This window comes from Cryptomeria japonica, chromosome 8 (genome assembly GCF_030272615.1).
Source record: "Cryptomeria japonica chromosome 8, Sugi_1.0, whole genome shotgun sequence".
Taxonomy (NCBI): Eukaryota; Viridiplantae; Streptophyta; class Pinopsida; order Cupressales; family Cupressaceae; genus Cryptomeria; species Cryptomeria japonica.
The window spans coordinates 10,486,123-10,774,480 of record NC_081412.1 but is presented as its reverse complement, the minus strand read 5'-3'; the positions used below and the strand labels follow the sequence as shown (position 1 = coordinate 10,774,480).

Sequence of the window (288,358 nt, the reverse complement as noted above, 5' to 3'; positions counted from 1 at the left end):
CTCAAAATAATCTTGTCATAAGACTTATCTTCCTCCTTGTTGGGCTTCTCAATCTATTCTTTAATCAGATCTTCAATCTTCTATACTCGGTAATCACCTCTGCAGTATCATTGCTCTTCTATTTGCCTGCATCCTTTATTCATCAACTTTTCCTTATTTATAAGCAATTCCTAACCGCTTAATCTCCTTAATCACATTTCCCATGATTAATCTTAGCCATCAGATCATCAAACTTGACTAGGTTAATTGAATACTTCGAACTAAAAAACGTTTTATCTTGCCTTGAAACATGTATTCCTTCCTTGGTACTTTTGCTCAATTTTGACCGTTCAATCTGTGTTGTAGATCTAACTCTTGAATTTTCATTGCCGTTGATTCTTAACAAACTTCTTGCATGACATTCCAATCTTCTATAAATCTCCACCTCATTGGCATCCTTCATTTAATAATGTATTTATTCATCCAATGCATTTTGTTGCTGCTCGGTTGATACTTGGTTAATATTGAACTTTACTCGGTAGTTTTGCTTGTTGACAACACTCGGTGACTTCTTCCTTCTTTAACCGATATTGATAACCTTGGTGTTTACCGACTAGATCCTTGCTTGGTAAAATAGAACAATATCAAACCTTTACTCATTCTGTTACATGAAATCTTTTCTCCTTCTTATTCAGTCTTCAAAACAATCAAAATAACATAATCTCATCATTGTCTAACTCGGTAATAGTTGCCCATTGAATAACTTATTACTCCCCTTCATTTTCACATTCTTTCTATGTCACTTACCGACATCTTTATACTCATCAAAACATACTCTTTAAGATATGGCAATATCATACTGAATCAGAAAATCAATTGCTTGACATCAATGACAAAATAATATTATTAAGACAATAATTATCCTTTATCAATTATATCATCAATCTCCAACAACCTTCTCAATATCCTCATACCAACAAACTTATTGTAATGCCAACAATATCATACTATGAGAATCTAAAACACTTTATTTAAATTTTGCAAGTTAGTACCCCAAATATTTGATTTTTTGCTAGCACAGTCAATTTCATAAATCTACTTCTCTCATTCCCTTACATATAATGTAAAAGAAGTAAAAGAATAATAACTAAATGGGTCTTTTTTATTTTCTAATTGGTGCTTACCATGTCCAATTTGGGATAGCTTATATATGCCTTGATGATATAGCTACTTTCATCCTTGGACAATCAAAAAAAAATTTCTCCCTTGTGAAGTAAGTGCTCTTAAGATAAAATGACTTCCAAAAATAGTTTATCAAATGGGAAAATGATATTACACATATTTCCATCTTATTAGCATTACCATATTAATAGATAGTTTTAATTTACAATATTGCTCTCTTATTTCTACCACATTATCACCCATACTAATGATTGGATATTTTAAAGTTTGTATACAAAGCCTTTTAACAAGCTCATTTCAAACCAAACTAGATGTGAATTGATCTCAAAAGGAGCATTTTCCTTTGTATTTTTAATTACAATATCAAGTCAGAAAACCTTGGCTATTTCTTTTGTTTCTTGCTTATTTGTTACTCTGGAAGTGATGTAACCCAACTTATCATCTACCTTGAAATTGTCCTTTACCTCGACCACTTGTTTTCCTTCAACAAAAAGTGTCAAGGACTTCTAGAAGCCCCATTTTGTGTGGGTCTTTGGATGCACTTGGTATTCAACCTTTGTGTTAAAATGTGCATCCTTAAAACATTAACAATGATCATGTAATTCTCAAACATAGAAAGATATGACATTTTTCTTTCACTACTATAAGTGGAATTTAAATGGTTGATTTTACTCTTCATGTTTTTTTTTGGAATCTCTAGCACCTTGTTTCATGCAATATAATTCACTTGCACAATAAATTTGTCAAGGTGTTGTGGTTTTCTTAGTAGTACTTGACTTTTATACCATGCTATAGACACCCAAGGTATTTTATCAACATTCATGTCCAAACTTACTTGCACAACTTGTCTTTACCAATAACATTCCATAAATATTTCTATTTCATTTGTTAATTGATCGTATGTTTGATTATATTATAAAAAAATCAGTTGTTCATATAATCATCTTATTTAAGAACCATAGGCTTCTTTTTCCTTTTCAAGGACCCTTAAACTAGGGCATGACCCTATATTTTGACACAAACAAAATAAATAACCTAGATGCATCACTAACTTCAAGTACCATGAAGTACGTTTCAATTTTCTTCTACCATTTATCAATCATTCAACATATACTTTCCTTAACAAGCTTTGATTCCTTTAATTTTTTTAATTTGAAAGAGAAATGATCAAATTTCTTTGCCTTAGTTTTACCCTTATGATGCTTGGTTTGCTACCTTCATCAAAAAGTTTTGTCGTCACATCGTATCTCTTCATTCAACCATTCATTTTTTGTCCTCTTTCTTCTTATGGTTGTTCTCTTCCAAGTTTCCTTAGAAAGTGTATTGTTGGATGGAGGATACAAATTTATTTCTTGGTCTCAAAAGACCAGCTATGAGCCAAAAAATCAAAAAATAAAATACAACATCATGCAATGGAGCATTCTCTCAATGAACACAAATGAAGAACAAAACAAAATAAACAAAATAAATGCATTCATAAGCTATCTAACTCCATTGTTCCTCTATCAACCAAGATCTTGCCTTTGCTCTCATATTTTTAAGCAATTTGCACAAGAGGCTATGGAAGAACGAGATAGAGTAAGTATACTGAAATCAAAATGATAGTATATTGCCTAAACTTCAAGAAGCGACAGAGAGAGAGGGCCAAATGAGAGGGAAAAGAAAATTTATAAATATCCTCATAGGAAAATAATTCAAGCGATGAATGTGGGATAAAGGAGGTAGTTATGGATGAGCATTATCCCACATTCATTAAGTGAATGCAATTTGTGGAAGAAGAAACAGATAAATAGAGTGAGTTAGGAATGGATTAAGAATTTAATTATGATAAGACGAGTTTTAATGATTCAATTAAATGAAATGAACTATTGGAGGAAATAATTAATGATTTTGATTAAATAGACAATGATATCCATAGAAGAGTTATGATTAATATATGAGGACAAAGGATGAAAAATTGAAAAATTTATGTACGTCTACATGTACAAACCATCATTTCCATGGAAGCTTAGCACTTGGTCATTTTCCCATATTCCTTGCTTACATTTTCTTGAGATTTATGTATGTAATAAAGAATTGATTCCTTCATGCTAACTCCATTGTAAACTCCATGGAAGGTTTGACCTTCTCTATTTATCATCCTTTGTAATTCCTTTTTCTGTTAATTGTTAATTAGAAGGTTGCAACTCTTCTTAGTTAAACATAATGATTGAGGAGCATCCTAAGGGTCATCCAAAAATATTTGTCTATCTTTATTTTGTTTTAGTTGTCAACACAATATGTTAACATTATAATTGTCTTTGCATGCGTAATTTACTTGTTTTGATATGTGGTTTTGTGTAGGTGTATATTGAAGCCTAAGGAATCTATTATGGTAATACAAATACTAGTGGTAGAGGCAATAGTATTGCATGTAGAACCATAGAACCATGGTGATGCCATGTAGAATCTAAACCACACCTTGGAAAGTAGATACATGAGAAAGTCATTCAAAGGTTGATATGAGTAAAATGACACTATTGATTGTATGTTAGATAATACAAAATGTAAATCATATGTGAGATACATATAAAAGAATTCCAAAAGCAACTAGGGTATAAACAAGCATGAAGACAAAATTTGAAGTATCATGAGATTTTGGATCTTTAGTTATAAAGAAGTGACACAAAAAAGATTCAATTCATGCAGCTATGATAAGGTCAAAAAACATTGGGTTAACTTTAAGAGGGCCACTTTCCTTGTGTATGTATAGGAGTTGAGAAAATACAACACCACAGGAGCCCAAATAATCTCTGCAAGCTGAAAAACCTATTACAAGGAGAAGCAAGGAAGCAAATATAGAAAAACAAATACACAGAGAATATGCTCAAAAAGAGAGAGCTCAATATTCACAAAAATATGTAATGTGATTCTTACAATGAAAAGAAAGAACTCAACCTTTAATAGGTCAAGAAACCCTAAAAAGGGAAAACCTAGGTTTGCACATAATAATTAATTAAAATAATTAATTATATGCACCTAAAGTTATCTTAAGTGTAAAAGAGATAAAGAGAACTTAAATAATTAAACAAATATTGTTTAATTAATCAAGTAAATACCCGAATACTCTAACACCCCCCCTTAAGCCAGACTTAGGGAGAAGCTAAAACCTAGAACAACTACTGAAAGCAATAAAGATGGGTCCCAGCAACAAGGGCTGATCAGGTACCCAAATACAATGAAATCTCTATGAACTAGAGGAATAGAGAAAACCACGTGGGAACAAAACTCTACTCCAAAAAGAGATGAAAAAGAATACCACTGAAGCATGAAGAACCTACAAACTCTGTCGAAGAATAACTACTGATCTGGAGAACCTCCACTGAAATAGAACATGACCAGGTAGAGAAGACTATAATCTGTATGAGTGCCCTCAAATGACACTACTCGAATCAGAAGGCAAATAAGGCAAACAACTAAAATCGAAGATACAAATGGCATGAAAACACCAAAGCCTGAAGAGCTAATCAATCGAACCATGGAAGCATTAGAACCAACAGGACAAACCTCCCCATAATGCGGAAGAGGGAGAGGGACAAGAACACTAAAAATAATAGCCAAGAAGAACTGCATGACAAAGAACCAGGAACATCAAAGGTGCTGAGAAAAGTACATGGTGTTGTGGAAGGAACACTCACTTGACACACATCATGAGGTGAATGTCATGGAAGGAACACTCACTGGACAAAGGTAGATGGCAAACAAAAGGCAAACATCAACCCTCTCATGGCACTTGATCAATAGTGCATGTACAACAAGGCACAAGATGTGCAAGATCCCAAGTAAACAATGCATGATGGCACTTTATCTCAGTGCATTTGCATAAATAGAAGCTACAATGATAAGAAGACTGGAAATAGAAATGTCAACCAAAATAGAGACATCCTACTTAGAGAAGAGATCCCAGGACCTGAAACAACCACGATATCCACCAAAGTGTTGAAAAGAAAAAAACTGAATAAAATATGCATGGAGCAGAATCTGGAAATAAAACTTAGATGGCTGGAAAGTACACAACACATGCTTTTCGAAAATATAAAGTTTTCAAAAAATGGAGGTTGGATGCTCATTCTATGGCTCCCGGAGTTCAAAAACTAGACCTCACTTTGACTGGAAAAAAACATAGTCAAATAGAAAAGTTGGAAAAAAATACCAACACCATGAGGTCCGGCTCGGAACCAGCTTTCCGATGCCTATTCGTTTTCAAAAAAATGACTCCGTATGCCCAAGATAGAGCCAAAAAACCAAACCCCCCCCTAAAAGAGGCAAAAATGAGTGTATGGTGGCTGGGCGGTGCTCCGGTGGCCAGTGGGTGGCGGCCGGGTGGCGCCCCGGTGGCTGGGCAGAGGTCGGCCAGAAAAAGAGGCCAGGTGGGGGTCGCTGGGGCAACGGGTTGTAGGTGGCGGCCGGGAGCGGAGAGGCAGTCGGGGAGCAGGCGGAGGTCTGGCCAGCGGCCAGGTGGGGGCCGCTGGGGCGGCGGGTTGTAGGCGGCGGCCGGGAGCGGAGCAGCGGCCGAGGAGCATGTGGAGGCCGGGCCGACAGGGGGCCAGACTGGCGGGGGCCAAGAGGCCGGCGCCGGTAGGGGGCCGACAGTCGGATAGAGCCAAAGGATAGCGATGCGGGGCTCGAGGTAGGAGCAGCATCAGGGTTCCGTATAGACAGCTGCAGGGGCCCCATAGTACCCTGCATACCGTGGGAACCCCCAAAATTTTTCCAAACAATTTTTTTTTAAATAAAAAAAACCTAATTGCCTTTTGTTTTTGATGATTTTTTTTTAAAATAATCAAAATCCGGCCTGCATGCCGTAAAAAGGCAAAATATTTTTTTTTTGAATTTTTTTATCGATATGCGTGTCAGGGCCCTACGGCCTAGATCTGGAGAAAAAATACTCCCAGAGGCTCAGGAACCAAAATAGGTCAAATTTTATATGACCATAGGGGTTTTTGGGCCTTCTAAGCATGATGGTGAGGTTCGTTTAGGCCCAAAGTGCTTAGAAAAAAGGTCAAACCCTAGGTACATAAAAAATTCCTAAAACCCCAGATCTGCTTCCAAAGCAAAAATTCTCAAAACAAGAACAGGTAGCTATAGATCTGAAGCTCTGATACTATATAGGAGTTGAGAAAATACAACACCACAGGAGCCCAAATAATCTCTGCAAGTTGAAAAACCTATTACAAGGAGAAGCAAGGAAGCAAATACAAAAAAACAAATACATAGATAATATGCTCAAAAAGAGAGAGCTCAATATTCACAAAAATATGTAATGTGATTCTTACAATGAAAAGAAAGAACTCAACCTTTAATAGGTCAAGAAACCCTAAAAAGGGAAAACCTAGGTTTGCACATAATAATTAATTATATGCACCTAAAGTTAGCTTAAGTATAAAAGAGACAAAGGGAACTTAAATAATTAAACAAATATTGTTTAATTAATCAAGTAAATACCCGAATACTCTAATAGTATGGACTATTTAAGTTTGGGTTAAAGTAAATAAGTATTTCTTGGAGTCGAAATTAAAGGCAAGGACAAACAAGTTTAGTAGTAGGCATAGTTAGGCTTAAAATAGGGGTTATATTGTAACAAAATATTTGTCAATAGACTAAACGTTTGTTGGACATATAGAATAGGTTGTTTGGGTTCTATGCATTTTGGAGTGTCATAAGGCGTGTAAATTATTTTGCATGTGAATGTGATGGTGGGAAAATGATGAGTGATATATCAAGAGGAAAACTAACCCTTTCCTTCAAAGAGAGATGAGAGTTTCACTATTGATTATCCTTCAAGCACTTTTCATCATTACATTAGGGAGATAAGGGACAATTCACTAGATCAATTCTCCACACAAAGATGATAGATTGAATTCTGAAAGAATCAAGGATGTTATGATGATCCCCTTATTCCCTTTTGTTTGATTTGAAATGGAAATTGATTGAATTTTGTAGTGCAAAAGTGACAAAGAATTGATTATAACTTGAGATCTAAGTATGGGATGAAGCTATGCACATGGATTTGGCAGTAAAATGTCAAGACGAAGTCGCCTTGCAAATTTGATGAGAAAATTTGATGAAAAGTTATCCGGACCATGGTGGGAATGTACATGGCCCTCCGAAAAATCTGTGAAATGAAAAAAGGGTTTTTCCGCCTCTGCAAATGAATCCCAATCCGAAAGTACAGTTGTGCACCTGCAACCTACACACATAAAAGAGAGGTAAATGTGTTAGGATTGGGGGTTTGCCTTTAGGTCAAACCCCAGTTTTGGAATTAACCAAGTAATGAAAGAAAGTACTTGCAAGTAGATGTAAATGAAAGACTGAATTATAAATCACCTCAAGAGAGGTTGTCGTAGCAATGTTGATAGAAATTCTTGCATGGAATTGTATGTTGAAATCAATCTCCTCTTCAATGGTTGAATCCTTGACTTGAATGCAACACCTAGCCTTGAAGGGAGACTTGAGAATGCTCAATGCTGGAAACGAATGCTTGAATGCTTGATCGCTTGAACACATCCAACTTCGACGTATCCAAATTTATTGAACTTATCCAAATGAGAGGACAAATGCCCCTTAAATACATGTTTCAAGGATTTTAATTTTGTCATGGGCCGACATTGGGGAGATTTCCCGCTCACTGCACAACCCACAATGCTTGTACTAGAAAGGTCCTACCCCAAAATAGGGCAGGGATAGGAGCACCATGCCCCTGTCCTACCCCTATCTCCAGGGTAGAGTGTAGACAAAGTGATGCGGAGGCCAAGGAAGAAGTAATTTTCACAAGCTGAGCACTCTTCGGTCTCCGATCAGGCAAGAGGATTCGAGTTCGCATGCGTGAGGACCCTAATACAATTGTAAATTGCTAGGGTCACAATTTTATGACTCTACATTTAGCCCCCACTTTAGTGGGAGTATAAGTGTATGCCAATACTGTCGGTAAAGTACAAGGAAACAAGATTGAAAGACTTTCACCACGTCAAGGAGGCAAGATGCACCAAGCCCCCCGATGGACTTAGGACCTTACGACTTCGATTGACAAAGTAAAAGGGAAGATCGAGAAGGGGAGAACCATGACTACAAGTAGCAAAGTTCCCTTCACTATGAGTCATGGAAGCAAGGATACAAAGATTACAAATCAAGACAAATTTCACTAAGTAATTCTAAGTATCACAAGAAGGAAAGTATGAGTAGAGTGTATGCTCCCACGTTAAATCGATTGCATGCGCCTTATCGAGAGTGATTACTTTAAGGTAGGATACACCCAAGAGAGAGAAGGAGATAGGGAGCATGTTATTGCAAGGATTTAGCCCCCAATCGAGTAATAAACCCAAGGATAATGAACACAAAACACAAGGTAGTGTCGCTTTCCTTGGGGTCAGTATGTTGCATGATAACTCATGTATATCATATATGTATGTGCATATAAATCTTCATTCCCAAAGAAGGATACTACCTTAGAAGAAAGGGAAGAGAGGATGTCTTTTGAGTCAACATGAAAGAGACCAAGGGAAGATCTCAATGCTTTGCATCGTCCCCAAGTAGACAATAAGGGAACAATAGAAGAACATGGATACATATAGAAGAATGGTCACAAAAGAGAAAGAAAAGAGAGAGAGAGAAGATCTGCAGTGCTAGTATCGCTAATCTAGCTTGACATTCACCTCCCGATCTTGCTAATCACTATTTGGGGAAGGCAAGTAACATGCTAGAGGAGCGATATTGAGCATAACATATGGAGCTATCACAAGATCCAAACAAGGACTATGCTCATGTTCTATGTCACTTTGTATGAGTCTAGGAGATAGGATTAAAGTTTGTGAAAACTCATCTGATAAATGTTTATCCACATCAATATATTCATTCTCACTATTAGAAGCATTAGGAGTTGTATTACCATTATGACTAACATTTTCACTCATTTTTGCATCAAAGTTTAAAGCAAGAGGAGCAATAACATGAATAGGAGTAAAACCATCACATTATGCAAATTATGATTTGGAGATGTTGGTTGAACATATTGCTTAGGAGAAAAGGGAATCATGTCAACTGTTGGAGTCTGAGGAGATTGAGTATTTCTAGGGATAGCTTCATGAGATCAAACCTGATGTCTTCATCGACGTTCTCTCGCACAACAATTTCATCGAGTCTTAGTGGAAGGCTGACAAGGAGGAGGAACACTTGAAGAAGTAGGAATGGTGTTCCCCTTAATAGTGGAAGGTTTAGGTTGAGCTCTTTTTGGTTGAACAATAGGAGAGGTAGGCCTCTTCTCTCTATAAGAGGAAGGAGGTAGAACTGTGCCATAGAAAGGAGGAATATTAGGTGTAGGAAGGAGACCAAGTCCATCATGAGGGGGAGGTATAGGTCTAACCTTAGGAAGAATATTGTTGTTCTCCTTAAGAGAAGGTAAAGTCATATCCATAGGAATAGGTGGACAATTTTATTAGGAGGGTGATTAGTTCTGCTTGAGAGAGGAAGAACCTCATCTTGAAGAATAATATGAATGTCAAGTGCTGGTGATATAGGTTTACTTAAGGATAAGATCATATCATTCTTCCATTTTTCATATGATTGAAAAAGAGCACCGCTCCTTGATGGAAGAGATTGAAATTGTTTAGGCCAAAAGAGATCAATAGGAACACCAGGGCTTCTTTCGGGTGGATGAAATAAGCTATGGTTCATGGTTATGATTTCTCCATTGTGAGGAAATTTAAGACAAACGTGGATTGGAGAAGCAATAGCCTTCATTGAAGATAGCCAAGGATAGCCCAACTTCACATGGAATTGATCAGAGGAAGGTATGATAACAAAGTCAACATCCATGGATTTAGCATGGACTTCAACAAGGGTGATAGAACCAATGGTAGGACAAGAGAAGCCATCATTAGAAGCATCATATAATGTTTTATGCAATAGTAAAGTAAAAAGATACTCTTCAGTTATGACATTAACCATGCAAGAGGGATCAATCAGGATACCACAGAAATGGATATCCTTAACCTTTGCAGCTATGTATAAAGGGCCATCGGGTGCTCTAATCATTTCACTAGGGTCAAATGTAATACAAGGATCCTTAGGTGAATCTTATATTTCTACCATATTAACCAAGTTTGGAGCCATACAAATGAGTGTTTCCGAAGAGAGAGAACTAGGTGCAATCTCAATAACATTAGAGGTATGAGATGGCAAGGGATCAGTGAAAAGCTTAAGATTTTAATTAGGAGGAGCAACTGATTTATTCCCTTTATCATTCACACCTTCCACAGATATAGTATTATTATCAATCAAGTCTTGAACCTTATGTTTCAATGCAAAACATTTCTCAGTATCATGACTGGGTTGACGATGAAATTGGCAAAAGGAATTGTTATCAAAATGAGGAAATGCAAGTTTGGAAGGATCAACTTGTTTTATAGGAGGAAGTTTGATAACATTTCTATACAATATCTGAGACATAATACTATGCAAAGATTCATTCAAAGGAGTAAATTGTCTTTCTCTTTGGAAAAATTTAGAAATAGGAGGCATACCTATTGTAGCATTCACATGGTTGTTGTTGATTGGATCATTGAAATTGATGAAGCTTTTTGTTGGGTTTAACTTCACAAATGGTTGTTGAACACTCTCCCCCTTATCACTTAGAGCCATAGGAGTGGATCGCTCCATTTGACTCACAACCAGTTGATAATTGTGGAGTGTTGCACACAACTGCGGAAAGGAAGTAAACTCAGACAAAAGAAGCTTTTCCCTATTACCATTTTGTAAATTAAAAATGAAAATCATTTGAATATCATTATCAGGCACATGAAAAGAAATTTGAGCACAGAAATTTGAGCACACAAATTCTTATATCTACCAATGAAATCAGACACTTTCTCTTTAACACCTTGTTTACAATGCATTAAATCAGTCAAAGTGATTTTAGGACCAATGTTGTTTTGAAATTTGTGGATGAAAGAATTTGCTGGTTGTTGAAAGGAAGTAATAGAATTTAAGAAGGCAAAGAGCAATACCATTGTAAGGCCTTATCTCTTAGTGTTCTTGTAAACAATTTTACAAGCAATTGTTGATCATAAGCAAAATCAGTACACAAGGTTTGAAATGTTTTGACATGCGTAAGAGGATCACCTTTTCCATTATAGAGTTCCAATTGAGGGATCTCAACATGTTTAGGTGGCACGACTTTAACAATATCAAGAGAAAGTGGGCTCACAACATCAAAGGTGGGCACACTAAAGTTGGATTGACTCATGGAAGCAATTTGTTGTTGTAACGAAGACACAACTTGAGCAAGATTGTTAATTGTCATCTCTGTAGAAGAATTGATGTTAGACATAGGTGATTGAGAAGGTGGTGTGATGTTGTTTGAAGAAGGCATGGACTGGGAATAAGGTGGTGGGACACTATGATAAGTAGGCACTGGTGATGATTGGGTAGGAAAAGGGACACTTAAAGGAGGAATAAAGTTGTTGAAGGAATTGCCCCCTTGTGTCACACTGATTGGTTGAGGAATAGTAGGAACACTTATGGAAGACATAGGTAATGATGGAGGATTAAATGAAGAAGAGGGATTTCCCCCATGACCTATGGTTGTAGGAATGCCATTTTGAGTTGAAGTAGCCATGATGTTAGATGTAAAAGTAGGAATACTAGTCATAGGATTGGTCAAACGAATAGAGGAATTGACTTGTGTTGAAGGTTGTGAGTAACCTAGGGTTTCAACACAACTCTTGATAGGCATGCCATTAGAATCAACAAAATGAGAAATACCACACAATTTACCAATTCCATTCTTATCACTTTGAATCATGCGCTTAAGACCTTCAATTAATGGAAGAGCTTTACTATTAGGGTATTCTTGGGACATCCAGTGTTGAAAGCTATCAAATTGATTGTCCAATGTGGAAAGTTGATCTAAAGAAACCCTAGTTAAAGCTTCTTCTTCATCATGAGATCCATCAATGGGGTAAATAGGCACATGATTAGGATGAGAAGAGTTAGCATGATCCTTATTAAATAAGTCACCCAAATTAGGCTCCATCTCCTCAGTAATTAAACCTTGGGAGGCCTTAATTCTAATGCCTCATCTAACAGGGATAGAATAGGTAGACTAATAGTGGTAAAACTCATGCACTAGAGGAAAAAATAGAATTTTGAATTGTAGGACAAAGCTTGCAAAAATTGAGTAATGCAAAATTTGAAGAAAATAATGATTACACAATTTGAACTTTGTTGGAGGAGGGGAATGACACAATTTCCAAAGATGAAAGGAAATTGCAAATTTAAAATTAGGGCCAAGGGAATACCACTTAATTTTAAGATCAGAATTTTTAAAACCAGGGCAAACAATAATTAACCTCTTGATTTAAAAAAATTTCTTGAAAGTTGAAATGTTGGATTTTGAAGGTATTTCTTGATGCTCTGCAAAAAGGGAAGGTTAGTCAATGATAACAAAACACAAACAAGAAGAAAAGCCAAACTGTTAGTGTCAGAAATCACAAACAAAATACTTTCCTACACAAGCATATCAAAAGAAATATCAAAAGCATGACAAAATATCTAACTAAGAAGGTAAATATGATGAGACATCTCCAAATGCCTCCTAACATGCTCTTGGTTTCTTCTCCCTTGTTCCTCTCCTCTCCAAGTTTCAAAATAGTGTAGCTCCCAGCAAATTTTTGCACTATGGATGCTTATGGAGGTTTGAAATTGAAGTATTTGCTCTAAATGTGAATAAAAAGCTAATACTATGTATTGATACTAAAATGATTTATTTTATCCAAAATGACAAGATATTAGTTGATTATGCTAAAATGCTCTCTTAAAATGCCTATAGCTTAAATGCATACAAGTTTTCAGGATCCGGATTATGAAAAAATGGGCTCTATTTATAGGAAAAATGGAGCAATGGATGGTTGAGATTGAGTAATCTCAACAAGGGTTAGGATTGAATGGTTCATGATCCATGTGAGGGCTTTCAACCCAATCCCAGGATGACAAGTGTCAACATGAGAGAGGTTGAAAGGAGATGGAAGAAGCATTAAATGCTTGACATGACCTGAGGGTTAACCTGGGAGGTAAGGTTAAGGTTAGGTTAGAGTTATCCATTGGATAAAGCTTTTATCCAAGGGGTAAACTCTTGTGCAAGGGTTAAAGGGATAACCATGGTCAAAGCAATAAATGCTTGAGGAGACACATGGGTTACATGAGGGTTAAGTTAGGGGTCAAAGTCCTTAACCATGGGTGCAAGTGGAATTAACCATTAATGGTCATGTAAGAGCCATAAGTGGTTTGGAAGACTTTAGAGGTTGATTTGTTGAACACACAATGCATTAATTGTTTTTCAAAGACTTTGGAGTCTTTGAGAAGTGACTCCAATTTGCCTAGGAATGTGACAATATTTAGGGGATGAATTAGGTTAATTAGAAAGGGTTTAGAAGAATCTAGAAGGGGGTTAGGTTTGCAAGTGGATTTGGTGGGTGAGGGAAAATAGGATTTTAATTAAAATAAAATTAGTTTATTTCAACTTGTGGTTGCAACTTGCATTTGTAGGAAAATGCAAGTGGGGGGATTTATGTTTTTAAATAAATGTTTTATTTAATTTATTTAAAAGAGGAAAGGGGATTAAATTGAATAAATATGATTTATTCATTTAATTGAGTGTGAATTTGGTTTAATGAATGAATTAAAATAAATTGAATAATTTATTTAATTAATAGGAGAATGTTTTGAAGATGAATTAATTAAATATTAATTTAATTAACTGATGGCTAGTGGATTTTTAATTAAATAAATAGCAAATATTCATTTAATTAGAATGGACAGATTTATGTGACTACATTTGCCCCTCTTTAAAACGGTGCGGTTTATCACATCGTTTCAAAGAAACAAAAATTAGGGGTGAAGAAATGCCCCATAAATGTTAATTTAATGGGTGGTATGCCCCCTCGAGAGATGGGCCAATTTTTTTTGAAAAATCAGGCGATCTCTCGAAAAATAATGAAAATTGGCAGGGTGGTAGAAGAGAAGAAGTTAGCAATGCTGGTGAAAGAATGGGAGAAAACGGAGTGAAATAGAGAAACATCAAGCCAGTGACTACCCTTAGGTCATGCGGGAGATACAGTGAAAATGTGGTGGTTGTGCTTTCAAGTGATGCTATATAATTGATCAAAATTGGTTGAGCAATTTGGTACAATTGGTTTAATTGCCCTGGGCGAGTCAAAGCATGACAGTTGATGTCAGTTGTTTGCTTGGACAAGATAAAGTCTGAGTAAGTGAATCAAAGTGACCTGATGAGACTTAGACAATTGATGTAATTGCCCGATGAAGTCAAGGTATATGAAGAAAAATACTCGTTGAGACTTAGACAATTGATGTAATTGTCTGTTGGATTGTGTTTGATTGGTTGATCAATTGATAGTGTGTGCGTGGGATGGATGATTGTGGTGAATCATAGCAGCCCTGTTGAGACTAGGTCATTATGATAAATGCCTGTTGTAGTCTAGGTTTTCCATAATCAATTACCTATTGAGACCCAAAGATACTTGATCAGAGTATCTTTTGATAGTCTAGGTTTGTGGAAGTCGATGTATCTGTGTAGACAGAGTAACTTGCTTGGCTTATATGATGAATTAGGAAAGGAAACACATCCCCTCCTATTTAGAGATGGATGGTGATGAACGTGGCTTGATTGATTTTGATGGGACATGATGTAGGGTATGTGATGTTGATTATTGAGATGGGGAGGGTGGGGGGGGGTGTGTTCAATGTTAGATAGAAGAAATGGACCTATGACTCATTCTTATGGAAGAAGAGGAAAATAGAGAATGCACCCATTGTCATTACTATGTATGAATGATATACAACTATTTATGAATGTATGGATGGATGGAATGCAATATATACAGATGAGATGAAATGATGATTCATAGTGCTTTATTTTTCATCATTGAGCTTTAAAATGTTGTAAGAAAATACAAGCAAGTTGACATAATGATTCAAGATGACCTGAGTATTCCTTACATGGATTTTGATATAGCAAGTTAATACAAACAACGTGATATAATGGATCAAGTTGACCTAAGTATTGCTTGTGGAACAGACAAGGATCATCTCCGTTCATGCATGACTTGGATCATCCTCCTTAATCTTGGGCTGATCATATCCTGAGACAAGTTCATACCTTAATAAGAGACAAAAACCTTTATCCAAATTGGATGAGGTAGGAGGAACCAAAGAAGGAGCATTGTTCTTGTAAGCAAACAGTATATACATAAATAATAAAGAATATGGATCCTTGGTAATGGTTCATGCTCATATGGTCGAGGTATACGCTGTAGTCAGCAAGCCGTAGTGATCTATGACTGCATGTTGCATAAGATCATGTAGCTTAGTGAACTTCCCACGTAGACACCATTAGTACATGCCCTAGAACTTCATCGGAATAATGCACGAAAGATACACAAACAATGCTATAAGAACCTGATACATATAAACAAATGAATTACTTCACTAATCAACCAAGTATTTGATAGCTTAACACAATTTTCTTGTCAAAGAAAATGTCATTTTGTCTTTGTTTTGGTAAGGAAGGATGCATCCTTGTTGAAGACAGTTTGATTGTTGATGTGGATTGTTTTGGTCAATTTTGAGAAGTGATCATCGTGCAAGGATTTTGTTCAATGTTTGCTTGGTATCTGCATAGATGAGTATGTACAAGGTGTTGCAATGTTTTTGTGTGATTTTCGATGTTTTCTGATGTTTTTGGATTTTGAATTGTTTTGAATTTTTTTGGATTTTGATGCTTGTTTTGAATGTTTTTGGATTTTGATGCTTGTTTTGAATGTTTTTGGCTTTTGTGAGATAGTTTTGAATGTTTTTGGTATTTTGTGAGATAGTTTTGAATGTAGAACTTTAATGAATCATAAGACAATGTAGAATCCAATTCCATCAATAGGTTAAGGGCATTGCTCCCAGTTTAGTCATGACTATGAAAAAGCGGGATGCAAGACACATGCAGTACTTTCTTAATTGTAGATTTATAACAAGCCATGGTGGTGGATGGATGGATGTATGCATGAAGTGAATGTGATTGCAACAAGTCTGAAAGACAATGGAGCCATAGCCTTTTACGAGTGGCACCTGTTTGCTAGGTTTTCACCATCACACTTACCCAAGGTGCCACCATAGTGGTTGTTCACCATTTGGATGCATGATTTTTCTTTACTATTTTGATGTTTTTGTATTTTCTTCAAGACATTTATCTGAATGTTTTTGGTATTTTTGTAGTACATATGGGAGCCTGATGCTCTATGCAGCTTATGTGTAAAACCATTTGAGGTGCATGCTCTTGATCGGATCTGCTAGTGGTTCTCCTTCTGATGTAGCCAACTGATATGCCCCAGACCCAAATACAACAGTGACAACATATGGACCCAGCCAATTTGATTCAAACTTTCCTTGATGATATCGGTTGGGTTGGTTAAGAGGATTTTCTCGAAGAACAAGATCACCTACCTTGAATGTACGAGGCTTAACTCGATGATTATAACTTCTCCTCATGCGTTGTTGATAGGCTTTGAGGTGGTTGTATGCAGCTTGTCACTTTTCATCAAGTAGCTCTAAGTCTTGGAGACGGGATACTCTGTATGCTTCATCATCTATGAGATTGTGCAAGGAAACCCGTAGGGATGGGATCTTGAATTCAATAGGTAAAATAGCTTCTGCAAGATAGACCAATGAGTATGGAGTTGCACCTGTAGTGGTTTGAATGCTATTTCGATATGCCCATAGTGCTGGATTCAATTGAACATGCCAATCACGACCGGCATCATTGACTGTCTTCTTGAGGATTCTTAATATGTTCTTGTTTGACGCTTCAGTCTGACCATTGCCTTGTGGGTAATAGGGAGTGGAAAAGCGGTGTTGGATGTGAAATTTCTCATAGAGTTCATAGACATCTTGATTTTTGAAAGGAAGACCGTTATCTATGATGATGGACATGGGTACACCATACCGACAGATGATGTAATTGAGGATGAATGAGGTGATCTGCTTGCCAGTAACTTGGGTAAGTGGAACAACTTCAATCCACTTTGTGAAGTATTCGGTGGTGGTAATAATGAATTTATGGCCATTGGATGAAGATGGATGGATTTTACCCACAAGGTCAAGGCCCCATTGACAAAAAGGCCATGGTGTCATGATTGGTTGCAATTCCCGTGCTGGTGCATGTATCAGGTCTCCATGAACTAGGCATTTCTTGCACTTCCTGACAAAGTAGTAGGAGTCTTTTTCCATAGATGGCCAATAGTATCCATTACGCAGGAGTTTCTTGGCTAGTGACGGACCGCTTGCATGCATTCCACAAATTCATTCATGTACCTCTTCCAAGGCCTTTGTTATCTCATCTTGTTCCAGACATCAAAGGAGAGTACCATCAAGACTGCGTCAGTATAGGGTTTCAGCAATAACGGTATATCGAGCGGTTTGGCAAATGAAGGTTTTACGTTGGTTATTCGATTGGTTAGGAGGAAGGGTGTGATCATGGAGATAGGTGTAGAACTCTCCATACCATGGGGATTCGGAACCGATAAGGTGACATATCATCTCAGATTTGGGGATATCATAAGTAGGGATCCAAAGCTGTTCAACCAAGAACTCGTAGCGTGTTGAATTTTGTGGAAGATCTAGGAGAGATGCAATAGTAGCCATAGCATCAGCAACTCGATTCTGATCTCTGGGCATTTGCTCAAAGGTGATAGTAGTAAATGATGCCTTTAGACTGTCCACCATTTGCTTGTATGGCATGAGTTTATCATCCTTGGTTTGATATTCATCTGTTTCTTGTCGAATGACCAGTTGTGAGTTGCCATAGACTTGTAGTTATTGTAATTTCCATTGTACAGATAGCCTGAGTCCTGTGATCAAGGCCTCATACTTTGCTATGTTGTTTGTCCATGGAAATGTGAGCCTGTAAGACTTCGGGATGCTATCACCTTGAGGTGTGATAAACAGAATGCCTGCCCCTGTGCCATGCCTAGTGTATGAACCATCAAAGTATAGTTTCCATGGTTGTGCTGTTGTGGTCATGAATATCTCTTCATCTGGAAAATTGGAAATGAGAGGATGATCGCCTATGAGTGGTGCTTTGGCCAACTGATCTGCAATAACTTGCCCTTTGATAGATTTACGGTCTACATACTCGAAGTCAAATTCACTTAGAATCATCACCCATTTGGCCAAGCGGTTTGTCAATGCTGCTTTGCTAAGTAAATACTTGAGTGGATCAATCTTTGCAATGAGCTATACCTTGTGTGTTAACAGATAGTGCCTTAGTTTAGTGGCTACCAAGATTACTTCTAGGCAAGCTCGCTCAATAGGCATGTAATTGAGTTCATAGCCCACCAGTGTACGAGAGATGTAGTAAACAACACACTCTTTCCCTTCTATATTGTGTTGTGCCAATAGTACACCCAATGCTGTACTTGTTGCTGATATATAGAGTAGTAGAGGCCGACTTGGATCTGGTGGGATCAACAATGGTGTATTCATGAGATAGTCTTTGAGCATCTGGAATGCTTGCTGGCATCTGGCATCCCATTAAAAGTGGATGTTTTTGTGTAGCAGATGTGTAAAGGGGGGACACTTATCTGCCAATTGTGAAATGAATCTTTGGATGGATTGTAGGCATCCTTGTAATGTCCTTAGCTGACTAATAATCTTTGGTGGCGGCATGTCCATGATTGCTTTGACCTTTACTGGGTCGACCTCAATACCTTTGCTTGAGACAATGTATCCGAGAAGCTTCCCAGAGGTTACTCCAAAGACACATTTCTTTGGGTTGAGTTGAACATGGTATTGTTCCAGTCTATCAAAGATTTTATCTAATATGTTGAGATGTCCTTCTCTGGTGAGTGATTTTGCTAGTAAGTCATCAACATAATCTTCCATCATAGTATGCATCATGTCATGGAACATGGTGGTCATTTCTCATTGATAGGTTGCTCCTGCATTCTTTAGACCGAAATGCATTACATTCTAGCAGTATGTGCCACATGGACATGTGAAGGTTGTCTTATGTTGATCCTCTGGTGTGATCTTTATTTGATTATACCCTGAAAAGCATCCATGAGTGAAAGCATGGCATGTCCTACTGTCAGATCTACTATGATGTCGATATTTGGTAGGGGAAAGTCATCCTTAGGACATGCCTTATTCAAATCTCTGAAGTCAGTACAAATGCGGATGTCCCCTTTTGGTTTGCCGATAGGGACAATCTTGGAGATCCAATCTGCATAATCAATTGGTCTAATGAAACCAACATCTAGGAGTTTCTTGAGTTTTGTTTTGACTAGTACTACAATCTGAGGATGCATCTTACGAAGCTTCTGCTTGACAGGCTTGGCTCCTTCCACTACGATGAGGTGATGCATGGCTAAATCTGGATCAAGACCAGGCATGTCTGCATATGACCATGCAAAGTTAATTTGGCGCTTCTGGAAGAATTCGACAAACTTGGGTTGTTCCTTTGGAGTTAGAAGAGTTGCCAGATGTATGAGGTGAGGAGTTTCAGGAGTCCCCACATTGTATTCTTTGGTTTCTTCAATGAGAATCGTTGATCATTTCCGCTGTGTGCTACAGGGAAGGATGTCAAACCTTTCATCCTCAGGCACCTCAGAGAGGTTTTCACCGTTGGATACGCTCTTTCTTTTTACTTTTTTTGAATCAAACAGTGCCACGGTGTGGTTTTCACTAGAAGATCCATGTTTTATTGTGATATTTTTGCAGCTGAAAGGTTTGGAATCCACCCCGAAGTATGTTGCGCTATTAAGTTCTATGGCGAATCCAGCTTTGTGATCCCCGCTTGGCAGGTTATCCCTTAATTCCAAAAATTCAATGATGGCCTCGTCGTTTTGGAAGAGGTCAAGACATGGGGGATTTGGTTGGTTCCATTTGATGAGTTCAGGATGGATAATGGGCATTACTTCATCGATTAGGTTAAGTTCATTAGATGTATCAGTGAGGGTTAAGATGTTATGGTGAAGGTCATTGATGGTACTCTCCCTATCAGAATTAGGCATAGGATGAGACGTAGGGTCTGTGGAAGAAGTTTCCAGCTCAGGAACCCAAGAGGTCTTTATCTGTGCTTCTCTGTAAACAGGGATGTCTTTGCGGGGTGGAGGTAGTGATGTGTCTTCCTCATCTGAAGTGTTTAGCTGTATGGAATCAAATTCCCATTCATGTGAGTCAGTCTCTGAATCATTTTCCAGCATCCGATTACTATACCATACTGGGATGTCCTTTGTGTTAAACAATGCGGGTGTGATCGGTTGATGTACCTTCGTAGTTGAAGTGATCGGTGCTACAGGAAGGATGATGGGGATTAATGAATCTAATACGGGGAGTATCAGTAGTGTTGACTTGGTTGCTTGTGCTGGAACTGCTGGTGTTGTAGATGCTGCTGTGGGTTCTGATATAGTTGCTGCTGCTAATGGTGTTATTGATGGTATTACTGCTGCTGATGGGATTACTGGTTTGATTGGTGGGATGACTGGCATTGTAGATGGTTGTGTTGGGATTTTGAGCCTCAGTGGGGCAGTTGTGATGGTGTTTGATACTGCTTTGATAGTGAAAGGTGTCCTCTTTGTAATAGGTTGATATAGTGGTTTGCTAGGTTTTCCTTTGAATGGGAGCTTAGGAAAGATCTCCTTTTCAAAGCCTAGGCCTGCATTACCTTTGGGCTTTAATTCCAGCAGCAGTGGTTCATGTCTTCCTTGTTTGCAAGATCCCAAAGTACTTTGACCATCATACCCTATTCTTTGCATAATGAGGAGGCCTTTACCATATTGATTCATGGGAAGTGTAGCTTGCGGTATATCAGTGGTGATGGGATCTTTATAGATCCATTTCGCAAAGTCCTCATCTTGGGTTTCTTCTTCTTGATTCTTTCCAAGGATGAAAGGCGTCAAAGCACATGCTGGCGTGATTAGTGGTTGCTGAAGCAACTGCTGCGGTTTGCCATGTGTTCTAGGAGAAGTGGGCATTTGTCCCACACAAAAGAGTTGACTTAAGTTGTATTCCCCAGGACCTTCCTCTGCTATTTTCATCTTGAGCTTTTCTTGCTTGGGTATAGTGGTGTTCAAACTGGCAAAAGAGGCTGGACTTATATATGATGTGGAGGAAATGGCTTCTCTATTGTTAGGAACGGTAATCTCTGGTTGATGGCTGATATTATGACAATATGCAAAGGGATTTGCATCACCCAGGATTGTGATCTCTACACCGTTATGTGGAAACTTGATACATTGATGGTAGGTAGATGGAACGACTTGCATGGCATGTATCCAAGATCTTCCTAACAATAGATTGTATGGCAGAGCAAGGTCCAGAACCTGATAGATGATGTGCTTTACCATAGGGCCCACTCGGATTGGTAGTACCACAGCTCATTTGGATGAATGCTCTGCATCGTCATAGGCTTTGATTGTGATCTTCTTACGGGGATCCACTGATTCTATGACATATCCCAATGCTGTGACCAACTATAGTGTACAAATATTCAGGCCTGCTCCATTATCGATCAAGACTCGCTTGATCCTATGTTGGTTGATAAAGCCTTTAATGTGTAGCGAAGCATTATGAGGTTGCTGGAAGGAAGAGTTGTCACTTTCAGAAAAAGTGAGACAAGGTGATGACTTTAGACTTCCAACCATGGCTTGAAATTGGTTTGTATTCAGGTTAGTAGGGACTAACGCTTCTTGGAGAGCTTGATCCAAGATTGTTTTATGAGATGGAGATAGGCGCAATAGCTCTAAAATGGATATAAGCGCAGGTGTTTTGTCTAAGTGTTCCACAAGATTGTACTACTTTGGTATGGAGATGGTGCCTTGTGGAGCTGCCTTTATGGTAACCTTGCTGCGACGTGTAACAACATTGCAATTGGAGTTGGGATTCTTGATGGTTATAGTTGCAATTTGTTCACTGGCATCATACAGGTGATTTACAGTATAATTATACGCAACCTGCTTATAATCAGTGGTATCAGTGCCTCTCCTGGAAGTGGAAGGACCCCTTTGATCTTGTGATGGAAGTGGATTTTTGAACATTAGATGATCATTGTTTGTTGTTTTTGGGTCATGCCCTTCAATTTCAATTTCACCTTGATCAATAAGATCTTGAATAAGATCTTTTAATCTGTGACAATTACTTGTCTTGTGTCCTCTCCCTTGATGGAAATCACAATGTTTAGTATCCCTCCACCATGCAGGTTTGACCTGAGGTTCATAGTTTGATGTTTTTGGTAGAGTTACCAAATTTTGAGAAACCAGTTGTCGCAATATTGTTTCGATGGGTTCCCCTAAGGGAGTGTATGTTTGTTTTTGTTTTTGTTGACAAGGTCTGGGTTCGTCATGAGATGTGATGCGACCTTGATTTGGAGGAACAATTGTGTTATTCTGAGGTGGGGGATTATGTCCTGCAAATCGAACCACAGTTTGTGCACTTTTGATAGTTCTGGCATCCACAACCCCATCGTTGACGATATTCTTGTTTTTGTTCTAGAAGCTTGGTTTGTCACTATTGAAGCATGGGCGAGGACCATCCTTTGGTTCATTATAGATTTTGATTAGTCCTTTCTTGATGAGGGCCCGCTCACATTTCAAACCCTTGGTGATCATGTCATTAAAAGAGTCTGTGTCTTTGACATCCAAGTGAAACTCCATTTCTTCGTTTAAGTTGGAAATGAATATTTCCACTAGTTCTCATTCAGGTAACTGAAGAAAATATCTGCTAGACATTTGACGCCATCATTGCAGGAATACTAAGAATAGTTCACCTGGTTTTTGCTTAGTGTTGCACAGATCAGCCATGGTGATGTCGCGTTCAATGTTATGACAGTAATGTGCCAAGAACTTCTGAATTAGTTCTTCAAAGGTCCTAATGCTACCTGGTAGCCGGGAAAACCATGATGTGGTTGTTCCTCCCAAGCTTTGGGGAAAAAGTCGCATTAGGTATGTGTCTTCATATGCCACTTCGAGGCAAGCGGAATGAAATTCTCTGACATGATCGCGAGGATCTCCCTTTCCTCTATATTTTTTGAATTTGGGTGTTTCAAATCCTCGTGGAAAGGGTGGCATATAAATATTCCTATCAAAGGGATAGGGACAGATGTCATTGAGTGAGAATTGGTTAGTCTTTACACCACTATGAAGTTGTTGGGTGAGATTTTCAACTTGTTGCCACAACATCTCCATTTCATTTGGAGGAGGAGGTGGTGGGTTACCTCGAGGAATGTTATATCTGATGGGATCTCTACCTCTTTCTTCTTCATGGCAACTTTGTCGTTATGATGCTTGTCTTAATTGGGCAAGATCAAAGTCAGAGGGGAGTTTGGCTCCTTCTCGAGCGAGCTTTAAAAAGTGAGCATCTGCATTGCTCCTGAGTATTTCATCAAAAAGTTTGTTAAAGAGAGGGTTATGCTGGGCCCTTTCTATTGTTGCAGGAGTAGGAGTACTTGGGTTTTCGTCATTTGCATTTCCTCCAAATGCTTCTTGAAATTCATTGATATATTCCTCCTCTTCTTCTTCAATTTCTGCTTCTCGTTGCCTTGAGTGTGATCGGGTGTAAGCCATTTTGTTTACAAGTTTTTGTTGAAGTTGAGCGAAAATGATGATGAGTTGTTGATGAAATGAGAGATTGATGGTTGGTGAATTGTGTTGCATGTGGATCTCTAGCACTTTTAAGGTAGATGTAACAAAAATTCCTTCTTTGAATTGCTTGTTTGTTTGATAAGGTTTGATGTGATAAGGTGTAGAAAGATCTGAGATGTGTTACAGATTTAACTACCTAGTAATGAGAGGATTCACTCATGAACTAGTTTTAACCTGCATAGATGTGTTTCTTAGGATGAGCTTATCCTAGATGTAGAAACAATCTAAAAAGTGATGTGATGCATTTGATTCAAGCAATATCTAAAAGAGAACTTAGGATAAGAACCTCTTAATGTTTTGAGAGTTGGAACGGATTGATGATGAAGTGATGATGTATGAATGAGATGATGGATGAAATGTTTTAACTTCAATAAAAGCTTTGTGTCACAAATGGAACAAATTCTACCTCTTCCCTTTCGGGCGTTGGTGGCGTTTCTCGAGTTATGTTGTATGTGATACAAACATTTGGGAAGAAGTTGGGATTAATCTTGCCTCCTTGGTTTTTGTGATAACTCAAAGCTCTATATTGCATAAAAGCTTTGCAGTTTAATGATTTTGAATCAAATTCGTTTGTTTTGCCTTGAAGGTAGAGACACATGTGACGTAGAAAAACTCTATGAGAGACAAAGATTTGTCTATTTAGATAGAAGAATTTCCTCCTTTTGATCAAAGCCTTTGAGCTCAATGGTCTTCTTTTTAAGTTGATGTTCTGATGACGATTCTTCTTTCGCAAGATGTGAAGAATGGTCATAAAGTTTGATACTTTGTTGTTTGCACTTTGTTTTTGATATTTTTGGTTGTTTTGAAAGATGTTTGGTTGGATGAATACTTGTTTTGGAATTGATTTTTTATTCTTCTTTGACAAGAAAACAAAGCAAGCACACAAACACAAGAATGTTGCCTTAAAAGGCACAAATGAGTATGGGTCTAGATCAACCCAATCTTTGGACTTTTTATGACCCTTTCCTTTAAGTGTATTTTAGGTGCTTTTCTTTCCAAAGCCTGAAGTCGGCTCAATTTGTACTTGGTCTTGACTAAAACAAAGACACCTCAAACACTTTGTATCCCTAAGGTCAAATGGCCAGTTGTGATAAATTCAGCCCACATCTTGATATTTCTTCAACTTTGGTACTACATACCTTATGAATCCCGCCGTGGCAGGTAAGGATGTGATATACTAAGTCTTGTGCGAGTACAACAAATAGATGATCCCTATGATGGGGGAGTCACCACTTTTATCAAGCCACAAGTGACTTTTCAAAAAGCTATGTTTCTACCCAAGGAAATATGTATGGTGAGTATCTTGGGAGCAAAACCATCTATGCTCTTGCACTGAATTATATCTCAAATATTCTCAATCAATAGAACGAGTGGGCAACTACTTAAAGGTGTTTAGTCATTTCAATGTCTTTGGACATAAGTTCATTCTGCAGTGACTCACTTAAGAGCCTTGTAACTTGTGGTGGGGCCCATTTTTCCTTTCGGCAAGTTACACTGTAGGAACAGCTATACCCAAGGCTACAACTTTCACTCTCACCTGATTTCTATAGCGGCTCGAAGGATTTACCATGCGAGGTTGTTCCCAAGAGTGATGTGTCTCTTGGAAGGCCTCTCTTAAAAAGATAAAAATTTGAGTGTTACTAACACTTTTCTCTTGCACTTAGGACCACGAAAGTCAAGGGAGAGGATAGTGTGTGTTAGAAGTAGGACCACTTGACCAACTTTTTGCACAAGTGTGCCAAGCATGAAAACACTTGTTCTTTTTAACTTGTCATCACAATGTGTTCTAACTATTTAGAGATGTTGCTCCAGCAATCATGGTGTTCTTTTTAACCTCAAATGCAAAATTTTAAGTAAACTAGAACTTTGAAAATCCTGGTCAACTTAATTTGAAGCACGTATGAAGGAAAAATCGCTTTGCAAAATTTTTGAAACAAGTGGATTGTAAGTTTTAATTGCACCAAAAATTGAAGTGTGGACTGTAAATTTTTGCTTAAGTTTGATGCTAGAAATGGATTTGTTTTGTTGATTTTAAGCACCAAATGAAAAGTTAAGCCTAAACTTGCAATAAACAAAAGTTGTTTTGTTCAATTTTAGAGCACCAAACACAAATTTTGATCCTAAGCTTGCAAGAAAGCAAATTTTGTGTTGTTCAATTTTAATACACCAAAAGGAAGTTTTTATTTTTATTTTTAAAGAGGTTGGTTTTTAGACCTGCACAAGAGACAAATATTTAGTAAAAATCAAACCTATGGTGGGCTTCCACAAGCCTAAGAAATTTTCTTTTTTCAGTTACAGGGTCATTTTTACAACGTTCTGTTACAATAGCGCTACTATGTGTTTAAATAGAAGTGCTATTTAACACAAACGCGCTAAAAGAAGAAAAATGATAGGGAAGGTAAAAGCACTCAAACATGCTCAATAGTTCCAAAACAAGGTCAAAAGAGCTCAAACAATGTCAATAGCGCTACACTTGGTACAATAGCGCTATTGTAAGAACAATAGCGCTAGAACAACAAGTTGCAATAGCGCTACAATGTGATCAATAGCGCTAAAGCGCAACCTGTGTGTCAAGTTCAACATTCAAACATGTTAATTGTCAAATTTTTTTTTTTTTTTGAGGTGTTTGGATTCACGTCGGGTTCACCAAATGATGCTCTGCAAAAAGGGAAGGTTAGTCAATGATAACAAAACACAAACAAGAAGAAAAGGCAAACTGTTAGTGTCAAAAATCACAAACAAAATAATTTCCTACACAAGCATATCAAAAAAGATATCAAAAGCATGACAAAATATCTAACTAAGAAGGTAAATATGATGAGGCGTCTCCAAATGCCTCCTAACATGCTCTTGGTTTCTTCTCCCTTGTTCCTCTCCTCTCCAAGTTCCAAAATAGTGTATCTCTCAGTATCTTTTTGCACTATAGATGCTTATGGAGGTTTGAGATTGAAGTATTTGCTCTAAAAGTGAATAAAAAGCTAATACTATGCTATTGATACTAAAATGATTTATTTTATCCAAAATGACAAGATATTAGTTGATTATGCTAAAATGCTCTCTTAAAATGCCTATATCTTAAATGCATACAAGTTTTCAAGATCTGGATTATGAAGAAATGGGCTCTATTTATAGGAAAAATGGATCAATGGATAGTTGAGATTGAGTAATCTCAACAAGGGTCAGGATTGAATGGTTCATGATCCATGTGAGGGCTTTCAACCCAATCCCAAGATGACAAGTGTCAACATGAGAGAGGTTGAGAGGAGATGGAAGAAGCATTAAATGCTTGACATGACCTGACGGTTAACCTGGGAGGTAAAGTTAAGGTTAGGTTAGAGTTATCCATTGGATAAAGCTTTTATCCAAGGGGTAAACTCTTGTGCAAGGGTTAAAGGGATAACCATGGTCAAAGAAATAAATTCTTGAGGAGACACATGGGTTACATGAGGGTTAAGTTAGGGGTCAAAGTCCTTAACCATGGGTGCAAGTGGAATTAACCATTAATGGTCATGTAAGAGCCATAAGTGGTTTGAAAGACTTTAGAGGTTAATTTGTTGAACACACAAATCATTAATTGCTTTTCAAAGACTTTGGAGTCTTTGAGAAGTGACTCCAATTTGCTTAGGAATGTGACAATATTTAGGGGATGAATTAGATTAATTAGGAAGGGTTTAGAAGAATCTAGAAGGGCGTTAGGTTTGCAAGTGGATTTGGTGGGTGAGGGAAAATAGGATTTTAATTAAAATAAAATTAGTTTATTTCAACTTGTGGTTGCAACTTGCATTTGTAGGAAAATGCAAGTGGGGGATTTATGTTTTTAAATAAATGTTTTATTTAATTTATTTAAAAGAGGAAAGGGGATTAAATTGAATAAATATGATTTATTCATTTAATTGAGTGTGAAATTGGTTTAATGAATTAATTAAAATAAATTGAATAATTTATTTAATTAATAGGAGAGTGTTTTGAAGATGAATTAATTAAATATTAATTTAATTAACTGATGGATAGTGGATTTTTAATTAAATAAATAGCAAATATTCATTTAATTAGAATGGACAGATTTATGTGACTACATTTCTAATTCTAGAGGGTTCAAAAATCGATAAAATCAGCCAATTTTTCAAATTTAGGCTAATAAATATAGTCATAATATTCTCCCGAAATTTCGGGAAAAAAGCCAAGAACTGTGGCGAGAACGCGTATGGTCCGACCAACTTTTTTCAAAAATTTCAACGATGGATATTACGATGATTTTAAAGCTAACCCCAAACGATTGATGAATTTTACTATCTCTAGATGGGCGAAATGAAGACACAAATGTGAAAATAGGACCCTATCAGGGTTTTGAAGAAAAAGAGGAATTGAGTTGCAATTTTGAAAAGGGTCAAACCTAATGGATAGGGACACCTTGGAAAATGTTCAAGAATCTGAATGTAACTGAAATTGATTTCAAATTCACACAAAATCCAATTAATTTTAAAAATTAGGGTTTGATGACCTAACCACTTAATTTTGAAATTTGAATTTTGGGAAAAAGGGGGAAATTGAAAATTTGAATTGTGGGATTGAAGATAAATCTGAGAATAATCAGAAATATGAAAATTAAGTTGAAATCCAATTTTTGCACAAGCTCAATATGATTTTTGCAAATTAGAGTTTTAACAAGTAACCTCTTAATTTTGTAAATTTTAATTGCAAATTGAACAAGATAATGAGGAAATTGAATTTGACAAACACAACAATTTTGAAATCTAAGACAAACACAAGCAATTTTTACAAATCACAGGTTCAATTTTAATTTTAAAAACTAGGGTTTTTAATGAATTAACCACTAAGTTTGCCGAAAGTTGAAACTTGTAAATGAAAAATATGCAATGTTGTTCAAAGGATAGCATGCAAGATGTCAGGTTCACCAAAATGTGATGGTGGGAAAATGATGACTAATATATCAAGAGGAAAACTAACCCTTTCCCTCAAAGAGAGATGAGAGTTTCACTATTGATTATCCTTCGAGCACTTTTCACCATTACATTAGGGAGATAAGGGGTAATTCACTAGATCCAATCTCCACACAAAGATGATAGATTGAATTCTGAATGAATCAAGGATGTTATGATGATCCCCTTATTCCCTTTTGTTTGATTTGAAATGGAAATTGGTTGAATTATGTAGTGCAAAAGTGACAAAGAATCGATTATAACTTGAGATCTGAGTATGGGATGAAGTTGTGCACTTGGATTTGGTAGTAAAAAGTCGAGATGAAGCTGCCCTGCAAATTTGATGAAAAGTTGTCCGGACCGTGGTGGGAATGTACATGATCCTCCGAAAAATCTATGAAACGAAAAGGGTTTTTCTGCCTCTACAAATGAAGCCCGAATTCGAAAGTACAATTGCACACTTGCAACCTACACATAGAAAAGAGAGGGAAATGTGTTGGGATTGGGGGTTTTCCTTTAGGTCAAACCCCAGTTTTGGAATTAACCAAGTAATGAAAGAAATTACTTGCAAGTAGATGTAAATGAAAGACCGAATTGTAAATCACCTCAAGAGAGGTTGCAGTAGCAATGTTGATAGAAATTATTGCATGTAATTGTATGTTGAAATCAATCTCCTCTTCAATGGTTGAATCGTTGACTTGAATGCAACACCTAGCCTTGAAGGGAGACTTGAGAATGCTCAATGCTGGAAAAGAATGAGTGAATGCTTGATCACTTGAACACATCCAACTTCGATCTATCCAACTTTATTGATCTTATCCAATTGAAAGGACAAATGCCCCTTAAATACATGTTTGAAGGATTTGAATTTTGTCACGAGCCGACATCGGGGAGATTTCCCGCTCACTGCACAACCCACAATGGTTGCACTAGAAAGGTCGTGCCCCAAAATAAGGCAGGGACAAGGGCACCACACCCCTGTCCAAGGGGGGATAGGGGTGCCACACCCCTTTCCTACCCCTATCTTTAGGGCAGAGTGTGGATAAAGTGATGCAAAGGCCAAGGAAGAAGCAGTTTTCACAAGCTGGGCACTCTCTGACCTCCGATCAGGCTAGAGGATTCGAGTTTGCATGCATGAGGACCCTAATGCAGTCGTAAAATGCTAGGGTCACATCTTTATGACACTACAATGAATATAGGAGCATTTTCTAGATTCTTCATTGTTCTTCTTTGTAGTTTTGTTGTGTAAATCTACACAATTGTGATTCAATTGTTCATTTAATCTACGTAGCATTTTCATCTCATAGTTTTCACTATACAATCTAATGACCTTCAATAGTTCCCAAAATATTAAACTACTACTCCAAAATCTTGCCTCCAATGATTATGTGGAATAAGTATGAAACAAACAATTTAATAATTCTAATTACACTTGTCTCAACTCCTTGGCAACTCTTCCACTTCCTATGATGCAATCAAACTCACTCATTCATACACACATCTCTTAGCCCATACCTAATCTCTTATGCAAATATTAAAGGCATCCCTTAGTGCCCATACCTAATACATATATTTATAGAATTGCAAAAGTTTCTAATGGTTTATTTCTTTTGCTAAAAAAAGATAGGATTGATGTTCTTGTGTAAGCCACCAATGTCAATTTCATGATCACAAATATATCATCCACAACCACAAATAAAATATAAGAACACTTCCATGAATTAGAGGACATAATATAAGAGAATAAGATAGAGAAGTCCAGGACTATTATCTCTCTAAATTAACCGATGCATGTATCCCCTACATTAATTAAAGAGTACATAACAAAGAATAATAGGAAAAATGAAGAAGAGCCTATGACAATGCTCAATTAAATTAAAATAAAATATCTAGTACCTAAGTGAATCTTTACCTCTCTCAGCTTGCAACATGGCTTAGGTTTGGTAAACCATTAGTATTTTATTTAGCAAGACATGATGAGTAAACCCTACTCACTTATTCCAATGGCTTACTAACCTACAATGTATTAACATATTGTGAAAAAAGATTTAAAGGAAGTCATGAAGTGTTGAATTATTATTTGGAATAGAATAAATATATTTAGTCGATAGGCTATTATTTGTGAGAAGCTTTCCGCTGAAATGTAATGTCTCACACTGGGAAATTGTCTCACTTCTTTACCATTATTTTTATGTTTGTCAATCTAAGTCAAATCTTGTGCTACTATATTTTTGTTGATGCCCCACTTGGCGGTTATTTTTGATGAATACTAAGAGGGGGTTGGGGGGGGGGGTGAATTAGTATACCAAAAATTAGTGAACTTAAACTCTTAAACAGTTTAGCAGTTAACCAGTATAACAATTTTACTAGCAAACCGGTTAAGACAAATGCAAACCAAACAACAAATAAGGCATTCACCCATAAGAGCACAATCACCATAACACAAGAGGTTTTGACATGGAAACCCAAATGGGAAAAACCACGGTGAGCTGAAACTCACAAGTAACTATCTGCAGAATAGTGACCAGACCGGTTAAGGTCATACAATGTTCTTCACTAGAACAGATCCTGTTAGGAATCTATATCTCTGTTAGGAGATAAGTTTTGTTAAAGACTACCTTGTGAGAGGATTTCAGATTCATAGTTGTGAACCACCTTCTTAGAGGATTTACAAAGGCTTTTCCAGGCTTACCCGGTTAAGGGTTTCAAACTTGTCACAATATGCTTGGTTAGATCCTTGATACTTCATTGTTAATGTACATTTTGCATTACTTCAGTCTTCAGTATCTCCACACTCTGTTTCTTCACACAAACCTAATCTTCTCTTCTACAATCGCACATACAAAAACCCTCAACAACAACTCATACATCACACACACAAACCCTAGACATGATGTCCTTATAAAGGAATTTGATTTCATGTCGGTCCAATAGGATTTGACTACAAGTGCATTTGGACGCATTTGGTAACATGACACAAAATCACTGCCAAAGTGTCGGTGGAGATAACTCATCACAGAAATACCGATTGGTAACTCATCACAAAGTAATACCGGTTCATACAATTCACCAATTACCGGTTGTCAAAATGAAGACTAGTAAATCAAAGTTTTAACTACTGCTTGGGTCTTCATACCGCTTGGGTCTTCATACAATCTGAGACCGGTAACCATTTTCTACAAAACACTAATAGTCTAAAGACTATAATACATAATACTGGTTGAAACAATTACCGGTTGAGCATAACTCATACATCAACAAAGTGTACACAAAGCAAGTGTGTGTCCATCAATGACATTCATAACAACATAAAAAATGCCAACAATCTCCCCCCTTGACATTGATGACAACACTTAGGGAAATTTTGACATCTAAGTGTTTTACAACAAAAATTGACATAATCAAAATTACTCCCCCTAAGCATATACACTATCCCTTTTGCTGAAATGACAATGTATACTACTTCCTTAAAAAGTAACATGAAAGTATACATAACATTCACCAAAATTTTAAGTACTACTCCCCCTTTGCCAACAATGACAAAGCACTGCAGAATAACCTGTTTCTCATTATCATTAAGAAAAGTAAATGTTTATGACAGTAAGGAATGAAATTTATCAAAAACAGATTTAAAGTCTTGCATAAAAGTCTTCATGGCTAATGACCATGACTCAATTAATGAGGTAGCAACCTCACTTTACGTTTGCATTTGAGAGATTTGTTCTTCCACGACATCAATTGTGCTCATCTCTTGAGTGGATGTTAATGATTCTAGATTAAGAAAGCACTTCTGAAGAATTTGCAATCTGGGTAATAAAACTAGTTGAAGCTCTTGCAAATCTCTTGCTTGGTTGCTAATCTCCACTTCTATTCTGGCAGACTGAAGTTGATACTGGTGAACAGTTTGCCCATATGTAGTAAAATAATCATAGGGCGTCATAAAAGTTCTTATGTATGCCTACAAATCAGATCACAGTTTATCCTTTTGTGCAAGGACATCATCACAAAATAGATGGGGTTGGTTGATTTTGCTTAACAGTAGCTTGCCCTCATCCATAGCATCTCTTATGTTCTTTTGCTATTTCAGAAGTTCAGACCGGAGCTCGTTCAGTTTCTTCACTAAGGCAGTGTTTAGTGTCTTTTGATGCTTCTTCAGTGCATTAGCTTCAACAACCTCTTCTAGACATTGTACCTGGTCCTCCACAACTGTACATAAAAGTTTCAGTTTGCCCAGAGAGGAATCGATACCGGTGAGGTTGGTACTAGGAATTAGACTAGTAAGAGTGTCAATCACAGTTTGAATGACATCTTGTTCCTTTTTCCTCCTTAATGTTTCCAGTCTCTCCTGAGCTAGCTTTATGCTTTGCAGTAACTCTGATTCATCTGCAGATTGGAGGTCAATAGGACTGGTGATGTCAGCAGGTTAAGCTTGACCACCGGTTGCCTTTGGGGTCTCCACTTGTGTGCTCTTTGTTGCTTCCCTCTTCTCTTCGGATCTTTGCTTTTCCTCTTCTGCCTTCTTTTGCTCCTCTTCTTCTTTCTTTTTTTTCTCTTCTTCCTTCTTCTTTTTGCTTCTCCTCGTCTTGTTTCCTCTTCTCCTCTTCTTTCCGCTTCTCTTCTTCTTTCTTTTTCTCTTCCTCTTTCTTCTTCTCATCTTCCTTCCTTTTCTCTTCTTCTTTCCTTTTCTCTTCTTCTTTCCTTTTCTCTTCCTCTTTCTTCTTCTCCTCCTCTTTCTTCTTTTCTTCTTTCCTCTTTTCCTCTTCTTTTCTCCTCTCTTCTACTTATTTCCACTTCTTTTCCTCTTGTTTCCTCTTCTCTTCCTCTTTCTCTTTGTCAGCTTTCTCCTTCTCCCGTTTCTCCTTGTCTGTGTCCAGAGTGATATCATCACCATCCAATGCATCCACATCAATAGTGTCCACCTGTTCTGTAGCTTGTTCTTCCTCATCATCAAATGCCTCAACCGGGTTTCTGGTTTCCGGTTCCTGTTCAGCCTTTCTATTGGCTTCAGCTACTTGGTGCATTTTTAGAGCAGCTTTGGCATGGGAGTGTGTATCTTTCACCACTTCAGAGACTTTGCCTTCCAGTAACAAGAGTCTTCTTCTTCTCATGAAGAAGAGGCCTTTGTACCAGTTCACGATTTCAAACAATTCAGAGTTAGAAGCATCAGGGAAGTATTCTGCAAAAATCTTCTCTCTGATCTCCTGTTCTTTCTCAATGGAAATGTGCCATTTATTATCTAAAGAATTGTATAAAGAATCTGGTGTCTCAGATCTAATGTCTGATGGCGATCGGTCATAAACACATAAATAATTGATGATTTCCTGCTCTACTTCTTCTCTCTCACTATCACTAAAATCATCAAAATATTCTTTCAAATCACTAAGAAATTTTCTTTTAATGTTCTTAATAGTCCTCTGACAATGTGTCATCGGCTTATAAGAAGAAATATCAATATTTACAAATGTTGATGAGGCAGGTGTATTACCGGCAGTTTTTGCTTTCTTGCTTGTCTGCCTAGTCTTTTTAGCCTGTACTTTTGGTTCTGTATCCTCAAATTCTGGTGAGTTGCTCTTGATCTTCCACTTCCTTTCAAAAACTTTAGCAGGAGCAAATTTTGGTTTCTTTTTGGCTGGTGACCGCTTGGTCACTTTAGGGCTAGCTGAGGTAACCGGTGTTGATACCGTCGATGCTGCCTTGCCCTTTTTCTCTTCAGGGTTCTCAACTGGAGGTGTTATCCTCTCTAAGTAGGTACCAGTGCGCTTTTCCTTAGTATCAAGCGGTGAGGCAAGCAGGGTAGAGGCATTCCCGTCTAACATGTCATACATGACCTCATATCCCATAGGTTCTACTTCTTCTTGTCTTGGCTCTACTGCCTCCATTATGCACTCATCTACTTTAATGGTAAAGCAGATGTCCTCTTCATATTTCTTAACAATGTCTCCAGATATCCTCATCCTTTGGCTCATCTTCCACCTGAATTCATCAAAATATGTATTCAAGACCTCGAGATATCCGGTTCCCACCGCTTGGAGACTTTCCCTAATTTGTTTGGTGACCGGTTAGTCAGTAGACCATTGAATATCACCAACTCCTGGGAAATAGCCTTGGAAGTAGAAAAATAGGTTGACTAAAAGTTGTCCAAATTTGAACCTTAGGGCACTACCCTGTTTGATGGACTTCAAGTTTTGTAGAAGTTGCTTATGCATATAGGTACATAGATCAAATGAAGCATCTTCCTTGATCATCCTGTAGGCAACATTTACCACAGCAACAGAGACAAAGTTTATCCTGCTGGCATAAAATGTCCGGTATCCAATCACCATGCAAGCATACTTGACCAAGTCGTCTTTGATGGTGTTGACAATCATTTCCCGTTGGTCGCTTAGAGAACCAGTGAGCTTAGTCATTTCATTCTTAATGATCTTCCTTAGGATTGACACCTCACCTCTGTTGCAGAAACTGATGACGACATGAACTTCTTCAGGAGTAATGTCATGCGTCCTTTCAAGATACATCTTGTCGCCATGCACTCTACTCAGAATGATGTGTATGTGCTCTTCAGTGAATTCTTCAAGGAAATAAACTGCATTATGAAGTTTCTTCCTCTCCAAGATGTTGTATTCCGGTTTGATCTTCTTGTCATCCCCACATAATAGACCTAGCTGAGAGTGAATTGCTAGAGATCCTAGGTCTTCTAGTTTGCAGTCAATGTACCCTGAAATATCCCCTTCAACAATGACTCCGATGGGTATTTGAGACAGGGCGTTGTATTTCATTTTCCTTTGGATAAATTCAACAGAATCACTAGAACTGAAGTATGATGCAGAATCCATGATTAACTGATAAACAAGAATTTCGAGAAATACCTTCACAATTTCAAAATTTAGGGTTTGACAAATGCAGCTCCCACCACACCACTTTGGTTGCTTGACTAGCGCTTGGTGTTCTTCACTTGATTGATTGTAAATATCTTCAGATTTTTCTGCAAGATTTAAAATCTCTCCAAATCGCAAGTCGAATTGCCTTTCATCGCTCTGCTCTTGGAAATTTTTTTCTTGTAAACTGATAAGTGAAAATGACTTGAAAATCCCTTTTAACTGAATTCTTCACCTACCATAATAAATGCTCCACCACTAGGGCATAAACCCTAATTTGCCTTTTACCGCTTCATAATCTTCTGCTGATTGATAGGCAACGTATACCGGTTAAGGTCTTTTACCGGTATAGACCTGGGGTTCGAAACATTTCACCGATTTGTTCCCCCTAAGCTTTTCTGAAGCTTAGTTTGTTAGTTTAGCAACTTCCACACTAGGTGCAAAAGCCAGTTGATCTTGTGACATTTCTTCAGGTTTCTTTTTCCATTTTTTATTCATTCCTTCTTGAACGGTTTCAACATCAATCTTCCCTTCTGGAGTGACCGGTATGTCATTTGATAGGTTCTTTCTCATTCTGCAGGTTCTGGTAGGGTGTCCCGGTTTGTTGCAATGATAGCATACCATTCCAGGTGTTCTCCATGGTCCATTCTTCATTCTACCATTCTTCCTCTTGCATGTTGCAGCAGTGTGACCACTACCATGGCAAATCAAACAGGTTGCTCTCCAACCGGTTGCCGCTGGATAGCTACCACCACCTGACTGATGGTCATAGGGATTATACCAGTTTGGATTCTGGTTCATAGATGATTCAGGAAAAACTCCTTGAGTCCTTTGAGGATATCTCCCAGTGTTGTGTATAACAGACTTGCATTCAAATGCTCTATGCCCAAACTTGTTGCATGCATAACAATTACCATTGAATCTATTGGATCTAGGCTTATTGTTTAGAAAATAAGGAAAATTATTGTAGGCCTTATTTCTACACATATTAGCAGTATGTCCTTCCTTGAGACAATGAAAGCAAACAAGTTTAAACTTTTTCTTACCTTTATCCTTTGGTGTCGGTTGCTTCTTTGGTGCTCCATCTTTTGTTCCAGAGGTCTCACCTTCCTCATAACCAGAAAAACCAAGTCCAGTGGTATTCTTTACTAGTTTTGCTGATTCAAGCTTTTGTTCTAGCTTAAAGTGCTCTTATTTAATTTGGCAAGTATTTCCTTTGACTCAATGAGTTCCTTGGAAATAGCAACATTGGATTCCTTCAAGGTTGCAATCTCAGAAGTAGCCATGTTTAGTTCACCTTGCATTTCTTCTTTTTCCACTTTACTCTCTTGGAGATGAGCAGTAAGGGTACTGATTTCTTGCTTCAGCTTGGAGATCTCATGATCTTTGTCTTTTACCAGGTCTTCAGCTTTCCTCTGGTTCTCAAGCTCTTGACACATTCTGATAGTTAGTCCTTCCAGTTCCCTTCTTAGGTTAGCATTAGATTCATTCAGTTTTTCAACTTCTTCAACTAGGGCTTCCATGTCAGTTTCATCAAAAGAACTATTTTCAGTAAGCTCCATCAATTTTTCAGCATGTTCTCTTCTCTTTGCTAGAGAGGCTTTATATTTGACTTTAAGTTCATCAAAGGCTTTCTCAGTCTGAGTGAGACGATAAGTAAGCTCCCTCACAGTGTATTCCCCCATATCTCCTTCCAAGTGGTTAAACTTATAGAAAGGTTGGCTCTGATACCAATTGATGAATACTAAGAGGGGGGTGAATTAGTATACCAAAAATTAGTGAACTTAAACTCTTAAACAGTTTAGCAGTTAACCAGTATAACAGTTTTACTAGCAAACCGGTTAAGACAAATGCAAACCAAACAACAAATAAGGCATTCACCCATAAGAGCACAATCACCATAACACGAGGTTTTGACGTGGAAACCCAAATGGGAAAAACCACGGTGAGCTGAAACTCACAAGTAACTATCTGCAGAATAGTGACCAGACCGGTTAAGGTCATACAATGTTCTTCACCAGAACAGATCCTGTTAGGAATCTAGATCTCTGTTAGGAGATAAGTCTTGTTAAAGACTACCTTGTGAGAGGATTTCAGATCACAGTTGTGAACCACCTTGTTAGAGGATTTACAAAGGCTTTGCCAGGCCTACCTGGTTAAGGGTTTCAGATTTGTCGAAGATGTGAGTAATCAACAAGTGAGTGATCTAGATACTAGCACAGTATGCTTGGTTAGATCCTTGATACTTCATTGTTAATGCACATTTTGCATTACTTCAGTCTTCAGTATCTCCACACTCTGTTTCTTCACACAGACCTAATCTTCTCTTCTATGATCGCACATACAAAAACCCTCAACAACAACTCATACATCACACACACAAACCCTAGACATGATGTCCTTATAAAGGAATCTAATTTCATGTCGGTCCAATAGGATTTGACTACAAGTTCCTAGGTTCAGTGCATCTAGACATATTTGGTAACACAACACAAAATCACCACCAAAGTGTCGGTGGAAGATAACTCATCACAGAGTAATATCGGTTCATACAATTTACCGATTACTGGTTTTCAAAATGAAGACTGGTAAATCAAAGTGTTAACTACCGCTTGGGTCTTCATACCGCTTGGGTCTTCATACAATCTGAGACCGGTAATCATCTTCTGCAAACACTGATAGTCTAAAGACTATAATACATATTACCGGTTGAAACAGTTACCGGTTGAGCATAACTCATACATCAACAAAGTGTACACAAAGCAAGTGTGTGTCCATCAATGACAATCATAACAACATAAAAAATGCCAACAATTTTATTGGAGGCTTTATTTTTTTTTCTAATTTGTTGACTAGGGAGAGTAATTAACAATGATTGTGATGTCATAAAATGTTTCCAATCAGCTAAAGAAGCCTTTCACATTATAGTAAAAAATATATGTAAAAGAAATGTCTATCACAATTTAAACTAACAAAAATTATATTTTAAAAATTGGAATATCATATGTGATGTCATTTGCCCAACCTATGTTGTCTGTGGTGTTGCCATATGCAGATGGGGCATTGCAGTTTGCAGTTGTTGACAGGGTTTTGTTGCCTTCTACGACTAATTTGGGTGCCACGACAACTGCTTCCGCCCAGTGAAAACTTTAAGAAACCCCCTCTAAAAAAAATCATAAATCTTGGCGAATATTTAATTTTTTTAAAACAAAATAATAATTTTTATTGGCGAATCTTTCCTTTTTTTAATAAAAAATATTAATTATATTGGCGATTTTTTATATCATTTTCTTTTGTAGAAAATATTGGCAAATACTGGAAAATAATAATAGTATGCATTAATTACTATACCAAATCCTTTCATTAAAAAAAATACTTTTTTAATAGAAAAGTAGAGGCCTAAACGTGGAAATAATTAATGAGTTTAAGGGGTACACTCTACTTTATTTAGTTTCTACCGTTAATTTAAAATAATCTAATATCCCTCTTTGTCTTTTGTGAGATAAAATGTACCAACAATTTGTAACACTCATGGGGCCAAAAATTGCTTTAAGACCATTGATTTTCATTGAGGTCAACAATTCAAAAGAAATTTCAACTCCCACGAGCATTACAACTTGTAGGTACAATTTACCTCATGGAATACAATGAAGGTTACTCGATTATATTTTAAATCAATGATGGCAACTAAAGATTGTTTTTTTTTTTGATCGGCAATTGGTCGAAGCCTGAATAGATTTTGACTGGAGCTATATGAACTAGTGGGGACACAGTAGGCCCCCCCATTCCCATTACATATCTTTGAATTATTATTATTATTATGTTTGATTAGATTGACCCCAAGACCTTCCCCATCCTATGGAAGGCCAAGAGTCATAGCTTAGAATTTCACTTCAAATGTCCCTATTGGGAATTGAACTTGGGTCTCCACAGTGAGAACCCAATGTTTTAACCAGTTAAGCTCAACCCCTTGGATGACAACTAAAGATTGTTGATATAACTCTAAAGCAACTAATAATTATGATATATTATTAGCGAATCTTTGAGTTAAAAAAAATTAATAAAATAAATTCTTTGGCAATTTAAATGACACTAAAATAAAAATTTGTTAAAAAGTGGGATTCGAGTCACCTTAAAAGTTGAACCTATTAGCCAGATTTTGATTCCAAAATTTTAAAAAGTAGTCAATCTGCGAATATTAGCCACTAAAAAATTCACTGCTTCCGCCACTAGGGTTGGAATCTGGTGCAAAGGTGAATGCTTCCGCTGCTAGGGTTGGTTCTGGTGTGAAGATGTCTGTTGTTGTTGGCTCTAGTGGACAAATTAGGGTTCTGAGGGCTTGTTTTCAACAAGGGTTGAAGAGACCGAATGTTGATAGAGAGTTTATACCTATTTCAAATGCCATCTCCATTAAGTTGAAAGTGGAGACGGAAGAGGAAATTTGATTACAATGTTTCAATTTTTTTCACACAAGAACTCATCTGTCGATTTAGGGGTTTTTGGGCTAGCCTCCCTTAGCTACACTCCTGGATCTTAGAACATTGGGAGCCACTCATTACTAGTAATGTTCATATTTATCCCATGGCTAAAGGATTTTTCACTACAAAATTTGAGAATGCTCAGGACAGAAATATAATATTATGTGATCATTATTTTAGTTGGGAGGACAAATTTATGCTGATGATTAAACCTTGGCACTCAGATTTGAATCCTTCTTTTGAAACTTTTAACAAGATCCTGATTTGGGTTCGGCTTCCTAATCTTCCCCTTCATCTTTGGGTTGATCCTCTTTTAGAGGAAGTGGGTGAAGCCCTTGGTGATTTTTTGATGGTGGATGATGAATCTTCTGATATTCTTCACTCCACCTTTGCTCGTATTTCGGTTGAAATGTATGTTTCAAAAGGGCTGCCTGCTGAGATATTTCTCAAATCTTCTAAGGGTTGCTAGGTTCAATCTTTGGACTATGAAGGGATACCTTTTCGGTGTAGAAGATGTTTTAAAACAGGTCATGCGGCTGCACAATGTGGATTAGAGAAAAAGCCAATGTCGGCTTCGTGGTGGAAAGGGGCTTCTGAACAACATTATATGGTTGAGAAAAAATCTAAGCAACATAGGAGTTTTTCTTAGGTGGTTGCGATGGAATCACAAGGTTTTGCAACTTCCCCTCTGGATGCCACACTATTGTATGTGACTCCAAATGTTGATGAATGTTTTTCGGATTACCGACGAAACACCCATACAATTTTCGTTGCAATTTTTTCGTTGCTTTTTCGATGAAATTTATATACGTCAAAATTTTGACGAATTATCGTCGAACAGTGGAATGGTCATTGGAACTGATTTTTGTCGGTAAATCGATGAAAAGTTCATCCAAAATAATCACAAAACATTGTACAATGTCTCTTTATTCATTGATTGTTGTTAACTAGTCATTTATTTAGTGATTGATTATTGTTAACTGGTCATTTATTTAGTCATTGATTGTTGTTAACTGATCATTTATTTAATTTAAATAAATTCGAACTTAAACTATTGAAATTTAACATAATAAATTTGACTTTAATTTCTTTTTTATTGAAACAATGCAATTACAAGAATAAAGCTACCATCAAGGCTGAAATAAGAAAATATCAAAAATTGCATATATATATATATATATTTATTTATTTATTTAAAAAAATAAAAAAATAATAATTATTTTCCTAAATTAAAAAATTTTGGAGCTACGACCTCCATGGAGGCCGCAAGTCCTCATGGCAAGGTTGAAAGGGAGGGGGATTTCAAACCCCTTCCCTTGAAAAAAATCAATAAAAAGAAATATAAATCCTGCAAATTGAAAGGAAACAAAAACCCTATAATATTTTCATGGTTGACACTCTTTTCCAGTCCACACCTATGAGATATATGCAAAAGCAAAGAAAATATGCAAAAAAATAGATCTAGGGTTTCACCGAGAAAACAAGAGGGAAAGAAAAAAAATCTCAAAATAAAATTGGTGCGAACCCAAAACAAATAAAATGGAGATTTTGATCTCCCACAAATGCCTATGGCTGCCACTCCTTCCCAACTTGAAAATTTGCAAACAATATAAGAGAAAAATTACATCAGATCTAGGGTTTTAAAAATACTATAAGAATTGATTGGGTGAAATCTTTGATCTCCATAACTTATTTGATGAAGCCAAAGCACCTTTGAGAAACTTGCAACAATGGCTTCCATGGATGAGGCTAAGGTTAGAAAGCTTGAGAAAATGTTCAAATGAGAGAATAGGGTTACTTTCCATCATAATAGATGTTAGGGTTTTCCATTCAAGCCCTAAGATCCAATGGTAGAGATTAAAACAATCTAATGGATGAGATTCTTTGTACAACCCATTAGGATTGTGGCTGGAAGTTTTTTATGGAAATTAAAATAATTAATTATGAATAGCATCATGGTGTGGGACCATGATGTTAGGTACCCATAACTTGGTGTAACTTAAAAATATACTATATTAAATATATATATATATTTATATATACACACATATACATATATATACACCTATAAAAATATAATATATATTTATTTATATTAAAAATATATATTTTATATTTATTAATATAAATAAATATATAAATATATATATCTTATATATATTTATATACACACACATATATATATATATACATATAAGATGTGTGTGTGTGTGTGTGTGTGTGTGTGTGTACATACATACATACATATAGCTGTTGTCCAAACATAAATCTAATGTTTAGTTGTGTATTTTATCTGATGATCAAATTAGTCATTTATAAATCATCGAGCTCACTTTTATTTATTAAAAAAACATTCATACAAATTCTGACGAACTTTCATCGAAAATTTTCGTCGAAATTCCGTCGAATGTCGGGCATAAATTTTAATTATTCGACGAAACATCTAATTATGCATCTTTCGTCGAAAATTTTCGTCGGATTTTGCATTCAAATGAGTTAGTGCCACAAATGGTGGGAACATTGATACGACATCCTGTTTGAATGTCACAAATGGAGGGAATGTTGATGTTGTGCTGGTTGTTCACGTTGATTCTCCTAATGAGAGTGGGAATGGGCCTCAGGGTGTAAAGTCTTGTGATACCATTATGGCTGTCAAATCTAGTAGCTCTTCTGACATTGTCATGTTTGTAAGGAGGAATATTGATGATGAAATGATGGATGCTCTTTCTATTGGTACTCATTCTCAGAAGAAGGTGGATTTTCTCTGGCTTGGCACAGTAAGGCAGCACATGTGGAAGAGGGTTGGATTACTGTTAAGGGTAAGAAAGGTAAGCTTTCTAAACCCTCTTTTGACAAGACTCTCCATTCCCACAAGAGTAGTGCAAAGTGTAAATCTTGATGGTTTTAGGTTGGGAGAGCCTTAGCTGGATTTTTTCTGGTCTTTCTCTAGTGTTGTTTTAGGTTGTGGGAGACTACTTTTAAAAAACCCATGTATTTGGTTTTGAGAGTTTCAAATCCCTGTTTGTCTGGTTATTTCATGTTCCTTCTTTATGCCAGCTGTTTGTTTGAGGGTTGGTTGTTTCTCTACCCCATTGATGTAATATTGAATATGTTTTCTATGGGGCTGATTAGTTGTAGTGATATGTTTTGGCTTAATGTCTTGTCAAGTCCAAAGTGATCTTTTTTTGTAAAGGGTTTTGGGTCCCTTCAAAACCTGTTTTTGCTTTAATCAAAACAAAAATTATATTTTATTTAAAAGTATTTTAAAGTTGAAGGACAAGACTTATAAATGATATTTAGTTTGGGTTGTATTTTTATTTATATATTTTGATTTGAATTTATATTAATCAATATTGTTATTTATCATGAAATTAAGTTAATAAAATACTTTTTAAAAACTACTATAAATCAAGAATTGGTTTAATATAACTTCATGGAGCGTGAGCTAGGGTTTTGAAGGGATGACAAATGTCAACCAGTTTGGCAATATAGAGGTCAGTGGATTGGATGATATCATAACAATGCATGGCGGCCACCATTTCGAGCATGGAAGGATCAGACAAACAAGGATAAGGTTGATTTGAGACCGTGGAATAAGGGTTTTACACATGGATGAGATCAAGGTCGCAATAAATTGGGATATGCAGTGATTCATTCTAGCCCCAGAGTCGATTTTAAGACCATTGAGAGGAAATTATGGAAACCCAAACAATATGAGGTCGAACTGTAGGCGAATAAGGTATGTACAGGGTTTGACCATTCCCGTGTTGTTTCTCTACTCATACAAAATGATGAATGGAAAGAGTCGGTTCAAATGTTTAAAAAGAGGGCTTTTTTCATGATATGGAATGGGGATTGGCCAACATTTTCAAGGCTTTGAAATTGGTGTGACGAAAATTAGGGACAATCTTGTGTGCTAAAAAACCCTTCCAAATGGTTTTTACCTAGTTATTTGCCCTTGTGAAAATGATACAGAATCTTAAAAAAGACTAGGTTCCAAATTTTGACCTCAAGAAGACATAAATGGAAGAAGTTCTACTATGGATTAGGCTATACAACCTTCCCCATGAATATTAGGATGTTGAAACCCTCAAAATGATTGCTAATAAACTAGGGTTTTTTTTAAAGGTGAACGAAGCTTTGGAGGCAAAGGAGTATAGTATGTATGCTTAAATATGTATTTTGTGGCAATCTATTCATCCTCTTCTACAGATAGTACATTTGAAGTCTAGGGAGGGAATATGGAGACAAGCGATTGAAGTAGAGGACTTGTTGGATATTTTCTTGTTCTTTAAAGAAAAAGGGCATATAGGAGGTGAATGCTTAAAGGACTTGAAAAGTAAAGGATTGGCACAAATTACCGTACAAGACGAGCGAAGGGGATTGAGAGGAGATTGAAAAAGAGAAAGGAAAATATTTGAAGCAAGGAGTTGTTATGGATAAAAGTTTAACCCATGCGAGAGTTGTCACCTCTGAAGAGCAAGGCGGTTTGTAAAACGGGACCAATAAATCTACTAATGAATATAGTGCTAACTTAATTTCTACATTTGAGAATGAAAACCCCATTATCAACATGGTTGAGGAGGGATCTATGTAAGACAACCAAAGACTAGAGGGAAAGAATTTTGAGATGCCCAACCAAGAGATTGACACAGACTACCAAGAAAGGGAGCATGTACATGACGAAACAGTGGAAGGTGGTAGTAGTCATTGTGGTAAGAGAAACGCTGAGGGCAAAATATTGAAGCCTACATCTACTAAAACAACAGAAGTTGGTGATGCACAATTGAATTTGGAGTTTGAAGGTGAGGATTTAGATTTTTCAGATCATGATTTATTTAAAGACATTCAGATTTCTCCCATTAGAACTCTTAACTTCATGGAAAAAGAAGTGAAGGAGTTGGATACTCCGAGAAAGAAAAATTCAGAATCTCAAGAAACAAAGGAGGAAGATAAGGAGTTGGGTGATTTGGGCATTCAAGCTGAATTAGGGATTACAAAAAAGAAGTCTCTAAATCAGTCAAATTATGTTCAGGAGAAGGTAAAGATTGGTGAAAAGAAACCAAAAGAACCGAAGCCAAATAAGGTTCAACATGAGATTGCAAGTAGTGCCAAAGGGAAAACAAAATTGAGATGAATGCCAAGGGCTACAATGCCCCTGACAAACGATGCTTGATCAAAATATGTCTTGATCTGTCACCCCTGAACATTCTTTTAATGCAAGAGACTAAGTTAAAAGGTGAAGAAATTAACTCTTTCCAAGCAAGATTTTCTATCTGGGGGAGCTTTTTCATGGAGGTGGAAGGTACTTCAAGAGGTCTTGGTATTATGTGGAATGAATCTACAGTTAGTGTACAAATGATAAGACAAGAGAAGAATTGGCAATGGGTGCAGGTATTTTAAAAAACTTTACATAAAGTTTTTGGGTTGTTCAATATTTATGGGCCTACAAACACAATTTGTAAAAGGAATATTTGGCGTCCAATTTCCAACTTGTTGGCAGATTTAGAAGGGGAAGTGTGTGTGTGTGTGTGTTGGGAGGGGATTTTAATGCCACTTTAAGCCCAACAGAGAAAAGAGGGGGTATAAAATGGTTTAGTCAAGTACAAAAAGATTTCAATGACTTTGTCACTCAGAATGATTTCATGGAGGTAAAATTTAAAACAAGTGTCTTTACTTGGACAAATAGGTGTTTGAGATTCTCAAACATTGCAGAAAAAACAGATCGTTTTTTCTTGGCTAGCAACTAGGTATAACAACCTTGGGTTGTTGAAGCTGATATTTTGCCCTTACATGGGTCTGATCATTATCCAATCAGTCTTATTATACACGATGATTTTGTGCCATCTAGGTGCCCCTTCAAATTTAAAATGATGTGTTTGAGGGAAAAAGCTTTCAAAGAATTGGTAGAAGGGTGGTGGAAAAATGCTCCAATACAGTTTGGGAACGAGGCTTTTATTCTCTTTAAGAAGCTGAATTAGATGTCTCGAAGAGTTTCAATTTACAACAATGAATACTTGTAGATCTATCCTCCTCTAGTTTGTTGTCAATTATATCCAGTGTGTTGTCAAACAAATTAGTTGTTTTATAGGAAGATCTTTGAGCCTTCAACAGCTATAAATATGTAATATTGTTTGATGAATAGATAAGTAATTCAGTCTTTTTTGTTATATTTTCAGATGATTTATTTTTGTAGTCTAATTTTCTAATTCTGATGAAGCATGTTTTGCTAGAAGCATTAGCATATATCTTAGTTAAATTCTTGTAGGTTGTATTCTTTCCTCTTTAAAGCACAATATCTCAATAGAGTTCACACCATCAACACCCTAAGTACAAATTCCTTAGTTTTTAAACTCATAAAATGCCAAGAAAATGTGATTTGGAATTTAGTGTATGGACAAAAACTAAATTTCATAAGTACATAGAAGAGGTTGAAAACAACAACTAAAATGGGCAACTCATATGACCCTATCACCTCACAAGATTTGAATCAGTTACCTTGCATCTCTAAGATATTTTGACAATCATATTTTATTCATTTAAAGAGATTTAGGGCGAGTAATCTTAAAATTAGTACACACTTCTAGTGTTGTATTGATGTTTAAATAAAGTACATAAAAATTAAACTATAGACCTCCTATCAAATTTGTTGATGCATGGACATATTGGTGCAATATCATCGCAAAAGACAATGCAAGCGAATTAAAGAAATCAATCCTACTTTTCTAGCACATGCTTCAAAGTTTCAGGGGACATTGATCACTATCACTGTGGATGATCATATGCTAGAATATGGCATAGAAGGGTTGCCTATCAATTATCTTCACATGTCAAATTCAATTTACTTACTTATATTGTACACAATTAGTCCTAACAAAGGCAATTTTCATTTTCTATGACCTATCAACCCTCAAAAAAAATCATCCAAACTATATTTGTCTACCAGCATAACTATTGCACCTTGTAAGAGTGCAAGTGCTAGTAATAATCAATTATTGATACTGTAAACACTTATTTATTTGTGTAAAACTTAAAAAAAATCTTATTGAAACATCAAGACCTAGGAGCTTGCTTTGATGATAATGGAACATGTAATCATTTGACAAATCTTATAGGCACCCAGGACCGAAAAGCTTCACCTTGATCTCTGTCTGAAAACACTTCCAAATTTGTTACCATCTTTTTCAATACTGTTGACTAAAATTATTATGAAAGCATAAAGGTAAACCCTGTTTTGTTGTTTTCGGTCAGAGACCAAATAATGAATCCCCCTAGAAAAACTTTCAATTATTTATCCAAATAATGTTAAAAACACTTGATTTTGCCTACCTACACATAGATCTAGTGTACACAATTTTTTCCCAACAATTTAAAGCTCTTATCAAGTAATCATCATTTCTTCTATAGCATAAATTCATTTATGAAGCTTCGTCATTCTTTAATTGCAATCATGATCAATTCACATTAATAAATTGAGGACATGTTAACATGTTTTTGATGCCAAGTGCAATGTTTTTGAAAAGTACTGAACAAAGAAGCGCCAAATGTTTTTGAGCTATAGTCTATCATGGCAATGAAAGACAAAATTTCATGGTGTTTCCACTCCACAACCTTCTTTGGCACATCAACCTCAACCAAGACATGTATTTATTGCACTTGCTCCCTCTCCTGGAGCAACAACCTAAAGTAGGTTGGGGGTTACAAAACTAATCGAGCTAATTAATCCTTTTATAAACAAGACTAATTACTCATTTTATAAACAAAAAATCATGTCCTGTCTTTTCATTAGATGCATTAAACTATTTTTTTTTTTTTACCAAATACACGATCTTCTTTTGAAGCTTCCAAATCTGCATTTGAAATTTCACTAGATAATTATGTTGGCATCCCTTCAATATCTGAAGAATTTGCAAGACACTTAGGACAGGTACCCATACAAGTACTTAATTTATTTAGGCTAGTAGCTACTACTCAACTGAACTGGCGGTGGCCCTATGAATGCTTAATTTTTCTGCTTATTTTAATTTTTTTATTGATAGTATTAAAAACAATTGTCATCAAATTTGCCACATCTCTTCCAAAGCAGAAAGGACGCCGCCTTAAGGACACGGATTGGGTGAGTTGTCATGGCAGCATGATATCAAATATCGAGTTCTTTATTTCTCTTCCCTGGAAGACTGCATCTTGCCACCTTCCTTACTGGAACTACTCATTTCAAGGTACTTTGCATTAAAGGCGGCAAGAAGTGGCAAGAATATAGGGAAGTTATTAAAACCTTTCTAGTGCTTCACTATTGTCATTCAATCCATTCTTCTAGCTCCTTCAACAACTATTTTCCAAATTGTTCATCTTACTCCTCATTTTTCATCTAACGATCGCTGCAGAAGAACCCTTCGGATTCATCATAGGAGCCTTTATGTGCCCAATTTCCTATTTTGGGGCTGATACTCCAATTTCCCTTTCCTCTGAGAGCCGACAAGTCTCTTTCAGAGAGATCACATACTTAAGGCTCAAAAGGATTCTTATCCTAGAGCCGTTAATAATCCTAGCAGTTAAGCTAATTTTAGGAAGCGGGCATCTGAGAAGGAATGAATATCCGAGGGATAACACTTTCATTTCCTCAAGGTTTGTGGCATCTCTCCTGGATAACCAAGTAGCTAAAGAGGAGCTTTTCTCAATGACGAGCATTATTCAACCAAGATGTCCTAGGAGGCTTGGAAATTGTCCTCAATTGAGCACTTCTTGATTCTGGTATCCCACGCCCAAGAGATATGATTCTCTTCTCTGTCCTCGGGGAAAGAATCAATTATTACCCATTTCTTCTGGACCTCAAAGGTCCTGCTTTAAGGCAACACAAGGCATTTACAGCTATGGCAATTAGGTTTTTAAATTGGAGGCTCTTATCAGATGAACTTGACAATAAATATAGGGAGGAAGAATTTGAGGATTTTGCAAGATTGAATGGATTTCTTCTGCCAAAAATTGAATAGGATTAGCGAGTGAATGTTGCAGATGGTAGTAATGGTTGTTGTAGGGTCCATGATCTTGGGAGGCAGGGCGTGCCAAGGAGAAGCATGGGTCGACCGTGTGGCAGCGAACATACTCAGGTTGCAACTCCATCTTAGGGTTGGTCAATTCCATCTCACAAATAGGAATTTTTTGTTTAATTGCTAAATGTTTTGTTTTTTTTGGAAATTATAGGCCAAAAATATGTAAATTTGTACATTTGAAGATGTTAGATGGAGAATGGCCTTTAGTAGTAGACTACAAGAGAATGGCCTTTAGTAGACTACAAGAGAATGGCCTTTAGTAGACTACAAAGACTATTAGAAGTCTCTTCTTCATATTTTCATGAAAGTCTTGTTCGTCTTTCTTGAAGCAGAATACAGTTTCTTAAAGGGATTCTGTTTTTTTTTTAAGCATGGATAAATATTGAACTCTTGCTATGTATTTTGGACAAATTTTAATATAATATATCTTGCAAGGTGGCCATATTCGAGACTTTCAAGGAGATATCAATCTGATCTTAATCGGATCTTCCTTCAGGTGGTTAGGCTTTATAGAAGGAAACCTGACTCTGATACCAGGTTCATTTTGTGGATCAGAATTAACATTTATCTTGTTCTATGTATTATCTATCACTGAATTGTTGTATAAATCTGATTGTCTTCTTTTATGTTGCAGGAGAGGAGTATTTTTTTTTACAATGTCCATTCTCACACATTTCATTTGGTATATGTAATGGGCTGGGTACGGTCAAGTGATGTCTTGATCGGCCATGTCTTTTGGACATGGCCAATCAAGACATCACTTGATCATGCCCCCTCACGATAATATATCAATTGAATAATCAATATGATAAATGTTTGAATGAGAGACTTCATTTATCTCTCATTCAATCATTTATCTTACCGAAGCTAATCATGCATTAACAATAGCCACTCCATTAAAATGGGGAAATATTCCAAATTATGCTTTTCCCATAATTGAAAATTTGAAGCAAAGTGCTCCAGCCATTTAAATTTAAGCAGAGAACACACTTCAGCAGCCTCATGGGGACATGGAGTTAGAACCATACAACTCATCAATATACCAAGCTTGGTAAGTGTATTATGTTCTCTCACAATTCCAAAAATTCCTTTTTGAAAAAAAAAATCATTTACCATCAACTAAGTAGCCACAACGGTCAAGTGATGCCTTGATTGGCCATGTCTTTTGGACATGGCCGATCAAGACATCACTTGATCGTGCCCCCTCACGATAATATATCAATTGAATAATCGATATGATAAATGTTTGAATGAGAGACTTCATTTATCAGACATGGCAGATCAAGACATCACTTGATCGTGCCCCCTCACGATAATATATCAATTGAATAATCGATATGATAAATGTTTGAATGAGAGACTTCATTTATCAGACATGGCAGATCAAGACATCACTTGATGGTGCCCCCTCACGATAATATATCAATTGAATAATCGATATGATAAATGTTTGAATGAGAGACTTCATTTATCTCTCATTCAATCATTTATCTTACCGAAGCTAATCATGCATTAACAATAGCCACTCCATTAAAATGGGGAAATATTCCAAATTATGCTTTTCCCATAATTGAAAATTTGAAGCAAAGTGCTCCAGCCATTTAAATTTAAGCAGAGAACACACTTCAGCAGCCTCATGGGGACATGGAGTTAGAACCATACAACTCATCAATATACCAAGCTTGGTAAGTGTATTATGTTCTCTCACAATTCCAAAAATTCCTTCTTGAAAAAAAAAATCATTTACCATCAACTAAGTAGCCACAACGGAAGAAAATCATAGCTCCAGTCAAAAGTGTTTATCATAATCAAAAACTACAGCAGAAGAAAACCATTATGCAGAAATCCACACGACTCAAATAATACTAAACCCATCACCGGCTGAAAAAGAACTGAAAAAGAACTGAAAAAGAATATCAAAGTTCAGAACCTTGCCATTGTACACTCCGCTAATTTAAACAATGTATTTTCTAAATATTTTAGGTAGTATTGTAGGAAAAAAGATAAGATATAAAATCCAAGAATAAATGAATGTTTGCAACTGAAAAATAGGACAAAAAAAACTATGTTCTCACGGAAGGTATTCAATCCACCCCCCGCCATGAACATCGAAAAATTCTTACAATGTCTTGTTCTCCAAATGATACAATATCCCAAAACTACAGGATATAAGAGGGTAATTCCCTTGAATGGGAACAAATAATTTGAATTTCAAACTCCACTTACGCTACAAAAGTGTACAAATATGGTACAAGAATTTCTCATTTAGTTTCTTTATATGTCATTGGTTTGAAGTACAGCTGTTCTGTTTAAGTAGTTTGTTTGTCAACTGGTCAGATCACAAGTATACAACTCTGAAATTTAGCATTGTTCCTGCAATACAGTATGGAAGTTGTCTCCAGTGCTATCATTCAACAGGTGGGAGCTCAAATGGACCCTGATATAGGGCTGATGTACCATGCAATCAAATTCTCAGCAACTTAGCAGTGTATGTTTCCCTTTCCAAGGATTGAAAGAATGGAACACAATGCAGCTAGAATAAAATTGTGGGAGTAGAAGAACTCTTCAATCACCATACAGTACAGGTACATCAATAGAAATCTCCAATTGAAAAAGAATGTACTCTTTTCATGATTATGCTATAACCAAATGGCTCATGCTTCCAAAGTTTCCATATGTCTCTCACGGCACATGCAATCTGGTGCAGGAAAGGTATATACTGAAGCGTTAACTTTTCTTATTTCAATTCCCTTAACATCGCTATGATGTCGCATGGCTTGCATTTGTTGCTTAAAAGTCTTCCAACTGCAGCAGACACCACCAATAATGTGACAATATAGATGTGAAAAACAGTAGAAATGCTACTGGACTGATAATAAAATCAAATGTACAGCTCATTGAAGACCTCAAGGTTTACATTATATTTATTCTTTTAATTATATAATTAAGTAAATCTAGCTTTTAATTGATGAATGTAACAGCAAGATCTTCAGTGTCTTCGTAAATTTCTTTTTCGCAAAGGAAAATCAGGGGAGAGCCAATTTTTAGTTTAGGCTAAATAAGTCCGACAAAATAAAGATATAAACAAAGGTTAGAATAACCTTAAAGGTGACGATTATACTGCCTCCATTAAGCTCTCTAAAGCAACCTACTCCTTTAAGGCCTCATGTAGTACACGGTCTAGCTTATTTAGTTCCATTTATCAGAAGGTTGTAGCCATAGTAGTAAGTTAGTAACACATGCTTTTGCAAGAGAATCAAAATTTCCTCTCATCTCATTCCCTTGCAAGGTCCACCAGAATGGGCTGCCCAATGGCAGCATACCTCTACAAAATTGTAACTGATGCTCTTCAAGATTTGTTAAAAAGGCAGTTTGTGTGAAAGAACAGATAGAATCTTCTTACTAGGTAGCTGTGTGCATATTTTGTGGATGACTCAACAGTTTTTTAAGGCAACATACAATGATTGGACTCCTTTCTTGAAGCATCTGAGGCAGTCGTACCTCTTATCCTTGCATAATCATTTTTACCAATAGAATTTAGCCCTCTTGAAAGTCAATCTTTAGATGCTTAACATTTTGCTTGTTAATCATCTTTCCCAGGGAAATATTTACATGAATGGATCACGTCAGTTTAAAAATTGACATTCAGAATATAATCTAATCATGATTAAATAATCTATGCAAGTGAACATCTATACCAAGTATACTGACCTTATCTTTGGATTGTCTAATAGCAATGCCAACTTTCTTTTGTCAGGTTTGATTGTCTTGCTGTGTCCTCCATATAAGTATCTTCGGTGTCCCATCAGAAAATGAGGAAAGTTTCCCCCTTGAGTTGTGACAAAAACTTCACTGTGTAGGCAAACAGAATAGTCTAGCGCAGCCATTCTTGATGAGTAATTCTACAAGAAATACAAAGCCAAGGTAACTAACAATATTGTAAAATAGCACATTAAATATTGAAATATTAAACTGACAACAGCAACCACAAAAAACATTTATGGATGGTAGAACAATGCCTACAACCCGTGATCTGCGTTGGAACACAAGGTACCTTGAAAGGAGTAAGTTCATCAGCTGTGGCAAGTGACTCTTTGGTCTGTAATAGAGGAAACATTTGCTTGAGGGGCAACATGTTCTTCTCTGCCTTATATATTTTCCCAGCTGCTAAATAAATTGATGTGTTGTTATCAAATCCCATTCCCCTAAGCATCATACCAACCTGTATCATTATCAAATTTCAAATGATCAATTTCACAGACCATTATAATAACTATATTCTCACGCCAACAGACAAGATCAAATGATTTAGTAAATTCTGTGCATCTTTTCTTATCTACATAAAAAGAAACCCTGAGAATGCTTTAGCCTTCAGTTTCAGCCTTTCAGGAACTCTACATGTCTACATTAAATTATTTTACCAATATACAACACTGCTTAAATTTCCACTCTACAGTATGGCATCAAAGACTAAGATGTCTGTTTGTTCAAGGCATCCTTTAATTCATAAATTTTGCTTGTATGTTAGTTTTCTGAATGTTTAGCTAGGCTGATGTTCTCCTTCTGTAGGGCACAGAAATCAGCAGCTTTGTTTTTCTATTTGCTTTTTTAATTTTTATTATCCTTTGCTGAGCACAGACCTTCTATTTAACAAAAGTCCTATATTTAGAGGGGTTCTAAGATTAGCTGCAGTTCTTATTTCTTGAACAAGGTGTTTTCTATCTTCTGCTTTGTTCACTTTCTGCTCAAGGACAAAGCTTAATTTCCCAAACTTGGTGCTCCACTGAAAAGGATGTTTGTAAAAGCTTATTAGATGATTCTCCTATCCTCTGAAAGAAGCCCACGGCACATAAACGGGTGCAGAGCAGAAAAGATAGAGAGAAAACAGTTTTGAATGCAGTGTAATTGGTTTCAGTCAATAGGAGACACATTTTTTATTGCTGTTTGTATTTTCAGCAGTGCGTCTGTGCAAGTTATCATACTCAGATCTCCTGTTTCAATTGAAGATATAATTTAAAGTTAAGATTAGTATTCCGAGTGCAATCTGCTGGTCAGAAATTTTAACAATGTTGACCATTTAAGAAAAAAGGTTCAGATTCTAAAACGCTTCAAATAAGTATCACTCTGTTCCTTATATCTTACAATGCCAGCTAGTCACTGAGCTCAAACTAGAAGCTTTAAATTGAGGTTAGGACCAAGTTTTACATCATCCCATTTACAAGTTCACACGCTGAATGTTTAAAGTCCATTCCTACAACCAATAAGCTTTATAAGTTGCAATAAAAAAGATGTCCTGTGAAATTGGATTTTCAAAGACACCATAATATGAAAATGTAAAGAATAAGATGGTCCAAATCATAAAAAAATACCTCCAAGGGAGTTAAGGGACATTTCCCATTCATCCTGATTTGCCCAGGTCTAATGACACGGCCTGTTCTATTGAACTTGCCCCTCCAGCCTTTTTCCCGGGCAACATCCAATTCCTCCTTTTCTTCCTTGCCCCCATCATATACACAACACGAAAATGCTACCATATCCTGCAAATCAAACAAGCAGCATATATAGGATGATCCAGCATAACTACAATTGGATTAACCACCAATAAAATTGGATTTAAATAAGAGCAAAAGAGGTAAAACAAAATGTGAACACCTCTTCAAATCGAAGATGGACAGCAATATATTTTCCATTGCTTGTGGAGCTATGCTGAATCATGCGTTGTACTAACTGGTCTGCAAGAGCACCAATCGGATCAACAAACCTTAGTGCTTCATAATTTGCCAAACATCTCATACGCTGAATTGAGGGTGGAACCTCTTGTGACAATCGATTGGCAAATGGAGAAATCCGTATCACACTGCACCATGAAAAATGCAGCATTAGAAAAATCAGAACCCACAAACTTTTTGCCATACTGTAAATAGAAAACAACACCAACCATAACAAAGATTCCTATTGCACAACTAGGAGAAAAATATAATAAATGTCTTCATTTTGCAGTGTTTATTTTGTCAATTTAAGGAACTTGTCTTTTCTCATTGTCGGGGAGCTTCCAAGATGGCAGTGGATTTTCTAGCTAGCTGCAGGGTAGACCAAGAACCCCTTATGGCTCTTTACAGAAAGCTTTCTACATCTTGGATAGGGTTACAAAAAAGATACTTGTTAAAAACCCTTAAATGTAAAGTCCCTGACAGGACTGTTGGCACAAATTCACCAAATTTGCCACTCTTAGGGGTTATTCTGAGGAGGCCAAGATGCATAGGGAAACTATGGCACAAAGGGCCCAATTTTGTGATGGACTATACATGGACTGACTTCTTTAACTACCTCTCTAGCGATTCATTTTCTATCTCAGGTTTCTTGTTCTTCTACTGAGAGGAATTGGTCTACTTATAGCTTCATCCACTCCCTTGAGAAGAACAGGCTTAGCTCTAGGAGAGCAAAGTTGTACATAGTGCTTTGCGTCTTATTGCCTGCAAGACACTTTTTGTACAAATAGAGTCCAACATTGCAGTGGGGTGTAGAGCCAAAGGAACCACCACAAATTGATGAGAATGCTACACAAACATGGCTGGTTGGTATTAGTTCGGAGGAGCTTGACCATGTGGAGTCTGGCAGTCCTAGTAATGGAGATGATTAAAGGCCTCACTTCACTCCATTTTGTTATTTTGAACATTTGTCATTGTAATCCTCATTATGAAATCTTGAATATAATATAAATTTCAAATTCGACATTTTCGTTGTTCAATGTTAAGTTGTATATGTTCACTTCAAAGTTTAGTAGTTTCTATGTTTTACTAGTTTGCCAAAGTTTCATTTGTAAGCCATACATCTTTTTATAACTATTTTATATATATATATTTCAGTGCCACCCACTGCTGCCTCCAAACTTAGGCCCTTGGTTCACCCGTCCCCCAAACTCATCCCTACGTCCCCCCACCCTTCATCAAGAAACTCCGTGGAACTATGGTCATAGCACACCCAAACTGGGGCTATTTATAAGCTTGTTCACCCAATAGATAGTCATTCAATGGATAAGGGAGAAGATCAACCTCAACTGCTCTATCTATGTTGTGACCCCTAAAACAACAATCCAAAAAATAGAAAGGTAATCATTCCCTAGTAAAGTACCAACCAATAAGTCGAATGGTTCATAATTACATGCAATACAAATGCAACAACGTCCTTCCTTAATTGGTAGAGTGTAAATGGCCTCATTGTATCAGCGAAGTGCTCTCCCAAAGATCATTATAAATTTAATGCTCTCCGTTCTCATCCTATTGGTTACTATTTGTTGTGACCATTTCACACATCGCCCCATTAGAATGGAGACCCCCTCTTTTTCTTAGGGTTTTGCTTTCCCTTAGTTAGGTTTTCTCTCTGCTTGCTAAGTTTGGAGTGAGTGAGTGGTCGCCTGGGCTGGGTAGATTAGGGTTTCTCTCTGAGAGCTCGTCTTAGGGTTTCTTCCAAGCTGAGTCTAGCCTGGTTTTGGGAGGTCATTAGTTGTCTGCTTGGAACCCTAGGTTTGCCTTAGTGGAGCTTTTCCTTTCCGGGGAATGAAGATGGATAGATTGAGTGATAGAGATGGTAGGTCTCAGGTTAGGGTAGGTCTGGAATGATGGTTTTCTTATTGGAGTCTTGTTTCCTCCAGGTCAGAGTCGATTAAGTGGGGTTAGTGGTCAGGGAGAGATGGAAGTGGCGATTTCAAAAGCAAATGAGCAAATGCACTTGATGATGATTGAAGGAGTTTTGAAAGGATATCCAAGGTTTGAAGTATCAAAATAATGGAAGTTTAGCCTGGAAGAGGAAATTAGCTCCCGACCCTTCCAAAGGGTCCAGAGCGAAATCCTCACCTGACCCCCAATTTTGGCCTAAGGCATACAAAATGAAGTTTTTTGAGTCAAGTGGACGGCAAGTAGACATGATGGCACTATGGAGAGATGAAGTTGATCAAGTTTGGATTGAGAAGGAGTGGAATTGAGTGTGAAATCAACCTAAAATAGGGATTTCGCTCTGGACCCTTTGGAACCTTTTCTCCACTTTGCTCAAGGATTTGACCAAAATTGTAGACTTTTGAGGCATAATTGAGAAGGTTTGATACATGTTTGCCTTGGAGAAGAATTTTAGACTATGAGATGATGAAAGCTAGCATGGGAGGAGAATTTCGCACCTGACCCTTCCAAAGGGTCCAAAGCGAAATCTTCCATTTAGCCTTCTCTTGGCCTTAAAAACCTAGTTTGACCTTGCCTAGACCTAGTTGGATGATGGATTGTTTGGATTGCGATAGAAGGAAGTTGAATTGATCAAGTTTGGAGGAGAATGAGATGAAAGGAAGTGAAAAACTAGCCTAGAAGGTGATTTTCGCTCCTGACCCTTCCAAAGGGTCTAGAGTGAAAATCCTTGAAGACCTCAATTTCTTCCTTGTCTAGGCCAATTTTTTAGTTTCTAAGGCATGTTTGGAGGCGTTTTTGAATGTTCTAACCTTAGGAAGTGAGTAAAGGTGGAAAAAATGAAGGATTCTAGCCTAAAGGGTGAATTTCGCTCCTGACCCTTCCAAAGGGTCCAGAGCGAAATTCTTGAAAACACTCATTTTTCCTTTAGCCAAAGTCAGGACCAAGGTGGAAATGAAAGGAGAGCGATCTATGTTTGCCTCCCAAAGAAGATTAGAGTTGGAAAAATCAAGAATCAAGCTCAAAACATGATTTTCGCTCCTGTCCCTTCCAAAGGGTCCACAGCGAAAATCCTTATAGCTCTTATTTTCTTCCTTGTTTTAGCTAGGCATTGGCATGATGGAGAATAAATTCGTATGTTCTTGCCTTGAAAGGGAGTTGGACACTTTAAAACATGTAGATTTTAGCCCAAATCATGATTTTCACTCCTGACCCTTCCAAAGGGTCCAGAGCGAAATTCATTATAAACCTCATTTGCTACCTTGTTTGGGCTTGAAACCTTGTTCCTTAGGTGGAAAACGATCTATGTTTGCCTCCAAGAGAAGATAGAAGTTGGAAAAGTGAGCAATCAAACCCAAATCATGATTTTCGCTCCTGATCCTTCCAAAGGGTTCAGAGCGAAAATCTACCTAGGACTCATTTCCTCCCTAGTTTGACCATATCTTGATGTCCAAGGCATGTTGAAAGGGAGAATGGACATGTTGTTGCCTTTGGGAATGTTTGAAAGCGTTGAAGAGTGAGGGTTTTAGCCAAGAAAGGAAATTTCGCTCCTGACCCTTCCAAAGGGTCTAGAGCGAAATTCCTTGCAAACCTATTCTTTTAACCTTGCTTGAGCTTAAGACTTTGTTCCTTAGGTGAGAAATGATGAAATTTATCTTGTAAAGGAGAATGAGATTGAAAAGATGAAAAATCAAGACTAGAAAGGGAAATTCGCTCCTAACCCTTCCAAAGGGTCCAGGGCGAAATTGTGCAAAACCTATCTTTTCCCTTAATTTTATGCCAAGTCTAGTGTGGATCAAGATTAAAGAAGTCCTTAGGAATGACTTCAAATTGCCAATGATTATCAAATTTGAAGGAATTGAGCCAAATAGTGAAAATAGCTCCTGACCCTTCCAAAGGGTTCAGAGTGAAAATTTTTCAATCACCTATTTTTCCTTGCAAAATCAAGTCAAACTTGGGTTTTTATAGCTTGAATGAGTGAGGAGAAGTGTTTTCTTACCTTTTGAGGTGGATTCAAGTTGAAATGATGGAGGAATAAGCTCAAAACAAGATTTTCGCTCCTGACCCTTCCAAAGGGTCCAAAGCGAAAACCCTAAAAACCACCTTTTTCTCCAAAATTTGAGTGAAGTCAGGCCTAGACAAGGGTGAGAGAAGCCATTTGGATTGCCTTGGAAAGACACTTGATCACCAAAGATGCAAATTTTGAGCTAAAACTTGAATTTTGCTCCTGACCCTTCCAAAGGGTCCAAAGCGAGATTTTGGATAGGTTGTGTCCCTGGCTAGGTTTTTGAGCGAATTTTACTTTTTTGGCCTTGTGAAGATCAAACAAATGTTGCCAAGTTGAGAGGTGGATTCAAAATGAGGAGTCAAGATGAGTTGAAGTGAAGGAGATTAAAAATTAAGCCTAAAAGGTGAATTTCGCTCCTGACCCTTCCAAAGGGTCTAGAGCGAAATTCATAAAAAGTCATGTTTTCCTCCAAGATAACGTTGAGCCAAGCCAGTGATCAAGGTGAATGGATCTTAGAGATTGCCTTAGAGAAGGTTGTCAATCAAGCAAAGGTAAGTTTTGACCTAAAGAAGGAATTTCGCTCCTGACCCTTCCAAAGGGTCCAGAGCGAAATTCTCATTATCACCTAATTTGCCCTTGATGGAAGCTAAAAGGTTGAATTCCTAGGCTTTGTTGAGCTAAAACAAGCATATGCACACCTTTAAGAGGATTTTGGAGTTAAAAAAGAGACAATTGAGGCTTAATCAAGAAAATCGCTCCTGGCCCTTGCAAAGGGTCCAGGGTGAAATCCTTGAGGAAGCCTATTCTTCACCTTGTTTGGACTTTGACAAAGGCAAGTTGTAAAGAAATGATGACAAGGTTGTGAAGATGTTGATCAATGGAGTAAAATAACTAAGTGAGAATAGTTAAACAAGCCTCCTTGGAGTGACCTAAACCATGGACATTCTAGTGTCTAAGAGAAGCATCTTCTAAATTTACCTTGTCTCTTCAAACAATTCACAAGCGAATCTCTTCAAGACACTTTTTTTTCCCTATTTCAAATCATTTACTAAGTCTTATCCTTGATAAATAGTGCAAATATACCTTGATTAAGCAATTCCTAAAATTGGCAAATAAAAAAAAAAAATCAACCTTTAGGTGTTGAAACTATCCTAAATTTAAAAAATCCACACTTTGGCGCTTAAAGCATTTTATTTTTTGCTTTTTAATCAAGTCGGCCAACTTGTAAAGTGGTTTTATTTTATTTTTGTTTCATATTTATCAAGTTGGCCTAGAGGTAAAGTGAGGTGAGCGCCCTATATAGGAGAGGTGTTTTTTGAGATTATTTATCATTCATTCATTTTCTCTCATGCGAATTAGAGGAGCAGATTTGGAGGTGCGAAATTGAGCAGATTGAAGGTTAATTTCCAGATTTTGAAGAACACTTGAAAGCTGGTTGAAGGCGAACTTCTTGCTGGAAGCTGATTGAAGGCGAACTTCTTGCTGGAAGCTGATTGAAGGTTAATTCATCAAAGGGAAGGACCTGAAATTCAAATCAAACACCTTTGTCCAGCAGATCTCCATTTTCCTTTATTCTTTTTTTTCAAGGTTGATAGCTAAAAATCAAGGAGGAGGTACGTATAATCAGATTTTTGAAGGCATCTTGAGGATTAGATTTGATTAAGTCTTGCATAATCTGATTTAGTTCATAGATAACATCAATTTGAAAATTCATAATTCTCAGGATTTATCACAAATCTCCTATCTTAAGATATCATGTTCAAACCTAACTTAAGCATTTCTTGTAGGTATCAAATGACGACCCCCAAGGCCAGTGGATCCACTACCCGGTAGGCTCTCATCAAGGAGGTTCAAAAGAACGATGAATTGGAGACCAGGATCGTGTCCAAGTGGAGCAATATTGGAGACACCAATCTAGGAAACTTCAATGTGAAGAAGTTTCGGGAAGCGCCCTACATCGGCAAGCTGTCGCCTGTTGCGAAGAGGATAATTGAGAGTGGCATCATCAAGGCCGCAAGTTTCCCTCCTGCAGTCAAGTGTCATAAGTTGATGATCGAATGTGCCCGGCACTATGATTCACATTCAAGGACGATCGTAGCTGGGAATGGAACTGTCTTAGCCTACCTTTCAGAGGAAGCTATAAGTGAAGTTGTTCATCTCCCGGAGCAGAGAGACATGATCTACAAAAGTTTGGAAGGAGCTAGGTCTATCTACGAGGATGATCTTGATTCCTGTCTGAACTTCATCAACAAGAATTGGTTGCTCAAAAGTAGACCTCGCTTGAACAAGATTCCCAATACGCCACACAGAATTGATTTCCAAGAAGAATTCAAGGACTTGATAACCATGCTCAATCGGGTTATTGGTGCTTCTCAAGCCACCTTCTTCGACAAATGGATGTTCTTCTTCATACAAGTGATTGTGCAAGGAAAAGGAAAGCTCAATTGGGCTAGAATCATTAGTAATAACCTGGACGTGCAGTTGAGGAGGCTAGCCCCTACCAAGTCATTTCACATGAGTTCATATGTCATATATTCCTTAGTCAGAAGTTTTGAGTATGCAGGGCTACCACACAGAGGAGTTGTTGGAAGAGGACCCGGAGAAATAAGAGTTTGTGATTCTTATGTTCAACTACATCATCCGCCAAGGAATGATTACAAGCTAACCAATGACACCTTCACGATGTATATCACCAAGACATTGCAAGGAGGGATTCATCATCGATTATCTCCGGAGGCACAAGAACTCGTGAAGAAGCATGGTGCATGGTTCATTCAGTTTCCAAAATTCACCTATATCAAGGTCCATGGATGCCCTTCACCTCCCTATATGTTGCCAAGGTATCCTACAGATAGGATAATATTACTTGAGGTGACTAGACAATTGGTAGCTTATGCTAGAGCATCAAGACATAAGCATGGAAATGGAATTCCCGTGCCCATCCTGCTAGGAAATTCAATTGAAGCGTGTCCTAATTCTCAAGCCACGGAAGATGCAGAGAAAGAATTATCTCTATATTCATTCACATCCTTTGCCTCAAGGGAGAATTTTGACCCTCATGGTTGCATGGAAGAGACAGTCCGGAAAAAGTACAAGCATGAGTTTCAAGTAGAGGACTTTTGGATGAATATTCAGGATGATATAGAGGTGAAAAAAAAGATGCATTCTAGATTACCCTTGGATCTCATCAGGAAATGTAAGATTTACAGAGTAGCCGATCAGGCCCAAGATAGTGGTAGATATCTCCAATCCTCCTATGAGAAGGAAGATAAAGAAGTGAAGGTAGATTGGAACGAGCCCGAAGTTGCAGACTTAAGAGCATTGATGGATCCTGTTTTAATTTGCACTCGTAGATGGGTGGACATACAGCATGTATCTATGACATTCACCCTGGAAACAAGAACAGAGGAAGGAGAAGCAAGTGTGAGTGAGAGTGCTTCTCATTCCAAGGGATCGAAGAGAAAAGACGGACCTGAGAAGAGAGAACCTTCCAAGAAGAAGCAAAAAGTGAATCCTGACCGTCCACCGAGTACATCTTCTAGGCATGAGAAGGAAGCAAGTCAAGGAGAAGATCAAAGGCAGATAGTGTATGAAATTGATGAGTTTGTGGAATCCATGGTGTAGAATGATAAACAAGGTAAAGGACAGACACCTCAGCATTCATCGAGTCAATCTCTCCAGGTTGGTGCTAATGAACAACAAGAAGAAAAGAATGATGATGAAGCAACATCTCCTTTCAGGGAAGATAGACCTCTGCCTAAAGAAATACAAGTAAGGGGAAGGAAGTCTTCCATTCCAGATTGGCTAAAAGAAAGGCTGACAAGGGTAGTTGTGGTTGAAGAAGAAGAGCAAGTATTCGACTTGGAAAGTCTCATAGGAAATTCCCATGAAGAGATAGAAAAGAAGAAGACTACGAAGATGTCAAAGGTAGTTAGAGATGAAGCCGGATCCAGAAAAGTACAAATAGCTACACCAGTAGTAGACAAGTATGAGGATGAGATTCTTGCAGAAGAATATGATCTAGAGACAGTTGATCTTGGTCCACTTACCTCCGAGCAGGCTATGGAAGAAGCAACTGATTCAGTGAGAGCACTTAATGACAAACTCAAAGAAGAAATGGAAAAGAATAAGAAGCTAGAAAGAGAGGTTTGTGCTTGGAGGAATTATTTTAGCCATCTTAATCAACCTTTGAGACAATAGGATCCAGCAATATCTCCTTTGCATGCACTTCCTCTTGAATCAATAAATGAGGTAGAAAGGGTAAAGAGCTTGGTCCAACTCATGAGTTCTTGGATTGATGAATCTTACAAGGTAGCCATTGAATTTGCAACAAGAATGATGAAGACAGTCCATCAAGCTATCCAGGTCCTTGAGATCATCCATAATCTAATGATAACTGTGGATGCATTCACTCACACTAGAGACATTATCATCCCGGTCTTCCAAGTGATAAGGACACCGAGACAGATTCTAGCACAAGAGAAGATAATGGATGGAGAAGCCCATAGCCTTCTGCAGTGGTCAACTTTGCTCCAGATGAAGGAAGTTCTTTTCGAAGATATCAATATCAGATGCAGCCGAGTCGAAGACACCATCCATCCTATTCAAGACAAGGTGTTTGATGTATTCTGTACAATTCTTGACAGAAGGATAGAGATCGAGACAGATGTGGATGTCCAAGAGTTGGAAGGCAGGATCAAGAGCATTTTCTGCAAGGAAGAGAACATTGTCACAGAAATGTAGTGAGATCAGATGAATGCTACTATGTTCCTAATTGAGAAGACAAAAGAACTTGAGCCTGGATGGGAGGCGACCCTTCTCACAGCTTTTGATCAAGTCCTTCACTTGGAAGAACGAATGAAGAATCTTCCTAAGATTCCCATTGCTGAGATTGAGAAGATTACGTCCAAATTCATTGAATATTCTAGAAAGGAGCATAGGAAAGGGAACAAAGTTCTAGATGAAAAGTTGTTGTAAAATGACGTGGCAACTTAATTCCTATTGGGCCATTTCTCCTCGTTATTTGTGCCAATTCCTATTGGCTATGGATTGATAATGTTTATCTAAATGGGAACTTTTTTGTAACAAACCCTAATTAGGGTTTAGGTGTCAAAATCTCAGCCATTGATCTTCTTTTGATCCAAGTCGTTCATTGTATTTGAGCGTGCTATATAAGCCCTCACTCATTTCATTTCAGAGAGTTAGAGAGAGAGATTTATAAGTTTAATATTGTCAGCAGCAGAAAAATAAGTAGTGAAGAGAGAAAGTTGAACAATTGTTGTTTTATTTGGCTATGAGATCAATAAAATATTGAAGTTATGGTGTTTTATTGCAATCCTTGTGGCTATTTTCATGGTTGTTTATCTTCTTGAATCACTCTTAGTAGAGATAGCATTTAAGTTTTAAGTTTGAAGGACGAATGATGTGCTTGATCTTTGATAAGACTCATATTCCAAACCACTAGCTCCTTACTAATTGTAAGAACGCCCTGTGTGGTCAACTGGAAACATTGAGATTGTTTGAGAAGTTCAATCATTGTTGGAGACATTGATATGTATCTTACTGATAGTATCTATCCCCTTGGTGATTTGAAAATCATTGAATCCCCTTAGAAGATCGCACCAATTCCAATGGAGTTGTAATCTTTTGGCAATACTGAAATTGGTAGAGTTCTATCAAGACCAATCATCACTGAGTCGTTCTTAGGATTAGTTTAGTCTCGCCTCCTTAAAACCTCTATCTTTTGATCTTTTTGAAACATCGGTTAGTTCTAAGAGAATCATGTTTCCTCATTAGAAAAGTAATCACACAAACAAGCTTTCCTTGAAAGTACGTAAGGCCCCTTGTAAAATGGCAAACACAACGACCACTGGTGCTTATCCACGAGTAGAGATCCTACATAACAGAACCTTGAAGTTCTTCCGATTGATCTTTCTGCGATATCTTCAGCATTTGGGAACTTTACTCAAGAGAGGAGAAGATACCTCTGGGTATTTTATTCTGTGTTTGGTCGTGTACAAAATACACATCAACACTATTGTAGTCTCTATCGTTCATCAAGCTTTATTCATGCCATATAAAAAGAGCAATTTTGTGAACATATTGTATCCTGGCGAACACATATGCCAGCCAATTTTCCAACCTAGTTTAAGCAAATGTACTAGATTAGTGAAGGCAATTCCAAAATAATCATTGTTCCCTCGAAATACTAGACTAGTGATTGGATATTGTAGACACCTATTTCTCTCCACTTGATTAAATGAATTTTATATTTGTTTAATTATCATTTATCCAACTATTAATTAAATTCACATTTAATTAATCATTTCCCCTTTCCCAACTATTAATTAAATTAATATTTAATTAATGCATCCCAGCCTTCTTCTCCTATTAATTAAATAAATTATTCAATTTATTTAACTTAATTCACCTAACCAAATTTAGACCATTAATTAAATAAATGAATCATATTTATTTAATTAAATCCCCCTCACATTTAAATAAATTAATATTTATTTAAAATCCTCAAATCCCATCTCTCACATTTAAATAAATTAATGTTTATTTAAATCCCTAAAATCCCCTTTCTCACATTTAAATAAATTAATATTTATTTAAATTCCTAAAATCCCTCCCACACTTGCACTTTCTAAAAAATGCAAGTTGCAAGTTAACCTTCCTCCTAATCATATGTCTAAACCCCTATTATTAGCCTAATCACCCTTTATTGGTTACACATTCCTAAACCAAAGGTTAACCAAAAAAACCATCAACTCGAACCTTTATCCTTCAAGTCTTCAAGCATTTAATGCTTTAGCCCCCTTTTTCATTTAAATAAATTAAGATTTATTTAAATAAAATCCAAAATTCATATGCACATTTAAATAAATTAATATTTATTTACAATCCTAAAAATCCATCCCACTGGCATTCTCCTACAAAACCCACTTGCATTCCTAAACCCTTCTTCTAGATTCCTTTAAACCCTTCTAATTAAGTCTAAACCCCCTCCTAAGCATTCACACATTCCTAAACTAAGGATCAGGAAGGAGTCACTTCTCAAAGCATTAAAGATTTTATTTATTCAACAAGTTAACCATCAAAGTCTTCATAAACCATTAAAGGCTTAAATCTAACTAACCCACCTTTGAACCTTGGTTAGAGATTTTCTCTCTAACTCAACCATCTATTTAACCCTCAAGTCTCTTCAAGCATTCAATACTTTAACCATGGTTATCCTTTAACTCTTGCACATTCTTTTATCCATTAACTCAACCCTAACCAAACCCCCTAGGGTAACCATCATGTCCCCTCAGGTATTTAATGCCTCTTCTCTCTCCTCTCAAGCCTTCTCATATTGACACTTGTCAACATAGGATTTGTTTGAAAGTGTCAAATGGATTGAGGATCCTTCAATCCTAGCTCTTATTAAGATAATTCAATCTTAACCATCCAATTGCCCATTTCTTCTATAAATAGGCCTCATTCCCTCATTATCAGGATCCCAAGTTTTGTGTATCCAAGTTATTGTCTATCATGGTCATCAAGTCCTAGCTCTAGAATCTACATTTTGTCTCTCTTTGTAAAATTAAGCAAATAGAAGTAATTTTGTTATTAGCATGTCATCTTAATATAGTATCTCATTATCATTAGCCTAATCTTGTCGATCTTGGTTACATAGGCATATAGATCATTTCATCACATATAACGTGTTCTTTGAGTTGTCATTCTAAGGGTCAATTGCTCAATGATCTGAGAGCAATCATGATTTAAAGAATCCTTGAAGATAGAGGACAATGAGACTCTTTTGAAGGATTAGCTTGTTTAATTGGTTTACCAAGTTAGTCTTTATAATTATATCTAATGTTTCATTGGTATGTTAGTTTCATGTTTTTCTAATTGATTGACTGACCCACTATATCTAGCATACAGGTACAACCCTTTTACTGTTGCATATCCAAATACAGCCTACTAATGCCACCGCCATATTCGATTCAATGGGCTAAAACTATGTATCAGATACAAGTTCATGAAACATCCAATATGTATCCATACATCAGACACACAAGGGATACACCTAATTATATGACAAACTTTCTTTGGTCATTCTAGTAAACTCCTTCATTAACCATATACATGAAAACAAACGTATCACATAGCAACTGTATGATATTTATACATAAACATTATTTTCCAAAAAGTTGGCACATTTGGTAAGTATGAGAAAGATTTCAAAATTGTAAGATCAAGAAATGTCAAGTTATACTAGGAAACAATGGAAGATGAAGCACAACCACGAGGCACAAAACCTACAAACCACTAGAATGTGGCCCAAGAAGATTTCTATGAAACTGACAATAACAATGTTTCTCTATTTAAAAAAGACAGCATTAGCAAGATGGGTTATTTCTTTTACAAGCAAGGTATTAATAATGGAAAAGATACAAATCACTAAATTTTTATATTGAATAGCTAATGCATCATCTCAACCATAGTTGAACTACTCGCCAAGGCCTGAAAAAAAACTTGGCAAAAACTCAGCAACTTAAAAAATTGCTTAAATTTAATTATAAATGCTTTTTCTTTTTGCAAAATATAGTGAGGAGATGTATCCAATGAGTCAATAAATGAGAACACAAAAGAAACAGGATAAGTCTAGATATATTTGATTGATTTAAACGCAAATTGGGTACAAAATGGCATCCTCTTATGGAATGCTGGTGGCTGATAGACTGAAACAAAATGAAATAGCAAATTGTTTTCTAAAACTAAAAGTAAATACTACATCAAATCATTTTACATCTTCCTTTTCTTAGCTCTAGTGAAAATTAGGGGAGAGATAGAACTAGAGGGTCTAGTCCTAAGAGTCCGATGTGCCTCCTCCACCTCGCCAAAATGAGGTTGAGCGTAGCACCCCTTGTAGGGGTCTGAGAGTGAGAGAGAGAGAGAGAGAGAGGTAGAGAGATAGGTCTAGATCTTGGGGGAGAGAGGAGAGAGTGAGATAGAGAGTGGTAGAGAGAGGGGATGGAGGAAGAGTGATAGGAAGATAGATAGGTCTAGAATTCGGGGCAGATAAAGTGAGTGAGGTAGAGAGAGCGAGAGAATGCTAATAGGAGCCTACTGATTACTGAAATTTGATTGTCTGAAAATTAAAAGATCTTCTAAAACCTAGAATTTGCATTATGACTCCTACAGATCTGAAACCACTCTCAAACATCCTGTCAATATATACATGAAATATAACTTAAAGTATAAGAAAGGAAAAAGACATATCGAAATGTGACTTATGCTGATAGGAGCCTACTGGTTAGTGAAATTTGACTGTCTGAAAATTTAAAAGATCTTCTAAAACCTAGAATTTGCATTATAACTCCTACAGATCTAAAACCACTCTCAAACATTCTGCCAATATATACATGAAATATAACTTAAAGTATAAGAAAAAAAAAAAGACATATTGAAATGTGATAGGAGCCTACTGGTTACTGAAATTTGACTAAGTCTGAAAATTTAAAAGATCTAAAACCTAGAATTTGCATTATAACTTCTACAGATTTGAAACCACTCTCAAACATCGTGCCAATATATACAAGAAATATAACTTATAGTATAAGAAAATGTTATATTTCATGTATATATTCTTCTTAAGGGAATGAGAGTGACTTGGAAAAGAAATTGACAATTTTTTGACATGTTTGGGTCTTTTTTTTTATGCAGCCGAGTTTTTTCCAAAGACTCCCCGATTTTTTGTGAAAAACTTGGCAAGTTTTTCCCAAAAACTCGGCGAGCTTTTGTGCAAGTTAAAGTCATAAATACTCACAGAGCAAAAGAACTCGTGAGTTTTTCAAAACTCGTAGAGTACTTTGCGAGTATTCCATCTACTCAACAATTGTTTACACTTCCGTGCTTCATCATATCTCCAATTTTGACATATTCCTATTTTAACATGTGTACAGTGTGCATACATTCTAATTGTTAAACTGTCTAAATATGATATCTTAAAAATGTCATTTTGACTACTCTAGATATCAATTAAGCAATTCATTACATCAAAAAATTAAAAGTGCTCAATTTGATCCTTCTTTAGAGTTGTTAGGTACACAGAATACAAGCTCAAGTTTTATGACTTGCCTACATAGCTTATCTTATAGATTTTCAATTCAAAACGGAAAGGTTTTTTTATTGTAACCTGATCACTTTTTATAAAAGCTATGATAGTCAGCTGAAGCTATCATGTAAAATAAGGGAATGAGTTATAATTTTAACACATGCAACAAAATATGGCATCATGTAACAATAGCACTTATTACTGCAAATGTTATCTCATTAGTGAATTTTACTATCCTTTTGACCATATTAATTTTTAAACTAACAAATTTTCTTCAAAACAAGGACAACTGGCCTGCTTGTATTGTGTCAGGTCAAAATGTTCCTTTCTTGTCATCTAACCAATCATTCTGAGAAAGTATAAACTTGACATGGACTTCTCTTTTAAAACTGAAAAATACGGATAGTGGAAGGATTAGAAATAATGTTGCATACCCATCCTCTAGCAATTTGGGTAGAACTTTTTCTTCATAGTAATTGACAGGTGACCATGCCTTTGCCTTGAAATTAAAAATATTGCTCATATTGTTGTCAAACTTCTCCATTACAGCTTCTGGCAGCTTCCTGACAACTCTAACATCATTTCTAACTGTATCAATGAAGTACTCCTCATCATATATATCCTTAAACTTACTGCAACAGTCAAAAAAGAATTTACAAATTATCAATTATAAAGCTCAGGGTAAGATGTCAAGACTTTTCTCATGAATAAAAGAAATAAACCAACTAAAGCAATCAATATTCATTAATTTAAGCTAGCATGATATTGTAAATTGAAACATGTGACATGATGCATCAAAAAGAAGCTTGCTAGCTAGTCTCCTCATAAAGGATCTTGAAAAGAATCCCCAAGTTCTGTGCTTTGAATGAAGCAATTTAATCAGGATGTATAACAACCCTCCACTATCATTTAAAATTCATTATACCATACACCATCCATTTTAGAGAATTCACATCTCTGTCAGCACCATGTCGTTTTTTGCTTGCTCTATCAGCGTAAGAACAATTTTGAGTCTCAATCTATGCTTTATATGGTATTTTGAAACCTTCTAAGCCATCCTTTCCTCATCTAACTTGACTGATTGGAATAAATCTTTTGTTCCCACAAGCTCTCCCTACTTCCAACTTATTTTATTTGTATTTAACTTGCCCAGTCATGTCCTGGAAAAGTTCAATTGACTCGTCAAGTTCCATGGTCCCAGATTTTATCTTCGTTTCACTCTAACAAAATGGCTTTGCTCTCAGATATGTATATATCTTGACTTGCCTGTAAAGAGGAAAAAAAGTACCTGTGTTTGCCTCACTCCTAACTAAAAAATAACAAACTTGGAATCTGGGACTCCCTAGTGTGAACAATGACACTCTTCTCACTTTGACTTATGTATATCACTCAAATTTTTACTCTTTAGGTCTAGAATCTAAGCATCATGGTCAAGCTTCTAAGTAACTCAGGCCTTGCCGCTGCACATACACCAAGAGGTAGTCAACCTGCAACAGACAATATTTGTAGTGGGTTGGTGATGGATGAAAATGGCTTTTGAGCATTTTAAAAAACTCAACTGTTCTCTTTTCTTTTGATTTGACCAGCCATTTTCTCGCAGTTGAGAAAGAACCTAGAAACACTAGTAAGGCAGTAGATAATGACAAACTGGTTTAGCAGGTCATACCCCAATCCGTGACAGAATCATTCTTTTGGAGGGGGTTAATCTTTCTTAAATGGAGTTCAGTATCCTTTCATCATATTCTAGTCATTTTACGTTTCCTACACCCTTTGAACAAGGTTGCTTCAAGATACGATTGTGAAGTTATGGCTCCAGTAAGATTCAGCACTCCACCACATAACCATGAAATTAAATGCCAAATATGTATTTTTTCATGTGAACACTGTATTTTATTTATCAACTCTCCAACAATTAATCTAAATGTACGAAACCTTTGCAGTCAAAGAGAAATGAATTCTAAGTAATCCTATTACATGTAACAATTCTTGCACATGTAATAAAAATGATCCTAAGATATATTTTATCCCATAAAACTTATAGCAGTCATTCCCATTTCTAGTAACATAGCCATTACGGATGCAACACCTAGTTTTGACAAATTGACATAATCTGAACGGCAGGAAATATCCTTGCATTTAAACCCAAAATTGAAGCTATATAGGTATAAGAAAGAATCAAGCTCTCACGGGAGCCTAATACAGTAGAGACAAAGAGGCACTTCTGAAAATTATATCAGTAACATGTGACATACAGAATTCAAAACATAGTTTTGCCAAATTAACATAATCTGAATGGCAGGAACTATGCTGGCATTTATACCCAAAATTGAAGGTATCCCGCTAGCTTTAGAGGTGGCCTACTACAACAGATACAGGGAGACACTTCTGGGAATTATATTAACAGTAATATACAACATACTCCAACAAGTTCATGTACTGGAAAAGCTAGTAAGACATAGATGTAGAATAATAAATACACATTTTAACAAATAAAACATGATCGTAGACTGGCATGTAGTAGATGGGGAGAAACATAGAGAAACAACTGGTATCAATCACACTAGAATATCCTCTGACATCCTAAAATAACCATGTAATCTTTCTTAACTCTTCATTTCATTGTTACAAGCATTTCACATTTTCCCTGGTTCCAAGTCCAAGTAAGTCAAAACAAAGCCTACTAATTCGATTTGACAGACTCAACAAGTTTGGCTGAGTTTTTCTATATATCACAATTTTTTTATAAAATATCTATATACCATGTTTTTCTAAACTTGCCAAAGCTGTGCTGAGTTTTTGCCAAATCTGTGCCACATCCAAGTTGGGAGACACTGGCTCAGATTGTACAGCAACTACTTCCTCAGAAGATTCAGTGACCAGAAATTCTAAGGATGAAGAAAGCTCAAAGAAATATTTGTGACGAGTTACAAAGGCAGAGGAATGTAAGGAGCCCACCAAAAGAAAGAGAATTGTGGGAGTTTGCAACAGTTTAAGATAACAAGAGAAAATAATTATATTGATATCCAAAAATGACCTACACAGGTCATTGGAACTAAAAACTACATCTAGTTACAACAGAAAACTACTATGGTATACTAAATCTTAAATGCTGAAAAAGTGACTTAAAAAACAAACCGCGAGAACATAGAAAACAATAAATTTGGTTAGCACCAAGTAATGTTAAAAAAATTATAATAATGTCTCCAGATGACTTAAGCAGTTCAATGGGACTCAAAAGTCTTAAGAATATCCTGAAAAGACTAACATGGAAAGAAGTAGTTAGCTGAACAGTTATATGAAGCAAGTTCCTCCAAAATTAGAGAGCAAATTTGAAATGTGTCTATGTTACTATGTCATGGACTGTGACCAAGAAGGAAAGTTGTTCTTATGTGTCTAAGTGATCTTGGTGGCAGCTCGTATGAGATGACATCATCTCACAAATCTGTCCCATCTCAACTCAATACCAAGAATGGACAGCTAAGTAAGTGTAATATTCATAATTTGTAATTACTTGACGTGCACTTGCATGTGGTCCCATCATCAACACAAGTAGAAATTCTGCCATACTTCGGGGCAAGTAACTTGAAAAAATCCTCCAAAAAAATGTTAAAGAAAAAAATACATTCACTAGATTCCTATTCTTACTGATGATACAAGCAAGATCATCTTACTCAAGCACAATTTTGAATCTGAAAATACATCTCACAATGGATTCCAGGAACCAATAATTTATGTTCCTCCATTGTATCCTTGCATGTAAAACTTGTATGATCCCTTCCTTGGGACAGGCTTGCATCCAATGAGGTAAATATAAAGAATCTTATCTAAGATCAAGCTAGGACTGACACATCTAAGCCTGACATTGCCACTAAGGCAGCCTTTTAACAAACCTCCAACCAGCAAGAATCAATAGCAAATAAGATAAAAAATGTAAATAATTAAAATGCTTTTTTTGAATAATGAAAATGAATCTAGTTTTCAGAAGCACCTTTACCATTCCAAGGTCATACTACAATTCCATGTTTTGGATATTTGTACTAGTTACCGAACACCCACAGTTTGCAAATGCAACATCATAATACATTATACGATACAAAGCTTAGAAAAAACCACATGCACACCCAATAATACCTCAAAGCCAAGCAAGTAGCAAATGTTTTTGCTTAACCAAAAACCAGTAATGATAAATAACAGAACCAGAGATTGTATAAAAATAATGCATGCAAATTAAGTACTAAAAAGGGTAAAAATAGAGTTCAGTATACTAGCAGACAGCAAAATCAAATGAAGTGATCCAACTCACAAAAAATGACACTCTTAATAATATGCATGTTGAGCAAAGTACATTGCAATTCAAAATTGTGATGTCCCTACCAATATAATTTAACAAACTTTCACTTGTTTTCTGTTTTTGCACACAGACATTTTGTCAAACAGCTGGTAGAACATAGGAATTTCTGATTTTTCTGATTAAGAAGAGCTACAACTACTTTTTATAATCATAGAAATTTTGCCAGACACTTGTCATGCATCCATCTCACTAACAATGGCCACTCAAATCTCAAGTAATAATATAGAAAAACTTATACATACATACATACATACACAAACATACACACATACACACCATACACACATACACACATACACACACATAAAAACATACATACACAAATAAATACACACATACATACACAGACATACACACATACATACACACATACACATGCATACACAGATGCACATACAGACACAAATAAATACATACAGACACATAAATACATGCATACACACATACACACATACACAAACAGACATAAAAACAGACATAAACACATACACACACACACACACACACATATTTGAATGATGTCAACTATGCTTAGAATGATGATTTGATGAATCATAATTGATAAATTGATGACTTGATGTTTTGCTTTTGTCAATGATTTATGAAATGTCAGAATAGAACAAGATGTTGATCTAACTAGTTGAATAGGCCAAGTGTGTGTAGGAGATTGTCGTCCTCCGCCAAGGGAGGGAAAGTATCATCAAGTCAAGAGGTAAAGAGAAGAAAGAACTAATGCCATCTGAAACCCTAACCCTGACTCACGTAGTCTCATGATTTACCTTGTCAAACTTCGTCAGTTGTCGCGTCAGGTAACCCTAGTTAGTCCGTACAGAGATTATAGGGTTCACGACCCTAAGTTATTGATTGCGTTTCAAGGTAATTCGTTATTATTATTATTATTATTATTATATTAATTATTAATTTAATTTTTCGACGTTCTCATGTTTATTGTGTGTGTGTGTATATATATATATACAGTGTTCCACGGCCATTGGGGATGGTGAGACGGGGGGACGCAACGACGGGCTTCTGGGACGGGGTGACAAAGGGAAAAAATTTTGGGGATAGGTTTCGGGGATGGGGGGGACTTGGGCCTGGAGGGGGGAAACATGTTTCTGTGGAACACTGTATATATATATCATATGCAATAATGTGTATATGAGAATACATATACACGACAATATACGTACTCCCATAAACATGTCTGCATAAGGTGTATACATTCATATATATAAATATATGAATATTCTATATTGGGAATGCTTGAATAAGGTAAAGTTCATTTAAAAACAAAAAGAATTATATATCTTGGGCCAACCCTTATTTGCAATATTAATAAGCTACATGTGTTAGGGGGGGGGGAAGTTGTTATTTATTTAATTGTAAAAAAAGAAAAGACACATCCTCTAGTCGCTAGAGGTATAAGTGACATAAAGCAATAAGATTATTAAACAAAGTTTTACTCTCCTCCTTAGCGTAAATTACATAAGCCTCTCTTATATTTGGACTCGATATTATTTCAAGAGGAAATTGGAATGAATGAGCATTTTTCTTTCTTTTCAATCGATTTTGGAATTAAAGTGAATAATGTGGAAGCTTTGAAAAAATATAGAGGGAGGCTTTTGGCGTGAACCCTAGAGTCTTCACGGGGAAGAAAACCACAGGGAAACAGCGTGAAGGAGGGAGGAGAAATTCCGCGTGAATCCTTGCGCAGTTTAAGGAAAGATGCCTGGTATTACAGCGCACAGGAAGTGGGAATACTTTTGGGGGAAATATTTAGTCTAGTTTTTGGAAGAAAACGGAGGCATCATTTTTTTATTTTTCACTCTCATCTTGGGTCACTGGAAGCATATATTTCTCTCTACAAGTTTGAGGAATTTAGAGAAGGTTACTGTGGAATCGTTGTGCAGATAGCACTGAGCCGTTTGACTTCTATAGACAGGTCATGTTAAGGCTTCAACCCTAATGCCTTAGGATATTTCTTTCATTACTTTCAGCATGGAAAAATTAGAAAATGGGATATTCAGAAATATAATGCAGTTTACCGTTCTTCCATTGTTATTATGTGCATTTTAAAAATAAGAAGTTATTCTTATTCTTCCAAATCTGCTCTTAATCGATGAAGAAGGGTTTATAAAGTTATTGAATGTATTTTCTCATACCACGAGTTGATGTGTCTTTTATGCACATGCGAACACAGAATAAAGTACCAAGGTATCTTATCCTCTCTTGAACAAAGTTATCCGAATGCTGAAGATTTGCCTAAGGATCAATTGAAGTAACTCCAAGGTTCTTATATGTAGGGTCTCTACGTGTGGATAAGCTCAATTTGGTTTGAATGCCTGAGCTTCTGATTTGCTAGAACTCAAGTCCTATCTACTCACCGGGGAGAATAAAGAAATAGCAAAAGGTGCAAGGTTTAGAGAGTTTAATCCAAGACCTATAATGTAAGAAGATAGATGAACGACTAGGTGGAGTCCTTCTGCATTGGGCCTCACCATCAAGTTGAACAATCCGACACCAACTCAATGCAATCTTCTAATGGATGCTTCGAATATGTTCAAATCGTTACACCATCAAACACTGATCACCATTCAAAATAAGCTGACTCTCGATCATCCATAAGAAGCTTCAAAGAGGATCTTTGCTTTCTGGGACGCTGAAACTGCCTTCTTCTACTTCTAGCCTGGGAACATCCCAAAAGATCTTTCCTTGTGCTGTCGATTCTATCCTTGATAAGTATTTCAAGCAATGCATTTCATCATGTTCATTTGTCTCATGGATTCGACACTACCCTGGTCTTGCAAATTCGGACAATCTGCATGGGTAAAGCTGTGTATTCAATCTCCACCAAAGTTGAGGAATATCAACTTGTTGCTCATCATGAAACTGTCGTTGCTCCATTGAGAAATCTTTCTTTTTTTGATTTTTTGATTTTTTGATTTTTTGGTTTTTTACTTTTTTTGGATTTTCTGGAATAAGAGAGATCTTGAAATCCCAAATTTAGCTTCGAAAGATCAACTAGTTCCAGTTGCGCAAAGTGCCACCTTTCTTTGCAAGTCCAATCGACGACCCAACAATCACCTCCTTTCTTTGTACCACTTCTATTGAGCATTGAAGATGGCTTTCCACTGATCTTCCTTGGATTCAAGAGTTCGCATTAGCTATCATGTTCCTCTAATTCTGCTTCAATTCTGTGAAGCGTGAAGAAGAAGGTAAAATCTTTGGATAACTCCTCTAAATATGACTCGATAAAATCTGGATTTCAGTTGCTCAAGTGTTCATCGCGATTGACCCTCCTTCTAGCGTCAATTTTGTTGATGTGTCTTTTATGCACATGCGAACACAAAATAAAATACCAAGGTATCTTATCCTCTCTTGAACAAAGTTATCCAAATGCTGAAGATTTGCCTAAGGATTAATCAAAGTAACTCCAAGGTTCTTATATGTAGGGTCTCTACATGTGGATAAGCTCAATTTGGTCTGATGTGATTATGCTGAAATCACAAAGGGGACTTACGTTTGAATGCCTGAGCGTCTGATTTGCTGAAACTCAAGTACTATCTACTCACCGGGGAGAATAAAGAAATAGCAAAAGGTGTAGGGTTTAGAGAGTTTAATCCAAGACCTAGAATGCAAGAAGATGGATGAATGACTAGGTGGAGTCCTACTGGGTTGGGCCTCACCATCAGGTTGAACAATCTGACACCAACTCAGTGCAATCTTCTAAGGGATGCTTCGAATATGTTCAAATCGTTACACCATCAGACACTGATCACCATTCAAGTTAATGCATGAACAATAGACACTAACAATTCAAGATTAAGCTCATTCAATGCCAGTTGACCATGCAGGGCGCCCTTACAATCAGCAAGAGGCTAGTGGTTTGGACTAAGCGGATTCCACGCGAGTGCATTCAGTAACTTCCTTCATTCAATCTAATCATTTACCATCTAAAATGAAGATTCAACAAGAAACCATGCATAATGCAAAGAAACAACACACTTCACCATAACTTCAATGAAAATGGAGTTCATTTACAATCAAGGCAACAATTTCTTGCCTTCTCTTCCTAATCTACTCTAATTACTATTTATTCTCTGTTGATCACTAGCTATTCTAACCTCAATTTACTAACTATTAGCCAACTATTAACCTTTACAAAATGAAGAGCCAGAGCTTTATATAGGGAGCTCTTTACATTTCAATGGCTCAGATTGATTTACAATCAATGGCTAGGATTACAAGATGAAAACCCTAATTAGTGTTTGTTACAACAAACTTCCCTTAGCCAATGAGAAAATTACATTCAATGCTTGTGAACCAATAGATGTCAGGGGTAGGTTCCTCGAAGTTTGTGCCATCACTGGTGAGTCAAGTACATTGAATCTGACATGCTGATGTGGACCTATTTGACTGGAGGAAGAGTGACTGAGATGCCACCTTGTCTTGCGTTTGTGCTTGGTCAAGGAATGTTGTATTTCTTGATATTCAATGTGATGATGATGAGAAGCTAACTTTGATTAACTCTTTTGAAACTATCTGCTTCTTCAACGTACCCCTTGCATTGACTTTGGTTGATCTTCCTTCGTCCTTGATGTACCTGATGAATAGTGTACCTCTCCTTGACTCTCCTATGTTTGATGAGGCCTCTTCACGATCAAGTCACTCCTTCTCTAGTAGCTCATTTCGCCTTGAAGTGTTTAAAGATCCTTCTTCTGATATCTTGTGATTTCTCCATGTGGTAGAATGAGGTCCTTGAGGATAGCTTGGTTTATTACGTGCAACTCTTTGAACACTTGAAGTCCTTCAACTTAGTAGCACCTTGAGTCCTCTCTCACGTATTTGAAGTGTCCTTGAGGATGATGAAACTTGAAGAGGTCGCCCTTGTCCTAGCCTGTCCTTCCTCCAACTTGATTTGATTGACCTGCAAAACAAACAAAAGATGATTAAGAATACATGATATATTGATTCTAACATGGCATTTCTTGCCTTAAAAAGGCATTAGAATTAATTTCGCTCTAGACCCTCTCCAAGGACAGGCCCTATAATGAAATTCGCTCTGGACCCTCTAGAAGGGTTAGGAGCGAAATTAGCAATTTCACTTAATTCCTTAATCATAACTCATTCTTCAAGGCATTAGACTTCATAATTGCACCCCTTCTAGGTATAGACAAGTCATTTGTTCTCAAAAATTGCTTAGGAACAGGGTCATTCAAGTGCTAAGGTGAGGTACAAAGTCCATTGAAGAAGTTCGGTCTAGATCCTTTGGAAGGGTCAGGAGCGAATTTCTTCCTTTAGATTGAATTCTTCCTTCCTCTCACTTCAATTTGCATTGATTTTCACCTTTCAATCCTTCTCTCATAAAGACATCACTTATTTGACCCCCAAAAAGGGCTAAAAGAAGGATTTCGCTTTGGACCTTGGGCAAGGTACAAGCCTCAAGAAAAATTCGCTTTGGACCGTTTGGAAGGGTCAGGAGCGAAATTTGCATTTTACGCAATCTTCTTTCATAGAACTTCATCTCTCACCCTTACCTTATCAAGATCAAGTCACTTGCCTTCAAAAATGCCTAGGAATGGGTTGGTTCAAAGGTTTGAGCAAGGTACAAGGCTTCTTGAAGAAATTCACTCTAGACCCTCTGGAAGGGTCAGGAGCGAAATAGCTACTTGCACTCAAACTCTCATACTTCGTTCAACCTTTCTCTTAGTCTTAGCTTTTAGATCCTCCCTCCATCTCAATCAAGTCCATTTTCCCTCAAAATGACGTCCACTCAATGCTTTTGGTGACAAATTAGGCCCTTCTAAGGATTTCGCTCTGGACCCTTTGGAAGGGTCAGGAGCGAAATTGACAATTATGCTCAAATCCCTCACATTTTCATCATTTTTTTGCCTTGAACTTAACCTTTCAAACCTCCTTCCATCATGATTATGCAACTAGCCTCCATCTAGCTCGAAATAAGGTGAAATAGGGAGTCCTAAGGATTTCGCTTTGGACCCTTTGGAAGGGTCAGGAGCGAAATTTGTGATTTAGTCTCAATTCTATCATTTCCTTTGCTCCAAATCACTTCTCAAGGCAATTATACACCAACCCTCTCTCAACCACGCCATAGGAGCAAAGATCTTGGTCTTCAAACAAGGAGTAAATAGAGGTTTAGGAAATTTTGCTCTGGACCCTTTGGAAGGGTCAAGAGCGAAATTCTTCCTTAGGCTCAATTCACACTTCTTTTTCTTTCAAATCACCTTAAACTTGACTAATCAAACCTCCTCTTATCATGATTAAGTCAATTCGCCATCTATTTAGCTTAAAACAAGGTCCTTTGGGTGCATTACGTGAAATAGGGAGTCCTTATAGGAATTTTGCTCTGGACCCTTTGGAAGGGTTGGGAGAAAAATTTGCACTCTTGGTCAACTTCCTAACTCTTTCAAGGTCCAAAGGCATTCTTCTAGGTCCCAAATCACTTAAGTCATTAATCTTCCCTTAATCACACCATAGGAACAAAGAGTTCAACCCCAAACAAGGAGCAAATAGGTGTTTTAAGAAAATTCGTTCCTGTCCCTTTGGAAAGTGTCGTTCATCTCCATTAATCCATTTGAACACACTAGCAACAAGAAAATACTCCTTTGATCCTATTGACACCAACCTAGAAAGCCAACACCCGTTGCATTACAAGAGAACCTGAAAATGGGGATGTTACATCAAACCTACAAAATATGAATTTTTATAGCAATTTGCCACAAGTTGGAGAAAATTCTTCTAAGTTAAATCACCTTTCTCAACTTGGTATAGATGAGGACATGAAAACTTAAGCTTTATGAATCGCCACATTTGGAATAAGTTATAGGACATGAAAACTTAAACTTCCCACATCTATAGGACATGGTTGCATGAGCTATGTGACAGTTGCAAGTGTAAAGATTCAATGGTAATCTAATGTAATCACAAGAGCTTGGATCTAGGCGCATGAAACACGTTACAAAGCTGCAAGCACAGAACAAAAAATGCAATATGCAAGAACACGAGCTATTCCAAAACAAAGGAAATCAATTATCGAATCAAAGCAACCAAATCAACCATCCAATGAATAGATGAAGTACATATAAATAGGCCACCTAGATGCATGAAACAAGGAGATGACATGACCAATGGCCATGTGTTTAACCACCCATTAGTGAATCGGTCTAACTATAGGGTGAAGAGTTGAACTACTAATCAATGGATCAAATCACTCAATATGACTAAGAAAAAGGTGACCCTGATTGAACAAAGGTGTCACCTAACTACCATCAATCACGGATGATGAGGCAGTGGTGGCACTTGTGTCCCTCAAGTCAAGGTGTACACATGTCATTATTAGCTACTTGATTAAGAAATATTAATTATATATCCTAAGTAAACTTATTTAATAAGTGCAATATCACATTCACAAGGAGATGACATGACCAATGGCCATGAGTTTGACTGCCCATCAGTGAATCAATGAACCAGTTAACCACAGGAAAACCTGTAGTTGATAAATTCAGGCATGGCTGAATGTGTCAATTTAACATAGCTTTCTTATACTAGTTCTACTCATCCTTTTCCATCATTCTGACTTCATAACTGTGCCCATATCATCAATTTGCAACATTACCTCTCTTCTCTTCAAGGTGTGATTAGAATACTTGATGTCACTTTTAGCATACAAGAGAGTCTTACAATCTTACAACAAAGAGTGAAGCGTTTTACAGGTTACAACTAATCCATTTTGGAACATGTGTAATCATTATACATACATAATACAGATGAGTGCACAGAATGTACAGTTGGAGCAATACATTGTGGTGACAGTTGCAACTGTAATCTTATGTGTGATTCCTAGACCCACTAACTGCAATACATATTTAGCTCTTACAGCCTCTAACTGCCTAAGGCTGTTTGCTTCCATAAGTCTAGACAACCCACATTAAATTAACATTAACATAGGCATGTAATCTGGCATTATATGTTTAAGTGCAGAATTATTCACAAACAGACAAGGAAAAATTAAAAAAATATAATAATGGACAAAAGTTGGACAATGGAACTGTACATTACAACCAAGACACCAAAACCAACAGGCTCAAAATAAAATTTCCACAGCAGCAAGAATCTCTAATAATAAGTCAAAATGTCATTATTGTCTTTGCATGTATTTGACGATTCAAGAAAAAGTTGAGATGATATAAATACATTTTATCAGTCATAACTCTTGGAGATGACTGACGTTAGTTTTCATCACTCTTGGAAGGCAACCACAGATAGCACATTACATTATCATAGCAAAACCATTCAAAGCTCAAATATTATTCCAAAAACTCAAGCAGGATACAAAGCAGAGGAGAGCTTGCCTAGGATCTTTCCAGATGGAATTGAAATGAAAATTGGGAATAACAAGGGTTGCATTCAAAAGGTATGCCACAGCTACCGCATTGCAGATCTACAACAACAGACCAAACACAGTCCAAAGAAGATATTTATCAATATGCAAAAGTAGGATGCATTTTGCAAGAAAAAATTAAATTTATCTGAAAATTTTCAAATCTATATACAAACTGCATACCGAGACACGTTGCTGATTTAAGCCACCATTTGCTTCAACAAACAAATAGCCATTAGAAGCAGGCAAACCTGAAAGTCATAGACGGAAAACTATATCAGGCACTAGTAAAATGGCCAACTTCACAAAACAATCATAATAACACAGAATACTCAAGATGAATTAGCCACATGCAAAGTTAGCAAATATTTAAGCAGCATATAGTGCAAAATTGCTTTAACATAATTATCTTTTTACACTAACGATAAAAGTAGTCAGTGATTTTGCTAATCTGTCAATGATAAGTCTATAACAATGGTCCCTTTGTAGATAGAGATTATAGCAACTTAAGCAAAATGTACATTAAAATTTAAAATAGGCACCAAAAGGGTCATAGTCTAATTGTTAAAGATGATAGCACCAGAGGCTGTTAGGACATAAGAAGGTTAGGTACATGATATTATGATGTATATCACTATATGAGGTTACAAAGTAAACAGCTCACAGGACACAGACCCCATGTCCAAAGAGGATGAGCCCAATAAGTTTATAATAGGACAAATTTGACTTAAGTGTTCGGTGGAGTTCCATTAGCCTATTTTATTCTCATAAACTAATTTGGAGTATTAAAAAGGTAATAATTACCATTAGTTGACTAAAGTTTATGTTGCAGACGACTTGTATTTAATTAGTTTTTATAAGTCACTTAAGTCAAAAGGCAGAAATAATATAAAATCACTTTATGCAGGCCTAAAGGATTATTATTTTAATAAAGGTGAATTTAAAATATAACTTCTCAAAAGTTCCGTTGGAAGTTATAAAAGACGAATGAAGGAGCTCATTTTCACATCTTGGTCATTTCATTTCTCTCATTTGCAAAGTTTGGATTGAGAGTTCAACTTCAAACCTGTTGTGACGTATTCACACATCGCCCATTGCAAATGGGGACCCCTACTTTTTGCTTTCTAGGGTTTGTTCTCTTAGTCTTTTAGGTTCTTGGCTTTTAGCCTTTGCATTTTGTGAGTTGTCAGATGGATCATTGGAATAATAGGCTTTGCTTGAGCTAGGGTGAGTCAGTAGATGCTCTAGGTCAGGGTCTCTTTGAAAGTCTTCCTTAGGTCAAATTTTGCTCATGTTGCTAGGTGATGACTGGTCTGAGTCTGAGGAAGTCAATGAAGCTTTGTGAGTGAGTATCATCTTTGAGGGTTTAAGATTGGTCCAATAGGTGAAAGATGAGGTCCTAGGCATGATTTTACATGAAGATGGCATATTTATCCTCTGGGAGCGCCTTGGACAAGGCCAAACTTGGTGAGATTGATAAAAAGGTAAGGAAGTTGAGCATAAATATAAATTTTGCTCCTGACCCTTCCAAAGGGCCCAAAGCGAAATTTCACAAAGGACCTAAGATTTCACCTAAGTCAAAGAGTGGTTGAGCGAATTTGCAAGATATGGAAGGAAATGCATCAAAGGTTAAGTCTAAGGCGAAGTCAAGTCAATTTCAAGATGAATTAAGCCTAGAATAGGAATTTCGCTTAGAATAGGAATTTCGCTCCTGACCCTTCCAAAGGGTCCAAAGCGAATTCCTCCATAAGACATTTTACCTTGCCCCAAACTAAGAACTACCTCATTCCCAGGCATTATTGAAGGCAAAGCACTTGTTTGGAGAAGGAAATATGTGAGATGAAGTCAAGATTCAACCCAAAATGTGAATTTTGCTCCTGACCCTTCCAAAGGGTCCAGAGCAAAATTCTTGTAGGACCTTATTTCCTCACAAAATCTTGAAGTGAAATGCCAGTTTGAGAGCAAATTGACTTGATGATGATAGGAGGAGGCCTGAGAAGTTAGATCCAAGGCAAAAACAGGAGGAAAGAAGTGAGAAATGAGCTCAAGGATGAATTTCACTCCCGACCCTTCCAAAGGGTCCAGAGTGAAATTCCCATAACCTCTATTTTGCTCCTTGTTATGACCAAATTTGTTGACTTCTAAGGCATGTTGGGAAGGATTTGATGCATATTTGCCTTTGAAAGGTAGTTTGGGGCGATGAGATGGTGAAAATCAGCCTAGAACAAGAATTTCGCTCCCAACCCTTCCAAAGGGTCTAGAGCGAAATCCTCAAATTGACCCTCTGTTTTGCCTTAAACACTAGAAGGACCTTGTTTTGAGCTAATTTGGTGGTGGATTGTCTTGATTATGGTGAAAGGAGGTTGGATAAATCAAGTTTGAAGTGAATTGAGGAGAGAAGTGTGAAATCAACCCAAATTGTGAATTTCGCTCCTAACCCTTCCAAAGGGTCCAGAGTGAAATTCTCCATAAACAATATTTTCTTCCTTGTTTAGGCCTACATCCTTGTTCCTAAAGGCACCTTTTTTCCTTTGTGTGAGGTCAAAACCTTGCCTCTTATGGCGTGGTTGAGGGTGGAGTGATATATTCTTGCCTTTTGAGGTAGATTGGAGTTGAAGAAATGAAGAATCAAGCCTAAATCTTGAATTTCACTCCTCACCCTTCCAAAGGGTCCAGAGCGAAATTCTCAAAACCTCCCTTTTCTTCCAATTTTGTGTTAAGACAAACGTTGACCAAGGTGAATTGGGCTTGAAGATGTCCCTAAGCATGCATTTGAATAACTTGTGACCACCAAAAGCGAAGATTTTGAGCTAGAGTATGAATTTCGCTCTTGACCCTTCCAAAGGGTCCAGAGCGAAATTCTAAATAGGTCCTGTCCTTGGCCATGGTCTGGAGCAATTTTCACCTTTCAGGCCTTCCTGAGAATCGAGCGAGTGTTGTCTTCATGAGAGAAGAATCCAAAGGTGAGAATCATGGCAAAGCAAGGTAAGAAGAGGGTGGAGTTCAAACTAAAGGAAGAATTTCACTCCTGACCCTTCCAAATGGTCCAGAGCGAATTTCTTCATAAGACACTATTCCTTGCTCCAATCTACAAGCTAGTGCATTCCCAAACAATTTTGAAGCCCAAAGACTTGTTCTTAATGACTTAAGGGATGAAGAATGGAGCTAAGTGAGGGAAAACAAGAAAAGTATGAATTTCGCCCTTGACCCTTCCAAAGGGTCTAGAGCGAAATTCTCAAAATCACCTAATTTGCTCATGATTGAAATCAAGATATGGATTTCTAGGCCTTGGTGGAGAGAAGAATAATATATTTTTGCGAAATTCTCAAAATCACCTAATTTGCTCATGATTGAAATCAAGATATGGATTTCTAGGCCTTGGTGGAGAGAAGAATAATATATTTTTGCCTTGAGATGCAATTTGGAACAAGAAAGTGGTGGATTGATGTCTTAATCATGAAAATCGCTCCTGACCCTTCCAAAGGGTCCAGGGCGAAATCCTTTGAAATCCCTATTTTTCACCTTGTGTGAGCTAGGAAGGGAAGTTGCAAGGTCATGATGGCAAGAGGATTGAGAGATTAAATCCAAGATTGTGAAATGTTGAAAGTGAGGTTTGATTAAGCTAAAAATAAAAAAATCGCTCCTGACCCTTCCAAAGGGTTTAGAGCAAAATTCTTATAGGGCTTGTCCCTGGGGAGGATCCTAAGCGAATTCCATTTTGATGCCTTCTTGTTAATGATTTAAGGTAAAAAATGCTATGATCGGGATAAATATGTCATGTGTACTTAATCATCTTTTGGTTTGTTTTGTAGATGGAAGAAGATCAGGCCAGGACAAGGACGACCTATTCCAGTCCCATCATCATCAAGGACATTCCAAATGCATAAAAGAGGACTCAAGGTGTTTTGAAGCGTTGGAAGACTACAAGTGTTCGAGGAGTTGCAAGCTATCTCTAAAACCTTCATTCCGCCACACAAAGGAACCACATGATGACAGAGAAGAAGGATCTTACAAGTACTTCAAAGCGAAGTATGCTACCAGAAGAGAAATGACTTGACCATGAGGAGGCCTCATCCAACACATGGGAGTCAAGGAGGTACATCATTCATCACATTAAAAGATAGAGGAGGATCAACCAAGACACAAACGTCAGACAAGGTGGCATCCCAATCACTGTTCCTCCAATCGGATAGCTCCACCTCAACATGTCCAGATTCCATGTACCTGATTCATCGGTGACGGCACAAACTTCAGTGTACCTACCCTTGCTTCCTATTGGTCCACACTCATTGAATGTAATTTTCTCATTGGCTAAGGAAGTTTGTTATAACAAACCCTAATTAGGGTTTCTATCTTGTAATCCTAGCCATTGATTCTAAGTCAATCAGAGCCATCAATTTGTAAAGAGCTCCCTATATAAAGCTCTGGCTCTTCATTTGTAAAGGGTTAATAGTTAGGAATTAGCTAAAAGAGAGTTAGTGAATAGTCAGCATATAGAATAGCAATTAGATTAGATTAGGAGGACAAGGCAAGAAATTGTTGCCCTTGATTGTAAATAAACCCCATTTTCATTGAAATCATGGTGAAATGTGTTGTTTCTTTGCAATATGCATGGTCTCTTGTTGAATCTTCATATTAGATGGTAAATAATTAGATTGAATGGAGAAAATTGTTGAATGCACTTGTGTGGAATCTACCTAGTCCAAACCACTAGCCTCTTGCTAACTATAAGTGCGCCTTGTGTGGTCAACTGGTATAGAATGAACTTAATTTCAAGTCATTACACGTCTATTGTGTTGGCATATGTGCAGAGCTTGATGACATGATGATATTGTATGTTGTCATTGATGTCAATATGCTGAAGTATGAACCGGTATATTGATATAAGCAAACTGGCAAGTGAACCGGTATGATGTTGTGAACCGGTATATGTGAAAAAGTGAAGCAGTATGTTGGAATGAGAACCGGTATATGGGAAGTTTTGTATTAGGGTTTCATCTGGCATAACAACCGGTTGGTAGTCTCAGTTTCAGGGTTTCCGATTGATACATTCCAAGCCTGTGTGATTCAATCAATAACATCTTGTGATGAGTTTGCATTGTTATGAAGATTAGATTGTGTTGCCACGTCAACCTTGAGTGCATGAAGGAGTTCCTTGAGGATCTTGCATGAAGAAGATTGATCCTATCTACCTCGGGAATGTGCGAAGTCTCTGTAAACGGTGGAGAGTGTGTGATGGGTTATCAGCTTCCTGAAGCAGCAAAGAATGAACGTTGGAGAACGTCTTGAGATCTGTTCAAGATTGTTGTATTCAATGCAGTGTGATTAATGGTCAGGATTGAACCGACTGAATTGTTAAACCTAAATGTTTAGGGTTTAGGGTTTACACTACCGACCTGTCTGTTTCCTATAAGGTCGATGATGTTTTTCATTTTGAAGTTGTTGGCAAATGTTATGTGTGTATGCAAGTGAAGAGATACCTAATTCTTGCCAAACCGAAGAAGTGTGTGGATACCTGCAGAGTGTGATTGCAGAATCCAAGGAGTTGAAGAGGATTTGTCTTGGCATTATGTGTTGTTATCAGATCAGTGATTTACCTGTTGACTTCTAACCATTTCAGCAGTTGGAAAATCCCTTAACCGGGTAGCTTTAACAGGCTTTTGTGTAAATCCTTTAACAGGGTGACTCAATTCAATTAGTTCTTGAAATCCTCTTGCGAGGTAACCTTTAACAGGGTTCTAACCTTTAACCGAGTATTTAGCCATCCCTTAACCAGGTGATTCCTAGCAGGATCGGTTCCTAACAAAACCTTTTGTAAAGTCTTTAACTGGACTAGGCTCCTAACAGAGCGGACTTCAGATAAGTTCAAAGAATAGCTTGTGGGTATTCATCCCCACCGTGGTTTTTCCCAGTTGGGTTTCCACATGAAAAATCAGTGTCATGTGTGATGCTTTTCATGTGATGCTTTAATATTTTCTGTCAAGTGGTAATGCATGCTGGTTCGGTAGTCATTATATTTCTGATGATGTATTACTCGCTTGTGCGTATGGATGAAGTGGAAATGAGATATTAGGTGTTGTAAATATCTAAGTGTTACCAGTTTATGCCTTTCACATTCTCACTGTGTCTTACCGGTTGTGCCCTGATTTAGATAGGTGATATTGTTTACCAGTTAAGTACAGTCTTTACAAACAAACTGGTTCAGGGAAAGTTTTTGCCTGTACTGATTCATCCCCCCCCTCTCTGTACCGGTTTGGTACTAATTGTTCATCATTATTCATCATATTGTTCATGCATTATCTTGAATGGTGATCAGTGTTTGATGGTGTATGATTTGAATCTATTTGAAGTATCCCTTAGAAGATCGCACTGAGTTGGTGTCGGGTTGTTCAATCTAATGGTGAGACCCAACCCAGTAGGACTCCACCTAGTCATTCATCCATCTTCTTACATTCTAGATTAGACTTTCTAAGCTTTCATCTTTTGATATTTCTTTATCTCCCAGTTAATAGATAGGACTTGTGATTCCAGCAAATCAGATGCTTAGGTCATCAAACGTAAGTTCCCTTGTGATTCTAGCAAATCACATCATACCACAAGAGCTTATCCACAAGTAGAGAGCCTACATACAAGAACCTTGGAGTTGCCTCGATTGATCCTTCGGCGAAATCTTTAACATTCGGGGAAACTTTGTTCAAGAGAGGATAAGATACCTTGGTATTTTATTTTGTGTTCGCATGTGCATGAAAAACACATCAACAAAACCCTAGGATGTGGCTTTGGAGACAAGAAGATTTTTTCCTAAACAAACTAATGGTGGATTCACACAAGATTCACATTGCCTCTAACAAAGGAAACATCAATATTGTTAACAATTGCAAACACCCAATCTCCAAGTACAAGTTTATTGGGATTTGCAAGCAAATAATAAATTTGTATGTGTTGTGTGTGTGTGAGCATAGAAGAACAAAGTTTATTGTGTTGTGTGTTGTGAAGAAGTGAGTTGAAAATTTATATTTTGTACTAGTTAGGATTTAACTCAGCCGTACCACATGCCTAGCCCATCAAAGAGTTATTACTATTCCAAAGAGTATATAAAAGGAGCGAAGCTTTGTTGAAGGCTTAAAAGCCTTTACTCAATATTCAGTGCAACATATTGGGGAGTCCAAACATCAACGCAGCCTTCCCTAAAGGAGTTGCACCCCTCACACAGGTTGTAGATTTCCTATGGGTGTTGTACCATGCCAAGGGAGGCCATACAGTCATAAGGAAGGGCTGAAAAATTCTGATTTGAGTATAGACTATTCCACAGCCCAAGTCGACATGTTGTATCATGTCAAGGGAGGCCATACAGTCATAGTGAAGGGCAAAAAAAATTCTGATTGGAGTATAGACAATTCCAAAGTCCAAGTCAACAATTTGGCATATAAGGATTGAGTTTTAATTGATGATTATTGTCGTATGTGTTGAGACATCGACCAGCTAGAACTCGAACCTAGGACCTTCCATAAGCTGCTGGAATGCTCTACCACTGAGTTACTGGCCCCTCTTGGACCAGTCCATCATCGGTCCGGGTGTGGCTTATTTCCAACACCAACACCCCCCCTTAAGCCACACCTCTCGTGTGCTTGGGGCTCCTAGCCTGGACTTGGCTCTCATACCATGTTGAGACATGGACCAGCTAGGACTCGAAACTAGGACCTTCCATACGCTGCTAAAGTGCTCTACCACTGAGCTACTGGCCCCTCTTGGACCAGTCCATTGTCGGTCCGGGTGTGGCTTATTTCCAACACCAATAGTACGTAATTTTGAGAAGATTACAATATGCAATGATTTTTGAAATGTTATCCATATTGGAATTGGAAATTCAATGCTATGATTATTATTTATAATGTTCCTTCACAACAAGTTGAAAAACAAACTCAGACTAGCTGAATGCAAACTGTTTGACAAAATGCTTGTGCACCATAACTTGTGAAGATTGCAATATTTTAGTCAAAAAAAATTGAGCAACATATTACAATTTTGTCTCCCACACTATTATTGGATAACTAATAGTAAATCATCTTGGGACATGAAGGTGTTCTACAAAGTAGGAAAGAAAGTACAAAAATGCACTTGGTTGTTGTAATGCCCTTTTCAAACCATGAATAAAACACAAGACACAGCCAACCTTTTTTTCTAACAAACACCATTGCAATGCAATATTGACCTGTGACATGAACATGTAGGTGTCATTTCCACGACCAACGGCACCTAGTGTCAACAACACAAAAAAGATTGTGCCATGCACTTCTAAAGGTGACTGTCACTTGATAAGAGGACACTTTGGTAATCCACATTCCAAGCAATACACCGTATGTAGTAGGAGACTCCTAGGCCAAAGGTATGGTCACTAACACCCACAAAACCTTGAAAGAATGTTGTCCTAGAGATTTCACATCCCAAAATGGCCTAAATGAGAAATGCAAGAACAGACCCCTTCAATTCTCACAAAGGGAGATAATTTGAAGTAGTTCCTTACAAACATTTAATCATGCAATCATGCCTAAGGGTATTTCTCTTCTAGGGTATATTGAATATCAAGGCACATTGGCCAACCATAAATCTCTTCTGAAATGTATTTTTGCAATTGTTCAATGTTGTTATTTCTCTTGGATATTTTGTTTGAAGATTAGGATGTACACTATCCCAACATACATTTCTGATGTTGTGCATGTTTATTGTTCTTTAGCATTATTTGTTATAACTTATATTTAAGATTTCGTTCTTAGCATAAATCATCCATCAAACCTCCATATCCATCTAAGTCCCAACTAAGGCCAAGTGCAAACTTTGAGTGACTTTTGTAAAACATTACTCCCTAACAAGGAAACTTAACCAAATATAAAATCATATAGCAAGAATCATTTGGTTACTCAAGACCTTGGGTCATGGTGGGATGTATTTTGAATGACAAGATGATGCTCTAAAGATTAGATGTAATTGGTGGTTCTATTCAACCACATAATGCAGCCCTCACCAAAACAAAATGGAAAGAAATAAGAAAAGATATAAGTTTGTAAAAGGTAAAGGCAACTTCTTCTGGTTGGTGTAATTATTTATTTATTGCACCTTATATTAAGTTTACTTATGTAACTAAGATTTATTTACTTATCTAAATTAGGAAACGGTTGAGCACATGCATCAACTCCTTGATTGATGGTAGTTAGGTGCTACCTCTCCCTCATCAAGATGAGTTCTCTTGATGCTTGCTCTTGCATGGTATTTGTTTCCTTGTGGCTTCCTTCCATGCATGCTCCTTGATGGATGTGTAATATGCACCCTACTTTTTTGTGTGAGTTTTTTTTTTAATACAACAAAATGGTAACTAATAGCAATATTCAGAAAATACATATATTTATTACACCCATAAATCAAATCAACCAATTTTATTCCTTTTCAATGTATCCTCAGTTGCATACGTAAAAAATGAGGGTTTATAACAAATACCCAGATGAAAAATCAATCAAAACTCAACTTTTTGAAATACCCATGTTGGCTGTTCATGTACAGGTCTGATTGCACACCTATAACAGCAAGATGTAGACTCCAAAAGTGTCCAAACTGAACACTGAACACTTTTTCCCACTCCAAGGTCTGCAAAATGCATTAAGGAGGTCTTGGCACCCAAGAATGGAGAAGAATGGACACCAAACCCTAGGCATCCAGCCTTGGGAAGCTCACACACCTCCTTAACCCTACTGTGCAGCCTCTCACCAGCTGCTAAACACACCTATCTTCACCCTTTATGCCCAGCACCTGATAATCATGCCTCACACCTTGCTTGCAGCCTCCAAACTCTACTCCAACAATGCCTATCACCTCCCACGAACTCCTAAACTGGCATTGAATGGTACTGCTGTTGTAGCTGGGTAGTATGGCCAGCAAAACACTCCAATCAGTCTCAAATATCTCTGCAAATGATCCTTTATTTCTGCATTTGACATGTAGTTTGAGTAATCTCAATATTTTGTATTCAAATCCCTTGCCAAAGAATTGGAATCTCTTCAATGAAGCCCAAAATGTAGTTTCTAAGTGAAACAACTTGCAAATCAACCAAGAATGATCTTTCACTTCTGCAGTTGATGTCCACTAAGGGTTTTCATCCTCACAAAGCCCTTGGATGAATGAAGTTCAAACCAACAATATCCTATTATCAAATCCTCAAGCATAAGTTGGGCGAATTTGAAAAAGTGAAAGACTAGCCCATCCAACCAATGGATTGGTTAGAACCTGAAGTTGATGATCTAGACATTCTGGCCAGACTAGTTTTGAAGTTCACCAGGCATTGGATCGATGGGCATGTCAGAACGCTAAAGGAAGGAAATGTCCGCTTGAGCTACCAATTAATGGGAAATCTGAATTCCCATAGCGAGGCCACAAAAGGATCTTCACAGGCCCAGGTTGAGGAAGGAGAAATCCAATAGGAAGGAGTTGGACCAAGTGAAGGAAAAAATGCTCCAAAGAGGCCTAGGACAAGAAAAAGGAAGGAGGCTTAGCCAAATGTTCAATTGGAAATCCAGCCAAATGTTCAACAAGAGGTCCACTAGAAAGAACCACAGCAAAAAAGAGCAAGAGTGGAAGAGGCACAGTCCCCAGCCAGTTCTTCCAGTGTGCGAGAGGTGGAAATGTTCACACAAGAAAATCCACCACAGGGTGATTTTCCTGATAACGCACTTGCATAGGATGTCCTTAGCATCAACGTTGCACAAAGACCAACTCAGCCAGGAAGTAAAGGCAAGAACTTCCTTCCCATCTAGAAGAGCCACACTAGAATAGTTTCATAGAAACAATCCTTGGGGAAATGGAGCAAGCTTCGTAGGAGCAAACTTCGCAAGAGCAAGTACATATGGAAATTCAGGATTAGTCGGCAACTACTCCAAATTGGCTGAGAAATAAATTAAGAAAAGAACCAGAAAAGGAAGTAGTTCTAGCACAAGAGTTGAAAGAATTCTGAGAAGAATGGATAAACCAGTGGAAAAGAAGGTTGCCTGAAAGTTTTCCAAGATCACAAGGAATGAGTCTGGATCTAGAACTTTGCATATAGCTGAGCCTGCAATTGACAAGGACAGAAATGAAATCATGCCAGATGATTATGTGATCAGAGAAATTGATTTGGGGCATGCTTCCACAACACAAGTGGTGGAGGAATTTGAAGGATCATCCTTGACTATGAAGGAAAAGTGTAGAAGGTTGAAAAGTGAAAACAAGGCCTTGTGCGAGTATGTTAAGAGTTACAAACATCCACTCAGGGAGGGAGATCCGTCCTTTGTTCCTCATTCCTCTCTTCCTAAAGAATTTGTTTGTCATGAAAAGATTAAGAAAATTGCCCAACATTCTAAGGAATGGGTGGAGGATGTTTTCATTGCAGCCGGAAAATTCATTGAAGAACTGGCTAGCCTTCATCCTAGGCTTATTACCCTCTTAAACCGGCTGGAGGTAGTGGGTGGTGCATGGGAGGATGTTCACATTTATCACGACCTGACCATTCCACAACTCAAAACCTTGATGAAATTCATGAAGCAGACACTGATAAACGGGAAGGTGATCCAAGAGAACAACATTTATGATTTCCCGCGATGGTTTTGCGTCATCTGGAGGGGGGGCCTTTGAAAGATTCAACATGGAGTCTTTGACTTTGAAAGACTCGATCAAAAGGGTACAAGAGGAAATCCTCAACGCAGTTGAGACATTGCTCGCAAGAAAGCTAAATGAGGGTGTATTGTGACCATTTCACACATCGCCCCATTAAAATGGGGACCCCCTCTTTTTGCTTGGTTTTGCCTGTTCTTCTCTCTGCTTTTAGGGTTTTGGGTAAGTGAGTGAGTCGTCTGGACTAGGGTTAAGCCTTAGGGTTTCCATTTTGATGTTTTCAAGCCGGAATCCAGTCCATTTTGAAGAATTATTGAGCTTCCTCCCGTAGGATGCAATTTTGAAATAGGGTGAATCTGTCAGGAGGTCAAGTGAGTCTGTCTAGGTTCAGTCGAAATTTTGAAAGCAAGTCCAAATTTTGCCTAAGTGTTAATGATGGAATTATGAAATTTTGTCCAGGTGATTTTTGACCAAATTTTGGAAATTTTAATAATTGATCCCTGGCATTAGAGATAGCCTAATTTTGCCTTGTGAAGTGACTGAAGTCCTAAAATCTTGATATTTTGGCCTATGGAAGCAAAATCACTCCTGTCCCTCTGTCAGGGACCTGGGCGAAAATGGTATTTTATGCATCTTGGTTATTAACTTCTTTCATTTGTCTTGTGCAGGGTCGCTAGGAGATGCAGTTGAACATGAATTGAAAGTTTTGAAGATTTTGAGACTCAAAGATGGCGAGTTTTTCAAGGTTTAAGGCCAAATCGCTCCTGTCCCTCAGCCAGGGACCAAGGCGAAATGGCTTACTTAGATCATTTTTTTGCCTTAGTTGATCAAATTAAAGCATCAAGGATGCAATGGAAGGTGAAATCAACATGATGGAGCGCCAGGATTTAGTCATTTGCAATAAAAAGTTGAACATTTGGCCTAAAGGACAAAAATCGCTCCTGTCCCTCACTGAAGGACCGGAGCTTGTTTCCCATAGTTGCACTGTCCTTGCAGGACCAAGACGATTTTTGGATTGGAAGATATCAAGGAGGGCATGTTTTGTCCATTGAATATAATTTGAAGAAATTTGCAAACAAGGAAATGTGCCAAAATGACAAAATCACTCCTGTCCCTCACTGAAGGACCGGAGCTTGAAATCCAAGATTGCCTTATCCTTGCAAGATTTTAATGATTTCGTGATTGGAGAAGAACAAGGAAAGTGTGCTTTATCCGTTGAATATAACTTGAAAGTACCACCATGGAGAAAATCAACCCAAGAAGTCAAAATCGCTCCTGTCCCTCTGTCAGGGACCAAGGCGAATTTCAGAGATAGCTCCTGTCCCTCTCCCAGGGACCAGAGCGATTTGCTTAAAGGACAAGTTTTGGCGAAGGTGAAGTGAGTTTTTAGGTTTGAGGCAAGTAAAAGGAGGTGTAACCACTCTATTGAAGATAATTTTGAAGATTGCAAAGAGCCAGTGAAGCCTATTTTGTCCTAGGCGCTCCTGTCCCTCTCCAAGGGACCAGAGCGATCTCTTCATAAGACGAATTTTCCACAAAGTTAAAGCGAGTTTCATGTCAAAGATGAGTGAAGGGGGGCATAATGAATCCATTGAAGATAGTTTTAAACGTTGGCAAAGAATGATTGAGCCTATTATTGCCAAATCGCTCCTGTCCCTCACTCAGGGACCAGGGCGAAATATAGAATATCAAGTCTTTTCCTTCAAGTTTGGTCGGATCCAAGCCAAGACGCATGATGGAGATGATGTTTGGAACGCTTCGAAGAGGAACAAAGTTGCAATGACCATGAGAATTTGATAGAAATAGCCAAAGCGCTCCTGTCCCTCTCCCAGGGACCAGAGCGAAATAGTCAAGTATGCTTAAATTTTGAATGTCTCTTCCGTTTCAAACGTTCAAGAAGGAGTAAGAGACACTATTTTACGCCTTGAAGACAATTTGATATCAACATGATCAAGGATTAGCACAAAGATGCAAGTTCGCTCCTGTCCTTCAGTCAAGGACCAAAGCGATTTCAATGAAGACTATCATTCCCTCCTGAAGCCACGCCAAAGCCAGGTTGAACGAAGTCAAAGGATCTTTTGAAGGGTGATGGACAAGGAACCAAACTTTAAAAATTGACTAACTTGAACAAAGATGCAAGTTCGCTCCTGTCCTTCAGTCAAGGACCAGGGCAATTTTTATTAAAACAGTCTTTTCCTTCAGAAAACTACGTCAAGGCAAGGTTACACAAGATTGAAGATGTCTTTAAGAGGATGGTGAACAAGGGGTTAACGACAAAAGTTGACAATTTTGAGCTCAAACACAAAGTTCGCTCCTGTCCCTCACCAAGGGACCAGGGCGAAAATCACTTGAATATCAAATTTGCCTTGCAAAGGACAAGTTGAGTATGCGTGGAATGAATGGATGAAGTTATTACTTGCCTTGTGACGTAAATTGGCAATTAAAGAGACAAGGATCAAGGAGAAAAGCAAAAATCGCTCCTGTCCTTCAGTCAAGGACCAGGGCGAAAGTGGTTCAAGAGGCATTCATTCAAAAGATCAAATAGTCCAAGCTCAAGGTTTCCAATTAAAATGCCAATTTGGACGTAAAGGAAGTGACTTTGAACGTAAGAAGCGAGAAATACAAGACCAAAACGCTAAAGCGCTCCTGTCCCTCTCCCAGGGACCAGAGCGATGAGGTTAATATTCATTATTCTTCCCATGTTTAGGTGCCAATACCTTTTGAATTGCATTAAATGCTAAAAATCGATAAACTTTGAAATATTTTTAATTAAAATGGGCATTTAATGGGTGCGCACAAGGCATTTATTAATTAATTTAGCCTTTTTTAAAAAATCGAAACTATTAATTACAAAGGCATTTAATTAATTAATTAAAAAATTAAATAAAAGAGGGAGAGCGCTTGGGTTTTATTTTTATATTTATACAAAAGTCGGCCTCCTTTTATTTTAATTTTTTTTTGTTTATTTTTTGCCTATTTTCAAAAGTCGGCCTATGGGAGAATGTAATGTTGAGCGCTTATATAAGAAGGAGTATGATATGGCATTTTAAACATCATTCAATCATTGTTGCATGCGATTTTGGAAGAACAAGGAGAAGGAGCGAAATTTCCATCCAAGGAGGAGTGCGAACTTTGTTTTTGGTTAGAGGTGGAGCGAATTTTCCCTTCAAGGCGTTGAAGACCCCAAAGGTGGTGAAGTTGATAAAGGAGGCGCCTTTGCTAGAGCAAGCTCACGTTGAAGACTTCAAACTTCGTTTTTGCCTAGGCGAATTCCCTTAATTTTGCATCTTTTGTTAGAGTTAGCTCTCAAGAGAGGTATGGCGAGGTCCCCCTTGTCCAAATTTTGAATTTTAAATCGTCTTAGTCTCAATCTTGAAATTTTGAATTTTGAAATTTTGAATTTCCAGTAGCTCAATCGCATTTAGGAAATGATAATTCAAAGACTTATCATGAAGTTTCCTAAATTCAATCTTTAATCTAATCTATATTTATACATTGCAAAATCTATTACTTATTATGAAATGTTGTGTAGGTGTTACGATGGCGACCCCGAAGGCGGGAGCATCCACCAGTCATCCAGCTCTCATGAAGGAAGATCAAAAGAATGAAGAATTGGAGACCAAGATCGTGTCGAAGTGGAGCAATATTGGAGATACCAACTTGGGAAACTTCAGTACGAAGAAGTTTCGAGAGGTCCCTTACATTGGCAAGCCATCACCTGTCGCCAGGAGAATAATTGAAAGTGGCATCATTAAGGCGGCCGACTTCCCTCCAGCAATCCAGTGCCATGAGCTGATGATCGAGTGTGCTCGCCATTATGATCCACAGTCAAGATCGATCGTGTCTAAGGAGGGAAACACTTTGGCTTATCTTTCAGAGGAGGCTATAAGTGAGGCTTTCCATCTTCCGGAGCACAGAGATATGATCTACAAAAGCATAGAAGGAGCCAGGTCCATGTACGAAGATGATCCAGACAAAAGCATCATCAATAAGAACTGGTTACTCAAGAGTCGTCCTCGCTTGAGCAAGATTCCGAACACACCACATAGGATCGACTTCCAGGAGTACAGAGATTTGATAACACTACTCAACCGAGTCACAGGGGCTCCTCAAGCCTTCTATTTTGAGAAGTGGATGTTCTACTTCATCCAAGTGATAGTTCAGGGAAAAGGAACAATTCATTGGGCTAGAATGATTAGCCATTGCTTGGACGTACAGTTAAGGAGACTAAAGGCTACCAAGTCCTTCCACATGAGTTCATACATCATATATGCCTTGATCAGGAGCTTTGAGTATGCAAGACTACCTCACAGAGGAGTGATTGGAAGAGGGCCCGGCGAGGTCAGAGTTTGTGATTCCTATGCTCACTTGCATCATCCGCTAGGAAGTAACTACAAGTTAGTCAATGATACCTTCACGATGAACATCACCAAGACATTGCAAGGCAGAATTCACAATCGGCTATCTCAAGACGCACAAGAGCTTGTAAAGAGGTACGGTGCTTGGTTTATCCAATTTTCGAAATTTACATATATTAGAGTTCATGGATGTCCTTCACCTCCATACATGTTGCCGAGATATCCGACAGACAGAATAGTGTTACTTGAGGTAACTAGATAGTTGGCAGCTTATGCAAAGGCATTCAGACACAGACATGGAAATGGAGTTCCTGTGCCTATCATATTAGGGAATTCAGTTGAGGTATGTCCTAATGCTCTAGCCATGGATGATGCAGAGAAGGAGTTAGCTTTATATTCATTTTCATTCTTTGCCTTGAGAGAAAGCTTTGATCCTTATGGGTATATAGAGGAGACAGTCGGTAGAAAATACAAGCATGAGTTTCAGATAGAAGATTTTGTGATGAATCTCTCAGATGATCTTGAAGTGAAAAGAAAGATGCATTCCAGATTGCCTTTAGACTTCATCAGGAAATGCAAGATTTACAGAGTGGCCGTCAAGCTCAGGAGAGTGGCAGACATCTCCAATCATCTTATGATCGAGAAAGTAAATCAGTAAAGCTAGATTGGAATGAACCCGAGATTGTGGATCTAGATGCTTTGATGGCTCCAGTTTTGTCTTGTACTCGCAGATGGGTTGATGTGCAACATCAGAAGTTAAGAGAGCAGGGCATATCTATGACTTTTACTTTGGAGGAAAGACCAGTAGAAGGTGGAGCAAGTGTAAGTGAAGGTAATCCTAATCCCAGAAGTGCAAGCGAAGGCAACCTTCGAAGCGTAAGTGAAGGCAATCCCCATCCGAGAGGCTCGAAGAGGAAAGAGAGACCTAAGAAAAGAGAATCCTCCAAGAAGAAGCCAGAGGCCAACCGAGATCGTTCATCCGGCACATCTTCTCGACAAGAGAAGAGGACACTTGAAATAGAGGAGTCTATGGAATCGATGGTACAGAACGATAAACAGGAAGAAGGACAGGCACCTCAACGATCATCAAGTCGATCTCTCCAAGTTAATGAGCTAAATGAAGACAAGAATGATAACGAAGTGACATCTCCTCTCAGAGAAGAAGAAACATTGCCTAAGGAGATACAGGTTAGAGAAACGAGATCTGCCATCCCAGATTGGTTAAAGGAGAGACTAACAAGGGTGATTGTGATCGAGGATGAAGACAATATGATTGATTTAGAGAGCCTTGTTGGAAATTCTCAGGAAGTGACAGAGAGGAGGAAGGCTAATAAGATGTCCAAGATGATCAAAGATGAGACTGGATCCAGGAAATTGCAGATAGTTACACTGGCAGTGGACAAGTATGAAGGTGAGATCCTCGCAGAGGAATATGATGTAGAGACATTTGAGCTTGGTCCACTCACAGCTGAGCAGACACTGGATGAGGCCACCGATTCGTTTGAAGCACTAAAAGACAAGCTTAGGGAAGAAATGGAGAAAAATAGAAAGCTTGAGAGAGAGGTCGGTGCATGGAGAGGCTACTTTAGCCATCTCAATCAGCCTTTGGGACGTCAGGATCCAGCAGTATCTCCTGCGCAGGCACTTCCCCTTGAATCAGTTGGTGAGGCAGAGAGAGTTAGGAGTTTGGTCCAACTTATGAGCTCTTGGATTAACAAATCTCATACAGTTGCTATCGAATTTGCAACAAGGATGATGCAGACCATTCACCGAGCTATCCAGGTTCTTGAGATCATCCACAACTTAATGATAACGGTAGCCGCCTTTGCTCATTCTAAAGATGTTATCATTCCTGTCCTGCAAGTAATCAGACAAACATCAAGGAAGGTCCTAGTACAAGAAAAGATAATGGATGGAGGACCTCATAGTTTACTTCAGTGGTCAACCTTACTCCAGATGAAAGAAGTTCTCTTCGAGGACATCAGTACTAAATGCAATCATGTTGAGGAGGTCATCCACCCGATTCAGGACAGAGTGTTTGAGGTATTATGTACTATTCTTGGCAGGAGGATCGAAGTTGAGACAGATGTGGATTTACAAGAATTGGAAGAAAGGGTCAAGGTCATCTTTTGCAAAGATGCGAATATTATCACAGATGAGCAACGAGACCAGATGTTTGCTACCATGCTCCTGATTGAGAAGACCAAAGAACTTGAACCTGAATGGGACGCTGCTCTTCTCAAGGCTTTTGATCAGGTCATCCACTTGGAAGAACGAATGAGGAATCTTCCCGAGATTCCAATTGCTGAGATCGAAGGAATCGTATCTAGATTCATTGCATATGCTAAAAAGGAGCATTGGAAAGGGAATAAGATTCTAGAAGAAAGGTTGTTATAGATGACATGGCACCTTAATTGTCATTGGTCTATGTCTCCTAGATTTTTGTGCCAAATTTAATATTTGGCTATGCATTTAATATTGTTCAATAGAAGGGGGACTATTTGTAATAAACCCTAATTAGGGTTTAGGTGTCATAATCTTGGCCATTGATCTTCTTTTGATCTGGACCATTCATTGTAATTGAGGATGCTATATATACCCTCATTTCTTTTCATTTTGCAATAAGAAGAAGTTAGAAAAGGAGAAATTAGATATTAGAGAGAGATTAGAGATTAGTAATTTCAAGTTACTTTGTAGCAAGATTGACCTTTGAAGAAGGAATTTCAAACAATTGTTGTTTATGATGGCTTTGAGATCAATAAAATATTGAAGTTATGGTGTTTTATTGCAATTCTTGTGGTTATCTTCATGGTTGTTCACTTTCTTGAATCATTCTCAATCAAAGTAGTGTGTTAATTTGAAGGACTAAGTGTTGGGCTTGATCTTTGGTGAGATTCACTTTCCAAACCACTAGCTTCTTGCTGATTGTAGGAACGCCTTGCGTGGTCAACTGGAGAAACTTGAATCACCTAAACCTTCAATCGTCTTTGAACTTTGGATATGTGCCTTTGTGGTAGTGTCCATGATCCTTGATGAATTGAAAGATCATTTGTTACCTTAGAAGATCGCATCAATTTCAGTTGAGTTGTTATTTTATGACAATATTGAAGTTGGTAGAATCTTGCCAAGTCTTGTCCACATTAAGTCATTCTTAGGATTAGATTAGGCTAGATCTCTTGCAAGCCCTACTCTTTTGATCTTTTTTGAGAATTTGTTAGTTTAGGAAATTCTATTTCGAAACGTAAGGCCCCTTGATGACACAGCAATCACAACGACCACTGGTGCTTATCCACACGTAGAGACCCTACATAAAAGAACATTGGAGTCACCTTGATTGATCCTTCTTGCGACATCTTCAGCAATCAGAGACTTTATTCAAGAGAGGATAAGGTACCCTTGGGTATTTTATTCTGTGTATGATTGTGTACAAAATACACGTCAACAGGGTGGAACGACAGTAAATTTTCTAAGAGCTCAGTTGCATGAATTTTTCTTTGTGGGATCATTTTCCAAGGCACACTTGGAAAATGTTTCTTTATTTTCCAGCACTATGCGGAGGGCACAAGAACTGGTAACAGAATGGGAGAAGTTTTTCTCCTAGAGTGAAGAAGAAATTGCCTTGATGGAGTTCAAGATAGAAAGTGTGCCAAGTGTCTCTGTAGGAGAATTGGAGGTCGTCGTTGCCAAATTCATTGCTTATGCCATTAATGAGCGAGATAATGGTCGTCCATTTTTGGATGAGGATCTTTTGAACAAGTGACATGGTGGCATATTTATTGCTGGAATATTTTGACCAAGTGACAGTTGGGTCAATGCATGTTGAATCAATGGAGCATCTTTTGCATGTAGCCGTCACATTTAAGGCATTATGGCTGATTCCTTTTGCATGCAGCCATCACATGTGGAGATGATGGTGCATTTATGATATGATGGGGCGATTTTTGCATGGAGGAATATTCAGTGCATGTTGGGCAAATTTAGTGAAGAGTGGTGCATTTAATGCATTGTAATAGGCTGGAATTCATTATATATGGGCATAATGGGCATTTATTGTTGATTCCCACCTTGTTGCATCATGTGTGGGGAATCTTTTGGGGAAAAACCCTACTTAGGGTTTGCATGTCCTCAAGGTTTGAGGCCTATATAAAAAGGTGATTCTCCTCATTTGTAAAGGAGAGATTGCTTTTTGAGATTGTTGCGATAAGTTGTTGAAGCAATTAATACATTGTTCAATTTGATGGTGTATGCTTGTTCTGTTTTGTGACTTGCATGGTCTCACTCTCTTCACTTAGAGTAGATTTGCTTTCAGTTGTTAGATGAACGAAATTGATGAGATTGTTTGCAATGAAACCCTTGCTCATGCCTTTTGTTAGTAGCTGATTGTTATTAACTTTGCAAGGTTAGTTTGAGCCTTTTATATGTGGAAACTTAACTTCAATCATCAGGTGGACATTGTTCTATGATGGTGTTCATTGGTGTTATGAAAAACTCTTGCACAACCTTTGAAGATTGCATCATCTTTGTGTAGCTGTATGAAGTTGGTGAAGCAAATGGCAGTTTGGTTTCACTCAAGCAATCATTGTCTCTTTGTTCTTAGAGTTGGCATAGATTTCCTAAACCCTCTCCTATTTACTTTCAACATTTTTAAACCCAAAATCCAAAAAAAGAGCTTCCCATTGATAAATCATTTGCAAATAAATTCCTTGAAAGTTGCAAAATTGTTTGATCTTCTTCATGTGTGCATAAGTCCCCTTGGATTACTAGCAATCACATCAGCCGACTAAGTCACGCCCGTTGCATAAAGGAACCTTGGAGTCGATTGTCTGAACTTATTACAATCATAGCATACAATCGTACTTTGATCAAGAGAAAGTGAAGTGACCGTTAGGCAGCTTTATTCTATGTTAGGCGCTGTCATAAAAAAACACGTCAACAGGTGGGAGCTTTCATTGTACAAAAATTCAGAATAAAAGGAATTCATTTGCCTAATTAATTTAATTTCTTAAAAGTTGTCGATGATAAGTTTCTATTCACATTTTCAAAAGTTTTCATGAGTTAAAATTAATAATTTTGTGGGTTGTTCATTTCTTTGCTTGTGTATATTCTTTTGATTGAGGAAACTTGAGGAGTTGCATTTGATAAGTAACTAGGGTGCCTAAGTGTTGATGTGTATTTTATACATGACCAAACACAGAATAAAATACCTAAAGGTACCTTATCCTCTCTTGAACAAAGTTCCCGACTGCTGAAGATCTTGTTGAAGGATCAGTCGAAGTAACTCCAAGGTTCTGTTATGTAGGATCTCTACTCGTGGATAAGCTCTTCGCAGTATGATGTGATTTTGCTGGAATCACAAGGGGACTTACACTTGACGACCTAAACGTCTGATTTGCTGGAATCACAGGATTTCACTAGCCTAGATTTTGAAAAAAAAAGAAAAAAGGATGAGGGCGAGGGAAGGATCTAATTCTGACACTAAGAATGTAGGAGCAATGATTAACCTTTGATGAAATTCTAACTAAGTCTTGTTTTGACATCCCAGGACCATCTCCACAAGGTTAGTGCGATCTTCAGAGGAAAAGCTTTATGATGTTCAAATCATCGCTACAGGCATAGACACCATCAGGTTGATGCATATCAGTGAAGAAGCGACAATTGAAGTTAAGCTTAAGCTGAACGATTCCAGTTGACTACACAAGGCAAGTCTGCAATCAACAAACTGCTAGTAGTATGGATATACGAATTTCACCATCAATCAAAAACATTTCTTCCACTCATCTAATAACATGAAATCAAATCTGAGAAGTATAGAGACCATGCAAATTGTTGAATCAACCCATAGATTTCACCATTTCTTCAATGAAGTTTACAAGTCTTTTACAACATCTTGGCAACAATCTTTTGCCTTCTCTTGCTATTCTATCAACTGATTATTCACTACTAGCTAACCATTCACCTACTATCAACTATTGACTAACTATATCCTTTACAAATGAGGAGCCAGGGCTTATATAGCGCCCTCAATACAATTCAATGGCTTAGATCAATTTGAGATCAATGGCCAAGATTTTACAATGAAACCCTAATTAGGCTTTGTTATAACAAACTTAATTCTGACCAATGAAATAATTGCATTATTTGGACACATGTCTTCTCTGGAATATTCGACCAATGGAGAACCGGGGTAGGTACATCGAAGTTTGTGCCATCTCCCATGAGTCAGGTACATTGAATCTGGACATGCTGAAGTGGACCAACCCGACTAGAGGAGTGATGACTGGGATGCCACCTTGCCTTTCCTTCAAATGTTGGACTGGAAAAGGTCGTCCTTGATGAGGCTGGGTTGGAGAAGGTCGTCCTTGATGAGGCTGGGCTGGAGAAGGTCGTCCTTGTTGATGCTGGGCTGGAGAAAGTCGTTCTTGTCCTGGTCTTCTTTCATCTGCCAAAACACAACAAAAGATGATTAAGGACACATGATAAATTCATTTCAACATAGCATTTCCTACCTTAAATCATCAACAAGAAGATATCAAAATGAAGTTTGCTTAAAATCCTTTCCAAGGACAGGCTCCATAAGAATTTCGCCCTGGACCCTTTGGAAGGGTCAGGGGCGAATTTTGCATTCCTAGCTCAAATTCTTCTCACCTTGTGATCATACTTGCTTAGATACATGCCCAAGGCCGTCCTCATTCTCAACCAACACCAAGCTTGATGTAAATTTGGGGCAAAAATGGAAGTTTTAAGAATTTCGCTCTGGACCCTTTGGAAGGGTCAGGAGCGATTTTCTCTTCTTGTAGCTCATTTTTTATCGTTCCAACTTCAATCGACCTCACAAAGCTAGGAAATATCTTTCTTCTTTCACCCAATCTAAGTTTGATTTCGTTTTGCAAGGCAGAATAGGAGATTTTAGGATTTTCGCCCTAGACCCTTTGGAAGGGTCAAGAGCAAAAATCCTCCTTTGGCCTAAAATCATCACTTTTGGAAACCAACATCAAGTCAGAGGTAGTCTCAAGGGCATTTCTTACCTTAGTCAAACCTTGTCTTAGCATAAATTTGAAAGGAATGGGTAGGTTTTAGGATTTTTGCTCTGGACCCTTTGGAAGGGTCAGGAGCGAAAATCTTGTTTTAGGGCTATCTTGCCTTCCTTCCAACTTCAAATTACTTCCAAGGCATAGAACATCTTGTCTTTCTCCTTCCCATGGTATAAAAACCAAAATCTTGTCTTGAATTTGCAAGGAAAAAGGGGAATTTTAGAAATTTTAGAAATTTCAGGGTCAGGAGCAAAATTTCTAAAATTCCCCTTTTTCCTTGCAAATTCAAGACAAGATTTTGGTTTTTATACCATGGGAAGGAGAAAGACAAGATGTTGGGTCAGGAACAAAATTTTCATTAAGCTTTCAATTTTGCATTCTTGGCAACCAAAATTCACTCTAAGGCAATCCAAATGCCTTCTCACAACCTTGTCCTAGCTTGGTCTTGCCCAAAATTTTGAAAAAACAATGTTTTCAAGGATTTTCCCTCTGGACCCTTTGGAAGGGTCAAGAGCGAAAATCACTTTTTAGGCTTATTTCTCTATCATTTCAAGTTGCATTCACCTCAAAAGGCTAGAAAACACTTCTCCTCTCACGTCCAACCCAAGTTTGATTTAATTTTGCAAGGGAAAATAGGTGTTTGAAGAATTTTTGCCCTGGACCCTTTGGAAGGGTCAGGAGCAATTTTCATCATTTCTAGCATGTTCCCCCATCATTTCATCTTGAATTCACCTCACAAGGCAAAGAAACTCCTCTCTTCTCTCATCCAACCCAAGTTTGACTTGATTTCGCAAGGAGAAAAGGTGATTTTAGGAAATTTCGCTCTGGACCCTTTGGAAGGGTCAAGAGCGAATTTCCTATTTTGAGCTTGTTTTGGCTACTCCATTACCTCAATCCAATATTCAAAGGCAAGAACACATCAAAGTCCACCTAACCATGCCATAAAATCAAGAATTTGACCATCTCCAAGAAGAAAATACGAGTTTACAAGAATTTCGCTCTGGACCCTTTGGAAGGGTCAAGAGCGAAAATCTGGTTTTGAGCTAAAATCATCATTCTTTCAACTTGAAACTTCATTGCAAGGTAAAATCTCATCTCCCTTTGCCCTAGGAACAAGGTTTTAAGCCTGAGAAAGGTCAAAAGGTATACTTATAAGGAATTTCGCCCTAGACCCTTTGGAAGGGTCAGAAGTGAAATTTCCTTTCCTGGCTAGAATCCTTCATTTTCACAACTTCTAAACATCCCCAAAGGCTAGACCATGTTCATACTTCATCTCATCATGCCTTGGACATCAAATTTTGGCCAAATAAGGCAAGAAATGTGTCTTAGAGAGATTTTCGCTTTGGACCCTTCGGAAGGGTCAGGAGCGAAAGTCCCTTCTTGGGCTAAATCCTTCATTTCTACTTTCCAAAACGACCCCAAGAGGCAAAAGCAAGTCATTTTCCTTCCATCCATGCCATAACAAATCAATACTTGATTTCCTTTACTGCAAAATTAAGAGCTTTTAGAAATTTCGCTCTAGACCCTTTGGAAGGGTCAGGAGCGAAATTTTCATTTTTGTCCAAAATCCTTCATTTTCAATGCTTTCAAGCCTTTCAAAGGCAATAAGAATGTCCAAGCTTCCTTCCAAGGTACCCTGCAAGTCAAAGATTAGCCAAACTTAAGATGAAATGTGCTTTGGGAAGATTTTCGCTCTGGGCCCTTTGGAAGGGTCAGGAGCGAAAATCTCATTCCTGGCTAAATTACTCATTTTTCAGGCTTCAAACCACTTCACAAGGCAAAATTAGATCATCATCCACATTAGGAGCAAGGTTCTTAATCCATTCAAGTCAAGAAGCAAGGTTTATGATGAATTTTGCTCTGGACCCTTTGGAAGGGTCAGGAGCGAAATTCCCCTTTAGGTCAAAATCTTGTCCTTCAAAATCAACCAAACTCCCTCTCAAGGCAAAAACATACCCATTCATCTCCCATCAAGCCAACGCCTAGCGAAAATAAGGAGGAAAACAAGAGTTATAAAGATTTTCGCTCTAGACCCTTTGGAAGGGTCAGGAGCGAAATTCCTAATCTTGGCCAAAATCCTGACTTCATTTTCACATTTCTTTATTCAAACAAGAGTTTTTACCTTCATTCAAGCCTAGGAATTCATTAGTTCTAGGTTTTGGTCAAAGTAGAATGTCCTATGGAGAATTTCGCTCTGGACCCTTTGGAAGGGTCAAGAGCGAAATTCGCTTTGGACCCTTTGGAAGGGTCAGGAGCGAAATTTGACATTTTGGACTCTCCGTCAGGATCATTTTATGGAATATAACATTTAAGTATAACTTTCTTATACTTTAAGTTATATTCCATATATACTTTCAGAATGTTTGAGAGTGGTTTCGGACCTCCAGGAGTTATATTGCAAAATTTAGTTTTTGAAGGATTCTTCAGTTTTCCAGACTTGTCAAATTTCAGGATCAGGACATTCCAAACTTAGCCAAATTTCAGGGCATTTGAAGATCAGGATGACATTCCAAACTTCATCACTCACCAACTCGACCTAACGTAGACCTTCAATAATGATACTCACTCACCAAGCAAGACACAACTAGCAACAAGAGCAAAACCAGGCCCTAAGGAAGACTCTCAAAGAAACCCTAATTCTGGGGCCCCAAAGACTCACCTTGCTCAAGCAAAGCCTGTAATCCAACGATCCCCTCAACAGCACTCATCCTGCAAAGGCTAACAGACAAAACCTTAAAAAACCTAGAAAACAAACCCTAGAAAGCAAAAAGCAGGGGTCCCCATTTGCAATGGGGCGATGTGTGAATACGTCACAACACTAAGTAATCTTGCATCACCAAAAAGATTTTCATTTCTAATCTTTGATTTTGTTTGGTTTTCAATAAGTTGTGGGTACACCTTCCGACACTAGATTCAACATAATTGGGATTTTTACTTAATTATTTGTTTTGCTAGCATTTTATTGTTGTTGATGTCAATCTAATCAAGAGTTCTAAGGTTTATGGGGACAATGATTTAAACTTTCAAATTCTTTTTATAAATTTAGTACCACAAAATTGTAAATTGGGTGAATTTGTAAAAAAGTGTGAATACTTGAAAGGGAAAAATGCAACACCCAAGTCTTGGGTCGTTACAAATACATTCATTATGGGTCCATTCGTGGTTTTCAATGCCTCTATCTTACTGCACATTCATTTTGAGCACCAGATTCAGAATCTCTAGGGGAGTGGTACATTTAATGCACTTGGGAGTTACATTCCAAAAAATTGCTAGAAAGTACCTCTAGATGAGTCTCATGCCTAGTATGGAGTTTGGGAATTGATTTTGCAGAAGCATGAGGAAGAAATCCAATGAATAGGTAGGGCAATGAAGAATTATTGCTGAAGAGAAAAAAAGTTTTGAGTTGCTGATGAAATCTGAAACATAGTTCGAGTGCCCAAAAATGGGTTTTCTGAGATTTTGGCTTGAAAATTAGCATGGTTATGCTGGTAGGAGAATTTTAACCTATTTGTATTCCTGTAGATGAAGGTGGGAGCTTTTGTTGTAAAAGGTTTCAAAATAAATGGAAGATGTTTAAATATTCGAAATAATTTCCGAAATGTAGTTTGTCGAAAGATTTCTATGCACATTTGCATTTGTTTAAATGAATTGAATTTCATAACATTTTGGGTTCACATATTTTTTTGTGAGTATTCATTTTTCAGTTGAATAGATTAAAGATTCAAGTGGTGGCTATGAAGATCAACACTTCGATTCAGGGTCTTGGTCTTTGAGCTGCATCGTTACTCCAATCTTCATAATACTACAGTTTCCATTTCTACACTGTACATTCTACTTCATTTGGCAACCTGTAAAGTGACGATCCCTCAAGAGACAATGTCTCCTCATCATAAAACATTCCCACTTTTGCCTATGACATTCTCAATGTCTAGTCATCGTAAAACCCCTCAAGAGAAATATTGCTTGCATTGTATGACACAGTGACATCGCCAGGCAACTACAATCCTTCATTGCACAACAACACTCACACATAGTATGAAAGCACTCACAAGTGATCAATCACACCGTACATCATCTTGGGGAGATCGTATGGAAAGCAATTTAATTCCTGTTGACATCATATATTGGCTACTCACTCCAAAATCTCTATTTTTTGGCTTTGTCAAAATTTATTTTTGGCTCTCAAAAAATCACAAAAACGATGCGCGCCACAAGGATCTGTGTGGTTTTGAAGGTCTTGATTTGGACATGGCAATGGGGACTCCAGCCCTCAACCCTGTCCTATATCACAATAGGGATTGCAGCCATGGCGCCACTACAAGGCGCACTGACCATGACCCTGCTAGAGGAGTTGCTCCTTGACCCTACTAAGGGCATTGCCCCCAAACCCCCATTGCACTCATTTGATTTGCCAAGTACAGTCCATGTCCAAATTTGCAAAGTATACTTCCAATTTTGTTATAGGTCCTTGTTTACAATATCATCATCAATTTGGAAAGTCTTACCAAATGTACTTGATGTTTACTTGTCATCTGAAAAACAACTTTTCTTTTGTGGGGAATGATGGAGTCAACGTACAATGTCTACTATGTTTCAATAATATTGGTCATCTGACTACATACTAATTGTTTGAAATAAATGTTTGTCAATTTTGGGTAGTTATAAGTGTCGGGTAGTTATAAGCAACAATTGGTTAACGGTTGTGTTCCTCTTGGCAACCATTGGGTCTTTTAAATAGATTTTGTATCGTCAAGAAAACTAGCATGATATAAGCAGATCGGCTCCAATTCTCGGCTGACCATCTCTAGTCTTCTTCTATAATAATTTCATGTGTGAATAAAGATATATTTTCCTATTGTATCTGATATGTATTGTCATCTTTATCATTAATTCGTGTAGTATTTATTTTATCAGATAGAGCAATAAACACAATTGTTTTGTTTCATGTCTTCAATGCCCTTTTCCATCCCCTTCGACAGCAACAATCTCATTTGATTCATCTTTGCTTGAGCTCACCAACCCCATGCCAATCTTCAATGGTTGTCTATTTTCATCACCTAGAGTTTTGAGGTAAAGCAGTTCATAACAGCAAAACACACCCCAACTCAACTAATTACATTGGGTTTGTTTCCAAAACTCAGAAACCCATCACATCCCGTATAAGAACTAACTCCAAGGAGATCGGGATGCAAGCCAATGAAAGAATCAGGTCCAGCTGTGGAGAGCTGGGTGTAAGGATCAAATTTTAATGACAAAGACCTCTTTGACATATGCTTTAGAGTTTAGGAACAAAAAATCATTGTTCATCAATTTGACTCAGCAATTACGTATTACATAATCTTGAGTAGGTCTGTGTGAATGATCATTTAAAAGAGAGTGATCAAACGTCAGGACAAACATAACTGAGATATTTAAAGAAGAATTCCTAAAATTGAGAGTTCCATTTGAAAAAGTAAAAATAAAGACCGCCAAACAATTTTAGAGTTAACTATCATGCAAACGTTACACTACAATACAAAAATCATGCTTTGTATTCAAGGTGGACAAATGAAGCCCATAGGCTATATCTTTGAAGGTCATGTCCTTTGCTGCAATACCAAACCTTGACCCAGTAAATAAAAGAATTTCAAAACCATACAATTTTGGGCACAGCAAAAAAAGGCACTCTAGATTATAGTGACAAAGATGCTAAATGCAAGCATTCATCTATAAAAGGTTACAGTGAAAAATGTGTTAGCATGATAAGGTTTTGGGTCTAAACCTTGAGCTTTGCTGAAGTACCAGTAGGTCAATTAAAGTAACTATTCAATTCAGATGTATGACCTTACTAGCCAGCTCATATGTATGATCTACGTAGTCTTGAATTGTATTTCTGTCCAAGTAAGTGTTGATGTGTTTTTTATGCACATACGAACATAGAATAAAATACCAAGGTATCTTATCCTCTCTTGAACAAAGTTATTCGAATGCTGAATATTTGCCTAAGGATCAATCAAAATAACTCCAAGGTTCTTATATGCAGGGTCTCTACATGTGGATAAGCTCTCGTGGTATGATGTGATTATGCTGGAATCACAAGGGGAGATACATTTGTATGCCTAAACGTTTAATCTGCTAGAACTTGAGTCCTAAATACTCACCGGGATAATAAAGAATTAGCAAAAGGTGAAAGGCTCAGAAAGTCTACTCTAAGGCCTAGAATGCAAGAAGATGGATGAATGACTAGTTGGTGTCCTACTGGACTAGGTCTCACCATCAAACTGAACAATTCGACACCGGCACAGTGCAATCTTCTAAGGGAATTTTGAAGATGTTCAAATTGTTACACCATCATAAACTGATCACCATTCAAGTTAATGCATCAACAATAGACGCATAACAATTCGAAGTTAAGCTCATTCAATGCCAATTGACCACGCAGGGTGCCCTTACAGTCAGTAAGAGGCTAGAGGTTTGGACTAGGCGGATTCCAAGCGAGTGCATTCAACAATTTTTCTCCATTCAATCTAATTATCTACCATCTAATATGAAGACTCGAGAAGAAACCAAGCCCATTGCAAAGAAACAACATATTTAACCATATCTTCAATGAAAATAGAGTCTTTTTACAACCAAGGCAACAATTTTTTGCCTTGTCTTCCTACTCTATTCTAATTAATATCTAAGCTTCTATTCTTCTATCTTATTCACAACTAGCCACTATTAACTATTGACTCCCTATTAACCTTTACAAATGAAGAGCTAGAGCCTTATATAGAGAGCTCTTTACATTTCAATGGCTTTGATTGATTTAGAATGAATGGCTAGGATTACAAGATAGAAAACCCTAATTAGGGTTTGTTACAACAAACTCCTTTAGCCAATGAGAAAAATACATTTAATGCATGAGAACCAATGGGAAACGAGGGTAGGTACATGTTGATATGTCTTTTGTACACGACCAAACACAAAATAAAATACCTAAAGGCATCTTATCCTCTCTTGAACAAAGTTTCCCGATTGCTGAAGATCTCGTCGAAGGATCAATCGAGGCAACTCCAAGGTTCTTGTATGTAGGGTCTCTATGTGTGGATAAGCTCTTCGTGGTATGATGTGATTTTGCTGGAATCACAAGGGGACTTACATTTGACTGCCTGAGCGTTTGATTTGCTTTGGATATTCCTGGAACGTGAGATTTTACTAGTCCTGGATTTTGAAAAAAAGGAAAAAGGAGAAGGGTTGAAACGGGATCTATTTCTAATACTAAGAATGTAAGAGCAATGAATGACCTTTGATGAAATTCTAACTCAGTCTTGCTTTGACATCCCAGGACCATCTCCACAAGGTTAGTGTGATCTTCTGAGGAAAGCTTTATGATGTTCAGATCACCGCTACAAGCATGGACACCATCAGGCTGATGCATATCAATGAAGAAGCGACAATTGAAGTTAATCTTAAGCTGCATGATTCTAGTTGACTACACAAGGCAAGTCTGCAATCAACACACTGCTAGTAGTATAGATATACATATTTCACCATCGATCATACACATTTCTTCCACTCATCTAATAACTTGAATCAAATTTGAGAAGTATAGAGACCATACAAATTGTTGAATTGACGCATAGAATTCACCATTTCTTCAATGAAGTTTACAAGTCCTTTACAACAACATCTTGCCAACAATCTTTGCCTTCTCTTTCTACTCTACTCTAACTATTCACTACTATCTATTCTCTATTAACCAACAACTATTAACCTTTACAAATGAGGAGCTAGGTCTTATATAGAGAAACCCTTTACAAATAGACGGCTCTGATTGATTTAGAATCAATGGCTAGGATTACAAGATAGAAACCCTAATTAGGGTTTGTTACAACAACCTTCCTTAGCCAATTAGAAAATTACATTCCAAGGGTGAGGACCAATAGGAAGCAGGGGTAGGTGCCTCGAAGTTTGTGTTGTCCCCGATGAGTCAGGTACATTGAATCTGGACACGCTGAGGTGGACAATCCAACTGGAGGAATGATGACTGGAATGCCACCTTGTCTGACACTTGTAACTTGGTTGATGTTAAATTTGATGATGCTAAGAAGCTAACTTTGATTAACTCTTCTGAGACTATCTGCTTCTTCAGTGGACCCTTGCACTGACCTTATTTGATTCTCCTCTGTCTTTGACGTGATGGATGGGTAGTGTACCTTTCCTTGAAATGTTGGCAACGCCTTCCATTGTCATCTTGTGGTTCCTTAGTGTGGCAAAGTGAAGGTTCTGGAGGTAGCTGGCAATTCCTTGAACACCTTGAGTCTTCCCTTTTCCCTATGGAACATCCTTGACGATGATGGATTGGAAGAGGTCGTCCTTGCCCTAGCCTAGTTTTCTCCATCTGCAAAATAAACCAAAAGGTGATTAAGTACATATGACATGTTCATTTCAACAAAGCATTTTCCACCTTAAATCATCAACAAGAAGACTTTAAAATAAGGTTCGCTCAAAATCCTTCCCAGGGACAGGCCTGTTGTGACCATTTCACACATCGCCCCATTAAAATGGGGACCCCCTCTTTTTGCTTTTGTTTTGCCTGTTCTTCTCTTTGCTTTTAGGGTTTTGAGTGAGTGAGTTGTCTGGGCTAGGGCTAAACCTTAGGGGTTTCTTTTGGATTTTTTTAAGCCAAGTCCAGTCATAATTTTGAAAGTTATTGAGCGTCCTTCCGAAGATTGAGATTATTGAAGTAAGATAAGTCTGTCAGGAAGTCAGATATGTCTCAGGTTAGGTCTAGTCAGGGTTTTTTGAGGGAAAATTCAAATTTTGTCCAAGTGTTAGCATTTTGAAGATGAAATTGTACATTTTTGCCTAGGTAAATTTTGATCAAATTTTGGAGGCAAGATGATGCTTGGAGGCAAGATGATGCCTGAAACAGAGAAAGTGCTTCTGTCCTTTATTGAAGGACCATGCCACTTTTTCAAGACAACTAATTCCTGGCCTTGAAGATGACCTAATTCTGCCTTGTGAAATGATTGGAGACCTAAATTTTGAATATTTTAGCCAGAAAGGACGAAAGTGCTCCCGTCCCTCTCCAAGGGACTAGAGCACAAATGTTATTTTATGCATATTTGTCACTGACTTTTCTATTTTGTTTTGTGCAGGGTCTTCCGGAATGATAATTGGACATGACTTGATACTTTTGAAGATTTTTGAAGGCACAAAAATGGTGAATTCTGAAGGTTAAAGGGAAAAAGTGCTCCTGTCCCTCTCCAAGGGACCAAGTCAAAAAGTGCTCCTGTCCCTCTCCAAGGGACCAAGTCAAAAAGTGCTCCTGTCCCTCTCCAAGGGACCAGGGTGAAAAGACTTATTTGAGCCATTCCTGGCCTTGTTTGGTTAAATTGAGACATCAAAGGCATGGTGAAGGACAAAATGAACATTATAGAGCATCCAGACTTGATTGAAAGCAAAGAAATGATGAAGTTTTTGCCTAGAAGGTAAAAAGTGCTCCCGTCCCTCACTGAAGGACCAAAGCACTTTTCTTTATATGCACAATTTTAGAGCTTTATTGGACATTAACTTCTATTCATAGCATGAAGTAAGATGAAATCTTCCCTAGCAAAGGAATTTCGAGGTGGAAAGAGAGACAATTTGGCTTAGAGCGCAAAAAGTGCTCCCGTCCCTCACTGAAGGACCATGCCACTTTTTTTCAAATTTGCACTATCTTTGCAAGGTTAAGGTGATTTTATGATTTTAAGAGGTCAAGGGAAGCATGTTTTGTCCATTGAATATAATTTAAGCGGATCACAAACGAGGAAATCAACTCAAATGACAAAAAGTGCTCCCGTCCCTCACCAAGGGACCAAGACAAAAGTGCTCACGTCCCTCACTAAAGGACCAGAGCACTTTTCTAAAAATACAAATTTCTTGCAAAGGCAAGGCAAGTTGCGTGATTGAAATGAATGAAAGAAGGCAAGATTCATCCATTGAAGATAATTTGGAAGACTAGCAAAGGACAAATTGGCTTGGAATTGCAAAAGTGCTCCCGTCCCTCTCCAAGGGACTAGAGCACTTAACATATTATCTTGTCTTTCTCACCAATTTTGGACGAATTGAGGCCAAGGCGCAAGTTTGAAAAAGTGTTTAAAATGCCTTGAAGTGGAATTGAGATGCGAGAGTTGCAAATTTTGACGACAACTGGCAAAAGTGCTCCCGTCCCTCACCAAGGGACCAGAGCGCTTTTTCCAAGTATGACCATTTACCTTGCATTTTGAAATGATATTTTTATTACCAAGGCTCAAGATGGTGTGAAATGTGATATTCTACGCCTTGAGGGTAAATTGAAGATTAATATGATCAAGAATTCATGCAATGGACTCAAAAGTGCTCTCGTCCCTCACTGAAGGACCGTCCCACTTTTTTTGAAAACAACAAATTCCCTCCGAGATTATGTTAAGGCAAAGTTGTATAAGATGGGAAGGATCTTCTAAAACATGGTGAACAAAGTTTGACTTCAAAAAATCGAGAATCCTAGCCTAAAAATGAAAAAAGTGCTCTCGTCCCTCTCCAAAGGACCAGAGCGCTTAACATGTGCATTCTTTATTTTGCAATATCCCAACGTTAACATCCTCCAAATCACATGAAATGCCAAAATCATCAACTTCAAAATATTTGGAAAAAATTAAATTAAATTGGCATTTAATAAAAAACGCATTGATATTTAATAATTAATTTTAAGCCTTAGAAAATCGATTTTTTATTATTATTAAGGCATTTAAAATTAATTTTTTTATTAAATTAAAATTAAAAAAGGGAGCGCTTGAGGTATCATTTTTATTATTTTATTAAGTCGGCCTCTTCCCTTTTTAATTTTATTTATTTTTGGGCCTATTTTCATCAAGTCGGCCTATGGGGAGGTGAAATGGTGAGCGCTCTATATATTTGGGGTGTGTTTTCATTATTCAAATCATTCACTCATTGTTTCAAGTGCGATTTGGAGAAGCAAAGAAGAAGTGCGAAATCTGGTTTAGTTGGAGCAAATTATCTTAAGTGTTGAAGACTAAAGGTGGTGGAATTGATGCTTGAGAAGGCTAAAGAGGGCGCATTTTGCTAAAGGAAGGACTTCGATCTACATTTCGCCTAGCCAAAATTCACCTTATTTTTGCATCATTTTTTAGAATTAATTCTCAAGTGGAGGTATGGCGAGATCATCCTAGTCCCAATGTTGAAATTTTAAGTTTTGAACTTCAAGTTTTTTTGAAAATTGCGTAGTTAATTAGGAAATGATAACTCAAGATTTATCATGAAGTTTCCTAATTAAAATTTTAAATCTTCCTTTCTACTCTATATTTCTACATTGCAAAATATATTACTCATTATGAAATGTTGTGTAGGTGTCAAGATGGTGACCCCAAAGGCAGGAGCATCCACTAGTCGTCCAGCTCTCATGAAGGAAGATCTTAGCACAAGAAAAGATAATGGATGGAGGAGCTCATAATTTACTTCAGTGGTCAACTCTACTCCAGATGAAAGAAGTTCTTTTCATACATCCACACCAAATGCAATCAAGTTGAGGGCTTCATCCATCCAATTCAGGACAAGGTGTTTGAGGTGTTATGTACCATTCTTGGCAGGAGGATCGAAGTTGAGATAGATGTGGATCTTCAAGAGTTGGAAGAAAGAGTCAAGGTCATCTTTTGCAAAGATGAGAATGTCATCACAGATGAGCAATGGGATCAAATGTTCGCTACTATGCTCCTGATTGAGAAAATCAAAGAACTCGAACCTGGATGGGATGCAGCTCTTCTCAAGGCCTTTGATCAGGTTATCCACTTGGAGGAACGAATGAGGAATCTTCTCGAGATTCCTATTGCTGAGATTGAAGGAATTGTGTCCAGATTCATTGCATATGCTAAGAAAGAGCATTGGAAAGGGAATAAGGTTCTAGAAGAGAGGTTGTTGTAGATGATGTGGCACCTTAATTATCATTGGTCTATGTTTCCTAGATTTTTGTGCCAATTAAATATTTGGCCATGCATTTTATATTGTTCAATAAAAGGGAAACTTTTTGTAACAAACCCTAATTAGGGTTTAGGTGTCGAATCTCAGTCGTTGATCTTCTTTTGATCTGGGTCGTTCATTGTAATTGAGGATGCTATATATACCCTCACTCATTTTCATTTTGTAATTAGAATTAGATATTATAGATTAGATATTAGAGGAGATATTAGAAATCAGATTTTAGATATTAGAGAGAAGAAAGTTATTTTGTAGCAAGATTGAGCATTGAAGAAAGAATTTCAAGCAATTGTTGTCTATTTTGGCTTTGAGATCAATAAAATATTGAAGTTATGGTGTTTTATTGCAATTCTTGTGGCTATTTTCATGGTTGTTTACTTTCTTGAATCATTCTCAGTCGAAGTAGTATTTAAGTTTGAAGGACTAAGTGTTGGGCTTGATCTTTGGTGAGATTCACGTTCCAAACCACTAGCTTCTTACTGATTGTAAGGACGCCTTGTGTGGTCAACTGGAGATATTTGAATTGCTTGAACCTTCGATTATTATTGAACTATTGATATGTATCTTTATGGTAGTATCTATAATTCTTGATGATTTGAAAAATCATTAGTCACCTTAGAAGATCGCATCAATTCCAGTAAAGTTGTAATTCCTTGGCAATACTGAGATTGGTAGAATTTTACCAAGTCTAGCCTACATTTGAGTCATTTGTAGGATTAAGTTAGAGTTCATCTCTTGCAAACCTTACCTTTTGATCTTTTTGAGAACTTGTTAGTTTTAGGAAATTCTGTTCCTACAATTCGGAAACATAAGGCCCCCTTGATGAAACAACATTCACAACGACCACTGGTGCTTATCCACACATAGAGACCCTACATCAAAGAACCTTGGAGTCATCCTGATTGATCCTTTTTCGCGACATCTTCAGCAATCAGAGGCTTTATTCAAGAGAGGATAAAGTACCTTTGGGTATTTTATTCTGTGTTTGATAGTGTACAAAATACACGTCAACAAGGCCCTATAAGAATTTCGCCCTGGACCCTTTGGAAGGGTCAGGAGCGAATTTTGTATTTTGCCCAATTTAGACCTCTTTTCAACATTATCTCACAACTAGCTCTTCGCCTGGCCCAAACAAGGTGAAAAATAGGAGTTTCAAAAGATTTCACCCTGGACCCTCTAGAAGGGTCAGGAGTGAATTTTGCATTCCAGGATAATTCTATCTCTTGTTAACTCCAAAAGTCCTCCCAAGGCAAACACATGATAGCTTTCCTTCCCCCAAAGCCCAGGGATCCATGCTTTGACCTTTATCATGAGCAAGTTAGGTGAAATTGAGGATTTCGCCTTGGACCCTTTGGAAGGGTCAGGAGCGAATTTCTTCATCATGGACAAAACACTCACTTCTTTCACTCACAACCCCTTCTAAGACATGCTTGTGGCAATCTTTAAGCCCAATCTACCTTGATCACTGTCTTGATCTAGCACAGATTTGGAAGAAAAAGGACATTTGGTGAATTTCGCCCTGGACCCTTTCGAAGGGTCAGGAGCGAAATTCATGATTTGCTTGTTTTCCTTCACGAAGGTCTATCTTTTTCACTTTCTATACTTGGAATCTTATCCTTGGATCCTTCTCCCATGTTTGCAACATTTTGTTTGACTTCAAAATGACCAGAAAAGAGAATTGCGCTAGAAATCATGGCCAGGGACAGGACCAATAATGGATTTCGCCTTGGACCCTTTGGAAAGGTCAGGAGCGAATTTCTTCCTTTAGCCCAAAAATCATCATTTATGAAGGCAACAAACCATTCAAGGACAATCCTAGGGGCATCCCCAACTTGGTCTAGGCCTGGCTTGGCACAAATATGAATAGAATAGGTGGATTTTAGGAATTTCGCTTTAGACCCCTTGGAAGGGTCAGAAGCAAAATTCATGATTTGAGCTTATTTTCTCATTCTCTCAACTCCAATCTACCTCCAAGACCAAGGATACATCGCCTCACTCCTATCTAGGCCATAAAAACCAGAAACTCAACTTGTCTTGGAAAGAAAATAGGTGATCCTAGGAATTTCGCTCTGGACCCTTTCGAAGGGTCAGGAGCAAAATTCTTGAATTGGCTCAATTCCTTCATGTTCACGAATCACTAGCAACTCAAAGTTTTGCTCAAGGACTTCTCCAATCTTACCCCATCCTGACCCACACTTGACTTAGCATAAAATTGAGAAAAAAGGGTGGTTTTGGAGAATTTCACTCTGGACCCTCTGGAAGGGTCAAGAGCGAAATTCAAGATTGGGACACAATTCCATCTCCTTCTTCCCTTGCTATGCCATGATTCTCACCTTTGGACTCCTTCCTCATGAAGACAACACTTGTTTGACCCCCCAGAAGGCCTGAAAGGAGAAATTTGCTCAAGACCATGGCCAAGGACAGGACCCATTTGGATTTCGCTCTGGACCCTCTGGAAGGGTCAAGAGTGAAATTCATGTCCTAGCTCAAAATCATCATTGTTGATGGCAAAAAATCAACTCCAAGGCATGCCTAGGGATCCTTCTAAGCTCTATTCATCTTTATCCATGCTTAGCTTGACACAAAATGAAAGGAAAAGGTGGATTTTAGGATTTTTGCTCTAGACCCTTTGGAAGGGTCGGGAGCGAAATTTCATTATTGGACAAAAACCCTCACATTTCAATGCTTTCAATCGCTTCCTTAGGCAGGAACATGTCCAAACTTTCACAATATGCCTTAGAAACTAAGATCTTGGTCTAAACAAGGAAGAAATGGGTGCCATCTAGGAATTTCGCTCTAGACCCTTTGGAAGGGTCAGGAGCGAAATTCATCCTTTAGGCAAAAAATCTTCATTTTTTCATGCGTCCAACCACCTTTCAAGGCAAGAACACCAAAAGTTAACCAAACAAAGGAAAAAAAATGAGGTTTATAAGGATTTTTGCTTTGGACCCTTTGGAAGGGTCAGGAGCTCAAATCATCCTTATGCTCAAATCCTGACTTCATTTTCACATTTCTTCACTCCAAATAAGTGTTTTGCCTTCACAAATGCCTAGGAATGAGCTAGTTCATGACTTTGGGCAATGTAGAATGTCTTATGGAGAATTTCGCTCTGGACCCTTTGCAAGGGTCAGGAGCGAAATTTGACATTTTGGTCTCTCTATCAGGATTCATGTATGGAATATAACATTTAAGTATAAGTTTCTTATACTTTAAGTTATATTCCATATATACTGTCATGATGTTTGAGAGTGGTTTCGGACCTCCAAGAGTTATAATGCAAAATCTAGTTTTTGGAGGATTCCTCAGTTTTCCAGACAGTCAAATTTCAGGATCAGGAAAACATTCCAGACTTAGCCAAATTTCAGGGCATTTGAAGATCAGGATGACATTCCAGACTTCATCACTCACCAACTTGATCTAGCTCAAACCTTCAAGGATGATACTCACTCACCATGCAAGACACAATTAACAACAAGAGCAAAACCAGGCCCTAAGGAAGACTCTCAAAGAAACCCTAATTCAGGGGCCCCATGGACTCACCCTGGCTCAAGCAGAGCCTGCCATCCTAGTGATCCCTCTGGCAACACTCAGAATGCAAAGGCTAATAGACAAAACCCTAAAAGACCTAGAAAAGCAAACCCCAGAAAGCAAAAAAGTAGGGGTCCCCATTTGCAATGGGACGATGTGTGAATACGTCACAACAGTACATCGAAGTTTGTGCCTTCGTCCATAAGCGGGATTCACTAAATCTAGACATGCTGATGTGGACCTTTTTGACTGGAGGAATAGTGATTGGGATGCCACCTTGTCTAGTACTTCCTCTGTGATGACCTTTGGTCGATCCTCCTTCGTCCTTGATGTATTTGAGAAATGATGTACCTTTCCTTGGCTCTCTTGTGCTTGATGAGGCTTCTTCACGGTCAAGTCATTTCTTCTTCTCTACCATCTTGTGATTTCTTCATGTGATAGAATGAGGTCCTTGAGCATGGCCAGCTCCATTGCTTGCAATTCCTTGAACACTTGAAGGCCTTCAACTTGGAAGTACTTTGAGTCCTCTCTCACGCATTTGGAGTGTCCTTGATGATGATGAAACTTGAAGAGGTCGCCCTTGTCCTGGCCTGATCTTCCTCCATCTTGATTTTGTTGATCTACAAAACAAACAAAGATCGTGTCAAGCACTTATGATATATTCATCCTAACATGGTATTTCTCACTTCAAACCATTAACAAGAAGGCATTAGGATCAATTTGCTCCGGACCCTCTCCAAGGACAGGCCCTATAATGGACCCTTTGGAAGGGTCAGGAGCGAAATAGCTATTTTGCTCAATTTTCCTTCATAAAACTTCATTTCTCATCCTCTTCTCATCAAAAACAAGTCTTTTGCCCTCAAAAATGCTTAGGAATAGGTTAGTTCAAAGGTTTGAGTAAGGTACAAGGCTTCTTGAAGAAATTCACTCTGGACCCTTTGGAAGGGTCAGGAGTGAATTTTGCATTTTTAGGCTTAATTCACATCTCTTTTCACTTAGCTTTGTCTTAGACTTGAACTTTGATCCTTTTCTCTCCATGATCTTGCAAATTTGCCCTTACTTTGGCTCAAAATGAAAACCATTCAATGACTTTGGTGAAGAATTAGGTCTCCTCAAGGATTTCGCTTTGGTACCTTTGGAAGGTACGTGACCCTTTCAGAAAATTCGCTCTGGACCCTTTGGAAGGGTCAGGAGTGAAATTTGCTTCTCTAGACTCAACTTGCCTTGGACTTGTCTTTTCCACCTTTCTTCTATCACAACTAAGTCAATTCACCCTCAAATCTACTTGAAATGGTATTCATTCAATTGTTTGAGTGAGATAGGAGGTCCCTTGAAGGATTTCGCTCTAGACCCTTTGGAAGGGTCAGGAGCGAAATTCATATTTTCACTCAATTTATCCTTCATTTTACTTTTGTTTTGACCTTGCTCAAATTTGGGATCAAAGCACAATCCTTGGCAAATTCGCTTAGGTACCTTTGGAAGGTACATGATCTCAAGAGGAATTCGCTTTGGACCCTTTGAAAGGGTTAGGAGCGAAATTTGACATGTTAGCCTCTCTGTCAGGATTCATATATGGAATATAACATTTAAGTATAAGTGATATATATTGTCAGGATGTTTGAGAGTGGTTTCAGACCTCCACGAGTTATAATGCAAAATCTAGTTTTTGGAGGATTCTTCAATTTTCCAGACAGTCAAATTTCAGGATCAGGACGACATTCCAGACTTAGCCAAATTTCAGGACATTTGAGGATCAGGATGACATTCCACACTTCTTAAGGTGAATTCGCTTTGTCCTTGATGTAAGGGATGGGACCTAGGAGGACATTATGCATTCAACCAAGGTTTGATTTAGCAACTTGAAGTGCGATTGGATGGTACACAAAAAACACCCTAAATAATCCCTAATCACTCAATTGACTTGACCTCTTGAGGAGATCCACTTGACTCAATCCCATCAATGCAAAGGCTAAGACACTAAAACGACTAACAACAAAGCCAAAAGGGCTAACCCCAGAAAGCAAAAAAAGGGGGTCCCCATTTGCAATGGGGCGATGTGTGAATACGTCACAACAATAAGAGACTGCCAAAATAGAGATTAAACAAGGCAAATTAGGATAAGGGGCACTTGCAGAAATGTTTCCAGTTGCTAATACAAAAATAGGGCAAATTGTTGCCATAAAGATTGTTTACCTTCTTTTCACACATCATATTTCAACATTCCTTTAATGATTGCCGACAGAAAGGCTGAGCAATATCCCAGGTTGGTGTTTCTGCACTTGATTACTTAGGACCTGCCAGACACGATTACGACAATGGATGCAAGTTTCTCAAAAGTTGATGTTGTGCTCTGTTGTTTACCAGATGGGACAACATAGGAAATAATCATTTCACTTCCAAGGACATTAAAGATTTTTTGTGGACTTTCAATTACATGACATCAGCCAATATGAAGAATGGTATAATCAATCTCACAGAGCACCGAATTTGCAAAAGCTATGTATGGGCTGACAGAATTTCTTCAGGAAAATATATGAATTGCACATTTAATACCAAATCTTGGTTGTTATCGTACTCCAACTACAACTTGCTCTCCTGCTCAAGGCTGAACTCATACAAACAAACAATATCATTGATGACAAAACTGACATATGTTGTTCAAGCCATGCAGTAAAGGAGGCATGTTCATATATTGAAATTGCTTAAGGAATCCATGTGTATTGCATTTCCAGGTACCATCATGTTCCTGAATCGAGCAAGAACTAAGTGATGCTTCAGATTCCAAAAGTTATTGTACGCTTTACAAGTCATCTAGTGCCAGTGAGTCAGGGAATGTAGTGAGTATTGTGCCTCATGTTAAGAATGTTTAGGGTTCCAATTCTTGCTTTATGAATGTATTTGACGATTGCATCCCTGGAAGAGCTATTATTTTTCTATCATATTCCCGTGTAGACAGCAAGCAATGATTAAAAACATTAAACAATACATGTACATAAATATATATATTTTCAATACATAAATTATTTTTACCGCTTAAAATACGTTTTACCTTAACTAGTGGGAGTGATGAAAGGACGCGTCCATTCCCAAGCCACCTCCGGAATAGACGCCATGTTTCAAGGGGAATCGCGTAGTTTCAAAGAGGTATAAACCCGCACCCCAAGGAAACACGGGAGAGGAGGTGACAAGGAGAGAAGGGCAAGGAGAAGCATCCAACAAGTAACTTTGTTACTCAATAATAATATTTATTTCAGTTTTCATAATTTATGATGCCTAGACAACCATGAGGACTGCCTAGGGAACGCATTAGTCAGCAAATGATGTGAAAGGGCTAGTTGTTGGTTCTTCCCAGCAATGAAGAACCAATGCCTAGTAAGCATCCCTCCCCATTGCCAACAAGCTAGTACGTCCCCTGGCCAATCCGCTTAAATGTCGAAATGATGAACTATGTCTCTGTGCAAGTTGTATTAAATCTGCTTTCATTCCTCATATAACAGTAATGAATATTATTTAACTAGTGGCTCCGATTTATTGCTAAATCAGTGCCATGCCTAAAAATGTCTTGCCAAATGAACTAAGCACATCTGTAATGTACAAAAGGGTAAAATGAACTTAATCTTCACGCTAGATAGGTAACCTGCAATATCAGGTTTAGTATGTTGCATTAAAATACACTTTAGTGACAGACAGAAGAATAAAAATAATTCATTCATTCTCAGACACAACTAATAAGTAAATAAAAGGAATACTAATTAATGATAGTCATGTTTCTGCAACTAGGCACAAATATAATGAATTAATCCCTACAAATTTATATATAATGGATAAATGTTAACCAAGTAATATAGTCATGAATCTATGTTTTATGTAGGCATTTATTATCTTCCTGATATCCTCTGTTTGTTACTACATTCAGATAATGAGTGCAAGCCAGGGTATGTTGAGCCCATCCTCAAGTGGCCTTATTAGCCCTAAGAGACGGGATGGGTCTAGATGGGTAGCCCAACCAACCTGAAAGACCTCAAAATCTAGAATGGATCGTGTATGTATTTTGTGCTGCAATAATTATGCCACTGATCTAATATTACTGCTGACATATAAAATGAAATATCTAAATGTTGCAAGAAACCGTCAATCCTTTTGTGGCGCTAAATCCAACCTTTGGTGGACAGATCGATCAGGCCCTAATTATCAAAAAAGCGAGGCAGGTACAACAAAGGTTCATTACAGTGGTATCAGAGCCTCCTTCCTACCACCCTGTGGAAATAGTTGATGCAACAAAGCAAAAGATCCCGTAGGGCCTTAGAAAGAGAGAGGAAAAAAGGAGCCAACAACATGAGTGAACAAGCTAGTAATGAACTTAGGGCCTTCATGGAGCAAACCACTCAAGCATTGAGGGAACAAACTGAAAGTGTTTACCTCACTGGGTAAACAGGAAGAATACAGAAACTGAACAACAATGCACAATGCAATTACAAAGGAAGTACCAGAATAAGCTTTCCATTAATGTCAAAAGATGTTCATATTATAATCTGTCGTCAATATTACATGTCCCCCAACACCCGGAGGTGGTACAATATATGACAGCCGAAGGGGTGCAACACAACCGTCGCGACTCCAACTACCTACCCGTCGGCTAACTGACTATCAATAATTAACATTACTAAACTATACATTTTTTCCGATAACATCATCCCCCCCAAAAAAGAAGTCGTCTCCGACGACTAACAACAAAATGGAGACAATGCATATATACACCCAAAACAATGTCAAGGAGGGGGCTGAGGAAGCGTCCCTGAAGTCTAAGGCTGGGATGCTGGTGTCTGGGCCGCCAGGCGGGCGCGGAGGTCATAAACCTGCTGAGTGCGTGCTGCCACATCCCGCTCCGCCACCAACACCTTCTCTAAAGCCGTCTTCACCATATGCGCAGCTTCCAGCAACTCCTTCTCCTTGGTATCCGCGGACTCTGTCATACCAACCAACTGAGTCTGCAACAAACCCCGCTCTGCAGTAACAGCATCCAACTCCTGCTGCACAATGCTCCGCGCACTCTGCTCCTCCGACAGGCGGATGTCAACCGCAACCTTCTCTACACGGGCTGTCTCAAGCTGTGCTAACAACTGCATCCTCTCGGCTGCCCACGAAGCCTGCTGTCTGGCGAGATCTCTCTCTATCTCTACACAAGCAGCCTAGCGGACCGCGGACTCATGCTACGTCTGCCACAGTGCATAGTAGGCATCCCTGTAAACCTGCTCAATCTGTCGGACGAGAGTAGTCACCCTACTCTCCACGACGGGCTGAGGCACACTCCAAGCCTCGAGCATTGCATCTATCTGAATAGCTGGCCACCCTTGTGACTCAAAGCATTTAGCAAAAGCTGTCGAACAGCCTACCCGCATAAACTGGAGGACCTGCTCTAATTCCTCCACAACCTGCTGCAAAGCTCGCGTCTAAGCCGTTGCCACCACTCGCCGACCCCTCGTCACCATATCTGCTAAGTAAGCCTCAATGTCCTCCCCATCCTACCCCAAAGGCTGGGACCCCGATATAGGTGCAAGGGGCTCGAGTGGGACCAAAACTGCTGCATCCTACTGGCACAAAGGTGTCTCCTCTACCCCCGCCTGCTCCTGGATAGCAGGGATGACTTCTCCTATCTCATGCCCTACTGCTGGTACCGGTGTCTCACCCGATGAATCCTCCAAGTCTACCACCTTCGTCAGAGGCTCTCGCCGGGGTGAGAATACAACAGCTCCTACTGGTGGCATCACCGTCATCTGAAATCGCCGGGTCAGCCAACTCCCCATAGCCACCACCGATGGATCCGTACTCAACACCTCCGGGCCTCTCTCCACCTCAACAGTGTGTCTCTCCAGGGGCTCCTCCAACAAAGAGGCAGACACAGTCACTACTGCCTCGGATCCCACAACGTCCAACCGCACCTGAGGCTCTGCGTCGACCACCTCCCTGTGCTCCTCCTCTGCCACTACTTGCTGCGGTGATCCACACGACTCCGCCATGCCTTCTGTACGTGCCTCTATGGCCGGAGGCGGTCTCGCGGGTGGCGCACTAGCCTGCGGAGGTGGTACGATGGAAGGTGATGCCACCTGCTGCATTGGCCCAAGTGCAACGGGTGTGCGGCCCTCCCCAAAAGCTGGAATCGACGTGCCTCCCACTCCCGCGGATGACCTCACAAGTGTGCCAAGTGGTAGTGAGGGTGGCGCAAACAAGACTCGCTCCCTCGCGGGCTCCATCCTCCCCTTTTCTGTCGCCCTACTGCTACTATCCTCTGCTGAATCTTCTTCCTCCGAAGTCTCTTCGCTGCTGGAAGTCTCTCTTCCACTATCAGGTTTTGCCGAGGGGGTCTCTACTATCCTTTTCCGTTTCGCGGAAGAATGGCCAATGTCAAGGTGCCTCCAATGCATGATAGGAGGCTCACCTACAGCCAATGGTCTCTGTGGCTGTATCTCCAATTCTGCCTCTGGTACTACTTCTCGCGTGGCCTCCAGAAACAATCCGATGGCATAGTGGGGCATGTAAAACGTGCGATGCTCCATCCTCAAGAACTCGCACATCCGCTCTGATAACAATGTAGCCCAATCATACACAACGCCATTCACAAGTTCATTCATCAATATGGTCTGCGGTAGAGCGATATCCGATGCCCTACCAGACCCCGTCAACCTGCTCTTGAGGACGTCCATTATGCACCGCCAATGGCCCTCTGCAACAAAAGACCTATGCATCCCATGGCTCTTCGTGGCATCAACAATGATCTCCAATTCTACTGTGGTCAAGTCTCGGGATACTCGTTTAATCCAATATTCTTTTTCCTCCCGCGTCATCTTCTTAGCTTTCAATTCCACTTTCTTGCCATGTACTCCTGGAATGCCAAACACTCTCGTGAAATCTGCCGGTTTGAAGGATATCGTGATATCCTTCCCAAGGTACTCAAAAGTACTCGTCTGTGAATGGCTATCAAAGGTATCAACCATGAACCGTAATGCTCCCTCGTACTCACGGATAGCAAACACAGGCATTCGGATGGCCCACTCCACTCCTGCTTTCCGAAGGCTCTTCTTCACCAAATCGTCATCTGGTGTATCCTGCCACCACTTCCTGCATTCGGACCCATTCAATCCCTCAAAGGTGATATTATGCGGAGTCCATGTGTTCTTCCCTCTTGCAGCATGCTACTGTGGTGTCTTTCTCTTCTGCGTGGTGTCCATTGTGCTACCTGCTATGCGTACACCCGAAGGGAGAACTCGCTTATCCTTATTCATGTGGCTGCCCTCCTGCAACCGTTTTTTCCAATTCCTTTTTCCTGCAGACTCCATTAATTTCCTCCTCTAAATGATTCTTGATTTTAGCCGTGTCGTTGCAAAAGCCGCTAACTGCCTCTGGGCAGCTAAGACTGTGCGGAGGTGATCCCTTGTATGTGCCTGTGCGTTGGGCGTGCAGTAGACACTGGGAGGAGCCAACTCAAACTTATCGCTGTTGTCCCCGTGCGTTCCCTTTTTGTATCCGTTATTTTCCGTGGGGTATGTGCGCTACTTGTCCGTGGGGTATGTGCGGTGCATTTTGTGTTTTAATTGACCGCACGGCGTTTTCTCTTTATATCTCCTCCCTGTTGGCTGAATTCGAACCCGTGTTGGCATAGCATATAATTGTTGCTATCTACCGTTCCAACACGCGGACCAACAAATAATGGCTTCTTCTATCCTCGGCGTTCCTTTTTCCCTTTGCGCGGCGTGGCGTGGTGTTTTGTTTGCGTGGCTGCTTTGTCGTGCGGCGTTTATATTTCCGCGGGCCTTCGGTGGCTTCCACCGCACGGTGGCTCCACCGTCGGTGGTCCCACCGCATGATGGTGCCACCATCGGTGGTTCCACTACACGGTGGCTCCACCGTCGGTGGTCCCACCGCACGGTGGTTCCATCGTTGGTGGTCCCACCGCACGGTGGTTCCATCGTGCAGTGATGCCACCTTCGGTGGGCCCACCGTACGGTGGCCACTTTCTCTTCCCCACCGTACGGTGACCCCCTCTTTTTTTTTTTTTTGGTTTTCCTTAGATTTTCTTTTATATATATTTTTTTCGAATTTTCTTTTTTTTTTTTATATATAAATTTTTTTTTCAAGTTTTCCAATTTTTAGCAGCGGCTGACTGACTGGGGGTTCCGGTTCCCTTCGTTCGTGATAGACCTTCAATTTCGACCCGTTGACTGCGTCTAGTATCTCCTTCCCGTCCAGCGTCCATAACTTTATCGCCCCGTTCGTGTTGACCTCACGTATCCGGAAGGGCCCTAACCATCGGACTTTGAATTTCCCCGGTTTAATTTCGTTTCGTCCATTATATTTCAAGACTAACTGCCCCGGGGTGAACCTCGCCCGCCGAATGTGTTGGTCGTGCCAATGTTTCCTTCGTTGCTGGGCCACGTCTGTCACCCATTGTGCCATCAGCCTTTGTTCATCGAGTTTGTTTAGGGCATACAGGCGCTCCCTCAGGCTCTCCATATCGCCAAGTTTATTCTCAATAGCAATTCGGAGACTTGGCACCATGAACTCCATCGGTACTACCGCTTCCTGTCCGTACATTAATTGAAATGGTGTCTGGCCCGTCGTTACTTTGTAGGTGGTGCAGTATGCCCATAACACCGACGGTAGTCGCTCCTCCCAATCTTCCTTTTCTACCTCGCACGACTTATAGATGACTGAAACCAGAATCTTGTTGGTCGCCTCCGCTTGACCATTGGCCCTCGGATAATACGAACTGGACAAGGAGTGAAAAATTTTGAACTCCGTCGTAAGGAGTCTCACCACATGGTTCCCAAAATGGCCTCCTCTGTCACTGGTTATCTGAAGAGGAATTCCATATCTCATGATAATTTGTTCATAAATAAATCTAGCTATACTCACAGCGGTGTTATCAGGTAAGGCCCGTGCTTCGACCCATTTTGTCAAGTATTCCGTAGCTACCACGATGTATGTACATCGCCGCGGTCTGCTGACTTTTAAAGGCCCCACAAAATCAAGCCCCCAACGTTCGAATAACTCTTGTGCCACTGAAGGGTTTAATGGCATGAAGTCTCGTTTTAGTGGTTTTCCGACCCTCTGGCATGTATCACAGCTTCCAACCCATTCTCTGGTGTCGCTGTGTAGCGTCAGCCACCATAGTTCGGCTAACAGTACTTTCCTGGCCGTCGTGTCCGGCCCCATATGACCTCCTGCGGGTCCTTCGTGTGCTTCCTTCAAAATCCCTGGTATCTCTTCCTCCATCACGCATCAACAGAGTACTTGATCTGTCCCCATTTTGTAAAGGAGTCCATTAATCAGTTGGAACGTTCGGCTCCTTAGGACCAATTTGCGTCGTTCCCCTGGTGGCATGTCCCGAGGGAACTGGGACGTCGATAGGTACTCGCCAATATGAGTATACCAGGATGGTAAAACCGCAATCCGGAATAAGTGCGCATCCGGGAAATCATCATTCACCCCCTCCGCTCGTTCCCCCGACTTGATTCGTGACAGTTGATCAGCGATCACATGGCTCTTCCCTGGCCGTACTATAATGTTGAATGTGAATTCTTGCAGTAATAACAGCCACTGACTCACCCGTCCTTGAATACTAGGTTTATTCACCAAGTACATCAAAGCTTGGTGGTCTACATAGAAGGTGAAGGGTGTCGCCAACAAATAATGTCGGAACTTCTGTACTGCGTAAACCATACCGAGCGCTTCCCATTCAGTTGTACTGTAATTCCTCTCAGCTTTCGAGAGTAGTCTACTGGCGAAGTAGACTGGGTGATCCAACCCATGATCCCCAACTTGTGCTAATGTTGCACCTATTGCATAGTTAGAGGCGTCGACGTGCACATGAAATTTTCTGTCCCAGTTTGGGTAGGCCAATATTGGTGCTGCCAACAGTCGTGATTTCAATTCCTCGAAGGATTCCGATTGCGCTGTTCCCCATACGTACGGTTCCCCTTTTCTTGTGAGGTTATCCAGGGGGTAAGATTTCTGGGAGAAATTTTTTATAAACCTCTGGTAATATCCGATGTGTCCCAAAATAGATTTTACCCCTGAGACATCCTGTGGGGGTTCCATCTCCACAATCACCCGAACTTTATCCGGGTCTGTTTTAAGTCCCGCTTTACACACTATGTGTCCAAGTAGTCTACCCTGAGGTACCATGAATCTGCATTTCTTAGGGTTCAGTGCGAGTCGTGCCCTCCGGCACCTGTCCATACATTCTCCGAGTGCCTTCAGATGCGTCTCCTCCCCACAGTAGATGGACCAATCATCCAGGAACGCCTTGAAGTTACCCACGGACATCTTATCAAAAATGTGGAGAATTATTCGTTGGAACGTTGCCGGAGCATTGCAGAGACCGAAGGGCATCCGGTTGTAAGCATATACTCCGTCCTCCACCACAAATGTCGTCTTCAGTGTATCTTCCTCCGCTATTGATATCTGATTATAGCCGGAAAATCCATCCATAAATGAATAGATTTCATGGCCGGCCACCTCTTCAAGAATAGAGTCCGTGAACGGTATGGGAAATGGATCTTTGATGGTAACTGCATTGAGTCGCCGGAAGTCGACACAAATCCGGATCTCGTTACCATCCTTTTTGAGAGATATTACGATGGGGGATACCCATTCGCTATTCTGCACCCTAAAGATAATCTTGGCCTCCAGCATTCGTTCAATCTCCTTTTGTACTTTTGCAGCATAGTTTTTATTCATCCTATACGGTCGCTGCCGTACTGGTACTGCGCCTGGTACCAACAGAATACGATGAACACATAACTCCAGTGGGACTCCCTTCAAATCCTTATAAGTCCATGCGAATACATCTTTGTACTCGGTGAAAATCTTGAATGCGGCCGTTTTCAGCACTGGGTTCCAGTCATCTCCTACCAGAATGATTTTCTTATCCGTCTCCGTACCTAGATTCAAAGGTTTCACCGTCGGTTCTTCATACTTCATGGCCTCCTTGTTTCCAAATTGATGTGCGGGTACGGTGTCCATTGTAGCTTCTCCTTCCTTATACTCCCCGTATTCTGGAGGATATTGATCTGGCTCCTCTCCTTCGACGCTTAATACGTTACAGGAGGGTGAGAACATCTCATAGTCCTCCTGCTGCCAATGGAACAATCCATTTAGTGAATCTGTGTCATCCTCCGAACAGCAACCTCCGATTTTTAATATGCCTTCGACATCTGGGTCCATCCCCTCTCTCCCTTCGTCTCGTGGGTCATTTTCCCTCTCGAATTCAGATCCCGAGGAAGAGGCAAGTTCCTCGCTCACCAACTGCGTCCGGAGATCAATAGTGAATTTCTTGCCTCTGCTCTCCATCAAGAGTGTATTTCGTTTCCAGTTGTGGTTTGCTTTCGCTGCCACCAACCATCCTCTTCCAAGTATGGCGTCATACCCTTTCTGTTTCAATGGAATGACCACGAAGTCAAGTACAAAAGGTTGTGCACCCACGGTGACTTGCTGTGCCATCAACATGCCGAGGGGTTTAATCCCGTGCTGGTCTGCACCTAGCAGATTAAACGTAGGTGGCCACAGAGTGGGCTTTCCTAGCTTTTTCCATGTGTCCTCCGGAAGGACATTTACTCCGGAACCGCCATCTACTATAGTATCTGTCAGGATGGTGCCCAGGATGCCCATCTCCACCACGGCTGGGTGTCGGCCGTTGTTGACGGTAAGTACAACTGGATTTGTTGCCGAGCTTCCTAGTATGGGAGCGTCCATGTCTCTCGGTTTGGGTTTATCAACCTTTGTGCCCAACAACATCGTCCCCAATTGCGGTATGGTGTGTAGGAGGTCTTCCAGTTTCACAGGTACCTCCATTTGGAGCATCTGCCATACAATGTTCCTCTCCGCGTCTGTGCAGTAGGGTCCAGATGACTCGTGTGTCTCTCCCCGTTGGGCTTTCATGGCCCTTTCTATTTCCTCCCTTGCCTCCGTCATTCTCTGCTTCTCCGTGCGGGGATGGGGTATCGGGCTTCCTTTGCCTGCCCTCGGGTAAGAGCAAGGATGGCTTCTTTACCCCGTGTGTTGCCTTCGATATCAATCAGATTGGCCCCTGCGCCAGACTTCGGACAATCGGCATCTTCATGGTCACCGGGGCCACACCACCGACATAGCTTTTGAGCAGTGTCATTATTATTACACTCTCGTGCGTAATGACCCCATTGATTGCAAGCCCTACATTGAATCATCGGGCGTCCCTTCGCATCGTATTGGACCCTGTTTCTCGTGGAATTATTATTATTCCCCCGTCCGCCTCGTCGGTTTCCTCGGTAGCCTCCAGAAGATGCATTATTGTTTGAATCCGATGTGGAGGGCTGCTCATGTGCAAAGAGCACTTGTTGGTTACGTGCCTTCAGATTGTATGGGCATTCCTTCGTAGAATGTCCCATGATCTGGCAGATGTCACAGAATGCCTTCTTGGGACAGGCACCCTTTGTGTGGCCGCTCTCCTTACAATCCATGCACCACAGTTCATCATCCTTGCTTGTGGTCCCCTTCAGTGTCTTAAACTCTTTTAACATCCATTCCATATCCTTCTGAAGGGCCGTGACTTTCTTCTTCGGCTTCTCATCACTGCTACTCTCTTCTTCCGACGTATCATCTTCAGAGGATGACGAAGATCTATTCTTCTTTTTGGCCGTCTTATTTTCACTTTCCAAGTCCATGGCCCGGTTGTATGCATCATCGTAGGATGTCAGAGGCACAATTTTCATCTTTCGTCGTAGCTTAGGGTTCAAACCCTCGACAAACCACCGCTTCTTTAAGCCATCAGCCGGTTGGCTTTCCATCTTTCCGACTAATTCCTTCAGCCGGCGGCCATACGCCCGTACGGTCTCCTTCTTTCCTTTCTTTGTTCCATAGATTTCGGAGACTATCTCATTATCATCTCGAAGAAGCCGAAATTCCTTCTCGAATGCTTTCTTCAATTCATCCCACGTAGTTACCCCGGTTTTATCCAAGTCTGAATACCAGTCAATAGCCACTCCTCTCAGTGTGGCGGGGAACTGCTTCATCCATTCATCCTGGTTAGTCACCCCGTTGGCTATCCAGATGGTTTCGCATGTACGGCAATGCCGTGCGGGATCATCTTTGCTATCCCCGTTGAATTTGGGCAACTTCTGTTTGGTCGCCATTGATGGAAGTCGTCCACTTGGAGGTGGTTGTGGCTGTGTTTGCCCTCCGGCGCTGCTCCCTCCGATGCCGCTGATGTCTCTTGTGGTGGTGACCGCAGGTACGGTGTTCTGCCTTGTACCTATCGTGCGGTTAGCTTCCCCTTCATCGTCACCCGTGCCCGGCTCCCTTCGGTGATCCTCCCTTTGTGGCGTGAGAGATAAGTTTTTGAACCGATCTCGAGTCTCTTCAACTAGTTCTCTCCGTAACCTAGTTTCCTCCAGAAACTCTTCGAGGCTTCTCGCTCTACAGTAGTCTGGTGACGCGTAGAAATTCCCCTCGGCTTCTGCACCTTCCGTGACACCTCCTTGGTTCCCTTCGGGCAACCCTTCGGCAGGTCGTCCTTCGGCAAGTTGCCTCAGCCTCCATCTACGTTCTACACGTTGTTCCAGAATCAAAGCCTTCTGCGCAGCCTCCCACTCGTCGGTTTCTAATTTCTTATTTCTGTCTTTATTCAATAAATTGGGCATTAATTGTGGTACAATTTCATGTTTCACAACACATAAACCAAAACACAACACGTCTTTATTAATTCATTGTTTTGTATATAATCAACATAATTCTTCTGCTCTAACAGTGTTCTTTATTTGTCTCCCTTCACAATTTAAGGATTATTTGTCCTTCGTCGGTCTTCTCTACGTCCGTCATCCTGGCGCTCATGAAATTCTCGTAAGATTTGCTGTCGTCGGTTCTCATGGTAGGTGTCTTCTCTGCGGTTTTGAAGAGCCAAAAATGCTTGAGCCAAAAGGTTAGGCAAATTGCTCATTAACCGATTCACCGCCGGGCTTACACCAAGCGTGCTCCACACAGCATCCTCTGGAACAGCCTCAATGGTGGCTTCCCTCCGTACATGTGTTTCGCTGGCCGCCTGAAGGATGCAAGAGAAATCTTTTGTGAGTGCTCGTTCTCCTTCGAACAGTTCTTGGTGATCTTCGTCAGGGTTACTGCTCGTCCCCTCGGGCAATGGTTGTCCCATTATCCCTGTGCCATGTAGTATATTCCCGTCCCTCCCAAAATAATTTCGGCAACGGCGCCAAATGTTTACCTCACTGGGTAAACAGGAAGAATACAGAAACTGAACAGCAATGCACAATGCAATTACAAAGGAAGTACCAGAATAAGCTTTCCATTAATGTCAAAAGATGTTCATATTATAATCTGTCGTCAATATTACATGTCCCCCAACACCCGGAGGTGGTACAATATATGACAGCCGAAGGGGTGCGACACAACCGTCGCGACTCCAACTACCTACCCGTCGGCTAACTGACTATCAATAATTAACATTACTAAACTATACATTTTTCCGATAACAGAAAGAACCATGCAAGCCTTCATTGAACAGAATGAGAGGAACAACCAACTGGTCCTTCAGGCCTTCCAAAACATAAGCAACCATAACACCAAAGAAACCCAATCCAATCATTCTGAAAACCAGCACCCAACCCCATCAAAGGACACCAGCTCAAGGCCTACCCGACCTTCATTCCTATGGTACCACGTAGAGATCTTCCTTTACCGGATGGCATTGGACACAGATATCCGATTTGAGCATGAAGGGAAGGAAGTTACTCTCAAGGGCTTACCTGATGGTAGCCCTAAAGTGGTTTCTTGTAAGAAATTGGAACAAAGTTTTAGAAAAGGGCAAGGAGAATGGGTGGCCCAATGCATGATACTAGATAAGAGCAATACTCATGAGAAATCCACGCATATGGACATCAAACCCATCATGGAGAAATATAAAGGGGTGTTTGGGGAAATTCCCCAAGGTTTGCCTCCCAAACTAGGGTTTGAACACACTATAGAATTGGAAGAGGGGCAAAACCAGTCATCACTGCCCCTTATCGCCACCCTCACAAATATAAGGAAGAAATTGAGAAAACCATTAAGGAACTACTTGCTATGGGACGCATCCAACCTGGTTCCAGCCCTTTTGCATCATCAGTGGTACTTGTTAAAAAGAAAGATGCAATTCTAAGAATGTGTATTGACTACAGAGCACTGAATATGAAAACCATCAAAAATAGGTACCCAATCCCAAGGATAGATGAGTTGATTGATGAACTACATGGAGCCAGATATTTCTCCAAGATCGACCTTCGATCAAGATATCATCAAATCAGGACGAGGGAAGAGGGCATCCACAAAACAACTTTCCGGTGTCACTATGGACATTTTGAATTCTTGGTTCTACCTTTCGGTCTGACCAATGCACCAGCAACATTTCAGTCATGTATGAATCATACTTTCCGCAAGCAACTAAGGCAATTTCTACAAGTTTTTTTTATGACATTTTGATCTACAGCAAAAATTGGGAGGAGCACCTCTAACATATTGAGGAAACATTGAGGATCCTAGAGCAAGAGTCACTTTATGCTAAGGCATCCAAATGCGAGTTTGGAATGGAGGAAATCTATATGTAGGGCATAAGATTAATGCGGAGGGGGTTAGAGTGGATGAGGAGAAGATAGCCACTATCACCTAAGTCCCTCACACAATTAAGGGGGTTCTTGGGGTTATGCAGTTACTACAGAAGGTTTGTACAGGGTTTCTCCAAAGTGGCAGCCTCTCTCAACGATCTAACTAAGAAAGGGGCTTTCTTTGGAACAAAGCAGCCCAAAGAGCTTTTGAAAGTCTAAAGAAAGCTATGAGCTCATGCCCCATCCTAGTTATCCCTGATTTTTCCCTTCCTTTTGAACTACAATGTGATGCCTCCGGAGAAGGGATTGGAGCTATCCTCATGCAAAACAAACACCCCATAGCCTTCGAAAGCCGTAAGCTGACAGAAACAGAAAAGCATTACCCCATCTATGATAAATAGATGTTAGCCATCATGCATGCCCTAGCCAAATTCTGCCAATACCTGGTTTGCACCAAATTCCATGTAAAGACAGATCATAACAGCCTAAGATTCTTTTTAAACCAAAGGGATCTAAATGATAGCCAACAAAAATGGGTCAACAAGATACAAGCTTATGACTTTGATATTGAATACGTTAAAGGAACAACCAATGTGGTAGTAGATGCCTTATCAAGGAAGCCACAAATAAATACCATAACTTCTATAAATGTTGATTGGAAATATGATCTTTTGGCAGAATACGCCAAAGACCATTTTGCTAGCGAGATCTTGAGGGACCCATCAATTCATGCAGAATACAAAGTTGTGGAGGAGCTTATCCTATATAAGGACAGGTTGTACTTGATGCCCAACTCTAAACTCAAGGAAGGTTGTACTTGGTACCATGATAATCCATTAGCAGGACACCCAGGGTTCTATAAGACATGTAAACAAATCAGAGAACGGTATTCTTGGAAAGGACTTAAGAAAGTCCAAAAATACGTACAAGAATGTACACAATGCCAAAAGAACAAAGAAGAACTCAACCACCCAGCCGGGTTGCTACAACCATTGCCCATTCCTGAACAGAAGTGGGAAAGCATTTCAATAGAATTTATCACCGGCCTACCCAAGGCCGAAGGAAAAGATTGTATATATGTGGTCATGGACCGTCTCACCAAATATGCACACTTCTTTGCTATAACAAACAAATTTCAAGCATCTCAAATAGCAAAAGTGTTTTTTAAGGGAGTCTTCAGACTTCATAGGCTTCCCCAAAATATCATGTGACCAAGACAACCGATTTATGGGGCAATTTTGGCAAGAAATCTTCAGGATGGCAGGGACTAGTCTCACTCTAATTACTAGCTATCATCCCCAAACCGATGGACAAACTAAAATCGTCAACAAATGGATAGAAGGATATCTAAGAAATTATGTCACTGAGCAGTAGAAAGCTTGGATCAAATGGTTACATTTAGGAGAATATTGTTATAACACTACACATCATATGTTGATCCAAATGAGCCCATTCAAAGCACTTTATGGTTATGAACCCACCTCTTTGGATCACTAATCACTCCAAAAAGTCAAGTACCACGAGCCAGGGATTTTATTCAGGAAAGCATGGACATCCTAAGGGCTCTAAAAGATCACATACATCAAGCCCAAAATCTATTAGGATTCCCTAAGATACTGAGAAGGGGGGGGGGGGGGGGGTGAATCAGTATCTAACCGGTTATAAGATTTTCTTAACTTAAAACATGTAAAGCATATCAATACTGTATACTGGTAAACAAGAAATAATGCAATAAACAGAGATAACAACAACCACATGAAAAACACACCATAACACAGTAGTTTAACGAGGAAACCCAGTGTGGGAAAAACCTCAGTGGGATTTGTGACCCACAATATTCACTTACTGGCCAATAAGAGAATATTACTGCTACAAGAGGGGCCTGCACATGCAAGAAGGCCAAGTGCCTAGAGCTCACTGCTCAATTACAAAATGGGAAGTCTCACTGACCTACAAAATGGATTATATAAATCCAATGTCTTGTACTGCTTCAAAATAGCATCTACTATGCTAGATCTAGTACCGGTTTATAGCTCTGCTTCATACATAAACCCTTAACCTATAATTCGCATAATAGGTCTGCCTTATTTCGCCTATTAACTTCCTTCCATCCATCACTAAAATGTCCTACAATGATCTCTTATATATATGAGTCATTTTACAACTTGCCAAGTCGGCTTACAATGATTTTACAATAATTTACAAAATATATTATAAACAAAATTCCTGTCGGCTTCTGTGCCAGTATACTTCCTTTCACTGTCGGTGGTCTGTGTGCCGGTGTAGAGTCTGACCTTGTTGGTGCCGGTAAATTGTCTTGCCGGTGTCATAAGATTGTAAGGTTGCCATCAATAACAAAACCTTCAATCACCTACAATATCTCATTGGAGTGTGCATTTGCCAATAATCTCCCCCTTTGGCATTGATGGCAACACTCATGAGAAAAATCCAAAAATTGTCATCCAAAAAGAATCTGCCAGAATTGTCTTGCCAAAAATTGTGTACCAAAAGAATATGTGCTCCCCCTGAGCTAATGAGTCATTTGCTGGTTATTTTTCTCATTCCACTACTCCCCCTTTGGCATCAATGACAAAGGTTGTCAAAGTGTCAATTGAGTGTGGTTTCCTGTTTCATCCTTGTAACCGGTTGGTTACAATCTGAAAAAAATCTGCTAGTACCAGATTCAGGCTCTCAATGAATCGTTTGCTATCTTTTAATGCGGCCTCTGTCCTCTGAATTGTACCAATGAGGTGTTGCATTTGCTTTGCCAATGTTTTCTTTCTGGTTCTTCTAGGAGAAGGTGTAGATACCGGTGAAGGTTTCTTTTTTCTCACAACTCTTTTGAATGCAGCTGATATATCACTTTCCGAAGAATTTCCAACCGGTGAAAGGTGAGTTTCCGGTTGAAGTGCTTCTAACTCATCTTCAGTCATACCAGTTTGTTTGAGTACATCATCCTTAATAGCTTTTGCTTGCCTGGATCCTCTTCTAACTGTTGCTTCAACCTTCTTAACCCTTTTCTTTGATTGAATTTGGTTTTCAATAGTCTCAGCACTGCCAAATACCTCTTCTTTAGGTTCCTTAGGTGCTTCCAGGAGGGCTTTTGCATATGTTTCTATTATGTGGTCATCAGTTTCATACCCCATTTCAGTAACCCAAATGGTTCTTGGGATAACTTCCTCCATCCAAATTTCATCCTTCTTTATAACAAAACAAATTTCATCCTTATACTTGTTTACAATTTCTTGTGACAATCTGACTCTGGTCTTCATTCAGGCCTTCAATGCCTGAAAATACTCATCTATGTTCTTTTCTTTGTTCTCTCCCATGTTGTTTAGTAAATCTGACAACTGTTTGCCTACCGGTATGTCAAAACCAAGATTTCTGTTACCGATACCAGGTACTTGTTTGGTTATGTGTAGCATTAGACAGACAAGTAGGTTTCCAAATCTGAATGTCCCCTTTTTGTCTTTCTTAATCTTTCCCAAATTGTCAATTAGCTCATCTTTAAGCCATTCAAACACATCTATTTTTGCATTATCATTAATCATGTCATAGGCACTCTTTATGCATAGGCTAGAGACTGAGTTTAACCTATTTGCATGTGTGGTTTTGTAGCCTAAGATCATACTGATGAATCTGACATTGATATCTGTTACATCATTTACCCTTAAGGATCTTTTATCAGATGTTGCGCTGGTTAGGTTAATCACTAGGTCATTTGAGACCACCTTTGTTTTATCAGGTCTGTTACCGGTGGAGGGTAACCCTATCACAGCTTTTACTACTTCTTTGGTGATTTTGTGAACTGAGTCCAACCAGAAGAATGCACCATGTACCCTGCTTAGTACTATCCTTATAACATCCTTAGGAAAATCCGGAATACTGAGAATTTCAGTGAAACCTAGGGTTTCTACTATCTTGTGTTCAGGTTTAACATTACCGGATTCATCACAAATTACAGACTTATACATATTTTTGATTTCTTCATCACCTAATTCCTCTATGTGACAATGAATGTACATTCTAGGGTCTTCAGCAAAAATTACTCCTTTAGGGATTTGAGAAAAAGCACCAACATTATCATCTTTCTTGGCAATTTCGGGAACTAACTGAAATACGGGTCTAGGGCGTTTAATCACTTCGACTACAGTAGGGTTTGCTATGAATTCAGGGACAGATGAAGAAGCCATGATTATAAATACCTTTATCTGCCTTAGGAATGATTTCTTGATGAGTTGCTTCACTTCTTTGCTTGGAATGCCTTTGCTCTGGAATTTTCGCGCTCTCGAAGGTTTGAATGCTTGATGAAATGAAAATGGAGCCAAAACACTGTTTTATAATGTTAATTTTGCCAACCACCACATTTAATGCTTGTCGGTTAAGTAATGACTTAACTTATCTGCCGGTATAGAAGTAATTTCAACTTCTCACCATCAACCGAGGGAATAATAGCATGTTTCACATTTGATTGCCAAACCTTCAAAGGAATTTTCTTCAGTTGGATGAAGAGTCTCCTGCCGGTGGAGTGTTACTCTATTCTGCCGGTGGAGGAGTATTCCTATCACCATTTAGTTCTGATTTCTTGATCCATTGTTTTGAGAATTCCTGCTTTACCTCTTCAACTTTTTCTTTACCTTTCAAACTAGGACCTTTGTTATTTACCAGTGAGGACTTGCTTCTACAAAATTTAGCAATATGTCCAATCTTGTTACAGACATAACAAGTCACATTATTTTTTTGAATAGCTTTTCCATATCCTATGCCGGTTTGTGTTTTGCATTGATTAGATAAGTGTCCAAATCTTCCACAAACATAACATCTTACATTCATTCTGCAATTTTTTGAATTATGACCAACTTTGTTGCATTTTGAACATTGAACGGTGGGTAAATTGGTATTCTGATAATTTCTACATCTACATTGATTTGCTCTATGACCATACTTGTTACAGTTAAAGCATTTACCATTAAATTTATAAGCAGTAGGTTATCTTACCGGTTTGCCTTGATCCTGTGTGTTTGCAGTACCGGAGGTTTCACCAGCTTCAAAGCCAAGGCTACAAGTGTCACCATTAGGTTTCTGATTCTTCAACAAGTCACCAAGTTCTTCTGAGTTTTTCTTGAATTTTTCTTTGTGCTGATTTGCAGTATCCAGTTCTCTTTCCAAGATTTCTTTCTGTTTCATAAGTTCATTTGAGTCATTCTGTGTATGCATCAGATCTATCTTCAACATATCATTTTCATAGCTAAGTCTTGTGTTCTCATTTGCAGCATCACTTAGTCTTCTAGTCAGATCTTCTTCATTCTTCTTCCTATCTTCAATTTCCTTACAAAATCTCATAGCCATATCCTGCATCTCATTCTTTGTTGTCATGTTTTCTTGTTTCAGCTTGTTTATCAGATCACAAAGAGTTTCCTTTTCATCATTCTCATTTTGCATCTTTTCACAAAGTTCTCTTCTCTTGTTTCTTGCAATGGTAAGATTTTCTTGAAGTGCCTAAATAATATCCTGTGCAGCCTTTAGGATCATCTTCAAGTTTGATATTTTGTAACTTTTCTGCATCATAGTCTGAGAGAGCTGCTTCTAATTGCTTCATCAAGTTTTCCATCTCTACCGGTGTCAAGATCTTCCTCAAGCTGTTAGGCTTCTGAAAATAGAGAACCAAGCTCTGATACCAATTGTTAGGATTCCCTAAGATACTGAGAGGGGGGGGTGAATCAGTATCTAACCGGTTATAAGATTTTCTTAACTTAAAACATGTAAAGCATATCAATACTGTATACCGGTAAACAAGAAATAATGCAATAAACAGAGATAATAGCAACCACATGAAAAACACACCATAACACAGTAGTTTAACGAGGAAACCCGGCATGGGAAAAACCTCGGTGGGATTTGTGACCCACAATATTCACTTACTGGCCAATAAGAGAATATTACTACTACAAGAGGGGCCTGCACATGCAGGAAGGCCAAGTGCCTAGAGCTCATTGCTCAATTACAAAATGGGAAGTCCCACTGACTTACAAAATGGATTATATAAATCCAATGTCTTGTACTACTTCAAAATAGCATCTACTATGCTAGATCCAGTACCGGTTTATAGCTCTGCTTCATACATAAACCCTTAACCTATAATTCGCATTATAGGTCTGCCTTATTTCGCCTATTAACTTCCTTCCATCCATCACTAAAATGTTCTACAATGATCTCTTATATATATGAGTCATTTTACAACTTGCCAAGTTGGCTTACAATGATTTTACAATAATTTACAAAATATATTATAAACAAAATTCCTGTCGGCTTCTGTGCCGGTATACTTCCTTTCACTGTCGTGGTCTGTGTGCCGATGTAGAGTCTGACCTTGCTGGTGCCGGTAAATTGTCTTGCCGGTGTCATAGGATTGTAAGGTTGCCATCAATGACAAAACCTTCAATCACCTACAATATCTCATTGGAGTGTGCATTTGCCAACAAAATCAGCAAACGATATATGCTGATCGTAATCGTATTGAAAGATCATTTGAGATAGGAGACTTAGTCTTCCTACGTTTGCAGGCTTACAAGCAGTCTTCGCTGAAATCTAGTGGGGCAAAGAAGCTGAAGCCACGGTTCTACGGACCCTACGCAATATCAAGGAAGGTAGGAGAGGTAGCATATGAACTTGAGCTTCCTCCAGGCAGCTGCATCCACAATGTATTCCATGTTTCTAGATTAAAAAAAGCAATAGGGCAGCAGATATCCCCATGCAAGGAGTTACCTCCGTTAGATGACGAGGGAAAATTAACAGTGGAGCCAGAAGCCCTTTTAGACATAAAAGAAAGGAGAATAAAGAGTAAAAACATTGTAGAATACTTGATCTTATGGAAAGGAGTGTCGGAGGAGGATGCAACCTGGGAGGGTGAAGAGATCTTCAACCACCCAAATCTCCACATCGTTTGAGGACAAGCAATGTAAAGGGGGAGGACTGTCATATTCCCATGTAGACAGCAGGCAATGATTAAAAACATTAAACAATACGTGTAGACAAATATATATTTTCAATACATAAATTATTTTTACCGTTTAAAATACGTTTTATCTTAACTAGTGGGAGTGATGAAAGGATGCGCCCATTCCCAAGCTACCTCCGGAATAGATGCCATGTTTCAAGGGGAATCGTGTGGTTTCAAAGAGGTATAAACCTGCACCCTAAGGAAACACAAGAGAGGAGGTGACAAGGAGAGAAGGGCAAGGAGAAGCGTCCAACAAGTAACTTTGTTACTCAGTAATAATATTTATTTGTTTTCATAATTTATGATGCCTAGACAACCATGAGGACTGCCCAGGGAAAGCATCAATCAGCAAACAATGTGAAAGGGCTAGTCGCTGGTTCTTCCCAACGATGAAGAACCAGTGCCTAGTAAGCATCCCTCCCCATTGCCAGCAGGCTGATAAGTCCCAAGGCCAATCCGCTTAAATGTCGAAATGATGAAGTATGTGTCTATGCAAGTTGTATTAAATCTACTTTCATTCCTCATATAACAATAATGAATATAATTTAACTAGTGGCCCCAATTAATTACTAAATCGGTGCCATGCCTAAAAATGTCTTGCCAAATGAACTAAGCACATATGTTATGTACAAAAGGGTAAAATGAACTTAATCTTCACGCCAGATAGGTAACATGCAATATCAGGTTTAGTATGCTGCATTAAAATACACTTTAGTGACAGACAGAAGAATAAAAATAATTCATTCATTCTCAAACACAACTAATAAGTAAAGAAAAGGAATACTAATTAATGATAGTCATGTTTCTGCAACTAGGCACAAATATAATGAATTTATCCCTACAAATTTATATATAATGGATAAATGTTAACCAAGTAATATAGTCATGAATCTATGTTTTCTGTAGGCATTTATTATCTTCCTGATATCCTCTGTTTGTTACTACATTATTATCTTCCTAATATCCTCTGTTTGTTACCACATTCAAGATAATGAGTGCAAGCCAGGGGTATGCTGGGCCCATCCTCAGGTGGCCCTATTAGCCCTATGAGACGGGATGGGTCTGGATGGGTAGCCCAGCCAACCTGGAAAGACCTCAAAATCTAGAATGGATCATGTATGTATTTTGTGCTGCAATAATTATGCCACTAATCTAATATTACTGCTGACATATAAAATGAAATATCAAAATGTTGCAGGAAACCGTAAATCCTTTTGTGGCCCTAAATCCAACCTTTGGTGGACAGATCAGGCCCTAATTATCAGGAAGGCGAGGCAGGTACAGCAAATGTTCATTACATTTTATGTTATAAATAGCCTTGTGAAGGGGCATGCAAGTTAAAAATGGCCGGGCTGTCTCTTTGAATTTGTGGCTAGGTATATGGCTTTGCCTTTTAAAAGAGCCTGCAGGCACAAAACATTTGAGTCTGCATTTTTTGTTTGCTAAGGACACTCAGACAGTATATTAATCAGAGCTGCTGGTTATTACTTACTAGTAAATGACTCAGCAAAGTGGAGCCCCATTGTATGGTAAGGTAGACACAATCAATCCACCGGAAATAAAAACATTAAGCGCACAGTGATACAAAGTGGAGCTGCAGGAATAAATCAAGTTAGCTAAATGTAAAAGCAAACAATGACATTAGTTAAAAACATTAACTTTGGCATTAATAAATTGCAAATAACTGGCAAGAAATAGAAAAGAAAAAGAGCCCACATGAGATATTAAACTACGATTTTTGGCATTGAGGAAAAGAACGAAGCTTGAAGAACAGCAGCTTCACTTAGAGAAACAGTTTTATGTGCAACTTGCAGTGCTTATGAGGCAGTTTTATTGTTCATCCATTGCAGCAGTAGCACTATCTTGGGTCCATATATCTTTAATTCCATTTCATGTGGAAATTCAAGTGACCAACATTGTGGAGCATATAATATTAGTTCTATTACATCTTTTCCCTCTCTTTTCATCTATAAATGCAATAGGATTCCTCAAGCAAAAAGCAAGATGGATCTCTGTAAGTTCGTCCTTGTTGAAGCTTTGTGTGCTAAGTTTTCTTTGTCTGCCTTTTACTTGTATCTTCCATGGCAGTCTTAGTTTATGGGTTCAGAGTTCTTCCAGCCTCTTATGAGATGAGCTATGCAAATAATTCAGGTTTTCAATACAGAAGCTGTGATTTGTATCTATCCTTTTCCTTTGTTGCTTACAGATTATCTTCTACATTTTTATAATTGTGCTCACTTTGATACATCAGCTACTAAATTTAGTGTTGAGATTATCCCTGTGCAAGTGAATAGGTTCTCTATTTTAGGCAATCACTTTTCACTTACTTTCTATGTTTATGTTCATCTTGCTTTTTCACCCCAATCATATTAGGTTTAGCTAGAACAACCAACCTTTTAATCCCAAAGGTTGTGTCCTACAATAAGGTCACACTTTTGTAAGACTTCCCACTGCTGATGCTCTCCACATGGCACTGGTATCCAGGTATTGCAAATGCATCCTTGCAATAATTGAGTATCAACATTAACCATACCATTGAAAAAACTTGTAACAACAAACAATATTTTAGAAATTAGAATTAAAAAACCAGCTGAAAATTTGGTCAAATTTAATCTTAGCTGATTTCAGTCCTATTCATCTGGTTTTAAATGGAGGAACACTGAATAAGTATATCCCACTTTCAGTAACCCTTCTTACCTGATAATTTCGATTCTATCATAATAAGATATTTGGAGATGATGATTTCTCCAATTTTATGTGATTAAAGAAACAAAAAAGCTACATTGTTATCATAATGGTCAGTGATTCCATCCCATGAAATATGCTAACCCACAAACACGGAAATGAGTAAAACCCATGATAGGACTTCAAAACATGTCTTGCAAAAAGTTTTGGTCGCCTAGTAAAACTTGTTTATCTTTGGCTAAATTAGGTCTCTGTTGTACCTTTTATGGCTTAGGGTTTAGGGTTCTCTTTCATTTGTCAAGCTTTTGTTTGTAAGCCTTGAGCATGTTTTATTTAGTCGTTACCTTTTTGGGTTTGAAAATGACTTTGGGTCATTGATTCGTTGGCAAGGCCATGTTATGTCCCTAGGTTCTTTATTATGTACCCCGGTCCCTTTTAGTCTTTAATTTCTCCTAAGTCTTGGTTTGTGACTTAGGCCTCCTGTGATCAAAATCTCTGGACAACTTGAAGGTGTTGTTTTCGTTCCTAGGTCAAGCCCCCTTTTCATTTTCTTACCGAGTGTTTTGTGTTCTTTGCTAAGTGTCCCTGCAATGTCGCGAAGACTTTTCTTGACCATCCTATTCATTGCGGCATCGCGGAGAGCTGCCATCTGTTGCGGAGCTGCAATGTGTCACAAAATGGGTGGCCGAAACAAATGTTAAAAAAGGCTTTTAATATCTTATTTTGACTAAGGTCAGCGGAAATAAATTAAAGCTCGGCCAACTAAAGGGTGTATCTTTTTGCATGTGCTGAAAAAGGACGGAGATGTTTTAAAAGCTGATCAAATGGTGCTCGAGCATCAACAGCCTAAGCTAAATGGTCACCAAGGTGGACTAATTAAAGATTGTCTTGATCAGACGGTCCTCGCAATCCTGCGATCAGAAGGTGCAAGGGTGTTAACCACCGCGGCATCACGGGATGATGCCACGTGTCCACACTGAGAGGTCAAAGCTGAAGGTGGGGCCATAGGGATGAGTTGTAAGGCAGATTAACGCAAAGTTTTCTTATTGGACGAAGGTGGGGTCATATGCTAGCACAGATGTCAATGTCAGATTGACTAATGAAGACTGTTTGATTCACCAACATAGAGGCAAATCTGTGGTGAAGATTCAAACTCATTTCAAAAATATTTGGAGTCGTTTCATCACCCGCACGAGCAGTAATGGTGGACAGGACGTAGGTCTACCAACATAGGCATATTAAAAGAGCAAATTCTGCCCATTTCCAATTACCAGAGGCATTCGAACGAGAGCGGAGAGTGTTTCAAGAGCTAAAGGAAATTGTTGCAAGCTTTCGAAGCACAAAATTAGGTTTCGCGGTGTGAAAAAACTGTAAGTCAAAGTTGTAGCCTTCTCTGGTTTTTGATATGAACTAGGGTGGGGAATTTGAAGTAGAATTTTAAAATCCTAGTTATATTGTAGTAGCTGCAAGATTTCCGAAAAGCCTTTGTTTCCTACAGAACTTAAATCCAGAACCCTAGGTTTTCATAATGGCACCCCAAAGACCACAGTCTAGTAATATTGAATATCAAAGGAGGAATCTCTATGACGACTTCTTGAACCAATTGAAGCCATCAACAAATGATAAATACCAAGGGCAAAGGTTTGCACATGGACAGACCCTAGGTGAGGGTTTAGTCGACAATACTTATAAGATATCAAATGCAAGGGTGCCTATGTGTTGTGACGTTTTCACACATCGCCCCATTGCAAATGGGGACCCATGTTTTTTGCTCGTTTTGCTCGTTTTCGCTTTGCTTTTTCTAGGGTTTTGTTAGTTTGTTAGTTGTCTGGATTTAGGGTCAAGCCTTAGGGTTTTAATTACCGTCTTTTCGGACCAAAATCCAGTCAGTTTTGGGAGCTTTTTGAGCTTCCTTTCGTAGGATTCAAATTTTGAATGAAATGAATTCGCCAGAATGGTCTAATTTTCAATTGGAATGTTGATGCAGAGCTTAAATTCGTCTAAGTGTTGAAGATGAAATGTGAATTTTTGTCCAATTGAATATTTTTGACCAAATTTTGACTTTTTTGAATTTTGATCCTAGGCATTTCAAATGATTTGTTTTCGCCTTGTGAAGTGATAAAATGTGTAAAATCATGATATTTTGGCCTGTAGGAGCAAAATCGCTCCTGTCCCTCAGTGAAGGACGGGAGCTCGTTTTCAAATATCTTACTATTCCTGCAGGGTCAAGATGAATTACGAATTGGAAGTGATGGAGAAAGGCGAGATCTTTCCATTGAATATAAATTGAAGATTTTCATGAGCACAGAAATGCCTCCAGGAGCAAAATCGCTCCTGTCCCTCAGTGAAGGACCGGAGCTTAAAATCAAATATTGCTTTGTCCTTGCAGGATTTTAACGTCTTGACGATGTGAAAAGGTCCAAAGAGGTACATTTTATCAAATGAATATAACTTGAAGTGCTGTCGGGGAGATCACATGGATAAGCAAGTCCGGCTTGAGTGAGGTCCTGATCCTGAAATTTGGCTAAGTCTGGAATGTCCTGACCCTGAAATTTGACTAAGTCTGGAAACTGAAAAAACCTCCAAAAACTAGATTTTGCAATATAACTCCTGGAGGTCTGAAACCACTCTCAAACATCCTGAAAGTATATATGGAATATAACTTAAAGTATAAGAAAGAAGAAACATAGAAGGAAATGTCACTTATCAAGGGTCCAGAGCGAAAATGCTTAGTTGAGCCATTCCTGACCTTGTTTGGACGAATCGAGACATCAAAGGCATGGTGAAGGACGAAATGAGCATGATAGAACATCCAGACTTGATCAAAAACAATGAAATGATGAAGTTTTGCCTAGAGGGTCAAATTCGCTCCTGTCCCTCATTGAAGGACCAGAGCGAAGTTCTTCATAAGGTACGTCCTGAACAAAGACCAAGCAAATTTTATGTTCGAAGGCAAGAAAGGAGGTCAATCGAACCCGTTGAAGACAAATTGAAGATTATCAAACGTCAACAAAGGACCAAAATGCTTAAGTTCGCTCCTGTCCCTCAGGAAGGGACCAGAGCGATTTTTGTTGTAGATGATTTTCTCACCAAATTTCAACCAATCTCAAGGCATGATTGAATGAAAGGAGGCATTGCGAATCCGTTGAATATAATTTTCGAAGGTGATGAAGTGAAATGAGGCCCATAAGAGCAAAATCACTCCTGTCCCTCTCCAAGGGACCAGAGCGATGAGGTACGTCCCTTTCATTTTTATAATTTTGGCGCCAAATAAACATTTCAAATTTTCCTTAAATGCTAAGTTCGATAAAATTGAAAATCTAATTTAATTAGCATTTAATATGGCGTTTGACATTTATTAATTATTTTGCCTTTATTAAAAATCGAAATTTACAAATTAAAAAACGAAAGGCATTTAATTAATTAATTAATTAATAGAAAAAATCGAATTGAAGCGCTATACTTGGAGGTCGGCCTTGCTAAATCATTTAAAAATCATTTAAAAAATTGTTTTATATCCTCAAGTCGGCCTAAGGGATGAATGCAATGCAAGCGCTATATATGGAGGGTGAAAAACAATCATTTTCACATAATCATTTTTAACCCTCTACATGCGATCTTGAGGAGAAGCGAAGATAGTGCGAAGTATTTCATGTGTGGTGCGAATTCCATCCAAGGTGGCGCTAGTCTATCAAAGGGTGGTGCGATACTTTAAGATCTATTTGAGCGAATTTGCCAAGGCATTAGAGATCACGTCCAAGACTTGAAGGGTGGCGAAGTTGATATGAGGAACGTTCTTTTGAAGATCACATCAAGACTATCGAATTTCAATTTTGCCTAGGCGATTTTATTCATTTTGCATTTTAGAGTTAAGCTCTCAAGTAAGGTATGGCAAGATCTCTTGTTTTAATTTCGAATTTTGATTGTCATTGCCTTAATTTTGAATTTTGAAAATTTTGTTTTTCCTTAGCTCAGTCTTTTTTAGGAAATGATTAATAAAGGACTTATCATTAAGTTTCCTAAAATTTGCTCTCTAATTTATGTTATGTATTGCAAAATCATGTTACTAATTTTGAAATGTTGTGTAGGCATCGAATGAAGATCTCTTCAAGAAAGATCAAGCCAGGACATGGACGACCTTCTTTGGACTAACATCATCAAGGGCAATCCAGCGTTCCAAGGCGAGGTACATCATCTTCCTGCACATCAAGGACGCAAGGAGTTAGAACAAGGGCTCGTTGAAGAAGCAAATAATTCCAGATAAATTAATTAAAGCAAGCTTCTAAACAACATCAAGTTGAGTATCTAGCAAGCTACAAGTGTCAGATGAGGTGGCATCCCAGTCATCACTCCTCCAGTCAGTGTGGTCCACCGCAGCATGTCCAGATTCAATGTACCTAACTCATGGAAGGTGGCACAAACTCCGATGTACCTACCTCGGCTATCCATTGGTCGATTTTTTCCAAAGAGGACATGTGTCCAAGCAATACAATTTTATCATTGGTCAAACATTAAATGTTATGTAATGGTTGTAACAAACCCTAATTAGGGTTTTTCATTGTTGAATCTTGGCCATTGATCTTGAATTGATCTAAGCCATCAAATTGTATTGTGGGCACTATATAAGCCCAAACATTTCATTTGTAAAATAATTTAGAATTAGAGTTAGAGAGATTAGAGGATTAGAGATAGTATAGAAATAGTTGAAAGTAGTTAGAGAGTAGAATAGGAGGACAAGGCAAGAAATTGTTGCCATTGATTGTAAACAAACTCCATTTTCATTGAAGTAATGGTGAAATATGTCGTTTTCTTGCAATTTGCATGGTTTCTTGTTGAAGTCTTCAATCTTAGATGGTAAATGATTAGATGAATGGAGGAAATGTGATTAATTGATGATGGAATTTGTATATCCATACTACTAGCAGTTTGTTGATTGCAGACTTGCCTTGTGTAGTCAACTGGAATCGTTCAGCTCAAGCTCAATTTCAATTTGTCGCTTCTTCATTGATATGCATCAACTTGGATGGTATCTATGCCTGCGGTGATGATTTGAACATCATAAAGCTTCCTTAGAAGATCGCACTAGCCTTGTGTAGATGTTCCATTGATGTCAAAACAAGACCTAGTTAGAGTTTCATCAAAAATCAAATCATTGCTCCTACATTCTTAGTATTAGGATTAGATCCTCTCTTCACCCTTATCCTTTTTCCATTTTTTTAATCTAAGTTAGTCAGAGCCTGTGTCCAGCAAAGCAGATCGGAAGTTCAATGTAAGTCCCCTTGTGATTCCAGCAAATCACATCATACCACTGGAGCTTGTCCACACGTAGAGACCCTACATCAAAGAACCTTGGAGTCTACCTAACTGATCCTTTACGCGAATCTTCAGCAGTTAGAGACTATTTTCTCAAGAGAGGATAAGGTACCCTTGGGTATTTTATTCTGTGTTAGGCTGTGTACAAAATACACGTCAACACTATGTCAGGGCTAAGCATGTTCATGATGTTGCTTGGTCAGAGGAATCTACCAGCCCCATTTTCTCAGGCATGGCAATATGATTTGGGGAAGTTAGTTGTACCTACTATATTCATGGATGTGGACTTATTGAAAGCAGTGGCAGATAAGTATGACCCAATCTCAAGGGTTGTGAAGGGAAGCAAAGGAGAAGTTCTATCGAGCATCCGGAGGGAGGAGTTTCAGGAAGTTTTTGACTTATGTGAACCTTCTGCATCCCTGGAAGCTATCGATTTGGAGGAATTGAAGAAAGAAGATGAGAAGACAAGGTATTTAGTCAAAGCAAGATTGCTCCCATCTCATTTGGCTAAGGCGGCAGATACTCAGTATTATATTGGCCCAAGTGCTGAAGAGCCTTTTCCAATTGATGCCTTTGCAAATTATTTCAGGGCCACCAGATTTTAGGTTTCCACCTAAGCACAATAATCCCAAAAGCATATATGCACATGGGGATTCGAATTCAACACCCCAATTTTGCAGTGATTTATGACTTTGCTCCATACCTTGCAGACAAGATACATGAGGGGTTGCTACAAATTAAAAAGGGTGACACTAGTACCTCATTCTACTGGTATTCCATGCTTATGTACATGATCTTGTACAAAAATGCAGATATCTTTGCAAAAGAAATGGAGTTGAGAAGGGTGGTGGATGGAGAAAACATGCCAGTACAAGTTTGGAGCATGGATATGTCATGGGATAGAAAGGATGCAAGCTATGTAAGATTTGACAATTGCTTTGCATCCAGGCTTAAGGCTCGATTGATAGTAAATCCACTAAGGATTCCAATAGAATTGTATGATTTTTTGAGGCCAAAGGAAAGAAGGCCAGAATTGAAACTTGAGCATAATTGGGGGGATATCATTCCTTATTCTGTGAGCACAGTTATAAGAGTGTATGGCTTTTAGAGACAGCCACATGTATTACCTTTCAATGTTCCACTTAGACTAGGATTTGTAGAAGTTATGTGGCAATTGGTCTACATACATGAAGATGAGTCGACAAAGAGAGGTAAAGGCACCTTTTTCCCTGATTACACTATAGTCCCATATTTTGTAATTCTTAAAGGAGGATGGGTCCATTTTGAAAAGGTTCTTTCTCCTTGTTGTTTGAGAGTCAGCACAAAGGGGTACAGTGAACCAGAGGGTTTTTATGCGATGTTTAGAAAAAGAATCAAAGGAACCCATCTGCCTCATCAATTCAATTTTCCATAAGACTTGATCAAGAATGAATTTGATTTGGATAAACAAGAGGTCAGAAAAGAAAGATGGATGGCTTATAAGAAGTTGCTTGATAAAGTCCACAAATTGGATCCAAAGTATGATCCGTTGAAAGAATTCAATCCATTTTGTAAGAAAATTGATTATTTGATAGAAAATTTGGATGAAGTCATGTATGACCTAATGGATGAAGTGGAGCAATTGGAGATAACAAGAGGCCAAGAAATAAGAGAAGAACCTCCAAAATTAGCAGCCCAACAAAGGCCACTATCAAAGCCTCCACAACAAAGGCCCCGAGTACAAAAATCAGCATCACCACTAAAAGGGGAACTAGAGGAGGAGAGACCTATTTACATGCCTCCAAGAGGGAGGGTTATTTACAGAAGAGTAAGAGATGAAAGTGATAGTGAAGAGGAAGAAGAGATAAAGAGGAAGGGGAAGGGGATAATAAAACAAGAAAAACCCCTTGAACCTCAGCATGGGCCTCTTAAGGGGGTAATTATTATAGATGTTGAATCTTCACCTAAAAGAAGCCTTTCACCTCCTCCATCTAAGAGGCAAAAAACTGACAAGCCTGAAGAATAGCCTGCACAAGAACCAAAGGAGGAGAATGTGATCATTATTACTAATGAAGAGTTGCAGGTTGGACTCCCATCTCCACCAAGGTCATTAGATTGGGACCTTGCTCCATTGGACATACAAGGAAAAGCCATCCAGGATACAAGGAAAGAGGCATGTGACAAATTCCTAGAAGATGAAACATTTGTTCACAGCCAGGCATTTTTACAGTTGGTCTAGACAACTAAAATTGAAGAGTATAAAAATAGATGTGCTGAGAAGGACCAAAATCCTGACAGAAGTGATAAGGAAGTTGAAGAAGAAGTTAAAAGTGAAATGATGAAAGAATTTAAGGCCATCACTCCTATAGAGGGAAGAAGAATTGTTGACCAAGCAGGGGTATTGATTCTTCCAGAATGGAATATTGCAGATGTTGTAGCTTTTGATGCAATTAGAAAATCTCAGCAGCCTTTGTATAATTCAGAGGAGGAAGTTAGATTGGCATTGCAAGGGTTTGCCTACAGCCAAGAATATGCCACATTGGCAATATAGTTGTTAACTAAAGGAGCTAGAAATCCTGACATAGCAGACATAAACCCCAACTTGAGGGGAAGTCTGATTATAAAAAGAGCTTCAAAGACTTTGGTGGTGGAAGCAACTGACCTAACAGTGAATGTGGCAAGGTTGGCACAAGAAACAACTAAGAGGGAAAAGGCAGATAGAGAGGAATACCAAAGAAAAAATGAACATGTATTTGCAGAGTATAACAAAGTTAAACAAAAGAATACTGAACTGGAAACTACGGTTCAACTATTGCAGTGAAAGCAATTAGAAGCCCCTCCTGATTTGCCCTCAACATCTAAAAGACCTCTAGCTTACCCCACTGAGTTAGCTTCTAAGTCTCCAGTTGGAATTGGACCCTCTATTTCCGCATTGGAACCAATTATTGAGGAGCCTACATATTTAATTGACCTGTCCAAGGCTCAGATGCTTGAGAAAATAAAGGAATTGGAGCGCCAAATAAAAGGCACAGGGGAAAGAGCTATCTTAGAAAAGAAGGAGATAGTGAATATAGTTTTAGGCCATTGACAGTAGGTTACACAGTATTCATTCGTTATATTCTTTATTGTTTGAAGCCATAATTTTTTTTTTAAAAGATCAAAAGGTAGTTGCGCCATTATTTGGTAAGTGGGTGCATAGAGCTAATGAACTAAAAATGATGTTAATGGCTTCCAAGTTTCATGCTGATAGACCTCAAGCACTTCAACCAACCTATTTGTTGGTGAAGTCATTACAAGAATTTCAGACTCTGCCAGAGAATCTAGAGAAGAAAATCAGAGAATTGATGAAGGGTTTCAATGAACTGCAAGACACATTGTTGACTGGGATTATGTACGGTTCCGCAAGCAGTATGGTCCTCTTCAACTGCTCCTCGTACTGTGTAACTTGTGTATAGCCTCCTCAGAACGTACGATGGTGATCGTACAGTACACTTCCCTCAGCAATCGACGTACGGTGTAATTTGTATGGCACCTTAGAACCTATGTTAGTGACCATAAGGAACACTCCCCTCGGGAAGTCAGTGTGCAGTGAATGCGGATCAATGACCTTGATCGTACGATGGTATGGTCATATGGGTTGGGTGTACGGTAGTAGCCGCACGGTGAGTTGGTGGTATGGTCGTACGGCGGGCCGTACGGTAGTGGTCGTACGGTGAGTGAATATCCACCGAGTTTCACCCTTGAGCCCTCCAGACGTTTAGACAGTTTGGTGTTGCACAAAGAAATGAAATGAATTATTAATATTCCAAACACAAGAGACTTAGTTGAAGGTTCATACTTGCCAAAAGAAAGATTCGCACATGCAAAGAGAAATTATATTGATAATAATTGCACAATAGATTATACAGACTCCGAACAAAAGCAAAATAGGGTGAGTAGAAACTCCCACCGAAATTGCGGATGCTAAGTAGGGAGGATCTCTCACCTCCGAAATGGCAGACAAGCTAAACTCCAACTGGAATTCGCACATACAAAGAAATTACCAAATTCGCATACCTACAACAATGACTAACTCGGCCATAAATATGGGCTCCAAGAAATTTCCTGAAGGATTACAAACGGGCCGACATGACCAAAATAAAACTTGACTAATTAAATAAAGGGCCCAAAAGATTTATTATTAAATTTGGGGCCATACAATAAAGTATTTTAATTTTATTATTTCATTATATCGGGGACATCATAGTCCTCTTGGGCCAAGAATTGCTTGCCCCCAAGCAATTGCAAACTTGGATGCTCCAGAATTTGCTCTCCTTCCCAGGTGGCATCCTTGATTGGTAGATCCTTCCAACGCACAAGGAACTCCTTGATTGTGCACGATCTCAACTTCTTCTCTCTGACATCGATGATCTCCACCGCTTCCAGAATTGGTTTTCTTTCTTCGTCGATGGGTGGCAGATCCTTGGACACTGTGACGCGTTGCCCGACGGCCTTCTTGAGAAATGACACGTGAAAAACTTTGTGAATTCGACTCCCTTCAGGAAGCTCCAACTCGTAGGCGACCTCGCCCACCCTCTGAACCACCCTGTAGGGTCCATATAAACACGGCTTCAGCTTCTCCTTACCACTAGTCTTCAAGGAGGATTGTCTGTATGGTTGAAGTCAGAGGTATACTAGATCACCCACCTCAAAATTTCGCTTAATCCGGTGTCTGTCGTGTTGTGACGTTTTCACACATCGCCCCATTGCAAATGGGGACCCCTACTTTTTTTTTCTTTTTAGGGTTTGTCTTTTTAGGTTTTTTAGGGTTTTGTCAGTTAGCCTTTGCATTTTGAGTGTCGCCGAGGGGATCACATGGATAGCAGGTCCGGCTTGAGTGATGTCTTGATCCTGAAATGTGGCTAAGTTTGGAATGTCCTGAAATTTGGCTAAGTCTGAAGTCCTGATCCTGAAATTTGGCTAAGTCTGGAATGCCCTGATCCTAAAATTTGACTAAGTCTGGAAACTGAAAAACCTCAAAAAACTAGATTTTGCAATATAACTCCTGGAGGTCTGAAACCACTCTCAAACATCCTGAAAGTATATATGGAATATAACTTAAAGTATAAGACTTATACTTAAATGTTATATTCCATAAAAATTATCCTAATAGAGAGTTCAAAATGTCAAATTTCGCTCCTGTCCTTCACTGAGGATCCAGAGCGAAAAGCGCTCCTGTCCCTCTCCAAGGGTCCAAGGCGAATCGCTCCTGTCCCTCACCAAGGGTCCAGCGCAAAAAGGCTTAGTGAAGTCATTCCTGACCTTGTTTGGACAAATTGAAGCATCAAAGGCATGATGGAGGACAAAATGAACATGATAGAGCATCCAGACTTGATCAAAGGCAATGAAATGATGGAGTATTTGTCTAAATTGGCTAAGGTGCTCCTGTCCCTCTCTGAAGGACCAGAGCGATTTTATTCATATACACATTTTTAGACCTTGTTTGGACTCGAACTCTTATTCATGGCATGTAACAAGATGATATCTTCCTTAGCCAAGACATTTTTTGATGAAAATTGTAACAATTTGGCCTAGAGAGCAAAATTTGCTCCTGTCCCTCACTGAAGGACCGGAGCTTGAATTCCAAATTTGCTTCATTTTTGCAAGATTGAAGTGATTTTACGATTTGAAGAGGCTAAGGGAAGCATGTTTTGCCCATTGAATATAATTTAAGCAGTCTACAAAGGAGAAAATCAACCTAAATGACAAGTTTGCTCCTGTCCCTCACCAAGGGACCAGGGCTATTTTCAAAGGGCGCTCCTATCCCTCTCCAAGGGACCAGAGCGATTTTCCCTCAAGGCAAGTTTTTGGCAAAAGGAAAGCAAGTTTCGCGTTTGAGGTGGGTGGAGGAAGACACAATCGATCCGTTGAAGATAATTTTCGAAGCTAGCAAAGGACGAATTGGCTTGTAATTGCAAAAGTGCTCCCATCCCTCACTGAAGGACCGGAGCTTGAATTTCAAATTTGCACTGTTCTTGCAGGATCAAGACAATTTTATGATTTGAAGAGACCAAGGAAAACATGATTTATCCATTGAATATAATTTGGAAGGCTAACAAAGGACGGATAAGATTGGATTTGCAAAATAGCTCCTGTCCCTCTCCAAGGGACCAGGGCGAAAAACCTAATATCCAGTCCTTCTCGCCAAGTTTGGACGAATCTAGGCCAAAGCACAAGTTTGGAATGATACTTAAGGTGCTTCGGGGTGGAATGGAGTTGCAAGGACCACAAATTTCGATGACAATTGGCAAAAGCGCTCCTGTCCCTCTCCAAGGGACCAGAGCAAAGTTATCAACATTCGTTATTTTTTGCCTTATTTTAGCAAATCGCATTAGATGCCAAATTCGTTAAAAACTTCAAAATATTTTAAAAAATTTCAATTAAATTGGCATTTAATAAAGGCGCATGGCATTTAATAAATTAATTTTTGAGCCTTAGAAAAATCGAAATTTTAATTATAAAGGCATTTAAAATTAATTTTTATTAAATTAAAATTAAAAGATGAAGTGCTTGAGGTATTATTTTTATTCATTTTATCAAGTCGGCCTCTTCCTTTTTTAATTTTATTTATTTTTTGCCTTTACTTGCAAGGTCGGCCTCATGGGTAAGTGGAAGGTGAGCGCTCTATATATTGGAGGTGTTTTTTTCACAATTCAAATCATTCTTGCATTATCTCTCATGCGAACTTGAAGAGCAATTTGAGGAGGGCGAAATTCATCTTGAAGGCTATTGGAGAGGCGAATTTCTTGCTAGATTGAAGGTTAATTTCCAGATGTTTTGAAGGTATTTGAAGGCGAATTTCCAGATTTTTGAAGAGGAAGGTGGAGTTCTTTTCCAAGCTAAAGGAGGTGCATTTTATCCAAGGGAGAGCTTTGATCTACACTTTGCCTAGCAAAATTCATCTATTTTTTAGAGTTAATTCTCAAGAGGAGGTATGGCAAAATCATCTTGACACCCTTATTCAAGGTTTGATTTTTTTTTTGACATTTTTTAGAAAAGTCTAAGTATTGCATGGTTAATTAGGAAATGATAACTCAAGATTTATCATGAAGTTTCCTAATTAAAATCTTGAATCTTCCTTTTAAAGTTTAATTTTTAGATTTCAAGATATATTACTAAATTCCAGATGTTGTGTAGGTATCAAGATGGCGACTCCCAAGCTCGAAGGATCTACAAGTCGGAAGGCTCTCCTCAAGGAAAATCAAGCCAGATCAAGGACGGCCTCCTCCAAGAAGATCAAGCAAGGACAAGGGCGACCTCCTACAGTCTAGCATCGACAAGAACGGCCTTCTTTCGATCCAGCGTCATCAGGATAAGGGCGACCTCTTCCAATCCAGCGTTCCAAGGCGAGGTACATCATCATCCTGCAAATCAAGGACACAAGAAGTTAGAACAAGGGTTCGTTGAAGAAGCAAATAGTTCCAGATGAATTAATTAAAGCTAGCTTCTCAACAACATCAAGTTGAATATCTACCAAGTTACAAGTGTCGAACGAGGTGGCATCCTAGTCATCACTTCTCCAGTCGGATTGGTCCACCTCAGCATGTCCAGATTCAATGTACCTAACTCATGGAAGGTGGCACAAACTTCGATGTACCTACCCTGGCTATTCATTGGTGGAATTTTCCAGAGAGGACATGTGTCCAAGCAATACAATTTTATCATTGGTCAAGCATTAAATGTTATGTAATGGTTGTAACAAACCCTAATTAGGGTTTTTATTATTGAATCCTGGCCATTGATCTCAAATTGATCTTAGCCATCGAATTGTATTGTGGGCACTATATAAGCCCTGGCATTTCATTTTGTAAAGGAGTTGAAAATAGTTGGAAGCAGTTAGTGAATAGAGAGTAGATAGAAATAGTTGATAGAATAGTAATTAGAGTAGAGTAGAGAGAGAAGGCAAAGATTGTTGCCAAGATGTTGTTGTAAAAGACTTGTAACTTCATTGAAGAAATGGTGAAATTTATGGGTCGATTCGACAATTTGCATGGTCTCTATACTTCTCATATTTGATTTCATGTTATTAGATGAGTGGAAGAAATGTGCTTGATTGATGGTGAAATTCGTATATCCATACTACTAGCAGTTTGTTGATTGCAGACTTGCCTTGCGTAGTCAACTGGAATCATTCAGCTTAAGCTTAACTTCAATTGTCGCTTCTTCATTGATATGCATCAACCTGATGGTGTCTATGCCTGTAGTGATGATTTGAACATCATAAAGCTTTCCTTCGAAGATCGCACTAACCTTGTGGAGATGGTCCTGCGATGTCAAAACAAGACTTAGTTAGAATTTCATCAGAGATCATTCATTGCTCCTACATTCTTAGTATTAGGATTAGATCCTCTCCTCGCCCTCGTCTTTTTTCCTTTTTTTTTCAAATCAAAGCTAGTAAGAGCCCGTGTTCCAGCAATATTCAAAGCAGATCAGACGTTCAATCATCAAATGTAAGTCCCCTTGTGATTCCAGCAAATCACAGCATACCACAGAGAGCTTACCCACACGTAGAGATCCTACAACGAAGAACCTTGGAGTCATCCTGATTGATCCTTTTCCGCGATATCTTCAGCAATCAGAGGCTTTACTCAAGAGAGGATAAGGTACCCTTGGGTATTTTATTCTGTGTTAGGCAGTGTACAAAATACACGTCAACATGTCGGCATACATCTTTTGCTAGTTCTGAGCCCTCTGCAAGTTATCCTTGAGAGATCTCAGGATATCCAAACTCTCCTGAAGCTAGTCTTTGGCCCTCAGTGCACGACTATCTCCCAATGACAGATCAACAAATGACAAAGGTTCATAACCATACAGTGCTTTGAAGGGTGGCATACCTATCAACATGTGATAGGTGGTGTTGTAACAGTGTTCACCCAAATGTAACCAGCGAACCCAAGCCTTCTGTTGTGCTGAGACATAGTTCCTGAGATAACCCTCTAGCCATTTGTTCACAATCTCGGTTTGTCCGTCTGTTTGGAGATGGTAGCTTGTGTTGGGCGACAACTCGGTTCCTGCCAACCAAAATAATTCCATCCAAAAGGTACTCAAAAAATGGCTATACCCGTCACTTACTATGTTCCGATGTAGACCATGTAAGCAGAATACCTCACGAAAGAACAACTCAGCCACTTGAGCTGCTTGGTATCCTATGGGAATGGCAAAAAAATGGGCATACTTGGTCAAGCGGTCTACCACGATGAAGATGCAATCCTTTCCTTGCACTTTGGGGAGCCCAGTAATGAAATCCATCGAGATGCAATCCCATTTTTGGTCAGGGATTGGCAATGGTTGGAGCAGTCCAGCGGGTAAGGTGTGCTCAAATTTGTTCTCCTGACAGGTGGGGCATTCCCACACGTACTGGAGAATGTCGTTCTTAAGTCCCTTCCAAGAAAACCTTTCCTGGATCTGTCTGTAGGTTTTCAAGTATCTCAGGTGTTAGGCCAAGGGAGAGTCGTGCATTTCCTTCAGAATCTTCTCCTTTATCTTGGACTCAGGTACTAGATAAATTTTGTCCTTGTAGTAAATGATGTCGTCAACCACCTTGTATCGGTCATCCTGCATTTGACCATCCATCAATTCGCAAGCAAAAGTATTCTTGGAGTATTCAACCAACATATGTTCCTTCCAATCCACCGAAATCTAGGATAGAGAACATATGACAGGCCTTCTTGACAGGGCATCGACTACCACATTATTCTTGCCCTTCACATACTCAATGTCAAAATCAAATGCCTAGATTTTGCTTACCCACTTTTGTTATCGTTCATTCAGATCCCTCTGCCCCAAGAAATATCACAAGCTGTTGTGGTTTGTCCATACAACAAACTTTGCCCCGACGAGGTACTGTCGAAACTTTGCCAGTGCGTGCATGATGGCGAGCATCTCCTTGTCGTAGATGGAGTACAACCGCTCAACTCCCGAGAACTTCCTACTTTCAAACGCGATGGGGTGATGGTCTTGCATCAACACCACTCCAATGCCTTCACTCAAGGCATCGCACTCCAGGATGAAAAGGAGAGTGAAGTCTGGTAGTGCCAAAACTGGACACGTACTCATAACTTCTTTTAATTTGTCGAAGGTGTGTTGCACCTGCGCATCTTGATGGAAGGATCCTTTCTTCGTCAGATCTGTCGATGGTGCACCAAGCTATGAAAATCCTTTCACAAACCTTCTATAATAACTGTACAATCCAAAAAATCCACGCAGCTCCGAGAGAGTCTTGGGTAGAGGCCAATCCAAAATTGCTTGAATCTTCTCCTAGTGAACTTGTACCCCCCCAGGCACTGATGACGTGACCCAAGTATAGGACCTCAATCATTCCAAACTCACATTTGGACCTCTTGGCATATAATGATTGCAATTCCATAATCCCCAATACTTCATCCAAATGTCTCAGATGTTCCTCCCAAGTCTTGTTGTAGATGAGTATGTCATCAAAGAATACCAGTAGGAACTTACGCAGTTGCTTATTGAAGATGTGGTTCATGCAGGACTGAAAGTGGTGGGAGCATTGGTTAACCCAAATGGCATGACCAAGAACTCATAGTGTTCATAATGGCTTTTCCACATCTTGCTCCCTCATATGGATCTGATGGTAGCCGGAGCAGAGATCAATTTTGGAGAAATAGATTGCACCATGTAGTTCGTCCAACAGCTCATCAATCTTGGGAATGGGGTATCTATTCTTGATAGTCTTCTTGTTGAGTGCACGGTAGTCAACACACATTCTGGGAGTTTCGTCCTTCTTCTTCAATAGTACCACCAAGGACACAAAGGGGCTAGAGCTGGGTCGGATCCATCCTTTATCGAGGAGTTCCTGGATCGTTTTCTCTATCTCTTCTTTGAACTTCTTCGGGTGGCAATAGGGTGTGGTGATAACGTGTTTTGCTCCTTCCAACTCGATGGTATGCTCAAACCCTCAATGTGGGGGTATACCAAGTGGACTATCAGCGAAGACCAAACTATGTGTTGACGTGTATTTTGTACACAATCATACACAGAATAAAATACCGACAGGCATCTTATCCTCTCTTGAGAAAATAGTCTCTAACTGCTGAAGATCTGCAAAAAGGATCAGTTAGATGGACTCCAAGGTTCTTTTAGTGGGGTCTCCACATGTGGACAAGCTTTTTTAGTGGTATGATGTGATTTGCTGTTTCCTCCAAGGCGTCTTACGGATTCAAATGCTCGAAAATTTTACTAAACTAAAAGGAACTTTCAAAAAATGGAAAAGGACAGGGTTTAAGGAAGTCTAATCTAGCCTAACCCTATGAACGACTTAGCATGAATGAGATTTGGCAAGACTCAACCAACTTCAATTTTGCCATAAGATAACAACTCAATTGAAATTAGTGCGATCTTCTAAGGTAATAATGGTATTCAATGCATCAAAGACCAAGGACACTACTACGAAGGTACATATCCTAGATGCGAAAATGCTTGAAGGTTAAGGACTCAAAATGTTTTCCAGTCGACCACGCAAGGCGTTCCTACAATCAGCAAGAAGCTAGTGGTTTGGATTGCGAATCCTACCAAATATCAAATCTCACACTTAGCCTTTCAAATTAACAAACTACTTTGATTGAGCGTGATTCAAGTACATCCAACAACCATGAAGATAACTTAAGAAATTTGCAACAAAACACCATAACTTCAATATTTTATTGATTTCCAAGTCATCATGTACAACAATTGCTTGAATTTCTCTCTTCAAGACTCAATCTTGCTACAAAATAAAAATTGCTTCTAACTCTAACTATTATCTCTCTTACTTCTTCACTATTAACTCATTACCAAATGAAATGAAAAATGGGGGTATAAATAGCATCCCCAGTTACAATGAAAGGTCCAGATTGAAAGTAAATCAATGGACAAGATCATGACACCTAAACCCTAATTAGGGTTTGTTACAAATGACCTCCTTTTTACTGAACAATATTAAATACATAGCCAAATATTAAATTTGGCACAAAAATCTAGGAGGTATCAACCAATGAGAAATAAGATGTCATGTCATCTGTAACAACCTTTCATCTAGAATCTTATTCCCTTTCCAATTCTCTTTCTTAGCATATGCAATGAATTTTGTCACGATTCCTTCGATTTCTGTGTTTGGAATCTCGGGAAGATTCTTGATACTCACTTCTAAGTGGATAACCTGATCAAATGCATCTAGAAGAGCTGTGTCCCAAGTAGGTTCAAGTTCCTTTGTTCTATCAATCAGGAGCATGGTGGCATACATCTGATCATACTGCTCATCTGTAACATCTGTGTCCTTGCGAAAGATGATCTTGATTCTATCCTCAAATTCTTGTAAATCCACATCTGTCTCGACCTCGATCCTTCTGCCAAGAATGGTACGAAGTACCTCAAATACTCTGTCCTGGATCGGATTGATCACCTCCTCAACTTGACTACATCTAACACTGATGTCCTCAAAGAGAACACTCTTTATATGGAGTAAGGTTGACCACTGAAACAAACTGTGAGAATCACCTTCTAAGATCCTCTCTTGTGCTAAAATTCTTCTGGATGTGTGTCTTATGACTTTCAAGACAGGGATGACAACGTCCTTGGTATGGGCAAATGCAGCTACTGTTGCCATCAATCTGTGAATAATCTCAAGAACTTGGATAGCCTGATGGGTGATCTTCGACATCCTTGTAACAAACTCAATGGCCACCGTGTGAGATCTATCCATCCAACCACATGTACGCTGGACCAGGTTCCTGAATCTTTCTGCTTCATTGATTGATTGAAGGGGTAATGCCTGCAATGGTGATCTAACTGGATCCTGACGTCCCAAAGGTTCATTGATGTGACTGAAATATGTCCTCCATGCACCGACCTCTCTCTCAAGCTTTCTATTCTTTTCCACTTCTTCTCTAAGCTTGTCCTTCAATGCCTCAAATGTGTCGGTGGCATCATCTAAAGTCTGCTCTGCTGTGGAAGGTCCTAACTCAATAGTCTGGATATGATAGTCCTCTGCTAGGATCTCACCCTCATATTTGTCTGCTGCCGGTGTAGCTATCTGCAGTTTTCTAGATCCAGTCTCATCTCGAATCATCTTGGACATCTTTGTAGCCTTCTTCTTCTCTGTTGTCATATGTGAACGTCCCACGAGGCTCTCTAGATCAATTGCACTGTCCTCGTCCTCTATTACGATCACCTTAGTCAATCTTTCCTTCAACCAATCTGGGATATTTGATCTTGTCTCTTGAACTTGAATCTCTTTATGTACTATTTCTTCTTGTCTGGGAGGAGATGTTACTTCATTATCATTATCTAAATCATAGTCTTGGAGAGATCCATCGGATGAAACATGCTGTGCCTGTCCTTCCTCCTGTCTGTCATTCTGTACCATCGATTCCATGGACTCTTCCACTCGAACTGTTCTATCCTCTGGCCTGGAAGAAGTACCTGGTGTTTGATCTTTGTTGGCACCTTGCTTTTTCTTGGAAGGCTCTTTCTTTTCTGATCTTTCCTTTCTCTTCGAACCTCTCGAATGGAGATTTCCCTCACTGGCACATCGAAGGTTACCTTCACCTGAATTCCTAGGATTAGGATTGCCTTCACTAACACTGGCTCCACCTTCGGCTGGCTTTTCTTCCAAAGTAAAAGACATGGCTATGCCCTGTTCTCTCAACTTCTGATGTTGAACGTCTACCCATCTGCGAGTACAAGACAAGACTGGTGCCATCAAATCATCTAAATCCACGGCCTCGGGCTCATTCCAATTCAAACTTATTGTTTTGCTTTCTCTATCATATGAAGATTGGATGTGCCTGCCGTTGTCCTGAGCTTGGTCGGCTACTCTGTAGATCTTACATTTCCTGATGAAATCCAAAGGCAATCTAGAATGTATCTTTCGTTTCACTTCGAGATCATCTAGGAGATTCATCATAAAATCTTCAATTTGGTACTCATGTCTAAATCTTCTACCAACCGTCTCCTCTAAATGTCCATGTGGATCAAAACTATTCCTCCAAGCAAAAGATGAAAAAGGATACAAGGCTAACTCCTTCTCTGCGTCATCCATGGCTAAGACATTAGGACATACCTCAACTGAATTACCCAAAATAATAGGTACCTGAACTCCATTCTGATGTCTGTGTCTGAATGCCTTCACATATGCTGCCAACTGCCTTGTTACTTCAAGTAACACAATTCTGTCTGTCGGGTACCTCGGCAACATGTATGGAGGTAAAGGACATCCATACACTCTAATGTAAGTGAACTTGGGAAACTGAATGAACCAAGCACCGTACCTCTTGATGAATTCCTGGGCATCCTGAGATAATCTGTTGTGAATCCCTCCTTGCAACGTCCTTGTGATGTTCATCGTGAAAGTATCATTGATTAACTTGTAGTTCTTCCCTGGTGGATGATGCAAGTAGGTATAGGATTCACAAACTCTGACCTCGCCGGGTCCTCTTCCAATCACTCCTCTGTGAGGTAGTCCTGCGTACTCAACGCTCCTGATTAAGGCATAGATGACGTATGAACTCATGTGGAAGGACTTAGTAGCCCTGAGTCTTCTCAGCTGTACGTCTAAGCAATGGCTAATTATCCTAGCCCAATGTATGGTACCCTTTCCTTGAACAATCACCTGGATGAAATAAAACATCCATTTCTCAAAATAGAAGGCATGAGGTGCTCCTGTGACTTTGTTGAGCATGGTAATCAAATCTCTGTACTCCTCTTGGAAATCAATCCTGTGTGGTGTGTTCGGTACTTTTCTCAGACGGGGACGACTCTTGAGTAGCTAGTTCTTGTTGATTATGCTTAGGCAAGCATCTGGATCATCATCGTACACTGATCTGGCTCCTTCAATGCTCTTGTATATCATGTCCCTGTGCTCTGGAAGATGGAAGGCTTCACTTATGGCTTCCTCTGAAAGGTACGCCAAAGTGTTTCCCTCATTGGACACAATTGTCCTGGACTGTGGATTGTAATGACGGGCACACTCGATCATCAACTCGTGGCACTGAATGGCTGGAGGAAAACCGGCCGCCTTAATGATGCCACTCTCTATTATTCTCCGGGCGACAGGTGATGGCTTGCCGATGTAAGGGACCTCTCGAAACTTCTTTGTGCTAAAGTTCCCCAAGTTGGTATCTCCAATGTTGCTCCACTTGGACACGATCTTGGTCTCCACTTCTTCGGTCTTCTGATCTTCTTTCATGAGAGCCGAGCGACTGGTGGATGCTCCCGCCTTTGGGGTCGCCATACCTACACAACATTTCATTATAAGAACTAGATTTTGCAATAAATAACGTAAATAAGAGAGATAAATTTTAGGAAACCTCATGATAAGTCTCTAGAGTTATCATTTCCTAAAATACAACGATTGAGCCAAGAGAAATTCAAGAATCAAAATTTCAAAATTTGAAATATGACGATGAATGAATAAAACAATAACAATTAAATCGCCATACCTCGATAGAGAACTAACTCTAGAATGCAAAAGATAAAATTCGCCTAGGCAAAATTGAGATATGAAGTAATCTTCAATATGATCTCCTCAAAATTGACTTCGCCACCTCTGGATAGAATGTGATCTTCAATTATCGCCTTGGACGTGGTCTTAAATGATCTTCAAATTCGCCCTTTGGCGTGGCCTCCAAATGGATCTCCAAGTCTTTAGCAACTTCGCCTCAATGTATCCTCAAGTTCGCACCACCTTTGGTCTTCAATGTAATTCGCACTCTATATTAGCGCCACCTTTGGTTTGAAATCGCACCACCTTTAGATAACTTAGCGCGCCACCCTTGGTTGAATGAAACTCGCACCACCTTTGAAGTGTCTACGCCACCTTGGATAATATTCGCACTATATTCGCCTCTTTCAATTCGCATGAAGGAAGGTAAAATAATGATGTAGAAAATGATAATTCCACCCCCCTTATATAGCGCTTGCAATCGATTTATCCCTTAGGCCGACTTGATAAAATATAACAATTTCAAACGATTTTAAAATGATTTGCAATGACATAACAAGGCCGACTTCCATATATGAGCGCTCCAATTCGATTTTTTTTTTTTTAAGTAATTAATTAACTATTAATGCCTTGCGTTTTTTTTTTTTTTTATTTGAGAATTTCGATTTTAAATAAAGGCAAAAAATAATTAATAAGAGATAACGCCATATTAAATGCCAAATAGAAATGAATTTTCAATTTTTTAAATTGATTTAGCATTTAAAGCAAATTCGAATTGTTTTAATTTGGCGCCAAAAATATGAAAACAAAGGGACGTACCTCATCGCTCTGGTCCCTTGGAGAGGGACAGGAGCGATCCATGATTTTGGTCTTGATTCTTGCGTTTTCAACGTTCAACTCCTTCATTTCCACGTCCCAAATCGATCATCTGGTGGTCCTTCGAATTTGAATTCCTTTCTTGTGCGAACAAGTGCATCTTATGACCATTATCGCCCTGGTCCCTTGGAGAGGGACAGGAGCGATCTCCATATTTTTGCTCGAAATTCTCCATTTTGGTACGATCCTTTCCTTGTATCATCTTCCAAATGCCATTTAAAACCTTGTGCGTCCTTGTCTTAACGTGATTTTCAAAGAATATCATGTGTTTTGCCTAACATCGCCCTTGTCCCTTGGAGAGGGACAGGAGCGATCTCCATGTCTTCACGTTCATCTTGTATCTTTGACCTTCAAACCTTCATTGTAAGGCGAACAGTATCATTGCTTGTGTCCTTTGCGCTTATTCCATTTGTCTTCATTATGTGTTTGGACGTATTAAAGGGACCATCGCCCTTGTCCCTTGGAGAGGGACAGGAGCGATCCATTATTTCTCCTTGATCTTGGCGACTTTTAAACTTCGATCTCCTTTGCAATGTCCTTCAAACGTCGTCCTTCGCACTTCCTAACCTCGCTTCGCTTTGACCTTTGAAGGAACGTGAGTGTTTTGATAGTATCGCCTTGGTCCTTGTCCAAAGGACAGGAGCGATCTTGATTTTTTCACGTTCAATATGCATTTTTGACCTTCGATCTTTCATTGTGATGTTTTCCAAACGCCGTCCCTTGTCTCGCTTAACCTCGCCTTGTTTCGATTTTGGAGGAATATGAGCGCTTTTGATAGGATCGCCCTGGTCCTTGTCCAAAGGACAGGAGCGATATGAGCTTTTACCTTGATTAGCAATGTTTGGACGTTTAAAACTCTTGTATGTTATCATCAAATGATGGCTTGAACCTTGTTTATCTTTATGGAGTCTTGACTTAGCACGTACTTGAAGCAAAACGAAGGATCCAAAGCAAATCGCCCTGGTCCCTTGGAGAGGGACAGGAGCGATATGGTCCCTAAGTCAATTTTGGTGATTATTTAACGTTTGAAATCTTCATGCATCACCCTTCTACCTTTCCGTGGACCCTCTAAGACCTTGCGAAATCTTGTCCTTACGTAAATCTTGCTCAAAATGATCAATACATCTAACATCGCTCTGGTCCCTTCCTGAGGGACAGGAGCGAAGTTCATCATTATGTGCTTGTTCTTGTTTTTATCAACTTGCAATTATCTTCATTGCGTGAAATGACGTCCTTTAAGTCCTCTTGGTAACTTAATATTTGCTTGTCCTTTGGAATCGATGCCTTAATGGAAATATCGCTCTGGTCCCTTCCCATGGGACAGGAGCGATCTGGGTCTTAGAGTGCACATTCCTTCCATGTGGTGACCTTTACAACCTTGCGCTTGATAGAGATGCTCTAAAATGTCTTCGCCACCCTTCGTCTTGACTTGGATCGGCCTTGAACCTTGGAGGAACGACCTTGAACTTGTGTAGAGGGTATTATCATCATCATCGCCCTGGTCCCTTGGAGAGGGACAGGAGCGATCTTTCCCTTGTGGCCACTATCTCACTTTGCCAGGTTCCAAGTTTATATTCAACGGACTCGTCCTTCTTCACTCTATTCGTCCATGCCTTGACATCATTTGTAACTTTGCAAGAAAAGCAATTATATCAAAAATCGCTCTGGTCCCTTCCTGAGGGACAGGAGCGAACTAGGCATTTAACACTGGTATGGACGTCCCAAAAATCTTCAATTTATATTCAATGCGTTCATCTCATGTTCTCCTTTGTTTTTGAACGTAAACTTGCCTTGACCCTTGTCTGGATTTTGCAAAATGAAGGAAATCGCTCTGGTCCCTAGGAGAGGGACAGGAGCTACAAGGTACCTCGCCCTGGTCCCTTGGAGAGGGACAGGAGCGATTTAGTCAATATAGGTCATTCTCCTTCGTTTCTGCATATCAAATTATATTCATTTGGCAAAGCATCCTCCTTTGAACGTCCTCAAATTGCTAAGTCATCAAAATCTTGCAAGGACGAGGCGAAATTTGATTTGTAGCTCCGGTCCTTCACTGAGGGACAGGAGCGATTTTCCTCCTGGAGGCCTTTCTGTGCTCATGAAAATCTTCAATTTATATTCAATGGAAAGATCTCGTCGTTCTCCATCACTTCAAACGTAAAATTTGTCTGGACTCTGCAAGGATGATGAGATATTTGAAATTGAGCTCCCGTCCTTCACTGAGGGACAGGAGCGATTTTGCTCCTACAGGCCAAAATAACAAGATTTTTCACATTTTAACACTTCACGAGGCGAAAACAAATCAATTCCAATGCCCAGGATCGAAATTCAAAAAAGTCAAAATTTGGTCAAAATATTCAATCGGACAAAAATTCACATTGACGGTCAACACTTAGACAAATTTAAGCTCTGCATGAACATTCCAATTGAAAATTAGACTAATTTGGCGAATTTATTGCATTCAAAATTTGCATTCTAGAAAAGAAGCTCAAAAGCTCTCAAAAATGACTGGATTTTGGCTTGAAAAGGCAAAATTTAAAACCCTAAGGCTTGGCCCTAAATCCAGACAACCAACTAACTAACAAAACCCTAAAAACGAAAGCAAAAACGAGCGAAAAACAAGCAAAAAGAGGGGGTCCCCATTTGCGATGGGGCGATGTGTGAAATGGTCACAACACTATGCTTATCCATAACCACCTAAAGTTCCTCATCCTGGTAGTAAGTCAGTAGCCCTTTCACAGGTTTTGTCGATATCAAGCAATGTGCTGCCCAAACTACATCATGTCTGAAGATGGCTTCCATACGTTTGGCGGAAATCTCCCTCGGGCCGCCATTTGACATTCCTCTGAGAACCACCTTCCTGCCATCCACCTCGAATGAGAACTCCATCTTTTTGAAGCTCTGTGTGTACTGGTTGAGGGTCTCCATCCATTGAATGCCCAAAATGACATCCGTGTCATCAAGATCTACTACAAAGAAATCGTCTGTCACTGTGTAATTTCCCATGGTGATGCTTAGTTGCGAGACCATGTGAGTGCATGATAGGAGATTGCCTCCTGCCACCTTGACATCGAACCCTTCATGCTCCTTTGTACGCAAACCCCTTCAGGTGACGAGTGATGAGTTTATGAAGTTGAGCGAGGCCCCACTATCGAGCATAACAAGGACTCGTTGCCCTTGAAGCGTACCACATACCCTAAACAAATTGCACCTTGGGGTACCTGCCAATGTGGCAATGATGCCTCCCCTCCGTACCAATGTATAAATTATCTCTGTCGGGCTTGTTTCTTCAACAGATTCTTCCCTTGGTGGTTCACTTTCCTCATGCTCCTCTTCTCCATTAGACATCACCTCAATATAATGAATCTTCTCTTTGCCCAAACATCAGTGTCCTGGCTCCCTATAGGTGAAACAAAGCTTCTTCCTTCTGAGTTCCTGTTTTGTGCCATCATCCAACGATGACTTCTTCGAGAAGGGTTTATTATCCTTCTCCTTCACAACGAAGGGTGGTTTGGGATGTGCAAAATTTCTGGAAGAGGAAGATGTTGCCATGTTATGGGCCTTCTTGATTGTTTCTGTGAGCGTGTCGGGGTTGAACCCTTTCACCCAACCCTTCAGGAGTTCCATCAATCCGTCCATGAACAAGACTACCAATCTCCGCTCTGAGATGTCTGTTACCAACACAGATAGCCTCCAGAACTCTGTGATGTAACTATCCATAGGTCCCAACTGTTTTAGTTGTGTGCCCGCTCCTTGAAATTGAGTTCTGGATCCTTCCCATCAAATCAGTCTATGAGCCTCTCCGTGAAGTCGGCATAGGAAGTTATCTGGTCATGGCCGAGAGTGACCACTCCATGATGCCACCATTCATGAGTGACTCCTTCCAAGTGAAGTGCTGCAAACTTGATAGCTTCATCTTCAGGCATCGGGTTGAGTTGGAAGTAGGTATCTTCTTTTTGTACCCAAGCTCGTGCCGAGCTTGCCCCGGTCCCATCAAAGGATAACAAATTGATCTTACCAACCTTCTGCTTGATATCATCGATATAGTGACCATAATAGCGTCGACTTCTGTCGCCAGAGTATTTCATCCGGAGCTAAACATAATCCTTGAACGATATGTCCCCCTCAAGATTTGCATCCCTCCAATCTTGGTTCAACTGTGCTTACATCTCCGGAAAAGTGGGTTCTTGCTCCCCGCGCGGCGCTTCTAATTTATGGGGAAAAGTCGACATCAGCGGCCGTGAATGTGAGCATTGGGAGTTTGATCTTCCAGTGACCGAATTATCGCCCTGCCCATTCTGTTCTCAGTTCGTTTTTCCCAAGGTCAATTGTCATAATATTTTCTCCATGAATTGTTGTTGTTGTTGTTCCCCTCTGGTTATGGTGTCGTTGAGCTAAGCTTGGCTTCTAGTTAGCTCCCTTAGTAGTGCCATGACTTCTCTTGCAAGATCCTGTGGTTCCCCCTTTCGGTTGGTAGAACGGTACCTCCTAGTGTACACCTGCATCCACTACCTGACACGGTGGCAAGATCACTAGCTTTGATACCACTGTAAGGTTCTGTACGCAGTACGGTCCTCTTCAACTACTCCACGTACGGTGTAACTTGTGTATGGCCTCCTCAAACGTACGGTACACTTCCCTCAGCAGTCGGCGTACAGTGTAATTTGTATGGCTCCTTAGAACGTACGGTGGTGACCATACAAAACACTCCCCTCAGGAAGTCGGTGTGTGGTGAGCGTGGATCAATGACCTTGACCGTACGATGGTATGGTCATACGGTAGTAGCCGCACGGTGAGTGGGTGGTATGGTTGTACGGTGAGTCAATATCCACCGAGTTTTGCCCTTGAGCCCTCCAGACATTTAGACAGTTCCGTGTTGCACAGAGAAATGAAATGAATTATTAATATTCCAGACACGAGCCTTAGTTGAAGGTTCGTACTTGCCCGAAGAAAGATTCGCACGTGCAAAGAGAAATTATATTGATAATAATTGCACAACAGATTATACAGACTCTGAACAGAAGCAGAATAGGGTGAGGAGAAACTCCCACCGAAACTATGGATGCCAAGTAGGGAGGATCTCTCACCTCCGAAATGGCAGACAAGCTGAACTCCAACTAGAATTCACACATATAAAGAAATTACCAAATTCGCATACCTACAACAATGACTAACTCGGCCATAAATATGGGCTTTGGGAAATTTCCCGAAGGGTTACAAATGGGACAACACGACCACAATAAAACTTGACTAATTAAATAAAGGGCCCGAAAGATTTATTATTAAATTTGGGGCCATACAATAAAGTATTTTAATTTTATTATTTAATTATATCGGGGACATCACAAATTATGGATGAGAATGGAGATGTTAAACAATTGCAGTCATGGAAAGAGCAGGTAGAGAAGGTAATTAATTCTCAAGTAGAATTAATATGTGATAACCTTGATACAAATATGCTTGAGTATAATATGGATAAGATAATCAATACAGACATATTTTTTGAAATTTTTGAGAGGGAAGCCAACCAAGTACTCGTTAAATATACTCGATATAGGATGAAGGCAGACAAGGTTATGAATTTTGAATGGCCATCAGAAGAGGAGTATAATAATTGGGTGAGAATGTACTTAAATGAAGATTAAGGTAGAAACGGACAGTTAGCTACTTAATGTCAGGAATAACTTGGTTCCTAGTTTTGGCATTTTGCAGCGGTTACTACCTCGGGAAGTGAATCCAGAGCGTCATGAGCCAACACCAACATCATCTTCAGCAAATACTATGAAGGCCAAGCATAAAGAATGTTTTAAGAGACAATTAGAATATTTTGTCACTAAGGAATATTGTTGTAACAAGAATCACAAGTGCTCCAATTAGCTTGTGACGTGTGTTTTCTCAAGCCTGAAGCTTGTTTGCTCCCTTGTTTTATAAAAGGGAATTTAGGGCCTTGTATAGGGGTTTTTTTCTGGTTTCTAGAATTTTTTTGTTGGTTCCAGAAGAGTCCCAGTAGAGAGTCATAGGTGAAGTTGAGAACAATTTGTTAGTCTGACACAGAGCAAATAGATAGAAAGTTCAGTGTCAAATTCTGTGAAGTTGTTGAATCCTTGGAATGTATACTGTTTTTGGCAAAGCTAGTAATTAAATTTAAAAGGACAAAATTCAGATCTATTTCTCTCCAATTTACTATTATGTCATATTTTGAATGAAATAAATCAAGGGTTTCTTTTCATTCAGCTCACTGTTGTGGTGTGTGTAATTTCTAATTCATGCTTTAATCTAACGGATTAATTAAATGCTTGAATAGAATTACAAATTGATAGGGACTTGTGCAGGGATTTCGATAAGAATTTTTAGGTTTGGTTACAAATGAGATTTATTGTCAGGCAATAATATCTTAGATCTATATACTAGGATAACATTCTGTCATATATCAATATGCACTCTGTGAATCCAATCTCCCAATGGATAAGGCACTGATCTAGGCTAAATACTGCTCTTGTTATCAGTATTTTGTCTGAGTCATCTTTGACTTGATATTTCTTGATAAATAACGAATGTCTTTTCATTTTTATATATGTTTGTTGTCATCTCATGCTCATCAACGCAGAATTAACCATTCCTGGAGCATTCTCCCTTTGTGTTGAGCCTTATTATATGAGACTATCTTCTTTGTTGTAGTGTTATTTGCAATTGTGGTGCAGAGGTTGTAAATTCGCTAAGGGATCACTCTCCCAGGTTTTGCAAAGCCCAAAGTGCAGAAAGATTTGTCAGGATCCTTGTTAGTGGGTCCAAGTCCTGGAGATTATTGAGTATTGGAGTTGGCTCCTCCATAGATAATTGAAAGAGCAACTTGGTTGCTACATCAGATAGCGTAAATCCTATTTGGAAATCAACAACCCATATGCTGAATGCTTCCATAATTTCTACAAAAAATTGATGAAGGTACAATATGTAGACTATACTTGTGTTTTACGGTTTACCACTTGACTGCTATATTTTCAGTCCCATTCCTTTTGAATTGATTACAAACTGCCAGTTTTTAATGACTATCAACAAAAAAATCACTTTTATTGAGATCAAACATGTGATCCAAAAGATTGATACAAAATCTTTTACAGTTTTATTCAGAAGCATTTACGAATTCACAATAAAGGATTGTGGAAATATCATGTCTTTAAATGTGCTACTTATTTTATTTACTTACACACAATAGAGTTATGTCATTTAATTTACTTGCATACAATAGAAATAGGTCAATATAGTGCCTCTGAAGCATTTACAATAAAAAAGAGAACAAAGAAATAATGTTTGCAAAAGAAACCAATATCACTGCAGTCAGCAAACAGTAACATTAGTGGTTTTTAGTAAAAGACAAAAAATTACAATTATTTTGTACAACTGAAAAGAAGAATAAAGAAATCCAAACCTCCATTATTCTCAGTCTCTTTGATGCAAGGTCTCCATTTTTCACCGTCTCTAGGATGCTGCCATGCTGCTATTAGCTACAATCAGTTACACAAATTTTGTCACTTAATACTAATTCAGCCACACTCTAACATGATACACAAACCCTTCATCATAAATAGAAAAGAAAATTCATTTCAATTAACAATAAAGCTTACATCAGATGCAACTGACACCTTGCAGTGGGCAGAATAACATTATTACAAGTAAAAACGAAAAAAATACCAGTAAACTTAAGGAAAAGGATGCAGTGAGAGGCTCCAAACTATTAACTAACACAGCTGAATCATGAAATCCATCTAATATTAATAAGTCATCCTATCTAAATTTTTCTTCATTTTGTAAACATCGCAGATTTTTAAATCCACTTATTACATTCATGATTCAAGAAAATTAATTATTATAAGTTGGGATTAACTGATTAAGTGAATTCAACAAAATCATCCCAACAACATCTGGTATCATAAGAAACTTGATAGAAAATCCAAATTACAGGATTTAATTGCAAGAATTTCATAAACTTGATAAAATCACAGGCTATGGTATGGGTATATTTGAAATGAAGGAAATTTCCAAAGGAAAACAATGTCTGAAGAGTATATGAAGTGTTTTTTTGTGAAATAACATTAGCTACAGAGCAACAAATGGATAGAAAAGCCAGAAATAGAGCAAGATAATACATATTCCATGTTAAAGACACCATTGATGAATCCTAACTTCTAAGGGACCCAACGAGCTATTAAGAGTGTAAATTTTCAATGTAATACTCAATGACTTCAGTTGCTTAAATGGCCTATACGTGAAATATGGTTTGTTCATAGTCAAAAGCTAAAAACACCCGTAAGGATTTCATCATTCTCATTATAGCATAACTGTTTTTGCCTCCTAAAACAATCCCACCAAACAGAAAAATGGGTACAGAAGAGAAAAACAAAAGGTGCTCTAAAACGTGTACTTTTGCTGTAGGTTAGGGTTTCAAAGGGTCAATCCTATCTAAAAATTTATGTTACACACAAGACAAAACACATTAGCAAAGAGACTAAAAGGTTGGGATATCATCTCTCAAGACTTGGCAAGCTCTAGAGCAACATACTGTTATAGTTTCTTTTTTCCAATTCAACAATTGTAATTTTGTAATCAAAAGTGATTAGTATCAAGGAAAAAGAACTTCCCTATACAGCCTCTTTCTAGAGTTTTTGGACATCCAAGATGTTGTAAACTCTCCTAAGACTAAGCATTGTATGTCAAAGGGCGAAACATTACTAGTGATTGTTTGGACACTTGCATATTATACTGGAATACAGCAGATTTTTAGATTGTATGTATAGCTTGAGTAAGTGCTTGACTTCCATATCTCAGGGAAGATTAGGACCTGAGAATAACGTTTAATACTTATGTAACATTGTAAACTAATTAACCTCATGCACCATGCCAAAAACTCCCTGTCAGAACTGACATCACTGCAGGAAAAGAAAAATACTTGCAGAGTCCTGGATGTTGTAAATGTGACCCTGTTTTGCATAAGATTTTCACTAGTAATTGTAAACAGATACAGTAATAGCATATCAGGGTATGGAACTGCTCCAGTCACATTTAGGAAAAGCCTAGACCAGGGTTAAAGTGCTGAATGCACTAAACTCTGATAACTGAAGTTGAGTCATGTCATCTCAAAACCAATCTGTTACTTTTGTCTCCAAAGAATCAGCAGGTAGAGTTGGGACCCATCCAAAATTTAGAGCTCCAAAGTCTGAGCATTTCTTACGCATAGTGTAACATAGTAAAGAGTTGCACTTTGTATATTCTGTTCCTCTATATAATTTTCTAGAATATATTAAAAAAATAGACACACAGAGATACAAATCAGTCTGCAGGAAATCCTTTTCAATCCATGCAAACCTGCCATAGCAGGGTATGCACCACACAGCAGGTTCCACATGGCATCCCACCAGCGAGAGTATTTCCACCAACATCAGAGGCACCAATGGCCACTACACAAGCAGCAGCGTAGTAGCCCTGCCTACAACTCAATACACAGTTGGTAGCTCTGCTAGACACAGCAGATCCACCACCGTCCTCAACCACCATTAGAGTGAAACAGACCTACAAGCAGGTTCCCACCAGCTCAAAGCTCTCAGGTATATACAAGTAGTTTTCAGCATTCTGAGCAATTTCAAAAAATATGGCCAACGGTTTTGTACTCAGATAGGTATATTCTGACCAAGGAGAAATTCTATCAACTACACATGCCGGCATCAACATGACACCAAAGTGACATCAACATCTTTCTCCACCCCAATCTACCCACCTCATGGTTTGAATTGTGGTTTTTGCACTTGATTTTCAAAGGCTCCATTCTAGATCACATTGGCTTCATTTTTCAAGCAATTTTTTTATCCAGACTAATTTTTCAAGAACTTACAATGATGTAGACAGTTTTTATTTTGATGTCTACATTTTCTCGAAATTGCAAATTCTCACAAGCATGCTAAGCGATTCTCATTTTTGTGAACTTTTGAGACTCTATTTGGGCGCTCATACAATAAAATTTTGGGTGTAATTTTTGTGTACTTTTCATTGGTGTGGTTTAATCTAATCCATTGCATATCAAAATTGTATTTTCATCTTTGTGATGAAATTTGGCATTTGGAATGTACTGAGATCAACAACACTTTGTTGAGTTGGTAAATGGTAGCTGTAACAACATTAAATATTAAGTGTCCAAATCATTATTTGTTGGGGGATAATTCACTGAGTGAATAGGAGGGAATAATCTTGAAGTTCATTTCTTTTTGTTCTTGCAATGGGGAAAATCCAAGTTGAACTCCTAACTCTATAAAATTGTACCTCATGGAAACAATCAATATGGAATTATCTAAGCCAAAAAGGTTGTACTAGATATGCAGATGAATTTGTGCCCAAACCTACCAAGCCAGGCCAAAATTTGTGAGAGATAAACAATGAGAAAGCTCTTGATTACATTGGCTCATTAGTCTCTTCTGATTTACAATTTCATCTCAAATCATGTAAACCATCTTAGGAGGCTTGGCAAACTCTTGAAAATATGTAATATAATACTGACAAGATTAAGAGATATGGATTGATAATGATTTGAAAATATTGATGCTAACAATTTTGACCACATCTAAGACTATATCTCCAAGATTAAGCAACTAAGAACACAGCTACTAATGAAAAAGATTTATAATTGACTCTAAAAGTGCTAAAAAAGCTTGGTCCTAAGTATTCAATAATTGTTTATGGCTTTCACATCCATTGGTTCTCTATGGGAGTTGCACACGTTGAGCCTACTTTTAATGTATTTTCAACTCTTCTAATTCAAGACAAAGTGATGTCAACTCAAATGGGCCTCATCAAGTCTTCTAAGCCACAAACATTGGTGGCTAGTGAGCCTAAGGTACAAAAAGAATCAAGAAATCTTGAAAAGAAACAAAGAAGAAAAAGAACAAGCCACACAAAGAGCACAAATAGATTTTGAACCCTCTCCCTCAAAAATCAAGGAACAAGACGCCCGAATATGCATATTGTACAAAGCTAGGGCATAAAGAACATCCATGTTATTCAAAACAGATTGATGCATCGAAGCTCCTCTAATGAAGAACCAAACTAATTTGCCTTCAACTATGTCAAGAGTTTCATCATCTTTTTCTCATTCAAAGTCAGAGAAATAGAATGGGCAAGCACTTGTTGCAATTATAGATGAGTCAATGAAATGGCTTCTTGATTCTAGAACTTCCAATGATATGACCTCATCACAAAGTATGTTATCTTCATTTGAGACTTGCTCATTGCTCAACACCAAATATCTTGATGGATGAGAACACATACATGCATGTTGGTGGAAAGGATCTATTGACATGGGTGAGGGATCCTTCAATGATGTCCTTTTCATTCTTTCAATGTCAACGCATCTCCTTTCTATCTATTAGTGGAACTAGGGAGAGTGTTGAGTTCACACCAGATTTCATGGTCCTTTGGAATTTGCAAAGCACAGATATTGTTGTAGTTGGGGAGGCAGATCATCGATCTTGATTGTACATCTCACATTGTTCTCTTGATGTTCCTTTGAATGATGTTTCTTCAACCGATATTAACACTAAGGCATCTAGTGTGAGGGGATATAGTATGGTTATTTGAATCTTGGTGTTCTTTCATCAACTCAGATTCTAGAGACGTGTGTTGATCTTCCATCTCTTTCTTCTTTAGAGTTTGGTGTTGCTTCAAATGGGGCTTCCCATGACTCAATGCAACAAGACATACAATGTTTTCCAAATATGGCTACTTGGGATGAGTAGCTGACAAACATTGCAAGTTTGCTTTGGGAGTCCCATCTTGCAAACTTGGACAACACTATTGAGCACATTCACCTCCTCTTTGTGTTAGCTTCTATGGAGTTGCATCATCTTGTTCAGATGTCATGAAAGCACATTTAGACTCTCTTGTTTTTTCTCCGCCTATTCATTTGTCACAACTCGGCATTGGCTTAATGATTCTTGAAAAACATTTGGAGAGCTCAACATTAAATTTGGATCTTGTTCTACATCTATTTCCACAAGGTTATAGATTGTCATCTTCATTAGTTATGCATAGACTCCTAATTTGATTGTGGCATCTTTTGGCACCAACGTAGCAACATTTGAGCACATTCTAAAGTCATCACACATCCTAAGATTTCTTCCCTCATTTTTATTTTGAGAATGGGAAGACATCTTGCATAAATCATCTTCAACATTCATTGTTGAGCATACAACACCAAAGCAAGAGATTCTAATCGCGGGGGGGCTATGTGGTCTCTCTTCTTCTCTATTATGGAAGGGACCGTTTCCTTGCATGGGGTATTGTCCTTCCCGTACTTTTGAAAGCATCATGTGTTTTCATTCTTTTGGAGAGGAGTTTTTCCAACAATTTTTTCACCTTTTCTCTGTTTGTGAGAGTTCTTTTGTACATGGGTACCTCGTTAGCCCTTGTAGCCAAGACCCTTCATTGCATCTGCGCATGTTTGCTCATTCTCCCTAAGTTGCATTTAGGGGGGTGTTGATGTGAATGGAGTATATAGCCTAACCAATTTCCCTATTAGTTTGTTTCACTCTTATCTACTTAAGTTAATTGAGGGCATTCTTAGGGCATTCACTTTTGTCTCAAGTCATAAGATCAAAACGCCTGTCATAATCTTATGTTTACCTACATCTCACTCTTGCCTATGTATGCAAGGGTTTCTCATTGTAATGAATAATGATTCATATAGTATGTTTGAATCCTTTGAAAGTTTGGTAGAATAAAATCATTCTCTCATGTTGGGTTTCTGTTGTGCTTATATTGAAGCTTCTTGATCCTAGGAGGCTATATCCATAGCCAAATCTTACTTTGTATTAGACGATTATATACCATATCTTTTACACTTATATTCTAAATATTCCACACAATAGGTTAAAGGGAATAGTCTGGCCATTGCATGGCATAGCATGTCTCTAGAGATAGTATCTCATCTCCCACACAACAATGCCAAATGAATATTTGACGTACTCACAAATTTTTTGAATGATTGAATAGGCATGCATAGATGCTAACATAATGCCATCTCCTCGTATTGATCTAGGATGCAATGTGCAAAACACTACTTTTCTACCATTCATTAGAATAAAAAGTAATATACTTTCTATGCATTGCATTCTATTGGCTATTCCATTTTGATTGCATTTTTTAATTAAAATTTGAACATTGCATATAGTGTATGTATGTGATATCTTAAAGCAAAATATAAGTGTAAGTAGACCAGCTAACACTAAAATTCTTGTTTTCAAGATAAGTTATCTGATGCTTTTATTCAAAGGAACTAACTAAATGAAGGTAAGTTTAATCTTATTAAACCTATTTCCTCAAAGCTAAATTGAATAATGAAATACTACCTCAATTGGCTTAAAGAATGAAGCCTTCTTGAATATTTCCCATCCCTCTCCCATTTACACGTTTCTTGAAAAGGCACCACCATCGTGTTTCTGATACCTAGATTACTCAAAGGTTGGAATTTCACAGCATGATTATCCCAGTCCTAGCAATCCAATTGCCAAGAAGAGGAAGAATATTCAGTCAAGTTCCTGGTCCAAGGCAAAAGAAAAGCATTTTTTTAGGACTATTCTACTTCTAAGAAACTGAAGGTTTCTTGGGAATACATTGGAAAATTTGATGCTGCTCCTTCCAGTAGAAATGATCCTTGGCTGAGTAGGAACTCAAAGGAGGAGAATTCTGGTAATTTCTGCTACCATCTCAAGAAAATGAACAGTAATTGGATGAGTAGTTTCCAATGAGGCAGAAAGAAGGCTTCTTGAAAATGGTAATGTCCCCTTCCTAAGCACTAATAGAATGATTGTCATTAGCCTATTCAGTGGATTCCCATAGGCTAATGAGTTAGGGTTAGGAAACTCTTAGGATTTGGTGGCTGTTCAATCCAACTAATTGGGCACTATCAAGTGTTGCTTTGAGCTCAGTTGGTTTAGATTCGCATTATGACACTTTCTGGAAGGGTTTCAGACAATTTGTCCATTTTTACAGTTTTTAGTAACAATCTGGACAACGATGTGGTCAATTGGCAGCGGTTATTGAGGCATGGGGTTTTGAGGAAGATATAAAGGCCCTCTTGAACTCATTTTCAGCATTCATGTTCTGGAGAATTGATTAGAGGACTCTATTGGTTTGAACTTGTTCAACCAAAGCCTTTGTGGGAACAAACCCCTTCACAGAGGGCATCTACTTCGATGGTGAGAGATCCTTCTTGGTAGATTTGATTGGTGGTTTCATTCAGGAACTACATCTGGGCTTCATCTGAAGAGATTTCTTGGTTTGCATCATCTGTTTTCGAAGGGATTTAATGGACAGAATTGTGAGGACCTGAAGAGCAGATTTGTTGTGTCAAAACTGAAGGTTTCAGACCTTGTTTTGCTGGGTGCACCTCCTCCTTGCTGACCATACACTCTCCTAGCGAGGTGTGAGCTTCCTAGGCTTAGACACCTAGGGTTTGGAGCAGATTTGTACATCATTTTAGGCATCTGGAGGTTTATCACTCTTGGTTAATAAGTTATCATTTTGGAGGAGCAGTGGGGTTTGAAGGGTCTTGGCTCCATCTTGGAGTCCCAGTTTACTGATTTCAGACTACATCAGTCCCATTTTTGCATCAGCAGCAAATTGGTATGCTTGTATTGTGATTTTGATGTATTTTGGACATCTGTGTATTGTTCTATTTGATGATATATTGCTGGGAACTCTGTGTTAAATCTGAAAATTGTTTTCAGTTGTGGGTATTTAAATACTATGCATTTTGGATGTCATCCTCTTTATATATAACTGCATTGCATTGCATTGTCCATTTCTGTATTATGGTTTATCTATCACAAAACTCAAACCCAGCATTCAGAGATAAACACAGATCAGAAAAAACAAAAAAAATTAAGGGTATTACAAAAATCAGTCAGACACTCTAAATGTGATTGATACTAATGTTGTGATCTAGAACATGTTCATGAAAGCCTGTATATACTGGTTAACGATTTGATTGGCATGCTGAAGCCATTCCATTATTGGATTTTCCACAAAGGCCAGAGAGCTAAAAAACAGAAAGCGAGCTCCAGATTTCAAGTCAGAAAATAATTTAAGGGAGTCTCTAACCCTCTCTGCTATTTTTCTTGCTTTTTGTCTTTTGCTGCTGGTACCCTTGGATAGATATTTATCTTTGAAAGTGAATAGTGTAATTATGGAAACTGTGACTTTTCAAATAAAATTTTTAAATTTATCCCAAAAAAACTGAACAATAAAAATTTTTAAAAAAAAATTATAGCCTTATTGATCGAAGATTCGAAACACTCTCCCCTCCCACATTGGAGATGAGTATGCCTAAAGACCTAAACGCATATTGTCACGGTAGAACTAAAAGGATCTCATTGATTTTGGATGCACTGATTGCTATAGAGATTTCACCTTCTCCAATGTAGCAAAATTTTAAGATTGACTTATCTAAGATGGAAAAAGCTTGTACCTCAGAAAAAATCCAAATGGAAAGATGAAACCGACACTTCCTCTTCCAGGAGATGGACCCAGGAGAGAAATCTGAAATGTAAGCCACAATACTTCTGAACAGTCAAATCCAAAAGAATCCAAACTAAATTTAATGCCACAGAAAAATTAACCTTAAATCAAAAAAAATTAATTCTTCAAGTTTTGTGTGTTATCTTCATCAACAAAAATAAACTCCAATTGAAATTTAAAACCTTAACTACTTCAAACTTTTATGTTCATCAATTCAAATAAAACGTAAACAGAAAAATAAAACTTAAACTTTAGATGGACCCCACTACATGAATATCATTCGTGGAACACAGATACTTCAACACAATTGAATCCAGAAGAATCCAAAATTATTTTCACATTGAGGAAAAACAAAACTTAGGTACAAAACCTAAACTATTCCAAATTTTCTGACTTTTTCTCATTAATTCAAATCGAACTCAAGCTACACTATTTTGAGTTTTATGTACACTGTTTTTAGTCATTTCAAATGAAACTCAAACAGAAAAAGAAAACCTAAACTTCTTCTCCCGGAAGGGTGGAGATACCTGAAAAAAGAGATACAAATATTTATAGCAATCGAATTCAGAAGAATCCAAGCTTACTTTCATACCATGGAAAACTAAAATTAAATTAAAAACCCAAACTGTTACAATTTTTCTGTGTTTTTTGTCAATTCAAATAAAGCCCAAACACAAAAATAAAAATTAAACTAGTTCAATTTTTTTCTCTTGTTTTCCTCTATTCAAAGAAGACTTGAACGAAAAAACAAAACATAAACTTATCTCTCTGAAAATGGCTACGGTAGAGAGACCCAAAACCTGAGGATGCAAATACTTCTACCCAGTGCAAATCAGAAGACTCCAACCTTACTTTTACAGCGCAGAAAAACAAGCTTATATTGAGAACCAGAACCACTTCAAATTTTATGTGCTTGTTTCATCATCAATTCAAAAGAAGACCCAGACAGAAAGACAAAACATAAACTTCTTCTCCTTACGAATGGATCTAGTAGAGAGCTCTGACACACAAACAGAAGAATAAAACCTAAACCTATTTCAAATTTTCTGTGAGTTATTTTCATGAATTCAAATTAAACTCGTAACAGAAAATAATAGCTATTTTCTTCTCCCTCAAGATGAATAAACTAGAGAGATCAAACAAGTTGGACTCGACTACTTCTACACAGTGGAATTAGGAAAAATTTAAACTGCAGAAAAAGTACACTTAAGCCAAAAAATTAAATTATTTCAAATTTTCTATGAGTTATTCTCATCAATTCAAATATAACTCAAACAGAAGAACATAACCTAAACCATTTCAACTTTTCTGTGTTGTTTTCATCAATTCAAATAAAATCCAATCAGAAAAATAAAACCTAATCTTCTTCGCCCTGAAAATGGATTGGGTATGGGTATCAGACACGTCAAGCACATATACTTCTACACAGTCGAATCCAGAAGAATCCACACTTAATTACACAGTATACATACTATAGAAAAATTACCCTCAAATCAAAAACCTAAATTATTTCAAGTTTTCTGCATGTTATCTTCATCAAATCCAATAAAGAAACAGAAAATAAAACTTGAAATATCTCAATTTCCGTTGTTATTTTCGGCTATTCAAATAAAACTAAAATATTATGTATTTATTTCTTGTTTTTCTCGTTAATTAAAATAAAATTCACAAAGAAAACTACAACCTAAACTTCTTCACAATTATCAGAAAACCAAAACTAATAGTACGTCAAAATTTAATGTTGTTTGTTTTCGTTGATTCAGAGAAATTGAAATAAAGTCCATCAAAATATCAGACAACGAACCGTGTTGTGCGTCTCGTTGTCAATTTGCATTGCGGGCCAGAGATTTTCGAAAACCTGCGGGCTTCTATACACAGACCCCGGCGCAAGATGATGCCTGACGACTTCTCCAGCATCAAAAGAGACCGTCCCCATGTAAAGCAACATTCCTGATATATAAATCAGCGGTGCGAACAAAAATAGTCCGTGACGCTTCAGAAGCACAGAGAGCAAAAGCCACGCGAATTTCTGCATAAACGTCCGGGGGGGCAGGGGTGGACCGATACTGCCCTGCATGCGGCCGCTCTTGTTTCTTCCATGCCTCAAACGCGGCGAGGACCGCCTTGGTGAAGACGGCGGCGATGGCGAGCTGTGTGCGCTGCTTGACAGGCGGTTGTACGCATGCATTTCTGTATCTTCTTTTCTTATGCATTTAACTCCATTTCCTCAGACCTTAAAATCAAAATCCAAATCTCTTATCGTTTTCTTTGCACTTATCGTTGTTTTCGCTTCAAACCTTTTATTAAATTTATTACTTCCTTGTAAATTTACCGCCGTTTTCAAGAATTTCAAGACTTATCTTCGTACCGTTTACTCCGCCGAGCAGCATCCAGGAAACCACACTTAAAATAATCTCTAAATCTTTATTGTGTTCTTGGGCATTCTCTATTTACTCCGCCGCGCCGAGGTTCGATCCGTATACAAAGCGTGTATTAGAAAACTATCAAAACTTCATGTCCTGTTATATTCAACAATGCTTTCTTCAAAGATTCCTTCCGTGCCTACACACGCCTTAGAATCTCTTCAGACCTCTCAAATCATCCCCGCTCGTGCATTAAACGCTGTTTTCTTTGCATTGATGGCGGCCTCCTCAACTCGCCCAGACTCGATCTTTGCACCCACCAGACCTTAAAATCACACACAAAGCTTTAAAATCTTGTCTCGTTTTCTTCGGCTTTTACGTATAAAAACATCTGTCAAATCTTTTTCTAATTTTCTTCCGCTTTTATTCTGGTATTTTGAAAAAAGCTTGGAATCTTTTCTCGTTTTCTTCCGCTCCTACTTATATTTTTTTGAATACCTATCTTATTTTCGTAAACTCTTTACATAATATCTGTCAATTTTTCATTTATAGCAAAGATTTTTCAATTCTTTTGCAATTTTCTTCCGCTTTTACTTTGAAGTTCTAGAATCTCTTCTCATTTTATGGAGCTTTAAATTTAATATCTGTCAAATTCTCATTTTCTACAGCTCTTAGCGAAGATTTTTCAAATCTTTTCCAAATTTCTTCAGCTTTTACTTTAAATTTTCAGAATCTATTCTCATTTTATGGAGTTTTTACTTAAAATATCTCAAATCCTTGCTTCTAAATGCCGTCATTTTGCTTCTATTTCAATATGTCTCAAATCCTTTTTATTGCTTCATTGTGAATTCAAACGCCACTATCGCTGGGATTCAATCCGTTGACCAACTGTAATCGGAGTCCAAACTATAATAAACTAAAAATAAAAAAAACGGAGTCCAAACTATAATAAAGTAAAAATAAAAATCGGAGTCCAAACTAATCTAAACTGCAGTTAATTTTTTCACTTAATTTTGTTGTCAACTTTTCTGTAATGGGGTGGCTGACTGAACGGGGATAGAAAATGGACACGTGCCGGTTACTCAAATCGTCAAGGTCCGGCTTCTGACGGACATCTGTCAGACTGCATATATTTCGGCTTTTATTTTCACTTTACCTATTTAAGTTACTCGCGTGCCTGGTCAAGTTAAGCGTGCTTTCATGTGATATGAACAGAAGTATCTGACGTCTGAATAGGACTTTTACAGAGTCAATTAATTTGTATTGTTTTTATATTTTTTAATTAGCTATATCTATAAATAATTATGTAGAATGTCATTATGTTTTTAATAAATTTTATTTTAAATATTAATAAATAAATATATAGAGAATAGGATATTTAATTTTAAGATTAATGATTATAAAATGGTCATTTACATAGAATTCAATTGTTAAATTATAAAAGTTAATTGTAATGATTAAAAATAAAATTCTCAAACATGTGAATGGTTTATATGATTATGATGTAGACTTGGATTCTTTGTACTTCAAAACATTGAAGAGTGGTATAACTATTTCATCTTGTAATCATTTCTTTATGAATATATTAGTTACACAGATGCATTTTTATAAATACAAAGGCATAACAACAATTTGCAAAAACATGTATCAATTTAGTGTGTAGTAGTTACTAAAAAATATTAGATGTGTTAAACTTTGAATTTTAAATTTTAATTTTTTGGGACAAATTCCATTTAAGTTTTTATCCCCTTAAGATAGAGAAAAGTTGATTTGAGCTAGTGAAAAAGAATGTCGACATGGGTGTGACTATAAGCTAATCAATGAGGTGTAAATATGGATTGGATAAGCTTCAATGTATGAAAATAGATGTAAATGAATGTGATATAAATAGGGATAAGGATGGATCATGGGTCAAACTCAACACAAGAATATGTCACTTGTCCACATGTCATTGTATTGAAATATTCCATCAAAATAGGCTCAAATCAAAATGAGAATACACAAGTATGTAAATTTAACTATTACATTTTACCCTCACTTTGAGGTGCATTTGAATATATAATGAGTATGCATTTTTGTCACAACTAATGTACTATAAACATTGTAAATCCTATGTATATAATTATCCTATTATTTTATGGCATTATTTGAAATTTATGCATTCATTATTTGTAAATGTAGAGAAGTGTGTGTAAGATTTGTGTGAATGTTGTCATTGATGTCAAAATCTGTGATCCAGTTAGGACCGAATGTGGCGTAAGTAGTTTTGGTATTGCAAGTTGAGCAACAGTGGAAGATAGGTACGTATGTGATATGAAGTAGTAAGGCATGTATGATCTACTGGAGTCATTTTCAGAAAATCCTCTTCTCTGAAATCTTGTGTTTTTCTTATCATGGTTTGTATCAGGTTTTGGTATCAATTATATCAGTCATATCGGTTATATTTGTTGCATGGTTCTATGTTCTGGATCTGTGGTATTTGTATCTTGGAGTTTGGGAGTTGTTGTGCTTGGAATTTGTGCTTATGGGTATGAGTCTATGGGTCTGGTAGACCACTGCTTTGTTCTGGTAATTGAGACATACGTTTCAGTAAATGAAGTGTGTGGAAGATCTGTGAAGGCCAACTTGTTTATCCTATTTTTGGTCAAGGCCTGTTTTGGATAACATGGTGATCCGAGCAGTACATGATTGTGTAAATCAATTGTGCTTGGTCGACATAGTATCTTGGTGTATGGGCTTACCATTATATACATAGAAGATGTGAGGATGTGAGAAAGCAATATAGTGTGATAATTGAAGAAGAGAAGAGTGTGTCTATGATTAATGAGAGTGTGTGTGTGTGTGGTATTAAGAAGAGTATGCTTGTGATGTATAATAGAATAAGAAGTGTGCAAGTGACAGAGTTAGTATGTGAGCAGTATATGAGTGAAGGTGTGTCAAAGTGTAGAAGGTGTTGCAATAATCCTTTATTGGATCTGTTGCAAGTAGTTGGTTTGGTAGAGTGGTGCAGTAATCCCTTACCAGACTTGCTACAAGCGATTGTGGATAGTGGCGTAGTGACCCCTTACCAGTTTGTTGTGATTTTTGTTATTTGTTATCTAGGCTTAATCTAGAACTGACTTCATGCATTAGGAGATGCAATTTTCCTCGATTCACTTATTTCTATTACAGTGAGCATTCTGGTAGTGAGTCGTCTTTGTAATATGATAGTGAGTCATCCGACAATGAGTCACCCATTTTGTAAACACCATATAACTAGTTATATTATTTTGAGAGTTAACCCTCTCCATGGTTTTTCCCATTTGGGTTTTCCACGTATAAAATCTGGTGTTCACTTTGTGGTTGTGTTATTTGTTTATTATGCATTTGTTGTTTCATGTTGATGAAATTGATTGATGAGATTGATATAGCAGTAAAAGTTTTTAGAATTATGGGAATAGTGATTCACCACCCCCCCTCCTCTCAAGTATTTCGATCCATTCAACCAATTCAATAATTGGTATGAGAGCTTAGTCTCTTGCTTGAAATCTTAACCACTTGAGGGATATCCTTGTTGGTTAAATCATGGCACCAATGAGTATGATCGAAGAATATCATCTAGATGAGGAATTGCAAACAGCTCTTGAAGATCTAGAAAGTGTGCAATCAGAGAATGATGAATTGAAAGAAAATATCAGAGAGGCAAATGAGTGTGTAATGAAGTTGCGAGGACAAATCTGAAAGTTCAAGTTGAGACATAAGGAAGTTAATAATTAGTTGAAGCAGATGAATGAAATTGTTAAAGATTCGATGTTGAAGATTGAGGAGAAGAACAAGATAGAAGAAGCCCTGAAAGAGTTAATTAAGTTGAAGGTTGAAGAATGTGAGAAGCTGAAACAAGAAATGAAGTTCAGTTGAAGGCAGAAAGTAAAATTCTTGAAAGTAGTAAATTGTTGGAAGATCTGATTAATATGCAGAAATCTCATTTAGACAGGACGAGACTAGGATTTCAAACTGGTGAATGTTCAAATCAGGATGATAAAGACAAAAGAAAATAAGGTATTAAGGTAGAAGCAGAGAAGAAGCTTGAAGATGCAAGCAAAGCCCGAAATCAGAGATCTATTGCAAGGAGACTACTGGTTCGACAATCAAATGCGTAAAGGTACCCATCATTTAATGGTTATTGTTTTCAATGCAATAAATTATGTCATAAAGTTACAAAATGTAGAAGTATTCAATGTTAAAATTGCAAGAAGTTTGGTCATAAGGAAAATTTCTGTAGAAATCATGCTATGAGTCAAAATCATAATCAGATTGGAGCAAATAAGGGGAATAGTAACTTTCATGGATATTATCATGTATGCAATGGTTATGGCCACAAAGATAATAAGTGCAGATATAGAACACATTCAGCAAATTCAATGCAAAGGAACACCAATTATTACAAGTGAAAGCAATCTAGACATTATGCTAATCAGTGCACAAATGAAGTTGGTATGGAGAAGTCTATGGAGAAGAATGTAGTGAAGTCTAGTGAATCAAAGAAGAAAGAATTCATATGGTATGGAGAATGAAGGTGGTGAATAATGAGAACAAGCCTAGTGTATCAGAATCTGGTACTGACACATCTTCCTCCAGTAACTGAGCTTATTGCTTCGACTTAGGGGGAGTTTTCAAGAAAAATATATTGATCCCCCCTTCTGAAGTAGTTCATGTCGTCGGTTTGGCATGATTGTACCTAAGATGTAATTCGGTAATTCAATGTGTGTGCTGACATCATTGACAAGACACTATTTGGCAGCAAAACCCTAGAAACAATTGGTAAGATAAATTTGGGAATTTGAGATTATTTTTCATCATTGTGCGATGAAAAGAGTTTAAGGAGCGGAGCAACAATTAAAGAGTGAAGAGCAGAGAAGCATAGAAAAAGTTAAAATAATGGAATTGAAGATGTTTGTTGGAGAATCAAGCAACGAAAGTTTCCAGTCTTTGGAAAAGGTACGACTAGATGGGTTTGACACAGAGAAAATCAGAAAGATGTAAAGAAGTTTGAGCGAAGCAGATTCGCAGAAGGTCAAAGAGTTAAGTCAATAAGGAATGGATTTATTGAGTGAGATTTTGTGGTTCAACAATGAGGAAGTAATCAAGTTAATCTTGATCCATGTGCAAAATGAATGTATCATGTTGGATAAATCTTATCCAATCACGAAGGACATTATTTCGGTTGTTACTGGCATGTGCAATTGTGGGAGTATACTAGTTAAGAAGACAGTGAAGAATAAAGAGGTTGAAAACCTAACCGGTGTGACAAGTGATCAGAGAGCATTGTTGATCGACAAAATCATCAGCTCCGTTGTGAGTTATGTTGCATATGGTATATCTTATAAGATTTAGTTCAGGACTAGGAAAGGTTTTACTTCAGCTATTGCAATGTATGTTGCGCACATGATTGCTATGGAAGATGTTGTGTTCAATTTGAGTGAATTATTAAAGAATCAATTGTTACATAATATCAAAATGATAAAAGATCAAGATAACCCTTTCCAGTTTGGATCATTGCTTGCGTGTTTGGCTATGTATTATCTGGGGTCTCTTTCAATGGAAGAGAATGTGATATGAGAATCTGGAGTCTCGGTTGCTAGACAAAAATTTTAATATTTTAATGGGCTGGATAAGAGAGAAGATGCATGCGATGCTTATTTCAAATCATTTATGAATATGTGGATCTTTAGTCCTGTATCCCCTGCTACTAGTTCGGTTAAGGAGGGTCTAGCCTCTGGGAAGAGGAAGCATAAGGAGATTGAGTCTTCTGGTTCTCAGGAACCTAAGAAGAAGCAGAAAGAGAAGAAACGGGAAGAAGTCATTGATTTGGATGATTCACAATCCCCTGTGGCTAAGGAAGAATTGGAGGTTGCAGTGCAAAATGAAGAAGATTCAGAGGAAGGAGTTGATAACATGTAGGATTTATTGAAGAAATGTGAAGATGCTAAAAGAACTTTATCAGAATGCATGAATGAGATGAGAAATTGTATCAATAGTACTAGCAGAGTTTATAGGTATTATCTTTCATGGCGGACTGCTATGGTGAAGAACAAAGTAAAGATTGAAACCATTGAAGAAGAATTGAGTTCTATGAGCAAGTCATTTAATTTTTGAGTGGCAAGGATGGAGAGCAAAGGAAAAAGGTGAATTCTTTGCAAGCTAAGTTGTGGTTTTTGCAGAGACAGGGGGAAGAGTATGTGAGTGTTTTCTGGAAAATCAAGGAAATTGTTGAAGCTAAACTGGAGCACTTTTCAATATTGCTTGATGATGTTATTGTTGAGTATGAGCAGAATCCGTATGCTCTGAATAGTTTTTCTCATGTTGTTGATGTGTTGGTGGAGTGTAGGAGTTTATCGATTAGTATTAAATTGGTTGTTTAGTCCAGGAAGGTTCTCCTTCCAGAGCTTAAGGAGAAATACAAACAGATATTTCAAAAGAAAAGCAGTTGAGAGCCTTTTTGAGTTGGTATGCAATTTTGACATTCTTTTGGTAGTTGAATGCATTTATTTTTCTTTCTTTTCTTTTCAATCAAAGGCACCCTTTGTCCTTGTTGTCAAAGGGGGAGAAAGGTAAATGGAGAAAATGGAGAAATAAGGAGAAAGGTAGAGCAATGAAGATATATGAGTAAGGGGGAGACATGTTTATGAGTTTATTATTTCTGAGATGTTTTTTCATCAATGACAAAGGGGGAGATTATTGGATTTGTGTGAATGTTGTCATTGATGTCAAACTTGATGATCTGGTTAAGATTGGATGTGTCATAAGTAGTTTGGTATTGCAAGTTGAGCAATAGTGGAAGATAGGTATGAATGTGATATGAAGCAGTAAGCATGTATGATCTAATGGAGTCATTTTTGGAAGATCCTCTTCTCTAGAATCTTGTGTTTTGCTTATCATGGTTTGTATCTAGTTTTGGCATCATTTATATTAGTCATGTCAATTATATCAGTTATATCTATTGCATGGTTCTATGTTCTATAATATGTGGTATCTGTATCTTGGAGTTTGGGAGTTGTTGTGCTTGGAATTTGTGCTTATGGGTCCAAGTCTATGGGTTTGGTAGACCCTTGCTTTGTTCTGGTAATTCAGGTGTACATTTCGATAAATGAAGTGTGTGGAAGATCGGTGAAGGCCAACTTGTTTATCCTATTTTTGGTTGAGGTATGTTTTGGATAACGTGTTGATCCGAGTAGTACGTTATTGTGTAAATCACTTATGCTTGGTAGACATAGTATGGTGTATGGGCTTACTAGTATATATATATAGAAGATGTGAGGATGTGGGAAAGCAATATAGTGTAACAATTGAAGAAGAGTAGAGTGTGTGTGCATAATGAGAGACTGTGCGTGTGTGGTATTCCATAGAATATGCTTGAGGTGTATAGTAGAATAAGAAGTGTATACATGACAGAGTTAGTATGTGAGTAGTATATGAGTGAAGGTGTGTCAGAGTGTAGAAGGCGTTGCAATAATCCTTTATCAGATTTGCTGCAAATAGCCGGTTCGACAAAGTGGTGCAGTAATCCCTTACCAAACTTGTTGCAAGTGATTGTGGATAGTGGTACAGTGATCCCTTACCAAATCTGTTGTGAGTTTTGTGAGTTGTTATCTGAACTTAATCTAGAATTGACTTAATGCATTAGGAGATTCAATTTTCCTTAATTCACTTATTTCTATTACAGTGAGCTTTCTGGCAATGAGTCATCTTTGTAATCTAGTAGTGAGCCATCCAATAGTGAGCCACCCATTTTGTAAACACCAAATAACTAGTTATATTATCTTAAGAGTTAACCCTCTCCGTGGTTTTTCCCATTTGGACATATAAATTTTGGTGTTCACTTTGTGGTTGTGTTATTTGTTTATTATGCATTTGTTGTTTCATGTTGACGAAATTAATTGATGAGATTGATATAGCATTTATTCACAACCCCCCGCCCCCCCTCAGTATTCTTGTCCATTCAACCAATTCAATAGTGTGAGGTTGCATGGGTCCACAAATGTTACCATTTTTTATGTAAAAAGAACCAAATGATTGTATTGTAATCTTATTTCAAGATAATACAAACTTGACCTTTTTCTAGTGGAGTTTTTAACCCAAAACCCAAAAGTGTTTTTCTCTACATAAATATTGTGTTGTGTGATTTTTTTTTATGTTTATTGATTTCTTATTATTGTTATTTATATTTCCTTAAATCTCTATTGGTATCATATAGATTGAATTTTAGATTTGTAGCATAACATACTGTAGAACTTTGTTTACCTTCATTTCTAACAAACAACATGAATTTAAGCAAATTTTTAAACAATTCAAAAGGATATTTAGTTCATATAAAGTAGGGTACTAGTTTTGGACTTTTCTTATATTCCTCTCCTTGGCATTGAAAGGAAGCAAGATATATGGAAACGCTTCCAACACCAATGTAAGGAGATGAGATATTGCATTTTTTAAAATTTTTAACAGTTATAGTGATGAGATGCACAACACACAAAAAATAAATACAATACCATAACACCAGCATACAAGGAGAAAACCCTTTCAGGAGAAAAAAACCCCACAGTCCAAAGCACAACCCAATTTATTAATTTGTAAACAATAAAGGTTACAATACACTTGCAGAGTTACACTCCTTAAGGAGTTCACCACTTCACAATTTGGGAGCAATCTTAGTAGCATAATAGTACCTAAAAATCAACCTATGAATATAAATCCTCATGCACCTTATTTATAGAGATTATAGAAGCTTTTGGAAAGCTTCTAGACAAAGAAACAAGGCATGGGATTTCAAATCCACATGGTACACTTTCCCATGCCTTTTACTTGCAAAAAGACACTTGTGCAATATTCCCTTACACCTCTTACAGTTGTGATAACATTTGGATTTTTCCTCTCAATCTTGGACATCTAGAATTGGTAAAAATATAGGTTATGACATATGCTCTTATGCATCTTATAGTTGTCATAGAATATATTGTAATTTAGAAGTTGTCATAATTAACTAAAAATAGTTGATTCTCTTACAACATGACATAACCCAACTTGGGCAGCCAAAATATCCATGCAAAGATGATTCATGACACTTGTCATATGTATTCCATTCAAATGTTGGCTCTTATATGTCATAAAATCTATCATTTATCATAAATCATCATAACCTATTACATGCTACACAAGATGTTCACACATGGCTGGAATAATGCCACCTCAAATGGGATGTCTACATCCTCATGTGAGGATAAGATATATATTTCATGTTCCCAATAGGATGGCAAGTCACCATGCTAACTCTCACAATATGACAATAGTATGTGCATGCAAAATTACACTATAGGCAAATAAATAAATATAATTAATTAAAAAATGGTAGAAAATTGCAAAGGTTGAAACACCTTAATTCCCAACATTCTCCCACTTGTCAAACACCTTGCAAGAGTCAATAGAAAAATAAAATAAACTACTAGGGGTTGAGAAGCCTCTATACTCCAAACACCATCTTAAATTATTCATTCTCATAGAATTCATCAATGAATGTACAACATTTGTCAAAGTATCAACTTTCTCAAGTTTCACTATCCCATTTTCCACCAAGTCACAAATAAAATAGAAATGAACATCAATATGCTTCATTCTAGGATGGAAGCATGGGTTCTTTGCCAAACAAATAACAATTTGATTGTTAGAATAAATAGTAACCATCCTTGCATCATGCCCAACATCTAGAAACACAATATATTAAGTCGAATGATTGGGTAAGTGCACCAAGATGGGGGATCAAAAGGGAATCTTAAGATGCAACATTTTTTTCTTCCTGAAATTAGCAAATTCTAAACTTCGATGAGAAATTGAAGTTAGTTACACTCAAAATTTGAATATGCAATAAGAACAAGAATTGTAGTGCTCCAAATCCACTTTCTAGACTATTTTTTATTTTGAAAACGGTGGAAATTAAGGGTTTCAAAAGGGGGTCCACACTAAGTGATCTTGTTTTTATCAAATAAACATAACATAGTGTCTATTGTTCCCCCCCCCCCCCCAAAAAAAAAAAAAAAATTAGAATTTTAAATGTATCCTCATACAATTCACACTCATTTGGGGCTCACTTTGGTGGTTTCCCCCCCATGCCCTTGATTTCGACTAATTGTGCTCAAGCCATAGCCAAATTTGGAACCTTAGCACCTTTTATGCTCATTGACCCAATTTGTAGCTAAAATACCAAGACAATGGCACTAGATGTTGTAGACCTCCTAGACTTGGTGTTAGGCACCATAGTCCTCCCATTCCAGGCCCAAATTTGAACCCTCAATAGTCAAAAAGTTGTTGAGCAAGAAAGTGCTTGTCAATGTTAGTCTTCTTCAAATTTTCAACATATTTCTTGAGGTTTTGTATAAACACAAATCTCACCCCCTCATTTGAACATCTCTTTACAAGGAATTCAATTTCAATCGAGCAATTATAATCAAGCATTTTTTAGGCAATGAAGGAGAGATCAAGTATTTAAGTATTCAAGCATTCAATTTAGCATCTATGAACAATTTTATATTTTTCATCCATGAGTGAAGGCATGCATGGAATCCTACTAAGAAAAATCAACCTTTCATGAAGCTTCAAGGAAAGAAGATTCATAGAAAAGGTATACCTTGTCAATTATGCATTTTCTTAAGGTTTTCAACCATTTTATCTGGAAGTGTAAGCTCTCGTTTGAATCATTGTTTCTTTAGTGGAGGTTAATTCCTACTTGAGGATTGACTTCGGAAAACCCCTTTACAACCCAACACTTTTCTCTTATTTTTCTACAAATTCTAGATTCGACAACAAAGAGTTACAGATTCATAAAGTGTAGATAGAGATACATAGTTTCAAATTCAAAACTGCCAAAAAACCCTAGTCATTGTCAACCAGTACCAATGTTTAATACATTTCTACTAAAATTTTGAGAGGACATTCTGCAAAGTATCCTAATCTGGAATCCGCACATAGAAAATTTTGGGAGGACACTTGAGGCCCATATTGTAGATGCAAGTTCCTCTATTATCTCATTTCCAGATCTGTGCTTATTTTCTTATTTACAATTTTGTATTTTTTTGTTCATGTTATTTCTTGTTAAATTTTATAGTTCTTGCATCATTTTTTTTCTTTATCATATCCAATCATATCCAATCAAAAATTAATAATCAATAGAAAGCACCTAGCTCTCCCAAGGAACTAAAATTGGGCCTAATTGGTTGTTCTCCAATTAAAGTTGATTGTATTGGGTTTGATTCCTAGTTTTCATATTTAGATTAGTGAACCCCCATTTCCCCCTTGCTTTTCATTTTGGTGATCTTGATATTGCTTGCATAATTTTTTATTTGGATATTGAGATCTGAGTATAATTGCATACAATTTTTGCATTTTGAGACATTAATTCATCTTTTATGTGCTTTGATCATCATTTCTTTAGCTCACTTTTCTTAAATAGGTGGTTAATTAATTATTTAATTGCTTATTAGATTTCTCAATCATTTGTTTAATTGTTATAATTGCATAACATTTGTTATTTTTTTGCATTATCATCACAAATGTATAAAATGTATTTAGAGGATAAACCAATTCCTTTTTCTTTGCCTCTAGATTTCCTTCTTTGTTTCTTAGGAGAAATTGCATGTTGTTGGAGCTTGTGCTTGTGTATGAGTTTCATAACGTGTTGTTTTGAATCCAATATCCTTGTGAGAAGAAGTTATAGACTCATGACTTCCCATAGTTTAAACACTAAAGGTGTTGAGCCTTAGTTGGTTAACTTATTCCCTAGGAGCTTTGGTGAATCCCCTTCTCTTAATCCAATACCTTCCTTGCCTAACACTATTGAAAATCCTTCCCTTCATGTTTCTCATGTTGAGGATGACTCTTCAACTCAAGTGTCTAATGTACAATTGGGTAATACTGATAGGAAATTGGAAGATATTCAATAATTTGTGAGTCAAGTGCACTTATTTGGAGAGGCAATGCCCTTGATTGAGGGTTTAAGGAAGTTGATTCAAATGATGAACATGGTGTGGATGTTTTATGTGGTGTAGCTCACATAGTGGATGATAACGTTATGAAGTTGGCTAGTTGTCTTGAAGTTCTTGGACATTCCGCTCTTCCAACCCAAGTTGAGATATCCATGCCTCTACCTACATCTATACCCAATGTACATCTTCCATCATGGTTGTCACAACACAAAATGGCAATTTTATCCATGTTAGTAGTGTGGGGAATCTTATCAATGAATATTATTATATTCCACCTGAACAACCAATCTATCTTTTGTTTCTCAACCGTCCTTTCCACCCACCTACCACAATTTTCCACATACTCATCATACTACACCTTCAAATCCTCCACCACAATCCAACCTTTCTCAATCCAATTCATCCACCAAGGCCACCATAAACCATTTTTTGTAAAATGTTTCATCCTTACAACAGTAATTGGCCACCATAACCCAATCAAAATCCACTATCCCTATATATTTTGCAAGTAGCCCACTTTCGATTGACATCCTTCATACTCCTCTTCCGCAACACATTGGTGTTCCCCTTTGGAGAAATGTAATGGACAAGGTGGCCCCCACACTCATGTGAAAATATTTTCCACTTTATGCAATGACTTCTACAATGACCAAAATATTTTTGCAAAACTCATCCCTTTCTCTTTAAAAGACAAATATTTAGAATGGTATTTCTCCTTTCCTATTCACTCAATTGTTAGTTTTCAACAATTAGTGGATGCATCCATTCAACATTTTCAAAGCAATATTGGCCCATAAGCTACTTTGATTGATTTAGTGCATTTTAAACAAGGTGTGAAGGAAAAAGTGGGTGATTTTATTGATAGATATAAACATTTGTATGCACAATTTGCTTATCCTTTTCCCAAGGCTAATATTCGAATGATTTTAATTAATAATTTACAAAAAGATATTGGAGATCAACTTTTGTTTTGTGAGTTTGAACATCTTTCACACAATTGTGCACAACACTTCATATTAGTCAATATAAAGCCTCTACATCTCTGACTCCAAATCATAGGAAGGAAGATGCTCATCAATAATTTAACAAATTTAGAAAACCAAACAAGAATTGCATTAAGATCAATAGAAATAGTTATCCCAATCATATTGATACCTAAGTTGCAACCACATCTACCCCTGTTGTAGCTCACTTTTCCTCTAAATTCAAGCATCACATCTTCACACCCCTTTTGATTCCTTACATAGTATCATGCTTCAATTGATTAACAATAATGTGATGAAGCTTCTTTGTGTATGTCCTATAGATACTTACAAAACTTTGCCACCTTCTTTTGACTCAAAAGCCTTTTGCCAATACCATCGTCATCGTAGGAATGACACAGATAAATGTATGCATCTAAAACATGAAATTCAAGACCTCATTGATACTAATGCTATAGTAGTGGATGATGTGAATGATAAAGGAAATAAATCTATAGCACCTCCTAATCAAAACTCGTAAATCTTTATCAAACCTTTGCCTTCCCATTCTACCAATGTTGTTGAGCATAATGATAGAGGCTTTATAGATTTCATGAGATATCTAATGAAGCCAATAATGTTGTAAACTTGATTAACAAAGAGAAACCCAAGCCTAAGTGTGAACCTAGCATTACCTTTATGTCAAGTGATATCAAAAAAGCACCTGATGGTCCATTATACATTACTACAAAAATAAAAAATAAACTCTCAAGGGGAGTGTTTATTGATCCAATATGTATGGTGAATGTTATTACAAAAAAACATATTTACACACAATAAGACACATATGGTAAATATAAAGTCTTGATTAAGGTGCATGATGGTTTCACTTATCCCACTATAGGTTCCATCACCCTTCCCATAAAATTTGGTACTAAGTGCTTAAATGTTACCTTTACCATTATCCATGTGAAGTTGGGTCATTCTTTACTCACATTGATCAAGGTAGTCCCTTCCACCATTCATGAGTGTTTGGTGTTCCCTCGAAATGGGAAAGTTATAATGATCCATCATTGAGTTGTGCTTCACAATTCACATCTCGTTTTGCTAGCTGGCCAAGTGGAGACCCCCCTTTTATTTTTGCCTTTTGCTTTCTTTTTTCCTTAAGGTGTTTTCCCCTTTTGTTGTCTTTTTTTAATTTATTTTAATTTATTTCCCTTGTATTTTTTCTCTCCTTTTCTTAAGATTTGGGATTCGAGACTGATGGTTCCAACTTTCGACCCATCATCCTTGAACCCCAATCCCCATCTTGCTTTCCTCTCCAAGCTTTGTTCCTTTCAGGGATCAAGCCTTCAAGTTTGATGGTCCCAATCTAGAACCATCAACCTTGACCCCCAATCCCTGATGTCCTTTCCCTTTCAAGGATCGAGCATTAGGGGTTCAACAATCATCTAGTAATAGATGAAAGTTCTGTGATACCTCAACCCTTGACCCTCAATAGGGCTATGTTTTCTTTTTCACTTGACCTTTGACCCACAATCATTGACTGCATTTAATGAAGTAGGTGGTCGATTACATCAATCATTGTGCCTGTAAAAGAAACTTTGTTGTTTCATTTTCCTACTTTATCTTTGAATTCTTGAGCTCACAGATCATTTTCCCATGACCTAGAACATGGACATTGTCTTTGCAAGAGAAAATTTTGAGTGACTTGTGACCACACAATCACTTTTTGAACATCCTTGTAGTCGATTCTACTTAGAGTTTGAGGTAGGGTTTTGTTCTTCTAGTTTTTTAATTTTTGCTTGTGTATTGTTTCCTTTTTCTTGTGTTGGGAAATTCCTTCTGGGATTCTACATGCCCTCTCCTCGTGTTTTTGTTTTTCCTTTTTGTCTTCTTGCACAACCACTTTAGGGTTCTTCCTCATCATTTGACAAGCTATGGATTTGAACTTTGGAGCTTTTATTTTTGCCTATCTTACCCCCACTCTTGTGCATGCATTCATGGTAGAAAAAATTGAATATAGGGCTTGTAGTATAAACCCTTCAAGTAGAGAAAACTAGGCTTCAAGGGTAAGTGAAAAAAATCAGACGTAATACCCAAAATGAACTTTTGGAACACCAAGATTAGTCAACTCTAATAAAAGGTCAAAACCTCAATCTTTCTATTAATAGCCACCTCCATTAAATCAATTTGAATTAGAGCTCTCATATACCTGATTCCCTACTTGCGCTTTGGCACGCCCTAATGGCCAATGGTCAAAGAAATAATCAGAAAAACTGTAGTGGATCTAAATGAGCAAAGTAAAATTCCAATCCTATGAAAAAGTTTAAGTTTGTCAAGAAATGTTGATTGTGTTTACATATTCTAGAAATGAAATGGTTACTCCTACCCTCAACCCCTAACTCCCAATAATCCTTAGCTTATTAGGCAATGGGGCATCGAGGATATAAGAAATACATTGACTCTTGAGAAACCTAGTGCTCCCTACCTTATACAATCTTTTTGGTTGCCCTCAATGATTGAGCATCAATACATGAAATAATGAAATAAAACACCCCAACCTCCACCATATGATGTATGGAATTTCAAATATTAGGCATCAAGGGTCTTCTTTCTTGATACCAAATGGGTATCAAGGATGGTCTACCATTGATCCCCAAAATGTGCCAAAAAATAGAAGCATGGAATTTTTTGAGTTAACTGATTCAAGGTTTTGATTTGAATTGTAGTCTAAAGTAGTGATTTCAATGTAGTACTTAGTAATAATGAAATGAACGAGGCATCACATCATGTATATGTTTCTAACCCAAGATGTTTTGTGCAAAGAGTGTGATGTCTGGAGAAAGAGTAGTACCAATGAATTGCAAATTCCTTGAATACTTTTTCCCTACCAAGTTGGTGTTTGCATATAGGAGTATCACTAATACAAATTTGGGTCACATCGACCTTGATAAATTCCTTAAGAGGATGTCTAGTCCAAGTGGTAGACATTATTGGGATACATCTCTGGTGAGATCCCAACTAGTGGAAGTAGTTGCATTCCTAATTTCATTGCAATCTCGAGATCTAATCTTGGTATGTGCTAGGTAGTATAATGCATATGAGAGAAGGGTCTATAGGCCTCTGGAAGAAGTGATATTAAGGCTGCCCTATAGTGTTGAGTAGGTTTACCCATTCTACAAATGAAATGGTTACTCTTAGATCCCCAACCCCTAACCTCGATAATCCAAGGCTTATCAAGCATCAAGGATATTGATCACGAAACAAGCAGTGATGGAAAATATCAAAAATATATTTTTTTGGTATTTACTATGTTTTAGTAAATAACATTTTTGGAGGTCTTCGAAGCATTTTTAGCCCTTGAAACTTTGGAAATCTCTTGGAGATATTTTCAATGGTGAAAAAGGTTTATAGTTTCGAGTTCCGAGTGAAAAGTTATGACTTTTCAAAGTTGGACAAAATTTTAATATAGTTTTTTGATAATTTTGTTAGCTTTGGGTTTTTATTCTATAATAAACATTCCAAATTATTCATTTTCAATTCCAAGGGGATTTTGGTGACCCTTGGGATCCCATGAACTTTGTATATAGAACATTTTCAAATGGAATGAATTTACTTTTTGGCTTGCTATAATTATTGCTTAGTTTTGTTCTTGAAATCAAATTGACAATATCACAGGTTCACACTAGGTATTGTACTTTGAAACCATAATTCATACCAGATATAAAAGATACATTATCTCTTGAGCACCCTGATCCCTGACATGAATCTTCTTGGTTGCCCTTGATGATCGAGCATCAATATCTCTTGTAACCTAATTACTGCACAAACCAATCAAACCCGACATGCCTCGACCTCTACCATATGTTGTATGGACTTTTAAATAGTGGGCATCGAAGTCTTCATTTTTTATCCCAAAAGGGGTATCAAGGATGGTCTATCCTTGATCTTTGGTGTGTGCCTAAAAATAGAATCACAATTTTTTTTTGAGTTGATAGATTTAGGGTTTTGATATGAAATGTAGTCTAAAGAAGTGATTTCAATGTAGTAAGTAATAATAAAATGAATGAGGCATCACATAAAGTATACATTTCTAACCTAAGATGTTTTGAGAAAAGAGTGTGATGTCTGGAGAAAGAGTACAGTACCAATGAAGTACAAGTTCCTTGGATACTTTCCTCTTGCCAAGTTAGTGTCTTCAAATAGGAGTATCACTGATATAGATTTGAGTCACATAAACCCTAATGAATTCCTTGAGAAGATGTCTAATCTAAGTGGTAGAAGTTATTGGGATACATCTTTGATGAGGTCCAAATTAGTGCAGGTGGTTGCATTCCCAATTTCACTACAATCTCCTAATCTAATTTTGGCATTTACTAGATGGTATAATGTAGATGAGAGAAGGGTCGGTGGGCCTCTAGGATAACTAATATTAGATATCTTGCCTGATTCAATTGAGAAAGTATTTGCCATCCCTACTTGTGATGACTATGCTAAGATCATAGTCACTGCAGGTGAATGATACTGTAACAAGTATAAAGACCCAATGGACTAAATCAATAATCAATTATTTGATAAGCCTTGAAAAGGGTTACAATTGGAGAAGTTGAAGATCATACACCAAAGCTTGTTGGACATGGATGCAAGGGGCCTAGTTACTCTTCTGAGCATAGTTGTTGGATTATCATAAGCTAAAGAGTTCCAATGACTGGGGGAATATGTTAAGTGATAGCTTGCATGATTAGTTGGTCAAAGTGAAGAATGACCCCAAGTTTTATATGACCTCCTATGTAGTCTATCTACCTGTTGCACAGACAACCTACCGAGGTCTGTGAAGGAAAGGCTCACTAAGTGACCCTAGAGTAAGAATAGACAATCATTACCCGCAATTAACCCTAGAAAGAATTAGGAAGTGCCACAAGGTTTTCAATAATGAATTTATATTTGTAATTATTAGAAGTTGGGAGGGAGACTTTGAAAAATATTGTCTCCAAATTTGGTTGTTGAAATAAAGAGACTGGGAAGTTAGTTCATCTAGTTCAAGAATTTTACATACATTAGAGTAGTAGGGTGCACCATTGCTCCTAATAAACTACCCAAGTATGCCTCTAATAGGTCTATAGTACTAGAGCTTTGCAGATAGGTTGGAGATGCTCATAGGTTGATTGTTAATAAGCACAAAAACTATTTTTCAGGTCTTAATCGAGGTTGGGGCTCATGCATTCCTTGATTTGAATAATCCTAAAAGTGTAGAACTGGAAATGCTAAAATATTCATTGGACCTTCTAAAAATAGGAAAATGTACTGGTGTTAGTTTTAGTGTTGGTGTTTGTATGGGCAAGTTGAGATGTACATGTAGTGCTTATGGGTGAGAGACTACTATGGATGATGTTGGCTGTATTGTTTGTGGGTGTAAAGGTATGGCTGGATGAGTACTTGTATGTGTGGTGTTAGAAGGTATATTTCTATGTAAGGGTGGATTAAGGCTATTGTGGATTCTATTTCAAGTTAGTAGGTGGGGAGTGTTGGATGTACCTTCTATGTTGGATGTGTCGGTGAGTTATGACATATAAAAATCTTGTGGAAGTCTAGCCCCATTTTGGATGAGTTCTAATAGGAGTGCATCTTGGCTCATCTTTATAATATTTTCCATCATTTCTTGGTTATACTCATCTTGTATGAACATGGCCAACCTAGGGGAGACTTCAATGAGTTTCTCTACAAAATTTTGGTTCCCACATGGTGTTTGTGGTGGACTCAACATGTTAGGCATCCCAAAAGGGAGTTCAATTATGTTGGATTCCATGAGTTTTTTCTTTGAGCCCTTGTGTATACCATACAATTATGACCCTAGTTATGATTGAGGGATGTGTTTGGATTTATGGTTGGTCAAATGAAAGTTTGTCTTGGTTGAGTTTGGATATGATGCTAGGTTGGGTTGGACTAAGGTTGAGGATATCTAAGTGGAGCGATGTTGGACTAAGGTTGGTTTAGTCAAGATTGAGATTAGTTGAAGGATTATATACTCTTGGACTAGGAATACGACTTGTGGATTAGGGACCTTGATTTTTGGTATTGTTGAATGAATGTTTAATTTTGGATTAGATTAATGTCAAAATAAGATTGGTAATGTATAGATCCTTAATAAAGGGATTTTTTGTGGGATTTTATCTTCTTATACTTGGGATAAAAAATTCCAAAACAAAATAATATGCAAATATTTGAATGCCACTAACTTAGTAGTACCAAGTTTCTAAGATAATTAATCCAAATGATTAGGGCTAACTAAATATACTACTTTAGATAGGCAAGTTATCAAGCAGTATATTAGCTAGAGATTACAAAGGATAAGGATCTAATCAAACTTTTGTTAAATCAAGTGACCTTGTTGGATTTGAGAATTTGGAGAATTGATTGATGAGAGGATTGATTTTGGGATTGATTGGTGTTCCTAAATCCAAAATGAAAGTTGAGAAAAGGGGTTTAGGTGGAAATGGGGGTATAGGTTCCTAAGGATGTTCTTTAGAAGGAGATGAAAGGATTATGGAGATTAAGAATGAAAGTGATTTTAGATATTTGGTTAATGAAGGTGATTGTAGTTTTGACGGGTCTTCCTAGGGTCACTGATTGTCATGATTAGTGACAAGGATTGCAAATTTTGGAAAACATGGATGGATGGTATTGGTCAGGTTTGTCAGAGCATAGGCATTGAAAATCAAACGTAGGTAGGTGTCAAATTCTAGTTGCCTACACCAAAAAGCACAAACGGAGTTTTACAGGCATATGGACTGAAATGCAGGTGCAAACATCAAAGTATAGACTTCATTATTTTTGGATTGGTTTAGAGAAAAATAAATGGATTTCTCTTAGGAAGAGATGCAAACAACAAACACAATGGCTGACTCTTGACTATTTAAAAGGTAAGGCTTGGTTGGGCTATATTGGTTTTACACATGAAGACACACCAAACACTTTGCACATTTCCTAAGTTCAAATGGGTATGCATATTCTCATGGATTCACAAGGTTGATATTTACCTCCACTCTAGAAAAATGGTGGCATCAATCCCCTTAGTGCCATATTACCATGTTAAGGATAACTAGAGAATGTATGGTCATGGACCACCATACACCTCTTACCTTGGAGACCAAGCCTTGCCCAAAGTAGACTCTATTTTGATCGCACTTTCCCTCCCTAACAATGGTGCACCACAAGAATAATGGGAAAAGGCTCCAAGCCTTTACAAGTTCTTTAGGGAGTCCTCCATACACTCAAGGTACATGAGGTCCAAACTGTGAATGCTAGTCCATCACAAGAATGTGCTAGTAATGTCAGTTAAGACACTTGAACCAGCCTTGCACTTCTATCTTGGTATTGCCATATTTTGCTAATTACGATGAGATGTTAATTGGGCTACAACTTTCATTCTTACTCATGTAAACATGGTTGAGGTAATCCCTTGGGGTGATGAAATCCTCGAGTAGGCCTCCTAATTCAAAATAAAAAAGAGAGTGTTGATATCTCCCTTACACCCAAGATCCACAAAGGCGAGGGGAGAGGATATGTACACAGTGTACTCTAGGATCTAATATAAATTATATAAAGTGAAAGTAAGTCTTTTCATCACCAAGTTTGCACAAGGGGAGAGCATACACCCACTAATTTCCAAAAATGCCAAACAAAGTTAATTAACCACTACTCTAACTTTAGTGTAACTAAAACTAGTGGAGAATAAAATACTTTGGCAAGTGAATTTGCAAAACCATATGTTAGTAATTGCCAAAATGAATCTTTGATTAGTGTAGACAAGTTGCACAAACAATTAGTGACCCACAAATCATAAAGTAAAATAGCATAGGCGGAGGTGCCAAAGTGCAGGTTTGTGTGTTGAAAACCATAGGCAACAATCGCTAGATGCGGATGCCAAAATAGCATAATAGCTACAAGAGAAGTAATCAAACCTACAAACAAAAGTTGTAGAAGGAAAAGGGAAAATTAAAGAAAACTAATTTATTTGAACTTGCTATAAAATCTAACACAACATACAATAGGTTTTGATGTTATGATAGTTATTTTAATGATCAATAAACTTGCAAATAAAATAGTTAATAAAACCTAGGTGCGGATGTCAAACCGGAAGCATAGGCAGTGAAAAACCCATGTGCCTATGCACAAGTGTGTACAATGAATTGTAGGCATGGGTAGAAAACCACAACTTGCAACGTAAAACCTTTACAAAAACTAAAATTCTAGGTTAAATTCAAAGGGACGTGCGTCCTATTGGGCATGCCAAAATGAAGCTAATAGAAATATAACTACAACTAGTTCATAAAACATAAAATCAAAACACAAATACACAAGCATATACCTTCATATCTGCAAAATGAGCTAAAGTGAAGGCACCCAAATCCACTTGATTTGCTCTTGTTGATTTTGGAATGTGAATTTCTCTAAAAATAACATAACATAAGGATTCTTAGAAGAAAATTGAGCATAATGATAAATATGATAGGAAGTGATGGATTGGTGAAGGGAGAAGGCTCTAATTTATAGATTCGGGAAGAGGGAGATCGATGGTTGAGATTAAAATTTGAATGGATGGATGAGATTTAAGTGAGGGGGTTGACATGGATTGAGGCTCCCTCAAGTTTTGAGTGTAATTTGGGAGAAAGCATTTAAGGTTTGAGAAGACAAGAAAGGTGGCTTGTCCCTTAATCCAAAGATTAAGGAATGTGGAAATGATTAAGTGGGGATTAGGTGAGATTAAGAAGCAAGTGGAAAATGTAGGAGGATGTGACATTTGGAGTGAGAATAAGTGGGAGAGAATTTAAAATTTGATTTAAATGCCACTTGTGAAAGGGAATTAAAAAATCATTTTAATTCCACTTAGACAAGAAAATAGTTTATTAATTAAATTTAATAGACAAGGGGATTTATTTAATTTAATAAAAGAATATTTAGGCTATAGTTGACTAGGTAAATAATTTAATTACTTACCTTTAGACGAATGGAATATAATCAATTAAATAAATTATTTAATTAATTAATACAATGAGAGAAATTGACCAAATGTCAATGGTCAGTTTTAGACATCTACAATAACATAAACAAAAAGTATTAAATCCATATTCAAATTGAACTAAATATTTATTTACTGCCTATAATCTATGTATGTGGACTAGTTTGTCAAATATTCTTATGATTATTGCTTGATATGATCAAATGACATTAAAAATAAATTGTGACAAACCTTATGAAGTAATGTAGATAAGCACTAGGTTTATAATATCCTTTTGCATAGGGTCTAGTGCTTGCATGCAGATCCTAGTTTAAAAATCCAATCCTACACATATGGTAAATTAAGTCTATTGCTATGTAGAGACATTATTATTTCATATCTACACCAGTTCTCAATTTGCAATATCAAGTCACGGGGATTATTTATTCCTCTTATCTTAATTCAAGGATCTTGATACAAATATGTTTATGAAGTCTCATACACAACAACTACTACATAATATAAATATCAAACGTCAGATAGACAACTATTAACAGATTAGCCATCCTCCTCAATGCTTGCAAAAACTCATTCAAAGCACCTTTCTCCTCTTTCTAATGAGAGATCTCCTTTCCCCAAATCTAGATCAATTCCTTTCTGTTCCTATCCTATTCTTTTCTCTTTATTTTTTCCCTAAACAAAATTGATCTCCCCTAGCCATTGTATTCTCCTCAAGGATTCATTTTCTATGTTATATTTCCCACTTTTTCCTGTTAGACAGTTCAAATAATCTGAAGACAACTAAGAGGGCGGGGGGGTGAATCAGTTGTCTCAGATTACCAAAACATTTAGCAATTAAAACTTTAATATCGGAACCCAAAACATTAATATCAGAATGCTTAAACCAAATACCAAAATAGTAGTTAAACCAATTAAGCATAAACAATAATCAGAGAATAAATACTATCCACATGACACCAAGATTTATACATTGAAAACCCGGTAAAGGGAAAAACTACGATGGGAAGCCTACCCACAGTCAGATAATACTTTTGCAGTAACTATGTGAATTATAGTTGAGGGGCTTGCACTTGTAGGAAGGCCAACAACCTAGAGTGCACTGCTCATCACAAAAGGAGTCTCACTGACTACATACAAATCCAGACTACAATCTGAAAGAATGGATGAACTGCAAAGATAGCATCTCCTATGCCTGAATACAGTTCCAGTTAAACTCAATACTGGAGGACTAAATCCTCTTACATAAACCCAACTCGATCACCAATGATTGACCAAATCCTCTGCCTGAATGATATTGCATTATTCGCTCCTCACATATCCATATCCCATACCATGATGATCTAAAATGAGATCTTACATCATATATATACAAACCCTCGATCATAAACAATTAGGTCGGCCACCAGACAATAAACTAATTACATAATTACAAAACATGTCAACCTTAGGCCAAACAAATAATATCCAACACATAAGACATCCGGGAAACACATCGAGAGGTCCAATCCACACGTTACATTAAGCCGGTGCATAACCTAGATCAACCGGGACCCAATATAGGTCCACACGCTAAAGCAATGATCCCAATCTGCCAAGTCTCAAACATGATCATCATCAGCATCCTAAATCCATACCAGAAGCTGCACCAACACCACTTATGCATATCATCAAAGATCTTCATCAAAGCTCTGCCAGTGAAACCCTTGCCGGAACCACAAACCAAGCTTTCTAGCGAACATGATAGCATTCGATCACCAAAACAAAACCAACTGATTGAATATGAACATGAGTAAGCCAATTCCATAACCAAACATACCAGAGCATACCAGATCATGCCGGATCCAATCCAACCAGAAACTACACAACCTACAGGGACTAGAAGGGTGCCGGTAAAACATCCATAACAACTAGTGTTGACATCAATGACAAAACATCAATGCAACACATAGTCAATTCCTTCAAATGGCCAACATCTCCCTCTCTCTTTCTCACAACTTCCCCTTTGTTATTTTATTTCTCCATCTTTTCTTCCCCTCATTTCATAATAACATCCACTAGCTTTTGATTTGTTATTAATACTAGCGCTTGCACCTAAATAAGGTGTAATGATTATAATGGTTATACCGATAATAATTTATATAATTTATTTATCTTTATAATTCTAATATAGAATTTTCTCTTTGTTTACTAATATTATTAAATAAAAAATATAAAAATATAATAATTAGTATTAGGAAAAATATCATGAAAACAATGTTTTTAATTTAATAATTATTTTCATATAGATATAAATATTATTAATATTAGTTCTATATAGATAGTAAGGTTCTTATAGTATATAGATATAAATATTATCAATGTTAGTTTGGATATTAATATAGTACATATAGTAGGCTATTAATATCATTTCTGGAATATAGTTAAAAGAATTATTGATATTCAAATATAGTAATACAATATATTTGATCTAATATAGATTTACATTAAAATGCAATATTGTATCAATATAATATAGCTTTTGGGCTACACATAAATAAATACATATATCATTTTTGTATGGATGTATCGAGATCATACCTACCATATCTACATATCCATACCTAGAATAGCTTAAACCACACACACTAAGCTTACACTTCCAAGCTTAAAAGCGTTAAACACTCATAGTTGAGTGACATTTTCTAGGCTTAATATGTTGCTTAATAAGGATACACTTCTAGACTTAAAAGTGTTAAACACTCAAAATAGACTAACATTCTCTAAACTTAATATGTTGTTTAACATGTAATTTAAGACTGATCCCATACCTAATTCTGATTCTAATTCAGTAATCTAGACTAAAAAAACATAAGTACTGGTAAATTCCCAAGATAGTTGAAAAATCCATGCAATGTACAAGAAGATAGTGATGTTTTCAAGGCGTGTACTATTCATAAGGTACTCTACATTGAGAGATACATTAGTTGTAATTTTATTTACTGATTATGCGTACTGTCAGTAGTTCCAAGCAATTGCTCTGCATTACATGAGATATGGTATGTGGGAATAGTGCATGACAAGATTTGAGCAATCAGACGTTCCAAGTTTATTGTTTGTTTTGTGATTGCCAAGCCATGGCGAAACACTGAGTTATTTCAAATTTGCAATGGCTCCCATAAGATGCTATAGAAAACACCAATAACTATGTATCAAAAAGAACAATGGTCACCATCTATATGTCTGCTATTTAGAAAAGTTCCATCCGAACAAAAAAAAACTAAAATGAAGAAATCCACAATGAAGAACCAGAGAGAAATCTGACTTCAGATTTATTTTGAAGTCACTGCCTCAAATTATGGCAACATTAAAAATAGAGTCTTCAAGCTTCTGTAATCCATGTTATTTGTGAAACAAGTTTGGGAAAGGAATCGCCTAAAAAGACTTTATCTTTATTCGACACCAATCTTTGAGGCCTATCATTGGGATGACTGATTCAGATTACTAATCAAATAACTCTATTTACAAATAGAGATAGGGCCGGGATTCCTTACAAATCCATGTTGAAAACATGGAATACAACAGGATTGTCTCTAATGGATTTTATTTTATACAATATCTTCCTAGAGCTTGTTTTATAAACATTAGAATTATGATAGGTACCTTAGGCCTTCCACACACCTCCACATATGATTCAAGATTAAACACTAAATTGTAAAACTCAACTTACCAACTGAAAAATATCATACCATAGCATTTATGCAACTTTTAGATACGGATTCAAACTTACCTAGATCAACGGAAGAAAAATAATTTAGCTCTGAGATTTAAAAGAAGATTTAATTGGACTTATTATACTATTAAGAGCAAGCACTTGTCAATGGTTTATGCTAGCTATAATTAATGGTGTGAACTATAGGGTCAATGGTTTATGCTAGCTATAATTAATGGTGTGAACTATAGGGCTATCGCTGGCTAAATTTCAGTCATTTTCATATACATTAAGTTTTGATTTCTAAACGTAAAAGTGTTAAACATTCAGAATTGACTGACATTTTCTAAATTTAATATGTTGCTTAATGTGAAATTTAAGACTGACCCAATACAAACCATCTTTGTTATTACCTTCCTTTATACTGAATAAAAATAATATTGCTAGTGACTTTCAGATTGTACTTTTTATAGACATTTTTTTTGTTACTTGTGTGTGTGACTCACCAGCCTTGTGAACAATTAGCAAGACAGAAGGGACACTCTACAGGTTTTGATCCATTTGCTTCAGGCTGATTTTTACAATAGTATCTGAATATGACCTAGAGGCATTTCACTGTATCAATTTTTTTTGAAACAGATTTAATATACAAATAAAAGATGAAAGCTAGCATAGCATAGGATTGTGATTTAACTATGGAGATTAACGAATAATGTTGCACTGCCATGATTGAAGAAATAAAGTTTAGAACAAAACTGAAGTCAAATACCATAATGGTCAGTACATTTATCCAGTTGATTAATGAAATCTTCCATTATGGAAAAAAGAAGAAGATAATGGACAGAAGGAGGAGGCTGAATAGAGAGGGATGATGTATGAACACGCATGAACTTCCTACAGGAGAGTCTGTAAAATAGAAAACATTGTGCAAGAAGAAATGAAATGACTGCATTTTTTAATAAATCCCTACAACAAAAAATGACAGATTGTATACTTTAGAAAATGAATACAGCAGCACAAGTTAAGTCTATTCTAGAGAGTATAAAAGTAGTTCACCGAATTTAGGAGTCTAAAAGCATTGCATAAACCAAAAAAGTTTTTCGAAAATGCTCCAAATGCTGGGTAAAGCAACCCAGAGGAATCAATTACAGAATGAGACACCCAGAGGAAAATGCTCCAAAAACTGCTTGTGAGATATAATGTAGTTTAAACAACACAATGAGCTATGGAAAATCTTCTACTATAGGGTTGTTTTTTAATCCAATATTATGAAACCTAAGTACAAAGAAAGCAAAATATGTGTAATGTCATATAGTTGAAGCATGTGTAACCTTTTTTGTACAACCAAAAATATTTGAAAAACTACATGGAATTTATCAAGGCGTGAGACTACATTCCAAGGCTTTCCCCCACTCAAGATCCTTTTCAATAGTATTTGCTAATTTAATAGAATATAAGAATAATGACATTTCAAATATTCTAAGAATAATGACATTTCAAACTTCTAGTATTTTCTACTTGCATTTTCTTGCAAACTAAAGAAAATTATAATTTATTTTCTAAAGTAATTATACAATTAAAATAAATTATCTAGTTAATTAAAAATAAACAAGCAAATTATGTCTAAACTTGTATATATGTATGTATGTATGTATATATATGTAAACAAATTAATATTGTTTAGTGTGTATTCCATCGTGACTCTATGTTTCCTAACTATTAGGGAAACTCTTTCTCAATGATGTTCTCCCTTGTGATAATGTCGAGCTGTCTAATGTACTCATGGAAATCAATAATTGAAAATAACATTTAAATTTCTAATCACAACAAAATTTTAATTTTTTAATTTAACAATATTTTAGTTCATGCAAAAATGGGACATGACAAAATTAGAAGAAGAAAAAGGAAAAAACAAAAATAGAAAAGTCATAATTCATAAAAAAAGGTACCATAAACTTCACAAGAGCTAAGGGAGGAAAAACATGCGGAGTTCATGGATGTTAACATGCTCAAATAGTCACTTTACACTAAGTGATATTATAAAAAATGATGTATTGTAAATTTATTCAATGTTATATTGTGACCTCCTCAAACACATTCAACAAAATCATTAAGAGTTTCTTGGATAAATTAGCCACAACTATCAAAAAGAGAATGTAATAAGCAATTGAAAAAGAAGAAAATATTAAGCAAAAAAGAAGAAAATATTATAAAGGAATCTCTGGTAGCAATGAACACAAAGTTATTAAAAGAATGTACATAGAAACGTTAACACAAGCTATGGAACTTCATTCTAAACAATGTGGATGCACTCTTAGCTCAAATTAACGAAGTGAAGGAGAGGATTAGGTAATAAACTCTATAATTAATAAAGAGCGCATACCAAGATCTCTTGGAAGAAGATAAGAAAGAATAAGAAGAGAAGGAGAATGTAGAAGATATCCCATAGGAGTAGGTCTTAGAGGGACAAATAGAGGGATAAGAACAACTCGAACGAGAAGAAACACAATATATAGCTTCTCAACATTTGGTGGCTTCTAATTTTGGTTCATTAAAAGGTAATGCCACACATCAAATAAAGTTAAAACAAGAAAATACAACCTAGAACATGTCACCACTACCAATTCAATTATCACAATTTGGATCATAAGTAGATCTTTCTTATATCTCTCCCTTTTTAAAAATATCAATGTATATGTTGCAATTTACATTATATGAGATGATATTCTAAAGCAACATATAGAAATAATGAGAATATGGAAAAATCTACTTTCTAAGATACTTCAACTCTAGGCTACAATTATAATAGAATATGAATATATTGCTAAAATAAATGCAAAATTAGGAAGAGATAATTAACATACAATTATATGGATATCATTTGAAAGTTTGAATAAAATGTATTTGTCGTGTCCCCTTTGTAAAAATAGCACTTGCTATTTATAATAAGTTTAACTATCCAAAAATAGTAGATCAAGACCTATGGATATATTGACAGATAATGTCCTTGTGGTGATTTGGTTAAATCAAAATTAATATCTAATCAAAAAAGGATATTTTAAATACATGAATGACCAAATCTTGGTATGGGTTATGGAGTAGCACATCTTGGCAATTATTTGACCTTTTAGTGGCCCAACGAGAAGTTGTAGAAATGGCCCTTTTGATGGGATAAGGTATGATGGACACTTGGAAAAGAAGTTACAAATCTTGAAATCTAATATTATCCCTCTTTTGGTGTGGGGAGTTTGGCTCCCAAGAGTTGAATTTGAATGTGGTTTGGATTTAAGTATGGCTTTGGCTTCATTACATGCATTCACTTTACTTTTTGGTGATAAACTTTTGTTGTTCTTCAAAAGTTGATAAACTTATGGAGGAGGAGGCTTGATAACAAGAGTTTGAGGGTTTCTAGGTGAGTTAAGGACGGGTTCCAAGGGCCATCAAGATGTAGTCTCACTCAAAGTTTTCCATTGTTCATAATGGTTCTAAATTTTTTCATATTATCTACAACAATATGTAAGAGTTCGCTAATACTTTTGAGGTGATAGTTGTGGGTTTGTGTTTCCAATTTTCTGTAGCATTTGATAATAAAATTGTGGTTTTTCATTACTATTATTTCATATTTTAGACTCATATTTTCTCATTTGGGTAAAAATTTTGTATGTTGGGTGAAGTTTCATGTGATAGTGTTGTTAGGCAATGCCTACTATAACCATATTTTAACTTTCAGATTAGAATAGTTGTTGTATAAGCTATTTATTGTGTACTCAATTTATGACAATAAATAGAGACTCTCTTCTTGCTTCAAATATGAATGTTCAATTATATGTCAAGTTTGGTGTGCATTTTTCACTTTATGGTGTATTTCAAACATTTTCCTTAACTAGTAAAGATTTAACTCAAGTAATTCAAAAAGATATCAAACTTGGTTTAAATTATACTCTATACATTTTATTCTTAGGATGGATAAGATCAACAATAAAGATCCCAAAATCTCACATGAAGAATTTGTTCTTGAGAGCCAAAATTTTTAAGCCGCATCCAACTATAATGAATATGAAATATTTAGATGACTCAATTAAGGTAAATATAAAAACCACCTGTACTTAGTAGATCTATGGCTAGTGAGAAAGATTGAGAACTCGAATCAAACAATTAAGAAAACTCATCAACCTAATATTTCCACATATGATTGGTATGCTTAACATAAGCTAAGAAAATATCCAAATCAATTTAAATACCAATAATGATAAGGGATGGAGAGAAAACCCTCATCCAAACCAATTTGATAGAAAAATGCCCAAATCTACTAGGAAACTACTTACCAATAATTAAAAGATATATAAGAATATTTAATAAAAAAGGGCTATAAAGCTACTCAATTTTATACTTTTTTATATTTTGGAGCTCAAGACAAAACTAGAATATTTTGAAAAGAATACATTAATTGAAAGATAGGTATGGTGTTAGTAGGACAAAACCACACTCCATCAATTACTTGTAGAAAACTTAAAAGGGTATTTTATTTGAAAATATGCTAGAAGATAGTTGTAAATAGATATAAAAGGAAAAATAGGTAAAGCATAAAATAAATTATATGTGGTAAATCCAACCAAATTGAAGCAATAATTAAGTGATATGAGAAAGGGCCAAGGGAAAATATAAGGATTGGAAACTAATATTAGAATAAGTGCACTAAATGGTATGTGAATAGAGGGAGAGATTTGAAGCAACCATTAAGTGATATTAGAAAGTGCTAAAGGCAAATATGAGGATTAGGAGATAATATAGAACAAGGGCGGGGTCCCATGGGGACTTTAGCTTCTATTTTCATGGAGCAAGAGGTCCTACAAAACAAAACAATATTATGTTATGACATTGTTGTAATCTTTTCCTGAAAAACAACAACCCTTACATTTTAAGACTGTATATTTCTAGTGGTGAAATTGGAGTAAAGATGAAAATTGCCTCACCAACTTAGAAATTTTATTTGTCACTTGCCAAACATCTAAGTTTAGATTGTTGTTGAAAATTAATTTTATAGGGAAAATGTGTTTTTTATTTGTTTTTATCTTTAGAAGATGAAGCTACTATATATTCATGAGACTACCTGCTTCATTAAATTTTGAAGCTTAAACTTTTAATTTGTACCAGGCACTATAAAATTCATGAAACCAACAACTTTAAAATATTCTTAAACTAGCACTTACACCTATAAGAGGTTCAAGTAGCTTTAAAATATTTCTAAACTAGCACTTGCACCTATAGGAGGTTCAAGGGATATGCTGATAGGATATAAAATATAATTTAGCATGCACGGTTTGTTAGCATGGAACATCCAACAAATTAAATTGTTAGGTTATTTAAGACTTTCCACCTAAAATTCTTTTATTTATCAAATTGAATTTCATCTAATTATGAATCAATGAGGTCACAAACAACAACCTCATCCCTATTAAATATTGAATAACAACAACACCACAACTAAACCATAACAACATGCCAAATGCTAACTTTAAATTAGTTTATGATTTGACTTCAAAAAAGTTATTTAATTTTTGAAGATTATTATTTTTTTTGATCGATAACCAGGTTAGATTTATATTGCTTAAAAGGAAAGTATACATGCTTAAAGCTGTTCAACAACATTCCACAAAATGGGGTCTCGCCCCTACCAAACCAAAAGAACACAAGACTGACACCACACCTACAAAGCCTACCATCCCATTCACAATCCTTACAACAAAGCCTCCCCACTTAAAACCCGACAACCTCCATGAGACCATCCTACTGGAACCAACCAAGGGCATCCTCCTTAGAGAAGTTGGGGGTGCCCTGACTAGGACCTGCCTCGGGTATCTCCATCCCACCACCTATCGAGGTTCCCGGCCTACCACCTTGAAGCACACTGCAATCCACCACCTTCGCACTCTTCCGCAAAATTTGGTGATGCACCAGCGACCACCCATCTTTGTCTATTGGAGCCTACGACTTCACCGAGATTTGCTTGCCACGCATTTTCACTAGTCCTAATTCCCACACAAACTCCACGACATCCCTCCACCCATTTCTTGCATCCTCCATCTGAGCATCCATTGAATGAGAAACCGACCACACCACCAACGACTGCACTGCTCCTATTTCCACACAAAGACACCACCACCACCCTTGCACCATTCTCAGACCCTTGCCAATCTCTACACGAGATACCACCTCCGCTACACCACCCGACCATTTAGGTCTCAGCACAAGGGATGTCACCTGCAACACCTCATTTTTTGAACCTCGCATCATCAGGGCCAGCACCACAAACAAGGATGAAATATCTAGGTTTATTCGCGGGCGACAATCAGAGTCCAGGAATTCTTCCCCAAACATCAAGCGCACAACCCTCCAAAAAACTTCCTCATCCATCCTAAAAATGTTCAACAATTGATTTCTTGAAATTGAACCATGAAATGTAGGCATTTGGCCCTTTGTAGATAGTGAGAAGTTGGCTTCCATCCTTTCCGACACTCACATCCAAAACCTACACTCACGAAAGCCAAAGCCGTCCACTGCGAAATGCCAAAACAAAAAGAGATGAGGCCCTAAAATAACCATAGCCACTCCAAGAAATAACTATTTCACACGCGTCACCTCAAACCTTGCATCATCAGCTGAACAGACCTCCATTCGCTACATCATCACACCTACGCCGCCAATTACAACTTGCAACCAGATCAAAGATTATGATCCATGTGATTCATCCCTTCCCCTCCATCATGTGTATCAAAACCAAATCACACAAAACTTGCCACCACGTCTCAAATTCTCCTTTCACTTCCTAAGCACCATCATCCAAACTCTAGGGGACACACATCCCTTAGGTCCTCAAATAAATTAAAATGGTCAACCAAAGAACCATTTGCGCCAACATTCGAAAGCTTATCAGCCTCAGCATTCGCTTCCCTAAGAACATGTGATACCTTAAAATCCTCAAACCCACTCAGAAGGTTATTCATCCTTCTAATATGTCTAACCAGGTGCCAAGCCTCCATTCGTCCCTTAGCAATAGCATTCACCACTATCTAGGAATCCCCCTCAAGATGGAGTTTTTTCACCTCCAATTTCTTAGCCGAAAGAATGGCTTCAATTGTCGCCTGACACTCAACTTCATTATTTGTATCATCCACTAGTCTCTTAGCTCCAAGAGCAAGAATACTTCCACTCTCATCACGGGGTATGACCCCTACCCCAGAGATCCTGGGATTCCCCCTTGAAGCCCTGTCAAAGTCGATCTTGGTCCAGTCCTTATCTGGCAGAACCCACTCCTGACTTTTATCGCCCTTTCTAGGAGGATTAGCCCTCAAAAGCCCATTAGTAGGCCTGAATTTAATCAAAGGCCATCTCACCAGGATACCAACATCAAATTGAGTGAAAGGGGTCTTTGCCATGTTAACATGGGAAGCAGCATTAGAGACTAATTCCAAAATTGCCCTCTCCAACCTGATTAGAAAGCGTTCCATTGGTTTTGATTTATCCTCGAAAAGTATTCAGTTCCGTTCTTTCCAGACTTCCCATATCACAGTTGAAGGCATTACCTTCCAAATTGCAGTAAAGGTTGAAGACTTATTCAAAGTTGGCCATGAGTCCAACCAATCACGCAATTTCCCTACCAGTGGCCCCTTCCAACTCAGCCTCTGCAACCCAAAACACCAAGCTTCCTAGGCAAAATCGCATTTCAGCAGAAGACGATCCACATCTTCCTCCTTCCTCTTCCAAAGTACGCAATGGAAGGGGCCCACAAACCCCATTATTTTGAGTCTATCTCTAGTCATAATCTAATTGCTGCCCACCAACCAAGAGAAAGCACCTGCTTTCGAGAGACAAGCGTTGTTCCAACAAACCTTAGCTTCCCAATCCACCTTCTTGTCTTCTGCCTCCAACAAGGCGTACCCCAGCTTAACATAATAAATACCACTCTTCGTACCACACCATATTATTTCATCTTCCTCCCTAGAACTCATCACCTCTCTGCTAGCTAGGATATTCCTCATCAACCTTTGATCAACCTCCTCCAAGTCATTTGTTGTCCCAGTTCAAGAGAGTCTTGGACCATAAAATCACTCACTTTGTTTCCCCAATGTTGGATGGTCTTTTGGAGAATCTGCTAGGGAGCCCTAATATCCAGAGATGGGCAACCGTCCCAATATTCCTGCTTAAAACCCGCCTTACGGCCATCTTCGATCTACCAAGTTAGATGATTAGTAATCAGGCTCCTACAATTCACCAAAAAATTCCAAAGAGTTAATCCTCTCAGGGAATTTTCAACCGTGAGAATCCTCTCCCTATCTCCATTATCCAAATACTTAGCTTGAAGAATGCGAACCCATCTCTGCTCTGACTTACTATACATCTGCCACACCAACTTCACCCCCATAGCTTCATTAATTAACTTCCAGTCGCGGAGCCCCACACCTCCTCCCCCTTTGGGTTTACACACTCTATCCCAAGCCATTAAAGGAATTTTATCCTGATCTTGTTTACCGTTCGACATAAATTTCCTCATTTTCTGTTGAATATTCTTAATAATCATTCTTGGAAGTTTAAAACAAGCCATCGAGAAGATCGACATTGCTGAAATAACTTATTTCAACATTAAAATCTGACCAACCAACGTGAGCCATTTACTTTTCCGGCCCTCCATTTTTTCTTTGCAACCATCAAGAATCCCTTTCCAAATCTCTGACCTATTCGCTCCAACAAAGAGTAGCATACCAAGGAATTTCCCATGGAGCTATCCAATTCTGATTCAAAAGAGTCTGGCTATGGCCCTCTGAGAGCCAACTTTTGTGTGAAAGAAAAATATCTCTGATTTTTGCCAATTTATCTCTTGTACAGTGGCCCAGCTAAAATTATCAAGTACCTTTTTCATCACCAATGCTTCTTGCATGGAGGCCACTCCAAAAAGATAAGTATCATCGGCAAACTGAGAATGAGTTGTATATTCCACTCCTCGAGCAATCTCGATACATTTCCACAACCCCTAAGATCGCTTACAAGCTATCGATCGACCAAGAACTTCCGCCAATAAAATGAAAAGGAAAGGGGATATGGGATCCCCCTAACGAATACCCCGTGAGGTAGGAAAGAAACCTTGGGGGCTGCCATTAACTAAAACCGAAGCATTGAACTGCATTACCATACTAGAAATCCACTTAATCCAACACTTACAGAATCCAAACTTGGCAAGCACAACCAAAAGAAAAGACCTGTCAACTCTGTCGTAGGCTTTTCGAATGTCAAGCTTTAGCATCATTCTTCTCTGTCTGCTCTTCATGGCCGCGTGAATCGCCTCATGAACCATAATAATCCCATCAACAATATTCCTCCCAAGAGTGAAACCACTCTATTCACAAGAAATCAGTTTGTTCAAAATTAGTTTAAGCTTGTTGGCAGCAACTTTTGAAATGATTTTATAAATAGTGTTACACAGCGAGATCGAGCAGAATTCCTCGAAGCCCATTGGTTTATCTTTCTTTGGGATAAGTGCCACTAGAGTAGAGTTGAATTCTTTCAGAATAAAACCCCTAGTCCTTGACTCTTCAACCACCACCAACAACTTGCCACCAAGAAAATCCCAAAAGAACTGGTAGAAGAAAGCCTGAAAACCGTCTAAGCCTGGCGCTTTCTCCCCTCCCAAGCTGAAAACAACTTCTTTAAATTCCTTCAGAGAGATAGGCTCCTCAAGCATCGAATTATCCTCCCTGGAGACTAAAAGAGGGATCACCTCCAAAAACTCTGCTTTCAAACTTTTTGGACCTACCCTGCTCTTATTCCATAAATTTCCAAAAAAAACCACTGCCTCCTGGCTAATCTGGGTGGAATCCTCCGTTACGCTACCATCCATGAGTCACAGGGATATAATTATATTAAGGCTTCTCTTAACCTGAACCGAACTATGGAAAAATTTGGTGTTTCTATCTCCAGCTCTAAGCCAATTCTCTCCCAATTTTTGCCTCCAAAAAATCTCTTTCCTATGCAGAACTTTCCCATATCTACTGAGCAGGGCTTTCTCCGTGATATATAATCCACCTCGTCCATACCCTCTGCCATGACTTTCAAGTTCAGAGCTCCTAACTCACCTTCAATCTTTCATTTTTCATCAAAGATATTTCCAAAAACATCCCTATTCCAGCTTTTGAGTTTCTGTTTAACATAACTTAGCTTTTTAAAGAACTGGTAGGCCAAGAAGTCATCAACCACAGGGGCCTCCTTCCACCAACAAACCACCTGATCTCTAAAGCCCTGTTCCCTTAGCCACATCATTTTCACCTTAAAGGGACATCTGAGCGGAACTCTATCCTTCTGCACAACCAGTGAGACCGGGACGTGGTTCGAACTTGAAATAGCCAAAATTTTCACTTCAAAAATAAGGGGAGCCTGTAAAGTTCTGATGCCAATAGTGAACAAGATGAGAGGGGGCGGAGGGTGAATCATACAAACTTAATCTTCAATAAAATCAACAGATTCAACCTCGGTAACTTATACTTCAACTATATAACCAAAGCTGCAAAACATGCTAACTCATAAACATATAATCATCACAACACATATAACACCAGATTTAACATGGAAACCCAAATAGGGAAAAACCACTGTGGGATTTCGGACCCAGTAAGAAATATACTCTTCTAGAGTATGCTCGGTTAAAAGCAAATCCTGTTAAAGATTACAAACACATTGCTAGATGTGACCTGGTTAAGGGATTTCCCTCAGATCTGTTAGGATCTTCACTTTGTTAGAAGTGACCTTGTTAAAGGATTTCAAACACTCAATTAGAATGTTACCTTGCTAAAGGATTTACAAATAAGACTGTTAGGTCCACTCGGTTAAGAGATTTTCTGTCACTTTACAAAATAACAGTAATAAAAATATATCTGGAACTTCACATCTGAAATGCTAAAGCAGATTCTTATTTGCTCAAAACAATCCAGTCATAGGACTTATCTTGTCCCTCTGCTGGGCTCCCTACTCTGTTATTCAAACAGGTCTTCGTGCTCGGTAATCACTATGTAGCAGCCCTGTGCTTACATTTGTCCACATCCATTGTTTATCAACAATTCCTTATTTATAGACAATTCGCTAACCGTTGAATCTCCTTGATCACATTTCCCATGATCAATCTTAGCCATTAGATCTTCAAACTTGACTAGGTTCAATGTATCCTTCGATCTGAAAAACGTTTTACTTCGCCTAGGAACTTGCATTCCATCCTCGGAACTTGTGCTAGGTTAAGTGGTTCAATTTGTGCTGTAGATCTAGCTCCTGAATTTTCAAAGCCGTAGATCCTTAACAAATTTCTTGCATGACATATCAATCATTTAATCATCACCAGCTCATCAGCTTCCTTTATTAAATAACGGCTTTATTCATTCAATGCTGGCTGGCATAAATCAGTTGTTATTTGGTAAATACTAAACTTCACTCAGTAGACATTCTGCTTTCATTAACCGATATCGATAACCTTAGGGTTTACCGACTAGGTTCCTTCCTCGATGACAAAGTATAGTATTAAACTTACAATCAACAACAGATGTAGGATATCAAAACAATCTAAACATCATGATCTCATCATTGTCTAACTCAGTAATAGTTGCCCATTGAATAACTTATTTCTCCCCTTATTTTCACATTCTTTCTGTGTCACTTACCAACATCTTAATTCTCTTCAAAACAAACTTCTCAAGATATGGCAACATCATACTGAATCAGAATATCAATTTCTTGACATCAATGACAAAATAATGTTATCAAGACAGTTATCATCCTTCTTCAGTTATATCAATAATCTTCAACAACCTTCTCCATCTACCAATATCTAGAACTTGAGACTGCTTCCACTTTCACTAATTAGGGGTTCCATAAGATACCCAAACCATTTGAAGCCCCCTATGAATCCACAAAAATACTTGACCACCTCTGTCTAACACCAAGAACTCTAGCCGCTTCTTCACTACCTAACTTTGTTTCCTGAATGCAAATAACTTCTGGCTTCACCTGATCTAAACCTCTTTTGATCAATCATCGCTTGTTAGGGGCATTGCAGCCCCTGACATTCCAAGTAAGGAACTTCATTGTTGCCCAGGAGAGAACATGTCTCTCCCGGATTGAAGAAGTCTGGTCTATCCCTTCATGTTGCCTGCTTCCTCTAGCAACTTTTGTCTGTTTTTCCTTCCCCTCATACTCCCTTTAGTCACCTTAATAAGATTTGCTTTAGACTTTTTTATGGTCCTTAAATCCGTCTCCCCTACCTCTACTGACAACCCCAAAGAATCATCACTCAAGCCTTCTTCATCTTTGGACTCCAACTCCACTGAGTTCATAAAATCCTCCTTAACCGGGGACATATGGATATCTTTGAACCTGCCTGCCTTTACCTCTTCAATCCCTGCACTAGAGTCATAACTCATGCTCACCGGTAGATTCCTTGTCATGCCAACAGCCGGTACCTCCATCCTAGGCCCAAATGGGGGAGGCGACGGGGGAGGAGAGGGAATCCCCACACCAACAGCTACAACATGAGGAATAAGCAATGGGTCTGACTCCAAGACAGAGCCAATCGCAGGATTGATACCTCCTCGAAGCACTTCTCCATTTGCTGAAGTCGCGTGGGTCTCCCCAACACATCCTGCCAGAAGTGAAAATCGATCCAAGGAAGTCTCCCCTACAAAACCTATCCTATTCGCATCATCCACACCAATAGTAGGAACAAAGGTCGTGGCTTGATCTACCAACTTAGATGCCATTGCATTTTTAGAAACCAAGGACACTTCAGATCCACCCCTTTCTGCGACACTATGACGAAACGTCACACCCGAACTTACTGCTGAGTCAAAGATAGGAACTGACTCTGAGAGTATGGTATCCAACACCACCTTTACACCAACCATTGATACTATCAATTGATCCTCTAGTGCTCTGTTTGCCTTGCCCTTACCTTTCTGACCTGCCTTGCAATCAGACTCCTCATGCCCCCATTCTTTACAGGACTTGCACTTCACCATGATCTCTTCAACTTCAATCTCTTACCTCCAAAAACCCTTAGGTGAGCGGATTTCAATGGCCTTGGGGACCCCAAGGTGTAGTTTCCAAATGATACAAATTCGAGCATACATACATGGGTCCAGTTTGTCAATGGCTTCATCAGATTTAATAAATCTCCCTAGCTTATCACCAATCGCCTTGAAGACTTCCTCCTTCCAATATTCATGCGGTAGGTTGTACAACCTAATCCAAACAGGGATCTCCTTGGTGGAGGCTTGCCGGGGATCAAAGTTGGGGATCCAATCTTTAATGTAGAACCCTATTCCCACATCATAAAAGGCCTGTTGTTCATTATTATGGTTTTTTCCACTTCTAACCCAACAATGATTAAGAAGAGCCCATTAGTTAAGGTTTTAATCTCAAAGTGGCTCCCCCATTCCTCATCAACCCATTTCCTGATCTTGGAAAAAGCAAGCCAATCACCTCCCCACTTCATGAAGAAAGCTCTAGCGCGCAAGACTTGAACCGATTCCTTCCAAGCCGTTGAATCAATACAGATGCTGATGGTTCTCTTATCTGCTATCGTCGATACCTCCACCGAAATGGGATTCTTTGAAGCTGCTAGTATTTTCTTCCACAACCGCTCCTTAGTCTATTTTTTGCTCCACTTAGGAAAATTCAAAATTCGAGAACGATCCCATTTGTTTTTGTCTTGCTCAAAAGAGAGTCTAGCCTTGCCAAAACTACCTCATCTCTCCTCCTGCGGTCTGAGACCTGCCACTGAAAATGGTTTGCATGCAGTGGAAGCTAGGGCCGATGATTTTCCAGGTGCTTGGAGCCATCCTCCCAAACTCATGAACGAAAACCGCCGCCGTCTGCAAACCCTAGTCTCCTCCTGTGCTCCATCTTAACCTCAAGATACTGGAATGTGAAGATTAATTTATTAGAGTAATGAAATTTATTAAAATTAATTATTAAAGGTATTTAATTTATGAAAGTTAATTTATTAAAGATAATTATCAAAGTTATTTAATTTATTGAAATTAATTTATTGAAGTTGATATTAAATTCTTGATGTTTAATTATTAATGTTAACACATAAATGTTAATTCATTGAGTTTATTTATTAACTTAATTAAATTATAAATGTTTAATTATTATATTTTATTAATATTCAATTATTAAAATTGTTATCCACACATGCGAATGTTTGGGTATTTCATATAAAGAGATAAATTATAAGAAAACTTATAGCATTGAAGGAAATAGATGTCCTATTTAAGAGATCTGATTCAATTGAAATAATTTGAAGTGGGTGTTAAGGTGTACATTAATCTGTGTTTGTTTATTTGGAGTACTACAATGAACATTTAAACATGTAAAATATTTAAATGATTTTTTTGAGTTCAAAAGACATGAATTAACCAAATCAACTAATATCTAAATATATTAAAATAAACCATTATAAATCACTTATTTCTTATTTTTTATTTAAATTAAAATAAATATTACAACATAATTTCCAATGATTTAATCACTTCTTCCATACTAAAGACAAACATTATTTAGACTATAATTAACATCGATATGAAGAAACTTGAGAATGGATTGATATGAAAGAAGAAAAGTGAGATGAAAATTCAATGATTACTTTTTAAAAACACGACAGAGTAATAAGAGCCAAATTTAACATGATAAAACATAAATATGCATTCAACTGATAGAACAATATCCACAAATGCAATGATTATTTATTACAAACTTAGTATTAAATTGAAAGAATAATCTGCAAAAATTCAACAAATACTTGTCAAACCAATTTGTACAAATTCCAACAAATATTTAGGAAAAAAGTTTTGAAATTTTATTGTTATAGGATAAAATATAAAAATATGAGTTGTATCTGAAAAGGGGATTCCAAAGTGACGCATTTTCTGCTCATTTTCTGCTTTGTAAGGGCTTTGTGAGCATGGAGTTAGGCGAGGGTCCCATGAGGGGCCTTAACCTCTATTTTTAAGGAAGAGGAGGCACTCTCATCAATGAAAAAAATTTGTGCTAGAGGCTTATTTGGATCTTTAAAAAAAATAGAAACCCCTACTTTTTAGACCTTCAAATTTGAACAGGTGAAAAAAAGGGTGGTGCTAGCTTAGGGATGTTATCGTACACTTGTCAAACATATAAGTTTAATTTCTATTAAAAAATAGTTTTGGAAGGAAATGCATTATTTTTACTTGTTTTTATTCTGCACATACAAATATATTATCTTCATGAGACTGCCAGCTTCCTTAAATTTGGGAGCTTAAATTTTTAAGACATCTCAGTAGCTCCAGCTCTATTTTTGAGGACCCCAGCCTTATTACTGTTTTCCTAAGAAAAATCATCAATGTATACCAACAAAACTTCTTTTCAGTAATTCCGGCTATCACAAAACTCTTGGACCGAGTAATTCCGGCTATCACAAAACTCTTGGACGGAAGATTATGCCTATTTTAGGCATGAGACAGGTTTGACATAAAATGTGAACAGGCAAGTCCACAATAAAACAAAGCCTATCAAGAACTCCAACTCTATTTTTTAGGAAGCTCCCAATCAAAAGACCCCAACCTAAGTGAATATAAAAAAATTGATATAATTTTTAAGTGTATAGATAATGATACAAATGTAAGGCTTAATTGGTTAATGTCTGGTAAAAACACTACTAAACAAAAAAAAAATTGTTAATACGCTAATAAATCATCTTGTCTAAGATACAGAAAAAATTACTTCAGTTTAAATAAAACGTTCGTACTATCAGGTGAATTTCCTCCATACAAGATCACTTGGTTGTATGATGCTATCCGTTTGTTACTTATCAACCCTCTTATCAACTCTTGGACGGAAGATTATGCCTATTTCAGGCATGAGACAGGTTTGACATAAAATGTGGACAGGCAAGTCCACAATAAAACAAAGCCTATCAAGAATTCCAACTCTATTTTTTAAGAAGCTCCCAATCATGAGACCCCAACCTAAGTGAATATAAAAAAATTGATATAATTTTTAAGTGTATAGATAATGATACAAATGTAAGGCTTAATTGGTTAATGTCTGGTAAAAACACAACTAAACAAAAAAAAAATAAAAATCATCTTGTCTAAGATACAGAAAAAATTACTTCAGTTTAAATAAAACGTTCGTACTATCCGGTGAATTTCCTCCATACAAGATCACTTGGTTGTATGATGCTATCCGTTTGTTAATTATCAACCCTCTTATCATCAGACGGTACACATTGAGTAGAAATCCAGAACAATCTAGATTCTGAACTAACATGGCCAAGAGGTTACAATTTACAACAATACGTCGCTGAATCGCCTCCTCACATGTATGCGAGATTGAGTCATTTGTATAACAGGAGGTGAACAATCGTGGTGTAAATATGCCATTGCATGTTTTTAAACTTGGCCTGCAATCCTGGTGCAGCTGTTGTTCGAGGCATCCCTTTGACATGAAGTGGAGCACTAGAGCGCTGAATCCTGGTGTTGAGCAACAGGAGAAGCACAAATGGAGAACTGGTAAAGAGAAGCAAAAACTTCGCACGAGGCCAAAGAAGATCACAGCGGACGATAGTAGAATATTATGGGGAAAAACAGTAACCAACGTGAATACAAGTTGTCAATATTGTTCAAGTTGCCATTAAAGATTAGAAAAAATGGCTTGATTTAGTAGAAAAAGTATTCCAAACAAGACTGGCTGTATTAACAACAAAACAAGCACATCGTAGGTTATTGAGATTTCCATATCATTTGTTTCCAAAAATTGTTATACTTACCCGATCCCAAAGTCTGTTTCTGCTGTTTTCTATGAATAAATCGCTCAGAAGTTGGGAGCTTGTCACGTAAGTCTAAGCGCATCCTAGCTTATAGTTAAAAAAAAATGGTGCAACATAAAACATTGTAGAAGATGGCATATCAAAACTAAAAGAATGAACCCAACAGAAAACTTGAGAAATCGGGAAATCGGGATGAAAGAAAACACCGATAAGAATAATCATATTCTTCTGAGACATCTAAACATGTAGAAAAGTTACCGCATCCATGTGGCAAATAGTAGTCAACAAACAGGGCCCATTTGTATATATAAAAGATACGCAGAAGTACATAGCCATCAGCACACTGAGGTCTGCAGGTACAACTGCCAGATTTTTGTAATCACAGCCAAGGTATATTTAAACTTCAAAAGAAATCAAGTATGGGACATAAATACAAGAGAAATCAGGATGAAAGAGAGCACCCATAAGAGTAATCATCTGAAGTATTTTTTGTATTTAGGCTGCTAGCCAATGAAATAATCCACAAATCATTAGATCATGAAATAAGCAAGAATAATTGCACTCAATTTTAAAAAAACAAAAACATTTTCACTGACGACTGAGGAGAAAATAATTTAGTCCCCTCGACAGATGAAGATATTTTACCGGCAAACCATTTCAAATCAGATTATATGAGCAAAGCAAAAAGAGTGCACAACCATGCCGCATCTAATCACAGGCAGCACCCAAAAATCTGTGTTGGGTTGCAATGTTCACCCCTAGACAGGACTTCTGTGGTGACCATCGACAATACAAATTGCAGAGAGAACAAAACCACTGGACCTCAGTCTTATCAAATGTAATATACATTGCTGTCTGAAATAATTTGTTAAAAGCTTAACCATGGCACCCAATTCATTAATAAGAAAGCTTGAATCTATAAAAATTAGAGATATCAGAGATTGTCTCATTGTAATACTAGGGCAGGGTAAGAACTCACCACCTTGATTATACAAATGTCATTGTAGCAAGATAGGCTTAGAGCTCTCCACTAGACTGTATCAATCACAAACCCCAACCCGCTCAGAGCTCTCCACTAGACTGTATCAATCACAAACCCCAACCCAACCTTAATCCACACGATGGGGGACTATTCCCTGCTAGACTATACAAATTCCAACCATAACCCAGCAAGATAGGACAATAAGTCGCTGTTGAATTAAGCTAGTTCTAACCCTAACCTAGCAGGGCCGAACAAAGCCAATCCCAACTCTTCACCAACAGAACAGGGCAAGGACTTTCACCACCAGGATAGTCGAGGATTTTCAAAGCCAACCCGAGTCTAATAGGATTTTTATAGACTACAACAAAATCTTCTTCCCACTAAATTTTAATCTAGTGCAGAAACCGAAATTTATAAAATATAAAAAAGGCAGCTTATTCTTCAAAATTATAAAACCCACAGTGAAAAGTTAACTGAACATAAATAATCGTTGAATCTCAGAAGAAGCCCAAATCAGGGTCCCACAAATATTGTAATTATACCCCCAAAAAAATAATAGTAAAAACACTAAAATATCACCATCTGCGTAGATCAATTACAAAGCTCCATTATGCAATTTTGCAATCTTATGCGAAATGGAAGCCACCAAAATCTACACCACCTAAGCCAGCAAAATTCGAGTTCTTTAGGTCGGCAAAAATCAGTCCTTGGTGTAGCAATCTCATCATGTTCCTTAGCTGCTGAGCGGGAGGGTATACAGTGTAGGTAGGGTTAGGGTTACCACCCCGAGTAACCAGAATTGGCAGTGAATCCACCCTGCTGAGGGTAAGGCTATTGCGGAGGATACTGCCCACCGGGTGTAAGGTATTGTGTATAGCCCGCATCAGGCATAGGCGTGTATGGTGGACAGGGGGGGTAAGGGTAACCAGCCTGCTGAGGACAGTGTGGTAATGTGTAAGGTGGGTAGGGAGGGTTGTAGAGTCTAAAATTGCCCCTGTTCTTAAAGCCAACTGTTAAACATAAATATTTATGTCAGAATAAACAATTCACAGTCAAACCATACAATTAGAAACATCCAAATTGAACCCAGAATTTACGCAGACCTTGTTTTATTATTTCAGCACATTAGAATTACAAAAAGGCTGGTTATTTAAATAGTTCACAGCCTTACAAATACTTACACCGAAGAAACTCTATTAACACAACTCTAAACTTAGACGGCAGTTCATCAAATACTGTGCATTACAAACTAAATGGATTGCTACAGTGGAACTAGAGTTAGCTATCCTAAGAAAGAGGATGCATATCCAGTTTTACTTGCATTGAAATGCATGCTAATTTCAAACAAACTTTAACACTAAAAATAGGAGATTATTTCATAACTAACAGTCTTAAATAAAGAACTGGAGATAGGCTTTTTTTTGTGTGCTGTGGTCTGTGATGGTGAATTACGGTGCATGGATGTTTTATATGGTGGATCCTAAGATTAGCAATGCCTGAGCTGCATGGAGCTGCATGCACGAACAACATCAGCTATCTTCATACTCCCCCTTGATGCTGAGAGGGCTCACAATCTTATCTCGTAGTGCTGAAAACTGAGCTTTTGCAACCGCTTTAGTGAATATATCCGCTAGCTGATCCTGGGTGTTGATGTGCTTCAATTTAACATCCTTCTTTTGCACCAAATCTCGTATGAAGTGATATTTCAAATCAAAATGTTTTGTTCTGCTGTGATGAACCGGATTCTTAGCTAACTTGATGGCACTCACATTGTCACGATAAATTATTGTAGGCTGAATTTGTTTTTCTCCAATTTCTTCCAAAACTTTTCTGAGCCAAAGGGCTTGTATACCTGTTGAGGTAATTGCAACATACTCTGCTTCTGTAGATGAGAGGGAAACAATACTTTGCTTTTTCGAGCTCCAGGTAATCAAACCAGAACCAAAAGAAAAACAATTTCCAGATGTAGATTTACGGTCATCCATACTACCTCCCCAATCTGAATCACTAAAGCCTACAAGATTGAACTTTTCAGAAGAGTAGTAATGAATACCAAAACTTGAATTCCCTTTCACATACCTCAAAATCCTCTTGGCTGCCTTCATATGTATTTCAGATGGATTTGTCATATACCTTGAAACAAGTGAAACTGAATAAGCAATATCTGGCCTCGTGTGGGTTAGAAACATCAAGCTCCCCACAATACTTCTGTAAGCTGTCTCATCAACTAAATCAGCACCATCATCTCTACATAACAAAACTCCATGAGCACTTGGAGTGGAGGCAGAGTTACAATCAGTCATATTAAATTTTTTCAGCATATCCTATGCATACTTTGTTTGACAAATGAAAATCTCATCCTTACTTTGATAAACCTCCATTCCTAAAAAATATTTCATTAGACCAAGATCTTTCTTCTCAAATTCTTTCATCATAGCAGCTTTGAATTCATTTTTCATCTTAGAACGACTACCCATATACAAAAGATCATCAACATACAAACTTATGATGAGAATATCAGTACCTTCTTGTTTGTAGTATAGGGTAGGATCACTCTTACTTCTCTGGAAGCCATTCTCCTGAAAGTATCCATCAATCTTGGCATACCACGCTCTTGGTGCTTGCTTGAGGCCATACAAAGCCTTCTTCAACTTGTAGACATAATTATCTTTTCCTTCCACTTCAAAACCTTGTGGCTGTTCCACATATACTTCCTCTTCTAAGTACCCATTCAAGAAGTCACTTTTCACGTCCATATGATGTATGCTCCACTTCTTCTGAGTTGCTAATGAAATCAGCATTCGTATGGTCTCTTGTCTTGCTACTGGTGCAAATGTCTCTTCATAGTCAATTCCATATTTCTGTGCGAAGCCTTTAGCAACTAATCTTGCCTTGTGTCTTTCAACACTCCCATCACTGTTAAATTTGGTCTTGTAGACCCATTTGGTGCCAATCCTTTTTTTGCCATGTGGAAGTTCTGTTAACTCTCAAGTGTCATTCTTGTGAATGGAATCCGTCTCTTCTTCCATGGCTTTCACCCAAACTTCATTAGTACATGCATCTTCAAAACATGATGGTTCAAAATCATCCTTGGCTAATAAAGCAAAATTCATTGTCTCACCTATTAGGTTTTCTTCATGTACTTGATTTTCACTCTTCTAGTAGATATCACTCAATCTCCTTACTTTCCTTGTAGAACTTGGAGAAGAAGCTGGACTTGAACTTGGTACTAAAGAACTTGATGAAGGATTGCTTGGTGGAGTTAAACCACTGGATATAGAAACATTAGTTGGCTGCTCATGATCAATATCAGCAATTATATCATCATTCAAAATAGATTTTGGCTTCTCAACATGGCCTTTTTTATGACCATAAACTCCCCCTTCATAAAAAATCACATCTCTTGAGACAATAAGCTTGTTAGTGAGGGGATTATACAATCTATAAGCCTTGCTTTTCTCACTATACCCAATAAAATTACATGACTCACTCTTTGCATCTAACTTCTGTCTATTCTGATCAGGTACATGCACATAAGCCAAACAACCAAAAACTTTGAAATGATTAACATTAGGCCTTTTACCATACCAAGCTTCATAAGGAGTCATCTTTTCTAATGCACTGGTGGGGCTACGGTTGAGGATGTACACCACTGTAGCAACTCCATCTCCCCAATAAGAATTGCTCAATCCCTTGGTTTGTAACATGCACCTTGCCATTTCAACCACAGTACGATTCTTCCTTTCAGATACTCCATTTTGTTGAGGTGTGTATGCAGTAGTAAGTTGCCTCTTGATGCCATTAAAATCACAATAACTTTGGAAAGCCTTTGAGCAAAACTCTCCTCTACGATCAGTCCTTAAACATTTGATCTTGCACCCTTTCTCATTTTCCACAAGGGCTTTAAACTTCTTGAATGTATCCAAGGCTTCATCTTTGGCCTTCAAAAAATATACCCAACAATTTCGTGAGTAATCATCAATAAAAGTGATGAAATATGATGACTTACCCAAACTTTTAGTCTGCATAGGACCACATATATCTAAATGAACAAGCTGAAGTGGGTGATGCGCCCTCCATGCATTGCCCTTTGGAAACTTTTCTCTTGCATGCTTTCCTTTAGCACAACCTTCACAAACCTCTTTGTGTTCCTCAACCTTGGGCAAACCAGAAACTAATGCATGTGAGGTTAGAAACTTCAAACTATGAAATTTTAAATGCCCATACCTAAGATGCCATAACCAACTTGAATCCTCATAAGCCATATTTGCCAAACTGTTGTTATGTTCACCAAACCTCAAAGGGAACATCCTATTTCTTGTCATAGGAACAACAGTGATCACCCTATTATCCTTATTCTTATCATAGATAGTACAAGTCTTATTCTCAAAGACTACTTTATAATTTTTCTCACATAGCTGCCCAACACTTAACAAATTGTGCTTCAATTGTGGAGTATAATAAATATCATGAATATTATTTATACCTTCTTTTGTTTGGACCTCCATAGCTCCTTTGGCAGCAACCTCCAATGATTTATCATCACCAAGCTGGATCTTGGATTTGAAACTTCCATCCTTTGTTGAGAACAACTTCTCATTCTCTGTCATGTGGTTAGAGCATCTAGAATCTAGGTACCAAACATCTTTACTAGTATTTTCACCCTTGGCATAGGATAAAAATAAGTGATCAGGAGGATTCTCACTACTTTCTTGAGCATAGTTAGCACTTTTACATTCTTTCAATCTGCATTCTCTTTCAAAGTGGCCATACCTGTTACAATGGTAACATTGAACATTTCTCTTATCAAATCTGCCTCTACCTCTTCCTCTGAAACCACTTCTTCCTCTTGAGCCACCTCTACCTCTACCTCTTGAATAATTTTGGCTTTGTCCTTTACCTTGGCCTTGATTGATTTTGGCACTACTGCTGCTTGCATCTTCATTTTTTGTGATTAGCAATTTTGAGGAAAACGCTTTCTCTACACCTTCAAAAGAATCTTTCAATCTTTCTTCATGAGACATCAGGGATCCGACCAGTTGATCAAACTATAGTTTTGTCAGATCTTTGCTTTCTTCTATGATTATTGCTACATGATTCCATCTGGGTGTTAAAGATCTCAACACCTTTTTTATCAAAACTTCATTGCTTACAATTTTTCCAAGTGTAGCCATTTTATTGACCACATCTTTGACTCTGACACAATAATCACTTATACTTTCAACTTCTTGCATCTTCAAATTCTCGAACTCTCGCTTCAATGTCTGAAGCTTGACCACTTTAACTTGATCACTACCCTAGTAAGCTTCTTGTAGAGTCTTCCAGGCATCTTTGGCAGTTGTTGCTCCTGATATTCTTGGAAATAAGCTCTTATCAAGAGCTATCTGAATGTGAAACAAAGCTTGAGCATTCTTTTTCCTTGCTTCCTTTCTTGCTGTTCTTTCATTGGCTGTAAGGGCATTCCAATCAGTTGGCTCTTCATAACCTTATTCAATAATCTCCCACAAATCTTTTCCAATAAAAAAGGTCAGCATCTTAATGCACCAATAATCATAATCATTCCCATCAAATTCTGGAATGGGCATATTGTTAAAATTCGACATGATTAACTTTGGCGAAATTCCAACAATAAAACTTTAACCCAAAACAATTTTACCTGCTCTGATACCACTTGTAAAGTCTAAAATTACCCTTGTTCTTAAAGCCAACTGTTAAACATAAATATTTATGTCAGAATAAACAATTCACAGCCAAACCATACAATTAGAAACATCCAAATTGAACCCAGAATTTACGCAGACCTTGTTTTATTATTTCAGCACATTAGAATTACAAAAAAGCTGGTTATTTAAAGAGTTCACAGCCTTACAAATACTTACACCGAAGAAACTCTATTAACACAACTTAAACGGCAGTTCATCAAATACTGTGCATTACAAACTAAATGGATTGCTATGGTGGAACTAGAGTTAGCTGTCCTAAGAAAGAGGATGCATATCCAATTTTACTTGCATTGAAATGCATTCTAATTTCAAACAAACTTCAACACTAAAAATAGGAGATTATTTGATAACTAACAAAAGAACTGGAGATAGCTTTTTTTTTGTGTGCTGTGGTCTGCGATGGTGAATTACGGTCCATGGATGTTTTATATGGTGGATCCTAAGAATAGCAATGCATGAGCTGCATGCACGAACAGCATCAGCTATCTTCAAGGGTAAGGGTAACCAGCCTGCTGAGGACAGTGTGGTAATGTGTATGGTGGTGTGTATGGTGGGTACGAAGGGTAACCAGAGGAGGGAGTGTACCCAGGGCCACCATGATGAGGGTAAAGTTGTTGCAGATGATATTGGGGATAGCCCACATGAGGATGAGGCGGCGGGGGGTCGATAGTGGGTGGCGTGAAAGCTGTAGAGGTGCTCACCTTGTTCCTTTCCTTACGCTGCGGGGTAGGGCTCCCTTTGGCATTTGATTTGGGCTCCGGCTTGGTCAAGGGCACTTTTTTCCTTTTCTTTCGTTGTGGGGTGGTGCTCCCTTCGGTATTTGACTCGAGCTCCGGCTTTATAACTTGGAATGTCATGTTGAGCTTCCCTGTGATCTTCCCAGAGGGATCGCGCACCCGGTAACTCCAGAAACCTACGCGTCCAGTGTTGAACTTACCAAGAAATTTAATTTGGATGGACACGTCGCCAACTTTCTTGCCGCCGATTGTCTTCTTCGATATGAGCTCCAATTTTAAGCGGAAATGGTCCTGCTCAAGCGCCTCCTCGTCCACAATGAAAGACATAAGCTTGTTCCAGTTAGGGTTTGTACCGTACTCTTTGGCCGCCGTTTTTTGCTTGGCGGGTCGCGAGCCGTCTTCAATCCACGCCACTGCATAAACCTTCGAATTTGGGAATATGTCCACATTGTCCACATTCTTTATATCACTGACGGATATCAAGGTTATTTGTATCTTCATTGTTGATAAAGAAGAGCAATCCTGTGACCCTACCATATATTTGTAGGAAGATATAAAAAATCTAAGAAAGCAGAATTTGCGCGCGAACACACAGAGAGAAAGAGCTTAAAATTTTAAGAGCAGCAACGCTTCTTTAGTAGGTTGGTGGAAAAGGGGAAATCTGAATCTCAAATCTTACAACTGTAGGAAATCGTAACAAATCTAAATTGAAAAATCTTGTCTCAAAACCTAAAACCATGATATTTGTAGATCTACTTTTCTTTTATTGCGAATAGATCCAATAGCAGTTGTAAGGAGACTGGTTTTAGTTCATTCATTTTCATATAATTGAATTTTTGTTTCAGTAGGGATTTATTATTTTTTTCCTGCAAATTCTGCCATAATTTTGAGATAGGTCACTTGCCACGGATGAAGTGAGTTTTTTGGGAATCTGCATCCTCTGCAACACTCCTCTTAACTGGACTTCCTTCATGCCTTCACTCTTTTTTATTAACTGCAGTTTACCGTCCTCTCGCCACTGCAGATTTTCTATTTAGCAGTCAAGATTTATTCAGTGCAGATTTTTCTGTTGCACCTTTGCATGGGAATACCTAGTTACCCTAAAAATAGTTCTATATTTTTATTTTCCAACCATTTCAACGCCAACTCAGAAATTTAAAAGGAATATATAGGGGAAAGGATCCAGTAGTTGTGCACCCTAACTTCGCGCTTCTCAAAATCGTACTTGGAAATTTTGAATCACTCCGAATTTTTTACAGCAGCTTACTTGGCAAGTCCCCTGCTTATAACTAAGGTTTCAGGGCCACATCATCAAATATGATGCCACATCAGCATGCTTTTTTCCAAGGTGTCCAAAACAACCCCCAAAAAAAGTGAGACCAATAGGCGTGCAAAAGAGACCCCAATAGTTGTGCAGCTGACATGGCATCACCTAATTGGTTACTTTTTACAATATTCGTACATTTCTTAACAACTATTGGTACATTTCCTAACATCTGTTGGTACATTTCCTAACAAAAATTGATATTTTTTGTTTCAAAGAATAGGTTTTATTTGTTCAATTTTTGGAACAAAAGGTATCAACAACCCTCACAACAATTGGTACATGCTCAACTACTGGGTCCTTTCCCCTATATATATATATTCTCATGAATTAAGATCGATATACAAATTTACAGATGGCACGCTAAAATTTGACAGATTTATTTATGTAATATATAAATGCTTGTTTTCTTTGGAATAAAATTTTATGTAACAGTATTTGTTTAATTTTATTTTATTTTAGGTGATTTTGAAATTTGTTTGAATGTTATTACTAGTATATATATTGTGATTAATATTAAACTAGCATATATATATATATAGAAATATATATAAAGAAAGCCAAGAGATATGGAGGCTTTCATTTATTATGATCAAATTTTAACTTAAAATAAAACTTTGTAAATAATAAATGAAAGCTTCGATATCTCTGGCTTTCTTTATATATATTTTTGTCTTTCTTTATAAATATTTCTATATATATATATGTTAGTAGCATCCGTAGGGGCAATTGGAAATAAATTGAATTATAAAATATTTAATAATTTATAAGTACAATATTTTTATTATATTAATCATTTAATTTTTGAATAACTTATAATTCAAATAATTTATATTAAATGAATTATTGAAATAATTGTAAAATTAGTAAGAGTTGTTATATGTTATTTAGTTTTATGATTATGTTTTTATTTCGTTGAGGTTTATCATTTCAATTTATGTGGTCAATATGGCTCAGTTTACATATCTATTAGGATTAAGAGTAAATTTGGTTCAAGGGCTAGGTATAAGGTTCAATTTGGTTTAGGGTTAGAACTTGGTTTAGAGTTTAGTTAGTTTTAAGTTTTTTGAATTTTCTTTCTAGTGTCAGGCTTAGGATTCAATAATGTATAGTTTGTACGTTTTGAAAATTCTTTAATTTAGGTTAGGGTTCAATTTGGTATAGTGTTCAAGTACGGTTGAATTTTTTTTTGGTGTAGGTTTAGATTTGATTTACTATTAGAATAATGATTTGATTTGATTTAGGGTTGGTGTTCAATTTGGTTTGGTTCTATTCAGTCGTGTCAAGGTTAAGAACGTGTGTTTTGGCTTACGATTATGGTTAATAATAAATTTAGTTTAATATTGAATTAAAGGTAATAGTTTAATTTGTTGTAGTGTGAGGGTTCAACTTGTTAAGGATTTAGGTTGAATTTGATCTATGGTTAGATCATTCAATTTTATATAGTGTTCATTAAGGAAATCGACTATTATTTGTGTGAATAATTAAATTATATGTAAGGATGTATAATGGATAATTTATATTATTTATATATCATTGTTAATCAAGTAGAAACTTTGTGTTGTAATTAAATTAATAACAATATAGTATTGCATGGTAGTTATTGCATAAACAAATAGAATGACAGAAAAAGAATCCAGATAACTACTTAATCCAATACAGTATGCAAATTAAATGTCGATCGCATGAAACAATGACTGTTTATGAAAAAGTATTACATGAATTTATTTCTAAATCTTTCAATCTACTTTCTTCATCTTTTCTCTTTGCAAGTTGTTTTCCCTTTTTCATTTTTTCATAGCGCTCATATGCGAACGGTGGCATTATATTCTCAATCCTTGCAAAGACTTTACACAAGATACAACTACAAATGTCATTCCTGTTCTTTCAGTTGGTCCTATATCAATTGTGGCTTTTGCAAGTGTCAAACCTTGCGACTTGTGTATTGTTAATGCCCAAGCCAGTCTCAATGGTATTTGAACTATAGAACCTCTTTGTCTTATACTGATGGGAACTGTTTGTGGATTGTGATCATCGAACGGAAATCCAAAGTAGTTATCAAACTTAACCATTACATATGTTGGTGGTTCTGGTGGCATACTTCCAGGTTTGTATACAATCTTTTGAATATAACCTAATGCTCCATTTACAAGACCCGCTTCAATCCATAGATTATAAGTTAGCATAACTCTTGCATTTTTGCTAATCAATAACTCCATATCGAGCTCGTCATGAGAACTTCCTTCGGTTGCATTAATAGTTCCAAGTTTTTTGGCAATGCTACGTGCAATAGGTTGTTTGAGAGAATATAATTTTTTCCTGTTATGATTCTGAACATTATCATTTGTGGAGAACAAATGAACATCATTGTCAAAGGCTTCATTGATTGTTGAACTCATATTACTACTTGTTCTTGACATGAGCAACTTCCAGTCATCAATTGTAGGTTGCACTTCTCTCAAGTTTGTCAACAATTGACGAAATTGAATCTGTTCAATGTCTTCTCCATCTTGTCTAAAATTTTTTTCTAAGGTAACCACAATTTTTAAGTCCTGCCATAGAATCTTTGCTTGTCTGCTGCTCTCATATGCCAGTTTGTCTTTGATGGGAGGCAGCTGACCCAGGTCTCCAACTAAAATGATTGAAATACCTGAAAATAATATAGAAACATAATTGTAAATGTTATATAATGAAAACATGGAAATTTAATACGTGGATATTACATTTTTTTACATTCTGAAATGCTTTTTATAATTCATGGCAATTACGAATATACCTGCAAACATTAGATCAGAATTTTGTGGGAATGCTTGATGAAGACAGGAATCGATGTTCTCAAGTAAATTCTCTCCAATGAAGCTCATTTCATCAATCAATATATACTTCACATGTGATAGTTCTTCTTGGAAAGTTGTTAGCCTTGTTCCTTCTAATTGAGCAAAATCTTTTATTGGAATTCTCAACTTGGAATGAATAGTCGATGCTCCTATGTTGAATGCTGCTACTCCAGTCGGTGCAAGCAGTAGAAGGGGAGATTGATTAAGCATTGCCACACTTTTAAGACTTTCACTAATCACACCAATTAGGTAAGACTTTCCTGTTCCTGTTGTTCCTTGAATTATCATATACAATGACATCCTATTTTCATTCATATGGTAATGTGACATAACTAGCATATATATAGAAATATATATAAAGAAAGCCGATAGATATCGAGGCTTTCATTTATTATTTAAAAAGTTTTATTTTAAATGAAAGCCTCGATATCTCTCAGCTTTTTTTATATATATTTCTATATATATATATATATGCTAGTAGCATCCGTAGGGGCAATTGGAAATAAATTGAATTATAAAATATTTAATAATTTATAAGTAAAATATTTTTATTATATTAATTATTTAATTTTTGAATAACTTATAATTCAAATAATTTATATTAAATGAATTTTTTGAAATAATAGTAAAATTAGTAAGAGTTGTTATATGTTATTTAGTTTTATGATTATGCTTTCATTTCGTTGAGGTTTATCATTTCAATTTATGTGGTCAATATGGCTCACTTTACATATCTATTAGGATTAAGAGAAAATTTGGTTCAAGGGCTAGGTGTAAGGTTCAATTTGGTTTAGAGTTTAGTTAGTTTTAAGTTTTTTGAATTTTCTTTCTAGTGTCAGGTTTAGGATTCAATAATGTATAGTCTGTAGGTTTTGAAAATTCTTTAATTTAGGTTAGGGTTCAATTTGGTATAGTGTTCAAGTACGTTTAGAGGTACGGTTGATTTTTTTTTGGTGTAGGGTTAGATTTGATTTACTATTGCAATAATGATTTGATTTGATTTAGGGTTGGTGTTCAATTTGGTTTGGTTCTATTCGGTCGTGTCAAGGTTAAGAACGTGTGTTTTGGCTTACGATTATGGTCAATAATAAATTTAGTTTAATATTGAATTAGGGTTGGGGTTATTACATTTTTGGTTAAGGGTAATAGTTTAATTTGTTGTAGTGTGAGGGTTCAACTTGTTAAGGATTTAGGTTGAATTTGATCTATGGTTAGATCATTCAATTTTATATATAGTGATCAATAAGGAAAGTGAATATTATTTGTGTGAATAATTAAATTATATGTAAAGATGTATAATGGACAATTTATATTAGGGTAAATGCACAAAGTTGGGTCCCAATCCCGCGAAAGTCCGTGGGTTGGAAAATGAGACCGCTAGAAATGGGTGCCCAAAATTGGGCACCCGTTTAGCTTCAGGTGCCTGAGTCATAAATAAATGGGTGCCCGAAGCTAAACAGACACCTGTTTCACTAAAAATCAGGTGCCCGATTTGAACAAAACAAGCGCTCATTTTTTAAATGTATTTATTTTATTCTTTTAAAACTATTTTCCATCATTTTCACTGTTTGGAAAATGGGTAGGCATTTATGAGGAGCATGGGTACCCATTTTTTGACCCCAGTTGACCCCCTAGACCATTTTTACCTCCTTCTAGGTATTTAGTTTTATTTTTTATATTCTATTTTATTTATTTTTATTGTTTTTCATTAAAAAAAATGTTAATGTATTGTTATTTTTAAATTTTTATGTTTTAAAGTTTGAAAATCATCTTTTATTTTATTTTATTTCATGTTTAAAATAGTTTTTAGTTTTCAAATATTGCAAGAAACATGAATAGTAAAAATCGTAGGAAAAAAACAAAAAACAAAAACGTAAACGAACAATAAACATTAGACACAAAAAACAGACAATAAACCCTGAACAGAAAAACGAACACTAAACCCTAAATAGAAAAAAACGAACACTAAACCCTAAATAGAAAAAAATGAACAAGTCCCAGGAGAAATTTGACTATCTTGGTTGATTACTTGGTCAATACAACATTGGATTAAGATTCAATAGTGGCAATATACCATGATTCCTTGCTTAAGAAAATATTTAGAGTAACATGTATGTTATCAACCACCTTAAGCATTCGTAATGGTGGCTATATTTAGTGTCAGAAATTTTAACGTTTTCATGTCCTAAGAAATTGAGTTGGACACCATGGATTAATGTTCCTTAACTATTATTGAGGTTTGATAAGGATTCTATTAAGGAGAATTATAAGTTTTAAATAAATGGTTTTAATTTCATTAGATTAAAGTGTTCATTTTGTAGAATGCTAATTTAATGGATTAACTTAATAAAGGTGGTGATATAAAATTTGAAGGAGTGTTATTGGTGCTTATGGTATTAAATGGTGCTTAGTGATCAATATTTTTCCTAGAAGTGTTGTATCAAATGGAACATATATTTAGTTTTTAATTGGAGCTTTTAGAGTTAAATTTAGTTTTTTTTGGTTATAGGAGAGTGTATTTTTCCATTGGATTGGATGATAAGTATAATAAACATAGAGAAAGGAAAGGATCAAAAACCCTATAATAATTTATTTTACAAAAGGTTTAACCAAATCTTTATTTACAAATCAAAATAAACTCTAGGATTCATGAAAGTTGCACTAGAAGAGACAAGTATGGAGGTAGGTAGCATCACAAAATTTTTTTATCTAAGAGGGGTTTATCTTCAACCTAATTATGTTCATTATTAATATAGGCTTATGAAAATGGATCTTAAGAATCCTTTTAATTATGGACATGAAAATTGTTAAGGGAGAATCAAGGTAGGGTTGTCTAAGAAATGTTTGTTGATTTCGAGTGAAAGGATTGGACTTAGTGACCTACTTGCCTCAAATGGAAAGCAAGAAAGTATAAATAGAAGGTGTACATCAAGAGTTTGAGGTATTGCAATCTTATTGTAGCAATATTAGTAAAGTGTTGGTTGGTTTGCAAAATGCACATGAAAATAGTAGAGTGTGTGTTGGAAGTGAATGTATTATATTATGTGAAAGTTTTAATTGAAATAGTAAAATAAGAACCAACAAGAAGGGAGAGTTGAGGGTGGTGTCTATATAGGGTAGATGATTTATGTATCTTTTTTCCATTTGTATCTTATAGGAAATTGTCCATATCTTTTCTTTTATAAAGAAACATGTTTTTTATTAATACGTATTTTACATATTTTGTTTACAACACATAGATATATAGCAATCTTGTGAGTCATGATCCTTAATTTATATGGTAAGATAAAATATCTTATTTTAATATATGACAAATTTTCTTGGATAGGTTTCATTATAAACCCCACTAAATTACTTAAAAATTTACACTTCTATATAAATTTATTTTGCCAAGTATATATTAAATTAAAAAATTGATTATATATTTATATGTGTATGTATCATTTTACATTTAGAATGAATTGATTCTAATTTTTTTATGATAATTGCTTGTATTTAAAATTACCAAATATTTATTCTAATTGATATAATTGATGTACATAATTAAAATATATTTTGAAAATTATTTAATATGTAAATAAAAGTTGATCTTAAGTAAATAAATTATTTAATATGATATAATAAATTTCCTCTTAAGTATCACCATCGAAGGGTATGTGATCTTCATCTACAAAGGTAATGAAACAATCTACAATAGGATCCTCTAGGAATGGAGAGATATGTGGGTCTCCATGGATCTCCTAAAGTCTATTCCAAAGTGTGTGGGGGAAATCAATATCCAATGCAATACACATAGAATCATGATCTTGATACTAGATCAAATCACTCCTACATGGTCAATGATGTTACACCAAGATTATATAATTTCTAGTGTTTCTAGTTTAGGTATGACTCCATACATAAAAGGAAAATGATTACACCACCTAAAACTTATCAAGATACCATTTTACAAAAGAATCATAGTTATCCCTTTCTAATTATTTAATATGTAAATAAAAGTTGATCTTAAGTAAATAAATTATTTAATATGATATAATAAACTTCCTCTTAAGTATCACCATCGAAGGGTATGTGATCTTCATCTACAAAGGGAATGAAACAATCTACAATAGGATCCTCTAGGAATGGAGAGATATGTGGGTCTCCATGGATCTCCTAAAGTCTATTCCAAGGTGCATGGGGGAAATCAATATCCAATTCAATACACATAGAATCACTATCTTGATACTAGATCAAATCACTCCTACATGGTCCATGATGTTACACCAAGATTATATAATTTCTAGTGTTTCTAGTTTAGGTATGACTCGATACATAAAAGGAAAATGATTACACCACCTAAAACTTATCAAGATACCATTTAATAAAAGAATCATAGTTATCCCTTTCTAAATTTACATAGCTTGATTTAAGTCAAGAGGACAATAAATCACACTAGTGGCAGATTTAATAAAAATAAGAATCAAATATAGATCAATACAGTTTTTTTTGTTTTAACTCCTCCAAGAGTAGAGAACCTACTATTTATTTAAGCTTCAACTTAGTGTAGTACTACTAGTTGTGATCACTAAATCATCCAATGATTCTAGAAAAGAACACAACAAAGTAGTACATGTATTGACAAGTTCATACATATAACTTAAATGACTTTAACTTATGATTATTTTTATGATTTTGATGGAACTTATCCTAATTCATCTTTAGATGTTAAAAAGTATTGTTTGAGTTGCATGGGCATTATGATGTTTTATTTTGTAGAATTTTTCTTATACTTTGACTTAAGTGGATAATATTTCTTAAATGATGCTTATTATTACCCACCTATTAATAATATTATAGATCTATGTGAGCTTCCTTTTTTTATATTTAAGTTGCTAAATTGTATTTAATTATAAGTTTTTTTGGAAGGTGAAATGTAAATTAAATAGTTTGTAATTGTAAATTTTCATGTTTGTAATTGTATTTGTAAATTTTCATGTTTGTAATTGTAATTGTAAATTTTCATGTTTGTATATATATGCAAATTATTTTCACATGATGGATGAGTTTGAGATAGATGAGCTATTAGGTCTAGTACCACCTCCACCTCCACCTCCACCTGATCAATTGAGATAGATAATTAGGACGAATATTGATGCTTTGATTAGAGATATTCATACTATTAGGCGTGAGCCTCATCCACCTCCTCAGTTGTTATGCCTTGTAGATAGTATGCAAGGCATTGTATAGTTTGTGCAGGCATTAGATACTAAGATAGATAGCTATCGTAGTTGGTGTGAGGGATTGCATACATTTTACGTTGATGGCCTCACATACAAACAAGTTAATCAATTAAAAATAAGAAAAATGGATTTGAAAAAAAAATTTGTGAACCCTAAGATGGGTGAAGAGATAGATCCGAAGAAGCCACAGATCTCTATTTGATGGTGTAGGTACCCGGGCATTGCTAGCCACTTTTGGGAGTGGTGACCATCCACCACACTCCAATCATGAGGTCTCGATGTATTTTTTGAAGAAATTATGGGCCGAATTTGAATTGGGCAAAAAACCCAATTACTTTGATATTAGATCATTTCAGGGGGTTGGGAGAGGCATGCCCCAGGATAGGCCAGGAGCAAAATTGAGCGACAGGGTTAGAAACTGTGTGCACGATGATCCATTGGTTCCTCTTCCATCACCAGTTGTTCCAACACCTGCCCATCATCAAGCAATGGATTCTGCTCTAGGTTCATTGAGTGCCCTGTCGGGCAATTTGGTACAGCAGTTGTGGGAGGTGAGGGCTGCCACCAGCTTAGCACATGTTTTCACGAGTTGTGGGGATGTATGTAGGGGTCCACAGAGTGAGGCTGCCCCTGGAGGAGATGGTGATTTTGATGATGTTGATGCTACCCATGGTGGTTATGATGATGTCGAGGAGGCTGCACATGCTGATGTTGTCTCTTCATATGTTGATCTCCTATGGGCAGATGATGATCAGCCTACAAAGGTACAAATTTATTTGTATAATTTACAGTGCAATATTAAATTCCTTATATATACACATATGAACCATAACATGAGTCTTTTTTTTCTGAACAGAGGATGGATCATACCACATCATTAAGGAACCGACAACATGTTACCTCAATACCTAGAGATGTTGGTACCCCATTTACGGTATGCACTTTCATCTAGATACATTGTATTGATATGTTCATTTAAAATAAACAATAATTTTTTTAATGTAATGATGTATATGATATGTTTTTTCAATTTTGTAGGGTGCTTCGTGTAGCACTAAGGTGGGTAGCTCTTCACGTGACTCGTGGACCACTGAGGCTCAGCCTCATATACCCTTAGTATGTTTTTCATCCATTAATTTGAAGTGTTTACATGCTTACTAATTTATGTACAACTTTGATTCATGTTCGTTATTTTTTGCAATTGTAGGCTTTTGGATTGTTTGATGGTGCATCACATGTACGCCTTCGACCATCAGTTACTTTTCCTGCATCATATGTATGCTTTTCTATGATAATCTTGTAGTCTATATATATATTTTATAATTTATGTATATATACAAGTTTGATTCATGTTTTATATATGTTGTTCAGGTCGATACCACTACCAGTATTGGTATGGCTATGGGATTGAGCCAGATGCAACCATTGACATTATCATTTGAGGTGATGATTAGAAAAATAATTTCTAATTTGTTTATACTACGTACCTGGCTTTTATAGGGATTATCAAAATTGATGTACAATGTTTTTTTTTGTAGGACTTGACTACGACCACTTTTCTTGTTCATGATAGTGGACCTCCATGTACCAGTGAGGGCATTGTAGAGCACGGTCGTATGGTAATTTATTTTAATTTTTTTAGTATTTAATTACTTTATAAGTGAATTATGCAAGTAACTTCTTCTCATGTAAAATCTTTTAATAATGTATAGGAGGGTGTAGACACTGATACTGCACATGAGGGTGGAGTCACTGATATTGCACAAGAGGGTGGAGACACTGATACTGCACAGACAAAGGATGGTGCATCTCAGGACCACATGCAACAGGATGATTCATCTTAGCCACCTTCATGTGGACTAAAGAGGACTACGGATGAGATGCATGCGAGTTCTTAGATTGTATATTTTAGATCATGTCATGTTATTGTATTGTGGACTTTTTATGATGACATTTGTTATGTTATCCTGAGACTTGTTATTATGTGTTTATATATAGGACTTGTTGCTATGTGATTATATATAGGACTTTTTATTATGTCATTTCCTTGCTATTATGATATCAGGTTGTGTTATGTGATTTGGTGCATTCTAGTGATTATATATGTGATATATTGTTTTGTTATTATGTTGTTTATGAAACCAAAATTGTATCAAATGTAGACAAATACAATGTTAAAGGGACAAAGAAAAACAATTATCTTGATTAAATATTTAAAAGAGTTCACACAAGTAACACAAACTTACATGCATATAAATTTGATATGAATATTATAAAAGGATTATTAATTACAAATGAATCTCATAGAGGAATCCAATAGATTGATGGAACTAAGGCTAACCAAATTATTAGGAAGATTTGAAGAACATTATTCAATGATTTGAAATAAGTAAAGGAAGCCCTACTATATGGAATAATTACATTGAAATAAGTAAAGGAAGCTACAAACATAGTATTGACTTTCCTCTTAAGTTGACCACACTACTTTACTAGTGTATTGATGGTTTATTAGTGCGGATAGTAGTTGTTTACTAGGGTAAGTGCACCAAGATGGTGAACAAAAAGGGGGGTATAAGAGGCCACTTTTTTTTTTTCTCTGAAAACAAGTAAACCTGAACTTCAAAGAGCTATTTGAAGGTCATGCACTCAAAACTAGGAGTTGAAAAAATAATAAGAATTTTAGTACTCTGAATCTAGTTTCTAAACTACTAATTTTTAAAAAAATTGGATAATATTAAGAGGGTCAAACCTTTCACGCACGAAAAACTGTTCTTGATTTTTTCAGAAAAATATAACATAGCTGTTTTCGTGTGCTGCACAAAATATATAGTTAGATTTAGTATTTTACAAAACCCTTTGGTAGGATGATAGGTAAGAGTGAGATCTACAAGTTGTATAATTTTTTGTAATTTTTCGTCAAGTATTTTATTTTTTATGATTTTTGGAAGTGACCGCATCTTGATAATTTGGTACCTATTTGTGCGCTGGGCATAACTTGCATCAAAATAATAAAAAAATGCAATTTTTTAAAAAAAGTGTATACAATCTAGTGTAGAACAATAATATATAATTTATTTTGAATTTGGTCAAGTATATCAAAAGTTATTAAAAAAATGGTATACATATGCCTGTGAGGATTTTCAAGGCATTGATAAAGAAAATTAAAGTTTACTATGCTAATGTTGTCCAAAAATTAAAAAAATTATATGGTCAGAAAACTAAGAAGATGTGTGAGATTATGGTGGTAATTTTAGAGATACCCACTTCATCATTTCTAAACCTGATGACGATGAAGTCAAGAAATCATGGTGGAGGATGAAAAAATGTGTAAAGGAACAAAAAAGGGGGGAAAATGGGCTTGCAAGCCTTAGGGTCATTTTCCAACCCTCTTACCAAGCCAAAACCCGCACAGGTTTTGAAGAACTAAAAGTACTATTCTCAGTTCTTCATAACCCGTACGGGTTATGAAGAACTAGAAATATTTTTTTTTGTTTCACAAAACCCATACGGGTTATGAAGAACTAAAAACATTTTTTTTTGGTTTTGCAAAACCCATACGGGTTATGAAGACATAATAATGTATGCTTGTAAAATTAGCATTTACTACACATGTTTTAGACATACCTAGATAATATGTGTTTATGTTTGTATATATGCATATCTATATTTATATAGATATATGTATATATGTTTGTATACATGCATGTACCTCTTCTTTTCTCCTCTCTCTCTCTCGTCTTACTTCCCCCATCATTGTCTTTGTCTATTTTGAGCCCTAATTATCTTCCTTGAGTTCTATCTCATCTCTCTCCCCCTCACACTTCTCTATTTTTTGATTATCTCACCCTTTTCTCCTTCTTGTTCTCTCTCTACCTCATCTCTCTCTCTCTCTCTCTCTCTCTCTCTCTCTCACACACACACACACACACACACACACACACACACATTATCCTATCCTATTCTCACCCTCTCCCCCTTCTCTCTCTTTCTCTCCCCCTCCCTCTCCCTCTCCCCCTCCCCCTCCCCCTCCCCCTTTCGTTATCTTAAATCTCTCTTTCTCTCCCTCTCTTTATCTTATTCTCCCCATCTCCGCCCTCCCTCTCCCTTCCTCTCTCCCTCTCCCCCTCTCCTTTTCCCAATCTCCCTCTCTCTCCCTCTCCCCCTCTCCTTTCCCCAATCTCCCTCTCTCCCTCCCCCTCTCCTTCTCTCCCTCTCTCCCTCTCCTTTTACCAATCTCCCTCTCTCTCCCTCTCTCTCCCCCTCTCCTTTTCCCAATCTCCCTCTCTCTCCCTCTCCCCCTCTCCTTTCCCCAATCTCCCTCTCTCCCTCCCCCTCTCCTTCTCTCCCTCTCCTTTTCCCAATCTCCCTCTCTCTCTCCCTCTCTCTCTCCCCCTCCCCCTCTCCTTCTCTCCTTCTCTCCCTCTCCCCCTCTCCTTTCCCAAATCTCTCCTTTTCCCAATGTCCCTCTCTCTCCCTCTCCCCCCCCTCTCCTTTTCCCAATCTCGCTCTCTCCCTCTCCCTCTCTCCCTCCCCCTCTCCTTCTCTCCCTCTCTCCCTCTCCCCCTCTCCCTCTCCCCCTCTCCTTTCCCCAATCTCCCTCTCTCCCTCCCCCTCTCCTTCTCTCCCTCTCTCCCTCTCCTTTTCCCAATCTCCCTCTCTCTCCCTCTCCATCTCCCTTACTCTCTCCCTCCCTCTCCCTCCCTCTCCCTCCCTCTCTTCATCTCCCCCTCTCCTTTTCCCAATCTCATTTTCTCTCCCTCTCCCCCTCCCCTTTCCCCAATCTCCTCCTCTCTCCCTCTCCCTCTCCCCCCCTCCTTTTCCCAATCTCGCTCTCTCCCTCTCCCTCTCTCCCTCCCCCTCCCCCTCTCTCCCTCTCCCCCTCTCCTTTCTCCAATCTCCCTCTCCCTCCCCCTGTCCTTCTCTCCCTCTCTCCCTCTCCCCCTGTCCTTTTCCCTCCCTCTCCCTTCCTCTCTCTCCCTCTCCCTATCTCCCTCTCCATGTCTCTCCCTCTCCCTCTCCCTTCCTTCCTCCCTCCCCCTCTCCTTCTCTCCCTCCCTCTCCCTCCCTCTCTTCATCTCCCCCTCTCCTTTTCCCAATCTCTCTTTCTCTCCCTCTCCCCCTCTCCTTTCCCCAATCTCCCTCTTTCTCTCTCCCTCCCCCTCTTCCCCTCTCCTTTTCCTAGTCTCTCTCTCTCCCTCTCCCTCTCTCCCTCTCCCCCTCTCCTTTCCCCAATCTCTCCTTTTCCCAATCTCCCTCTCTCTCCCTCTCCCTCCCCCTCTCCTTTTCCCAATCTCTCTCTCTCCCTCTCCCTCTCTCCCTCCCCCTCTCCTTCTCTCCCTCTTTCCCTCTCCCCTCTCCTTTTCCCAATCTCCCTCTCTCTCCCTCTCCCCCTCTCCTTTTCCCAATCTCCCCCTCTCTCCCTCTCCCCCTCTCCTTTCCCCAATCTCCCTCTCCCCCTCTCCTTTTCCCTCCCTCTCCCTCCTTCTCTTCATCTCCCCCTCTCCTTTTCCCAATCTCACTTTCTCTCCTTTCCCCAATCTCCCTCTCTCTCCCTCTCCCTCTCCCTCTCTCCTTTTCCCTCTCTCTCTCTCCCTCTCCCCCTCTCCTTTACCCAATCTCTCCTTTTCCCAATCTCCCTCTCTCTCCCTCTCCCTCCCCCTCTCCTTTTCCCAATCTCACTCTCTCACTCTCTCCCTCCCCCTCTCCTTCTCTCCCTCTCTCCCTCTCCCTCTCCCTCTCTCCCTCCCCCTCTCCTTTTCCCAATCTCGCTCTCCCCCTCTCCTTTCCCCAATCCCCCTCTCTCCCTCCCCCTCTCCTTCTCTCCCTCTCTCCCTCTCTCCCTCTCCTTTTCCCTCCCTCTCCTTCCCTCTCTCTCCCTCTCCCTATCTCCCTCTCCCTCCCTCTCTCTCTCTCCCCCTCTCCTTTTCCCTCCCTCTCCCTCCCTCTCTCTCTCTCTCTCTCCCTCTCCCTCCCTCTCTCTCCCTCTCCCTATCTCCCTCTCCCTCCCTCTCTCCCTCTCCCCCTCTCCTTTTCCTAGTTCTACTAAGGCCAAAACTTCTAGTTCTACATAACCTATACGGGTTATGAGAAATTGTGAATGTTGACATATAAGGTTTCCTTAACCCGTACGGGTTATGGGAAAATATTTATATATTTTAGTCCCAACGGCCTAAAAAATAGCATTGCAAGTTGTTTGAAGGCCCCACTGCTTTTGCACATGATTTTTTGGGACAGTAACAGTCAGGTTTTCATATTCTTTTGTCACTTTTGCTTTGGAATGATTGATTTTTAAGTTATTTTATAATTGTTACTTTAGATAATAACAAAATCATGATCATTTTTTGTTTTTTTGCTTTGATTATGATTTATTTGTCTTGTATTTTGGTTTTTTTTGAAGTTATTTTATTATTGTTACTTTAGATTATAACAAAATGATGATCATTTGTTTTTTTTTTGCTATTTGACAGTGGATTGTCATCATGATGTTATGTGTAGGACAATGGGAATGAATAAGAGAAGAACACATGAACAAAGAGAGGCAGCAAAGGAAAGACAAAGGGAGCATATGAAGAGATTACATGAAGGTACGTCATCTAATGCACCTAATGAAAGTGATGAACATTCAGCAATTGGAATTGATATGGTTAATGCACCAAATCAAAATGATCAACATAAACCAATTCAAATACATATGATGAATGCACCTAATGAATGCAATGAACATAGACCATTTGAAAATGATTCAATGAATGCACATGTTAATGAAATTGAAGAAGATTTACCATTTGAATTTGATGTGATCAATGCACATAATCCACCTAATGAAAACGAAGAGCATGCACCAATCTTAACACCTCTTAGAATAATTCATAGAAAACCAAAGTTCCTAATAGATATTGATGAAAATATTGTGAAGCCAATGCATGATAAAATTTCTGAAAGAACTTGTAGAAGAACGGTTAGAAGAATTTGGAATAACTATTTTGAAAACTTAAATCAAAGTGGAAGATGCCAATTAGTTGTTGAAATGATTAAAAATCTGAAATTTAGAGAGACAATGAAAATTTTGGGGTTAAGAACATCCAAAAATAATAGTGAAAGAACCATTGTGAGAAATCTTTTTGATGCATACCAAGCCATTGGTTCAAAATCATGCACTAAAGATGCTAATGTTACTCGTCATGTCCTCACATCAACCATAATGGGAAAGGAAATAAAAAAATCTCGTTTAATAAGAAAAACAAGCAAGTCATTAAGGATAAGTAGAACCACATTACACTATGCCTTAGAGAGGCGAGAGAAAATTGAGGATCCTAACAGTAATTCTCTTTGGGCATTCTCCGGTAGACTCCCACGCAAGGATAAGGTTGTTGTTGATGCACTAAGAACGTTAATTGAGAGATTTTGGCATGACAACACAAGGGTTTCACCCAACCAAAGAGATGTTGTTAGAAGGCGAATTGGAATTAGTAATCGTGAGCCACATCCAAAACACTATTTAGATACAACTCAAACACAATTTTATGAAAGGTTTCTTCAAAGCTTTCCTCAGATTAAAATTAGTCAAAGATTTTTTGAGATGGCAAAACCATTTTATGTTAAGATTAATCATGCACGTACTACATGTTGCTGTAGGGTCCATGTTGAATTTTCCATGCATTATGATATTTATCGCTATATCTGTTGTACTTTGCACACTAATGATGTTTTGCAGGAATGTGGTCTACAAGCACCTCCTAAGTCACCGAGAGAATTTATTTCAAGTGTACTATGTAGACGAGATGATGGGTGCATTTATTATAAGATGATGTGTTTGAGAGGTTTTTGTACTACATGTGGTGGTTTGCAACAGTTGCATAGATGCCTACATCTGGATAGCACACATGAAATTGGTAAGGAACTAGTTTCTATTGGAAAATATAAGTCAGTAACATATGGTGTTAAAGATGGAAAAGAATTAAAGAGGTGTGAGTTAGTGAAAAGGGATATATGCGTAGCTGATTTTATGAAGATGTTTCAAGAGAAACTAGTATATGAGTACATAGGTCACACACATAGAGCTAGATGGTTAGATGAGAAATTCAAGTTGTGTAAGGACACTTTCCCCCTCGGCACTATTGTCTCTATCATTGATTTTGCTGAGAATTATACACTAAAGCTGCAAAATGAAATACAATCTATGTATTACCACTATACACAAGTTACAATTTTTGTACACATAGCATTCATGCATGCACATGATAGCACTGAGGAGGATAGAAAGGTTATAAGAGAATATCACTTCTATATCAATGATGATCGTACACATTCCTCAGAGTTTGTGCAAGGATGCTTTACAGTTGTCTATGATAGTTTAAGGGAAAGAGATATAAGATACAACCAACACTTAATATGGTCGGACAATTGCACCGCACAATTCAAGAATACAAGGATGTTCTACTAGTTGACTAGGATGCATGTGACAAGTGGTGTGCAACATTTTTGGAATTTCATTGAGGCAGGGCATGGAAAGGGAGAGCATGATGGTGTGGGAGCATGTGTGAAAAGAGCTCTTACCAGAGAGGAATTGAAGTACGAAGGTGGTGCAATGTTAATAGATGCAAAAACAATTGTGCAATGGTGTAGCTCTATGATGGGACCAGGTAATGCAAATAAGTCTATGGTTTCTAGATATTTTTGGTTAATAAGTGAATCTAACATTGAAAACTATCTAGATTGTTGTACACTTACTGGATCAAGTGACATGCATTCATTTAGAAGTTCAAAGGCAACATCACTAGTTATTTATACTAGACATATTGCATGCTTTTTCTCTTCGTGTATGCATTTTTTGTGGGATAAATGTGAATCAAAAGAGTGGGTTGACCAATGGTCTTGTAGACCTTTGCAAACCCTAGATACATATCAACTTCCTAGAGCACTACAAATGAACCGTATTGAAGCATCAATGGATTTTGACCATGTATCAGACATAGTTGAACCAGGTAAAGGGTTGCAATGTGCTACAATTTTAAGCTTAATTTATTAGTATTAACTTATGCTGATTTTGGTATTAACTTATATCCTTCTATTAAATGCAGGTCATGTATATGTAGTTATTGCGGATGAGAACAATGAAGAAGGAACAAATTACTTTTTGTGTCATTGTATTGAGGCCAAAAAGAAATTGACTTCTACAGTGGTTGATGGAGAGGGTATTGAGTACCCAATAGGATCCGTTGTTGTGACAGGGACATGGCTTAGAAGGTACCACATTGTTATGTCGAGTTGTATTGAGACCTCTTAAACTCATTTATTTAGCAGTCGTTGTATTGATTTTGGCATTATTCTTCTATAAAATATAGGTACCCTATAAAAAATTCTAATGCCTGGTTGTTTGAGGACTTTGAGACACATAGACATATTCTTCATTACTCAAACCTTCTTGTTGCAACAAATATTTATTTGATTAAATATCATGGTAGACCTCTTAACAAGGATTTGTGGAAAGTTCGTGAATCAGACCATGAGGCAATACTTGAGACACTAAGGGTTAGAGCTGATCCAGAAGGTTCACTTGATTGATTTTGGGCCATCTAGAAGAATAATTCTACAGTATGGTAGAATAATTTTGACAATTTTGTATATATCTTTTGCGAAACATTGTAACTTTGCTTTTTTGGATGTGCTCTACATGCATATGAGTTGTAATATGCATATGAGCTATAATGTGCATATGTAGATGCCAAATTTTGTATATAAAAACATCAATGAGTTGTAATGTGCATATCTAGATGCTAAATTTTGTATATAAAAACAACAATGAGTTGTAATGTGCATATCTAGATGCTAAGTTTTGTATAAAAAAACAACAACCAGTTGTAATTTGTATATTTAGATGCAAAATCTTGTAAATATAAACAGTAATGAGCTTGATAGTTTATATAAGATGCCAAATTTTATATATGAAAGTGTTCGTGGGGCTGATTTGCAAATTTTGAATATGAATATGCAATTTTTTTTCCAAGTGTTTTGGGAAAGTTTCGAGTTATTATTGAATTACCCGATTTAAAGGGCTAGTACGAATAGTCCGAATCCAAGATAGGATTTTTGTAGGTAGTGACAACATGACCCCATAGGTTCAAATAGATCATCCATAAGTGCCATGGTCTTCGAGTTATGCTACGTCAAAGTTTGACCGTTTTTTCTGCTTTGAGCTCTCAAGGGAAAATGTCGCTACGAGGTGGCTCATAATGATCAGACTTCTTGGGGAGTGAGACAAGGGCACACCTAGCTTAAACATGGCCACCCAGATGCGCTCGCACTGATGGTTCATTCCCACGACAAGCAAAACGAAAGATGCACTATTTTGCCACCTCTCACTGACGGTTTTGGATGCGACAGAAAAAATATCACCACAAGAAAATGAAATCGAGTTGCCCAAAACTGAGATAGGATTTTGTAGACAATGATAACACAACCCCATAGGTTCAAATGGATCATCCATAAGTTCCACGGTCTCCGAGTTACGCTACGTCAAAGTTTGACCATTTTTTCCACTTTGAGTGCTCAAGGGAAAACGTCACTACGAGGTGGCTCATAATGATCGGATGCCTTGGGGAGAAAGAAAAGGTCACACCTAGCATAAACCTGGCCACCCAAATGTGCTTATGCTGACGATTCATTCCCATGATAAGCAGAACGAAAGATGCACTATTTTGCCACCTTTCACTGATAGTTTTTGATGATTTTTGATGCAACAGAAAAAATCTCACCATAAGAAAATGGAATTGAGTTGCCCGAATCCGAGATAGGATTTTGTAGGCAGAAATAACATGACCCCATAGGTTCAAACGGATTGTCCATAAGTGCCACGGTCTCTGAGTTACACTACGTCAAAGTTTGATCATTTTTTCCACTTTGAGCGCTCAAGAGAAAACGTCGCTACGAGGTGGCTTGTAACGATCAGACGCCTTGGGGAGTGAGAAAAAGGAACACCTGGCGTAAACTCAATCACCCAAACATGCTCATGCTGATGGTTCATTCCCACGACAAGTAGAACGAAAGATGCACTATTTTGGCACCTCTCACTGACAGCTTTTGACAGTTTTTGATGCGACAGAAAAAATCTCACCACAAGAAAATGGAATCGAGTTGCCCAAATCAAAGATAGGATTTTGTAGGCAGTGATAACATGACCCCATAGGTTCAAATGGATTGTCCATAAGTGCCACGGTCTCCAAGTTACGCTACGTCAAAGTTTAACCATTTTTTCCGCTTTGAGCGCTCAAGGGAAAACGTCGCTACGAGGTGGCTCGTAATGATTGGATGCCTTGGGGAGAAAGACAAGGGAACACCTAGCGTAAACCTAACTACCCAGATGTGCTCGCGCTGACGGTTCATTCCCACGACAAGTAGAACAAAAGATGCACTATTTTGCCACCTCTCACTGATAGTTTTGATGGTTTTTGATGCAACAAAAAAAATATCACCAGAAGAAAATGAAATTGAGTTGCTCGAATCTGAGATAGGATTTTGTAGGAAGCAATAACATGACTCCATAGGTTCAAATAGATCATCCATAAGTGCCATGGTCTCCGAGTTACGCTACATCAAAGTTTGATCATTTTTTTTGCTTTGAGCGCTCAAGGGAAAACATCGCTACGAGGTGGCTCGTAATGATCAGATGCCTTGGGGAGAGAGATAAGGGCACACCTAGCATAAAAATGGCCACCCAGATGCTCTCGTGCTGACGGTTCGTTCCCATGACAAGCAGAACAAAAGATGCACTATTTTGCCACCTCTCACTGACAGTTTTTGACGGTTTTTGATGCAACAGAAAAAATATCACCATAAGAAAATAGAATTGAGTTTCCCAAATCCGAGATAGAATTTTGTAGGCAGCAATAACATGACCCCATAGGTTCAAATGGATCATCCATAAGTGCCACGGTCTTTGAGTTACGCTACGTCAAAGTTTGACCATTTTTTCTGCTTTGAGCGCTCAAGGGAAAACGTCGCTACAAGGTGGCTTGTAATGATCGGATGCCTTGGGGAGAAAGACAAGAGAACAACTAGCATAAAACCAGCCACCTGAATGTGCTCATGCTGACGGTTCATTCCCACGACAAGAATAACGAAAGATGCACTATTTTGCCACCTCTCACTGACAGTTTTTGACCATTTTTGATGCAACAGAAAAAATCACACCATAAGAAAATGGAATCAAGTTTTCTGAATCCAAGATAGGATTTTATAGGCAGAGATAACATGACCCCATAGGTTCAAATGGATTTTCCATAAGTGCCACGGTCTCTGAGTTATGCTACGTCAAAGTTTGATCATTTTTTCTGCTTTGAGCGCTCAAGGGAAAATGTCGCTACGAGGTGGCTCGTAACGATCGAACGCCTTGGGGAGTGAGACAAGGGAACACCTAGTGTAAAACTGACCACCCGGATGTGCTCGCACTGACGGTTTGTTCCCATGACAAGTAGAACGAAAGATGCACTATTTTGCCACCTCTCACTGACAGCTTTTGACGGTTTTTGATGCGATAGAAAAAATCTCACCACAAGAAAATGGAATTGAGTTGCCCGAAACCGAGATAGGATTTTTTAGGCAGCGACAACATGACCCCATAGGTTCAAACATATTGTCCGTAAGTGCTTCAACTCTTCTTTTATAGGTGATGAAATGATGAACTTCACTCCATAAGCATGAAATGTCTTAATTGGTTCTTGAAATGATGAACTTCACTCCATAAGAAAGAGTTTATGAAATAATAACTTCACTCCAATCTCTTCATGCACGAAGGACTCAAAGAAAATTCACTCAATCAAAATACAGAATATCAACATTACCGGTATCAGTACTTGGGTATACACAATATGAGCAATAGATAGTTTAAAAGTATACACCATATGAGTTACAAGTAATGAACAAATTGGATCACATTTCAAGACATATACACAACTAACAAATTTGATCACATTTCACTAGCAAATAACTAAGTTTCAGGAATATCATGTTTCATATATATCAATGAACAAATTGGATCAAATATCAAGTTTCATATATATCAAAATGAACAATAATCATGTATATATATCAAAAAATGGCATAGATACCAAATCAATAATAGTTACAAAAATGTGCCATGTGCCATGTCTGTCAAAGTCGATATATACATATACAAATATCGAATATATAAAAAATTGGCCCTTCAATGACCACAACTATAACTATATGTCTCTATCTGTATCTATGACTATGGCAGATCATCAAAATCGAGCCTCTTCGAAGAAATATGTGGCTTCACAAGGACAATTAAAATGTCTAATCAGATAAATTTTCTCAATATAACATCAAAATAACTAAATACTGAACTCTAAATTGTTTGAAGTTGAAATGTTGATTACCTCATCTCTGTCTTCTGCAATTCGATGAGGCTGAGGATTCGTGGGATGTCCTGCACGAGGCTGTAACTGGTAAAACAACATTAATACATGTTAATGACATATATGTCAAATAACACATAATAACTAAAAATGAATAGACTAAAAAACTAAAGCATACCGGAGCCTTAGATGGATGTGCTGTGGTCATAGAAGGCAAAGTCATAGATGAATCAGTTACAACCATTTCCTATATCCATGGTAATTGATCCAAAAGGAATTAACTAGACGGTTTCAACTCCGTCGTGCACTTAGTGAAAAGGAGTTGATCTAAGACAAACATACCTTTTGCCTTGGTCGTGTTGGATCCCATAATATACGTGTAGGACTTCTACTGAAATGGAATGGTAGAATAACAGTAGGAAGTTTGCAAGGGGCCTGTAATAGTTTAAAGACAATCATACAAGTTAATAACCCAAAGTTGTTGACAAACTAGATAAAACAAATATTTTTAACATATGTAGAAAAAATGCACATCGAAGCCTCATATAGTTCTCCTGTAACCTTAGGAGGCCTTGTCGAATCTAATGCAACTATTACCATTTCCTGTATGAAAAATGATAACATATGATATAGACATAAAAGGATTTAGTTATTTTGAACAAGCAAGAATGCAATCCAAAGTGAATATGAAGATATCACCTCTTCCCTCTGTTGAACCTCATTGACATCAGGTGCATTCATTAATTCCGTAAACCCCATATGTTTCTATATATAGAAAAAATAAATTAAGTGCATTTATCAATATCTACATATACATGTTTAATCATAATACATTTCAACAATTGAATTTAAATTGTAGTGAATTACCTTCTGTCGTTTGGGTGTCCGAGAGGATATCTTTTTCTGCCTCAGAGTGTTAGAGGATGGCTTTCTCACACGAGATGTCCTCGAGGCAAGTGGGGTAAACTAATGGAAAAAAATTAACATAAGGGAAAAGAGCATGTATTTAATATATCACTTAAGTAAAAAATATATAGATCTAAATGGTACCGCATAGCTATCTTGGCCAAAGTCAATGGCTGAAAGCGTGATATCATCAAGTTGGGACATCTCAGCCACTGATAAGCCCTACAAAATATCAAGTAATGATACATATGATTAACAAAATATATTTTGAATCCAATGTATTATTATATTTTTAACAAATTTATAAATCTTTACCTCTGGTGGCAAAACTACTCGCGACTATGGAGTCAACTGAACAGTATCTGGTGTACTCCCACCACCTATTGCACCCTACAATGCATTTTATTTATGTCACTTTAAATAGTTCTAAAAATAAAAATTCATTTCTTTTTATAAGATTTAGTCACTTAATTGATAACATGTCATAAACAGAATTAAACGCACCTATGTCTGATAGAGAGGGTACAACATATTGAGCAGTTCATCGGTGAGGGCCACATCCTCTGCAGTGGAAGCATGACATCTACTCTTGCAACATGTACATGAATGAGATGTCCCACCATCCTCGTCCACATCAGTGTCTACACTAGAACATACACCCTGGCAGGTGGGGCACATATGCTGAATTTGCTGGCTAGTGCCAAATGATGCATGAGGTGTTGCTGATGAAGGAGGTGCCACTGAGGAAGGAGGTGCTGCTAATGAAGGAGGTGTTGATGATGAAGGAGGTGCTGCAGGTGCTGGTACATCCTCTTCTCTGACCAGCTGTGTCCCATGCTGAACAATGACATCAGTCAATGATGCAGCTGCCTGAAGAGTCTGTAATTCCATAGACTCCTTCAAGGATATAGGGACAATGACATGAACCATGGGTTTAGGAGCTATACGCCTCCTATGTTGTGGATCTACCACCCTATGGGCCCTAGGTCTATCCTACGCAGAGCCTCTCCCTCTACCCTAAAATTGTCGGATGTCAAAGTAATTCGGCTTCTTGCTGAGGATAAACTCACAATACAACTTTCTCAAAAAATATAGAGGCACCTCCCAATTATTACAAGGTGGTTGGTCAAAGACCATATACCACCTATCCCAAAAAGAATCTTTCAACCTAGCATGAACACACCAATGTATAGGAAACCGGGTCATATTTAGTTCTAGGTTGTTGTTGGTAACAGGATTGGTGAAAAGTGCACATATGTTAGCTTTAACTATACCCTTTTTCTTCACTTGATCATATGACAACCCATTCGCATAAAATGTTCGACATCTATCCCTCCATGAACCCCATTTCATAATCTCCCTAGATACCTCATTTGCACTATTAGCCATTGTTTCTAGTGTTTTGGCAAGGGTTGAGTGGTGCTCAAGCTTAGAGGTCCTCAACCTATTCACCAATATAGAAATTTGGGCACTATTTTGTGTAAGGCGATTGATGAGATCCTCTTGTGTGGCATCTACATGATCTAATGGAGGACGTGGAGGGTTTTGGGGTGGTGGTGGTTGTTGAGGAGCAACATTTTCAGGATTTTGAGGGTTTTCTTGTTGCTCTTGTGCAGGAGGAGGTCTTTGTTGTCTATTTCATTTTTGGGGATTGCTTGAAGAATCTGACATCAAATTAATAAAAACAAAACTTAAATCAATTAAAAAACCCTAATTTAATTAAAATGCAAAGAAAAATAATCAAACAAATCAAATCTTACTTGTTCGACGGGGTGCCATTGTTGAAAATTGCTTTTGATGATGGGAAAATAAAAAATTGTTGCAAACCTGTGCGGGTTTGATGCTTTTTTTGGCTTCTCCTTGCTGCTGTTCCATGGGTTTTGGCGTTCAAAATGGCCAAAACCCGTGGCCTAAACAAAAGAAATATGTTTCTCAAAACCTGTACGGGTTTTGAGAAACTTTAAATTTTTTTATTTAAAAAAAATGTTCCTCAAAACCCGTATGCCTAAACAAAAGAAATATGTTTCTCAAAACCCGTACGGGTTTTGAGAAACTTTAAATTTTTTTATTTAAAAAAAATGTTCCTCAAAACCCGTACGGGTTTTGAGGAACTTTTGGTTTTTTTAATTATTTTTTCTCTAGGCTTGGTGTTACCAAGCCTAGGACATTTTTGAAATTTTAGAACCCATACGGGTTATGAATTTTTTTTTTTTTTTTTGCATGTGGCCACTTTTCTATTCAACATCTTGGTGCACTTACCCACTAGTTGAATTTCCTCTTAAGTTAACTTACAAATAATCTGTGAAGAGATTACGATAAAATAAATATATCATAAAAAAATAGAATTCAATTGTAACACAATTACAATGTGCACAAAATAACATTCAGAAGAAGATAACTAATACAATGTTGTTTATGAAACCAAAATTGTATCAAATGTAGACAAATACAATGTTAAAGGGACAAAGAAAAACAATTATCATGATTAAATATAAAAGAGTTCATAAAAGTAACACAAACTTACATGCATATAAAATTGATTCAATCTAATGTACCATCTGCATCCTCTCTCTTCAGCAATGCGTCTATGATTGCCTCATGCTCTTCTACTGAAATTGTCCACAATACCTTATTAGCAGGTCTACCTTTGTATCTTTCTAATTTGATGTTTGTTGCCACCACCAAATGAGAATAGTGTATAATCTTCTTTTCTGATTGGTAGTCTTCATAAGCTGGTAAGCCATTCCTTCTTGTTAAGTATTTGCGTAGCCATGTACCAAATACCACAGCAGACCCAATTGGATATTGAAAACCATCATCATCTACTTGATCACATATCAACTTTTTCTTAGGTTCTACACATCTAGCCAGCCAATACTCAACCTGCTCATCATTATCCTCAGGTGCAACAACAACATACACATGTCCTAGAAAACAAATTTAAGTACATGTAGAAATAAAACTTTTTAGAATTTATAATTCAAATATGAAATCATAAATTATATGACAATACATAAAAAATATATAATTTAAAGTTATAAACAATAAACTGAATTAAATTACCAGGTTGTATGAGGTCTGAAACATGATCATAATCTTCTGATGCAAATGCATGATCGGGGTCTTCATTTCTTCTAACATCTTCATATTGTGTCTCAGTAGGTGTTAAGGATTTGTGTTGCCATTCTTCGACCCATTCCGTATTCTAGCATTCTTCCCATTCACCTGCAACACAAAATTGACAAAAACATGCAAGCTATCTAGTCCATATAGTCCAAGTGTTAGAATTAGAACTCTTAAATGAATGCCATCTAGTTGACCCATTGATTGTATCAAAATCATATCTTGGAAAGATATTCTCCTCTTTAACTAGCCAGAAGAAATGTCTAATTGTAGAGTTCTAAGTTGATCCTGTGGATAAATTTGCACTACACCAATCTACAATTGCACTTGCATTTTTAAATTCAGCCTTTTCCTCAAATTTGAGTTGCTCTCTGCAAAGGGCTATCTTAACACATGCACCAGCACTGTCATGTTCTCCTTTCCCGTGTCCAACCTCAAAAAAACTCCACATGTGTTCGATATTATTTTTCTTATGAATCCTACTCAACCAATAAAACATTCTAGCATTCTTGAATTGCCCTGTGCAATTATCAGACCATATTAGATGTTGTGTCATATGAATTTCTCTCTCCCTCAAATTCTCAAAAAAGGTCTTGACGCAAAACTGGACAAACTCAGATGATTGTAATTTATTATCACTCATATAGAAATGGTACTCTCTCAAAATTTTGGGATCCTCTTATGTACTATCTGGTGCATGCCTATAGACAATATGGACAAAAATTGATACTTGCACTGAATTGTAGTATTGTGATTGGACCTCATCTTGTGGTGCAAGCACGTAGTTCTCTGCAAAGACAACAACCAAAAGTATACTACCAACAAGAAATGTATCCTTACATATTCGAAACTGACCATCAGGCCACCTATCATTTTGAGTGTGTTTAACATATTTAGGTACAATGTTACTCTTGAATTCATTCATAAATGCATGAACACTAACTTTTTCAGTGATTAGATCACATCATTTTCCAACCTTTCCATCCTTCAGTGGATACTCAACAGTTTTAAATATTTTAACATCAACTAATTGTTGTCCAAAATCATTTGAAGTATATTTTCATGCAAACATTCATCCAACAATGCAAGATTGTCACATATATCACATACACCAGAAACACATGCATTGAAAATAAAATTTTGTTCATTTAGTGGGTTTCAAAACAAACTTGAAATAAACTCCTTTATAGTTTCAGGTGGTATATTTATACCATATTCTTGGAACATTCCATTACTATGCATGGTAACACATATATATCGAAATACATCATAATGGTAGTGAAATTAAACATGAGTTTTGCAACATGTGCCTCTTTCCTTGTTAATTTGAACATACCAAGGTTTACACTTTTCAAAAGACCTTTGAAAAATGCTAATAGTCAACACCTTATCATCCAAATTTTTTTTATACAATTCACTTTGAGTCATGTCCAATAGGTGTTTTGGATGTGGATCACAAATTTTTGACCCAACTCTTAATTTAAGAACATCTCTAACATTAGGTGATACTATCGTATTATCGCGCCATAATTTTTCGATCAAATTTTTGACTCCACCAGTAAGTTTCATATCAAACCTTGGTAGTCTACCACTAAAAGTCCACAATTTGTTTGCCATATCAATTTCAAAATTAACTCTTCATTTTACAGCTCTTTACAAAGTTTTGCTATGAATATTAAGATATCCACTTATGTTACTCATCATTCTTTTATTAGAAGTTGTTTGGCTTACTAAAGCTATTGTTATTGCTCGCCGTGCCACATTTTTATCTTTAGAATGACTTTTCTTTCCAATTGTATCAAAGGCGCTAGCAACAGTCGATACAACTTGTTTTAAAGACTCATCCTTCTTCTTGGGTTTGACATAAAAGCCTAACTTCTTCATCACTTTTTGCATTTTAGTCATTTTAATTAGTTGTACCCATTAATTGACATTGAAACCCAAATTTCTTATTATTAAAAAAATGTCTAAACAATATATTTGCATGTGTCCTAATTTGTCTCCACAAAACCAAGCCAGGAAGGTTGTCTAGTACATCACTTTTAATTTCAAAATTTTCAAAAAGATGATTATCATTCAAACATGTTTCATTTTCAATTGGTGTTTCCATGGCTACATACACATTATTGGTTTTAGTTGCAGGTGGATTTTCAATTTCATTTGGAGTTTCAAATTCGGTTTCAATTTTAGTTTCAAGTGGAGATCTGGTTTCATTTGGGGTTTCAATTTGGTTTTTAATTTCAGTTTCAACTTGAGTTCTAATTTCATTTGGGGTTTGATTTTCAATTAGAATGTCATTTAATAAGTAACCTGCTTCTACTAAACCACCAATTTCTTCATGAGAAAAAACATAGGGCTGTGAAGACATACATGTATCCAATAATGGATTAGAAAATGCACCTGAATTAAATGGTTCTATTGTGTTTGCTTCGTCAGCATTTATGGTCTCATTGATGTTCTCTTCTTCTAAAATGATTGTGGAACTTGAAGCTCCTTCTCTCATTCTTGATCTTCTCTCTCGTTGATGCATTGTCTCCTTCTCCCTATTTGCTGCAATCTCCTGAGTTGTCAGAACCTTCCTTTGCCTCTTCCTGCGTTGATTTGATCCCATGGCTACACCAAAATTTGAATTCGAATTGATTTCCTTACCAAATCGACAATAAGACAAACAAAGAGAATGATTAATCAAAACATTCTCTTTGCAGATCGTACTTGTCAGGCAATGATTGAAAAATCATTCAATCATTGGGATTTGTGCTTGTGGGCTAGATTCTGGCCTAATGGATCTTTTCAGAAATGGGCACCCATTTCATTAAATAACGGGTGCCTATTTCGCTTTCAACGATACAGAGCGAAACGGGCGCCCGTTTTTTGAATTTTAAAAATGGGCATCCGTTTGTTAAAATTAGGGGCGAGAAACAACCCTTAGCTTTGTTTTTTGCTTCGGGATAGGCTTGGTGGGACAAAGCCTATGTTTGGACCTCCAAAAAAATGACTAAGGTAAAATGACATTAGATTTCTACCTTGGCCTAATTTTTTAGGGCCTTTCTGATTGAATTTTTTGACAAAACGAAAACCCATTAGAATTTTCAACATCCTGATCTTAGAAATGTAAATTTCATAGTGATAAGACTACTTTTACTATTTTTGTATTATTTATTAATCAAAAGTGGAACCTAAACCTAAAATACCAAGGTTCACTAAAACTTTAATAACTCTTTTGCTTTTAGGATTTTAGAAAAATAAATTATATGACATCAATCTACATACAATTATTTTGAATATTTAAAAAAAAAAATTAAAAAAAATGAAATTTTCATCAAATTATGGTGGTCGTACACCCGATGTTTTGAAAAAATACTTTATTGTCAGTTAAAAATTAATTTAAAAAAACTATTCAATAAAAAAAAAAGCAAAAATATTCTCATCAATATTTGGTGTCTTAGGTATCATTTCCCAGAAGGATTTGCCAAAATTCATTTATTTGCATTAAAAAAGGGTGGTCGTATAGGTGTGGTATGGTCCTGAAACAGACATTTTGAAATACTGGTTTTTAAACATGCCTACTAAAAAGGGATTTATAGTATGTGGGTATTAAAATAAATTACATATTTAAAAAGTAGACTCTGAGCACTACATTTTCTATTACTGAATTTTTTGAGATTCAATCTCTAAGTGCATCAAATTTTTTGACGTCAATCGACAAAATTTTTAAAAAACAGAGAAAACACTTCCACTTTTTGCCCAAAAGTGGGACTCAACTTCTTGCAGCCACCCATTATTTATATATCATTGTTAATCAAGTAGAAAATTTGTGTTGTAATTAAATTAATAACAATATAGTATTTCATGGTAGTTATTGCATAAAAAAATAGAATGATAGAAAAGGAATCCAGATAACTACTTAATCCAATACAGTATGCAAATTAAATGTCGATCACATGAAACAATGACTATTTATGAAAAAGTATTACATGAATTTATTTCTAAATCTTTCAATCTACTTTCTTCATCTTTTCTCTTTTGCAAGTTCTTTTCCCACAAATACAATTTGGTTTGAGTCAGAATCAAATTCCATACGCATAGTCCTTATTTTGTCAAAGATATTTGGATTACAATCTCTGTCCAAATCATGCGGAGCATTATGATCAATTATAACACCTGAATAGAACTTGTCATGCTCAATTTTGTATTTTAATTCTTTGTAGACACACTCTCTATTTACTGTAAAGTTATAATTTGTGCCATGTTGATCTTTTCTTTGAACAATGATTATTGGCAAGTCTTTGATTGAATGTGGCAGAATATTGGAAATTCGTTCAATATTTCATGGAAAACTTATTGTGTGTCCTTTATACCTATATTGTCCACCTGTTGCATGTGTGATTTGTAGAATCAGACTTACACGTGCAATCAACATTTCTTCTACTTGTGTAAGGTTAGCAAGTTCGTGTGGCTGTGGTCCTGGATCCATATCGTTTGACAAAGAGAATCTATTATTCCCTCGTTCTTGATGACACCTACCACATACAGGGCCTTGCGAAGTGCGATACACTTTTATGCCAAGGTAACATTATTGACATATATAACACATTGTTGGAGAAACAAAGTTGTCTATTTGGTGTCGAAATGCAAGTTGAATATCTTTCAAATTGTTTTGTAGAATTCCATTAGGATTGCTTGTATTTTGGACATTATTTACCGTTCCTACATTTCTTTCAGGTAGAGGAATTTGTTGAGTATTTTGAGGTATATAGTCAACAGATGCAGATTCTTTGTTATGATAATTCATTTGATTGTTTTTATGTGATTGAGATCGTTGTATTTCGTATGATTGTTGAGGAACTTGTTGCGTATCCTCTCTCTGATAATGAGTTTTTTGTTGACAAGTTTGTTGATAACCACTTCCAATTCTATTAAAGCCTTCTCTATTCAGAGCTTCCAATTCTTGTACTACTACTTTGGCTCTACATCTACGATATCTGTGCCTTTCAATCGCATTGCGTCTTTGTCTTTGTTCCTCCTTGTCAACATCTATCATGTGTTCACGTTGTCTTCTACAATATTCTCTTTGATAATCCCTTCGATATTGCCTCCTATGTTCCTCTGATTCAAAATTCATTCTTTGTCGTGGCATCACTACAACAAATTTTAGATTTCAAAACACTTAATAAATGCATTTTATTTGAAAAAATACTAATATTGTAGATTGAATCTTAATACACTAAAAAGTAGAAAGAAAAGTTGTCAACACTAACCATTTTAGTTGAATCTTAATATATTAATGTACAATGTTGTAAATGGATAGAGTTTAATTTGGTTTCTTGATCAATTAGTTTCTGGGGTAGGGTTGGTTAAGGGCAAAGGGTTTAATTGGGAGTATTGTTAAGAATTAGCTATATTAATTTCAGAATTTTTCAGAAATTTCTTAATAGTAAAACTTATAATGTTATGAATATTAGTTTGATTAGTAGAGAGTTATTAATATTTATTTTAACATTTATTTAATTAGTCATTTTATATTATTAACAAATTTCAATAGTTTATTAAACCAAACAATTTTGTTTATTAGTTCAATATCAATATTTTTTTGTTATTTTTTCAGAAATTTGTTAATAGTAAAACTTATAATGTCATGAATATTAGTTTGATTAATATGGAGTTATTAATATACTCTTTAACATATATTTAATTATTCATTTTTTGAAAAATATTATATCTTTATCAATTAAGCCCTTAAGATTTGGTAAGTGGACGAATATTGTTTATTAATTCAATATTAAATATTGAATACAATTAAAATTAACATTTCAATACAATTATTTGTCTTAAAAATTAAATTATAAGTAAATACGTATTATATAATATTAATATTATTTATATTTTATTTCTAATAACTTGATTAATATTATGTGACCAATAATGGTGTAACATTTTTCACTTAATTTTTTTTGTAATATATATAAATTAGTTATATATTTTTAAATGGATTATAGTACTAAATTATTTAGTTTTTTACTTGATTAATTTGTATTACATCCATATGTTCAACAATGTAATTTTTTATATTTAAATCAAATGCATGTTGCCAAATTTATTAATGTTCTTTGAATATAATATATAATCGAGGAGGGAAAATCTTAATTGATAATAACAATAAAGTATGGAAAACATTATTTGAAAAAGGAATAAACAATTTCGAAGAACATTCTAAAAAATTTTCAAAAAAAAAAACAGTCAAACTTTATTATTATTTTACATAAAAATTTACAAACTACCACCACCTTTACATATACTGACCATGTTCAGAGACACTATAGTTATGGTAACTATATTCAAAAAAACATATACATATTTACTTGGAAGTTTATCAAACTTTTCAAATATTCTATTCGTTCAGGAAAAAGAAGAATCCTTCCTTGATCTGAGGGACATGCTCTCCTTTGAAATGCAATTAATCTTCAACTTGTTCTCAAAAGAATTGATCTAGAGCTCCTGTTTTAAAATGCAAATATTCGATCATTTCTTGGATTTTGCGCATTTGGTCGACGTCACGCTGTTGTATGCCGTAGACTCCTATGGCAATATCTTCAAGGTCATGTAAAATACCATGAATGTGTTGGTCAATGGACCCAATTGCTATGTCCATTACAGATTCAATGTGATTGTTGGAGCCACTCGAATCTGTAGGAGTGGGAGCGTGAATAGATTTGTTGCTTTCTGCTCAAACAAAAGTTGGGGAATGATTTATGTTGTTGATTTCAACATTCATATTTTCATTGACAAATACTTCTTCATAAGAATTTGCATCCATAGTCTATAAAAAATTATATGTATATTAAATAAAAGATAAAGTAGACATAATTCGTTAAGAGAAAAGCTGAAACTGAAAAATGTCTACAATACGTAAACGGTGAAATCTGAACCTTAAACAAATTTTAATGTAGACATCTTATGAAATTGGTCTCTGCTATATACATGCAATAATTATTTTTAACTCAGATAACATTATTTCCACGTCCATTGATGTAATGCATCCGTAAAAACATATCTATTGTTATTGTTACTCAATTTGGTGAATAAATATGAAAACCCATTCACCATTCATGATACAACGAAAGGAAAAAGGGCATTGAAATATAGAAAAATTCATATATTGTGTTTATTTCTAAATTTAAATTTGCAGCAGTGACATAATATTTACAATAATCTAATAATTAATATTGTTAAATTTAATAAAATTATTCTGTTTTTTTTTTTAAGTTCAAGAGTCCATTAAAACCAATAAAAACTATAAGCCTAGAAAGAATTACTCCCATGAAGAGTTCTCAAGATTTTAAGCTTTGAAAACTATATATGAAAGTATATATACTGAATTTTTTTTTGCAGAATATTTTCAAGTTCCTCTTTTAAATTTAGATAAAAAAAATTTCTGTTTGCTATTTCAAACATGCATGGATTTGTTGGAGCTATTCTTGGCATCAGTGCATGTAAATCTGGCCAATACAAGTCCGCAACACTAAGTGTAAAAAATATTGTTGGTGTTCCAATTTGATGTAGCATGTTAGATAGTTCTGCTCTACATTTTGTCTGATATGATCTGGTTCCTTGAAATGTTGTTCCAAATCGCATCAATTTATCAGCCAGCCGTGAGTTTGGCAAGTTCTACATATGTTCACGCAATTCATTTATTGTGATAGGAAACTCTCGAAGGTTCCTTTTTGTAAAAACAACAGTTGAATTTTGTGCTCTGTGCCTCATTATCATGTTCATCATGTAATATCAAAACCTTGGGTGTTTGCCAAAGCGGTGGTCCCTATAGTGAAGAAAATGCTTCGCATACTCATGTAGGTATATACTTGTCTTATTCTTGGTTCCAACCAATCACACCTACCATCATCAAATAGAGTTGGAAATGCCATGTCAAGTAAACTTGCTATTGTGTATTCATTGATTGGAGATACACCAATTGCAGGCCAATCAATCAACATGGGAGGATTTGTATTTGGATTATTCACCCATGCTTGGATTAGTTCCATTTCTCTTTGCACATTAGGTGGTTTTGAGGCCATCGATGTTGTGTGATCTATGATATTACAATCATCTGTTTCTACAACTGGACCCACAAATACAATTTGGTTTGAGTCAGAATCAAATTCCATATGCACAATCCTTATTTTGTCAAAGATATTTGGATTACAATCTTTGTCCAAATCATGCAGAGCATTATAATCAATTGTAACACTTGAATAGAACTTGTCATGCTCAATTTTGTATTTTAATGCTTTGTAGACACGCTCTCTATTTACTGTAAAGTTGTAATTTGTGCCATGCTGATCTTTTCTTTGAACAATGATTATTGGCAAGTCTTTGATTGGATGTGGAAGAATATTGGAAATTTGTTCAATATTTTGTGGAAAACTTATTGTGTTTCCTTTATACCTATATTGTCCACCTGTTGCATGTGTGACTTGTAGAATCAGACTTACACGTGCAATCAACATTTCTTCTACTTGTGTAAGGTTAGCAAGTTCATGTGGCTATGGTCCTGGATCCATATTGTTCGACAAAGAGAATCTATTATTCCCTCATTCTTGACAACACCTACCACATACAGGGCCTTGCGAAGTGTGATACACTTTTATGCCAAGGTAACATTATTGACATATATAACACATTGTTGGAGAAACAAAGTTGTCTATTTGGTGTCAAAATGCAAGTTGAATATCTTTCAAATTGTTTTGTAGAATTCCATTAGGATTGCCTGTATTTTGGACATTATTTACCGTTCCTACATTTCTTTCAAGTAGAGGAATTTGTTGAGTATTTTGAGGTATATAGTCAATAGATGCAGATTCTTCATTATGATAATTCATTTGATTGTTTGTATGTGATTGAGATCGCTATATTTCGTATGATTGTTGAGGAACTTGTTGCGTATCCTCTCTCTAATAATGAGTTTCTTGTTGATAAGTTTGTTGATAACCACTTCCAATTCTATTATTTAGCCTTCTCTATTTGGAGCTTCCAATTCTTGTACTGCTACTTCTACTCTACGTCTACGATATCTGTGCCTTTCAATTGCATTGTGTCTTTGTCTTTGTTCCTCCCTGTCAACATCTGTCATGCGTTCACATTGTCTTCTACGATATTCTCTTTGATAATCCCTCCAATATTGCCTCTGTCGTTCCTCTGATTCAAAATTCATTCTTTGTCGTGGCATCACTACAATAAATTTTAGATTTCAAAACACTTAATAAATGCATTTTATTTGAAAAAATACTAATATTGTAGATTGAATCTTAATACACTGAAAAGTAGGCTAAATTGACCTAAACTCAGCTTAGGGGTTCCTTATTTCAGTTCATAAACATAGCACAAGAAATTATTATTCCTGTAGTCACATAAATCTGTCCACTTAATTAAATGAATATTTAATATTTATTTGATTATTTAACCATCAATTAATAATTAATTAATTCATCTTAACCCTCTTCTCCTATTAATTAAATAAATTATTCAATTTATTTGATTTAATTCACTTAACCAAATTCAGACCATTAATTAAATAAATAAATCATATTTGTTTAATTAAATCTTCTCTCACATTTAAATAAATTAATATTTATTTAATTCCCCCAAAATCCCACTTCTCACATTTAAATAAATTATTATTTATTTAAATCACCTTTATCCTCCACCCACTTGTATTTTCCTACAAATGCAAGTTGCACAACTATTTTAAATAAATCGTTTATTTAAATCACCTTTATCCTCCACCCACTTGCATTTTCCTACAAATGCAAGTTGCACAACTATTTTAAATAAATAAATTATTTATTTAAAATCCTATTTATCCTCACCCACTTGAAACCTTTAATGGTTTCCCTTAAAGTCTTCAAACTTAATGGCTTCCTTCTAGAGTCTTGTCAAGCCTTTAATGGTTTCCCTTAAAGTCTTCAAACTTAATGGCTTCTTTCTAGAGTCTTCTTAAGCCTTTAATGGTTTCCCTCAAAGTCTTAAAGCATTTAAATGCTTTATCTTCCTTTTTCTCATTTAAATAAATTAATATTTATTTAAATATTTATCCAAATGCAACTTACACCATTTAATTGAAATAAATAATTTTATTTTAATTGAAAATACCAAAATTCCTCCCACTTGCATTTTCCTACAAAATCCACTTGCATGCCTAAACCCCTTCTAGATTCTTCTAAACCCTTCCTAATTAACCTAATCCGTCCCCTAAATATTGTCACATTCCTAAGCAAATTGGAGTCACTTCTCAAAGGCTCCAAAGTCTTTGAAAAGCAATTAATGCTTTGTGTGTTCAACAAATTAACCTCTAAAGTCTTCCAAACCACTTATGGCTCTTACATGACCATTAATGGTTAATTCCACTTGCACCCATGGTTAAGGATTTGACCCCTAACTTAACCCTCATGTAACCCATGTGTCTCCTCAAACATTTATTTATTTGACTAAGGTAACCATTTAACCCTTGCACATTCATTTATCCCTTGGATAAAAGGAATATCCATTAACCTAACCCTAACCCAACCCCCTAGGGTAGCCATCATGTCCCCTCAAGCATTTAATGCTCCTTATCTTTCCTCTCAAGCCTCCTCATGGTGACACTTGTCAACATGGGATTGGGTTGAAAGTCTCACATGGATTGAATATCTTTCAATCCTAACCCTTGTTAAGATTGCTCAATCTTAACCCTCCATTTCCCCATTTCTTCTATAAATAGAACCATTCTCCTCAAACAAAGAGGGAAGCATTAGAGTATTGTTGTTATATAGGTATTAGCACAAAGCTTTTTCATAGCATCACTGTCTACACTTGCATAGCATTTGCTTATCATATTCAACCATCTTGAATCTCCATATGTCATCCATGGCTAGTGCTAAAAGCTGAGAGCTACACTCATTTGGGACTTGGAGAGGGGAGAAACAAGGGAGAAGCATCAAAAGGCATCATGGAAGCATCTTAGGGAGGCTCTTCTCCTTTCTTTTATTTTGTTAAACTTCTTTCATGCTTTTTGAAATCTCTTTTGATATGTTTGGAATGGTTTTTAGTTCTTTGTTTTGGTTTTATGGTTGAAACTAACTTATTAACATTGAACTTTGTTGTTGCCTTGTCCCCAATTCCATGACATCAATTCCTGTGAGAAATTGCATACCTATTTAGTGGAATTCTTGTTACTGTGCAAACTTGAAGGGGGAGTCGAAGCTGAAACTAAAAAGTGTCTGCAATACATAAACAGTGAATTAGGCACAAGAAGATGAAGAAACAATGAAGCACAAATGACAAACAGAAAATGACAGAGTTATATCTATGTTGTATTGAATTGCATTTTTTCGCACCTTGTTTAAGCACAACAATAGCATGGTAGTATGATTTGGAATACAAACTGTAGATTTGTAAGCAATATAATGCATGTAATTTCGAGCCAAGAACCGTTATGAAAACCATCTGTCGTTTTATCTTTTTCGCTTGCAAAGGAACACATATAGAGGCATATAGAAATGGCATTAGTAGTGGCGACGTGATAGGGTAATATTCCCATGAAACGGTGGCGATTAAAACTTTTAGCTAGATGCAGTTGTGTTCGAATAAATTTTGAGACACATTTAATGAATTTAATAAACGGTGGGGATTTCAAATCAATTCCGCAAATTAAGGAGATGAAAGTGTGTACACGGATGGCTGACATCCATATATACGACTCTAGGGAAGCCTCTCGGCTTAATTATTATTATATTATGATATCATAGTCAATATTAAATAATTTTTTATGATGGAGACAAATATAATTGATTAATAGTTACAATTAAAGTGAGTGGTAGTTGAGAGGAGAAAATAAATAAAATATTTTGTTTTCTTTTCATGCATTTAAGTGTCACAAACACATCAAATTTAATGCTTCTAGTTTTAAATTAATCTCTTGGGATCATTCCAATCTTAGAAATATAATTGATATCTAAGTAATTATTTTAGAAAATCAATCATTAAAATGAAACATATATTTGATTAATAACTCTCCATTAAAAGTTCATGTCACTAAATTGGTTGGTACATTTAGTCACAAAAGGTCATGTTTGTCATATAAATTTTAAATAAAAATAATATCAAATAATTGCGAACAATCATGGAAAAAAAACTTGATAACTTTTGTGCATTTTGAAATGTAACACTATTGTAAACTCCTAAAAAGTGGAACAACAAGCCTAAAATCTACAATGGTAATGGAGCTCTAAATCAAGTATGCAAACAAAATAAACAAAGTTGAACCTCACATACAAGATAAGCTTGATTCTATTGTTCTCCTATCCTTAAATATTTGCTCCAGCATTAAGCATTAGCACAAGACGACATAAATAAATGGAATGTGGTTGATTGATGATGCAAGAATGATTCGACTATGAAAATGGTTTGGGGTTTAGATAATGGTTGGGGTTAGGGTCATAGTTAGGATTATGGCTAGGGTGAGGGTTTACATCATAGTTAGGGTTAGGCTTAGGTTTGGGGTCATGATCAACATCTTTGTTTAAGGTTAGTATTTACATCATGCTTAGGGTTAGGGTGATGATTATGGTTGGGGTTAGGGTTGAAGATTAAGGTTAGGGTTAGGGTTTAAGGTTAGGATTAGGATTATGGATAGGATTTACTCTTAGGATTAGGGAGGATTTCCACCTTTTATGGTGTGATATTTTTATTACTTTATCATATCCACTTATTGTGGAGTGATAATTCCACCTTCGGTGGGTGATCCACCCCATGTGGAATATTTTATTGTTTCCCCTACCTACCCCTACCTACCCTTGCATCTCATTCAACCACATGTTGTCATTGTGCTCTCTTGTCTCTTAGCCTTGCCTTTATAAGAAAACTCATCTTTATTGCATGTAACAACTCTTGATGATTCAGTTGATCAATATTTTCATCTTGTTAGGATACAATTTATTCTTATCAATCTATTTGTCTCTCTTCTTGTGCTATTCAATGTTCTCTTGATATTGACTATTTTCAACAAATATCACATGGTATCATAGCCTATAGTGCTTCATTGAGTAGTCTCTTTTGGAGACATTTTTGGAGGGCTTCATTTTTGGATGTAGGGAGCTGCTCATTTTGGAGGTGTTGTATAACGATTTCGACCTCACCCTTGAATCCAAGGTTTCCATGAAATTTGAGTATAAATTCATCTATCTTGAGAGAAAATAAGTTTTGGAGGAAAAAATAAGCCTACTAGGTTGTGCGGTACAGATTTTTTCATTAGATTTTTTTTATGTGAATATTATTAAATTTCTACAATTTTAATTTCGTAGTTTTTAAATTTATGTACAAAGTGTTCTATTTATTAAAAAAATCAAATATTATATATTTGTGGGGGGGGGATCAAACCCCACCCCCGTATCGAGCGCAAACTGAGTGTTACATAATTTAATTTATTTGCAGGGCGTACGTTTTTTCCTAGTAGCTTTACCACCCCTTCCAGCCCCAACACCACCACCCAACTAGCCCCACCTGCAGCCTCTGTTGATGCTTAGTTTCCTTCCTGGGCTGCTCCCTCCATCCCAATAGTGGTTTCTTTGCCATCCTTCCAACTCTGCCACTTCACTCCACCGAAGCTTAGGCCACCTTGGATCCCGTCGACATGACTCTTGTCACCGACATGTGGCACATGATTATACACCCACACTGAGACTCTACCACGATGTGCATCCAGTCAGCAGACCACATGGCGTAACCTCACCGAATAGTCATCGACCACGTCATCAGCCCAATTGATTGCTTAGTTAGTGATCCCGACAAATAGCCAGGCGTACGAAAGTTATAATCACCTGCCCAGTCATCGTCGCATCACTGCCCAATTGCTAGTCTACATCAGCAGCTCGTACCGACCACATCACCTTGACACGTCAAACTACATAGTTAGCTATCCGTACAACCACGTCACTCGCTGACGTAATCTTTTGTACTACTAAAGATCATCCGTACAGTCAAGAAGAAGGGGGCAACGGTCTGATGACAGTCAAACGACCATTAAATATAGTGTCGTGAAATGCTGACACCATCATTGCATAAACAAATTTTAAAAGTTTTGGATCCCCCTCTCATTTGGTTTTTTGATTTTGTAGTTCAACTTCAAGAGGCTGTATCTTGCTCAGTTTAGCTCCTTTTTGTTACTACTTATTAAGTTGCCATTAGTTTTATGATAAAAGTCATTCTATATACTCTAGTCAGTTTCCTCTACCAAAATATTCAGTCGGTAAACACAAAATAGATGGTTACAGAAGAAAGTAGTCTCAGAGCCCAGTATACACCGAGCAGTCTACCAAGTAATGCTCTATGACTACCGAGCAACAAAGATGATACACCAAGTGAAATGTGTTACCAGATTCATTGAACTTGGACACACATATGGAAACGTGTTACAAGATCGAGGAACAAAGAACTGTTATCACATTGGAAATTGCACTTCAAGATTGTGTATGATTTCAAGGTCATTTATCCAATGAAATATTTTGTATAGTTATTCATTCAAGAAATCATGTTTATAAGATCGAAGCATGAACCTGATCATCGACATAAGAGATCTATTTATACAGTATGAAATAAGGATCAGATATGAGTGTATGAAGAAAGACATATGAAAAACATAAGAATACACAGAGTATTGTGACTGTCAGAGACACAGAGGTCACCGAGAAGCATTTCAGAGAACAGTCAAAGAATAGAGTAAACAGAAGGGTTTACCGAGTTACTTTATGAGTTACCGAGGTATTCTATAAGCAAGGTAATCTTATTTGAGCACATAGAATCTGCTATAACATTCCAGATGTGAAGTTGCAAATATTTGTAATGATTTTATTGTAATATTTTGAGGTTGTAAGAGAAACCTTTAACAGGGTAAAAGACTCTAACAAAGTCTATAAATTGTAAAGCCTTTAACCAGATGCAACATTTAGATTAAGTGTTGTAAAATCCTTTAGCAAGGTAGATCTAACAGATCTTGATACTCCTAACAGGGTAATCTATCAGAAATAGCTAAACATGTAGCTCTAACCAAGCAACCTTTATTATTGCAGTAGTGAAGTTGTGGGTGCCATCCCCACTGTAGTTTTTCTCTCTAACCAAGAGTTTCTGCGTAACCAAAATATATGTGTTATGGAGTGAATCATGTATGATTGTTATTTATTTGTTTTAGCATTATATTATGTTACAACAATATTCTATTTATGCATAACAGTATAGTTATTATTGAGAAAGATATTTGAGGTACTGATTCACCCCTCCCCTCTCAGTACATTAGCTTTCCATATTGGGCCTAATAATTGGTATTAGAGCTTGAATCTTGGAAAAGGGTTTAACAGCCTAAAGAGAAAGATCTTATCAATGGAAGGCTATAAACAATCTTGAAGAATTGTGTATCTGCAAGAAGAGTTGGATCATGCTAATCAAGTGATTGCAGACATGCAAAGACAAATACAAAAATGATTGAAAGTTAGAAGAAGATTATCTGGTGATTTGCAGGACTCTCAAGAGTTAGTGGAACAAATTGAAACATCATCTGAGAACAGTATGTCTGAAGAGGCTAAAGAAATGATTGAAGTATTGAAAGAAAAGAACAAAGCACTGACTGATCAACTAAAAGAAATGAAAAGAGAACATGAACATTTCAGCACACAGATGATTGAAAATCTTGATGCATTGAGGATAGCTGAGGATAAAATAAGAGATCTAGAAAGTGAGAATCAAGAGCTTAAAGCATTAGTATCTGAAAAGAATGATGAAATCACAAGGTTGACTGGTATTCAACAAAATCTGTCAGATCAATTGGGTTATGCACATCATGATGCAAATCTGAAAGATGATGAGAATCAAGCATTAAAACTTGAAGTATCAAGGTTGACTGGTGAACTTGAAATAGAGAAGAAATCCAAAGAAACACTGAAGAAGAGTTATGAAGCATCAAAGATATTGGATGAACAATTGAATACAAGAAGACCCAACAAAGTTGCAGGACTCGGTTACAAAGGAAAAGACTCTACCAAGAAGGGAAATCATACTACCGAGAGAGGAGAATCATCAAAGCAAGCTAGAAACAAGAAGAATATCAAAGGAAAGAAGCCTATATGCAACTACTGTGGAAATCAAGGTCATACTGCTAATATGTGCCAGATCAGAAAAGGTAAGCAACCGAATGTCACAAAGTCTAATGGTTATTGTCACAATTGCAATAAATATGGTCACACATCTAACCAATGTAGGACAAAGTCTGCTAGCAATTATTAGAAGGCAAAATTCAAAGGATTTTGTAAAAACTGCAATAGATATGGACATAGTACCGAGAAGTGTTGGTTTAAGAAAAAGAACTATATGTGGTCTACACACCGAGCAAATCCTAGAGGCTACCGAACTCACATAGATCCTTACCGATAGTATTCTGTAGTACCATGGGATTACAATACAAGGATATGGTGTGAATGTTGTGGAAGATATGGACATATAAGTGCCAACTACTTTATAAGGTTTGGAATGAAAAACCGAAGATCACGGAGAAATCCTGGTATGACTTGTTTTCATTGTCACAAAGTTGGACACTTGGCTGAAGATTGCAGAGATCAACCAAGAAGAGATATTGAAGAGATAAAAGATAAATTACAGATGATTTGGAGAAAGAAGGAAATTGTGTCAAATGAAGAAAGCACCTTACCTACCGAGTTAGGTGCACCTATTCCAAATTAATCGGTAAAAGTATGAAGGGACTACATTCTCTCAAAGGTTAAATCTTAACATTTCCTATTTTAGTATGTACTTAATTCAAAATCTACATAGCTAAGATGTATTAGAAAATCTGAAATTTTCTAAAGTCTTTTTGAGCAATATACAGGAAGTCTGTCAAGTCGGTAAATGCAGGAAGGTTGGCTACTCGGTTAAAGCACAAAAAGGAAAGTAAATCGGTTTAGTGGAATCGAGTGCATTTAATGTTTTTGACCTAACCTACACAGAGCCCGATAAGGTATATTGTGTACTTAAAACATTTACACGGTCATTTTACACTTACCTAGTTTTCAAGAGAGCAAAGCAAGCGATGCCAAGGTGATCAAACCTCCTCCGAAGCAAAATTCAAGGTATTTACATCAATCTCAACGCATTGTCTAGCTAGTTTACCGATCACATCTGTTGAGAATTTCTGTTTCATATTTGCTAAGAGGAAAGCATCTACCGTTTGAAAGTCTTCAAACCCTAAGGATCTTTTGTTAGAACTTATCCGAAATCTACATTGGCACCTAAGATCCAGAAGCCCGTTGTAGTTGAGAACATTGAAAAGCCCTCACTAAAATACTCTTTAACTCCCAAAGTTGCATCTGAACCGGATGATAAAATTGCATTCTCACTCATTCCGAATAGAGTTTTGTTAGTTGAGGATGTGAGATTCTTCACCAAATGTTGTGTTGAGGAACTCAGTCATGTTGAAATCAAGGATACATATGATGAATTGTGCACTGATGGGAAGTTGGATAGCAAGTTCAAACACATTAAAATCAAGGGATTGACTGAAGCCCTAACCTATCCTCGTGTATTCAAACCCTAGTGGGTCAAGTTTGTTCTGAGCGGAGTTCATGATGATTTCATGTGGTTAGCGGAGCAACCATTCAAAATTACCAAGGAAATCATTCATTTGATCACTGGTTACCCTATTTATGATCATGCACGAGCTCAAAAAATGATATCACAGAAGGAATTGATCAGCTTAACTAGAGTAGAATTTGATTGCAAAGGACTGAAGTTGAACAATGTGATAGATGCAGATCTGAAGTTTGCCATTAGAGTTATTGGCTATTGTTTCTTCCAATCGGCAAGGGAAAATAGTGTACCCTATGCAACAGTCAACTTAGCCTATAAAATTGTGAAGAAAGGCATGAAAATTGATTTGTGCAAAGTATTGTTGAAAAACCTGTTTGAGAATCTCAATACCATAAGGAAGCTAAAGAAGAACAACTCGGCAAATACATTGAAGTTTAGATCACTTTTGGTATGCATATTTTTCTATTTTGAGAAATTCTTTCCATCAGTCGGTAATGTAGTTTGGGAGCTACACTGACCAATCACCCATCAAATCAATGACTTTATCAAGAAGCTAGGTGATAATTTTAATGATATTATGGATGATTATTTCAGTAAGTTTCAAGAGAAGATGCATAACAGGCATAGAATTCCACCCCAGCTAGTGGAAAAATACAAGGATGACATATGTTTTGAAGTAGACACCGACTATTGCTATGTGAATGCTGTGGAACCGAGAACTCAATCTTTGCCACCAATGGGTTATGAGATTGATTTTGACATCACACAACAGTAGATAGATTCTTTTCTAACATTACCAAGGCATGCTACTGAGCTAAGATATGGAACATATGAAGAAGTGAAAGAGAAAGTAAAGATGAGCATTGTAGTACCCAAGGCTACAAGAAAGGCAACAAAAATGATCAAGGCATTATCAGAGAAATTTGGAGAAGGTTCTTCCTCCACACCTATCAAAGGCACTCTAGTCATCATTGAAGAGGAATCTGAAGCTCAAGAGGCAACTATTATATTAAGCACCAAATTGCCTAAAGGGAAAGTTCTGAAAAGAAAGAAATAGGATACACCAAAGGTATCACCGACTCCTCTAGCAAAGCGACCTAATACAAGAGCATTTTTTTGTAAATATGTATTTTAATATTTTTATTTAATAGAAAGGGCCTATTCATCAAAAAAAATAAAAATGGTCATTTCAAAGTGTCTACCAATACATGAACTCCTTTGTGCCAATAGTAGATAACTCATAATTTCCAGTAGTAGTGAACAAATGCCCCAGTAGTTTTGCACAAATGTCGAGTAGTGGTGCACAAATGATCTAATAAAGGGCAAAAAAGTTGTAAAATTATCCACTATTGGTACATGTGATATTCACTAACGATGCACTATTGATACATTTTTGGGGCTCCTTTACAATCTACTATAAAGAGATTGGATTGAAAAAAAGATGTCCACATCTTTTTTTCTTTCATATATATATTTAAAATAACTCTCAACATCAATTGAGTCATAACAGAAATGGTCCCAAGCCAAACGTGAAACGAGAGAGAGAGAATTGTAATTGTACAGGTCAAATACCTAACCATGTAGGAACTGAGTTTACTCGCTGAGTTTAAGGCATCTAGTGCGGAGCACATTTTGCCTTTTATGTTTGAATTTTAACTGGATGAATGATTTTGCCTTATATTGTATTTGGTTGATGAGATATAGGCCTAATATGAATATAACCTCAACTGTCAATATCGAAAACTCATCTCATTGTTTTTTTATTACCATCTTTCATAGTGACGTCGAATCTTTATCCTCTTGCTCTAGTAATAGGGTCTTAACCTCAATTGTATGACATTAGCAAGAGCCATGCCAACCTTTTCCTCATGGCTTTGCCTTCTAATTATTTTTCTTATCTCGTGATTTCAAAAATATTATTTATCTATTTTCTATTAATTATTGTTATGAATTCTTCAAGATTTTTTATTTGTGGTTGTTTTATCAATTCTGTTAATAATCTTTGTAAATGTATGTCTTCTGATCATCAATGACGTTTGGTTATGTTTTCAATTCTATTAATACATGAACCTTACTATTATTAGTATTTTAACATAGATTCATTTGGTGATTTGTAATGTCTCCATTTTTTAGGCAAAATAATTAATTAATTAAATTAATTAAGTTGTCTCAATTAATAATATTTCTTAAGTATAGCTTAATTGATTATTTTAATTAAAAGTATTAAGTTAATTATTTATAAAGTTGTCAAATAAATAAAAATCAAAAAGGTAATTTTATATTTAATTAATTTAATAAAGTGACTTAAATTAATATTATACCATAAAAAGTCACTTAAGTGAAATAATATTATTTCTAGAAGCTTTTTGAAAGGTTGGGAAAAAAAGTGTTGGTGTAATTATTTATTCATGTTGGATATAATTACACCTTACTTAAGTTCACTTAGGTACATGCACCACATTGTAGTTTGCATATGAGACACTTAAGGAGATATGCATACATTGAGAGTGTGTATGTAGGAGAATTTTCACCTTTTATGGTGTGATATTTCTATTACTTTATCATATCCACTTATTGTGGAGTGATAATTCCACCTTCGGTGGGTGATCCACCTCATGTGGAATATTTTATTGTTTCTCCTACCTACCCCTACCTACCCTTGCATTTCATTCAACTACATGTCATTGTGTGCTCTTGTCTCTTAGCCTTGCCTTTATAAGAAAGCTCATCTTCATTGCATTTAATAACTCTTGATGATCCAATTGATCAATATTTTCATCTTGATACGATACAGTTTATTCTTATGAATCTATTTGTCTCTCTTCTTGTGCTATTCAATGTTCTCTTGATCTTGACTATTTTCAACAAATTATCACATGGTATTAGAGCCTATAGGGCTTCATTGAGTAGTCTCTTTTGGAGACATTTTTGGAGGGCTTCATTTTTGGATGTAGGGAGCTGCTCTTTTTGGAGGCGTCGTATGGCGATTTTGACCTCACCCTTGAATCCAAGAGACCGTTTCCATGAATTTTGAGTATAAATTCATCTCTTGAGAGAAAATAAGTTTTGGAGAAAAAAATAAGCCTACTAGGCTATGCGGTACGGATTTTATTTTTTTAAATTTAAAAAAAATTATGTGAATATTATTAAATTTCTACAATTTTAATTTTGTAGTTTTTAAATTTATGTAAAAAGTGTTTTATTTATTAAAAAAAAATCAAATATTATATATTCGTGGGGGGGGGATCAAACCCCACCCCCGTACCAAGCGCAGATTGCGTATTATAGAATTTAATTTATTTGCAGGGTGCACGTTTTTTCTCGGTAGCTTTACCACCCCTTCCAACCCCAATACCACCACCTAGCCAGCCCCACCTGCAGCCCCTATCGCTCCTCAGCTTCCTTCCAGGGCTGCTCCCTCCTGTGCCCTCCATACTAGCAGTGGTTTCTTTGCCATCCTTCCAGCTCTGCCACTTCACTCCACCAAAGCTTAGGCCACCTTGGATCCAGTTGACACGACTCTTGTCATCGACATGTGGTGCATTCTTATACGCCCACACTGAGACTCTACCATGATGTGCATCTAGTCAGCAGACCACGTGGCATAACCTCATCGAATAGTCATTGACCACATCATCCGCCCAATTGATTTCTTAGTCAGTGGTCCCTACAAATAGATAGGCGTATGAAAGTTATAATCACCTACCCAGTCATCGCTGCATCACTGCCCAGTTGCCAGTCTACATCAGCAAGTCGTACTGACCACATCACCCTGACACATTAGACTGCACAATTAGCTATCCGTACAACCACGTCACCCGCTAACGTAATCTTTTGTACTACTAACATCATCATCCGTACGGTCAGGAAGAAGGGGTGACGGTTTGATGACAGTCAAACGACCATCAAATTTAGTGTCGTGAAATGTTGACATCATCATTGCATCAACAAATTTTAAATTTTTTGGATCTCCCTCTCATTTGTTTTTTTGATTTTGTAGTTCAACTTCATGAGGCTGTATCTTGCTCATTTTAGCTCCTTTTCTCATGCAATTTTTTTTGATTTGGGATAATTTGTCATGCTCTTCGTAGTGGTGGAGGAATTTACATTTTTTCACAATTTTCAATTTTTGATGACTGTGCCTATATAATCCTCAATTTTGCAACTTCAGAGGCCTCATTTGGAGTCATGCGACCTCCTTTTCAGGTTTTTTTTTAAAAAAAATTTCATCTAATTTCATAATCTGCCACCAGTTTTTAGTGATTTGGAGTAGAAATTGCACTTTCATTATTTGGTCATTTTGGCCTATTTGGTACTTGCATTTTGTTTGGATCTCAGTTTAAATCACTTGCAGTATTTGTTGGGGTCTCTTATAGCCTATTTGAGGTAGTTGTAAAGTTGAAATTAGAAGTCCACCTTGCCTTGTTTTGCAAGTGGCCCATTGTACACAGACTAAGTATAAAGTGTCAAATTATCATTTTGGGGGGTTTCTTGACTGAGTAATTTAAGGGGGTGTCTTGTGTGATTGTGCCTCTCTCTATCTTGTGTTTTTTTCATTTTGGTGCCATGGGTTTTCCAAAATTTCCACTTTTAACTCCACATAATTATGCATCATGAAAGATTAAGGCATGGAGTAAACTAATTGAAAAAGGACTCATTCAATTTGTAAATGGAACAATAACAACACCACCTGATCCTAATTCTCAAATTGAATATCTCATTAAAAATTGTATGGTACTTGGAACCTTGAGAAAGTATTTATCAGATGACCTCATTTTTCACATTGATAAGTGTATTACAGTTAAAGAGGCTTGGGATATTTATGAGAAGTTGTATGATCAAGTTGATGAGATTAAGGGCTACAAGCTTGATAGTGAACTCACAACATTGGATCCCAAGGATTTTGATACAATCCAAGATTATGTAACAAAAGAAAATGAGCTAAGAGAAAAGCTAAAGGATTGTGGCATTGACAAAAAGGATGCTCAATTGGTTTACAACTTATTGGAAAAACTTCCATTAGAGTATGCAACCTTTGTCTCTATATTTCACACCCATCGATTGGCTCAAGGTGCCTCCAACACCCCACCATCCTTTGATGCATTAATGGAGATGTTGATGCTTGAGAAATATAAGTTGACTAAGATGGAGATTCTCAAATCTTAAAAGTCACAAGCTTTGGTGGTTAATAAAGGGAATCAAAGCAATCAAGGAAAAGGCAAGAACCTAAAGCAACCTAATTCTAAACTACAACAAAACGGAACACAATCCTCCTCTCCACAACAAGGTGATTCTACATCCACACCTAAGAGGAAATCCTATAAGGACAATATTTTTTGTGCATATTACAAGAAGTCGAGACACATGATGAACAACGTTGTTACAAGAAGGATATTGATGAATTGAAACATCTCCTTGAGAAGAGAAAAGTTAGTTTACCTTATAGAATGTATGCTTATTCTTCCAAAGAAAAGGATAAAGGAACTTGGTTCACTCTTTTGGGACAGATAAAGGAAAGGGACAAGCTCTTTGTGCTACTACAAGCCAAGATTCAGGGAGATGGCTTCTAGATTCAGGGGCTTCTCATCATATGACATATTCACAGTCTATGTTTTCTTCATTTTTAAGCCTTGCATTATGCCACATATTTTGTTGGGAAATCATACATACATGGATGTGATTGGGAAAGGACTTATTGCCATTGGGGATAACTCCTTCAATGATGTGTTGTGTACCCCATTTGACAAACAATCTTCTTTCCATCTATCAAATCACACATGGGGCAATGAGGAAAACTGTGGAGTTCACACTTGATTCAGTTATCATTAGAGACTTGGAGAGTAGAGATATCATTGCAACTGGGGTGGTTGATCATGCATCTCAGTTGTACTCTGTTTCACATTTTTGTCCTATTAATGAGGTTGACTCTTCCTATGTTGATGATTCAGATTTTGAGGAGAACTTTGGGTACTTGAATTTGAGGATTCTCACATGTGACTCCGTTCTTGAGCCTTGCATTTCATCTCCTCCTATTGATATCACATCGCCTATTCCACCTAATGTTGCAGATGTTGTGACAATTTTGCCTTCTTGTGATTCAGTGTAGTAGGATATTCCTTGTCTTTCAACTTCAGTTCATTAGGATGAGTACTTGATAGACACTACAAGTTTGTTTGTGAAGTCCTACATTGCAGATTTGGGAGACATCATTGATGATATTCATCTTCTCTTTGATGAAGGTGATCCTTCATTGATTGTCACGATGGAAAAAGCTGACCCTCTTGTGCATTCTCTTCATGATCATTTTTTTGAGGTTGACATGATTGTGGATTCTTATGTACAACAGTTGGAGGAGGTCTCTTTATCTTTAGAGGAGACAAATGGGCGTGTGCACAAAGATGGTGGTTAGAAAAGTGGACACCACCCAAAAAAAACTTAGAAAAACAGGCAGTGCGTGCGTGGTTTTAAAATTTCAAATTCTCACGTATGCGCTTAGGTTTGTTCTTCCCGAGCCTAGAAAAGGTAGCGTGTACGCGCTGCTTTTAGGAAAATGAGTGCGTATGCGCTACACCCAGGAAAATTAGTGCGTACGCGCTGCTTATAGGAAAATGAGCGATTACACGCTAATAATCCAAATAAAACCGCGTACGCGGTGCCTGGTAAAAAATTCTAAAAAAAAAACTGGGTCTCATTTACTCGTAAAGCGCATTTTTACTTCATTTTTTCCCCATTTTCTAACCTAAACCGTGAACAGGGTGCTAAATTTGTCCTCCAGGCTATGGATCAAGGTTAGTTTTTGTTTATTTTTGTCTTTCTTTCTGGTTTATGCAATTTGTTTTACATTTTGAATTTAATTTCATTAATTTTGATTAGGTTTTTTCATTTTTTGTTTCAAAAACTAGATTCTTCTAATCCACAACAAGAACAACCAAATGCACCTCCTGAAAACCCACAAGAACAACCAAATGCACCTCCTAAAAACACACAAGAACAACCCCCAATTCCTCCTTTTGACTGCACAACCAAAACACAGGAAGAATTAATTAACTAGTTAGGACAAAATACATCTAAAATCAATAGACTGATTGTTAAATTGAAAACTTCTAAACTTGACCATCATCAATCCCTCGCCTCTAGCCTAGAAAAATTAGCTAGTGGTGCCATAGCTGTTTCCACAGAAATTACCAAATGGGGAAGCTTTAGGGATAGGTGTCGTCAATTCTATGCCAATGGGCTATCATACGATGGAGTAAAAAACAAAAATATTTCTAAACAACAAATATGTGACCTTTTTGTTGATGCCAAAACTAGTGAGTCATTACCTCTTAATGCAAAGAGGTTTCCCATACATTGATGTACCAATGTACAAATGAAGAATCTTTTTTGGAAGAGGTGGTGGATGGTCTTTGATGATCCACCTTGTAATAATTATGAGGTGCCATTATATTTTTTGAGAAAAATATATTGTGAGTTTGTGCTCAATGTGCAGCCAAACTATTTTGACATGAGACAGTTTCATGGTAGAGGTGGTGGCTTTGCCCAAGATAGACCTAGAGCCCATAGGATATTAGCCGCAGAGAGTCACCGCCCCCTAGAACCTAAACCCAAGGTGCATCATGCTATCCCATTAGAGCTGAAAGAGTCGATGGAGCTACAGACTCTTCAGGCGGCCACAACATTGACTGGTGCCATCATCTAGCATGGGACGTCATTAGCACACCCTATTGTATTGGATGATGAGCCATTAGAAGGCGACGGAGAGCCCATTGAGCATATGTGTGTTAGTTGCTCGGGGATATGCTTGGGTTTAGATGATGCAGCCGGTGCAGATGGATCCTCATATCATCTGTGTACGATTTGTAGCTATATGTCAGGCTCACACAGCTGAGGATGTCGCACTGACAGATGAGTTGATGGACATGGTGTTTGCCCATGAGCCACAGGCACAGGTGTGTTGATTTGAATTCATAACATTTTATTTATCAATCGCTTTAAATTTGTAATTATATAAATGAATTTTCATTTATACATTGATTTAAATTGAGACAAATAATATGCATTTCAGGATGTAGTAGCGGTATCCCATACACCTCCCCCAGTTACCATAGCTGCAACTTCGATGCCTGAGGTATAAATTTTGTAACATGTTAAAATAGAATAGTACACTTTGAATTCAAAAAAATACAAGATATACTAACTATCTTTAATGCTTGGTCCAATTTTTGGTTTGTAGGTGTTGACAGGGGACGAAATGTCCCAGATTGATGACATCACGCTCTTAGTGATCGATTTTGGCCTACAAGGCTATACGGTATCATATTTTGTACAACTCTTTTTGTGTATTGTTTTGATGGAATATGCAAGTCATTTCATTTTAGATTTTTAAAATTATGTTTAATTTATTATCTGTACTAATATCTCATGTTAATTTTGGGTTTTTAGGGTACCCCCTCCACTTCTAGGGCTCGTCCTAAGAAAAAGAATTCCTTGAAGACGCCAAAATGTGTGAAGAAGGTAATTGAACACATTTTTAGTTGTACAATTGTTTTAAAATGTTGAAATCAAGTATTAGTTGGGGTTTGTAGATTGATTAGTGTTTTTTGTCTATTTTACATGTACAATGGCCATTGAGCTTTGTGGATATGTTGAATGCACCTGATTCGCCTGCGGATCAAGAGAGGGCGAAGGTATGTATCTCTACTTTATTTTCTTGATTCCATGATTATATGCACGCGTACATGTGAACTTGTGATATATTATAATCTTATAATATTTTCATATATGAAATATCCATACCTTTTTTGTCAATGGCGAACCCTCCTCCTTGCAC

The 288,358-nt window shown here is 37.4% G+C and overlaps 3 protein-coding genes across 5 annotated transcripts; all 3 read right to left on the bottom strand.

Moving 5' to 3' along the window:
• Positions 1-51,251: 51,251 nt before the first annotated feature.
• On the bottom strand, positions 51,252-186,034 carry LOC131048799 (protein ESMERALDA 1). 3 transcript variants are annotated; one of them, XM_057982869.2, is made up of 10 exons: positions 184,619-186,034; positions 174,683-174,758; positions 81,959-82,026; positions 81,747-81,835; positions 69,461-69,658; positions 54,893-55,097; positions 54,610-54,777; positions 53,295-53,462; positions 52,952-53,142; positions 51,252-52,045 (listed from the first exon to the last, which is right to left on the bottom strand). In XM_057982869.2, exons 1-10 carry the CDS (start codon positions 185,000-185,002, stop codon positions 51,895-51,897), a joined length of 1,698 nt encoding a protein of 565 aa, XP_057838852.1. In that variant the 5' UTR covers positions 185,003-186,034; the 3' UTR covers positions 51,252-51,894. The 3 variants fall into 3 exon arrangements, with proteins under 3 accessions (XP_057838852.1, XP_057838853.1, XP_059065760.1); XM_057982870.2 differs by having other exon boundaries at positions 69,461-69,589; XM_059209777.1 differs by lacking the exons at positions 174,683-174,758; positions 184,619-186,034 and adding an exon at positions 144,421-144,522.
• A 43,476-nt stretch (positions 186,035-229,510) lies between these two features.
• On the bottom strand, positions 229,511-235,640 carry LOC131048805 (uncharacterized). The gene is made up of 3 exons (XM_059210116.1): positions 235,104-235,640; positions 234,336-234,387; positions 229,511-229,689 (listed from the first exon to the last, which is right to left on the bottom strand). The coding sequence occupies exons 1-3, from the start codon at positions 235,638-235,640 to the stop codon at positions 229,511-229,513; spliced, it is 768 nt and encodes a 255-aa protein (XP_059066099.1).
• A 2,646-nt stretch (positions 235,641-238,286) lies between these two features.
• Positions 238,287-239,588, bottom strand: LOC131048788 (uncharacterized). Its single transcript, XM_057982857.2, has 2 exons — positions 239,240-239,588; positions 238,287-239,113 (listed from the first exon to the last, which is right to left on the bottom strand). Exons 1-2 carry the CDS (start codon positions 239,586-239,588, stop codon positions 238,287-238,289), a joined length of 1,176 nt encoding a protein of 391 aa, XP_057838840.2.
• Between the last annotated feature and the right edge of the window lie 48,770 nt (positions 239,589-288,358).

What these genes read in the sequence shown, in the direction of transcription:
- LOC131048799 (XM_057982869.2), bottom strand. Translation starts at nt 185,002, where the DNA reads ATGCATGCGTACAACCGCCTGTCAAGCAGCGCACACAGCTCGCCATCG. An exon ending in CCCAAATTGCTAGAGGATGG is followed by an intron (nt 55,098 to 69,460) that starts GTATGCAACATT and finishes TTCATGGTGCAG; the next exon opens with TGTGATACGGATTTCTCCAT. An exon ending in TCCATCTTCGATTTGAAGAG is followed by an intron (nt 54,778 to 54,892) that starts GTGTTCACATTT and finishes TTTGATTTGCAG; the next exon opens with GATATGGTAGCATTTTCGTG.
- LOC131048805 (XM_059210116.1), bottom strand. Translation starts at nt 235,640, where the DNA reads ATGAAGATACAAATAACCTTGATATCCGTCAGTGATATAAAGAATGTG. An exon ending in AGCGTAAGGAAAGGAACAAG is followed by an intron (nt 234,388 to 235,103) that starts GTGAGCACCTCT and finishes TATGTTTAACAG; the next exon opens with TTGGCTTTAAGAACAAGGGT. An exon ending in TACAAGTGGTATCAGAGCAG is followed by an intron (nt 229,690 to 234,335) that starts GTAAAATTGTTT and finishes TATGTTTAACAG; the next exon opens with TTGGCTTTAAGAACAGGGGC.
- LOC131048788 (XM_057982857.2), bottom strand. Translation starts at nt 239,588, where the DNA reads ATGATAATTCAAGGAACAACAGGAACAGGAAAGTCTTACCTAATTGGT. An exon ending in TTCTGATCTAATGTTTGCAG is followed by an intron (nt 239,114 to 239,239) that starts GTATATTCGTAA and finishes TATTATTTTCAG; the next exon opens with GTATTTCAATCATTTTAGTT.